General features: G+C 50.1%; 5 protein-coding genes and 1 pseudogene across 8 annotated transcripts; 3 read left to right on the plus strand and 3 right to left on the minus strand.

Annotated features, from left to right (window-relative positions):
* Positions 1 to 14815: 14815 nt before the first annotated feature.
* LOC101550922 (5-hydroxytryptamine receptor 3C) lies at positions 14816 to 22791 on the minus strand. The gene is made up of 9 exons (XM_004603067.2): positions 22725 to 22791; positions 20449 to 20615; positions 19988 to 20032; positions 18149 to 18258; positions 17776 to 17945; positions 16296 to 16456; positions 15732 to 15936; positions 15121 to 15336; positions 14816 to 15018 (listed from the first exon to the last, which is right to left on the minus strand). The coding sequence occupies exons 1-9, from the start codon at positions 22789 to 22791 to the stop codon at positions 14816 to 14818; spliced, it is 1344 nt and encodes a 447-aa protein (XP_004603124.2).
* Positions 22792 to 44568: 21777 nt separating this feature from the next.
* Positions 44569 to 52156, minus strand: LOC101546432 (5-hydroxytryptamine receptor 3C-like). The gene is made up of 9 exons (XM_004603271.2): positions 52090 to 52156; positions 50539 to 50705; positions 49499 to 49543; positions 49033 to 49142; positions 48550 to 48719; positions 45983 to 46143; positions 45282 to 45486; positions 44883 to 45092; positions 44569 to 44801 (listed from the first exon to the last, which is right to left on the minus strand). The coding sequence occupies exons 1-9, from the start codon at positions 52154 to 52156 to the stop codon at positions 44569 to 44571; spliced, it is 1368 nt and encodes a 455-aa protein (XP_004603328.2).
* A 7836-nt stretch (positions 52157 to 59992) lies between these two features.
* On the minus strand, positions 59993 to 80902 carry LOC101546695 (5-hydroxytryptamine receptor 3C-like). The gene is made up of 11 exons (XM_004603272.2): positions 80823 to 80902; positions 68511 to 68748; positions 67184 to 67440; positions 64982 to 65148; positions 64146 to 64190; positions 63426 to 63535; positions 62312 to 62481; positions 61980 to 62140; positions 60954 to 61158; positions 60561 to 60776; positions 59993 to 60446 (listed from the first exon to the last, which is right to left on the minus strand). The coding sequence occupies exons 3-11, from the start codon at positions 67248 to 67250 to the stop codon at positions 60217 to 60219; spliced, it is 1371 nt and encodes a 456-aa protein (XP_004603329.2). The 5' UTR covers positions 67251 to 67440; positions 68511 to 68748; positions 80823 to 80902; the 3' UTR covers positions 59993 to 60216.
* On the plus strand, positions 79574 to 186179 carry ABCC5 (ATP binding cassette subfamily C member 5). 4 transcript variants are annotated; one of them, XM_055129719.1, is made up of 30 exons: positions 79575 to 79706; positions 84103 to 84285; positions 111189 to 111346; positions 111482 to 111637; positions 113553 to 113700; positions 118590 to 118823; positions 118954 to 119127; positions 120701 to 120848; positions 128656 to 128804; positions 131391 to 131498; positions 134797 to 135153; positions 136197 to 136268; positions 138808 to 138932; positions 141505 to 141577; positions 144641 to 144844; positions 145987 to 146130; positions 150236 to 150338; positions 154224 to 154408; positions 155405 to 155551; positions 155696 to 155825; positions 158020 to 158173; positions 158254 to 158382; positions 161062 to 161248; positions 164903 to 164992; positions 167256 to 167445; positions 174723 to 174882; positions 181018 to 181096; positions 182346 to 182459; positions 183336 to 183500; positions 184816 to 186179. In XM_055129719.1, the coding sequence occupies exons 2-30, from the start codon at positions 84157 to 84159 to the stop codon at positions 184915 to 184917; spliced, it is 4314 nt and encodes a 1437-aa protein (XP_054985694.1). In that variant the 5' UTR covers positions 79575 to 79706; positions 84103 to 84156; the 3' UTR covers positions 184918 to 186179. The 4 variants fall into 4 exon arrangements, with proteins under 4 accessions (XP_004603125.1, XP_054985694.1, XP_054985695.1 ...); XM_055129720.1 differs by having other exon boundaries at positions 79609 to 79706; positions 84106 to 84285; XM_055129721.1 differs by lacking the exon at positions 79575 to 79706 and having other exon boundaries at positions 84114 to 84285; positions 111185 to 111346.
* Positions 183900 to 184028, plus strand: LOC129402990 (small nucleolar RNA SNORA70; annotated as a pseudogene).
* Positions 186180 to 209048: 22869 nt separating the features above from the next.
* PARL (presenilin associated rhomboid like) lies at positions 209049 to 233570 on the plus strand. The gene is made up of 10 exons (XM_004603069.2): positions 209049 to 209198; positions 214028 to 214223; positions 214982 to 215122; positions 217863 to 217911; positions 222713 to 222808; positions 224029 to 224178; positions 226127 to 226197; positions 227112 to 227213; positions 227322 to 227419; positions 233244 to 233570. Exons 1-10 carry the CDS (start codon positions 209083 to 209085, stop codon positions 233353 to 233355), a joined length of 1131 nt encoding a protein of 376 aa, XP_004603126.1. The 5' UTR covers positions 209049 to 209082; the 3' UTR covers positions 233356 to 233570.
* The last annotated feature ends 1520 nt before the right edge of the window (positions 233571 to 235090 follow it).

The following is a 235090-nucleotide window of genomic DNA, read 5'->3' on the forward strand; positions in this document are numbered from 1 at the left end:
GTGACCCAAAAAGCAAAAGCAAAAAAAAAAAATCATATGGGATGCTGGGGATCGAACCCTGATCAGCTGCGTGCAAGGCAAGCATCCTACCCACTGTACTATCTCTTCAGCTCCAATATTTTTATTTAAAAAATTATTAAGATACTATGACTCACAGAGTAATTTATAATTGGGTCTCAGGAATACAACGTCCCAATACCAATCCCATTACCAGTGTCAACTTCCCTCCATCAATGTCCCCAGGTTCCCTCTGCCCTCATCAATATTTTTCTTTGTACAGATTATGTCTGGGTCAGAGAACGCACAGGCTAAGAAGGTGTTTTGCCTTGCATGTGGCCCACGCAGGTCTGGTCCCTGCTGCACATATGGATTCCCAAGCACTTGCAGAAATGCTCCCTGAGCACTGCAGTATAAACACAACAAACCAGAAAAGAAATTTATGTCAATCTATCTTATTTAAATTTTTTGGGGGGCAGAAGTTATAGTATAGCAAGTAGGGTGCTCTTTCTCACACAGCTGAGCTGGGTTTGATGCCCTGCATCTCCTTTGTTCCCCCAGGCTGGCTAGAAGTGGCACGTGAGTGCAGAGTTGGGAGTAAGCCCTGAGCACTGCTGTGTGGGGCCCCACCCCCCGATTTGTTGTTGCTGTTGTTGGGGCTGGAGAGCTGGTACAGCAGCTGAGGCACTTGCCTGGCCATGCAGCCATCCTGGTCCAGTCTCCGGCATCCCATACGGTCCCCTGAGCCCTCCAGGGGTGATCCCTGGCTGCAGAGTCAGGAGTAAGCTCGGAGCACTGTCGTTGTAGTCCAAAACCCAATAAATAAAATGAGAATTAAAAAAATGAAACATGGAAAGAAAATTGAAATTTATCAGTTACACAGGCGGGGTGGGGGAATGGGGGAGGTTTACTGTGATTCTTGGTGGTGGAATATGTGCACTGGTGAAGGGATGGGTGTTCGAGCATTGTAACTGGGACTTAAACTTGAAAGCTTTCTAACTTTCCACATGGTGATTCAATAAAAGAATAAATTTTAAAAAATGAAACACGGAACTACACATGGACACATTTCCCCACTCCACCTTTTTTCCCCCCGTAAAGGCTGAACATTTCAGAATCCAGGCACCTGCAGATTCATGACTAGGGAGTCACCTGTATGGTCATCGGTGATGTCTTCTCACTGTGTCCTTACATGCAGAGGGGGTGAATTTTCCTTGGGGTGCTTCTCCTTAGAGCCCGTCTCATGATCTTGGAGGGGCTCTGCCCTCAAATCTCATCACATTGGGTATCTGTCCCAACATGGGATTCTGGGGGACCCTGCCTGTGAGCTTCTAATGAATGGTTATTAGTTACAGCATGTTTAGATTAGATTTTGCTTAGTGTATGCTTTTTCTTTTTTTTTTTTTTTTTTTTGGGTCACACCCAGCGATGCTCAGGGGTTACTCCTGGCTTTGCACTCAGGAATTACTCCTGGCGGTGCTTGGGGGACCATATGGGATGCCGGGGATCGAACCCGGGTCGGCCGCGTGCAAGGCAAACGCCCTACCCGCTGTGCTATCGCTCCGGCCCCGTAGTGTATGCTTTTTCTACTTGGACAACTATCAGAGATGTGTCTCTTTGGCTCTGACTTTATTTTTAGCGTTTATTGTGGTGTACGGTGTAGGTTAAACCCAGGCTTTGAGCATATGCTCCAAACCATTGCACTATCTCTTGCCCTCTGAAAAAATAATTTTATACGTTTTTCATAACAACCAGATGTAATAAGAACTATATTCCCTCATAAGAACAGGTAAGGGAAGTTTGTTAAAATTTTTTGTTTGTTTGTTTGTTTTGGGGGACTGGAGTGATAGCACAGCAGGTAGGGCATTTGTTTACCTTGCATGCAGCCGACCCGGGTTTGATTCCTCCGTCCCTCTCGGAGAGCCCGGCAAGCTACTGAGAGTATCTCGCCGGTATGGCAGAGCCTGGCAAGCTCCCTGTGGCATATTCGATATGCCAAAAACAGTAACAACAAGCCTCACAATGGAGACATTAGAGGTGCCCGCTCGAGCAAAGCGATGAACAACAGGAAGACAGTGCAGTTTTTTTGGGCCACAGCTGGAGATGCTCAGGGGTTGCTCCTGACTCTGCACTCAGGGATAACTTCTGGTGGTGCTCGGGGATCATATGGGATGCCAGAGATCAAACCGAGGTCCGCCATGAGCAAGGCATCGTGCTATCTCTCCTGCCCTGAGGTAAAGAAGGTATTTACAAGATGACTAATTTCAGAAAGATAACCCAGTCAGAAAGAGGTAGGCCTGAGTTTAGACCGCGTAACCTCTCTCCCCATGGGACTTACTCTATTTACTCTGCCGCACTGATGCCAACTAGGTTCCTTGTCTTGCTCAGACACAGGCTGGCTGATTTCATGATAAGCTGGAAATAGTAAATAATAGATGAATAACTTTTCAATGGCAAAGTTCTGAAACCCCAGTGCTTTCACTAAAATAATTAGATAATGAAACACTAGGGGCTGGAGCGATAGCACAGCGGGTAGGGTGTTTGCCTTGCACACGGCTGACCTAGGTTCAACCCCTGGCATCCCATAGGGTCCCCTGAGCACTGCCAGGAGTGATTACTGAGTGCAGAGTCAGGAGGAATCCCTGAGCATTGCTGGGTGCGATCCAAAAAGCAAAAAATAATAACACACACCAAAATCCCAATAAAACTCTAGGCGTAAGGTAGGAAGTTAAGTGAGTTGGCAGTTTTGAAGGGGTTAATTCAGGAATACATTTTATTTTATTTTATTTTATTTTATTTATTTTTTGGTTTTTGGGTCACACCTGGCGATGCACAGGGGTTACTCCTGGCTCTGCACTCAGGAATCACCCCTGGCGGTGCTCAGGGAACCATATGGGATACTGGGAATCGAACCTGGGTCAGCCGCGTACAAGACAAACGCCCTACCCACTGTGCTATTGCTCAGGAATACATTTTAAAAAAGTAATATGGGGGCTGAAGCAATAGCACAGCGGGTAGGGCGTTTGCCTTGTAAGCGGCTGACCCAGGTTTGATTCCCAGCATCCCATATACAATACTTATATTGTATTGTAAGTTATATAATACTCGAATACCCATCCCTCCACCAGTGCCCATTCTCCTTCACTGATGGCCCCAGGATCCCATCCCCCCCACACACAGGGAATTCCTTATTGTTCTCTCTCTCCTTTTGGGTGTTAAGGTTTGCAATGGAGATACTGGGTGGTTATCGTGTTCAACCTGTAGTCTGCTTTCAACCTGCTGGGTGAGGCTATTTTAATAGCAGTAAAGAAACAGGAACAACAGGGACCGGGGGATGTGGCTCCTTGGCAGTCATGAGGTCATGAGTTCAATCCCTGGTGTCCCCCCCACATGATGAAAGTGACCCCATGGTGCTCTCAACACCACGAGTGTATGGTCACGGGCAAGTACCATTACTAAGTGTTGAGCCTTGGATATCACAACAAAGAAAAGGGAAGTGGGTGGGGAAGAAGCAGAAACATTGTCAAAATTTCCGGCCAAGAAGGCAGATACATTAAAACTGTCATTGTTGGGGCTTCCCAAGCAATGTTCTAGAGACCAGAGGGCTTCCGGTGGCTCAGTGTGAGGCTGGGGGCGCAGTGATGCCCGGGCCCTGCAGAGTCTCCCCGATGGTGATGGCGCTTGGGGAACCTCCAACGCTGCAACGGGTGTTACTTGAGAGAACATGTGGTGCTGAGAATCAAAACAGAGTCAGCTGCATGCAGTCATGTGACTTAACCCCGTGCTGGCTCCCCTGCATGCAGTCATGTGACTTAAACACCCCCTCTTCCCCAGTTGGCAGCGATACATTTTAATTGGCAGGGAAAAGGAAGATGGGGGGGGGAATCAGAGGAAAGAAAAGATACATAAAAGGAGAAGGAACAGTGAAGTGAAAGAGGAAGAACAGCATGTTCATCCACCTTCATAAGTTAGGAATGACATTTATCTCTTCTTTGCAGATAGAGTTGATTATTTTGCTCATTACTTTGTTTTACTCTTTTTAAGGGTTGACTAAATGAGAAGATTTGTTTTTTCCATGTGTGCTTCAATTTTTTGGCCATCTGCATAATTTTTTTTTCTTTTTTGGGTCATACCCGGTGATGCACAGGGGTTACTCCTGGCTCGTGCATCAGGAATTACTCCTGGTGGTGCTCGGGGGACCATATGGGATGCTGGGAATCGAACCCGGGTCAGCCGCGGCAAGGCAAACGCCTTACCTGCTATGCTATCGCTCCAGTCCCATCTGTATAATTTTTCTAATGAAAAAAATTATTTTTTGGTTTTGGGACCACACCCAGCAGTGTTCGGACCTTGCTCCTGGCTCTGTGTTCAGGAATCACTCCTGGTGGGGCTCAGGGGACCATATGGGAGTTAGAACACGGGTCAGCCGTATGCCAGGGAGATGGCCTATCTGCTATACAATCACTCTGGCTCTGTAAGAAAATTCCAAACAGAGCTTTGACTTTTGAAAATGATCAGTTATAAGCTAACTACAGACATTTCAAATCATTCATCATTTACAGGCAAAAATGTTAATTTCTGGTATTATACTTGTTAATTCTCTAACGTCTATTTGATCCTTCTTATTTATTTGAGTTTTGGGCCACAGCTGGCTGTGCTCAGGGCTTACTCCAAACTCTGAGCTTAGGGATCGCTCTTGGTGGGCTCAAGAAACCATATGGGATACCAAGGATTGAAACCTGGGTGGGCCACGTGCAAGGCAAGCGCCTTACCTGCTGTACTTTCGCTCCAGCCCCACAAGGCAGGTTTTCAAAGTCAGTGTCTTTTTCTGACTGTGGCCCCTCCCACCTCTGTTTCTTTCCTGCGCCTCCCCTTGCTCTACGGGTTGCTCCCTTGTCTCATACAATGGTCCCCCTTGTGTTATTTTCCTCTGTGGCCTTCTTGGAATATTCTGGGGACCCTGGAATATACTGTGAGGTGCGGGTGGGGGCATATGGCCCCTGGGTGAGAAATGCTGCTCTGACCCTCTGTGTCCCTCCTCCGGCCCCTGCCTAGGACTTTCCCCTCTGGTCTCCCACGCAGTGCTCAGCGGGGTCCTGGGATGACTCTTGGTGACATCCAAACTGGTGGCTTGGGACCAGCAGTGCTGGGGGCCACAAGGGGTGCTTGTGAGCTCATGTGGTGTCAGAGACTAAAGCTAGAGCTCCTGCACGCAAAGCAAGCCCTCCACGTCAGCCAACTCCTTGGCCTTGTCTTAGACTTTTTTTTTTTATAAGGAGAAACAGATAGCTGAAATGGTTTTCAGTTGAGATTATTTTGTCGTCACAAGTACCTGACAACCAAGCATAAAACGTTTACCTCTGGACTGGAGCTATAGTACAGCGGGTAGGGCATTTGCCTTACACTCGGCCAACCCGGGTTCGATCCCTGGCATTCCATATGGTTCCCTGAGCACCACCAGGCGTGATTCCTGAGTGCAGAGTCAGGAGTAACCCCTGAGCATTGCTGGGTGTGACCCAAAAAGCGAAACAAAACAACACAAAACGTTTACTTCTGTGTATCTGGAGCATGTCGGGGGAGAAGGAGTTTTAATCTCAGTTAATCAGAGAGTTGGATTTGCCAGGCCTTGTCTACAGGTTCAGGCAAAAGGGAGAAACATTTAGGGCCAGAGAGACAGCACAGCCTGTCAGGTGCCTGACTTGGGTTTGATTTCTGGCATCCCATATGGTCCCCTGAGCCCAGAGCCAGGAGTAATCCCTGAGCACTGCTGGGTGTGCACTCACTCCCCTCTACCCCCGGCAACCCCTAAAAATGGTGAGTGGAACATCTGTGCTTAACTCTGTCATCAATAAAATGGGCGTTGTGCTTCCTTCTCCCATGGCTGGTGAGAAGAGGCAGCCGGGACATGTGTGAGGTTCTGGTCTTATCCCTGGGGCAGGGAAGAAAAAGGAAGCTGAGTCCTTCAAAAATGTAACTGTGTTTGAGGCGGGGGTGGTCACACCCAGCCGTGCTGAGGGCTGGCTTCTGGTTCTGTGCCCAGGGGTCACTTCTAGCAGTGCGTGGAGCCATACGGGGTGCGGGGGAGAGACGGAACCTGGGTGGGCTGCATGCAAGGCTGAGGCCCGACCCACTCTTCTATCACTTTAGCACCATCTTTATTCCCCCCTTCCCTCCGATTCTGTTGCTGTTGCTGTGATTAGGTGTTGGCTCTGCCGGGGGGTGATGCCCACACTCCCTAAGGGTGGTTCTGGAGTCACAAACAAGGGAGTCTCTCGGCAGAGGATGATACTGGAAATGAGTGGAGGTCTCCTGCCCACAGGGCCTTTGCTTGACCATTGGGCCACGTCCTGAGGCCTGGATAAGTCTTATCCAAGTCATGCAGAAAAGTTCTCAGGGCTTACTCTTGACTCTGTGCTTAAGGTTTCACTCCTGGTAGTGGGCAGAGGACCATGCGGAGTGATGGGGATGGACTACAGTCAGCTCTGTGCAAAGCAAGTGCCCAGCCACTGTACTATCTCTCTGGCCCCTACACCTGCCTTTTATGATTTGTTTATGGGTTTTGGCCCACACCTGGCAGTGCTCAGGATGTACTCGTGACTCTGCATTCAGGGATCATTCCTGGCAGGGGGACCGTATGGGATGCAGGGGATCGAACCTGGGTCAGCCGTGTGGAAGGCAAATGCTTGGCCTGCTGTACTATCTCTCTGGCCTCCTAGGCCTCTTTCAAATAAAGAATTTCGTTGTCCCCTCCTCAGCGTGGCTTGATTCTCCCCACAGGGGGCTGGAATGCCGCTTGGCTTTCTGCCTCTGGTACCCACAGTGGGCTGTTAGAGTGACTGTGTACAGAGGCCTCTCAGATCTGCTCGTGTGGTGAGAAGCTTTCAGAGAGCATAAACTAGTTAAATAGCTTGCAATTTAATATGAAGATAACGGTGATAAAAATAATATCTATCCTTGCTAAGTGAAATGAGTCAGAAAGAGAGGGACAGACAGAGAAGGACTGCACTCATTTGTGGAATATAAAATAACATAATACGGGACTAACACCCAAGGACAGTAGAGACAGGGCCAGGAATATTGCTCTAAGGTTGGCAGCCTGCCTCATGAGCTGGAGAGAAGGCAGCTGGAATAGAGAAGGGATCACTAAGTCAACGATGGTTGGAGGGATAGTTCCGGATGGGAGATGTGTGCTGAAAGTAGATAGAGGACCAAACATGATGGCCTCTCAGTATCTGTATTGCAAACCATAATGTCCAAAAGTAGAGAGAGAGTATGGGGGAAATTGTCTGTCATAGAGGCGGGGGAGGGTTCAGAAGGGGAGGTATATTGGGGACATTGGTGGTGGAAATGTACACTGGTGGAGGGATGGGTGTTTGATCATTGTATTGCTGAAACTCAAACATGAAAGCTTTGTAACAGTACCTCACGGTGATTCAATACAAAAAAATAATGTCTAACCTAAAGCTTTAGGGCATTGCTTTATAACTAAAGCACATATAAACTTGTACTCCTATGAGCAGCAAATTCATCTGTAATTCCATCTGTCAGTTTATTGCAACTTTTAATTTTGTTCCTTCTCAATGTTACATCATCATCATCATCATCATCATTATTATTATTATTATTATTGGGGAGATGAGACAGCAGCTCTGGGTGCTACTGTGGTGATTCCTGGTTCTTCCTGGTGGTCCCCGGGGGAACCCTGTGGGGCTGGGGATTAAAACAGAGTCAGCTGGGTACAAGGCAAGCACTTTAACCCCTGCACCATCTCTCTGACCCCACTTGTTCTATTTTTTGGGGGTGGGCTGGCTATAACTGGGGTGTTCAGAGTTTTACTCCTGGCTCTGTGCTCTGGGGTCACTCCTGGTAGTGCCCAGGGGACTGTATGTGATGCCAAGATAGAACCTGGCTCTGCAGCATGCTAGGCGGAGCCTTAGCCTCTGCACTCTCTCCAGCCTCCACTTGTTCATTCTTAAATGAGGCAGGATTCACAGATGAGTAAAATAGACCGTGTGATCAAACCCATTTTGAAGACACCGTTCTAAGCCATTCGAGTGCATTAGAAATGTCTCAGAATCCTTAAATATAGTCTTTTATGTTTCATCCTTCCCTCCCCGTATGGAAACAACAGAGTGATATCCCGGGGCACAACTCATCATCTCACTTATTTCTCAGCGGGAACACATGTCCCTTTCTCTGGCTTTCCGGGAACATCCTGTCAATCTGAGACTCATTCTCTATCCCATGATCCTGTTTCATTTCCTTTGCAACCACTATCAGTGTATGAATTCATCTCATTTAGTTTGTTACTTTAGAAAATCATCTCTTCGTGTCTGTCTCATTCACTCCCATCTCCCCACACTTAGAAAAAAATAATTTAGTACATCAGTAAGCACAGTTAAAATTGGATAAATAAATGATACTTTCTCCCTTCCTTTTTTTTTTTTTTTTTGCACAGGGGTTACTCCTGGCTCTGCACTCAAGAATTACTCCTGGTGGTGCTCAGGGGACCATATGGGATGCTGGGAATCGAACTCGGGCCAGCTGCATGCAAGGCAAACGCCCTACCCGCTGTGCTATCACTCCAGCCCCGACCCCCTTCCTTCTTTATTCCCTTCCTTCCTCCATCCCTTCCTTCTCTCTCCCCTCCATTCCTTCTTCCACCTTCCCTTTTCTTCCCTTCTTGATTTCCCTTTCTTTTCTCCCCTCTCATTTTCATTCTCCATCCATCCTCCTTCCCTCCGCTCCCTTCCTTCTTTCCTTCTTTCCTCATGTCCTTCTCCTCCTTCTCCCTCCCTACTCCCTCCTTCCCTCCCTCCCTCCCTCCCTCCCTCCCTCCCTCCCTCCCTCCCTCCCTCCTTCCTTCCTTCCTTCCTTCCTTCCTTCCTTCCTTCCTTCCTTCCTTCCTTCCTTCCTTCCTTCCTTCCTTCCTTCCCTCTCTTCTTCCCTCCCTTTTTCCTCCTTCCTTCCCTCCTTCCCTCCCTCCCTCTCTGCTTCCTTCCTTCCTTCCTTCCTTCCTTCCTTCCTTCCTTCCTTCCTTCCTTCCTTCCTTCCTTCCTTCCTTCCTCCCTCCCTTCCTTCCTCCCTTCCTTCCTTCCTTCCTCCCTTCCTTCCTCCCTCCCTCCCTCCCTCCCTCCCTCCCTCCCTCCTTCCTTCCTTCCTTCCTTCCTTCCTTCCTTCCTTCCTTCCTTCCTTCCTTCCTTCCTTCCTCCCTCCCTCCCTCCCTCCCTCCCTCCCTCCCTCCCTCCCTCCCTCCCTCCCTCCTTCCTTCCTTCCTTCCTTCCTTCCTTCCTTCCTTCCTTCCTTCCTTCCTTCCTTCCTCCCTCCCTCATTCCTGATGGGGTTCAGGGGACCATATACAGTGCTGGGGATCAAACCTGAGTCAGTCAAGCAATGTGCAAGGCTTACCTTTTTCCCTGTTTCTCTGGCCCTACTAATTTAATAGTCTAATTTTGAAAAAATTTTTCCCACACCTGATGATGCTCAGGGGTTCCTCCTGGGTCTGCACTCTGCACTCTGCACTCTGCACTCAGGAATTACTTCTGGCAGTGATCAGAGGACCACAGAGGTGCCTGGAATTGAACCTGGGTTGCTGTATGTAGGGCAGGTGCCCTCCCTGTGTGCTGTACTGTCTCTATGGTCTCATAATTTTAGAACACTTTTATCATTTCTTCATTCAAAGTTTACTTATCTGCTCCTTTCCCCACTCAGTCTTAGACAGTCACTAATCTACTTTATGTTCCTATAGACTAGCATAGTTCTGGGTGCTTCATCTGCATGGGACTCTATCAAACATGGTCTTTCATGACTGATCTTCTGCTTAGTATGTTTTGTTATCAAACCCAAGTTGTTCAGGTGCTTGCTTGTTGAAAGTCAATTACTCAAAAGACAAGGATTGGTGTGAAAAATGATTTTTTTGTCAGCAACTTGAGAAGGTGGTAGACTTCTTTTTTTCTATTTTTCTTTTTTAAAAGGTTTTTATTATCAAAACATCATGTGGTACAGTTGTAGACTTACAAACTTTCGTTCTTGTGTTTCAGATGTACAATGATCGAGTACCCATCCCTCCACCAGTGCCCATTCTCCACCACCAATGATCCTAGTATCCCTCCCACCACCCCCACCCCATCCACCCCCCCACCCCGCCTCTGTGGCAGGGCATTCCCTTTTGGTCTCTCTCTCCTTTTGGGTGTTGTGGTTGGCAATAGAGGCATTGAGTGGCCATCGTGCTCGGTCTATAGTCTACTTTCAGCCCGCATCTCCCATCTTGAGCGGATCCTCCAGACCCCATTTACTTGGTGTTCCCTTCTCTATTTGAGCTGCCCTTTTCCCCAGCATGTGCAGCCAGCTTCCCAGCCAAGGCACAAACCTCCTGGTACTTGTCTCGACTACTCTTGGGTGTTAGTCTCTCATTCTGTTAGTTTATATTCCATAGATGAGTGCAATCTTTCTATGTCTGTCCCTCTCTTTCTGACTCATTTCACTTAGCATGATACTTTCCATGTTGATAGGTGGTAGACTTCTTAGTTCCTCAAAAACCCATCCTCCCCTCAGACTGAAGATAGGGGTTCACATAGGACTATTGTTGGGAAAATAAGTTAGATTAAATTTATGTTTGTGGGGTGGGGGATAAGGGGCATCCAGCTGACATCAGTGGCTAGCGAATCCTGGGGGAACTAAGTTCTATTTCTTGTAAAACTGAGATGCTGTAGCTGAAACAACATCTGCCTCTGGGATCTGCACAATAACCAAGAATCTTTCCATCGGGCCTGATTTTTCCCTTCACCCATAACTGGGCCTGGTTTAGCATGAAGTACGTGGTGCATGAGAACATTGTTTAGGTTTGGGAGACCAGGCGATGGTCAAGAGGGAGAGAGAGTTGAAAGATGTGAGCTGAAAGTAGACTATAGTTAGACTATAGACTGAACATGAAGGCCACTCAATACCTCTATTGCAAACTACAACACCCAAAAGGAGCAAGAACAAAAGGGCAGGATGGGGTGGTGGGGGATGGGGTGGGGGTGTTGGGAGGAATACTGGGATCATTGGTGGAGGAGAATGGGCACTGGTGGAGGGATGGAACATATGGAACATAACAAAAGTGTGTTAAGTGTGTTCACAGCAGTGCAAGTGTTCATCATGAATAAAGAGCCCACAAAGACAAGCTAATTACACAGGTTAAGCAGCTAGAAAAGCAACAAACAAACCCAAAACAAGAAGAAGGAAGGAAATGAAATTTGAACAGAAATCAATGAAATAAAAACTAAAAATAAAACTTGAAGGGTCAACAAAACCAAGAGTTGATTCTTTGGAAAAAAGAAAAGAAAAATAAACAAGATTGACAAGTCAGGGGGCTGGAGCAATAGCACAGCGGGTAGGGCGTTTGCCTTGCACTTGGTTGACCCGGGTTTGATTCCCAGCATCCCATATGGTCCCCTGAGCACTGCCAGGAGTGATTCCTGAGTGCATGAGCCAGGAGTAAACCCTGTGCATTGCCAGGTGTGACCCAAAAAGCAAAAAAAAAAAAAAAAAATTGACAAGTCATTAGCAAGACTCACAAAGAAAGAGAGAAAACCGGGGCTGGAGCGATAGCACAGCAGGTAGGGTGTTTGCCTTGCACGCAGCCGACCTGGGTTTGAATCCCAGCATCCCATATGGTCCCCGAGCACCGCCAGGAGTAATTTCTGAGTGTGGAGCCAGGAGTAACCCCTGTGCATCGCTGGGTGTGACCCAAAAAAGCAAAAAAAAAAAAAGAGAGAGAGAAAACCCTAGTTATGCAAATCAGAAACGAGAGGGGAGACATTACAACAGATACCATAGAAATTCAAGGGATCATCAGCGATTACTTCGAAAAACTGCAGAGCTTAGAAGAAATAGATAAAGTTTTGGTCTCCTATAACCTTCCACAGTTGAATCAAGAAGAAACAGAGCACCTGAACAGATCCCCCATTCTCTCTCTATTCACATTTCTCTAAATAAAATAATTTTTCTTCTTAAAAAGAAAAAAGAAGTATGTATGTGAGGAACTTTGTATGGAGTCTTTAATGCTTGCCCACTTACATTGCTCACTCATTCTGTTGCATTTACCAGTGATGATTCGTTCCTTTTTATGACATATATGTACATATATATAATGGTATTTTACTTATCAGTGTAACAGTTGATAGACATGTAGATTATCTTCACCTTTTAACTATTATAAATAATGCTGCTATAATATTTGAATACAACTGTTTGTGTCTCTATTTGGGGGGATGCACACTCAATGGTGCTCCGGGATTACTTCTGGCTCTGAGATCAGGGATTATTCCTGGTGGTGCCCAGGGAACCCTATGCAGTGCTGAGGATCAAACTGAGGTCAGCCACATGCAAGGCAAATGCCTTAACCCTTGAGCTATCTCTCTGACCCTGGCATATTTAAAAAATTTCTGGTGGGTATATATACAGAAATAAAATTGCCTAGTCTGTATGATGACTCTTGGATGAGCATTTGAGGAGCTGTCAAAAGGGTTTCCAAAGTGCTTACACTGTTTTGCATTCTGTTATGGGGCTATTTCTTACAGAGGATTTTACGAGTTTATTATGAACACTTGAGCCATCAGAGTACCATGAGAATGAGCGTGTAATGATTCTGCCTGGACCCACCACGGGTTAAATACAGCTTCACAAATATCTGCCCCATGGCGCCCATTTTGCTGTGATTCTGCTTAAGTATAACCCCTGAGATGCATTGTGACGAGTCAGTCCCAGCAAGCATCGTGTCCCTTTGTCTATTTATGGATTAGTCACCCAAGGTATTGAAATCGAACACTGCCTTCTTATGCAAAGCTTTCCTGGCATCCAGCTCAAGATTTTCTGTTCTGACTGTATATTAAAATCCATACCATCAAACATACCAAAACTTGGTTTTATGCCAAAGGATTTGATTTAATTGATCTGAGATGAGGACAAAGCATCAGATTGGGGCTGGGGGCAGGATGGGGGAATTTCTGGGGACCCTCCTGGTGATTTTCAGCCAAATATGCCAGTGGTTGAATGTGAGGACCCAAGGATATAGTGCTTTTCTGGCCCTGTGTTGTTGGCAAATAAACTGAGTCACCCCAGTGGTAGTTGGAAGTTTCAGTGTTCAGGGGACCATATAGAGTGCCAGGTTTTGAACCAGATTTAGCTACGTGCCAGGCATGCATCCTACTCCTGGCCTTGGCAGAGATAAAAAAAATACCTCAGAAAAATTTTCAGGTGGTGTTTGTGTGTGTGTGTGTGTGTGTGCATGTATGTGTGTGGTGGTATTGGGGACTGGCCCGACATGTTAGGGCATGCACTTATGCACTCCACCACTGAACCACATCCCTGGCCCACCTCAGATTTTCAGTTTTGGTTTGAGCCACACCCAGCTGTGCTCAGCGTTTATTCCTGGCTCTGTTCTCAGGTATCGCCCTGAAAGTGCTCGGGGGATCATATGTGGTGCTGGGAATTGAATCTGGGTCAGCCTTGTGATGCAAGCAGCTTACCTGCTGTGCTATCTCCCCACCCTCCCCAGATGGTTTTAGTGCATAGAACTGAGAATCACTGGTTCAGCTAGAAACATTCTTTTCTCTCCTAAATTTTAATGATCCTCTCCTCTCCCCACCTCTTCTCCTCCACCCCCCACCCTCAGGAGTTACTCTTGGCCCTGCATTTAGGTATCACTCCTGGCAGTGCTCAGGAGACTGTATGTGATGCCAGGGATTGAATCTGGGTTGACTGTGTGCCAGGCAAGTGCAAGTGCCTTACCAAGTGTACAATCTCTCTAGCCCCCTAACGTTTTTCTTTAATATCCTGCAGCAAAACTTAAAAAAAAAAACATGTTTAATTAAAATTATTTTACTTGTATATTTATTTCTCTAGCTAGGCCCCAGCTCTTTGAGGAAACTGCTTACGTTTGGTTCATCCTCACATTTTTCATATACGGTTTGCATATACTATCATCGTCTGTGCTTAAGAAACTCTTGCTGGAGGGGGGCTCAGGGGCTGAAGCACATACTTTTCATGCGTGAGGCTCAGGATCAAACCCTGGTCCCATCTGGTCTCCCCAAAACCTCCAGGAGAGGCCCAGGAGTGGTGACCAGATCTGCTGGGTGTGGCCTAAAAAGCAAAAGAAAAGAAAGAAAGGAAAGACCTGTTCAATGCATGCCTGAAGCCATCCCTGAAAAAGAGAACTAACATTGCTCTGTATCTCGCTAGAATTTCATGACCCTTGGCAGTTGCATAGCTTCTACCTGGGCGATACGGGAAAACCCCCTCAGAGGAGCCTGCCCGCAGTTACCAAGAGGCTGCAACTCCCCTCAGCACCCAGTGCCTCCCCCCAGGCCCTGCGTGTCGTCACAACACTCTTTCCCTTATCTTCTTCGTGTCCGTCTCCAGGCTTTGAGGACAGAGCTGCTTGTCGGCCTGGGCGCCTGCCTTACCCTCACAGAGCAAGGCAGTATTTGGGGAAGAACGAACATGCCGGGTACTCTCATTTAAGAAAGGAACTTTAATTCCCTCCCTCCACACTAGTAACATGAATTACTTTGGGGGCACAAATTTGTAGTCACTCATTATGGGAAGTCTTCCTTTTCCAGTGAAAAAAATCGTATGCCTGACATAAATAAACGTGCATTCCGAGTTCATGGTATTCTGGAGTTCCAGTTTTATGACTGAGTGAGTCAGGGCCGTGCTGTTTGAGGCTGGGGCAGGGATCCGGAACATTTGTGTGTGTGTGTGTGGGGGGGGCGGTTGTGTGTGCAGGGGCAGGCCTGGGAAACCTGAGCACTGAGGCCCCCTTAGAACCTTTCCCCTAGGTGCTCCAGAGCACGAGGACCATGATGATGGAGGTGGCCAGGAAGAGCAGGTAGAGGCGGAAGAGGAAGGTGTCCATCACGTGGCCGAACCACACCCACAAGTCAACAAGCTGGGCCCTCGTCCACCCTGACCCTTCCGTGACCCCTGCCTCTCTGGGTCCTGGCTCTGTCGCTTCTCTCTCCTGCAGCTCCACCGGGCCTGTAGGGAGGACCAAGAATCAGTGTCAAGAGGGGGGAGTGGGTGGCCAGACAAGCCGGGCATGCACAGAGACAGCACCTGGGCAGAGCCGACCTCTCTTACCAGGCAGCTGGGTGGGAGGGAGGTGGGCGTCCACTTTCTCCTTCCAGAGCACGGCGGGGCAGCCTTTCCAGGGGCTGGTGCAGGAGAGGAGCAGAGAGTGGAGCCAGGAAGGCATGGGTGGCGGCTGGGTGGTGGCCACGTGCAGCAGGTAGGTGATGAAGATGGTCTCCAGCAGGCTGACCACCATCAGGGACAGGCACAGGGAAAAGTAGACATCTGAGGGGGGTGGGGGGTGAGGAGTGGGTCTGATGGGGGCAGATCCGGAAGCACCACCAGCCCGCCTTCCGGTTATCTCGTGCACAGAACCAGTTCTACGAAGGCCTTCTCCCATGGGCCTTCTCCTGGTCCACTCCCCACTCCCCCGCCTGCCCAACTTCCTCCAGTTGTTGCTCTCTTTCCTATTTTTTTGTTTTGTTTTGTTTTGGGATCACATCTGAAGGTGCTCAGGGGTTATTCCTGGCTCTTCACTTAGGGATCACTCCTGGTGGTGCTCCAGGGACTGTATGGGAGTCTGGAATCAAACCTGGGTTGGCCGCATGCAAGGCAGGCGCCCTGCCCACTGTAGTCACCACTCGGGTCACCCCCCTTTTTTCCCTCTCAAGAGTGCCTACTGATGAGGGGGGTGCCGCTGGAGGGAAGTAGTTTGTTCATCATGAGCAGGAAGACGTTGTAGCCCAGCAGGAGGGTGATCTTGAAGGGCGCCCGGTTCTCATTCTCAGCTGGCAGGTAGAAGCTGAGGGCGTCGATGGCCACCAGAAAGCCACTGGGCACCAGAAGGTTGATGATGTAGAGTCCGGGTCTGCGCCTGATGGCCACCTGGTGGGGAGGAGAGGGCAGAGAACCAGGTGGAGCTGAAACCGAAGGTTTGGTCTCTTCCATCCTGGGGGGCTCACCCCATGGGATTCTTTCAGGGCTTGGATGGGGAATAACATTTATATGACTAAAAAAATTTCCCCAAGTCCACCAGAGACAAACTTAGATGGGAGCGGGAAGGTGCAGAAAGCAGGGCTGTTTTGGCAGGGGTGGGGATGGGGCTCAAGAGAGAAGACTGTGATGGTTGGGTGGGCGGCAAAGGGAGGTTGGTCCTGGGGCAAGAAGAGGAAGGTGCTAGGATGGAGAGGGGTCGGCTGGGGTGGAGGGGGAGCAGACCACCATGCCACGCTCTCTGGGCTCACGTAGAACATGATCTGGTCAAACAGGCTGGAGCCCACAGACATCTTCGGTGTCGCCTTGTTGATGCCCAGCAGGTCCCACTCGCCCTGTGTGCGGATGATGTTCTTGGACGTGTCCGATATCTCCCACACTTTCTTGTCCAGGTCCAGCAGCATGTTTTCCACTGGAGGGGAGACACCCATCCATTCAGCACTCATCCGCACGACACCTGCACTGAGCAGAGCTCAGGGCCACAAATGAAGTCATTCTTTTAACGGCCATACTTTACATCCTAAGTGATGTAGATTTTAGGTCAAAATTATTTTTTTAAGGCAATGTAATCTACAAAGTTGTTCATGATTGATTCAAACATGCTATGATTCATCACCAGTGTCAACTTCCTTTCACCAGTGTCCCCAGTTTCCTTCCCACTCTAGGTTAAATATTTTTCTGCAAAAAGTATTGGGTGTACTAAAGTGATCTTTAACTCCCATGTTATTTGCATGAAGTCACTTTCCATGGAATATTATTCTCCATGGTATATGCTTTGAGCAGATACATAATATGTATTTTTTAATTAAAATTTTAAAAAAATGTATTCTTAAGATTTAAAATGAGCACTTTTCATAGTTTAGGGTCATATTGCAATTTTTGGGGGGTGGGGACGCACTTTGCTATATTCAGGGCACTCTCCTGGCTCTGCACTCAGGGATTACTCCTGGCCATGCTCAGGAGGACCATATGGAGTGTCGGGGATCGAACCCAGGTCAGCTGCATGTAAGACAAGCACCCAACCCACTGTACTCAGATCCCCTATATATTGCAATGTCAAAACTATTAGTTCTGAAACAAAAATGTGTGAAGAAAACGAAATGTAGAATGTGGCCATTATGTGAAGTTTTAAAAAGTTACTTAAAAATCAAGGTGCTATTTTTAAACTATTATGTAAAAAATCAGGGTACCATGTGGTAAAATATTGTCTCTTTTCTAAATTGCCCTAGAACATGACTTCTGTGCTGTCAACTCCCTCCTTATGATTCTGGGCTCTTCCAGGAAGTCTTATCCCTTCTTAAGTTAAATTGTTTCCCACCTCCACCCCTCTTCCACCCCCCGCCCCCCCACCCCCGTCCACCCCCAATTAAATATCCCATAGTTCCTTTGTGTACTTTTTTGTTGTTTTGTTTTTGCATTATACCCAGTGGTGCTCAGGAGCTATTTCTGGCTCTGTGCTCAGGCATGACCCCTGGAGGTGCTGGGGGACCACATTTGGTGTCCCGGATTCACACTGGGGTCTGCAGAATGCAAGACAAGCCCCTTCACCCCTCTCTCCAGCCCTGTATCCTTTCTGCTTTCTGCAGGCCTGTCGGAGCTGGTGGTGCTGGGTGCTGAGGAGTGATTTGGGCCTCCCCACCTGAGCTCTCTCCTGGTCCTCTGGGTGCCTTTTCCTGTGGCCCCAGTGGTTGACCCCATTTGTCCCATCTCCCCACCCCCACGGCTGCTGACCCGTGTAGAGGAAGGAGCTGAAGGTGAGGGTGCAGTTCTGCTGGTCGAAGGGGAAGTAGAAGATGTCCAGGCTACAGATGCTGGTCAGCCGCACCGGCTTGCGATACACAATGCGCCCGTTGTGAGCGACGTAGGCGGAGAGGCCGGGGGGCGTCTCGTCCACGTCCGTGCTAAGGGACAGAGGCTCTGTGTTTCTCCCCCATTTCCGCTTCTCTCTTAGGGAAACGCAGGGCTGCCTCGTGCTCGTTGTGGCCCCCCTGCCCTCTCACCCTCCCCTCTGGGGAGTCGGTGGCCTCACGGGCCGGGGTGCCCTGAGGGGCCCTGGCCTGCTCCTGTGGGAGTCTCCCTCCAGCCCCCCTCGCCCGACACCCACGATTCCACGATGAAGATGTCGGGCAGCCACAGGTTCTCAGCTGTCACCGTGAGCTTTTTGATGCCGCCACATTCTTCTGGGTCCCAGCTGATGGAGGGGTTAATCCAGGCCTAGAGCAGAGGGCACAGAGCAACGGTTATGGCTGAAACCTGGACAGAGTCGTGACATACGAGCAACCCTGCAATCCCCTTAAACAAAGCGAGCTATGTGTCTTTTTGAACAGAAATACATGTGTCCTGGGCCTATGGTCAAACTTCAGGACAGCACAAAAGGGAAAGCCATCGTCTTCCTTTTGAAATCACTCCAATTCAGCTCACATTCTGAACTCAGTCCTATTGTTAGTATGTGCTCTTGCTTTTGGGCCACACCCAGTGGTGCTCAGAGGCAGCTCATGGCTCTGCACTCAGGATCACTCCTGGTGGGCTCAGGGGACTATATGGGGTACTAGGGATCAAACCTGGGTTGGCAGCGTGCAAGGCAAGTGTCCTGTTCAAGACATAGAAAGATTGCACTCATTTGTGGAATATAAAGTAACAGAATGGGAGACTAACACCCAAGAATAGTAGAGATGTGTACCAGGAGGATTGATCCACGGCTTGGAATCCAGCCTCACATGCTGGGGGAAAAGGCAGCTCAGATAGAGAAGGGAACACCAAGTAAAGCGTGCTTAGAGGGCCCTCTCGGGATGGGAGATGCGAGCTTTAAGTAGACTATAGACTGAACATGATGGCCATTTTATTCCTGCATTGCCGACCACAACACCCAAACAGAGAGAGGGGGGAGGGAGAGAGAGGAGAGAGGAGAGAGAGAGAGAGAGAGAGAGAGACAGAGAGAGAGAGACAGAGAGAGAGAGAGACAGAGAGAGAGAGAGACAGAGAGAGAGACAGAGAGAGAGAGAGAGAGAGAGAGAGAGAGAGAGAGAGAGAGAGAGCACAAGAGCAAAAGGGAATGCCCTGCTGCAGAGGCGAGTTGGGGGTGGTGGAGAATGGGGTGGGGGTGGTGGGAGGGATACTGGGACCATTGGTGGTGGAGAATGGGCACTGGTGGAGGGATGGGTACTCGATCATTGTAGACTGAAACGTAAGCATGAAAGGTTGTAAGTCTATAACTGTACCTCACAGTGATTCATTTAAAAAAATGGGAAAAAATTTTTTTTAAAAAGTTCCCTGTTCACTGTACTATCGCTCCAGCCCCTCCCTCCAATGTCGGTAGTTTTCTTATATGTTATTTTAAGAAAAGGTGGTACATATCCTGATATTTTATTTACCCAGAAGCATACTATGCACATTTCTGTGTGTGGTGTGTTTTGACCTCATTTCGTTTGACAGTCAGATTGCTCTTTTCATGCTGGTGGCAACACCCCTTCCTCTAGCTAACCAAGGCCTCTGGTCTTTCACTTTGCACATGAGGAACATCTACAGCACAGTGCTGACACTTTTGAGTTCTGAAGCTTACTCAGGGCTCTCTTCTATATTTTTTTATCTATATCTTTTGCCTTGGGGAGCTACCCCCTACAGTGCTCAGGGCCTCTGCCTGGCTCTGTGTTTGGCAGTGACTCCTGGCACTGCTTAGGGGGCATGCATGGTGCCAAGGATTTGAACCAGGGTTGGTGGACTGCAAGGCAGGTGCCTTAACTCCTGCACTATCTCTCCGATCTCCAGCTCTGTCTTTCAGAGTTGACTGGCAGCTCCGAGAGCTAGTTGCTATCTACATTGACACTTTCCGTTTGGATTTGTCTATTCCATTGGGCACTATTTCAAGTAATGCTTTTTTTTAAAAAAAAAAAAACAGAAAACAAGGGAAGGAAAAAAAGGAAAGAAGAAAACTGAATTCACATACCATCTTTAACCACAGAAATGTTGTCAGCAGCTGGAGTTGTGCATCCTAACGAAAAACAAAATTTTTTTTTTTTATAAAAATCAGACCTTTTTAAATATTTAAAAATCAGGTCCTAGTCTATTTCCTGTCTTTATTTCCTAAGTGGCCCCATGTGGCAATGGAACTTTTCATCACAAGTCTCCAGAGAAAGGTAACTCAGAAGTGCAGGTTGCATGGAAAATGAAGGGGGGTAAAAATAGTCTGAGGCCCCATTGGGATGATTTTTTTTTTGTGTGGAATATTCCCATAAAGGCAAAGCTCAAGGACAACTCTGGCCTGCAGAAATGTTGCCACAGCATTTCTTGTATAGAACATCTAACCTGTAAAATATGCATTCAGGGAACTCCTGGCTAGACCAGTGCTCTGTTGTGGTGAATCTTTATTCTCTGCTAGGAGCTAACGGGAAGAATGTCGGCACTCACCACATTCAGGATGGCGGACATGGTGAAGGAGATGTTAACATGAATGGGGATGCTGTAGTTGGTGACCGGAGGAAAGTCCTTCTGACTAAAGATAATCTGGAAGCTGGCAGGGTCCACCCCAGACAGGTCGAAGCCCGAGCAGTTGATGGTGAAAGCGTTTGTCCTTCCTGTGGAGAGCAGAGATGCTGGGAGGCGGGAATGGGACTTGTGTGCTTCCGAACTGAGAGGAGAAAGTAGAGCTGGGGCCCGAGACATTCTCTTCAGAGCAGAAAACAGAAACCAGGTCGCCGCCGAGATGTGATCCCGGGGGCTGCATGTGTGCGGCCTCTCCGCAGCTGCACGAGTGTGAATCCAGACCCAGCTAAACCACTTTCGACATGGGCAGCTCCTTGCAGAATGTCTCCAGCCTGAGAACTAAGCCGAGGCCCCATGCCCGCCCAGGAGGGGAAAGGTATTTCTCTCTCTTGCCTCTCCCTTTCCGGGGGTGAAGGGCGTGGGGACCGCCATATTATGACGACCACAGATGAGGTTTACAAGCTTGCAATGATCCAATATCCGGAAGAAATCTCCCTGGACTTAGTTGTTAAAGTACAGAAATCCAAGACCTCATTTCCCTTCACAACAGGTCTGACTCTAGTGGGGTGTTCCTAACAATAATGGTGAGGTTTGTGTCGAAATATTGAATGTAACCAAAGTAAATAGAAAGTAAAGCAAAATTTATCAGTTACAAGGCGGGGGGCGGGGATGCGGGGGTGGGCGGGATGGGAGGTGTACTGTGTTTTTTTTTTGGTGGTGGGATATGGGCACTGGTGAAGGGATGGTTGTTTCAGCATTGTATGACTAAGACTTAAGCCTGAAAGCATTGTAATTTTCCACATGGTGATTCAATAAAATAAAATTCTTATTAAAAAAAAAAAAACAGAAACCAGGTACACATCGAAGGAGGCTGTCGAGCCCCTCCTTCCTGGGCCAGGACCCCCTTCTCTCCAGGGCTGCCGAGGAAGGGCGGCCGGGTAGGCAAATGGCGGAAGCGATGTGGTGGGCAGTCCGGGCTCAGTCCTTTCTTCCTGGCCTTCTGCTCCCTGCTAATGTCTATCCAAATTCCTATGCAAACAGTCAATCCAGGGCGTCCTATCCTTCCCTCCTCCAAACCCTCAAGTTTTGACCTTCATCTGACCGTCCTTCTTTCTCTCTTGCTCTGTCGTGCTTCATCTTCAGAATATTCACTGACTAAAATTTCCCCACAACCTGTTTGCCTTGATTTCCCCTCCCTGCTCTCCCTTTTCCTGAAAGGAAAGGCTTAGGGGGAAGAAAATGTGGGTGTGTGATACTCAAATAGGAGAGACCTTCTCCAACAACCCCCTGAGCCAGGCAAAAAGCACAGGGATAAAAACGTGGCTTTGGGGTGAAGTGGCAATAGGTTCTGCACTTTCATATTTTGATCAGCGGTGTAACAAGATTGAAAAATAATAATTTAAGGGGCCAGAGAGATAATCCAGCAGGACTTGCCGTGAATGAGGCCGACCTGGGTTCCATTCTCAGCATCCCCTTAGGTCATCCAAGCCCACCAGGAGTGATTCGCAAGCACAGAGCCAGGAACAAGCCCTGAGCACCACCAGGTGTGGCCCCCAAACAACAACAACAACAACAACAACAACAACAACAACAACAACAACAACTTAATTAAAAAGTGTAAAGAGATATGGACTCGAGGGAAATTGCATTTGATGCGGATTTATTGACGACCTCGTGGAGCGACTTAATGAACAGTAAAAGCCTTCTTGCGTCTCCCACACACCCCTCAACCTCACGGGACTCTGGACACCCCAGGAAGTTCTTTCCCACAACTGTTCTGTCTCCCCCTTCAGGTTTGTTCCTAAAGGGCCTCGTGGGATTTGGGAGAAGAGGGTCCCTCTCCACATCAGTTCTGTTACTAGCTCCTCCCCAGGGAGGTGGGAAGGGCATCGTGCCACAGGTTCCAAGTTAGCCCTGTCAGAGCTTCTCTGTCTTGGTAGGAAGAAAGACCTGGGCACTCTCGCAGGTTGGCATTGGAAAGCAGGTAAAAGAGAAGGGCAGACAGGTCTGTGCAGGCAAATGAGAGAGGGGCTGCAGGTGGGTTTGTCATCTGCTCCCCAGGGAGGCCCAAACAGCTACTCCAGAGAAAGGAAATGTTTAATCCAGCTGTTTTACATGCTCCGTAGCTCATCGAGAAGGAGTTTCTGCATTTTGCCCAGAACAGCAACCCTCAGCTCTCCCACCATTTCCCCCCCTCTTACCTTGGAGCAGAAGGCTGACAGTGAGACCCAGAAGTAACTCCCCCCACGTCGGCCGCCCCCCTTCCATCTTCCTCTTCTGGATTCCTCTCTGGGCACTCGCCAAGAACCCCCAAACTGTTGAGCTTAAAGGAGCGCAGACCACACCAGGGTTCCTGGATTTGAATACTGATCATGACAGGTGACCACTCCTTGGTGACAGGCTGTGGCCAGAGGAGTGTGCTTGGCGGCTTTGTGGGGGGCCTGGGGCAGGTATGCTTTCCGGGGTGTAGGCAGCGAGGAAGCTCAGTCAAGACAGGGGAGAGGCAGCGTGTTTGGCAGCACTGTCTGAACGAGTAGTTTAAAAATCTGAGTTCCCAAAAACAGGGGCCAGAAGGACTGGTCCAGAGTTGAAAGCTTGTCACAGGTGGGGGAGTGGTGGAGGGCAGGTAATATAGAGAAGGGACCACTGTAACATAATAGTTGGAGATGGTCACTCTGGACAAGGACTGAGTGCTGAAAGTAGGCAAAGGAATATAAATGGTAACCTTTCACTATCTGTACTGAAAACCATAATGTGTGTGTGTGTGTGTGTGTGTGAGAGAGAGAGAGAGAGAGAGAGAGAGAGAAAGAGAGAGAGAGAGAGAGAGAGAGAGAGAGAGGTGCCTGCCATAGAAGCACACTGCTGGGGAAGGTGGCAGGAGGGTAACTGTAGACATCGATGGTGGGAAATGTACACTGATGCCTGGGCAGGTGTTGAAACATTGTCTGACTGAAATCCAAAACCCAATCATGGATAACTGTGTATCTCATGGTGATTCAATTAAAAAAATTGATTTCCATGAATCTTTCAAGTATACTAGGGAACTTGGCTACTGATAACTAACTGAATTACCTGTCTGTCCCAGAGAAGGTATATGAAACCCCAGGAAAGGTGTGGTCCCACTCTCTCGTGATGGGGATACCTACTACTTTTGCAAGAGAAGACAAGTCATTGTTTTTCTGTAGCTCTAGAAATGCACCATTCGCCTGTTGTAAGGGAGAGATTGCTGTCAGTTTTGAGTTGAGAATTTGATTGACCCGATATTCTTTTTTTTTTTTATGGTGAAATTATTTTTATTTTTTTTTAAAGAAATATTTTATTGAACCACCGTGAAAACAAGAAAAAAAATACAAAGCTTTCAGGTTTAAGTCACAGTCAAATACTGATTAAACCACCATCCCTTCACCAGTGCACCCGTTCCACCACCAAGAACCCCAATACACCCCCCTCCCACTCCACCCCCCATCTAAGTACCTAATGATATTCCCATTATTCTCTCTATATATTGAGTACATTTCATATTTCCATACAGAACTCACTATTGTTGATTGGAAATTTTCCCCAACAATCAGGCCTGCTGAATAAGCATCATCTAATAATTTCTCTTCCTTGGTAAAAGTGAAGACTTTGAGTCCGCGCGGCCGCTATTGCGGCTGCGCGGTTTTGGGTTTCTAATATTTTAGCTCAGTTCACAGTCAAAATGGATGGCTGCAAGAATCTGCTCTGGTGCCAAAATGGGTTAGGAGACCTCAGGATCACAGTCAGTAGGCGCGGAGGCTCTGCTTCTCGTGCCGCGGCTCTTGGTTCATCTCTGGGCGGAAGGCGCACCGGGAACACCTCCCCTCCCAGGATCACCTACAGGCTACGTCACTAAAGAAAGTCCTACCTCCTGGTGTAGGGGTCTTAGAGGGTGGCTCTCACCGCGTGGCTGCTGCCGCTGCCGCCATTTTCGTTCAGAAAAATGGGGTGGAGAGGGAAAAAAATCCCTCCCCGGGCTGCACGAGGTTGTAGTTCAGTTCACAGTCAAAATGCATGGCTGCAAGAATCTGCTCTGGTGCCAAAATGGGTTAGGAGACCTCAGGATCACAGTCAGTAGGCGCGGAGGCTCTGCTTCTCGTGCCGCGGCTCTTGGTTCATGACCCGATATTCTTAAAAAAATTTTTTTTTTGCTTATTTTTTAATTTTTTGCTTTTTTGGGTCACATTGGTGATGCTCAGGGGTAACTCCTGATTCTGCACAGAGGAATCACTCCTGGTGGTGCTGTGGGGACAATATAGGATGCTGGGGCTCGAACCTGAGTCAGCAGCATGCAAGGCTGTACCCTCCCTGCTGTACCATCCTCTGGCCCTGACCCTATATCCTTAAAAGTGCCACATTTGTGACACTTTTCTACCTTGCCAGGTCACAGATTCAAGGTTCCCAGGATGAGGACATGGACATTATTTACAGATATGTTTGTCAAAACCTCTTATTTGCACACTTGGAAATGTGCACTTTATTGTAGACAGTTATAGATCACAGAAGTATTGAAGATACGACAAAAAAATTCCCTACAACAAAGAAAAAACAAATTTGATTGAGAAACAGGCTTTCTTTCCATGGCAGAAACCTGATAATCGGGCCTTTGACCCCCACAGAGAGAACCTAGTACATGTCTGCATTGACCCATGACTGGTCTTGCCTCCTCATACGACTCCGTCTGTCTAAGACATAGAAAGATTGCACTCACTTGCGGAATATAAAGTAACAGAATGGGAGACTTATACCCAAGAGTACCAGGAAGATTGCTCCACGGCTTGGAAGCTAGCCTCACATGCTGGGGAAAAGGCAGTTTAGACAGAGACAGGACCACCAAGTAAAGGGTGTTTGGAGGGCCCACTCGAGATGGGCGATGCGTGCTGAAAATAGACTATAGACTGAATGATGGCCACTCAATACCTGTGCTGCAAACTAAAACACCCAAAAGGAGAGAGAGTAAAAGGGTATACCCTGCCATTGAGACAGGGTGGGGTGGGGGAATTGGGTGGGGGTGGTGGGAGGGATACTGGGATCATTGGTGGTGGAGAATGGGCACTGGTGGAGGGATGGGTACTCGATCGTTGTATGACTGAAGCGTAAGCATGAAAGTTTGTAAGTCTGTAACTGTACCTTACATTGATTCATTTAAAAAAAAAATGTCTCCCTCTGTCTAGTCTTCTCCCTACCCAACACACACACAATCAAATTCTCTTTTCCATGTTTTGGGGTCACACCAGTGATGCTCAGGACTTACACCTGGCTCTGACCTCTCATGGATCACTCAAGGGACTTGGGATTTGTATGCAGTGCCAGGGATCAAACCCAGATTGACTGCATGCAAGACGAGTGCCCTGCTTACTGTATTATCAACTCCAGCCCCTGAGTCAATTTTTTTGTTTCTCTATACTCCTAAAACAGAACTCTTCTGCTTGCCCTGTGCTACAAAGGAATGTGAGTGAACAACAATAACAAAATCATTCGGGGCAATCAAGGAACAAGGGCTGATGAAATGTGTGCCAATCTCTCTGTGGTGCCAGAGATTGACCGTCAGGTTTGTATCACATCAGGTTTGTATCACGTCAGGGGAAAGATATGTCCCAGGTCCCTGGAGCCTGACTTTCTTGCTATGCTGCAAGAAATTAGCTACATCTTACCAATCAACATGGTCAGTGACTGCCCGCACAGTCCTTATGACCAGTTGACGGAGGGAAACAATGTGGGTCAGAATTACAGCTGGTTCTGTTGAAAGTACTGCCTCCACCCACGGTTGTGACACTGAGACTTCCTTTGAGACAGTGGTGAGGAAAACCTCCCAGGGGACAGGACTGTGAGCTGTGTACTTGGCTATTTTTTCCTTCTTAAATTTTTGTTTTCTATTATTATTAAGCGAAGCGATAACACAGCGGGTAGGGCGTTTGCCTTGCACATGGTTGACCCGGGTTTGATTCCTCCGTCCTTCTCAGAGAGCCTGGCAAGCTACCCATGATGTATTTGATATGCTAAAATCAGTAACAACAAGTCTCACAATGGAGACGTTACTTGTGCCCACTCAAGCAAATCGATGAACAATGGGACGACAGTGCTATTATTATTATTATTGGTTATTTTGGTCATTGATGTTTATAGTAATATCAACAATAGGGTCTTATATATACATCATTCCAACACAACAGTACCCACACAGTATTTGTTTCCTTCCACCATTTTCTCAGGGCTCACCCCATCTCCCCACCACGGTCAACTCAATTCTGTAGATTAGTTCACAGATTCTGTTGCTTTGGGTCATTTGATATTCCACTACTAGACTTCTTTCTATCCTGCATATGAGGGAGACCATTCTGTACCTCTCGCTCCTTCAGCCTGCCTTCACTCAGCATGATACTCCCAGTTCCAGTCACATAGCATGATTTCATCTTCTAGTTACTAAAGTTTGTCTGTCAATAGGTATTATACTATTCATGTACAGTGGTAGCGGTTTGGTGGGATGTTAAGGGAAGTTGCAAATAATATCACTGGAAGACCCAGGATGTAGCTCTGTGGAGAGTGCCCGCCTGCACCTGTGCCACCTGGGCATTGAAACAACAGCAGCAAAGAGAAGAGATGAGAGATGAGAGAAAAACACAACCAGAAAGTTTGTGCTAAGAATATCTAGGAGAGGGGCTGGAGTGATAGCATAGCGGGTAGGGCATTTGCCTTGCACGTGGCGGACCCGGGTTCAATTCCCAACATCCCCTGAGCATGGCCAGGGGTGGTTCCTGAGTGCAGAGCCAGGAGTAACCCCTGTGCATCGCCAGGTGTGACCCAAAAAGCAAAAAAAAAAAAAAAGAATATCTAGGAGAGGGGTGGGAGTGATAGCATAGCGGGTAGGGCATTTGCCTTGCACGCGGCCGACCTGGGTTCGATTCCCAGCATCCCATATGGTCCCCTGAGCAGCACCAGGGGTAATTCCTGAGTGCAGAGCCAGGAGTGACCCCTGTGCATCGCCGGGTGTGACCCAAAAAGCAAAAAAAAAAAACAAGAATATATAGGATAGGGGGGGCTGGAGAGATAGCACAGCGGGTAGGAGCCATGTGGTCTTTTGACATCCTGTGGAATCCAGTCATAACAGCTCTAGTCCAGCGGTCGTCTCTGAATCGCATTACATGACTGGCCCATCTGATTTTTGATGCCTTGGCAAATGAGACAGCGTCCCTGATTCTTGACCATCGACGGAGGTCAGAACTTCGGATTCCTTCTCTCACTTGAGTGAGATGTGATACTCCTAGCATAGATCTTTCGATTCCTCTTTGGGATACCCGAATAGTGTTCTCATCCTGTTTGCATAGGGCTAATCTCTGGCATCTGAGGGAGGGGGTCAAATCCAGATGCCCCACCCTACCCAAGCCAGATAAATACCTCACTGGCCGACCCCCATTACACCCACTACCCAGCTACTGCCATGCTCCAGGCCACTCTCTGGACCGAGCGACCGCTTTGCGGCTGTGCGACACACCATAAGACACTTAATACCCATTATTCCCGCACCATATTTGATGGAGTTCAAATATGGTGTGAACCATGGTAACACCTCTAAAGGTGATTGGAGGCCACCCTAAAAGCCTCCATCCCTCTCGGAGAGCCCGGCAAGCTATCGAGAGTATCCCACCCGCACGGCAGAGCCTAGCAAGCTACCCGTGGTGTATTCGATATGCCAACAATAGTAACAACAATCGGCCTCATTCACCTGACACCTAAAGAGCCCACAATACGGCAGCGTTAAGAAAGATGAGCAAGGAGAGGCTGAAAAAATCTAGTCTAGACTGCCAAAACGAAGAAAGACTAAAATCATTGTCTGTACTTTCAATGCACGTACGCTGGCATCAGAAGCATCCATCGAGGACCTGATGGTGCAAGCTCAGAAGATCAAGTACGACATCATTGGTCTGACCGAAATGAGAAGACATCAATTACATCACACCATTTTCGACACTGGAGAAGAATTGTTCCTCGGAACATGCGACAACAGAGGTGTCGGTGGTGTCGGTGTCCTTGTCAACACGAACTTGGCCATGAGCATTGATTCATTCGAATGCCTAACAACCCAAATTGGACAATTACGCTTGAATAGATGTGGCTCACTGTCTGCAGTTTCTATCTTCGTCGTCTACGCACCAACATCCAACTACGATGAAGAAGAAATTGAGAGGTTCTACATGGAACTGGAGAAGTTCTATAAAGAAGACCACACCTTCTACAAGATCATTGTTGGTGATTTTAAAGCCAAGATAGGTCTGAGAAGGTCACCCGAAGAACTCCACATTGGGACCCATGGCCTAGAATGGAACGATCAAGGTGAGAGACTATCTGAATTCATCATGTCGACCAAGACCATCCATGGTAACTCACAGTTCCAGAAGGCCGAATCTAAACACTGGACGTGGGAGTCCCCCGGTGGACAGTTCCACAATGAAACTGACCACATCATATTCAATCAAAGGTTTTGCCTGGCCGATGCTGCTGTTGTCCCAAAATTCCAAACGGGATCGGACCATCGTCTCCTTCGTGCAAAATTCTACTTCACAGAGTGGGGAGAAAGGTCTGCAAAATTTAAGTCTAAGAAGGCAACTCCCAGAATGACCACCAACTGGGAGCTCTTTGGCACTACTGCAGTGGGTGGGTAACTGGGGATATTGGTGGAGGGAAGGTTACATTCGTGATAGGACTGCTGTTGACATTGGGTACCTGAAATGACTGTACTATAAACATAATTATTATTATTATAAAATAATATATATATATTTTTTGCTTTTTGGGTCATACCCGGCAATGCACAGGGGTTACTCCTGGCTCTGCACTCAGGATTTACCCCTGGCGGTGCTCAGGGGATCATATGGGGTGCTGGGAATTGAACTTGGATCGGCCACGCGCAAGGCAAATGCCCTATCCGCTGTGCTATTGCTCCAGCCCCCTAAATAATATTTCTAACATTAAAAAAATAATAGGAAAGAGATGCGCACACACACACACACACACCTCTGTAAGTATGCATAGAACATGGTGATATTTTTGCCTTGAGCAGCCTTAGTAAAGAAGACTTATAATAATCAGGCTGACCTGATTATGACCCATATCTGAGAACAAATGTCAACCCCGCCTCACCCCAGCCACTCTTCCCTTGCTCAGTGAGCTCCCTGTGGACATCCACACACTGATATCTGTCATGTTACAGCCATGGCTGCACTCTCTGCCTGCTGAGAGAAGAGAACAATGCTGACCCTCCAATCTGGCACCGTGTCTCTGGGGGTGATAGTTTGACGAGACAGGAAGGGCAGAACAATTTTTTTCTCACTGGGATAGTCATTCTGAATATAATTTACCTTTCCTGCCCTCGATGTTTCTGCCAAAACAATTATCTGAACTTAAACTATATTCTTGTATCCTGTGTCCAGAGGCCCTTACCCTTGACCAAAGGATTTTGTTGATAGCAAAGGAAGTCTGTTCCTTGGCTTATGCTCATAAAATTCATTGGTGGTTGTTTCTTTTTCTTTTGCCACTCCTAGCAGCTTTTTTTTTTCCTTTTCTAAAAAATTTCAATAGAATTTAATTTAATTAATTTCTTTTAAAATTTTATTTACATAAAGTTGTTCACAATAATGGATTACATCCGGGGCTGGAGCAATAGCACAGCGGGTAGGGCGTTTGCCTTGCACGCGGCCGACCCGGGTTCGAATCCCAGCATCCCATATGGTCCCCTGAGCACTGCCAGGGGTGATTCCTGAGTGCAGAGCCAGGAGTAACCCCTGTGCATCGCCGGGTGTGACCCCAAAAGCAAATAATAATAATAATAATAATAATAATAATAATAATGGATTACATCCAATATTTTGACACCAGTCCCACCACCATTATGCCTTCCCACACCCTTATTTTGAATTTTCCCGCCACCACTCAAACCTGCTGAAAAGACTGATGCTAGATAATTTATTTTGCATTGCTTGTTATGAATAGCATAAGATGTTGCACGGCCACAAGAGCCACGCACTCCTAGAATTCTAAAATTTTAGATAATTAGAGTCTGAAGAAATCTCTGCAGTGAGCTGCTTGATTCTGAGATTCTTCTGTATGTCTCTGGATCATGGCCATTAACGAGCTTAAATAGCAGCCAGAGGCAGTTAATGGGCGTGACATCTAGGGGCCCCCATAGGGGCGGGGAGATGGGAAGGACCACCCACCTTCTATCCCTTGAGACCTGGAGTTTGCTGTCACGGTTCCCATGTACCTGGGCTTTTCACTGAGTTCTGGAACTTGGCAACCACACCTGGCAGTTTTCAGGGCTTACCCCTGGCTCTGCACTTAGGATTCAGTTCAGGCGAGCCTCAGGGGACCATATGGATTGAACCTGGCTCAGCTCGTGCAAGGCTAATACAATTGCGCTACTATTACTCTTGCTCTTATAAAATTGATCGATTTTATTAGGTTCCTCCCTACCTGGCAGCAGCTAGCTTGATAGAGCAATGGAATACTATGTTATGGTGAAAGATAGCTGGCAACACCTTGAGGACTGAGAGTATTGCTCATGTTTACTGTGCCTAGTATCACCTATGGATCATGTCTAAGATCATGTCTAAGATGGTGGCATTCACGCAGTGGGAAGGTTTCAAAGATCTGGGTGTCAAAGGAGGAAAGTGGGAAAATCTCTTTTCACTAAGATTCCTGGTTAGCCACTGATGAAATGTTTGCTTTCTAGTCCTGTGCTTTAGGTTTGGCTCTTTTGGAAGATATTTTTCCTAGTAGAGAAATGCTTTTACCAGGATCCATAGCACTGGTACCACGAATGAAGCAATCCTATAAGGAAATTGATATTGCCCCTTAATTTTGTCATTGGGTTTCAGAATTTCCACTCAAAAGGAACTAAAACTTCTGAGAGCTTGATCTTGGGTTTCTAGCTCCCAATGGTGAGAAATTTCACAGATCCTGCCTTGAAGGTTTAGTTCCACTGTTGCTGCATGACCAATCAAATCAATCAAATGAGTCACAGTCACGAAAAAACCTTATTGACAAGTTGGCAGCTTGGAAGACAGTGAACTCATGTCCTCAAAAAAAAAAAAAAGTCTTGGCTATATAGTCACAAGAAGGGGTTTTTCCCGAGAAAGGGGAAGGGAAGAGTATTTTTAGGAAGGGTGGGCTCCTGGCAGTGGGCAGCAGAGAGCAATGGCCTCACAAGCCACTTTATTAGGCATTTCTGCAATCTCATCCTTCTGACTCATGCTCAGGGTTACGGGTCAGCAGCGTCGGGGTGCACTTACATCACCGCAGCAATACAGCAATGATGTTGGGGCTACAGCACAGCAAGGCTATAAGAAGATAAGGAACTACTATATTGATTACGTCGAGGGAAGTTGGGCAAGGCCATTTTCCTGAAAAAAGTTTTGCAGTTGAGTATTTTTTGCATGTACAAGTAAATGCTGAACCACACATTACAACATCTGGCCCTTTCTTGCTGAACAGATCATCTTGGAGGAAGGGTGGGAAAAGGCAAACTGATCTGGGGGGAAAACATATCACTTCAAAGGTAAATTGTACTCGACCTTCAGGGCCTGCCCATGAAGGTAACCTTAAAAAAATGTTTTTGTTTGTTTATTTTTGGGCTACACCCAGAGGTGCTCAGAGATAACCCCAGGCTCTTCACTGATGGTGCTCCAGTACCCAGGAAGTTAAACTTTGACTAAGGCAAAGTTTGGGCTGACAGATTCTTTACAGCTCCACCTTTGGAACTCCTTGAGATGTTTCAATACTCAGAAGTTGTTTTATCCAATTATTTTACAGAACCCAACTGTCAGTTCCAAAGGTAGACCAGTCCATGTAAGGAGCTGTATTGGTATGTTTAGACCTTATCAAAGGGGGGGGGAGTAGGGGACAGAATGATAGTACAGAGATAGGGTTCTTGTCTTACATGTGGCTGATCCAGGTTCCATCTCCAGCACTCTATATACTCCTAAATACTAAAGGTGTGAAGAAGAGAGATAAGGGAGTACTACAATTTTCTGTTTATGAAAAGATACGATTTATAAGGCTTTAGGTCAAAATTTTATTCATCCTTAGTTCTTTCAGTGACATGTATAAAATCTCAATATCCTACAATCTGGTGTGTGTGTGTGTGTGTGTGTGTGCGTGTGTAGGGGGTTGGGTCACTCTTGGTGGTGTCCAAGGTACTGTATGCCATGTTGGGAATGGAACCAGGGTTGAGGTTGACTGCAGGGCAAGAGTCTTGACCCCTGTACTATCTCTGTGCCCAGATTTCCATCAACGTTCAGTTTTCCTGTAAACTCGGAGTATCTCTCAAAGTCTGTTTTTCCTACAGACTTCTCTGAACAAAAGGCATTAAAACGATTCTATAAATGGCAACAGACTTTAGAATGCTCACACTTAGTGATACTATTATAACACAATTGACAAATATTTGCTTAATTTTGTGACATATAATTTCCTAAAATACCCAGAATTAACCACAACATATTAGAAAACTCAGGATTTAAGAGTAAATTTAGGATACTCACATTATTATTCACATATGTATTAAGAAGATTAAAAATTTCTTGTTATGTGATAATTTCACATGGAGCTTTCACATAGCAAATTAGGTCTGTTTTATCTGCATTTCTCTTTCTATAAAGGGAGGAAACAATAGGGATTCCTTTATTCTTTCAAGACCCTCATTATTTTCTTTCTCTTTATTTATTTAGGTTTTTGGGCCACACCCAGCAGTGCCCAGGGCTTACTCCTGGCTCTACTCTCAGGGATCATTCCTGGTGGGTTCAGGGGACCAGGGATAGAATCCATGTCGTCTGCGTGCTAGACGAGTACCCTATCTGCTTACTATGACTCTGGGCCAAATATTTTCTTTCTCTTTTACTAGCCAAGTTCTTTTCTTAGAGTTTTGACTTCTGAGAAAGTTAATCTCATGGGTAGTAACTGATTTAAAGTACAGATTATCATGAACCAATACTCAATTGCCTGTTTAAACAATGTAGCAAATGGGGCAAGTGTTTAAAGTCAGAGAGCAAAGCTCAGGGCTACGGATAAGCCCTGAGTGGCTCCTTGGGTTCACAACTTTGATTCAGGCCAAAAAACTGAGGGGGAGGGGGATACTTCTTATAACTCATTTATGATAAAAATTGGTGCTATTTTCTAGAAAAAATAAAGTAGCAAAGATTTCAAAACTACAATAAAACAAATATCTGAAAATCATGACTAGGTTTACTTAAAATCTGATGATAAAACTGTCATGGAATAAACTTATTTTATTTTATTTTATTTTATTTTATTTTATTTTGCTTTTTCCGGTCCACACCCTGCAATGCTCAGAGCTTACACCTGACTCAATGTTCAGGGATTGCTCCTGGCTGGCTTGAGGAATCATAAGGGGCGCCGGGCAAAACTCCCAGGTGTTTTGCAAGTTAAGTGCCCTCCCTGCTGTGCTCTTGCTGTGGCTCTGAACAAAGTTATTTTATTTTATTTTTTTATTATTATTATTTTTGCTTTTTGGGTCACACCCAGTGTTGCACAGGGTTACTCCTGGCTCATGCACTCAGGAATTACTCATGGCAGTGCTCAGGAGACCATATGGGACTCTGGGAATCGAACTCGGGTCAGCCGCGTGCAAGGCAAACGCCCTATCCGCTGTGCTATTGCTCCAGTCCCGACAAAGTTATTTTAATAACATATATTCATACATGAGTCAGGCCAATAAAATAATTTACAGTATTAAAAAGTTCATATGGCCATGCCTCTGCACAGCCGCGTGAATGCCGAATGAGCAGGAACCAGAGGCAGCTATAAGACTTGGGGTTCCAGAGAGTGCTTGCAACCATGTATCCAGACTGTGAACTAAGCTTTTGCTCCATGCTGCTCCAGGAAGGGAAATGATTCAATTTCTAACTTTAATCTCCCTGGATTTAATTACTAAAATACAGAAATTGTAAACCGCGCGGCCGCTTTTTATGAAATGAAGAGACTTTTATGAAATGAAGAGACTTTTTACCTCTTCATTCTCATCAGTGGAAAACTCAATATCAAATATTTCCTTGTCAATAGGGCTATATTCTTGGGGGATAAATTCCAACAAAAATAGTGAGTCTGTGTTGAAACTCCAACAACAATAGTGAGTTTTGTGTTGAAATATGGAATGTAATCAAGGTAAAGAGAAGAGTGAAATTTATCAGTTACCCAGGCGGGGGTGGGGGGTGGGGGTGGGAGGCATACTGGGGTTTTTGGTGGTGGAATATGGGCACTGGTGAAGGGATGGGTGTTTGAACATTGTATAACTGAGACATAAGCCTGAGAACTTTGTAACTTTTCACATGGTGATTCAATAAAAAAAAAAGTTCACCATAATTTTATGATACTTTCATCCTTTTATCAAAGGAAAATTAAGATTTAATTTTACTCAAATCAACCTTTATTTTAAGATTTGCATAATACTGCAGCTGGACCACACAAAATTTCTTTCTTTAAAGCCCAGTCTTCAAACTTTACACATTCATTTTATATTCACTCTGTCATAAAACTTTTGTCCATTCCATTTAGCTAGTTTTACTTTTCCCCCGACTTTTATCTTTATTTCCAATTTTTAAACGACAGTATTTCAGAGCATCGGGAACACCCAAATGAAGAGAGCAGACATGAGTATGAATCAGAGGCATATATTACCTCTGCATCATGAATGTTTTAATCTGTACCAGAACATTCTCATCAGCATTCAAATATGCCATAATTAAAAGTTTTTAAAAGCGGGGAGAGGAACAAAAACAAGAACAAAAACCCAAGTATGCCATAACTTCTATTTTTGCTTTTGTTTTTTGTTTTTGTGCCACACTTAGCAGCACTCAGGGGTTACTCCTGGCTCTGCACTCAGGAATCACTCATGACAGTGCTTGGGCAACCTTATGAGTGCTGGCAATTGAACCTGAGTTGGCCCCACGCAAGGCAAATATCCTACCCATTGTACTATCTCTCTGGTCTCATATGCCAATCTTCTTCCAAGTTCAACAAACTCTCTGGTCTCTCTCATCCCTCTTGTCTTTCAGCATCTGTCCCATTTCTCTGATTCTCCTTCTTGTGTAATTCCTATAGTTCTCTGTTGTGAAAGAGCCCAGCAAAAGGAAGAAACAAAGACAAACATGGAGGAACAAGTAAAAACCCACTTTATCCATGGGCTCAGGGGACTATATGTGGTGTCAGGGATTGAACCTGGGTTGGCCACATACAAGGCAAACACCCTACCTGCTGTACTATCACTCTAGTTCCAGAAATCTTGGTTACACATTTTATAGGGGTCTGCACTGGAGCTGGAGAGGGGAGCGTGCAACGTGGAGCATGCGACAAAGTGAGTGATGCATTACACAGCATGTCGGGGAGAGACTATACATCAATTTGTTAAAAAGCAGGACCCAGATAAGGCTTTCCCTGGTTGTGGCAATGAGACAAAAAAGGGTGGACAAGAACCAGGTTTCCCTTCACAGGATATCAACCCCTCTTCCCATTGGATCCAGACTCCCTCTCTTGATCCACACCACTGTTTCTCAACCTTTCTCCCACTGCTGTAGGTGGGAGAACTGGCTCCCATCAAGAGACGATTTCCCAGGTGGCTGGCAAATAATGGTACACTCACCAGACTTTTGGCTATCTTGCCAATTATGTTGCGGATGACTTAAGTGGAGTGAAGGAGATAGACTCAAGAAAAATATTGCTTCCACTTCTGTTGTTCAACCCACTTTGGTCACCTAGAGAAATTCATGGGTAGGTCATGACTCTTAAAAGTCAGCTACCAGCAGCTCCAAACAATGGTGTTTTTCGCCATTTTCACTCTAAGATATTTTTTGGTTTAGGGGACACACCCAGCAGTGCTTAATCATAAGGAAATGGATTATATTTAAAGATCTGAATATGTCAATTGCTAGTAAGCAGATTGAGTGAATTATCAAAACCTCCTAACCCATGGGTCTAAATTTCCAGTTATTTGATGAATACAGTTATAAGAGCTAACTATTGCATAGTTATTAAAGTGAATAATATTGTGCCATATGCTTTAGTGTTGCTAAGAGAGTGGTCTCAAATGTTTTTACCCAAAAAAGGAAACAGAAACTATATAATAATGAGATGGAGGTGGTCACTAATACCATGGTGGTAATAATTTTGCAATCAGTTAATTCTGAAATCATCATATTGTACACCTTAAATTATATCATGATACATACCAATTTTATCTCAGTAAAACTTGAAATTTTAAGACAGCTTCACTAGTGAATTTTATTGAACTTTTATTATTTAAAATTTTTTTTTATAATATAGGAGTACTGGTATTTATTCAGTCATTGATTAAGCTAATTGAATTGGGCGTGAACTCCACATTACTTTTTAAAATATTTTGTAAGGTAGTTCAAAATGTTTGATTACATTCAATATTCAAACACCAATCCCACCACCATTACACCTTCCCACCACCAAATTTGGGATGTTTCCATACCAAACCCCAATTCCTGTCCCAAAACAACCGAAAGAATATGTTTTGTATTATCTGTTATGAAGAACTGCTGAACATGCTTACAAAAAAGTGTTCATATGGGAAACAGTGTGAAGATTGTTCTATTTTGGCAAGAGCCATTAAGATATTCTATAGGACACCACTAACATGTTGTTAAAGTTTGGGTGATGTAAGCATTGGTATATATATCTGAAAATATGTATATATGCATATAACTATTTCCCTCTATGATTTGTTGCCTACTATCTGAACTCCATCAAATGTGTTGTAGTAGTTATGGAGAATGGGTAGGGAGTGTTTTATGATGTGTCATAAAACTTTTGCGGCTGCACGGTTCAGGAATATGTTTACTCATATGTGAGGCTCGGCTGAGCACTTGGGGAGTGGCTTTAAGCGTAGCAGTGGTTGGGTTGTGGAGGTTTTTGGCTGCCAGAACTGGGTCCCTTTAGGTGAGGAGGGCTCTCACCCAGGCCCCCCTCTGGGGTGCCCCATATGAAACAGCCTGTCGTGGAATCCAGTGGCATGGTTACGGGGGGCCTCATGTTATGCTCCCTTTCAGGAGAAGCAGCTGTGTGATCTGGAGGGTGGCTGGTAGCGAGATTATCTGGTGTTGGCAGAAAGTGGCTCATGGGTGTGACCCCTGGGTCGCTGGAGACTGGGGAAAGGGGCAGAGGATCTCCACCCCTGGTCCCGTGGAGCCCAGAGTCCAAGGTCACAAAGTTCCGCATTACCTGGGTTCCATAGGACTTCACTTATGCATGAGGCTTGTCCCGAGCGTATGGGGAGTGGCCTTGAGCGTGGCAGCGGGGTCAGGACATTCTGCGGCACTCTCTTTCGGGAGTTTTAGTTTATAGTCCCTGGGTCTTGGCGTTGATGAGATTACATGTGCCAGGGGCAGTTTGTAGGTGTGACTGCCAAGCTACTAGAAAACTGGGGACCTGCGGGGAGGAGGCCCAGTCCCAATCCAAGCAGGCCTGGGGCTCTCAGTCTTGGTATCCTGCCTACCTCTGTGCTACAGGCCCTAACTGTGTCTTTTGATCTCTTTTGAGATTTATGGGCCTCTGAAATAAGGCCAATAAATGAGTTTATATAGCTGGGCCAGAGGTGATTTGTGGGTGTGTCTCCCACATACCTAACTTTCGGCCGTTTAATTTCTTGGTAAACTTGGCCCCAAGTTGTTGGGGTCTGGCCAAAGGCACAGCAGCAATTTTGGGGTATCTGGAAGTCTGAAGGCACCATCATTCTGCTCATGCACTCACCCCACAGGTACAGGTTGACCTGCTGGTGGCACCATACCCCTTATTGAATTTTTAAAAATTGGTTAATACCATTTTCCCCAAACTCTTCCAAAAGTAGCAAATGGGCAAGTGCTCTAAACTTACATCTACAGGGTCAGCATTATTCCAATACCAAGATAAGAATACTGTAAGAAAAGAAGATTATAGCTCAATATTCCTGATGAACATAGAGCAAAATATCTTTGACAAAATAATAATAATAGGGGATGGAGCAACAGCACAGCAGGTAGGGCGTTTGCCTTGCATGCAGCTGACCCAGGTTCGATTTCCAGCATCCCATATGGTCCTCTGAGCACTGCTGGGGATAATTCTTGAGTGCAGATCCAGGAGTAACCCCTGTGCATCTCCAGGTGTGATCCAAAAAGCAAATAATAATAATAATAATAATAATAATACATTGAAAGGTTCATATATTATGGGTTTTATTTCTGGCATGCAAGATGGGTTCGATATATGCTAACCAGTAAGTATAATATACCACATTAATAAAATGAAGGATAAAAATCAGATGATTATCTCAGTAGTTTCAAAAAAAAAAAGAATTTGCTAGAATTAAATATCCCGCCATGATAAGAAATGTGTGACAAACTGAGAATGGAGGGGCATATTTCAACATAATATAATGTAAAGGTCCAGAAAGCTATCACAGGAGGTCAGGCACTTGCCTAGCATATGATGAACTCCTGTTTGATCCCCAGCACTATATATGATTGCCTGAATACTGCCAGGGAGTTAGTCCTGAGCACAGAGTCAGGAATAGCCCTGAGCACTGCTGGGTGTGGCCCAAACCTTTCCACCCACTCAAGAAAAGAGTCTGTAAAACAAACCCACAGATAATATTCTCCTTCTCCTTCTTCTCCTTCTCCTTCTTCTTTTTGGGTCACACCCGGCAATGCATAAGGGTTACTCCTGGCTTTGCACTCAGAAATTACTCCTGGCGGTGCTCATGAGATGATGGGAATTGAACCCGTGTCGGCCATGTGCAAGGCAAACGCCCTACCTGCTGCACTATCAATCCAGCCTCAATAACATCATTCTTGGTTTTTTGGTTTTCTTTTGCGTCACACCCAGCAATGCACAGGAGTTACTCCTGGCTCATGCACTCAGAAATTACTCCTGGCGGTGCTCAGGGGACAATATGGGATGCTGGGAATTGAACTCGAGTCAGCCGCGTGCAAAGCAAATGCCCTACCCGCTGTGCTATTGCTCCAGCCCCACCAATAACATCATTCTTAATGGTGTAAGGTTGCAAGCTTTTACTCGAAGATTAGCAACAATGCAAGGATATGCATACTTGCCACTTTTATTCAACATAGTCCTGCACGTCCTAGTCAGAGTAATTAGACAAGATAAATAAAATTACTTAAATTGAAAAATAAAACACCTGTACTTTTGCATATGATGTACTGTTATACATAGAAAACCCTAAAGACCCCACAAAACAAAACTGTTACAGCTAATCAATAAATTAATTTAAATTTATGTAAGTAAAATTATGAGATAAAAATCAAAATATAGGAGCTGGAGTGATAGTGCAACAGGTAGGGCATTTGCCTTGCATGTGGCCTTCCTGGATTTGATCTTTGGGATTTTTTTTTCTTTTTGGGTCACACCTAGTGATGCTCAGGGGTTACTCCTGCACTCAGGAATTACTCCTGGCAGTGCTGGGGGGACCATATGAGATGCTGGGAATTGAAACCATATGAGATGCTGGGAATTGAATCCGGATCTGCTGCATGCAAGGCGAACACCCTAGCCTCTGTGCTCCAGCCCTGGTCCTTGGAATCTTGAGCCTGACAGGAGTAATTCCGGCATGCAGAATCAGGAGTAAGTCCTGAGCACCGCCAGGTGTGACCCACAAACAAAGAAACAAAATTAAAATACAAGGGCTGGAAATACAGTATAATGATGATGGTGCTTGCTCTGCATGCAGGTGACCTGGGTTCAATCTCTGGAACCTCATATGGTCCCCTGAGCATCGCTAGGAGTGATCCCTAAGCACAGAGCCAGGAGGAAGCCCTGAGCACCCCCAGATTGGCTCCACCTCTTCAAAACTATAAAGAGGAGGGTTGGGGATGTGACTGAGGGGTAGAGCATGTGTTAGAAGACTGTGACTTCTGCCCATGGCACCCTCCCATCTCCACATACACACGTTGTTGAGTTTGGCCACTGCACTGCTGTTGTGATCTGCAAGTGTGACCTCCAGTGCATGGTGAGCCAGCACATGTGATGGCTGTGCAGGAACCACTCAGCACTAGAGGGGATCTTCGAGGCCACACCCAACATGCTGGGGCCACACTGACCACTTGTGCTATCTCCCCGCCACACTCCACCTTGCCTAAATCCCACTCTCGCTTAAAATGCTTTGCTTCATTTTCAGATCATATTTTACAACACCAGACTACCTCCAACCATGACCTAATTTATTTTAAGCAAACAATATTGTCAATTGTAGTGGCCTTGTCACAGAAAATCTAAAGTTACATCTCTCTGAGGAGGGGAAAATGGACACGTTGACCTCTAAAAGTAACCCCATACATATGGAATTGAAAAAGGAAAGATAAATGACACAATTATAGTCTTAACAAACTGAAATTCCTCAGAGACGTGGTCGACCCTCTAAGTTAGTGGCGGGAGTTGAGGATGTTTCTGGGTGAGAAAGGCAGAGAGCCTGGCAGCAGAGAAGCCTTTGGCCACGTATAACACCGCAGGAAACTCCAGAGTTAAACTGACTTGTAAAACTGAGCAGCTGATTTTCTAGTTAGATGTGGAAAAGGAAAATAAAATATACCAGTGAGAAAGGCAGGTAGATGGGGGCTTGGCCCACCGTGAGTTTCAGGAGGTAATAGAAACCACGTGTGATCTAAGGCAGTGACAGCGGCCAGCTCCAAAGTTCCAAAATAGCCAAAGTCAAAGACTGGACCCTCTTTAGAAAGGCAGGGTCTAGGGTGTGACAAAACCTCTGAATGATACCAACAGCAGCCTAGAGAAGTCTGGAATCCCTCAAGAGAGAAGGAACCTCAGTGGTGCGTAAGGCTATAATAAGAATAAGAAAAGAAGGCGTCAGAGAGATAGTACGTGGGTTGAGCTCCTTACTTGCAGGTGGCCAATCCAGGTTCGACCCCAGCACCAAATATGCCTTCCCAAGCTCACGAGGGCTGATCCTTGAGTGCAGAGCCAGGAGTAAGCCCTGAGTACTGCTGGGTGAGGCCCCCAAATTAAATCCCCTCCCCTCCCGCAAAAAAAATTTTAAAAAGAGCAAGAAAAAGAAAAAAGTCCAACTCTTATTTACGTAGAAAGTTCCAATTCAGGGCATTTTGAGAAAAAATTTACACAAATGAAGCTTGCAAAAGCCAGCAGCAAAGTCCCCAGGCTGGGGTTGCCCACATCTAACTCAGAAAATGTCCTCCTCCTTCCTTTTATTTTGCGGGGTTCCCTCTCCTCTCTTATTTTCTAAGCAAGCCTATTTGACTTCACTGTCTGTTCTTCCTGGAAATTTTTATATGTCTTCCCCAGAAATTCTTTTCCAAGACATAAAGACAAGAGCCTGGACACAAGTGAAGGTCGGGGCTGACTCTTTTGCCGGTGCTGTACCCCCAAACACTAGGATGAAGCGATTCTAACCAGACCTAATGAAATACTGATTCTGGGAGGGGGGCGGGGGAGGGGAGAGTTGGCATTACTCACGGAATCATGAAGACAAATCCTAGGTGAAGCACATGTGACATGTGAAGCTTTAGGCACTGCCATGAAAACGGGTGGACACTGGGCCTGACGTGCAGGAGGAGGAGAGATGCGGTGCGAGTGAATACGGAAAATGCCTTTCACCCAGTTGAAAACTAGTTAAGAGCTTTACCCTTGGTACCTACCGGTACCCTTTCCATGGCCCTCTTTCCTCGGGGTCTTGTCCCCACGGCTAGAATCTGCTCCAGGGGAATGCTGAGGAAGTGAAGGTTTAGGGTTTCTGCCCCCACCTCCAGTGGGGGTGTATGGAGGCCCCCTTAGGGTTGATGCTGGAGCATCACACGATGTGCCGTCTTCTAGGGGAGCAGCAGTTTCAGGGTCACCTGCCGTCGCCCTTCCTCAGCTGCCAGAGTCAAGCCCAGGATGTTCCCAGCACAGATACCGATCAGATCCCTTGGAGAAACTGAGGAAAACCTCAACTACAGAGTTTTTGTCCTCTTGGAGCTCAAGGCCTGGCAAGGAGAATGATGTTTCCCCCACCCAAAGTTTCTCCTAAGCCCCTTCTTTTTGTCTTTTTTATGGTTCCTAACATAGGCATGATCAAATCACTGACATTGGTAACTGAATTCTGTTTCCAGCCCCTCTCTCATCCCCAGAATTCGAGGGGCAAGACTTGGCCACATCTACGCTCATTGGCTTCCCTGATATCCAGTCCCGATCCTAAGGTGGATTTCAAAAATGACTTTATTAGCAATAAGAGGAGACAACTTAAATGCACATGTAGGAATGCCAAGGTTTGGGGAACTGAGTCAGGAATAAAGACCACCTGGGAGAAACACCTGTTTTATTAAAAAAATTAAAAGACTTTTGAAGAATAACAATTTTATTATATTATTTTAAAAATTGCGCCACTGTGAAATGACAAAGTTATTCATGATTGGGTTTCAGGCATACAATGTTTCAACATTAATCCCTTCACCAGCGTCCACTTCCTTCTACCCGTGCCTCCACCCACCCCCATTATCCTCCCACTCCCCAGTCTGCTTCTACTAGGAGTTTTTTTTTTTCTTTTTGGGTCACACCTGGCGATGCACAGGGGTTACTCCTGGCTTTGCACTCAGGAATCACTCCTGGCGGTGCTCAGTGGACCATGTGGGATGCTGGGAATCGAACCTGGGTCAGTAGCGTGCAAGGCAAACGCCCTACCTATTGTGCCATCTCTCCAGCCCCTAGGTGTTTTTTTTTTTTTAAATAAATTTTCACTATGCTTTATAGTACTTTTGCAGGTAGGGTTTCATGCATACCACTTTACCACCTTTCAGCCCCACCTCCTTCTACCTGCTGGACGCTTCCTTCCACCATAGATGTCCCTTCCCTTTCCTGTCTCCCAGCCCCCTCTATGGTATGTTTCTCATGGAATACCACTTCTCAGGTTCTCTGTTTCCATTGTCTTTGGGGATTTGTTATCTGACTATCATGTTTCTTTATACCCAGCATATGGATTCTGCGTCAAGTCTCTCCCTCTAACTTTATTCAACATGATACTCTCCAAGTTCCTCCATGGAGCAGCAAATTTCATGACTTTATCTTTTCTTATGGTCAAGTAATATTCCATTGTATACATGGACCATAGTTTCTCTATCCACTCATCTATTCTTGGACACTTAGGTTGTTTCCAGATTTTGGTTATTGTGGATAATGCTGCAAGAAACATAGGGGTGCAAATGTCTTTTCTCCATTTGAAACACACCTATTTTAATAATGACACAGTATATTATTTTTATGCTATTTTATTTTATAGGGCCATGTTTGGTGGTGCTCAGGGCTTACTCCTGGCTCTGCGTGCAGGAACCACTCCTGGCAGGGCTCAGGGGACCATATAGGATGTTGGTAATTGAACCTGGGTTGGCCCTGTGAAGGCAACTAACCTACCTGCTATACTATCGCTCTGGTCTCCACCATATATTATTGATGGCAAAGAACAATTTTGGGTATGGGGGACTTAAAGGAAAAGTGAGATAAAATGGTTGACGAAGGAAACATTCTGCCCTTGTAAATATCTTATTGTATTTTGCAAATGACATTTCACCTCTTATTCTTTTGAAACTGAGAATATCTAAGTGACTAAAATCAAATCAGATTATACAGATTTAGAGCAACGTATCAAAGCTTCTAAAAGAGGCCTCTCCACCTCTTTTGCATAGACCTATCGTGGAATTATGGAGGAACTAGGTCTTCCTGGAAAGTCATTTCCTGTATCCAACTAGGGGAGCCTCCTCTGACCAGACTTCCACTGTCAGGGAGTCAGAGGTCACTGTGGCGAAAAAACACTGGTTTCGTGGGAAGGAAAACTCTCGTCTGGGAGAAACCAGGACATAGTCTAAAGTTGCTGTGAATCTGCTTAGTGGGGCTGTGTTGGAGTTTGGGGAACACAAAAGATATGGCAGATGCTGGGGATAAGGCTCGAAAGGAACCCTAAGATCAGGAGAAAGCCCAAAGCGAGAGATGAACATGGCTGTCTGCCTAGGTGGTCCAGAGGATGATGATTGTTATGATGGAGATGGCCAAGAAGACTAGGTAGAGGCGAAAGAGCAGAGTATCCATCAGGTGGCTGAACAGCACCCACCGGTCGACCAGATGTCTCTTGTGAGCATCGTCATCTTCTTGTTGGGCTTTTGCTGACCCAGGACTCCTGCTCAGCTCTGCCCCTCTGGGCCTGGCCTCCTTCCCCACCAATTCCATAGGCTCCTTCACACCTGCAGAGACAAAGACTGAGTCACAGAAGCCAGGTTCCCCAGGGACAGAAGGGTCAGGGAAGGAGGCAGGATCTTCCTTACCGGGCAGGTGAGAGGGAGGGAGACCCTGGCTTCCCTTCTGAGGTGCAGTGGGGCAACCTTTCCAGGGGCTGGTGCAGTAGAGGAGCAGAGAGTAGAGCCAGGAAGGCATGGGTGGCGGCTGAGTGGTGGCCACGTGCAGTAGGTGGTTGATGAAGATGGTCTCCAGCAGGCTGACCACCATCAAGGACAGGCACAGGGAGAAGTACACGCCTGAAAGCGAAGGGGAGTACAACAACGCAGGACATATTCTTCCTTGCATGTTTTAAAGTCTTGCCCACCCCCTCTCCACCCCGAGCTGATCTCTTCTCAGAAGCCTCTGTCTTAGGTGGTAAGACAGCCAATTCCCCTGTTCCCTTCCCTGTCCCTGATTGCTTTTCTAGAATGCAGGAGGGGCCGTACTGATAAGGGGGGTGCCACTGTTAGGCAGTAAGTCGCTCATCATGAGCAGGAAGACGTTGTAGCCCAGCAGAAGGGTGATCTTGAAGGGCGCCCGGTTCTCATTCTCGGCCGGCAGGTAGAAGCTGAAGGCATCGATGACAACCAAAAAGCTACTGGGCACCAGAAGATTGAGGATGTAGAGTCCGGGTCTACGTCTGATGACCACCTGGCAGGGAGGAGAGGGCAGAGAAGTGGCAAAGACTAACATCAGAGGGTTCTACCTAGACAATCAACATTCTAGCTCTCGCCTGTGTGTTGTTAGTTGGAGTAGGGGTTGATTTCTTTATGCAACAGGCATTAACTCGATGGACCTCCTGCCCTCTGCTGAAGAGTCTAATTGTGGTACCAGTCCAAGCTGGGAACACCATGTAGACTCTAGGATAAAGAGGTTCACCAGCTCTCTGACTGCCCCATTCTGAGCAGGACACCTATAGCTGCCCGGAAGCACGTCCTCTTTGCAGGGGAGAGGGCAGAGGTGAGAGGCAGCTTCTAAGGGGTTTCCTTGATCGGAGTAATTAGGGAAGAGGGTGGAGTGAGAGCTGGTGCTGAACTGCGGGAGGCTTCGTCTTTCTCATCCCAGTGAGAATGATGGATTTCCTTCACCAAGAGGAAAATCACAGAGCCATTGGTGTCAGAAGCAGAACAGGGACCCCTGGGCTCACATAGAATATGATCTTGTCATACAGGCTGCTGCCCACCGACATCTTCTTGGTGGCCGTGCTGATGCCCAGGAGCTCCCACTCTCCCTGGGTCTGGATGACGTCCCGAGACATGTTTGAGATCTCCCACACCGCCTTGTTCATGCCCAGCAGCAAGCTATCCACTGCAAGGGATGGCGTAGTTCAGTTGGGGGGGGGGTCCCCAACGTTCTACCCACCAAATTCCATTCCTCCCCACTGCATTTCAGGAACGCATTTTTCTTTCTGTCTTTTAGAAGTGGGGGCTGCCGGCTCTGGAGAGTGAGTCCAGGGGCTTGTCTTGTGTGTGGTCAGTCCCAGTGAGAATCACCAGTACGTCTGGTCCCCTGAGCACCTCCAGGACTCACTCCCGAGGTCAGAGCCTGTAATAGCCCTGGAGCACTACTGGGTGTGTCCGAAACTATCTTCCCAGTCAACAAATGTAGGGCCTCCCAGTTTTCTGAGAAATGGGTCTCAGGGTCTGCATCTCCCGTACTCGAACAGCAACACTGATTGTTTTGTCATGGAGACAGGAATGAATTGAAGTGGTCAAAGGACTCTTTTTTCTTTTTTTGTCTCTTTGGGTCACATCCAGCGATGCTCAGGGGTTACTTCTGGCTCTGCACTCAGGAATCACTCCTGGCAGTGCTCAGGGGATATAGGATACCGAGAATTGAACCCAGGTTGGCCACGTGCAAGGCAAGCGCCCTACCTGCTGTACTATCACTCCAGCCCCGGTTAGGGACTCTTAGGGGCAATGCATTTGGAGTCTTTCCCACTTCCTTCTGAACTTCCCAGTTGTCTTCTGGGGTTTTAGTGAAAACAGACTCAGGTGGCTCAACACGCTTACAAGAGCACACATGTCTGTTATCTGCCTCAGGACACTGGGTGGCACCCATTCTGTGGATTTTCTGCCCTCGGGGGCGAGCTATGTATGTTTAAAGGCCTGAGCTGGAAATGATAGGTCAGAGCGATGGATCTCCTCAGGTGAAGGGGTCTTCCAAGAGCCCAAGCCTTAGGTTGCTGCTTCAGTTTAGTTTAGTTTTGGTGGGTTTTGGTCCATACCCAGATGTACCCGGGATCACTCCTGCTGGTGCTTGGGAGCCATGTTTGGTGCTAGCAATCGAATCTGCATTAGTTGCATGCAAGGCAAGCACATTAGCTCCTGTACTAACTCTCATGCTTGTTTTATTTCTTTTATTCATTAAATTATTATTTTTTTACATGTCAGGGGCCACGCTAATCTCTGTAGCATTACAATGTTAGTGTACGCACTGCCATAGCAGGCACAGGTTTGCTTGAAAGAATTAAAGTAGTAAGGTTTTGTTTATTTATTTATTTGTGGTGCCACAAATTCAAGCCAGGGCCTCATCCATGCAAAGCAACCAAGGACTCAACTACTGAGCTGTATCCTTAGCCCTAAGATAATGGTCCCTCACCCTGTACATCAGCCTCTCTGGGGAGATCACAAACTCAACCTGGGGGGCCCGGGGAGATAGTACAGGGATCAAGGCACCTGGGTGGCACAGGTTCAATCTCTGGCACTGAGTATGGTCGTTGAGAGCAGAACTGGGGGAAAGCTGGCCTCCGTGAGCACCACAACTAAGATGTGTGAGCACTAGAGTCAGTAAAGTGATCCCTAGCAGCATATGTGAAAAGCAACACAACTGAGTGGGACCCTGCAAGTACCACAACTTAAATGCGCTGAGGTCAAGTGTGTGCACATAAAACAAGATGTGTAGGGTCCGCTCATCACCACATAAGAGAGGGAAGCGAGAGGGAAAACCTAATGTTAAAACAGGAAACTTTTTGGGTTGGTGGGGGGCAGGGCTCATGCCTTGCTTGTGGCTGACCCGGGTTCATTGTCCAGGACCCTATCTGGTCCCTGAGCCCCTCCCGGAGTCATCCTTGAGTGCAGAGCCAGGAGTAAACCTTGAACACAGACACGCCAAAATAAAAATAAAATAGAATAAAAATCCCCAAACAAAAATACCCAAGTGGGTAGCCAGAATCGCAAAGCATTGGTCTCTTTTTACGCATTTACTCGCCGCTGTTCTTTTGTGGTGGTCACAGCTGTGGCTGCCGTGACCGAGGGTCACAGCCCGCCTCCCATGGACTCACACACTCAGCCTCATGCTGGGCTTACGTTCTTTTTGTTATTGTGGGACTTGCACATGGGTTGGTGGGAGGAGGTATTTCCTGGGTATTTTTTTTTCCAGTTGCTGTGCTGGCCAGGGGGTCACACCCTTTAGTTGTGGTGCTCACACACACACCTGAAGAGTGACCAGATATAATCTGTGGCCTTAAGGCCAGGGGAAATAAATCTCCAGCCGCAAAGCCTCTAGGCTCAAACAACAGAGATGCCAGACTGCTGCTCAGCACGTGTGTCAGCACAGGGCTCGTCCTGGAGGCCTGGCACTTTTGAGGCAGGTGCTGTCAGCCACCGAACCATCCTTGGGGCCCGAGAAGCACCGATCTCCCCCTTAGCCAGTTATGCCACGGAACTCTCGTTCCCCGAATCTTACAGAGCCGCCCAAGGCCGACACACCCACCTGTGTAGAGGAAGGAGCTGAAGGTGAAGGAGCAGTTCTGCTGGTCGAAAGGGAAGTAGAAGATGTCCAGGTTGCAGACGCTGGTCACCCGCGCCGGCGTGTCGTACTTTACCCGACCTCTGCTGTTGACATAGGCCCTGAGGCCTGGAGGGGAGTGATGTATGTCCATGCTGCTGGGGACAGGGGATCGGGGGTGGACGGACCCGAATCAGCACCTGTCTTCCTTCCCAATTATCCCCATGCTATGCTCCCTTCTGGGGCCCCTTCTCTCATGTCTCTGTCTCTCTCTGCGTCTCTGTCTCTCTGCATCTCTGTCTCTCTGTTTGTCTCTGTCTCTCCTCTCTTCTGCTTTGTATGTGTGTGTGTAATCATACACTGAGACCTGGTCCCCCTCTGAATCTCTCTGTGGCCCTGCCCCCTTGCTGAGCCTGGGCTGTTCTGGGCTGGGGCCCTCATGCTCACTTGCCCAGCCCGGATACGCACGCTTCCATGATGAAGATGTCAGGGATCCACAGGTTTTCGGTCGATATGCTGAGTTTACTGATGCTGATGCACTCCTCCGGGTCCCAGCTGATGAAAGGGTTGTCCCATCTCTGCGGTCCAGTGGTGAGAGCAGAGGTGAGTGAAGAGAGCTGGGAGCTGGTCTGTCAGCCTGTCCTTCCCGTTCTTCCCTACATGCCCTTCCTCCATCCCTCACTCATGCTTCCGACGGCCAGAGCCTGCTCCCCACCTTCATCTTGCCAGATATGGTCGGCCAAGTGCCCACTGTTGCCTTGTTTCCGCAGGCAGACCTGAGGATGGGCCCAAAGCACCTTGACGCAGGCGAGAGGAACCTACCCACGGACTGGCCTGCAATCAACCAAGTGGCCATTCCACCATTTCTCACTCGCAACCTCCCCAGGGAATCTGGTGTCCCCGGTGCCAGCCTGCTTCACTGAACCCGCCTTACCAAATTCATCCGCAGAAATGACGTCAAGAGCTGGAGATGTGCATCCTGGGAAGGCAAGTCACCAGAGTCCTCAGTGCCAGAAGCTTTGGCCTGTGCCCGCCTCCCACTCTGCCAACATTTGTCAATCCACTGGGCATCACTTCAGATGCTGGGGTATCTTTTACTTCTCTCCCCTTTTGTCTAGGGGCAATTCAAGGTGCTGTCTTATTGTTTGGGGGCCATCCCCGGTAATGCTCTGGGGTTACTCCCGGCTCTGCACTCAGGAATCCCTAGTGGTGCTCAGGGGACCACATGGAATGCCAGGGATCAAACGCAGCATCTGGCACATGGTCTGCCATGTGTCCGACAAGCACCCCACCCACTGTACTATTGCTCTGCCCCTTGGGACAATTCAGGTTTGGTTAGTTTTTTGTTTTGTTTTCTTTGTTTTTTGCTTTCTGATCACACACCCAGCTACACTCAGGGGTTACCCCTCGCTCTACACTCAGGAATTACTCCTAGTGGTGCTCCAGGAACCATATGGGATGCCAGGGATTGAACCTGGGTCAGTCGCATGCAAGGCAAACACCCTACCCGCTGTATCTCTCCAGCCCTGAGAATTCAGGTTTTAATAAACATAGAGATATATTCATTCTGGAACATTCCAGGAAGGACAAGACTCAAATATTAATCCTTTTGGGGGGGTCGTGGGGGCAAAATTTGGGACAACACCCACATATGCTCAGGGCTTACTCTTGGCTCCGCGCTCAGGGATCACTCCTGACAGTGCTCAGGGTACTGTGGCGTGCTGGGGATTGAATCAGGGCTGCTGACTGCAGAACAAGTGCCTTAACCACTGCACTATCTCACTGGGGTGACTCCTTCTTGGAAAAAAAAAAAAGAAAAGGTCACTTTAACATTCTTCTCTGTCTCCCTTCTCCTAGGTGAGCCTTCTCATGAGGGTCCCCACTGCTCTCTGGGGACCAGGCCAGTGCTGCGTTGACAGGACAGAGGATGCTCGGTCCCCATCAGCAATGATGCAAAGTGGACCCAGGACTCACCACTTCTAGGATGGCGGACAGGGTGAAGGAGATGTTGACCCTGGTGGGGACGCTGTAATTGAGGACGGGACGGAAGGCCTTCCTGTCAAACACTGGCTGGAAGGCAGCAGGGTCCACCCCGTGCTGGTCAAAGCCCGAGCAATTGATGGTGAAAGTGTCGCCTTGTCCTGTGGAGAGCAGAGGCCCCGTGAGCGGGGTGTGGGGTGGGGGTTGTACACTATCGTTTCAGAGCTAGAGCCTTTTTTTTTTTTTTTGCTTTTTGGGTCACACCTGGCGATGCACAGGGGTTACTCCTGGCTCTGCACTCAGGAATTACTCCTGGTGGTGCTCAGGGGACCATATGGGATGCTGGGAATCGAACCCGGGTTGACCGCGTGCAAGGCAAACACCCTACCTGCTGTGCTATTGCTCCAGCCCTGAGCTAGAGCCTTTCTGAGAGAGAGACAGAGACAGAGACAGAGACATAGAGAGAGACAGAGAGACAGAGAGAGCAAATAGAGTGGCCTTGGGAGGCACTGCAAACCCCTCCATCTCCGGCCAAGACGCGCCAAGGACAAAGCCCTTCCTGCCCGGGCCGGAGGAAGGGCAGTTCTGGTAGGCAAATTAGGGGTGGGTGGGGGGAGCTGAGTCAGTGCATCCCCCGGGTTCATCCTCATGCAAAACCTGCCCCAGTCTATATGCAAACTGAGGCCTCGTGCATGCTGCATGCGGTTGATGCTGTGCTTCAAAGGGGCCCTAGGGTCCCCACCTCAGGCCTCCTGCTGGGGCCGGGGCTCAGTGTGGCTTTAGCCTTGTATTTTGGGTGCCCTCAAAATCTGCTCTGCGTCCTGCTCTGCCTTGTTCGCACAGTCCAGGTGTTCTGAGCGTGTGCTTACCTCCGTGAGGCTCACTTCCTCAGCCCTCCTCCAAGCTTAGTGAGCCCAGAATGAGAGCCCGGGCCTCCTTCCAGCTCTGACATCACTGACAACCCACAGGCTGCCGGTCACACAGCAAGGCGGGTGTAGGGGAGATCTTGGGTCTCTAAGCAGACGCTGGTCCCCCTTGTTACCTGTGTGGCGCCCCCCTCAGCCAGCTTCTTGGCAGCTCCATCTCTCTCCCCGTGGTTTCAGGGGTGAGCGGATGCAGCTCTGGTTCTCTGGTGGATGCCAAACCCCCGTCCTGTCCACTTCAAGGTGCAGCCCACTCTCCCGGGGCTTGTGCTAAGGCTTCAGGGCATCTTTGAAGGTGTGGCTACTATTCTCACCCAGGCCCAGGCCCGGGGAAAGAGACAGAGAGAGGAGTGGAGGATGACGCATGGAAGGCCAATAGGAAGGAAGGGTGGGAGGGGAGAGAAATGGTTTGGTGGGTCCCTGAGCAGGCAGGTTGAGAGAGGGCGACGTGTCCTGGTCAGTGGCATCTCTCTGTGGCACCTCTGCCAACAGTAGGAAGTCAGAGCCCCGGCATTGGGACAGAAACATGTCACACATTCATCCAGGACAAACCCAGAGCTCTGGGACCGTCTCTGTGCTCGGGAGCCGCGTCTGCTCATCCCTGTCCAGCACCCCCACTTACCTGGAAGCAGGAGGCTGACAGCGAGGCCCAGGAGGAGTGCCCCCCTGATGGGGCACACCCCCTCCATCCTCTTCTTCAGGACTCTCATCTGGGGACTCACCAGGAGCCCCAAGCCCTCGGCTTAAAGGAGCGCAGACCACACCTCGGTTTTGAATACTGCTCAGGATGACAGCTGACCACTCCCTGGACAGAGAGTGACCGCGGCTGAGAGCTCCGGCTCAGATGGGCTCAGCTTGGCCCGGGCAGGGCTGCGTTCCAGCTCTAGGTGGGAGGAAACCAGGCCCAGTTGGGGGAGAGGCATCCTGCTGGCAGGCCAGTGCCAGATCAACAACATCATTGGCTTTAGTGAGAGACTGGGGGCTGAGAAGGAACAGCAAGGTTCTTATGGTCAGGGGATCTGCTCTTTTGTGATTTGATTAGGCAGTCCATTAAGCGTCATTGAAATCCCAGGCTTCAAAATTTGATGCATACCTTTATCTCCGATTTTTTGTTTACCTGCCCCCAAATCCTTACCTTGGGGCTGAAGAGATAGTACAGCAGGTAGGTGGGTTTTTTTTTTTTTTTTGCTTTTTTTGGGTCACACCCGGCATTGCACAGGGGTTACTCTTGGCTCAAGCACTCAGGAATTACTTCTGGTGGTGCTCAGGGGACCACATGGGATGCTGGGATTTGAACCCGGGTTGGCCGTGTGCAAAGCAAACGCCCTACCTGCTGTGCTATCACTCCCAGGTAGGGTATTTTTGCCTTGCAATGGCTGACCCAGGTTCGATCCCTGGCACCCCGTATGGTCCCCCTCAAACCGGTTAGGCGTGATTCCTGAGTACGGAGCCAGGAGTAACCCCTGAGCACTACCAGGTGTGGCTGCAAAACAAAAACCCCTTACCTAGAAGCTCTCTTTCGAATCTGTCTCCCTATTTATCCTCCCCACCTTTAGCCCATTTTCTCCACACATATTTCACTCCATCCCCGGATTACATAGAAGGAAAATTAAGACAACTTGGCAGATTTCTAAGGTCTTTGTGTTGCCACTAGTGTTTTATAGGATCATAATCAAATCCACTGGGTTTGCATCAATATTCTAGGCTGTGTCAATTATGTCTTGGGTCAACGCTCTATCCAAACACCGGTCCAGATGAGTGAACTGGAGCACTGTTGTATTGTGGATCTTAGTTCCGTTCCCAGAAAGAGTTGGAGAATCCACCCGCGGTATCTGATTGGATAAAGGTTAAGTAAGGACTGGAATATAGGAGAAGCCACTTGTCCAGAAGAACAAAGATGGTAACAGTGCTGAGTAGACAGTGCTGAGAGGGCAGGAGCGACTGAGGGACCCAAAGGAGGGGCGTGCAGGGACAGCAGGCCCCGTCTTTGATCTGAGGCCATCCATCCTCAGCGTGGGAAGGCTTGACTTCCCTTCTTCAGAAGTTTGGCACCCTGAGGCGGAGGAAGGGGAGAGGAGAAGGGAGCTTGCTCACTGTTGCGGCGGGAGGAACCAGAGAAAAAGAGGAGGGGGCAGGCTGGCCAGGGTCAGCGAGTTCATAAAAGATCCTGCTTAGGGTCTGGAGCTCTTCCTCACTTTCATTTTGTTTTGTTTAGGGGGCCATACCTGGCAGTGCTCACTCCTGGAGGTGCTCAGGGCATCCGATGAAGTGCCTGGGATTGAATGGAGTTGGGCTGGATCTGATGTGTGCAAAGCAAGCATCCTACCTGTGGTACTGTCACTCTGGCCCCTGTTCCTCGTGACCTGAAAGCGCAGGTGAGGTTGGCAGGTGAGCAAGCTGGCCTGTGGCGCGGGAGGCACTCACCAGCACACCTAGGGGCTGGCAGGAGGACTGGGCAACTGGCCTGGCCATTGGCGCTTTCCCACGCACACGATCCTGCCCTGATCCTGATTGCAGGATTCCGTGAGCACCTGGCCGGAGTGATCCCTGGGCACAGAGCCGGGAGGAAGCCCTGAGTACCCCTACCTCCCCACTAAACTGTGGCCCAAGAAGCCCCCCACCTCCCACTAAAAATTGCAAAGTTTCCCAGTGTGGGTCTCCGGCTTTTCACTACCTTCGGGATTTCCCTGGTACACAAGGCACGCTGGGAACCAAGGCCAGCACTTGACTCCGAAGCACCATGCTTGCCTGGGAGGCCGAGTGACCAGGCTGGCTGCCACTCAGTGTCTTCCCAGCACAGTCCCTCACCCCAGGTGCCACCTCCCTCCTGGGCATGTCTGCTTTCTTCTCCTGACCAGGAGACACGCAGGAAGTGGCTGTCAGGAACGCTTTCATTAGGCGTCCGGCCTGGGTGACCATTTTTCAAGATTATCAGAGCTGCTTTTCTTCTACACCTGCTGGAATGATCTGGAGGACCTGTAAGACCCTCATTTTAGCTCTGAGAACATGCCGGGGCTTTCACTATCATGCAGGATTGGGGAGATGTACAGAATTCGAAGCAGATTATTTATTTATTTATTTATTTATTTATTTATTTATTTATTTATTTATTTTGCTTTTTGGGTCACACCCAGCGATGCACAGGATTTACTCCTGGCTCATACACTCAGGAATTACTCTTGGAGGTGCTCAGGGGACCATATGGGATGCTGGGAATTGAACCGGGTCGGCCTCGTGCAAGGCAAATGCCCTACCCGTTGTGCTATCGCTCCAGCCCCTCTTAGCAGATTCTGTCAGTGTGGCCAGGCGGGGTCTTCCTCAGCCTGTTGCCTTCTGGCCTTGTGAGCCATCAGAACTTGGCAGTCTGTGGGATTTTGGGGGAACACTATTAGATCTCTTTAAAAGAGGGGCTTGGAACTGGGAGAGCAGACAGTGGTTAGGGCACATGCCTAGCAGGCTCCTGGCCTAGGTTTGGTCCTCCTGAGCATCAAAGCTAGAGTAACTCATAAGTAGCACCAATGTGTAAAAAAAAAGGAGGAGGAGGAGGAAGAGGAGGAGGAAAGGAGGAAGGAGCCTGGTGTTCAATCCTCATTACCTGGACTTTTCTTTTATTATTTTTTAAATTTATTTATGGTCCCTTGAACACTGCCTGATTGTGACTCCCTCCCTGCCGTGCCCATACTTGCACACCCCCACAAAGAATGACAACCCCATACTTACTACTTGACTTTTCTCCTCTTTATTTCTCATCCAAAATATGAGGGGGTAGAACCAGAAATTTCATAATTCTTCTGTCTATTGCCTCCCACCTAGAATTTGATTTTAAATTCCATGTCTCTGTCTGCAGGATAATTAGAAGTTCTCGGGTGTCTCAAATTTGACTTTTTTGTTTCTACCAACTTACAAGTGATTCTTTTAAAACCATATCTTCAGGGGCTGGGGAGCTGACTCTGTGGGTAGGGCCATGTGACTTGCTCATGTTGGTCTGAATCCCGGTACCCCATGACCTGATAAGTACCAGGAGTGGCCTGGACTTCCCCAAGCACTGCCGTATCGTGGCCCCGCTGATCCCAGGCAGCTCTGAATATCAGCCCCAGCACTGAACCCCCAACCCAGTCTGCCGAGTATCACTAGGAGTGCCCCCAACCCCTGCCATGCCAAAAAAGCATTTCCAAAATAATTTAAGCTGCGCTTCTAGCTCCATTTCTGTCGGAAGACATTGACCCTTGTAAGGGTGAGCCATTTGTTCAAGGTTCCCCTTAGACAGGTAACTGAGTTCCATCAGCACCCAGGATCCCAATGTCTCTGTACTAAATCATTGCTTCCCCAACAGGGAGAAAGACCAGCACTGATGAATGATCAATGAAGAGGTGGTTAAGAGAGAGAAAAGGACGGGCTTGAAATGAAGTCGGTTACTGCTCATCCTAGCTGAGCGCCAGGGGAGAGGACATAGAAGCGAAGATGATATGGAGATAAAAATCATTTTTACTATGCGTCGGGTACACCCAGTGATGTTGGGGGTGCCAGGCAGTGCCCGGGGTAGATCCCAGACCTCACACAAGCAAGGCCTGCACGCTACCACTAGGGCCATGGCCTTTGCCTAAACTAACGCATTTTGCTTAGATGTTTGTTGGGGTCTGGGACACTCCTCAGTGCTGCTCAGGGAACAGGGAACCTCACCCAGTGACATTCATCTAGTGGTGTGGGCCTGACGGTTTGGGGCCAGGGGTGCTGGGGGTGCCGCACCTGGCAATGTTTGGGGAAGGGAGGCCACACGTGCCAGTGATAAAACTCAGAGCCTTGTGCACACTAGGCATTTGAGCTCTCTCCAATCCAGACATATATTTTCTTTTCTTTTTTTCTTTCTTTTTTTTTGGGGGGGGGTCACACCCGTCGATGCTCAGGGGTTACTCCTGGCTCTGCACTCAGGAATTACTCCTGGCGGTGCTCAGGGGACCATATGGGATGCTGGGAATCAAACGCCCTATCCGCTGTGCTATCACTCCAGCTCCCTCAGTCATATATTTTAAAGGCAGTTTCACAAAACCCCAGAGAGAAAATGCAGACTGTGTGGAGAAATAAAATGGTTTAGAAAAGAAGAAAGTGAACAAGAAGGAATGTAAGAGCCACAGAGTGGCACTGCCTGTAAACAGACACGGTGAGGAGCTGAAGGGCAGGAAAGATGGGCAGGACCTGTCCCGGGGCTGGTCCTCCTGAGGAGGTGAGGCCTGGGGCTGGAAGTGGCTCGGTGGTAGAGCACTGGCCTTGCACATGTGAAGCCTTGATTTGATCAGGACACTACGGGGGCCATCACTGACCTCGTAAAACCTTGCACGAGTTTGCCTCCTATCCAGAGAAAAGCCATTCTCCTGAGGCATTTAATTCTGGCTTCATCCCAGGATTCTGTGAGTGACAAACCAAAGGCCACCACCTACATAACTGTAGCGGTTTATTGATTCTTTGGAAGTCCTCTAGTTTCAAAGGTTCTGTTTGGTGATCTGTTGTGTGTGAAGTCACAGGCTCCAAGTTTGCTTTTGGAGGACAGAGTATCCCTGCGATTGTGTTAAGTCTACTCCAATGGAATGGTTCATCAGCTCAAGCGAGTGCCCAACACAAAACAAACTCCCCAAACAGTGCCTGTTTTATATTTAAACAAAACTTAATGTTATGTGTAGGGAAAAGATGAAAAGGTTCTTTTTTTTTTTTTTTTTTTGCTTTTTGGGTCACACCTGGCAATGCACAGGGGTTACTCCTGGCTCTGCACTCAGGAATTACCCCGGCGGTGCTCAGGGGACCATATGGGATGCTTGGAATCGAACCCAGGTTGGCCAAGTGCAAGGCAAACACCCTACCTGCTGTGCTATCGCTCCAGCCCCGAAAAGATGAAAAAGTTCTAATCAAAGAAATGCATACTCTTCGATGAGGGGGGGCAATCAACGAAATGATGCACTATAGGGGCTAGAGGCCTGGTCCGGTCTGTGCGGGGCTTGCTTTGCACAAAGCCAACTCAGGTTTAATCCCCAGCACTACATAGGGTCTCCTGAGCCCTGCCAGGAGCACTTTGGATAAAAAGCACATTCTAAAGTGTATCATGCTCCAAGTGTTTGTGGCTCTGTAGCTGTGGTAGTGTGGCTGTGGATCACAGGGTTGCTGTAAGGATTTTACGTGATCATCTACACAGAGCAGTGAGTCCGGGCTGCATGGTCAGCGTGGAACAAACGCAGTGCCCTGTTTGAACCACACGATGCGTTTTCTGCAGAAGGTGGAGGAGCGGTCCCGATCATTCATGTGTTTAGGTGACTGTCAGGCTTGCAGCCACACTGTGTTTACACTTGGTGGTTTCTGAAGGGGAGGGAGTATGTCATGGTTCTAGAAGCTGAGGGTCAAAGATCTCCCTGAGAAATGTATGCAGAGGAACTGCAGAGGAAATACAGGGCTTAGGGCTCATGCCTTGCAGGCAGTCGGCCCCGCCTGAGCAATTCTGGATGTAGTCCTGGAGACCCCTGAACACACCGATGTGGCCGTGTAGTCCTGAGCACTATCGGGCTGAGCATCACAGGCATCCTCAGGCCCTCACATTGAAACACTGGTCCTGTTGGCCAAGAATCACTGGGAGCCCACTGCCTCCCCAGGACATCCGAGCGTTTCTTGGGCACACCCCCTCGGAGTAAACATATAAATGCAGAGAAAGGAATAAAAAGAGAGGGTCCAGAGCGATGGAGCTTAAGGCGCTTGCTTTGTGGCCAGCTTGCCCAGGGCTCTGGTTGAAATTCCTGACACCACCTATGAGCACAGAATCAGAAATCGCCCCTGAATCCCATGGGGTGTGGACTAACCACCTCCTCCTCCTCTCAATAAAGAAGAATAAAAGGAGAGTTGGGCCACATTCTAGCTGGGAAACTCACAGGCTGATAGGAAAGAGGCTGAGTAGAGTGGAGTATTTTATTCATCTCCCATGCCCCAAGATTCCCAGGTCCCAGCAGGAGACTGCATGGAACCAGTGTCCCTCAGAACTCTGCCTCCAGCTGGCACGTCTCTAGCTGGCAGCCCAGAGAAGGCTCTGAGTAGCAGGTGCTCCTGAGGGGAGTGAAGGGGCAAGACCTCATGCTACCCTTGTGGCAGTGCGTCCAGGGGACCTTGGCCATCTGGCTTCTTTTAGCATCCACAGGGGCCAGAGGGGGTGGGGTTGGGGGGAGACCGGAGACCAGTGGAAAGGAGGAGATGGGGAACATCATTTAGTGAGCTCCATGACCTGGGGGATTTCAGCATCAGATACCAAGTAGTAGAATAAACCAAAAGGCAAAAAACAAAACAGTTTCAGAAAACAAGATATTTGAGTTGTTAGTAAATCACTCCCAAATCTGTGCTTTTCTGAACCAGGGGATTCCAACAAATCATGCAACAGCTCTTGTACCAGAGACTGTCCAGGCTCCACTGGGTCCAGGTAGAAGGCGGGAGAGGTGGGCAAAGACTTGCAAAGAATAAAGGCAGTCTGGGGAAGGGAGATTTCACTATCCATATGGAATGAGGGCAGTGGTTCCCCTAAGTCAAATTTGTGTTTTCCCGAAGTGCCCATTTGTGTTTTCCCTAAATCAAAAAGCACATGTCATTCTTCAGTGACCTTAGCTTTTTTCCTTTGGCCTCTTTTTTTTTCTTTTTAAAAATTTATTATTAGTGAATTACCATGAGGTACAGTTACAGACTTACAAACTTTCGTGCTTGTGTTTCAGTCATACAATGGTCGAGTACCCATCCCTCCACCAGTGCCCATTTTCCACCATCAATGGTCCCATCATCCCTCCCCTCACCCCCACCCAATCCCCTCCACCCCACCCCACCTATGTGGCAGGGCATTCCCTTTTGCTCTCTCTCTCTCTCCTCTTGGGTATTGTGGTTTGCAACAGAGGTATTAAGTGGCCATCATGTTCGGTCTACAGTCTACTTTCAGCATGTATTTCCCATTCCGAGCGGGCCCTCATAGCACCCTTTACATGGTGGTCCCTTCTCTATCTGAGCTGCCTTTCCCTCAGCATGTGATGATCTCTTCTTTTCTTCTCACAAGGAAGGCCAGACCAACTCTAATTGCACTGCAACCAGACTAGGTGCAGGTAATTTGGGATTATGTTAACACCTTAACTACCTAATGATGAATGAGTCATATGTCAGTTGGTGACAAAAGGTTTCACTCTTTAAGCAAGAGCTACTTCACTACCGCTTCATTAATTTTTGAAGCTTAAATCCAGGATAACCGGATTTAGAAGGTTAATCTCTATTTATAATTCTCTATAATAGATTTCGGCCTCTACTCTATTTTCTCTCTACTTTTATGTTCTTATATGTTAAACTTTTATATGAAAAAAGAAAGAAAAGGAGGTAGAAAGGACAGAAAGAAGGAAGGAAACCCTTAATTTGGTAATTGGAGGTTTCTGCAGCACTTCTGCAAGATTTAATCTCAAGATCCTTGATACTGTCGGATGATGCAGGGATGTATGGTGCTCTCTGCAAAGGGGTTTATTATGGGGTAATTCAATCAAGGGAGCTGGGCAGGTAGGGCTTTGGGGAGAGTGGTGGGAGCTGAGGTCAGGCAAGGAGCAGGCATCTGACTAGGAGGGACCGAAAAGCACCCGGACTCACTTGGAAACTAGATGGCTGCCAGAGCAATGAGGTTGAGATTTGGATAGGATGAAGAGTGTGGTGGGTTTCTACAGACAAGAGGGGCTCCAGACTGGGGCTTTCAAATGGCATCTGCCTAGGTGGTCCAGAGGATGATGACTGTGATGACAGAGGTGATCATGAAGAGCAGGTAGAGGCGGAAGAGCAGAGTGTCCATCATGTGGCTGAATAGCACCCACAGGTCGACCAGATGTCTCTTCCGAGCTTCATCTTCCTGCTGGGTGTTGGCTGATTCAGGACCTCCATTCTCCTCTGCCCCTCTGGGCCCAGCCTCCTTCCCCACCAACTCCACGGGCTCCTTCACACCTGCAGAGACAGAGGCTGAGACCTGTGTGCCAAGTTCCCCCAGGACAGAGGGGTCAGGGAAGCGGGCAGGAGCAGAGAAGTAGAGGTACTGGGAGAGAGGTAGAGCCCCCTTACCAGGCAGGTGTGAGGGAGGAAGGCCCAGATTCTTGCTTCCTTTCTGGGGTCCCGGGGGGCAGCCTTTCCAGGGGCTGGTGCAGGAGAGGAGCAGAGAGTGGAGCCAGGAAGGCATGGGTGGTGGCTGGGTGGTGGCCACGTGCAGCAGGTAGGTGATGAAGATGGTCTCCAGCAGGCTGACCACCATCAGGGACAGGCACAGGGAGAAGTAGACACCTGGTGCGGGCAGGGCAGGTGGGAACTGGAGTGAGTCACTGCCTTAGACTTCCTGTCTCCTCCTCCCTGAGGCCCCCTTGCTAGGATCTCTTTCACTTCAGTCTGATTCCTTGGGTCTCTCCTCCCCACTCCCACCTCCCCTTATTTTTATTCTCCCAGTGGAGCGAAAGGCCATACTGATGAGGGGGGTGCCAGTGTCTGGCAGTAAGTCGTTCATCATGAGCAGGAAGACGTTGTAACCCAGCAGGAGGGTAATCTTGAAGGGCGCCCGGTTCTCGTTCTCAGCCGGCAGGTAGAAGCTGAGGGCGTCGATGGCCACCAGAAAGCCACTGGGCACCAGAAGGTTGAGGACATAGAGGCTAGGCCTGCGCCTGATGGCCACCTGGTGGGGAGGAGAGAAAGGAGCAAGCAAGAAGGAAGCTGGAGTGGCCACTGAAGTGGTCAATGAAGAGCAGGAGTTGAGCATTTCCTGGAAGGGAAGTGACCCCATGCCCTTCCCACCCCTTTCTCTGCAGGAGAGTCATCTTAAATCATGGCTCACACTTTCCCAGGCTCTCATCTGCAGTGCTCTTACCACTAGGAAGTATCTCATGCTTTCTGGGCCCGAGTTCTCAACCTGGTCCCCTTAAACATGTATCCCTGACCATGTGCTCTTGGCAGCATGGTGGGATCCTATTTTGCATTTTATCTTCCTGTTCCTCATTCAGGAAAACCTGCCAAGGACTTTGCTGACAACTATTTTAAGACCCATACCAGAGGGGAAGCAGGGCAATGACCAATCTTTGGCGGTAAGCAGCGTTTGGAATTACACTATCTGTGAGAGAGTGTTTGGTAGCATTTTCACCATCTCTATTTAAAAAGAAGCGGAATGTGACGGAGAGATAGAACAGTGGGCAGGGCACTTTCTTTGAACATGGCTGACTCGAGTTTGACTTCCGGCATTCCACATGATGCCCTGAGCCCCACCGGGGGTGATCCCTGCACCTCCAGAGCCCTGCTAGCCATCAGGGTGGGGTGTGGGTAGATGCACTGTCACACACATCAGCTGCCCTGCAGCTTTGTTTCCTTCTGGGGGAGGGTTCATTCCATTCGTCCAGTGGGAAAAGACTAGGGAATGACCACTTTCTAGGGAAGTGCTTGCATTACAGTGGTCAACACCAGCCCTTGGCCTTTGACGATCACATCCAGGGCTCAGAGGCTCACATAGAAAACGATTTGGTCGTACTGGTGGTTGCCCACGTTCATCTTCTCGGCTCTTTGGTGGATGTTAAGAAGTACCCAGGCTCCCTTGCTCCGGATGAGGTTCTGGGATGTTCTGGAAATCTCCAACACTTCTTTCTCCAAGCCCAGGACCATGTGGTCCACTGCAAAGCAGACACAAACCAACTCAGTCTCCCCCGGTGCTCCCCAGAGGGTGGGAGACTTGCCAATGAACTTCCACACTGCTTTCAGAGAACGTTCCTTCCAGAACTTTCCTTCTCACTCAGAACCCTTTCTCAGCCCCCCAGCAGGCTCCCACCATGTTCCTCACTCACCCGTGTAGATGAAGGAGCTGAAGGTGAGGGTGCAGTTCTGCTCATCAAAGGGGAAGTAGAAGATGTCCAGGTTACAAATGCTGGTAACCCGCATTGGCTTGTCATACTTGATGCGACCGTCACTGTTGACGTAAGCCAGGAGGTCTCTCGGGGTTTGATCTATATCCATGCTGTGTGTGAGAAGGATAGGGGGGTGGCTGGAGGTGGAGGTGTGGGCTCCCTCAGATGTGGCCTTCCACAGTTCCTCTGCTCCAGTCCTCCCCGTGTCCACCAGCCTGTGTCCAGAGAGCTTGTATGCTCCATGGTTCAGACAACTCTTCTTCCTTCTGGGGGAGAGGGGCACAGCTGCTGTGCTCAGGATAACTCTTGACTCTGCACTAGGGATCGCTCCTGGCAGGCTCAGGGGACCATATGAGATGCTGGGGATCAAACCTGGGTCAGCCACATGCAAGGCAAGTGCCATCCCCACTGTACTATGGCTTCGGCTAATGCTGTACCAACAATTCTTTCTTTCTTTTCTTTCTTTCTTTCTTTCTTTCTTTCTTTCTTTCTTTCTTTCTTTCTTTCTTTCTTTCTTTCTTTCTTTCTTCCTTCCTTCCTTCCTTCCTTCCTTCCTTCCTTCCTTCCTTCCTTCCTTTCTTTCTTTCTTTCTTTCTTTCTTTCTTTCTTTCTTTCTTTCTTTCTTTCTTTCTTTCTTTCTTTCTTTCTTTCTTTCCTTCTTTCCTCCCTCCCTCCCTCTCTCCCTCTCTCTCTTTCTTTCTTTCTTTCTTTCTTTCTTTCTTTCTTTCTTTCTTTCTTTCTTTCTTTCTTTCTTTCTTTCTTTCTTTCTTTCTTTCTTTCTTTCTTTCTTTCTTTCTTTCGTTCTTTCTTTCGTTCTTTCTTGCACAAACCCGAAGTGCTGAGGACTTACTCCTGACTCTGTGCTCAGGGATCATTCCTGGCATGCTCAGGGGACCACTGTGGTGCTGGGGACCAACCTTGTCTCCTGCGTACAAGACCCTGCCTGCTGACTGTCACTCTGGGTTCCCCCAAGGCGAGTCTTCGTGTGGTCCGGGGGTTCCTTCTTGCCCTTTCCTGGCCTTTCCTTTGTGCCCTTTCCAGCCCTGATACTCACAACTCCTCGATGAAGATGTCCGGCAGCCAGAGGTTCTCCGTTGCCAGGCTGAGCTTCCTGATGCCCCCGCAGTCCTCTGGCTTCCACCTGATGAATGGATTGTCCCAGATCTGGGGGAACCATGGCACGGGACAAACGCGCGGGAGCTACTGTTAGTCTTCTGACCCTTACACTCCTGCCCACCTCGCCCCAACACACACACATTTCTTAACTCCGCCCCTCTCTGGGGACAGCCCTCACGGAGCACTGACAAAGCCTGGCTTGCTTTCACACCCCCTCAGTGCGTTAAAAGGGGGAGCCCTGACTTGGCCCCGGTTCCCTGGGAGTGAGTCACGTAAGTACTGGCTTCCGTAACTCGGCTTCCTCTGCCGCCTCTCGCCTCGCCTCTGCCTGAACAACCAGAAAGCTTTGTGCTCTGTCTTTGTCTTTCAGGGGCGGCAGGGTCACACCCAGCAAGGTCAGGGGTTACTCCTGGCTCTGTGCTCAGAAATGACTCCTGGCGGTGCTGGGGGCACCATCTGGGGTGCCGGAGATTAAACCTCAGTGGCCACATGCAAAGCAAATGCTCTCCCTGCAGTTCGAAGGCCCCGGCTCCAGCTCTGCGTTCCTGTTCTGGTGTGGGCAGTCATGCTCCACTTCACCCTTCGCAGGCTGCAGAGTTGGGCCCAGCAGTGGGAAAGGGAAGGGGCCCTTGTCAAGGGGAAACTGAATTTCTCATACCATGTTTAGCCACAGGAATGACGTCATCAGTTGAAGCTGGGCATCCTGGGAAAACAATTTTTATAGATCATTAACTCCATAAAGTTGGGTCCAATATGATCACCTCTTACGCATTTCCAAGGCTTTTTTTTTTTTTTTGGTGGCTATTAATAGTGCTCAGAACTTTCTCTGTGCTCAGGCATCACTCCAGGCAGGGCTCAGGGGACCATATGTGGTGCTGGGCATAGAAACCGGGCCAGTTGCATGCAAGGCAAGCACCCTACCCACTGTACTATCTCTTTGGCCCTTTAGGATTCTTAATCATAATTGGAAATTACAGGGTTACAGTACTTGCTTTGCATGTGCCGACCCAGATTTAATCCTGAGCACTGAAAATGCTCCCCCAAACACCAGTGGGAGCAACACCCAAGTGCAGAGCCAGGAACAGTCCCTGAGCACTTCTGGGTGTACTCCCCAAACTCACCCTCCAGCCCCCAGCCCCCACCAGAAAAGCCAACAATAAGAAAGTTCAAAGTCCTTGTGGAATATTCCTAAGGGCTTTTACTCCCAGTGACTGAAGCACCGTCTCCCCGCTCCTAGGATGAGCAATCTCTTTTGCTTTTCTTCTGAATTTTGGGCCACGCCTGGCTGTGCTCAGGGTGTACTCCTGACTCTGAGCTCTGGGACCATCTGGGGTGTACCAGGGATTGAACCCGGGTCTGCCACATGCCACCCCAGTACCCTGCCCGCTGTCCTATGGCTCTGTCTCTGTCTCTAGCATGAGCTCTTAGTTTGAGAAAACCCAGTGGGGGAGTGCCCGCTGCTCCGGACCGCTACAGTGGCTGGGCGGGACTCACCACTTCCAGGATGGCGGAGAGGGTGAAGGAGATGTTGACCACCGTGGGGATGCTGTGGTTGAGGACAGGACGGAAGGCCTTCCTGTCGAACACCGGCTGGAAGGCTGCGGGGTCCACCCCGTGCTGGTCGAAGCCGGAGCAGTTAATGGTGAAAGTGTTGCCTCGTCCTGTGGAGGGCAGAGGCCCTGTGAGGGGGGGTCCTCCTGCCCCGGGGTGGGGGGGAGCCCGGGCCAGCCCGAAAGGCGAATGGCAGAGAGACTGGACAGTGAGGAGGGGCGAGAGGCCGGGCTCCGTCCTCAATTGCTCTGTTTCTGACCCCAGGCAGAGTCCCAAACGGGCACGCCAACCTGGGCCTGACCACGGCACGGCAGTGCCCGCTGCATTCTGCACCCTGCCCGCAACCCTCCCGCCCCCCGCAGTGCTCTCTGTGGCTCATCTATGCCCTAGTGTCATTGCAGTTCTTGTCCTTAATCCATGGACGAGGCCCAGGGGTCCCTCAGCCACGACGGGGCAGATGCTCGGGAGGCGGGTCTGAAGGAAGGAGCTCATTTTGCTCGCTTTATCATTTTCACGAGTCTTTCCTACATCTCTAGTGTTGTGACTGTTGTGCTTTCTTTTTCTTTCTCGTTTTTTGGAGTTCAAAAAATTTTTGTTCTCTTTTGCTTTCCATTTGGGGCCACATCCGGCAGTGCTCAGGGATCACTCCTGGCTCTGTGCTCAAGGATCACTCCTGGCAGTGCTCAGGGGTTCATAATTGGTGCCAGGTGTCAAACCAGGACTGGTCTTGCGTGAGCAAAGCCCTCATGCTATCTCTCTGGCCTTGTGGTTATTGTCTTTTAAAACTCAGTGGTGGGGAGCTGGAGCAATAGCACAGCAGGTAGGGCATTTGCCTTACACACGGACGACCCGGGTTTGATTCCCAGCATCCCATATGGTCCCCTGAGCACCACCAGGGGTAATTCCTGAGTGCAGAGCCAGGAGTAACTCCTGTGCATCACCCAGTGTGACCCAAAAGGCAAAAACAAAACAAAAAAAAAACCACCACAACAAAACAAAACAACTCAGTAATGGGCTGGAGATTTAGTATAGGGGATGAGACACTTGCTTTGCATTTAACTGTCTCTGGTCCCATCCCGGACACTGTGTGGTCCTCCAAGCATTGCCCGGCGTGAATCCTGAGCAAAGAACCAGGAGTAGTCCCTGAACAGCACCAGGTCCCCGACCCCCCCACTGCCCTTCAAACCCCCCTCAATGGTTATTGAGCTGGAGTGGCAGAGGGATGTAGGTGCTTGCCTTGCTTGCAGCTGGCTCTGGTTCGAGTCTCAGTACCACATATGGTCCTCTGATCACCACCAGAAGTCACTCATGAGCACAGAGCCAGGAGTATCCCCTGAGCACTGGTGGTTGTGGTCCAAACCATACCCCCTTCCAAAATAAAAGCCCCCCACACCAAATAAGGAAACTCAGTAGTTGACATCCCAAAACTGTCATGGAGAGTTCCTTGATACCCACTTTTGCCCTAACTCCTTTCCTGTCACTCTGTGGAGCAGAAATAAAATATTGGGAAGGGGGGCTGGAGAGATAGCACAGCGGGTGGGGCGTTTGCCTTGCACGCGGCCGACCCGGGTTCAAATCCCAGCGTCCCATATGGTCCCCTGAACATGGCCAGGGGTGATTCCTGAGTGCAGAGCCAGGAGTAACCCCTGTGCATCGCCAGGTGTGACCCAAAAAGCAAAAAAAAAAAAAATATTGGGAAGGGAGCATGTTCCGGGAGGGGCTGTATGAGCCGCCCTTGCCCTGAAAGAGGGGAACTACTATGGCCTGGGGAAAACACACATCTCTTTGGCTAGAGATCGTTCCCACTATCTCCTGCCTCTGTGCATCTCCCCTGTTTGTTTGCTTCCAGAGGACTGAGAAAGAAACAGCTGATACTCATCAAACCCAGAGAAAGATCAGATTCCTGGGAAGAGAAGGCCCTGGGGGCGGGAAAAGGCTTGCAGAAGCAGGCCACGGAGCAGTTGTGATAGTCAAGAGACAATTGACTTAGGGTCCCAAGGAGGAGGCGGGCAGCTGCCCTTGTCATCAGTTTCCAATTTTAGCAACTGCAACAGCCAGTCAATGAGTGTCCAGGAATCACAAGAATGAGTCTGGTTTGTTTCCCAGACGTCGTGCGGCCGCTTGGCTCCTCTCCACCCAGCTTACCTTGAAGGGGCAGGTGGAGAATGAGGAAGAGGAGGACTCCTTCCCCGGGAAGCCAGCCTCCGTCCATCGTCCTTGCTGGCTCTTCTCTGGGGATTTAGTAGTGATGCTGACTTTAAAAGCCCGCAGGACACACCTTGAACAGCGACTTTGAATAATGCAGGTGTCAGGTGTCTTGTCCCCTGGTGACCAGAGAAGACTCCCTCGCTCTATGTCCTAATCGGGCCGGAATTCAGCCTCCAAATGTCATCTGGAAAATCCTTTGAAGAGGAAGCAAACAGATTTGGCCAATGGAGCAGAGCTAAACAGCCTCCCTCTTCTCCTTCAGAGTCACCTGGCATAGAACACATGGTAGAAAGGCTCAGACATGTCACTGCTGCAAGTGACACTGAGCCCGTCACCCCGCTGCACTCCCTCCCACCCCAAATCGGGACTCTCCTTTTCCTTCTGGGGGGAGGTTGCTCGGGGCTCACTCTCAGCAGTGCTCAGGGCTTATTTCAGGTGTAGGGATCAGTCCTGGCAGTGCCCAAGATGGCATCAGCACCAGCCACATGCAAGCTGAGAGCCGAAGCTTGTGGACTGTCCCTCTGTGCCCTGGACTCCACTTTCTTATAATCTGCTTTGGATTTGGTGATTTCAGACATGATCGGGCAAGTCTTATGTTTTGCCCTTAGGAAGTTGCCAAAAGCAATGTGGACCCAGACCTACTTAGTGGCCCAGGGACAGGGAGGAGGGAGAGAAAGAGTGATGCTGTTGCTGTTTGCTCAAGAAGATGGTTCACAAAACCAGGAGCTCCCCATCTGTAATATTGTGCTTGACCCTGCTAGTGCTTTTGTGAACATTGTTTTTTTGTTTTGTTTTGTTTTGTTTCGTTTCGTTTTGTTGTTTGCTTGTTTTGGTGGGCAGGGGGGTGGGAGTTTGGAATATAATCAGCAGTGCTCAGGGGTTATTCCTGGCTCTGGGCTCAGGGTTCATGCCTGGCTGTGGTGCAGGAATTGAGTACTGGTCAGTCACGTGCAAAGCAAGGGCCTTATCTTCAGTATGTCTCTCCAGCCACTGCTAGTTTGTTTGTTTTGTTTTGTTTTTTGGGGGGCCATATCTGGCTGTGCCCAGGGCTTACTTTTGGCTCTGTGCTCAGGAGTCACTCTCGGTGGTGCTCAAGGGACCATATGGGATGTCAGGGATCGAACCTGGGTCAGCCATATGCAAGGCAAACACCCTACCCACTGTACTATTTCCCCACTTCTGTTTTAAAGCAATTAGCATTTTAAACATGAGATTGCACCAATAAACTTCAGTCTCTGTCTCACTGACTCATGTCATGTCTTACCAACTCTCACTTATGTGACCCGGCGGCTTCTGGAGCAGTGGAGTTTGCCACTTCAAGTGTTAGGATTGTGCTTCATCCGTGGCTCCAAAGCTGTCTTGGGAAGTCCTTGCAGAACATCCCAGCATGCCTCGCTGGCTCCAGGTCTCAGCAGACACTGTTCATGCTTAAAGCCGATCCTAGTGTGGACTGGCTTTCCAAAGCCATCGAGGGTTGTGCCTGTTGTATTCCACAGTTATTTCTGTTCAAGATATTTCTGTTAGGGAAGGTTAATTATTGGCTGGAAGTGGATGGCTTTAAAAAAAAAACTTGGCAACTGCATAGGTGTGATGCAGTGAGAGAGGGCTAAGACCAAACTACATCTGCCTCTCTTGGCCTCAGTTTCCTCATCTCAACGTTTGGGAGGATAGGGGCTTTAGGTGAGGCTATGGATGTAGCCTTTCCAATGAGTGCAGTGCCAAAGCATTTGATACATTCAAATGGAAAAATCCTTGCTTGCTTGCTTGCTTGCTTGCTTGCTTCCTTCCTTCCTCCTTCTTCCTCCCAGGGACAGGCAAGGTCAAGGGTCATCCAGCAAAGACAAAGTCTTTTACTTGGTTTTAGAGTCAAATGGGAAAAGCAGAAGCAGGGGGAAGAAATAAGAACTACTCTCACCGTGGTTCCAAGGATCAAATCCAGGATTTCCACATGCAAGCCAAGCTCTCTGCCCTCGGAACTATCTCACTGCCCCTGCAGAGATTTTTCCAATGTTCCTGGATGTTCAAGGCAATATATATATATATATATATATATATATATATATATATATATATACACACACACATATACATATATATATATTGATATATTGTCACCCATATGGACACCTTGCTTATCTCTTCTTCTGATCAGTTGAGAAGTTTTTGGAATGGCCAGCAGTGACCACCTGACCTGTTTGGCAGGACGGATGCATCCTGGCTATCCTCTGGGTCTGGCTTTTATAGGAACCTGCTTCCTCCCCTCTGTGTCCTGACAGCTGCCTCTTCCCTTCTCAGCTCTGTGGGAGGATCCCCTGGGCACCTCTCACCATTCGAGACGGCCAGCAAGCCCTATCCTGTTATTCATTTGAGCAAGAAATGCTTCATCATCATTTTAAAAGGATGAAAATCCCTCTGATTTATCAAGAAATCATGATAAATATAAATCATCAAATGATTTCTATTTCTTTCTTTGCAGTGCTGGGGATCAAACCCAGGACCTCTTACTTTCAAGGCAGACACTCGACTGCTGAGCCACATTGCCACCCAATGCTTATTATTTTAATAGCATTGATGCAGGAGGAGACAGCTGAAGGAAACCGTGGAAATCACTGTGTTGTTAGGACCTCAGGTTTGAGTAGGGGAGTGATAGGAAATGAAGCTGCAGTATTAGGTGGAACCAGGTTCCAGAAGGCTTTCTGAACCAAGTTAAGTTTGGTCTAATTCTACAGCCTTGTGTTTCCCAAACTTAAATCCTGTCCAGCCCTCATTCATTTTCTTATTTTGTCAATTTTTAAACACAGCCTACTCCTTCCCTGCACTGTCTGTCCCTTCAGGTAGCTTTGCAATGATGGGGTCACACACAGGGGCTGGGGTACCCCTGGGTGTCACAGCAGGTTGGCGGGGGGCCCATACATTTGGCCGAGAGGGTTGCACTGCTTTAGTTGTGGTGCTCGCACACTTTTACTTGCACTCCTGAGTTAGAAGCACTCCACATTTGGGGGCTAGTGCTCACATGTGTTTGCCAGAGCTCACCCTTCCTGGCTGAGATCTTCACTGAAGTGACTGTGCAATCCAGGGCTCACGCCTCTTTAGTTGGGATGCTCACATACTCCTGACTGTGATGCGGTTAGGAATCATCTGTAGAATGGAATACTATGCAATGGCAAGGAAAGATGAAGCCATGCAATTTGCTGCAAACTGGTTGGAATTGGGAGATACCGTATTGAGTGAAGTAAGTCAGAAGAAGAAAGACAAACAGGAGATGATCTCACTTACCTGTGGTATCTAGAATATTGTATGAGGAAATGTAGTAAAGAGAGGATGTCTAGGTCACCCTTGACCCCAGTGTTTATTTGTTTGTTTGTTTGTTTATTTATTTATTTGGTTTTTGGGTCACACCTGGCGATGCAGGGGTTACTCCTCGCTCATGCACTCAGGAATTACTCCTGGACATGCTGGTCGAACCTGGGTCGGCCTCGTGCAAGGCAAACGCCCTACCCACTGTGATACCACTCCAGCCCCGACCCCAGTGTTTAAAGAGAAGGACATAGAGAAAAAGAAATCAGGGGGGAAGAAGAGAACTAGAGGTAATGGATAAATAGGCATTAGGGCTTCAGCTATACCAGTGATATGGGTGAATGGTATAGGCATATATCCAAAACACAGATTCAAGAACACTAAAAACATGGGATCTAAGCTGCAACCACCGGAACTTTGTAATGTGCCTGTCAGGTTAACAAGCAGGGATGGGGTAGGGAGGAATATGCGAACTCTGGCCGAGGGAAGTTGACACTGGTGGAGGGATTGGTGTTGAATTACTGTTGTCTAAAACTCAACTATCAATAACTTTGAAAATCACAGTTCTTTAAAAAAGAAAAACAAACAAACAAACAAACAAACAAAAAAACAAGGATTGGGGCTGGAGTGATAGCACAGCGGGTAGGGCGTTTGCCTTGCACGTGGCCGACCCTGGTTCGATTCCCAGCATCCCATATGGTCCCCTGAGCACCACCAGGAGTAATTCCTGAGTGCATGAGCCAGGAGTAACCCCTGAGCAACACTGGGTGTGACCCAAAAAAGCATAAAAACAAAACAAAACAAACAAACAAGCAAACAAGGATAAGAAATCATGTGTGGAGTCAGGGGCCATAGTCAGCAGAGGGACCAGAATCCTGTTTGGTACTCGAGGTGGCACCAAGGACTCAAGCTAACCTGTGTGAGCAAGGTGCGTGCTTTAGCACAGAGCCAGCCCCAGGCTCCTCAGAGGGCTTTGAAGGCAAACAGGTCTCTAAAACTCTGATGCTGACTTCAATTATATGTCTATTTATAAAGCTGTTGGCGGGATCGATAGTACATCGGGTAGGGTGTTTGCCTTACACCGTCTAACCCGGGTTCGATCCCCTGCACTCCATATGGTCCCGCAAGCCAGCCAGGAGCGATCCCCGGCCACAGAGCCAGGAGTAAGCCCTGAACACCACCGGCGTGGCTGAAAAACAAAACAAATAAATAAATAAATATTTATAAAACGGTGTAAATCCTTATGTGTATTGCTCTTATAAAACCCACAATTAAATCTACAAATTCCATGTATGTAAGATTACAGAATTTTACAACATCAATTTCATGGGATGAGTAGTATTGTTTTGCTCACATTAGATCATTGCTATTCTCCCCATTTTTAACACGAAGTCAATTTAATTTTTTTTAATAAATGGTTTGTGATATCGTGGGCTCTCAGGGATTTGGCCTTCCCTCTCTATGCGTGTAAGTGACGTCGCTCCCGTCCCACGGGAGAGACCCCTTGACTCCATCCTCCTACCTGACCCTTTTCCCTCTAGTAAACAGAGTTCTCGGAGACTGAAAATTCGCTTGGTGAGGTTTCCTTCAGTTCATTTACTCTAGTGATACTTTTTGTTGTTGTTTTATTTTGGGGGCCACACTTGGCAATTCTTAGGGGTTACTCTACACTCTACACTCAGGGATCACTCCTGGTGGTGCTCTGGAGACCATATACTGGTGCCAGGGATTAAAGTTGGGTCAGCTGTGTACAAGGTAAATGTACTATTGCCTGCTATAGTATCTCTCTGGACCATCATTTGCTTTAGTAATTCTTATTCCACATCAGAGTGAAACCATTCAGTAATGGCCTTTCCTTTCCTTATGTATTTAATTCAGCAGCATCACCTGACAATCCATCCTTTGGATGCAATATTATCTTTTTCTTTTTTTTTTTTAAATAAGCGAGTAGGATTCCATGGCTTACCACAGTTTTGTTTTGTTTTTATCCAGTTGTCAGCCGATGGGCATTATGTGGATTCCATATTTAGTCTCTTGTGAATAGTGCTGTTTTGAATGTAGGAGTGCCAATATCTTTTTTAAAATTAGTGTTTTTCATATCCTTCAGATAAATGCCTGGAAGGCTGGTGCTCCTATTTTCAGTTTTTAATTTTTGGGTTTTGGTCACCCCCTGTGATACTCAGGGGTTACTTCTGACTGTGTGCTCAGGAATTATTCCTGAGTGCTTGGGGGGCCATATGGGATGCTGGAGATCGAGCCTGGGTCTGCTGCTTGCAAGGCAAATGCCCTACCCACTGTATTATCTCTCTGGCTTCTATTTTAATTTTATTTTAAAAATGCTTTTATTTATTTGGTTATTTGGTTTTGGGTGACATTCAGTGGCTCAGGGTTACTCCTAGCTCTGAACCCAGGAATTACTCCTGGCTGTGCTTGGGGCGACCCTATAGGATGCCGGGGATCGTACCTGAGTTGGCCACATGCAAGGCAAACATCCTACCTGCTATGCTCTAGCCCCACCTATTTTAAATTCTTAAAGGACTCTCCATACCATTTTCCATGGAGACAGTACCAATATTTTTTTCTTTTTGGGTCATACCTGGCAATGCACAGTGGTTACCTCCTGGCTTTGCACTCAGAAATTACTCCTGGCGGTGCTCAGGGGACCATATGGGATGCTGGGGAATCGAACCTGGGTCAGCCGCATGCAAGGCAAACGCCCTCCCCGCTGCGCTATTGCTCCAGCCCCAGAGTCAGTACCAATTTACATTCCCACCTACAGTGCAGAGAGTTCCTTTTTCAAGGAGTTCATCTTTGAGCACATATTTATTACTTCCTAAGGTCAATTTGACACTTTATCTCAATTTAAAAAACCAGTACTATAAAACCTTTTAAAGTGATCCTTTATTTCACTCTTACTGCTAATGAATTTAGAAAGTTGTTACTATACTGGTGGAAAGTATAATTCTTCCCTTTGTAAAGTGAATATGTGATATGATTTAATGTGTGCCTACACAAACCTCTGTGTACTGTATAAATACCTCTATCATCTATGCTTTTTGACTCAGTATACTGTGAAGGGATTGGAGAGATGGTTCAATGGGCTGGAGCGCATGCTTTGCAGGATGCCTGGGTTCAAATCCCAGCACCGCATGGTCCCTCAGGCACCATCAGGAGAGAACCCCGAACACAGAGCTGGGAGTAACCCCTGAGCACTGAAAATGAACTAATTGTGAAATCTTTGTCCATACGACATTCTAAGATCTTGTTTGACACTATTTACCTCTTTTTTTCCATTTTGCTTTTTGGGTCACACCCAGCGATGCACAGCGGTTACTCCTGCACTCAGGAATTATTCCTAGTGCTGGGGGGACCATATGGGATGCTGGGGATCAAACCCAGGTTGGCCGCGTGCAAGGCAAACGCCCTACCCGCTGTGCTATCGCTCCAGCACCACTATTTACCTCTTAAATCCTCTTTTCTTATTTTTTTGCAACCATTCAAGAGGTGCATAAAGCTGTTACACTATATTGCTTCCGTGATGTCAAACAAAAGATTCAATGGATTAACTTAAATTTTAAAAAGTATCACTGGACCAAGTTGTTAGTATAGAACTTAAGGCACTTGCTTTGGACATGGCTGACCTGGGTTTGATCCTGGGAACCAGAAAGGGTTTTCTGAGCCTGCAGGCGTGACCCCTGAGCACAGAGCCAGGAGTAATCCCTGACACTAGCAGGAGTGACCCCAATGCAATACAAGCAAACAATCCTCACACTGTGAAAATAACTTTCATGACAAAGTGAGTCTACAGAGAGAAGCTGTGTCTATGTAGCTGACAGAGACTTCACGCATGACGCTGAGGAGGAGGGTGGTTGCTCCCAGGGGTCCCAGCTCCCCACGAGCTCGGTGGGGCAGGGGGCTAGGTGTTGAGTGTTGCAATGTACACAGAACATGGCAGTGCATGGTTTTCTGGGTGACCAGTCACCCAGTGAGGCAACAGGGAACCCAGCTGTTCCGTTTGTCACTTCTTTCCCATCGCACCACGGTCCACCAACAAGTCTTGTGGCTTTGTCTCTTATGCTTCCCTCCAGGCCATCTACTCTTCCTCTCTACCCCAACCAAATCCCGGTCATCTCTTACCTGGATGACAGTCAGAGCTGGATTCTTCTTGCTCATCCTACCTGCCCCTGCTGCTTTCCCACCAGGTCAGCCACACTACAGCTTTAAAAAAAAATGTAATTTTGGTGTCTCAATCTTCAACCCATTCACCCTTTAAAAGTGTGTCACTTTGGGAGGCAGAGGGACAGAACAGCGAGTAAGGTGCTTGTCTTGCACACGGTCGACCCAGGGTTTGATCCCCAGCACTGCATACGGTCTTCTTAACTTTACCAGGAGTGATTCTTTTTTTTTTTTTTTTTTTTGCTTTTTGGGTCACACCCAGCGATGCTCAGGGGTTATTCCTGGCTTTGCACTCAGGAATTACTCCTGGCAGTGCTTGGGGGACCATATGGGATGCCGGGAATCGAACCCGGGTCGGCCGTGTGCAAGGCAAACGCCCTACCCGCTGTGCTATCGCTCCAGCCCCTACCAGGAGTGATTCTTGAGCACAGAGCCAGGAGTAAGCCCAGAGTACTGCCAGGTGTGGGCACCCCCCCGCCCCGCCCCCGCAAAACAATGAGATGTGCAACTTTGGCCGCTATTCTAAAAACCTGTAGCACAGTCTCCAAGGCCTTTGGAGATGTCCCCGTCTCCCCAACCCCCTGGAACTCGTTGTTCCCTCTGCTTGGCTTGATCTCTCCTCTCTACCCACTGCCATGTTTTCCCTGCAATAACTCCCGTTCGATCAGTGGAGCATATTCCTTCCTTTCTATTACGTGTCTCAGTTATGCTTTAAGTGCAGGTTAGTGCTGATCTGGGCCTCAGACCCTATAAGGACAGGAAATGGGTCTGTTTTAGTTCTAATGTATCTCCATCAAATATTAAATGAATGTGTATATTTAGTATGTTATGCAACATTAATGTTACTTTATTTATTTACTTATTTATTTACTTTCTTTTTTGGGTCACACCGATGATGCACAGAGGTTACTCCTGGCTCATGCACTTAGGAATTACTCCTGGCAGTGCTCGGGGGACCATATGGGATGCTGGGAATCAAACTCAGGTCGGCCGCATGCAAGGCAAACGCCCTACCCGCTGTGCTATCTTTCCAGCCCCTACATTAATGTTATTTTATTTTATTTTTTATTTTATTTTATTTTATTTTTTTGCTTTTGGGGTCGCACCTGGCGATGCACAGGGATTACTCCTGGCTGTGCACTCAGGAACCACCCCTGGCAGTGCTCAGGGGACCATATGGGATGCTGGGATTCAAACCCGGGTTGGCTGTGTGCAAGGCAAACGCCCTACCCGCTGTGCTGTCACTCCAGCCCCATACATTAATGTTATTTTAAAGTATGTACAATTCCGAGTTAGACCTAGATCCTTAAGCTGGAGAATTGAGAATATCACCATCAAAGCATTTCCCAGCATAAACATATTTCAAGGAGGGTCCCTATCACGCAAATGGTTCAGGGTTTGGCCCTTCTCAGACACCCCAAGATTGTGCGAGAGTATCCCGAGGCCTGGCACCAACTCTAACAGTGCTCATCCACCCTCACTGACATCTCATATATATCTCACTGACATCCCGTTGTTGTCGATTTACTTGAGCGGGCACCAGTAACATCTGTGTTAAACTCAGCCCTGAGATTTTAGCAGCCTCTCCTTACTCGTCTTTCCCAATGATTGGAGGCTCTTTCAGGGTCAGGGGAATGAGACCTATTGTTACTGTTTTGGCATATTGAATATGCCATGGGTAGCTTGCCAGGCTCTGCATATATATATATATATCCATATATACACACACATATATGGGTATATATATATATATATATATATAGTTGTGTCTGTCCTCTGTATACAGAGAGAGAGAATTTTGTTTCATTTGGGGGTGACACTGGTGGTGTTCAGGGCATATGTGTGAGTGTGTGTATAAGATATATAAGATCTTATCTACCTATGTAGATATAGGTATATATAAGATCTTATATATAAAATATTTTTTTACAAAAAATTAATATAAGTGGGTCATATGACTTAGGTCTTTACTTAGGTTTATTTTTTTTTGTATTTGTTTTTGATTTTTTGATCATGGCCAGTGGTGCTCAGAGCTTACTTCTGGCTCTGCATTTACAGATCAGTCCTGGTGGGCTCGGGGGACCATATAAGGTGCCAGGAATGGAACCCCGGTTGGTGACTTGCAAGGAAGTGCACAACCCACTGGACTATTGCTCTGGCCCCAGGTTTTTGTTTTTGTTTTTTAACCAATAAGAGACACTGCAGTGGTGTCCCAGAGCTACACCTTGAGGTGCTCTAGAGACCCCTTCTGTGCTGGGGATCAAACTCCAGGCCCCCACTTGCTAGGCATTTTGGTAATTAGCTTTTGCTCAGCATTGTTTTGGCGATAATTTACATGTGAATAGACTTAACTCCGGGTCTTTAGCTGCTGCAGAGTATTCCATTGCACAGACGCTGTGATCTAGTTATCTGGTCTCCTGTAAGAGGAATTTTAATTCTTTCCACTATTGCAGATAAACCCTGGTGGCCATATCGCCTTGCGCATATGCAAGGAAAAACCCTTTAGGGAGTGTTTCTCAACTGAAGACTTACAGCTTCGTGCCCTAAGGCATTCAATGTAGGTAATGAACCAACATCTTTGCTAGGTATCAAGAATGTCGGGAGCTATGTGTTATCCTTGAAAGAATGCAGAAACTCGTCATTCAAGTAATTTTGGGCAGGGCCCGGTTCATCTGCAGAGCCCCTGCTGAGAGAGACCGCAGGAGAGAGGACAGGTCTGAGCGGAGTGGCTGGACTTAGCCTGGGCTTTCCTCCCACTGCCCCGAGCTGTGGTCGGCTCTCAGCTGCCCAGTTACGATCACCTTCCCAGTCACCCTCAGTTAGATGCACTGAGACAACGTTCTCACCAATGAAGCATGTGTGGATTTGACGCATATGGCCTCCTGATTGAAACCTGGTCACGACTCTGAATATTATCTTTTTCTTTCTCTCTATCTGGGTTATGAGAGGTGGCGGAGAACTGAGCACATCTGAATCACCACAGGGCTCTGATGGGTACAAGGAGCAGGGAACCACAAGGCTGATGCGCAGGGGTTACTCCTGCTTTGCACTGAGGAATTAGCCCTGGCGGTGCTCAGGGGACCATATGGGATGCTGGGAATCGAACCTGGGTTGGCTGCATGCAAGGCAAATGCCCTAACACCTGTGCTATCGTTCCAGCCCCCAATTTTATAGCATCTTATACAGAAGTATTTAATAGTTTTTTGCGGGGGGACTCACCTGGCAGTGCTTGGGGCATACTCCTGGGTCTGCACTCAGGGATTCCTGAAGGGCCAGGCGAGCTCAGGGGACCCACAGTGGGCAACGGGGATAGAACCTAGGCTGGCCACATGCAAGGCAAGCGCCTTACCTACTTTATTATTGTTTTGGCCCTAAATCAAGTTTTTTTTTAACAAAACAAAAATGCTTAAATCTTTTATTATTTTTGCATCTTGCATGCTTTTCCTTACTCTCAAGTTTATGAAGCTGCTTTATAGTTTCTGCTGATTGCTTTGAAAGATTTCCCTTTTGTGGCTGGGTGTTTTGATCTATCTGAAATGAATTTTTCTTTATCCCATTTTGGTGTCCAATTAAGCAGTGCTCAAGCTTACTCCTGGCTCTGTGCTCAGGGATCACTCCTGGCAGGGCTAGAAGGACCATATGGGGAGCTGGGGATCAAACTCGGTTGGCTGCATGCCAGGCAAGCACCTTGGCCCCTATACTATCTGTCCAACCCTGAAATGGGTTTTTCTGTGTTGTACAAAGTAATAATCCCTGACTTTATATGGACAGCAAGTGAATATGGAAATCCAGCATTGTTTATTAAATATTCTTTCTTTCTCACTGACTTATAAGAATTTCTCTGTCACTGATCAAGTGTTTTTTTTTTTTTTTTTTTTGTGTGTGTGTGTGTTTCTTGACCCGGTATCCTATTTCCTTGGTCTATTAATTATCCTGTTCAAGAACACATTGGGTTAATTATTGCACTTACAGTACTGCACACTAGCTGTGTGAAACAGCTGTCACTTTGCCTTCTTTTAAGAAAAAATCTCTGAAATGAATCATCACAATACCTACGTAGGGTTGGAGATTAAAAAAGGAAAGAGCGAGACTAGAGTGGCCGGAGAGATAGTCCAGAGAGAAGGGTGACTGCTTTGCATGCAACCAATCCGAGTTCGATGTCTGGTATCCCGTGTCCCCATGCACCGCCAGATATGCACACCCCCCGCCCCCAAAACAAAAACAAAAGGAAAAAAAAAAACAAGAATTGTACGGAAAAACGCCAGCGACAGAGTCGGGGGTTACTCCACGGAGAGGCGTTAGGTCAGGGTCATGCTGAAGGTCCAATGAACCCAACACCTCTCGGGGAACTCTTTCCAATGGAAAGAGTTGGGGAGGGGGGCATCCATCCTGCGCACAGAGCGCGGCGGCCAGCGAGATAAAAGTGAGGACGAGTGCAGAATGCGAGAATGCGGCGTCCCGGACAGGAGTGAAATGTCACCAAGTACAACAGATAAGGTCTGGGGCTGGCCGCGAGGGAGGACAAGGAAGCCACGATGACCTTCACGGTGTTTCCCGTTGCCTGGAGTGGCGCGCGCCCTGGGGACCACCCGCAGCTTCGGGCCGCGCTCCGGGCCACCCAGTGGGACACCCACGGGGGGCTTGGTGGGGGGGGCGGGGGCGGCAGCTGAAAGATTCCAGACCGGCTTGGCAGAAGCACCGAGAGGGACAGCGCAGAGGCAGCGGCGCGGGGGGGTAAAGGAGAAGTAGGCTGCCCCTCCGCCTGGATTTCTACGTTGCTTCTGGGAAACCGAGTCCTTGGGCGAGCCGCGGGCCGCGGGCCCCTGCGCCAGGGACTACAATTCCCATCGTCCGGGCGGCCCTTTGTGCAGGACGCCTGCGCAGTTCGGCGGCCAATGCCGATATAAAGGCTTGTTTTGCTCCGGGGCTGATGCTCGGGAGCGTGGTCGAGTGGCTGGCGCGGCCCCCTCCTGGAGCGGGGGTACAGGTAGGTGGCGGCCGCGCGCCGCACCTTTGCTCCCTCTCTTTCGCTGTCCAGGTGACAGGCACCCTCGGGTGCTTGCCCCTCCGGGGGTGGCGGGCTGGGATCCGGCATCCGATCCGTGGCAGGCAAGTCGGAGACCCGAAGAGCAAGGCGCCTGGCCTCTCGGTCTCGCGCCGCTACCCCCCCCACCCCCACCCCCGGGCCGCGGCCCGGGAGAGCCGGTGCCAGGGTCCAGGCGAGGGGAGGCAGGTGAGGGTGGGATGCCCGGTCCGGGGGTGCCGGCGACGTTCCCGGCCGCGACCAGCAGGGGGTGCTGCGCGCGCGCGCGGCCCCAGGGTGCGGGTCGTTTATCGCGCCTTCAGGCCCCGAGGTGGCCGTGGGAACGCCCTAGAGGACCCGGGCATCCCGGGCGGAGCCGGCCGCAGATAACCTCCCGCCCGGGCTCAAGGTTGCGGAGAGAACAGCTCGGGACTTGGCCCGCGCCCGCCGTGTTATCGGAGACTCGGCTCCCCCGCGAACCGGAGAAGGCAGCCTCCCAGTTTTGCAAATAGGTAAACGGAGGCTCGGCGTGACCTCGGCGGGTCCGGGCAGCCCGGGGCTCTCGACCTGGCTCGGCGCCCTTCTCCGCTCCCCGCGCACAGACCTGCTCTGTGGATGTCACGCCAGGGGTCCTTTGGTTTCTCTGCACCGAGAAGCCGGGCAGGAGGCAGAGGGTTCCCTCCCCCCCACTCCCCCGCCCCGTCCCCCGGAATGACTGGCCAAGTTCCAGAAGGTTTAAGAGGAGGGTTCTACTGGGTCTCTAGCGGAAATGCGGGGTGCAGAAGGTGGGGGGCCCAACAAGTGGGTTGCAGGAGGCTGATATAGGCTTGTGCTTTTTCTTCCGGGGTAGCTGGGGGGTGGGGTAGTGGGGGTGGTGGGGAGCTGCAATAGGATCCCTCAGGTGTTGGAAACCTGCTAAGAATGTTGCAAAAGGCGGTTTGGAAACACCAGTCGGGCAAGTTAGGGCTCTTGTAGTTCTCTGCAAACCCCTGCCCCCGCTAGCCTGCAGCATAGCGCAGACGAGTAGCTCCACTCCATCACCGAGGGCGAGTCTTGGCTCACAAATATAAGTCAACTCACCCAGAGGCCACTCTCCGTGGAGGTGGATTGGAGCCTGGATGCTTTGGGTTTCTGCCGCTCCAGGGCTTCTGTGAGTTGCGTTGCCGCCGCATCTGCTCCAACTTGCCGATCCTTCCCATTTCCCAGTCTCCTGCGGAGGGTAGTTGGCCGCGGAAGAAAAGACCTCTTGTTCCAACTTCATGGGTAGCTCTGGGAATGGGGAAATACAAATAGTATCTCCTCCTCCCCCACAAACTAGAATTTTAATTTAAAAAATGTTTTAAATTTTAAAGATTAAAAACTTAATTTTTCCTTCCACAATTAAGGTGGTTTTAAGACAATTCAAGTTGTTTTAAGACAGTTAAAACAATTAAGGTTGTTTCAGGGTTTGTTTGTTTGGTTTTTTTTTTGGCTTTTTTTGGATCACACCCGGCGATGCACAGGGGTTACTCCTGGCTCTTTACTCAGGAATTACTCCTAGCAGTGGTCAGGGGACCATATGGGATGCTGGGACTCGAACCTGGGTTGGTTGCGTGCAAGGCAAACGCCCTACCCGCTGTGCTATCTCTCCAGCCCAAGATTGTTTCAGGTTTGGGCAGTCTTTCCCTCTTTTGAACTGTCGTGCCGTTATTTGCGTTGTGGGGTGTCCAGTCTTGTACGTTGAAGGTGAAATCCCCCCATGCTCAAGGTCCCCACGAGAAAGTCACTGCAGGTCCAACCCCTGTGGCGGGCTCTCAGGACCCGTCCCTTTGCCAGGACCTTCAAGCCCAAGGATGTTAGAAGTGATGCAGAACTCTGCCCCTGTGTCCTGCACGCATAGTCCCTGGCTCTCCTGCTTCCTTGGGCAGGGCAAGGGGGTGGACAGGCTGCATCTGGTGGCGCCAGTGAGTCGCTTTGGCCCCCTCCCTTACAAATCCTCTGCTACTGCTACTCTTTTGCAAAGTAAGACTGATTTTTCTTTTTTCCACTTGAGAATCTTCCTCTGGGCTAGGGTGCCTTCAAGAGGAAGGGCTGAGCCTTGAACAAGAAGGATTATTAGTCTGATCTGCAGCTGTATCCCAGCTTAGGGGACCCTGCCAGGTGCCAGGTCTGTTTATAGCTGAGGCTTAATGAGGTCTTGGAGATCCTACGCTCCAGGTTGTAAGGCGTGTTTATGGTGCAGTTTGTCATTGGACAAGGTGACTTTTTTTTTTTTAAAGTAACTTCACAGTATCCACAGAGCCTGACAGCAAGAAGCCAAGCTTGCTTTCTGCTGGGGAAACACATCTCCATGCAGGAGACGCAGCCCTTATTTATTAGGTTTTTAATTTATTTTAGCTCTTTTTATTTTCTGGTATCCTAAAAATGAATTGGTATTTTTTTTTTTTTTTTGCTTTTCGGGTCACACCTGGCGATGCACAGGGGTTACTTTTGGCTTTGCACTCAGACTCCTGGCAGTACTCAGGGGACCATATGGGATGCTAGGAATCGAACCTGGGTCGGCCGCATGCAAGGCAAACACCCTACCCACTGTGCTGTCGCTCCAGCCCTGAATTGTATTTTTTTTAATAATTTTGATTGCAAAGTGGAGCGTGCTAAGGATTTATGGAATCTAAAAAGAAGCACACATCTACCTAATTCCTGGGCAAGCTGGTATGAAAGGCTCGTATCTTGAAAGCTTTCAACTAGTGGAGAAAATGTTGGAGAGGTGTGTATGTGATTTATTTATTTCAAAAGTGATCAGAGTGGGTACAGAGCCCTGGCTAGAGTTAGCCAGGCATGCCAAGGGTTAGAAAAAGTTTTAGGTGGGTGCTAGCTAGGAATCAGTAGAACAGCCCTACCCCCCTTTAAATAAAATGGGCTTTTGTTGGGGCTGGAGAGATAGCACAGCGGGTAGGGCGTTTGCCTTGCATGCGGCCGACCCGGGTTCAAATCCCAGCATCCCATATGGTCCCCTGAGCACAGCCAGGGGTAATTCCTGAGTGCAGAGCCAGGAGTAACCACTGTGCGTTGCCAGGTGTGACCCAAAAAGCAAAAAAAAAAAAAAAGGGCTTTTGTTATTATTTTTTAATTAGGGCCAGATGGTACCTGGGATCAGTAATTGAATTTAGGGCTTCATGCATATAATTTGTACGCTTGACCCCGTGTGTGTCACATCCCCAAACTTGGTTATATATTTTATGTATGTATTTGTTTCGGTTTGGGTGTCACACCCAGTAGTACTCAGGACTTCATGCTGGCTCTGTGCTCAGGGATCATACATGAAGGTGCTTGGGTACATGTGTGGTGCTGGGATCCAGATGCAGTCATCTCTGTGCAAGGCCAGTGCCTTTTGGCCTTGGACTTGACTTCTCTCCCATTTGTTTCTTTAAGCAGCTTTATTGAGATATAATCAACCATGAAATTCTCTTTCACAGTGATCCGACTTCAATGATTTGTTAGAATAGTTGCAGAGTGGTGCAACTATTAATTTTAGGATACTTTAAGTACACTTTCAGTCTCTCCCAAGGGGAATTTATTTTTGAGTCAAGGTGAAGTTCAGATGAAACACTTTTTCACTTTAGCTATGTAACTTCATGGAGTTTGAAAATAACCTTAATCCATAAGTATAAAAATGCAGAGAGGAGAGATCATTGGCAGAATGAGAATTTTGTAAATTTTTGTTCAGTAAAATTTAGTAAGAGGAATTATTTTTTCAGTTTAAAATTGATTTGTGGAGTTTGTAATGCTTGGAACAAATTTAAGTCATTCCTAGAAAGCCTTTAAAAAATAATATATCTAGGGGCTGGAGTGATAGCGCAGCGGGTAGGGCATTTGCCTTGCACGTGGCTGCCCTGGGTTCGATTCCCAGCATTCCATATGGTCCCCCAGCAAACCAGGAGTAATTCCTGAGTGCAGAGCCAGGAGTACCCCTGTGCAATGCCGAGTGTGACCCAAAAAGCAAAATAATAATAATAATAAATCTAAATGCTCTGTATTTCAGGTTTGAATGTCACTGAAGAAGACATGTGTCCCTTTATCAATATGTTTCTTTTCTCTTTGGGGCTGGAAAGAGATTCTATTATAGTGAAAATTCCGCCCCCCCCTCTTTAAACAGTGAAACAGAAGCAGGGGCCACGGGCTCTGGGTTCCAACTGCAGTGCCACCCCAAAGCCAGGAGCTACAAAAGCCAAATGGCACTTGAAAACAGTTTGGATAGATTTCAGCGTGGAAACCAGGAGTTCTTGCTTGTATCTCTTTTCCATGTTTTAGAGCACTTCTGGGTCTGAGGGATGGAGCACGGTTCAGGAGACACCTGCTCACGCTGAATCTCTTGTTTCAGAAGCTTTCCTGCGAAGCCGAGAGTCCCTGCACCCTGGCACTCGGCTGAGAGGCGATGAAGGATATTGACATAGGGAAGGAGTACATCATCCCCAGTCCTGGCTACAGAGACTCCAGGGACACAGCCAGCACTTCCGGGCAGCACAGAGATGGCCAGGACTCCAGATACAAGAGGACTCTACCGGTCAGTGTTTCCTTTCTGGAGGCCCTTCCCCTGCCTCCAGAGACCCGCCTGCTAGCCCTGTGCTGCATCATTTTTGTGTGTTGTATGGTGGGGAGGCTGCACACCTAGCAGCGCCCAGGGCTTACTCATGGCTCTGTGCTCATGACTCACTCCTGTGGTGCTGGGTGGATCATATTTGGAGTCCAGGATTGAATCAGGGTTGGCCATGTCCATTGCAAGCGCCTTAACCCTTGTTTTTTCTCTGCAGTCCTATGCTACATAACTTTCAAGGTTTTTTTTTTTCTTTTTTTTTTGCTTTTTGGATCACACCCAATGATGCACAGGGGTTACTCCTGGCTCATGCACTGAGGAATTACTCCTAGCAGTGCTCGGGGAACCATATGGGATGCTGGGAATTGAACCTGGGTCGGCTGTGTGCAAGGCAAACGCCCTACCTGCTGTACTATCACTTTAGCCCCAACTTTCAAGGTTTCTTTGTTAGCGTTAAGTCACTCCTGTATTTATGGCTTCTGATGGAGAGGACTGATGAGTGTTCAGCCTCTCACCTACTTCTTCCTTTTGTATTCTGTTCCACTCACACCCTCCTATGAGGCCTTCTGAAAAGACTTTGCTTAAGAAAATTGGGATTTGGGGCTGGAGTGATAGCACAGCGGGTAGGGCGTTTGCCTTGCACGCAGCCAACCCGGGTTCGATTTCCAGTATCCCATATGGTCTCCTGAGCACCACCAGGAGTAATTCCTGAGTGCAGAGCCAGGAATAACCCCTGTGTATTGCTAGGTGTGACCCAAAAAGAAAAAAAAAAAAAAAAGAAGAAGAAGAAAATTGGGATTTTTTGGGGGGAAATTTGGGGAGGGAGCAGAGGGCATATGTTTAAATCATTAAACATCATTCCCATACTCAAACAAAAAACTAAAATTTTTCTGGTGAGATCTGGCAGAGGTTTGGACACTTACCTTGCACATGACTGAGCCTGCTTCCATCTTTCGGCATGCACCTGGTCTTCCCTTAAGCCCCACCAGGAGTGATCCCTGAGCACAGAGCCAGGAGTGAGCCCTGAGTACCTCTGGGTGTGGTTCCTCCCCTGCCCAGCCAAATAACCAAATGAAATATAAATCCTGGCTGGAGAGATGGCTGAGGCCTGGCGTATGCACTTGGCATGTGGCAGCACCCGTTTCATGCCCCGGCACCACGTGCTCTTCCCAGGCTTCCTGTAGTTGCAGGAGTCACTCCTGAGCACTGCCAGACTTGCCCACAAAAATAAAGTAAAATGCAAATCCTTTGGAGAGAATCATTCGAATTTCAGAGACTGCTGGAAGAGTTGTTGATAGTATAATCAGTTGTTGATAGTATAATCAGTATTTTTTTGGGAGGTGGGTGGGTGGGAGGCAAACCCTGCAGTGCTCAGTGCCTACTCCTGGCTCTGTACTCAGGGATCACGCCTGGCGGTGCCTAGGGAATTGTGGGATGTCAGGGATTGAACCCAAGTCAGCCATAAGCAAGGCAAATGCTGTGCTAATGGCTCTGGCTCAGTCAGTGTTTTGCAAGTAAACCCACGAGCGCCGATGAGCCTTGAGGGGCAGGCGGATACTGTGGCACAGGGCCCAGACTTTGCACACAGGAGGAGCCCAGCTTCATTCCCTGGCCCTGGAGAGCCCCTGAGCACCGTCTGCAGTGATCCCTGTGCACTGCTGCTTAGGAGTTCCCCTCCTCCCCTAATCATCTAATTTCCTCCGGGAGAACGAATACATATTTCACTTAGTTTACTTTTTTAATGATTATTAGTTTTTTGGTGGGGGGTAGGGAGGCAGCCACACTGGCGGTGCTCAGGGCTTACTCCTGGCCCCTCGCTCAGAGATGCTTTCTGGCAGGGTGTGGGAGACCACATAGGATTTTGGGGATCATACTCAGGTCCAGCAGGTGCAAGGCGAACACCCTACCGACTCTACTATCTGTGACCCCAATACACATTTTTTTAAATTTTTTTTTTTACTTTTTGGGTCACACCTGGCGGTGTACAGGGGTTACTCCTGGCTCTGCACTCAGGAATTGCTCCTGGTGGGGCTCAGGGGACCATCTGGGATGCTGGGAATCAAATCCGGGTTGGCCGTGTGCAAGGCAAATGCCCTACCCGTTGTGCTATCACTCCAGCCCCCAATACACATTTAAAAAAATGATTTTTCTTCGTCTGCGCCTTCCCATTGCTGTGGATGCAGTGACCAAGGATGGCATTCTTGACTAGGTGCTTGCTGGGGTTGGCCCTATCCAGAGCTGTGCAGTTGGGTCACACTTGACATGTGGGGCAATGCTCAGGATGAAACACTTGGTTTCTTGCTTGTAGAAAAGGCTGAGCTGGTGCGTGAGCCTTAGTCCCCCGTTTCTGTATGTTTTCCGTCGTTGGTGCTCAGAGGCTGCTCCCCTAACTCGGGGGACCAGAGAGTGGTGCTGGGGCTTCTTGCATGCGCAGCTCACGCTCTAGCCCACGCATCGAGCTTTCTCCCCGACCCTCCCTTCGCAGACCTTTAAGACAGAAGGAAATGTGCTCTTTTTGAGGAATAAGCATCGTACTTTCTCCTGAATGGCAAAATAGCCATTAAGGAACCTAGAGGGTGACTCATCTGAAGCTCGTGAGGAAACTGAGGTCGGGGTTCTCGTATCTGGTCTGAGAAAGCCTGAGAACTCTTGCCACTGGGGCTGGAGTCTCGTTAGCCTCTGCGGTGGGGACGCCGTTGTCTGATGAGTCAGCACTTTCTCCCTCGTGGGAGTATTCTGACCTAGCTCGGTATTAAAGAATGCTTTTGTCTCTTCAGGCTTAACTTTGGAGAAACACAGATTTAATGTAATCAGACTCAAATTCTTAAGGTGCCAGTTTTGTAACTTCTTTGCGCCCTTGTGTCTGGCCCGCAGATTAATTACACATCTAGTGATGCCCTTTCTGAGCGCCTGGCACTGGAGCCTGGGAAAGGCCGTAGGGTGGCTGCAGCAGAGTGGGACTTGAGGATGATTAGCCTGGGTGTCTGCAGGCCACTTCTGTGGCCTTCCTGGTTTAGGAATCAAATGGTGTTTACCGGTGGAGCTTTTTGATTTAGGGGGGAGGGATAGTGCACACCCAGCAGTGCTCAGGGCTTGCTCGTACCTTTGTGTTCAGGGATCACTCCTGGAGGGCTTAGGGAACCACGTGGGGTGGTAGGGCTTGGACCCATGTTGGTCACCTGCAAGGCAAGTGCCCTGTCCACTGTACTATATCTCTGGTCCCAAGACCAGTGGACTCTCTTTTTTTTTGGCTTTTTGGGTTACACCCAGCAATGCTCAGGGGTTACTCCTGGCTCTGCACTCAGGAATTACTCCTGGCGGTGTTCTGGGGACCATATGGGATGCTGGGAATTGAACTCGGGTCGGCCGAGTGCAAGGCAAATGCCCTACCCGCTGTGCTATCGCTCCAGCCCCGAGACTGGGTTTGAGTCTTAACTCTCAGGATCAGTCATGGAGAATGAACTGAGCTGAGAAAATGCTGCCTGCCGTACCCGGTCTGTTTGGGAAGTGTTGGCTCTTAGAGCTGGCAGGTAGTGGGTGGGAGGGGGGGTTCTCAACTGGGGGGCACAACTAATGGGGACAGTCGGACAATCGGATGGCAGGACAGAGAAAGGAGACAGGCTTGGAAGGGGGCCGTGGTCTGGAAGAGGTTGAGAAACACTGGGAGTGAGGTGGGTGTGAGAGCAGAGCGTGTCCTGTGTTGAAACTTGGACTCCTGTCACTATGGAACTGTGTGGCATTGTTGGTCTTTTGAAAAGAAAAAAAGAATTTTTTTTTTTTATGCTGTTAACTGCACAGCTCCATGTGTAGGTGTTAAAAATAGTGCAGAAAAAGACCATCTCTACTTTATCTATCTTTTCCTCTGGTGGTAAGATTTTGCATAATTTGTATAACTACAGTACAACAGTACAGTGTCACAAAAGCCTATTGATTGTGGCAGAAGAGATAGTGGGGTTGGTAGGGCACGTTCCCTGCATGCAACTGGCACAGCTTTGAGCCTCAGCACCACAGACAGTCCCCAGAGCCCTTCCAGGAGTGACCCCTGAGTGCAGAGCCAGGAGGGAGCCTTGAGCTTGCCAGGTGTGGCCCAAAAACAAACAAACAAGAGTATTGAGTCTTGATTGCCATGGATCCAGCCTGTCCACCTTATTCAGACCACGGTTTTCATATGTGCATACTCACATGTATTGTATGCAGCTTCCTGCATCTTTCCCCATGGGTTGACCCTCACCACCCAAACAGAAAGCCACTTCTCTAGGATCTCTCCTGCTACGACAGTCTGGCCCTGGCTCTCCGAACTCTGGCAAGCGTCAGTCTGGTCTCCCTCCCTATAATTTTTGTCTCTCCTAAGACTGAGCTTAGGAGATGTGGCATGTATGAACAGTCTGTGGCATGTATGAACAGTCCTTTCATTTTATGACGAGTAGTTTTCCGTGTTGTAGATAAATCCTAGTTGAACCATTCGTTTGATGTCTGACAGGAGTTATGTCTTGGTCATGGCCATTACACATCTTTGTTTGGGGTTTGAACATCTCTGTCGGGATTTTGTGTGAACATAAGGTTTCACTTCTCTGAATAAATGCCTGGGAGTGTAATAGCTGTGTCATATGATGAGTGAATGTTTAATCCCACAAAAAATTTCCATTCTCTCTCTCTCTCTCTCTCTCTCTCTCTCTCTCTCTCTCTCTCTTGTGCAGAGGGCGTGCACCCAATGGTTCTCAGAGCTTTCTCCTGGCTTTGCACACAGAGATCATGCCAAGCAAGGCTCAGGGGACCCATGTGATGCTGGGAATTGAGTTTGGGTCTGCAGCATGCAAAGCGAGCACCCTTCCCATGGAACTATTTCTGCGGTCCACTTCATTGGGTCACACCCAGCGATGCACAGGGGTTACTCCCGGCTTTGCACTTAGGAATCACCCCTGTCGGTGCTCAGGGGACCATATGGGATGCTGGGAATTGAACCTGGGTCGGCCACGTGCAAGGCAAACGCCCTACCAACTGTGCTATTGCTCCAACCCCTTCTCAGCATTTTTGCCTGTACTGGGGTTTATAATTTTCATTTGGGGTTATCATTTTGGTTTGGGGTTGTCATTCTGATGTTAGCCTTGCAGATGGATGTATCAGATAGCTCTCTGTAGTTTTAATTTCTGTTTCCTGGATGCTAATGAGGCTCAGTTTTTATCTTAGGAAGACGTGCTTTGAGGCAGGGTGGAAAAAAACCAGTAGAGTGCGGCTGTGGGGGTGGGGGTGGGAGAGACTGAGAGAAAGGGAAATACGGTCAGGCGGCATCTTTGCCAGCCCTGTGAGAGAGGATGGGCTGTGTCCGGCCGTGGCAGTGAGGAGAGGGAGAGATGCAGGGGCGTCCCTGGAAGGACCTCGAGGAAAGCTTGTGTGGTACCTCGAGGTGGTGCTAAGAATTGCAGACGGTCGGAGGACAGATGGGAGGAGTCGGAGACTCGGGACAGCAGAACGTTTGATTTGGACCGTGGTGACCTTGAAGTTCATCCAGGCGAAATGAGTTCAGAACATGGGGCAGGGGGTGGAAGGAAAGGGTTCTAGAACATGCAGGAAAGGGACACCCCACCCCCACCCCCTCTGAGTGAGCCGTCTTGCTGAGGAAGCCTTGCAGAGCAAGAAACGGTTGCACTGTGGGAAGTGCCACGTGGGGTTCTGTGACATTGCTGGGGAGAGGGTCTCTGTCCAGTTGGACGGGGGTACTGACATGAGAGGCTTAGCACGCTTTCTTCTGCTCATGGAGGAGGACTGGAGACAGATGCATGGGTCTTTATCTATCTCTTTGTTATTTGGCTTTTTTGGTCGCACCTGTGTTGCTCAGGGACTACTGCACTGAGGAATTACTCCTGGCAGTGCTGGCAGGGACCATATGGGATGCCGGGGATCGAGCCCGGGTTGGCCCTGTGCAGGGCAAACGCCCCGGCAGATGCTGTGTTGTGCCTCTTGTCCTGTAAATGACGGAGCCTGGAGCCAGCCCTACTCGGCTGAGCCCTAGATACAGGAAGCAGATGCTGCTGGGAGACTGTTTTGCCCACCCGCGTGGCTTTCATTTCCGTTAGCCTTGCTTAGTTCTTCAGCTATTAAACTCAGTCCTATCTTCCTGTTTTTTTTTTATTTTTTTTACAGTTGTCTTGTGCCATCAGGATCCTTTTTTAAATTTTCTCTGCAGCTATTGTGTTTCACAGTGTTTTGTTTTGTTTTTTTTTTTTTTTTGCTCAGTTTGTCCCAAACAGTATACTCATAGGCTTATGCCACCTCTCTAGTCAAATAAATGCATCACTATTGGGTGTTTTTTAAAGTTTACATACACTTAGGATCTTCTTGGCTCTTTATCTGTCAAAAAAATGGAAATGTCTTGGATACGTTTTTCCTGCCCTTGTCTTCACAGGTTAATATTTTGTAATAAAAGGAGCCAGCAAGATGACAGACAATTTTCTGGTTCAGAGATGGTATAAAACTTAGTCATTTGAAGTGCTGAGAGTATAGCTTGAGTCGAGTACATGCCTTGCATTTATAAGGCCTTAGTTTTGATCCCTGGCACCACACATAGACACAGACACACACAGACACACACACACACACACACACACACACACACACACGGTGTGACTCCTAGAGTACAGTGACCAGAGCACTTGCCTTACACACATAAGGTCACTTGTTCAGTATCTGGCGTCCCACATGCCCAGGAAACTCTGCTGTCTCCCCTCCCTAGGCACACAAACAGTTTCTGGCTATGCCACAGCCAGAAAAAGGGGTGAGCACCATAAAAAGGAATGCAAGCCAAGCGAGGGCTAAGACTTGAAAGATGTTTGTGCCCACTCATCAGGGAGTTGGACCCCTGATGCACGTGAGCGAACCCCACCACGGCCCTGATCACATGCCGCATCTCTGGGCCTCAGCCTGAGAGTGCTTCTGTGCAGACCCCAGGCCTCGGGGAGCCCCGCGGGCCAGTGTGCAGGTGCCAGGACCTGATAAGAGGCCTCCGGCGAGCGCCCCAGCTTAAAAACTGCAAGGCGGGGCCGGAGAGACAGGATAGGGGCCCCGGGACTCGGCTTTGCATGATTAGAGCCCCAACTCTGCATGTGGTCCCCCGAGCCATGCCAGGGGTGATTCCTGAGCACAGAGCCAGGAGTAAGCCCGGAGCACTGCTGGGTGTGGCCCCCAAACACTCCAGCCAAACCAAACCAATTGTACAAACACCCCAATCAGGTTTGTAAGCAGCGCCCGGCCGTCACGACAATGATGGGAAGGGCTGGAGGGGAGAGTCCAAAGTAAACATAAATAAATAAAAAGCAGATTGAAGCCGTTGGAAGCAGACCGCTTTATAAGAATCCTTTTTTTTTTTTTTTAATAGACACAGCTAACTGGATAGAGATGACAGTTTTGTGCCCCATGATCATGAGCGTGTCAGTCATCAGAGACAGAAATCTGGGTCAGGTGCCTCCGGGTGCCAGGTATGCCTGTGACCCATCAGAAACTAGAAGAAAAAAAAGAATCCCTCTTGGTAGCAAAGGACAAGAAGCCCTCTGTGATGCTTCATAGGGAAACGGGGCTTTCCACTGCGCCGTTCGCCTCTGATGGACACATCCACTTGACGAGAGGGCTTGGACCTGTCATGCAGGGATGTTTCTTTGTATGGTCACTGCATCTTTCGGTTTTGTTTTGGGGCTGCACCCAGCGGTGCTCAGGGCTTACCCCTGGCTCTGCGCTCTGGGCACCCTCCATGGAGCCAGGAATTGATCCTGGGTTGGCGGGGTGCAAAGCAAGTGCCGTAAGCTGCTGAATTATTATCTCCCCACCCTCCCGCATCTTCCTTTGGGGGTGCTCTTTGGAAAGGCTGCCTGCGTCCGCCGCATCTTCAGATGTCTGTCATCTCCCCCCAGTGCTCAGCCAGAGCGTAAGTGCCCGTGATGCCTTTTCACACCCAGCCTGTGTTTAAGACTCTTCCTCGAGGCTGTGGTCACACTCCAGGTGCCACTGAGCGGAATCCCTGAATCCCGAGGTACTAACAGGGTTGCCTTCTGTGGCTCTGTTCTCCCGTGGGGCCCAAGCCCCCTTCTAGGCTGATGTGAGGTGGGCATCTCTCAGGCAGCGTCTGTGCCCTCCCCCCATTCCTGTGAGTTAAGTGGGGTTTTCAGGTACTGCCTGTCCCTGCCGCTGAGCACGTGGAGGTGCAGAACTGTGTAGGAAGCTTGGTTTAAGATGTCATCTGTACTTTTTTTTCTCCGAGTGGGATGGAGGCCACACCTGGCAGGGCTCAGGGACCACTCCTGGCACAGAGCTCTGGGTACTATATGCAGTGCTGGGGTGGCCGCGGCAAGGCTGTCACCTCCGCCCCTGTGCTATCTTCCCAGGCCCTGTGTATTCCCATTTCCTCGCTTCCTTCCCTGGAGTGATGTTGCCGTGACGGGCTTGGTTGTGATGCTTTATGTGTGGTGTATGGGGTGCTTGCCTTTGAGCTGTGTGGTTTGTGTGTACTTGTGGTGTGGGGGCGGGGGTGGGGTCAAACTCCTGGCCTCAGGGAGTTCTTTTTTTTTCCTTTGTGGTGGTCGAGGGAGCACAGGCGTCTGATGCTTGGGAATCTCCAGCTGCCACCAGGACCGTGCTTGGTGCACATCAGCGTCCGTGGGCAGCATCGAGGATGGAACCCACAGCCTCTGTGCTGCCAGCCAGGCACTGTGCCACCGAGCCAGCAGCCCCAGCCCCTCACGCCCCCAGGCTGGATGCAGTTTTGATCCCACACACACTTACACACTTCCCAAGATAATATGCATGTACCTGAGCAAAGAGGCTTGGTATGAGATAAGGATGGATGAGCTGCTGCTGGGCGGGCCACTAGAAGCCTCGGCCAGTGGACTGGTACACAGAGGACCGTGGTTCCATGGCTGTAGAAATGAATGAGGAGGAGACGGGGCTTCCGCCTTTGAGATCAGGGAAGACTTCAGGGGGGTTGATCAGAGGCTAGAAGAATTGGTTGAATTGGGGGCTGGCGCGATAGCACAGCAGGTAGGGCATTTGCTTTGCATCCGGCCAACCCGGGTTCGATTCCCAGCATCCCATATAGTTCCCTGAGTACCGCCAGGAGTGATTCCTGAGTGCAGAGTCAGGAGTAACCCCTGTGCATCGCCAATGTGACACCCCCCCCCCCAAAAAAAAAAAGCAAAAAAAAAAAAAAAAGAATTGGTTGAATTTGGAGGCATGATGACCCTCCCAGGCATTGGAAGGCACTGCGGTGGGCAGCTCTGGGCCCAGTTGGCTTCTGTGTCCAGTGTGAGGGGGACAGGGTGAGGCCATTGAGTCCTTTTCTGATTGGCCGGAATTTGTGTTTCTGTTCTTTATAGTGGAGCCATTGGGGGCCAAAGCAACAGTACAGCGGCTAAGGCGATCAATTGCCTTGCACGTGGCCGACCCAGCTTCTATCCCTGCATCCCATGTGGTCCCCCGGGCCAGCCAGGAGTGATTCTTGAGTGCAGAGCCAGGAGTAACCCCTGAGCATTATTTTTAGGTGTGACCCCCAAAAAAACCAACAACAAAAAGACCCCAAACAAACCAATAATTGAATGAATAAAGTAGAGATGGCCCGGTGTGTGGCTACTTGATACGTGGGAGGTCTGAGCTCCATCCTGCTCCCCGGGGACCCCCTCCCTCCGGCTTCCCAGCACCACTGCTTGTGACCCCAACTCAATCTAAGAGACAGAACTGAAGATGTTAGCAAAGGCCAGGCAGAGCCCCCCAGTGAATATGGCAGGTGGGCTCTTGCTCTCTCTCTTCTCTCTCTCTTTCTCTCTCTCCTCTCTCATCCTCTCTCTTTCTCCTCTCTCTTTCTCTTTCTCTCTCCTCTCTCACTCTCTTCTCTCTCCTCTCTCTTTCTCTTTCTCTCCCCTCTCTCATTCTCTCTCTCTCTCCTCTCTCCCCTCCCCCCCTCCAACTCCCCCTCCCCTCTGTTCTCTGGGTGTTCAGGTGCATCAAGCCCAGGCTGACACTCTTGTCACTAGCACATGGAGTTAGTCCGGGAGCTATAAGGGACACTGAGCAGAAGTCCTGCCCCGTGCCTGTGTCATGCTGAGTGTGCACTCCTGTTTCCTGTTTCCCCACGAAGGGCAGTTGTGTCCTTCTCCCCCTTAGCGCAGGTGGCCTGGAACGGGTGTTTCTCTCACCCTAGCCCTCCCCCTCAGAGCTCCCTCTCTCCTGTGTCCCCCTTTAACCTTGGAGGCCCTTCTCATAATTAGTGATCTGAAATTTCTTTTGGGGGGGAGGGTGAAGGGAAGGTGAGCCAAAGTGCTGCTCTAGGGATCAAGAAGATTAGCGTAATCTCTTCCCAAGAAACGTGATTCTCGGGAGATTTGTAGGAGAGGTGAATGTGGGAGAAACAGCCAGGTGTCGAGGAACAGATGACTGGGTAAAGGGACACACAGGGGCAGCGGGCCATTACTCAGCCGTAAGAGGAAGTTGACTGCCACGTGGACGGGTCTAGGAAGTGGCCTGCGGAGCAGGGAGAGGGACAGGCACAGAATGATCTCTCTCATATTTGGGATAGAAGGAATGTAGTAGGGTAACGATAAATACCCACAGGCAACCGCAACTGCTAACTGGTCTTTGGTAGGAAGATACCACAGGGGAGGGAAGGGGGAGGGTTAAAGTCTGGGGAGCGCCGAGGGGAGGGGGACACTGAGGCAGTGGTGAAGGGAAGTGGATGCTGGGAAGAAAGTGAGGTGAGGGATGGGGTTACCCGGGAGACCTTATCATTAACAGTATTATAAACCATGGTGCTTAAGTGTCTGGGAAAAAAGTGAAAGATTGCAGAGGAAAAAAGGAATCACACGGAAACCTTCCTGGTGACCACCAGTTATTATCCAAGATTCGGGTCTGGTGCAGTGGCCCAGGGAGGGAATTTGGAGATTATATATATACACATATATATATTTGTTGTTGTTGTTTACTCCTGGCTCTGCACTCAGGAATTACTCCTGGCGGTGCTTGGGGGACCATATAGGATGCTGGGAATCGAACCTGGGTTGGCCGAGTGCAAGGCAAATGCCCTCCCCGCTGTGCTATGGCTCCAGCCCTTAGGGAGGGAATCTGGAAGCTTCTCCAGGGGTCCCTGGGCTTGTCCTTGTGTTTTCAGCAGACTGTGCCCTCTGCACGTTTCCTGGCCGTCGGCAGGCGGGATCAGCATGTGTGGGCCCTGCGTGATCTTTCGCTTGGTGGGGCTCACGGTGACCCAGCAGACTTCCCGGGCACTGAGTGCTAGGACGAGAACACCGTCTTTTGCTTGTCTTCTCTCCCCGGCGGGCAGGGGTCTCTCCCTCAGAGTCCAGGGGTCTTCGAGAGCGCGGGGCTGGTGCCGGCGTCCGCCGGGTGCCTCTCGCTGCAGCCCGGGGCTCCCTGGCAGGGTTCACAGCAGCAATGCCGTTGCAGTGGGTGGCAGCCAGCTTGGTGACAACTTGCGGCTCCAGAGGCCTGGCACGGCCTCTCCTGCTGCCGCGGGCCACGGGGCTGCAGTGCCCTCCCAGAAACGCTGCCGCAGGGTAGCAGAAAACACCCGGGAAGGGGAAGGAGAGTATTGGAACCTGTTCTGCTGGTCCTGCGTTCTCATTTTGGTTTTTAATTATTATTCTTTTGTTTGATTTGGGTCACACCCAGCGACACTCAGGGGTTACTTCTGGCTCTGCACTCAGGGACCACTCCTGGTGGCGCTTGGGGGGGCCCTATGGGATGCCAGAGATCGAATCCAGGTGGGCCACATGCAAGGCAAACACCTCTCCACTGCAGTTTTATCGCCCCAGCCCCCGTCTAGCAGTTCTGAGGACGCAGAACCTTATCTTGTCCCAGATGCGTAACCTGGAGGTACCCGAGGAGATGGTGCAGGTAGTACAGGGTGACGGCACTGTACTACAGGCGAGTGCGCCTGTCGCCAGCCCTGAGCTATTTGCAGGTCCTCTCATCTTTTCTTTGTTTCCGTTTCCTTGCCATGCTTATGGGGGGGGGGCCACACACCTTGCAGTACTCAGGCCTCATTCCTGCCTCTGCACTCAGGAATGACGCCAGGCGGTGCACGGGGAAACCATGCATGGTGTGGAGATCGAACCCAGGTTGGCCGCGTGCAAGGCAAGCGCCCTTCCCGCTGTACTGAGGCTCTGGCCCCTCCTCTTCTTTTCTTGCAGCTAAGAAGAAACATTTGTCAGTCACCTTCTATGCACTGAGCACATTGTATCTAGAAATTTCATTTTGGCTTTTGGTGGGGGTTGGAGTAACTGTGCTGCTGAACCCCGCTTTTCTATCCTTAGCCCTATTTTTGGTTTGTTTTTTTTTCTGGGAGGGGTGATGAAGGGGTATGTTGGCCGTGCTGGGGGAGGCTCTGGGCTCTGTGCTCAGGGGACCAGCAGATCCAGGGATCTGACTGAGATCAGCAGCCGTAATTACTCCCTTAGCCCTGTGCTCTCTCTCATGTTCCTTTTAAAAGTTTCTGTTTGTTTGTTTGTGGCCGGAGAGTTAGTTCAGTGGTTAGTACTGCTCTGCATGTGTCTATCTTGAGTTTGTTCCCTGGAGCCCCATATGCCCTGCCCCGGCCCCCCTCCCCCCCCCCCATCACCAGGAGTGATCCCAGCGCCTAGAGCCAGGGGTAAGCCGTGTACTCTCTCTGGCCCGTTTTTTTTTTGTTGTTGTTGTTATTTTTTTTTTTTTTTGCTTTTTGGGTCACACCCGGCAATGAACAGGGGTCACTCCTGGCTCATGCACTCAGGAATTACTCCTGGCGGTGCTCAGGGGACCATATGGGATGCTGGGATTCGAACCTGGGTCGGCCGCGTGCAAGGCAAACACCCTACCTGCTGTGCTATCTCTCCAGCCCCTGTGTTTGTTATTTACTATTAAATTTACTGCTACTGCAATAGCAGTATCTAGTAGTAGTAGTTTGCTTAGTTCGCGCTCTTCTGGCCCGTTTTTGACATTTTCTTTTTAAAAGCTATACCAAAATCTTATTGAAGAGATTTTTGTCCCATACAAAAGACCTGCATTCCACTCCTGGAGTCGGTGGTTGTCAGCTCTACTTATGAAAATCTCTGGTAAGAACAGAGCATGGAAACCTGCCCTGGGCGAGGGTCCCAGCTAATGTGTAGCAACTTCTGCTTTTCCTGCCTTTTCTGAAAGGAGCAAACACTGTGTGGCAAATTGTGTCCATTTCATTTACCCCCTTGAGAAGCAGTGTGTATTTTAAAGTCACTGCTCTAACTAGAATAAACTCCAGGACAAAATCCCCACCGGAAGTCCATTTCTGCCCTTCCCCAGACAGTTTTGTCCCTTCTGTCCCCCTCTGCCCCGCCTCTCCCTCTTCTCATCTGGTTAACCACCAATTATTCTTAGAGTCTGAAAATTCACTCTCATTTCACTTTATTCATCTGTTGGGTTTGTTGCTGGAATATCCCTCGTAGGAGCGGGGTCCTATGGCACCTTTCTTCCCCATCTGCCGATCGTGCTAAGCAAAATAGCAAGGACAACTCCAGGTCTATTCATGTTGTTGCAAAAGGCAGGCCTTCATCTTAAGTGTACTCGTGAGAGAGAACTTAGAGTTTCATGTAACAGTCATCTACCTATAGCTGAGTATGTTTTATAGAGGGCTGGGGCCAGACCCAGGGGTGCTGAGGAGTTTTTCCTGGCTCTGTGCTCAGGAATAGCTCGCGGAGATCATGTGTGGTACTGGGGACCAAGCCGAGTCGGCCAGGTGCATGGCAGGTGCCTTCCCGCGGTGCCATCTTAAACACATCTTTATCAGTTCACCTGTCAGTGGGTTTGCCCAGCTCTTGGCCATCGTCAGTAAGGTTGCAGTAATCACGGGATGCCTGTACCTGTTTGCATTTAGTATTTTGGCTGAGTGATCCTGTGGAAGTTTCACTTTTATTTTATTTTTTTGTTTTTTGGGTCACACCTGGCGAGGCACAGGGGTTATTCCTGGCTTTGCACTTAGGAATTACTCCTGGCGGTGCTCAGGGGACCCTATGGGATGATGGGAATCGAACCTGGGTTGACCATGTACAAGGCAAACGCCCGACTGGCTGTGCCATCTCTTCAGCCCTGGAAGTTTCACTTTTTAATGTTTTGCCTCGGGGGAAACCACACCCAGTGTACGCAGAGGGTTCTCCTGGCTTCTGGAGGTTCAGTATTCAGAAGACCGTGTGGTGCCAGGGATGGAACCCAGGCCCCTGGCATGCAAAGCGTGGGCTCAGCTCGTGTGGAGCTTGTCCCGGCTTTCCATTTTTCTGTTTGTCTGTCTTGGGGTCATACCCAGCGATGCTCAGGGGTTATGGCTGGTTGTGTGCTCAGGAATCACTCCTGGCGGTGCTTCTTGGGGGACCAAATAGGGTGCTAGGGATGGACTCAGGTCAGCCGCATGCCAGGCAAGCTCCCCTGCCCCCTGGACTCTCCGTTTTGAATTGTCCGGGGCATGTCCATGCTGCTTTCCAGAACGACCTCCTCAGTCTGCACCCCCCAGCAGTGATGGATACGGGCTCCCTCCTCCCCGCACCCTCTCCAGCTCTTGGTGTTTCTTGTCTTTTGGGTAACAGCCATCCTCATACAGTGACTCACTCCCTCGCAGGGGAGAGGTGATGCTGTGTCTCTGATGTGCTTTTCCTTAGCAGTGACAGGTGACGCTGGATCAGAAAGGGAGGGCAAGGATGAGGCCTTACACATGGCTGACCCCACGTCAAGCCTCCGGTACCACCTGTGGTCCCCTGAGCACCGCCAGGAGTGACCCTTGAACCCAGGAGTCAGGCCTGAGCCCTGCTGGATGTGGGCCCAAAATGAAAAATAGAAGATGATCAATATTTCTCCATGGGGCTGCTGACATTCTTTGTATGTCTTCTTTGGAGAAGTCTCTGTTTAGATAACCTGCCTAGTTTTAATTCTTATTTATTTTTCCCACTTTATTTAAACACGGTGGTTTGTAAAAAAAAAAAAAATCGTTCATGATGATTTGTTACAGGCAGTCAGTGTTTCAACACCAAATCCAACACCACTGTAACCTTCTCTCCACCATAGTCTCTTTTGCCAACCATCCTTCAAGCCTGCGACCATACCAGACCCGCAGTCATTTATTTTATATTGCTTGTTACCACTCAGTGGCTAACAGAATGATCAAAAAACACTTCTGCAGAAGAAAATTTGTGAAAATCGTTGAATGTCCCTATGGGGACATTAAGCCCTGGTCTGAGGTTTTACTAAGCTCTTGTGGCCTTCTGTGTTAATGTTTTTGGTAGTCGAGATTGGTTGGTTGGCTTCCGCGTCACATCCCATCCAATCTGGTGTGCCACTGCGGGGATATCAGTGTTGGAGAGTTTGGAGATGTCACTCCAGGAAATCCAGGATATTTGACTGGAGATAATCTGCCCAGTCTCTACAGTGGATTGTCGTTTGTCGCCGCTGTTGTGTTTTATGTGTTCTTTATATAAATAAAAATGGCCTAGGGGTGGGAGAGGCAGTACAGCTGTTATGTTCAGAGCTTAAGGACACTGTTTGGGGCTGCAGCGATAGCACAGCGGGTAGGGTGTTTGCCTTGCACACGGCCAACCCGGGTTCGATTCCCAGCATCCCATATGGTCCCCTGAGCACCGCCAGGGGTAATTCCTGAGTGCAGAGCCAGGAGTGACCCCTGTGCATCGTCGCCGGGTGTGACCCAAAAAGAAAAAAAAAAAAAAGGATGCTGTTTGATACCTGGTATCCCATAATACCCCCCAGGCACCACCAGGAGTGATTCCTGAGCACCACTGGGTGTGACCCCCAAATGATAAATAAATACATAAATAAATAAACACATCAGTATGAGCCCTGCCAGCCGCCAGCTGGGCAGGAGGTGTGTGCCCGTCTGTCTTTCCCCTCTGCAGGGTGAGGTTGCTGTGGCAGCTTCTCAGTATGCTGTGGGCTCCTGTGTCCACACCTTTGCGTCCCTTGGCTTTTAGGGTGAAGTCCCCACACATCAGGAAGGCAGGCACAGCGCCTGCAATTTTTTTTTTCCTGTGCACGTTTTGCTTGCAGGTCTAGGTTAGTCTTTATTTTTCCCTTCCCGTGATTTGTTTTCATTGTGAACCTCTGAAACCCTATCATTGTGTTAACCAAGCTAATCACACCCAGGGTAAGAGGAACCTCAAAGACGTTTCTCGGAATTTGGCTTATGAAACTACTGAGAGCCCTCCGGGACTCTGATTAGGGGGTAATGCTAGATTCCGGGAAAACACCTGTGTGGTCTTGTCACTGAGCGGTCCATTTCAGAGCTAAATCCTGGCCGGGCTGCTCCTATCTGTGAGTTGGCGAAAGCGCTAATCCTCCGTGTGATGTCGAAATGGAGGGAGTGCAGGTGAGGGCAGGTGCGCCTGCTCATCCACAGCTGCTCCGTCGCAGCGTGGCTCTTACCCTGGGCTCCAGGCTCTGGCACTCCAGCATGCTGCTGACCCTTTCCACTGAAGTGGCCATGATTTAGGAGTTTCTTTGGCGGATGAAAATATTTATTCCCTGGGGCTGGAGTGGTAGCACAGCGGGTAGGGCGTTTGCCTTGCACGCGGCTGACCCAGGTTCAATTCTCAGCATCCCAAAAGGTCCCCCAAGCACCACCAGGAGTGATTCTTGAGTGCAGAACCAGGAGTAACCCCTGTGCATCGCCGGGTGTGACCCCCAAAAAAGCAAGTAAATAAATAAATAAAAATATTCCTCCTGGGGCTGGAAAGATAGTCCAATGGGTAAGGGACTTGCCTTCCTCTCGACCAACCCTGGTTCAATCCCTGGCTTCTCATCTAGTTGCCCAAGTATCGGCAGGAGTGATTTCTGAGTGCAGAGCCAGGAGTAACCCCTGAGCATTGCCGGGTGTGGCCCCCAAACAAACAAAAATTAATTTTTTTCCATTCTTGGTGTCGCTGTCCTTGAAATGGCCAGGGGTAACCCACCTTCCCGACTATACAGTGCACAAGCCTGCTGGGGGTCCCACTCTTTAGTTGTGGTACTCGCCAGGGGTGCTGTGGTTTCCACACCTGTGCCAAGCAGGCATCGCATGCAGGCTTGCAGTCTTTGGCAGTACTCGCGGGGCGGGGAGGGGCGGGGGGGTGTACATCTTTAGTTGTTATGCTCTACCTGAAGATCCTTATAATGTCAGGGCTTTCCAGCAGCAGTGCTGTGAGGAAAGTGCATGGCACATGTGGGAAGCACAGAGATCAAACTCACTACCTGATGCTTACAAGTCAGGTGCTCTTGGCCACTGATCCATTTGTTGACTCTTTAAGTTCTTTTCTCTTTCTCGGAAAGATGATCTTTGCCATAGATGTATATATACATAGAGAAAGATTATCTTTCATACACACACACACACACACACACACACACACACACACACACACACACACACACACACACACCCCTCTAGCAGTGGTCGGAGCTTACTCCTGGCTCTGTGCTCAGACACCACTTCTGCTAGTGCTTGGGGTATCGTATGTGGTGCCAGGGATCATACCCAGCTGTCTGCACCTCCTGGGAAGATGAGGGCATTGAGACTGCCCTGCCACCTTCTCCGCATCCAGGAGCTACCTGCACCAAGCCAGGGCCCCGGGATTGGCAAGGCTGCCCTCCCCATGGCCTTGCTGTGAGGAAGGCACAGTCAAGCCTGCTTCTGATGCTGGGTATCTCGGTCCAGGGGCCTCTGTGCAGAAGGAAGGGTCCTGCTTGCCAGTGGAAGGGAGCCCTGTCGCTCAGTGGTGACCCACGGGCCACTCTGTGTCCCAGACGGACTTGGAACTGCCCTCACTGGGGGCGGCGAGGGGGTGGGGATAGGGGAATGGGCACAAGTCTGCTGCTGGGTGCCTGCAGGGGTGAGGCCCGGCTCTGTGCAGGCAGCTCTGCTCCTGGAGTACGTGTCTCCTGGTCCACAAGCACGTGTCTCTCTGACCTTGATTTGAACCGTGCCAAAATGCAAACACTGTTATCTACTTCGAGCGCTCTGGTGTCGCCCTCTGTCCCTCTGCCCCTCTGCCCTCACCTTAGCTGTGAAGACCCAGCGAAGTGTCTCGGAGTCCTTGGGACCCTAAGGAGCAGACGTTCTGGTGTTTAGGGTCTCTCAGCTCTCTGCGTGAGCCGTGGTACTCGAGACTTAGGGAACGTGCGGCCAACTCGTGTCTCGCCGTGGATGTGTCATCTGTAGTGCCCTTAGCATGCTTTTTTCTTTTCTTTTCTTTTCTTTTCTTTTCTTTTTTATTTTTTATTGAGTCACGTGAGATACAGTTACAAGCTTTCATGTTTGAGATTCACTCATACAATGATCAAATACCATCCCTCCACCAGTGCACATTTGATACCACCAGTGTCCCCAGTATCCCCTCTACCCCATCCCCACCTTCCCCCTGCCTCCATGGCAGACAATTTCCCCCAAACTCTCTTTACTTTTGGGCATTATGGTTTGCAATACAGATACTGAGAGATTATCACGTTTGGTCCTTTATCTACTTTCAGCACCTCCTGGGAAGTATCTACTGTCTACATCTCCCATCCCGAACGATCGCTCTAACCATTATTGACTTAGTGATCCCTTCTCTATCCCAGCTGCCTTCTCCCCCAGCTCATGAGACAGCTTCCAGCAATGGGGCAATATTCCTGGCCCTTGTGTCTGCTGTCCTTGGTGTCAGTCTCATATCATGTTATTTTATATTCCACAAATGAGTGCAGTCCTTCTATCTGTCCCTCTCTTTCTGAATCATTTCTCTTAGCCTGATACTTTCCAAGTCTACCCACTGAGAAGCAAATTTCATGACTTCATCTCTCCTAATAGCTGCATAGTATTCCATTGTGTAGATGTACCAAAGTTCCTTTAACCAGTCATCTGTTCTTGGGCACTTGGGTTGTTTCCAGATTCTGGCTATTGTGAACAGTGCTGCAACGAACATACAGATGCAGATGTCATTTCTGCTGTGCTTTTTGGCACCCTTGCGTTATATTCCCAGAAGAGAGCACATGCTTTGAGTCTGTAGGCATGGGAGTGACACCGCATGGCCCAGCCAGCACTGGCAGGAGTAACCCCCAAGCGTCGCTGGGCGTGTCTCCCAAACAGACAAAAACCAAATATAAGTAAGAGGGAACTAGAGAGAGGGCTGCAGAGATAGGACTGTGGGGTAAGGCACTTTCTTTGCCTGCGGCCAACCTTGGTTTGATTCTTGGCATTACATTTGGTTCTCTGAGCACCATTAGGAGTGACTGCTAAACACAGGCCCTAAACACAACCCTGAGCCCTCTGGGTGTGGCCCACACTGTCCCCAACCCTTGCCAAAAACAAAACACAAAACACCAGTAGGGGCCGGGGAGATAGTATAGGGAGGGCATGTGCCTTTCATGCAGCCAACCCAGATTTGATCTGCATTACCACATGTAGCCCCCTGAGCATGACCAGGTGTGATCCCTGAGCACAGAATCAGGAGGACGGCCAATCCCTGCAGCTCCTCACCTCTCCAATTCTCTCTCTCTCTCTCTCTCTCTCTCTCTCTCTCTCTCTCGCTCTTGCTCTCTCACACACACATACTCTCTCTTTCTCTCTTTTTCTCTCACACACATACATACTCTCTCTTTCTCTCTTTTTCTCTCTCACACACATACATACTCTCTCTCTTCCTCTCTCTCTCTCTCTCTCTCTCTTTCTCTTACACACACACACACAAACACACACACACACACACACACACACACACACACACCCAAAAAGCAAACAAACACTTTTTCTTTTGGGAATTTTTGGGCCACACCCGGTTGTGCTTAGGGATTACTACTGGTGAGCCCAGGGATAATATGTGGTACCAGGAATCTAACCTGGGTTGGCCACAAGCTAGACAAGCGCCCTACCTGCTGGGCTGTCTCTTCGTCCCCTCACATCTTACTGTACCTTCTTGAGATTGATTCCCGTTGGAATAATTGGGGGAGACCCGGTGCTTACTTCTTTGATCTAGTATTTCTTGGTCCTGACCACGCTCACTAACCTACGTTTCTCCATCCTGGGATGTCATTCCTCCTCTCGGATTCTAAGCACTTTCTCTCGGTTCATTTCCGTTCTCAATCCATCCCACCTTAAAGTGTGGCTAGCTCACTGTCTGGAATGTTCAGCAGCTGTGTTTTTACCTGTAAACAGACAGGCTTTTTCCTCCCTGGAAGTCTTGAACGTTTAAACCTTATTTTGGAAACCTTGAGAGGGAGAGAAGCTGGGCGTCAGCCAGAGATTGCAGGCAGGAGCCATCCGTGCCCTCGCTGGCGCTGGCGGGGGAGTGGCGAGATGCTTCTCTTGTACGTGCATGTTTCAGCCTACAGAAGGGCCTTACACAGTGTCGGCTCCCCCCAGCCACGCCCCCAGCGCCCAAGGCTGTCTTTTGGGGGTATCTGCTTAGGTCTGGTTGAAAAGCACTCAGGAGTTGCATTGTTCTGTAGTTAAGTAAAATTAGGTGTGTACGTTCTTGTGTTAATCCTGTAATGGAGACTTGGAAACAGTCTGCCTCTGAGGTTAGTTGGGAGAGGGAGAGTTACAGTCTCTCTGAATCTGCTAAGGGCCGGAGGTTGTCTAGAAAGCCGCATCTCAGCCTGTAGTAGCGGGATGATTTCTTTGTTTCTTTGTTTTGTTTGTGAGTCACATCTGGCAGTGCTTGGGGGCTACACCTGGCTCAGTGCTCAGGGGTCACTCCCTGCCATGCTCAGGGGGCCAGGGGGGCCAAGGAGGGGCCCTGTGCGTGCTAGGCATGAGCTCACCCCTTTGAGTCTTCTTCCTGGCCCCTGCTTGTCTGTGAAAGACATACAGCATAATGACCTATGAGCCTCAGCTTTAAAGCCTGCATGCACATCCTGTGGCTACTGAAGCTACTTGCCTCAGTTTCTCCAGCTGTAAATAGGGGAAATAATATCTTCCTTATAAAGTTGTTGTGATGATGATGAAATGAAAACATTGGCAACAATGCCTGGCTTTGCAAATACTAAGTTGGTTTGTTAAACATGTTTTGCACGGATTGCCCCATTACCCCCCAATAGGCAGTTTGTCATCAGATACTCGCTAATCGTGAGATCTGGCCTGGGACAGGCTGGCTGGCCCGCCTGTTTCCCGCTGAGGTCCCGGGACAGGTGTGATGGAGGCGGCCCAGCTCAAACAAGTAGATCGTGAAGTACCCAAGCTCATGCCCCGTCTCTTGGGCAATAATACTGGGAAATGATGAAGTTAATTGAGCCAATCTAGGTCTCTAATTGCTAAGAGTCTTTAATCCTATAATGCCACTGACGGAATTAATCCTAAATAATCCAGGAAAAGTACAGCGCTAATTCGTTTGTTATATGACTAATAAGCAGGGTAGTGGGGAATGTTAAGTAGAAGTGCAGGGGTGAAAGGGATCACACGACCCCCCCTCCTTCCACCACCACCGTATGTCATGCAGCGTTAAATGAGAATAATGCAGATTATAAGGAATTACTCCCAGCAGTGTTTGGGGGACCATATGGGATGCTGGGAATCGAACCCGGATCAGCCGCGTGCAAGGCACTGTGCTATCTCCAGCCCCTTTAGTTGCTATTTGAATACTTGAAGCCAAGTTCTATATCATGCTTGGAATCAGTGATGCAAAAAAAAATCCATCAGGGTTCTAGTTAGTTATTTGGGGGCCATACCTAGAGATGCTCAGGGGTAACTCCTGGCTCTGAACTCAGGGATCACTCAGGTGACCATAGAGAATGCTGGGGGACCATATGGAATGCTGGGGGTTGAACCCGGCCACCTGCAAGGCAAGCCCCTTACCCACCGTGCTGTGACTCCAGCCCCGACATCAGGGCTTCTTAACCGGAAGCTTCTCACTGCAGCAGAAAGAGTGTGAGGAAGACAGAGGAGGGAGAAACAATGTCCTGGGTCTTGCAGGAGTTGGAGAAAGCTGAAGGAGAAAGGAAACGACTGGAATTAGCTGGTAGATTTATCAGTCAGACAAATGGGTAAGGTAGGTCGTTACCCCGTAGTAAATGTCCATTAGGGGATGGAGCGATAATACGGGGATGAAGGTGCTTGTACGAGGCCAACCCAGACTCAGTCCCCGGCACCAGTTGGGTCCCTTGAGCACCTTCATCTGTGACCCAAACCTGCTCCCCACCCCCATCCCACAAAAAAAAAAGTGTATTTGGGTGCCTACTACTATGCCAAGCTCTGTTCCTGATCCCACGAGTCCTCCCCACGGCTGTGGAAATGAATAACCGGAAGCTCAGAGGCCAGATACCAGGCTGAAGGCTGGTGGCAGAATTGCCGGGCACACTCGGGTCTGTCCTCAAATCCACCCTCAGAGTCGCCTCTCTTTACCCCTCCCTGAGACTCTGGGGGCTCTCTCTCTCTGCAGGGGCCCCCGGGAAGGTGTCTCAGGAGCGAGAGGGCACCTGTGCTTGGGAATGTTATTTGGACATTTCGAGGTACCGGCCTGCAGGTCCTTGCCTGTGCCTCGTGCATGCTGCCGACCTGGGTTCAGTCCCCGGGACTCCATCTAGTGCCCCGAGCACACTAGCCGTGCTCCCTCTGCACGACTGGACATGGCCCCCCCTAAAACAAAAATTAAATTAAATTAAAAAAATCAAATCTAAAGGAATTTATCTTGCACGTAGTCAACCCAGTTTCAGTTTCTGGCATCCCATATGGCCCCCCCCAGCACGGCCAGGAGTGATTCCTGAGAGCACAGCCGGGTGTGACCCCCCCCAAATCAAATCAAATCAGAGGGTGCACAAGAGCCCCAGTCTCGGTTCTGCTACAGGGTTTCCATAATGCTGATCTCTTGCTTCCTGAGAGGCCCGGAGGAACCACTGTTGCTTGTCAACACTTGTTGCAGTGTTTTGGACAGAGCCTTTGATTTTTTTTTTCTTTTTGGGTCACACCCTGTGATGCACAGGGGTTACTCCTGGCTCATGCATTTAGGAGTTACTCCTGGCGGTGCTCAGTGGACCATATGGGCTGCTGGGAATCGAACCCACGGTGGCTGCGTGCAAGGCAAATGCTCTACCCACTGTGCTATCTCCCAGCCCCATGACAGAGCCTCTGAAAAGGGCGTTTCCCCTTCGGACCTGGTGTGGGAAGAGGACATTGTGATACAGGCCCCGAACAGAACTCAAGCCATAGGAACATTTTGTTGTTGTTGTTGCCAAGCTCAGAAATGGTTCTTCTGTCCACAGGTTTCGATGAAAACCGTAGATAGGCATATTCGGGAGGAAGAAAAGGAAATTAGATTTGTGGTGCACATATTTTCTGAGCTTAAAAACAATTCCCGTGTGTTTCTGAGAACGTTAGTCGAGTCCAGTGGGACCCTCGATATTTCAGTGTGTTTGTTTTGCAAATTTGGATGATGGTTGTACAACACTGACTAATTCTCCAAGGCTGGACATTTATGTGATTAAAAATGTAGGATTTAGGTTACGGATTTTGCCATGATTAAATTTACGTGGGGCTAGGGAGCTAGCACAAGGCTTTGCACAGCCATAGCGCAGCGGGTAGGCACCTGCCTTGTATTCGGCTGAGCCTGCTTCTACCCCCAGTACCACACATGGTCCCCTGAGCGCTGCCAGGAGAGATCCTCTAGCACAGAGGCAGAGTCAGCCCTCTGCCCAGCCAGGTATGACCCCAAAACAGACAGAAAGTATCTATTTAGTTGTGCCATTTTGTAGCTTTACCCAACTTTTAGTTGTAATGAATCTGCAATACTGTGACATGTTAAAGGCAGACGTTAAGGGAAAACTTGAATTCCATAGTGCCTTCTGAGGGTTGAAGATAATCAATTAACATCAAATACTCAGTGGTTGATTGGTACTTTAGTATTTTAAAAATAAAAGTGCTCAGGGCTGGAGCGATAGCACAGTGGGTAGGGCGTTTGCCTTGCACGCAGCGGACCTGGGTTCGATTCCCAGCATCCCATATTGTCCCTCAAGCACTGCCAGGAGTGATTCTTGAGTGCAGAGCCAGGAGTAACCCCTGTGTATCGCCAGGTGTGACCCAAAAAGAAAAAAAAATAAATAAAAGTGCTCTCAGTGACCATTCCTATAATTTGAATTTCACTAGTAAATGCTTTTTTGGAAATTGTTTTTTTCCCACCTTCCCTTCCCTTTGCTTCTGTTGGTGCTGTGGTGTCTGGGGGTCACAGCTGGTGGTGGTGCTTGTGGGCTTGGTTGAGGTGCCCATGCAGATTTGGTCTCAGGGCGCTGAAGACCTCCACATCGGCACTGTGACGGAGCACCCTACGGTTTCGGGGTTACTGAAGAGGCAGCCTTATACTTGCCATGCAGGGGTACCGCTAAGCCTTGTTTAATTTTTAGATATAAGCACCTACATAGTTCTTTTTGGGGGGGTGTTTTTGTTGTTGTTTGTCTGTTTGTTTGGGGGCCATACTCAGTGATGCATGCTCAGGTCTCACTCCTGACTGCACTCAGGAATTACTCCTGGCGGTGCTCGGGTGATACGGGATGCCGGGGATCAGACCCCAGTCAGCCACATGCAGGGCAGGCACCCTCTATCATTCCAGTCCCCGGAGGTCCTTTATTATTATTGTTATTATTATTATTATTATTATTGTAGTTGAAACCATACAATTACAATAGTGTTGATGTTGATGATTCTGATGTACAGAGTTCCTGCACCTTCTTTACCTCCAAAGTGCTCAATGTCACCTCCATGACAGTCCTTACTGTCACTTCTGCTTCCCCTCTTCTTCCCCTTGCCTCGAGCCCGTCCCCACCTCATTGCTCGACATTCTCTGTTTCGGAGTCGGAGCCCAGGGTTCGGCATCATCTGCTGTCCGTTTCTGTTTTGTTTCGTGAGGTTCCCTGTGCTTGTCCTTTTCCCTCTGACATCTTTTACTCAACATGATGCTCTTCAGTTCCATCCAAGTTGCGGCAGATCACAAGCTTCGGTCTTTCCTAACTGAATCAGAAAAACCATAAATGAAGTTACTTTAGCATAAATGGGGCTGGGGGTGCCTAGAGATGTCCCGATTCCTGTCTTCTGCCATGGCAGACTTTGAATTACATGCCTCTTTATGAAAGGGAGTCATCAGTGTTTATGAAATTTATAGTAAGTAAGCATCACTCCCCCCCCACACTTTTTTTTTTTTCCAGTGCTTAGGGCTTACTCTTGGCTCTGTGCTCAGGGGTTACTCCTGGCAGAGCTCAGGGGACCCGGTGTGGTGCTGGGGATTGAACCTGGGTCAGCTTTGTGTTACTCAAAAGCATTAGCCTCTGAGCTCTGTCTTTGGCCCTGAACATTTAATTCTCGCTATGGGAATTCGGCATCTGTGCACGTGCGCTACCCGATGTACTGTCACTCCAGCCCCAGGCATCACTTCTTCAACTCACAGAAATCTGGTGCTGGAGTTCGTGAGCTCGGCAGGGAGGGACGCACCCTCAAGAGCAGGGCTACCCCTGTGATTGTGAAGTTTTGGTTTTGTTTTTTTTTTTTTCGGGGGGGGGGGTCACACCTGGCAATGCACAGGGGTTACTCCTGGCTTTGCACTTCAGAATTACTCCTGGTGGTTCTCGGGGACCATATGGGATGCTGGGAGTCGAACCCGGGTTGGCCGCGTGCAAGGCAAATGCCCTACCCGCTGTGCTACCACTCCAACCCCTGAAGTTTTTGTCATAGAAAATGCACTAGAATTTGTGAAGTAGAACTTGCTCAGTCCACATTGGGAAATGAAAGATAAAAGTATTTCAGTGATAGGGCTAGAGAGATACTACAGTGGGTAGGACACTCACCTTGCACGCTGCCAACCCAGGTTCAATCCTTGGGACCACATAATGGTCTCCTGAATACTGCCAGGTGCAACCCCTTCAAAATCGTATTTTTTTCGTGCTTTAAAAAAAGAAACATTTGTAAATGAGTGATACCAAGTCATCCTAATATAAACCACGGACTTAAATGGACAATAATGTCTCAGATGCATTGTAGCCAGTATCATACAGGGGAGGTCACGAAGAGGGAAATGGGAGGAAAAAAGGGAAGTAGATGGAAAGAAACGCTTTGCTTTCTTCCCAGCTTTTCTCAGCCTAAAAGTGCTTCCCCCCAGGGAAAGTCTATTCGTTTGGAAATGTGAAATATCTGGTTTAAAAGACCAGGAGGCCTGGTCCGTGGCAGGAAGCTTGCCACCACCACGGGGCAGGCAGAAGGCAGTTAGGACAGAGAAAGGACCACTGTGACAGTTGACAGTTGTATCACTCTGGACAAAAACCGAGTGCAGGAAGGAGATAAAGGGATACACATAGTATGCTTTAAGTAATAGTTTCGCAAAGCATCATGTGTAAAAGGAAAATCAGAGAGAGAGTGAGAGAAGAAAAGAAAAGTATCTGCATGGGACCGGAGCGATAGCACAGTGGGTAGGGCATTTGCCATGCACGTGGCCGACCCAGGTTCAATCCCCGGCATCCCATATGGTCCCCCAAGCACCGCCAGGAGTAATTCCTGAGTGCAAATCCAGGAATAACCCCTAGCATCGCTGGGTGTGACCCAAAAAGCAAAAAAAAAAAAAAAAGAAAGAAAAGTATAAGTATCTGCCATGGAGGCAGATTGTAGGAGCAGTGCAAGGGGGTCACAGGAAGGAAACTGGGGACACTGGTGGGGGGAAATGTGCCTCGGTGAAGGGCTCGGTGCCGGAACATTGTGTGACTGAAACTCAAGCATGAACAACTTTCTAACCGTGCATCTCATGGTGCTTCTGTTAAAAATATATTTCAAGAAGAAATGCCTGTTCTGATGTTCATGTGGTGGAAGTCAGTGCTTCCCCCTGTCTCTTGGGGTTCCCTCCCGCCCAGGGCCCTGCTCGCTGGTTCTGACGTTCTCCCGCCCTCTCTGTTGGAGGCAGGTGGAATGCCACGATGCCTTGGAGGCCGCAGCCCGCGCCGAGGGCCTGCCCCTGGACGTCTCTGTGCACTCGCAGCTCCGCTTCCTGGACGAGGAGCATCCCAAGGGGAAGTACCATCACAGCCTGAGTGCTCTGAAGCCCTTCCGGACCACTGCCAAGTAAGAGGCCTCCGCCGGCCGGCGACCCACCCATTGCCCACGCTCCCGGGCGCCTGTGGCCACAGGGTCGGGGCGGGCTCCGTCCGACATTGTGTCCACGCTGATGGCTCTGGTTGGGGGGGGGTCTGCCCGCAGACACCAGCACCCGGTGGACAACGCGGGGCTCTTCTCCTGCATGACGTTCTCCTGGCTGTCGCCTCTGGCCCGCCTCGCCCACAGGAAGGGCGAGCTCTCCATGGACGACGTCTGGCCGGTGTCCAAGCACGAGTCCTGTGAGGTGAACTGCAGGAGGTAGGAGGCGGGGGCTGTGCGTGAGGCGGGGGTTGGGGTGGTGGCGGGGGCCTTGCAGTGCCCTGTCCGGGCTTCATGGCCACGGAAAGAGCAGCGCTGTCCCCGTGCTCTGCCTCCGCCGTCACCGGGAGCCCTGTTGTAACCAGGGCCTCCTTTCTCCCAGCCCATTTCTCTTGCTGGCTCAGCGGGGAGAGTGTGTTGCTGCCTTTTTATATATAAATATATGTATGGAACACTGGAGCACTGTCGTCCTATTGTTCATCGATTGGCTCGAGCGGGCAGCAGTAACATCTCCATTGTGAGACTTCTTGTTACTGTTTTTGGCATATCAAATATGCCATGGGTAGCTTGCCAGGCTCTACCGTGTGGGCAGGATACTCTCGGTAGCTTGCCAGGCTTTCCGAGAGGGACGAAGGAATCGAACCCAGGTCGGCCACATGCAAGGCAAATGCCCTACCCGCTGTGCTATTGCTCACAGTGAGAAATATATATATATATGTATATGTATATATGTGTGTGTGTGTGTGTGTGTGTGTGTGTGTGTGTATCACTGTCATCCCCGTTGCTCATCGATTTGTTCGAGTGGGCACCAGTAATGTCTCTCATTGAGAGACTTATTGTTACTGTTTTTGGCATATCCAATACACACGGGTAGCTTGCCAGGCTCTGCCGTGTGAGCTCCGTACTCTCGGTAGCTTGCCAGGCTCTCCGAGAGGGGTGGAGGAATCGAACACGGGTCGGCCATGTGAAAGGCGAAAGCCTAACCGCTGTGCTATCGCTCCAGCCCATACTTTTTTTTTTACTTTTTGGGTCACATCCGGCATTGCACAGGGGTTATTCCTGGCTCATGCACTCAGGGATTACTCCTGGCAGTGCTCAGGGGACCCTATGGGATGCTGGGAATCATCCCAGGTCGGCTGTTTGCAAGGCATTTAAATGCCCTACCCATTGTGCTATCGCTCCGGCCCCGAGAGAATATATTTTTGTGGTAGTTGCCAGGTTATCCTTAAATTCTCTTTTCCAACTTTACCTTCTTTGTTACCACAGGAACCTTCAGGAGGGGTTGGGGCCCCCTTAGGGAGGGAGGAAGTTCTTATCCCCAGACAGATGCTACTCAAGACTGAGTTTTCTAGGTGGAAGGAAAGACCTTGCTTCTCCTGAGGCTCTGTATCCCGAGAGGCTCCTTTGGCACAGGGTGAATATGTAGTTGTCTGAGAAGGGAGATTTTTTTTCCAGAAGGTGATGACGTGGTACCTGTCACACTGTAGCACTGTCATCCTGTTGTTCATTGATATTCTCGAGCGGGCACCAGTAATGTTTCCATCGTGAGACTTGTTGTTACTGTTTTTGGCATATCAAATATGCCACGGGTAGCTTGCCAGGCTCTGCCGTGCGGGCGGGATACTTTTGGTAGCTTGCCAGGCTTTCCGAGAGGGACGAAGGAATCGAACCCAGGTAGTCCGTGTGCAAGGCAAATGCCCTACCCGATGTGCTATGGCTCCAGTCTGATGTGGTACCTACTACTTTAATTAATTAATTAATTTATCTTTAAAATTTTGATGGGCTCTTTTAGGGGAGGCGGGGGGGGGGCAGGTTGAATCACATCCGGCAGCTTGCTCCTGACTGTGCTCAGGGATAAGTCCTGGTGGGCTCAGTGTGTGTGTGTGTGTGGGGGGGGGGAGCCTCACGGGGTGCTGGGGATGGAATTGGGGTCAGCAAGGCAGGTGCCTTACCCACCGTCTCTCTCTCTCTGTTCCCCCCTCCCCCCCATTCCGTGGCATGTGGCACACGTCTCTTTTGAGGAGAGAGGTGTGCATGGTGTGCCCGCCTGGAGCCAGGTGTGACGGCAGGAGGGGGGGTGGGGTGGCTGCGTGCCCCGGGGCTGGCGTGTGACGGAGATTGTGCCCTTGTTAAGACTAGAGAGACTGTGGCAAGAGGAGCTGAAGGAAGCCGGGCCGGATGCCGCCTCCCTGCGAAGGGTCGTGTGGACCTTCTGCCGCACCAGGCTCATCCTGTCCATCCTGTGCCTGATGATCACACAGCTGGCTGGCTTCAGTGGACCAGTAAGTCCCACGCTTCCTTCTGACGCTTGCCAGGGGCCTGGCCGTGGCCAGAGCTGACACTGGTCCTGCTGCAGGGGGTGCTTCCCCACCCCCCTGGAGACTGGTTCTGGCCTGAGCCGTGCCTCTGGCCGTGGCAAGGGAGCCCTGGAATTCGGAGCGAATGGAGGTCGCTGGCCAGAAGGGGAAGGAAGAAATGACACCAGCTGGCTTTCTCTTTGGGCGGGTGGGGGGGGTCCTGGAATGGTTCCGGCTCTGCCACAGGTGCGCGCCGGGCTTCTGGGCTTCTGGGCTGTGCGTGGACCTGGGTCGACCTTCTTGGATGGGGCAGATGCGTCTCAGGGTGCCGTGGGTGGGCGAGAGCGCGCAGCGTGTGGCCGGGACTGTGGTGCAAGCGCTGGGAAGGCCCCTGTGCCTGGTGGCAGATCTGTGCACGGAGCTGGGGCCTTGGAGCCCCCGAGAAGCCAGAGCTCCAGTGCAGGGTTCAGGGTCTTCCCTGGAGCTCGGGGAGAGCTCTGGTGTCCAGTGGCCGGGTGGCCGCCGGGGCTTTTCCCTGGCTGGTGCTGGGGGCGGCGGAGGTGGGCTGCAGGACAGCCACACTGTTTGCTGGACGCCCGAGTCTCCCGCTGCCGAGCTGCCTTGCAGTGCGACTTTGTTTAAGTTCATTCTCTACCTCCGCGAGGCACCCGGCAGTGGTACTGCCTCTGTTGTGCGTTTTCCGTGTGTGGGTAAGCCAGGCGGTCACGGGCTGGGTAAGTATGTGTCTTAAGATGCATGGAAGGAGGCAAAAGGAGTTTTGACCGTTCTCTGGATTTCGTGGTGATATTGCTTCCTCGTTTGTTTTGTGTTCATAACCGATGCCTTTACAAAACATTCTGATCTCTTTCCTGAAGCAGAGAGCACTCCTTTTCCTGGTATTAAGTTTCTCTGTTGATTGACCAACTAACTTGCCTTTGTATAAGTTCTGAGTAAGAGTGACCACGTGACCGAGTCGTCTGTCAGCGTCCAAAGTGACAGACATTTTCGTAGGCTCCGCTTCCCCCAAGAAGAGCTTCTGTCCTTGTCTCACTTCAGGGCTGAGGGCTGCCTGACTTCCCACAGAATGCATTCAGCTGCCTTGCTCTATGCAGACTTCCTTGGTTCCCCTTGACCAGGCCAGGACCCGTATTGGTCCTTATTTGGCTGCCCTTCCACCCCATGTAGGTTGGGGGAGCTTTAATGTTTCATGTGGGAAGAAATACTGCCCGAGCACATGCAGCCCGGGATCTCTCCTGGGTATCCACCCGTTTTCCTTCGTTTCCCTTACAGCGTAGTGTATGCTGGAATGCTAATCCCTCGTGCAGTCTGCCAGATGCAAGAGAAGCTCCAGCCCTTCCTTGGGTAGGGAGAGAGCAGCCTGGGTCTTCTCCTGGCCCTTTCGTGGGGGAAGACCTAAAATCCTGCGTCGTTTTCATGAGATTCCATTCTGGAAAAGCAAACAGCCCCTTCCAGTCTCTCTCCGTTGATAAAGGGAAAATTGAAAGTCATCAGCGACACAAACTTTTCTCGGTGACCCTCCCATCCCAGTCAGTTCCCTCTTTTAATTGGAACGCGACGACTTCTGCAGGTTGTGAGGACAGCTGTGGGCGTGTCCTGCTGTCTCTGGATTCTAGGCTTTTCAGGGAGCGAGCGGGAGTTTGTGACATTTGCACACCTTTTAAGAACTCAGAAGTTTTTCACTTTCAAGTCGGTGAGGTCCATTCCGAGATAATTATCTGTAAGAACCAACTGTGGATACGGCATCCCATTTGTAACTCTCTACTCAGGCCTCACTGAACCTTGGTAGCCAGATTTAGTATACATGAAGCTTGCTCAAAGTGTGTGTGTGTGTGTATGTGTGTGTGTGTGTGTGTGTGTATGTGTGTGTGCGCGCGCATGCGCGCATGCACATGTGTGCACTGGTGCGTGTGTGTATGTGTGTGTGTATGTGTGTGTGTGTACATGTTCGTGTGTGTGGCTGGATCACAGATGTATCAAGTTGATCCAAGGTTCCTGTGATGCTGTGGACCTTGAGCTCTGTTCACATCTTCGGAGACTTCCCTTAGCGTCCACACAGGGGTACGATCCTGACCCAAAATGACTTGCCCAACCACTCAACTCACCCAGGTGATATGTGGTCTTCCAGGATCAAAACCTTGGGGAAAGACCCGAGCTGGCAGAAGAGTGGGGTTAAGGCATTATTATATGCCCTGCAGGTCTGTTGAAGGTGGTCAGTTCCTCAGTGGAGGCTTCCTCCGCTCTCGGGGCTGGGGGGAGGGGCAAGGACAGAGAAAAGTCTTTGGGAGAGGTAAGTTCCGCACCCTTCCATCCTCTCTCCAGCTGCAGCGTGCTTGGTGCTGCCAGGATCTGGAGGTGGGGGGAGTCTCTGTAGTAGAACCAGTCACAGAAGCTGTTCTTTAGAATTTTCAGGATGGCTGTATTCTGCGGTCAGAATGAGAGAGTCAAGCTGGGCAGAATCTCTCGCCAAGAGTTCAGGTAAGGTAATGTTTATTCCCTGGGAATGCTTTCCACAGCCAGACAGCTCTGCGGACACAGTCTTCAGTTTTTCTCCCAGTTTATTTAAATCCAATTGATACGTGGGTCACTTTTTTAACCTACATTTTGGTTGGAGTTTTTTTTTTTTCTTCAGTGAAAGCCTTTTCCCCCTTTTGTCCCACACAAAGTAGTTTGAAGTGTAACTATTTTTTTTTTAAAAAAAAGGAAAACAAACCTATATGTTGGAAATTAAAAGTTGGCCCCTCCTCCTTGGGAGGTCTCCTGTGCTACCCAGTGCTGGAAACTGGCCCCTGTGCAGGGACGGGAAGGAAAGAACCCACACTGCTGTCTGCTGCCTTCTCACACCTGCCTTTGGAGTCTGTCCCATGGGTGTGAGAGGCGCGTGAGGAAGCACCCCACCACCTTGACTGAGTTGCTTCATGAGCGGGAAAGGGGCCTTCTGATCGTCCTGACATGCCAGTGGCCCAGTGCCGCATTTCGGACGGCAGTATTGGAAAAGAGGCCACTTCTGGCTAGTACACCTCCGACCCACCTGTGTGCACTAGTGATCCGAACCGTTGCTAACAGTCCCAACTTCTGAGGGAAGGGACAGATGAGAGTCACTGGCCCTTGGAATCTTGAACCCTCCTCTTTATTTGATCGGGTGGTTGGTGGAGATATGATAAAAATCTGGCAGGTGGGGATCTCTTAGGATCTAGTGGACACCTGGTAATCATTTCCTCTCAGGGACAAAAAATAAAAGCGAGAGATAGGGAGAGAGATACCGAGGCACCCAGAGGGAGTCTGGGCTCTGGAATTCCACGTTAGCGTCCTGGGGACAATTGTGTCTGGTTTTTGTGTGTTACTCAGAGCTGGACTCCAGCTCCTGAGCCCTTTGCTGTCAGGATCGGGGCTAGACGGGGCGATGGGTTTCTGGTTTAATTTACCTTTTTCCCTCCTTGCTTCAGGGTGGGGGATTGGTTTGGCTTGCTTCTGTTGTGGTTTGTTTTGTCTCTCTTTCGGCAAGTTCTGTTTTAGCGGCAAAGACTTGAAAAGACTCTGAAGGACGCCACCACCGTTTGACCTTGAGGCCTAGATTTGTTTGTTTTCTGACGCGGGAGAGAGAGGTCATTCCTCACAGCCTAGCCGACCAGAGTCGCGTCCTCCAATACTAAGCGGTGGTTACCTCTTGGAGAGGTTTTCGTTGGTTGGGGAGGGGCTTGGGTTTTGTTTTTGTTTTAATTCTCTTTCCTTAGCAGCAAAGTGTTTATTCCTGGAGAACCTCCTCCGTGCTAGACTCACGGCAGCGTCAGGAACCCTAAGTGATTAAACGCTGTCAGCTTGCCCTACCGCTCCGGACTCTGGAAACAGATACGGGTTCTGTTCTGTATTTGCACTGTGTGTGGTTCAAACGCCTAGGCGGAGGCCGGCTGACCGCCTTAGCTGGTCGGCTCTGTAGAACTGGACTCTGTATGTTCCCATGTTGATGTTACCACAATGCAACCTCCTGTTGTACGGTCTCTGTGAGATGCTCTTTGAAGATGGTACTTTTTTTTTTCCCCTTTCATTTTCAATAAAAAAGTACATTGCCTGCCACTTCTGGTATTTCATCCTGTTGCTGAGTGTGCCTCGTGTGAGTGTGTGCCCCGGCGTCACGGGACCTCAGAGCCGGAGGTGGCACTCGGTGGTCCTTGGGCGCTGGCTGCCTCTGCTCCCAGCAGGTGGTGTTAGACATATGCTACCTGAGGTAACACGTTTTTGTCTTCGGGAGGGCGTGGGGAGGAGGGGCGGGCCCTCGGGAGGGTCGCTGGCTTCTCCGTAGACTGCTTTGTTGGCTGTCTTCATTATGATTAAAACTGCTGTTTGTTTTCAGGAATGTTTTGCAAATGCACTTCTCACTCTTCCCCAGTACAACTGTAGGTACACTGTTCCTTTTTATCAAATAAGCACGTTTGCTACAATAGCCTTCCCCTCCACCAAAAAAAAAAAAAATCTTAGTTTCATGTAAAGAGATGTATCCATGCTTACTTAGAGGTACTGGAGTAAAGTCCAGCATTGACGTCTGTGTTTCTAAAAGACAATAATTATAATAAGTGTGTTCAGAATGGACTTCCGCTCGTGGGCAGGCTTATGTTACGTTAGAGAGAGCCCTGCTGTGCGGTGGTGCCCTTGAGGGGGTATGTTTGCAGGCAGACTCCTTCCTGAGCCATGGCCTGCGCGAGGGACCTCAGGCAGGGTCCTGCGAGAAGGTATTTGGTCCTGCTTCTCCTCGTTGGCCCCGAGGCACGCTGCCTGCTCTTTCTAACTTAACATAAAACTGTGGTGTGGCGTGCAGGTGCGGTGACGATGCCCACGGAGGTGTGTGTTTCTCCCTGTAGGCCTTCGTGGTGAAACGCCTTCTGGAGTACGCCCAGGTGGCGGATTCTAACCTCAAGTACAGCTTACTGCTGGTCCTGGGCCTGCTCCTCACGGAGATTGTGCGCTCCTGGTCGCTGGCCCTCACCTGGGCCTTGAACTACCGAACCGGCGTCCGCTTACGGGGGGCCATCCTCACCATGGCGTTTAAGAAGATCCTGAAACTGAAGAATATCAAGGAGAAGTCCGTGGGAGAGGTGAGGTGGGGGTTTGCTCTGAGGACGGAGATTGCTCCCAGCCCGTTCCTCTCCAGGGGAGCCTCGCTCTGTCCTTGGTCTTCCTCCTGGGACCAGGGCCTGCGAGCTCACTGCCCGTCGTGTCTTGTAGCTCATCAACCTTTGCTCCAACGACGGGCAGAGGATGTTCGAGGCGGCCGCAGTTGGCAGCTTACTGGCTGGAGGACCCGTCGTCGCCATCCTGGGCATGGTGTACAATGTGATTATTCTGGGACCCACTGGCTTCCTGGGATCAGCCGTTTTTATCCTCTTTTATCCTGCCATGGTGAGTGAGCCTCCCTGCTGTGTGTCGGCAGCGTCTCCTTAGCGGGGTGACGGGCGCCAGCTTAGGGAGTAGACCTCTCTGAGAACCCCATATCTAACTGGAAACTGCCAGGTCATCATAGGTTTCTGGTTTGGAAAAGTCTAGCAAGAGCTAGATAGTGCTCAGTCCATTGGCAGAACCTTGGCTCGAGAGGACCTGAGGTATCGCATGAATAAAGGCAGCGGCACTGAGTGAAATTAAGAGACACTCAAGTTGGCGTGTCTTGTCCCCAAGGAACCCCAAAGTTTGGGGGCACTCTGTCTCAACTTGACACTGAAAGAACTCCCCCATGCCCGATACATACAACTCACTGTCTGTGCTTATACTGAGAACAAATAGGTGTTTGTCTTAACTTCCATGAAGATATAGGAATTAGATTTTTAATTTCAATTTGGTAGTCTTTTCCTTTTATTTAACTAATTTGTTTGGGGGCTACAACTGGCAGTGCTCAGGGCTTACTCCTAGCTCTGCACTCAGGGGTCACTCCTGGAGAGCTCAGGGACCATCTGGGATGCTGGGGTTCAAACCAGGGTGGGCCCCGTGCAAGGCAGGTGCCCTTCTTGCTGTATTATTGTTCCAGCCCCTAGATATTTATTGTTTGAGACTTCTTAGAGGCAATAGAATTACATGCAGGAGAAACCATCACTGTCAGTATTGTAAATCACAGAATCTCAATCAATAAAAAGTTTTTTAAAGAGTTCATTAAAAGCAGGCGCAGAATGATAATACAGTGTGTAGGGCATTTGCTTTGCACACAAACGACCTGGGTTCAATCCCTGGCATCCAATATGGTCCCCAGCCACTGTTGGGAGTAATTTCTAACTGCAGAGTGAGGAGTAACCACTGAACATAGCTAGGTGTTTCAACAAAACAAAACAAAAGTATTCACACACACACACACACACACACACACACACACACATACATACAAAAAAGAAGGCAGGAGTGATATCACAGTGGGTAGAACGTTTGCCTTGCATGTGACTGACCCAGGTTCCATTCCCAGCATCCCATATTGTCCTCGAACACCTCCAGGAGTAATTCCTGAGTGCAGAGCCAGGAGTAAGCCCTGTGCATTGCTGGGTGTGAGCAAAACAAAGCGAACCAAAAATAAAGTGAAGAAAAAGTCCCAGTTTATGTTTGAATTTTTTTTTTTTTTTTTGCTTTTTGGGTCACATCCGGCGACGCACAGGGTTTATTCTTGGCTCTGCACTCAGGAATTACCCCTGGCAGTGCTCAGGGGACCATATGGGATGCTGGGAATCGAACCCGGCTCGGCCGAGTGCAAGGCAAACACCCTACCCGATGTGCTATCACTCCAGCCCCTGTGTTTGAATTTTTTTTTTAAAAAAAAACATATTTTGGAGTTGCTGGTGACCAAACCCAGGCCCTCATGTAAGTGCTCTACTACTTCGTCCCCGACCTGTTGTTCATTTTATTGATAACCGCCTTAATCAGGCGTGTTTCCCAGAAAGCTTGGGTCACTGTTTTTTCTGAACGAGCTCCCATCCTGTGTCTTTGTGCTTGCTTTCAGATGTTTGCCTCTCGGGTCACTGCATATTTCAGGAGGAAGTGTGTGGCCACCACCGATGAGCGTGTCCAAAAGATGAGCGAAGTTGTCACCTACATTAAATTTATTAAGATGTACGCCTGGGTCAAGGCGTTTTCTCAGATGGTGCAAAGTGAGTTTATGTCTTTATTGTTGCTTGAGGGGGGCAGCACCCAGTGGTGCTGGTGGGGGCCCATGGGGTCAGGGCCTTGCACGAGCGAAGTGCTTGCTCTGTCATTGAGTCCCTGCTGAGAGTGCCACGTGCCCCCTTTGTCCTGGGTGCGCATGTCTGGAAACTGGCAGATCTGGAGTCCTGAGAGGTGGGGCGAGGGGCCGGGTGTGCCCTGGACTGGAAATCAGGGCAGCTGGCCCCTGGGCCTCGCTCTGTCACTCATTCCAAGACAGAAAATGTTCTGCTTATTTTGTCATTTTGAATAACTGATTAACATGAAATCCCTATGTTCTCAGTACCTGGTTCAATTTCATCTCATAAATTCAGTGCGGACATAAACTTGTCAATGCATCAGAAATCTCTGGAGGGCTAAGAAGCAGGCTGGGTTCTCAGATGGAATGCCACAAAAGTTGGTGCTATAGATCTTAACAAGGTGACATTTGAGGGGGCTGGAGTGACAGCACGGCAGGTAGGGTGCTGGCTTTACACTCAGCCAACCTGGGTTCGATCCCTAGAATCCCATATGGTCCCCGAACCTTCTCCAGGAGTGACCCTTGGACTCAGAGCTAGGAATAAACCCTCAGCACTGCTGGGTGTGACCTAAAAACCAAAAAAAGAGGTAACGTTTGAGAAGGATGCGTTCAAAGATACTTTAGAGCTTAAAAGAGAAGACAGGGTTGAAGAAATAACTGAATGAACAGAGCCTGTGCTTTGCGTGCAGGGGGCCTGTGTTCCATTCCTGGTCCCACGTGGTCTCCCAAACGCATTTTGTGTGGCCCCAAATCTGCCACACACAAAAATTATAGAGCAAGTGAAAACAGAAGTCATACTGACATTTCAGTAGAAATAGTCAATAATGAGCTATCAACTGACCTAAAAATCAAAGTGAGCTAACCCAAATTCAGTACCATTGAAAAGGTAAGGCATGGTTTACAGTGTTCAGTGTTCATAAAGATACAATGTTTATAGAGATACAGTGTTTACAGAGATACAATGTTCACAAAGATATAATGTTTATAAAGATACAATGTTCAAATCAAGGGAACTCTAGGATCCTTACTGCCTGGTTTGTTGTTTAAACCTTTGAGGTTCATAAGCTTGATCTCTGAGTGGTCTGGAAGAGGTCATCCTCTCGTGGGTAGCTGGCAGTGGCCAGTGGACAGGCCGCCCTGGCCAAATAGCACATTCATTGCCAACAGAGCGGAACCAAGGGATGAGACCCTAGCACCTGCCATACGTGATGTTGGCAGAGGGAGGGTCCCTTCTGGCTCTCAGATATTGTGCTTGTCCTTAAGCATTGCTGTCTTTTCCTGTGTGTATTTGTCTGCAAAGAGTGTTCTTGCTTCTTGCACACTCAGGCAAGGTAAGTGATAAATATCTCAGTGGTAGTTGGATTTTTTACAGTTTCTTTTGCAGTACAACGTATTGAAACCAGGGTTCTCATGTATGAAATACATGTTTCAGCCATGGAAACACATCCCCAGCTGTGGGTTTTGGGGTTTGTTTGATTTTATTAGGGCATTGGGGGGCCTCCAGCCCCCAATTCTCATCCAGCCAGGCCTGCAGTTCCGTGCAAGGGCCCGAGGATGCCGTGCTCCTGGGGCACTGTGGCATTGGGGGTTCCCTTGGCAACGCTCCAGACCTGCCCCTTTTGATGCTTGGGGACCATGTGAGGCCAGGAATTCAACCCAGGTTGGGTGCATGCTAGGCATACATTCTGAATGCTCCCTCTCTCGACCCCTTGTTTGTGAGGTTTTTTTATTTTAATGTGTCATGGGGCTGGAGAGATAGCACAACGGGTAAGGTGTTTGCCTTGTATGCAGCCGACCTGGGTTCGATTCCTCCATCCCTCTCGGAGAGCCCGACAAGCTGCTGAGAGTATCTCGCCCACACAGCAGAGCCTGTCAAGCTACCCGTGGTGTATTCTATATGCCAAAAACAGTACACAAACCTCACAATAGAGATGTTACTGGTGCCCACTTGAGCAATTCAGTGAGCAACAGGATGACAGTGACAGTGACAATGTGTCATGAGTTAGCTCTCAGGAGAGTTCCTAATGTCTTGGGCAGTGCTGATATCTTTAGGGTCATAGTATAGCCAGTCAGAGAATCACTTTTATGTCTAAGAGTGAGAAAATATCACACCCCTTTATTGTCCTACATCCTACTCCAAGGTCTTTTGATCTCTTGGACTGCTGCTAGCGAGTTATTGCAGATACCGAAGACTGTTCTGATGACAGAAACCATATTTCACTCGTAGACTCATCCTTCCTGCTTCATGTGTGAGGATCTCGCCTGGCATCTGTGTTCAGTGGGCACTCTAGGAAGTCCTAGTTCCCTTTTAATTCTCCATTACCATTGGTGTCACTCCTATTATTATCTAGGCAAGAGATAAGCAGCAACCAGGGAACCAAACACAAATGCCAATTATGAATTCAGTTAGTGTATTCATTCCCTATTAACATAACGAAATCTGCATAAAAGAATCAGACCCAGGCAGAAAATAATCCTTGTCCTGATCACATAATAAATGACTGCTTTCCTAACTGATTTATTCCTGTGGCTTCATCCAGCTCAGACCTCAGGCTGCCATTGAACCATTCTCAGTGATCAGACAGATAACTGGTTTAGGCATCATAAGTATTATAGGGCCTTTTTTTTTTTAACCTTTCAAAATAATATACTTATTTATTGCTTTATTTTGAGGGGGGATCACATCTGGCAATGCTCATGGTTACCCTGGCTCTGCACTCAGGAATTACTCCTGGTGGTGCTTGAGGGACCATATGGGATGCTGGGGATCAGACCCAGGTCACTGGCAGCATGCAAGGCAAATGCTCTACCCATTGTACTATCGCTCAGGCTCATCTTTTTTCCTTTTTTTTTGGGGGGGGGGTCATACCCAGCGATGTACAGGGGTTACTCCTGGCTCTGCACTCAAGAATTACTCCCGGCGGTGCTCAGGGGACCATATGGGATGCTGGGAACCAAACCTGGGTCGGCCGCGTGCAAGGCAAATGCCCTACCTGCTGTGCTATCATTGCTCCAGCCCCCTTTTTTCTTTTTTATTGTAGTCGGAGCAACCTGGCTACAGTAGTGCTAGCATTTATGTATGCATTTTTTGTTTGTTTGTTTATTTTTGGCTACACCTGGCTGTGCTCAGGGCTTACTCCTGGCTTTATCTTTACTTATACTTTTGGTCTTCAAAATCACCTCGCTTCCACTACCATGGACAAAGACTCTCCACTAGTGTCCTGATTTTCAGTTCTTACACCGTCCTGCCTCCTCCCCCACCACTGGGTAGCTTCAGTTCTGTTTTCAGAGTCCACGGGTCTAGATTCACTTAACACTGCTCATGCCCTTGCTTTATTTCTGTATCATGTGAGTCATTTTATCCAGCATTTTTCTTTTCCCCTCTAATTTCACTTAACATGACCCCGCTAGTTCCTGTCAAGATTTAGCAAAAGGTAAGATTGTATCCCTTCATATAGCTGAGTACTATTTCCTTCTGTATATATACCACAACTTCCTTATCCACTTACCCACTTGTGTTTGCAAGTCTTACCTGGACGTGTTATAAATAACATTGTAATGAACATAGGTGTGCATGGCCTTTTGAGTTAATGTTTTATGTCTTTGGAATAGATGCCAAGGAGTGGATTTGCTGAGTCATTCAGTATTTATTTGTTGGACTGGGGGGGAGGGGAGCATCCCAGCAGTCTGGAACTATTCCTGGCTTTGTGCTTAGGGGCCCGGAGGCAGTGCCTGAGATTGAAACAGGTTGATGGTAGAGAATACAAGTACCTTACCTCCTCTATGATCTCTTCTGCCCCTGATGGTCCTATTTTTATTTTATTTTTTATTGAATCACTTTGAGATGTATCCTTACAAAACTGTTCAAGATTGGATTTCAGTCATACAGTATTCCAACACCCATCCCTCCACCAGTGTACTTTCCCCAGCACCAGTGTCCCCAGGTTCCCTCCCATTACCCACCACCACTCCCTGCCTGCCTCTATGGCAGGCACTTTTCTTCTCTCTCTCTGTCTCTCTCTCTCTGTCTCTCTGTCTCTGTCTCTCTCCCTTCCTCCCTTCCCTCCCCATCCCTTGCTTTTTGAGCATTGTAGTTTGCAATATTGATACTGAAAGGTTATCAAGAATATCCCTTGGGGGGGCTGGAGCGATAGCACAGCAGGTAGGGCCGAACTGAGTTCAATTCCCAGCATCCCATATGGTCCCCTGAGCACCGCCAGGGGTGATTCCTGAGTGCAGAGCCAGGAGTAACCCCTGTGCACCGCCAGGTGTGACAAAAGAATATCCCTTGGGGCTGGAGCTATAGCACAGCGGGCAGGGCCTTGCCTTGCATGTGGCTGACCCGGGTTCTATTCCTAGCATGGTCCCCTGAGCACCGCCAGGAATGATTCCTGAGTGCATGAGCCAGGAGTAACCCATGTGCATCGTCAGGTGTGACCCCCCCCCAAAAAAAAAACAATATCCCTTTGCCTACTTTTACCCTCAGATTTTTTCCAGCGTGATCACTCCCAGCTATTATTGTCATACTGGTGGTCTCTTCTCTATCTTACCTACCCTCGGCCCCACACACACTTGTGTTTAGTTCCAACCATTGACCAGTCCTTCTAACCCGTTTTCCCTGGCCATGGATATTAGTCTTCTGTTACATACTTTTTATATACCACAAATGAATGCAGTCATTCTATATCTGCCCCTCTCCTCTGACTTTTTACTCAGCATGATGCTCTTCATGTCCATCCATTTATATGCATTAATATTTCATGACTTCATTTTCCCTGACAACTGCATAGTATTCCATGTGCCATAGTTTTTCTATCCATTCATCTGTTCTTGGGCACCCAGGTTGTTTCCAGATTCTGGCTATGGTGAGTAGTGCTGCAGTGAACGTAGGAGTGCAGATGGAGTTTCTGCTGTGTTTTTTAGCCCTCAGGGTATATTCCCAGGAGTGGTATTGCTGGGTCAAATGGGAGCTCGATTTTCTAGTTTTTTGAGAAACGTCCATATTGTTTTCCACAAAGGCTGGACCAGTCAGCATTCCCACCAGCAATGAAGGAGAGTCCCTTTCTCCCCACTTCCACGCAAACTCCGGTTACTTCTGTTCTTTTGGATGTGTGCCAGTCTCTGTGGTGTGAGATGATATCTCATTGTTGTTTCGATCTGCATCTCCCTGATGATTAGTGATAAAGAGCATTTTTTCAGATGCCTTTTGACCATTTGAATTTCTTCTTGGAGAAAGTTTCTGTTCATTTCATTGCCCCATTTTCTGATCAGGTTGGATGTTTTCTTCTTGTAGAGTTCAACCAGCAGTGCCTTGTATATCCTTGATACTAACCCCCTATCAGAAGAGTATTGGGTGAATGTTCTTTCCCATTCCGTAGGCTACCTTTGTATCCTGGTTACTGTTTCTTTTGAGGTGCAGATGCTTCTTAGTTTAAAATGGTTCTGTTTTTATTTATTTGAGGAACACTCCCATTTCTATGGCTTGGGTTGCTCCCGGTAGAACTCAGCTGGGGATTGAACCCAGATCTCCTTTATGCAAAACGTGTGCTCAGCCCTCTGAGACATCTTGCTAACCCCTACTTTAAAATTTTGTTTGGGGGCCACACCTGGTGATGTTCATAGTTTACTCCAGACTTTAGTTTCATGTCCATTATTGTCACTGTCATTCTGTTGCTCATCAATTTGTCAGAGCGGGCACCAGTAACAGTAACAATAAGCCTCTCATTGAGAGACTTATTGTTACTGTTTTTGGCATATACAATATACCACGGGTAGCTTGCCAGGCTCTGCCGTGTGGGCAAGATAATCTCAGTAGCTTGCCGGGCTCTCCGAGAGGGGCGGAGGAGTCGAACACAGGTCGGCCGCCTGAAAGGCAAACACCCTACCGCTGTGCTATCGCTCCAGCCCCATTATTATATTGCAATTATTTCTATTATTGTCATACTGGTCCCGTCTCTATCCCAACTGCCCTCTGCCCTCCCCCAGCCACACCTATGGCAACTTCCGACCATTGACCACTCCTCCTGGCCCGTTTTCCTGGCCTCAGATATTAGTCTCATACTATTTATATATATATATATATAATAAATGAGTGCCGTCATTCTGTATCTGTCCCTCTCATCCGACTCATTTCACTCAGCAGGATACTCTCCATGTCCATCCAATTATAAGCAGATTTCATGGCTTCATTTTCCTAACAGCTGCATAGTATTCCATTGTGTAGGTGTACCATAGCTTCTTTAGCTAGTCACCTACTCTTGTCTCCCAGCTTCATGATGAGTTGATTCCATTAGCAAGGAAATCAGAAGCAGACATAAATGGGACTGTGTTTAAAATGTTTTTGCACTGTGAGAGAAACTAGAGAGAATTAAAGGAACAAATTGGGACCAGATACTTTTACATCTAATAAAGGGCTAATTTCTAGGCTAGAGTAATACTGTATAGGGAAGCCCGTTTTTTAATTCCTTAAAAACTGGTCCCCCTGAAGGAGTACTCCACAGCTTGGAAGTTGGCCTCACATGCTAGGTGAAGAAGCAGTGCTGATAGAGAAGGGATCACCAAGCAAAGGGTGCTAGGTGGGCCCGCTAGGGATGGGAGATATGGGTTGAAAACAGACTATAGACTGAACATGATGCCTACTCAATACCTCTGTAGCAAACCACAACACCCAAAGGAGAGAGAGAACAGAAGGGAATGCCCTGCCACAGAGGCAGGCTGGGGTGGGGGGAGGGATACTGGGAACATTGGTGGTGGAAAATGGGCACTGGTGGAGGGATGGGCACTCGATCATTGTATGACTGAAATGCATGCAAGAAAATTTGTAAGTCTGTAACTTTATCTCACAGTGATTCACTAATAAAAAAAAATAAAACCTGGTCCCCCTGAGTACTGCCAGGAACAACTCGGGAGCATAGAGCTGAGAGTAACTCCCTAAGTAGCTCCAAAACAAAGCAAAAACAGTGGCAACAAAAAAGGGCTTGTTTGGGGCTGGGGCAATAGCACAGTAGGTAGGGCGTTTGCTTTGCATGCGGCCGACCCGGGTTCAATTCCCAGCATCCCATATGGTCCCCCAAGCACCGCCAGGAGTAATTCCTGAGTGCAGAGCCAGGAGTAACCCCTGTGTATCACCGGGTGTGACCCAAAAAGCAAAAAAAAAAAAGGCGTTTGTTTATAAGACGTGTTAAAGCTCTCAGGAGGCTCAAGAGCAGCAAACTTGGGGCTGGAGAAACAGACAGCAGGCGGGCGGCTTGCCTGGAACGTAGCTGACCCTGGGTTTACCTGAGCACCCCATGTGGTCCCTGAGCCCCTCTAGGAGTGATTCCTGAGTGCAGAGTTCAGAGGAAGCTCTGAGCACTAACGTGTAACCCCCCCCCCGCAAAAAAAAAAAAAAAACCCAGAAACAAACCAACAAGTTCAGCACCCCAGAAAGGATCTTTTTTTGTTCTTGTTCTTGTTTTTTTGGCCACACCTGGCAGTACTCAGGGGTTACTCCTGGCTCTGCACTCAGGAATCACTCCTGGTGGGCTGGGGGGGACTATATGAGATGCTGAGGATTGAACCCAGGTTGGCCACGTGCAAAGCAAGAGCCCTAGCCGCTGTGCTGTCTCTCCCACCCCAGAAAGGGCCTTAGTAAAACTCCTGTGTGGTGGCAGGCCTCCTGGATCTTGCTGGGTGGCGGGAAACCGGCGTGCTGTGGTTTCCGCTGATGTCCTGGCTTTCTCGCTCTGTACTCGCAGAGATCCGCGAGGAGGAGCGGCGGATCCTGGAGAAGGCTGGCTACTTCCAGAGCATCACCGTGGGCGTGGCGCCCATCGTCATGGTGATCGCCAGCGTGGTGACCTTCTCCGTGCACATGAATCTGGGCTTTGACCTGACGGCAGCACAGGTGAGGAGCCTTGTAGCAAGATCGGCCCGGCAGGTGCTCTGGGCCTCTGGGAACTGGATTGGCAGGTTCCACCGATAACCCACATCACCACTTGTTTGTTTGTTTTTTTTTCCCTCATACCTAAAATGAAGTCAGAAAGTGGAAAACTTTCAACCCTAATGCATAAACTCAGATGGTTTTCAGTAAGCTCAGGGTTGAGTTGAATGCTGAAATACACATCATCCTTTGAAACTTACAGAGACTTCTCATTGAACGTCTTGTTTTCTTTTTTCTTTTTTAATTCTTTAATTATATTTAGTACTGCCCTTTGGCTCTGTGCTCAGGAATTACTCCTGGCGGTGCTCAGGGGACCATATGGGATGCTAGGCATCGAACCTGGGTCGGCCGCGTGCAAGGCAAATGCCCTACCTGCTGTGCTATTGCTCCAGCCCCTGAACGTCTTGTTTTAAAACGCAAACAGCAAAACTATCTTTGCAGGAGAAGTTCTGGGGCTGAGAGATAGTACAGTGGGTCAGGCGCTTGCCTTGAATGCCTCAATGCTGGGTCTAAGACCTCCGAGCCCACCAGGACCGACCCCTGAGCACAGCAAGGTGTGGCCCCCAAACAAAGAAGCAGAAAAGAAGTATCTGACTCATACCCACGTGATCAGCCTTCCGCCTACAGGACGTTGATGGGAACTTGTGATGTCAGTTGTGGCCTCATCAGACTCCATTTCTTTCTTTGGCACATAGGCAGAAATATATTTATCTAGTGATTATTTCACTGTCACTGTCATCCCGTTGATCATCAGTTTGCTCGAGCAGGCACCAGTAACGTCTCCATGTGAGACTTCTTGTTACTCTTTTGGGCATATCCAATATGCCACGGGTAGCTTGCCAGGCTCTGCTGTGCGGGCGAGATACTCTCGGTAGCTTGCCGGGCTCTCCAAGAGGGGCGGAGGAATCAAACCCGGGTCATCCGTTTGGTTTGCAGAACTAGCAATGGTCAATTTAAAATCAGTGAAAGAGGTTCTTAGCGTTCCCTTTGTTGTCAGGAAACTCCATCCTAAACCACCTTACCAGCCCCCTCACTCTGCCTTGGACTGGAGAGAAAGTACAGCAGGTGGGATGCTTGTCTTGCCTGGGGCCATCCTGGGTTGTATTTCTGGCACCCCCATATGGCCCCCTAATTCCTGCCATGAGTGGTCCCTAAGCAGAGAACCTGGAGTAAGACCTGAGCCCTGCCAGGCGGGGCCCCAAAACAATAACAAACATGTTCCTGCACTCTGCAAATTACTCCTCTGTCAGAGTCAATGATATTGTTTACAATTCTTTCTGGGCCAGCACGTCTGGAGGTGCTGGGGTATCCCTCACTCAGTGTGGCAGCAAAGGAAAAGCAGTATCCTTCGCCACACAGCAGTGATTCAAGATTGTGCTGTTGGGAAAAGAACCTGTAAAATCCTTGATAACAATGGTTTGGTTCTGTGGTTCTCTCTCTCTCCCTCTCCCTCCCTCCCTCCCTCCCTCCCTCCCTCCCTCCCTCCCTCCCTCCCTCTACCTGCCACCCTCCCTCTCTTTCCCTCTCTCTGTCCCTCTCTCCCTCTCTCTCTCCCTTCCTCTCTCTCTCTCCCTCCCTCCCTCTCTCAATGCCTCTCCCTCCCTCCCTCCCTCCCTCCCTCCCTCCCTCCCCCCCTCTCTTTCTCTCTCACTCTCTCTCTCTCCTCCCCTCACCTCCCATTCAGGGGTCCTGCCTGTCTTAAATCTCAATAAACTTTCTCTTCTTTGCAGCTTTTGTTTTGATTTGGTTTTGGATCATACCCAACAATGCTCAAGGGTTACTCCTGGCTCTGCACTCAGGAATTAGCCCTGGCAGTGCATGGGGGACCTTATGGGATGCTAGGGATTGAACTCCAGTTAGCCGTGTGCAAGGCAAGTGCCCTAGCCATTGAACAATTGCCCCGGTCCCTTTGCAACCTTGGACCTCATACCCGGTAGGCAACTTTCAGTGAGCCTCATCAAATCGGGACTTATTTTCATCGCAGAGACTTATACCTGCCCTTGGCTGCAAGCAGGATTAACCTCAACAGTATCTTTTAGAGAAAACTCATTGACCATAACTAATAGCTGTTTTAATATATATATTTAATATGATTTTGAATTATTTGCTTTCAAACTTGAGAATCACTATAGACTGGGTTTTTTTTTTTTTTTTGGTGGTGGTGGTGTGTGTGTGTGTGTGTGTGTGTGTGTGTGTGTGTGTGTGTGTGGCGGGGGGCAGGGGTGTTCATCTTGAGTTATGCTCAGGGCTTATTCCTGGCTCTGTGCTCAGAATCACACCTGTTAGGCTCAGGGTCCACATGGGCTGCCAAGAATCAAACCCAGGTGGGCTACACACAAGGCAAGTTCCCTACCCACTATATTATCACTCCCGCCCCACAGTTTCTAAACTTTCAAAGAATAAAAACCGCATCCTCTTTTTCCCTTTAGTTAAATCTAACACAAAAGCCCATAACATAAGAGATAACTAGAAGGGCTAACATGGGCTCTGCCATCTTTCCCTGACACCTTCTCTATCAGCTCCTTTTTTCTGTCTCTTTATGTTCTACAGGCCTTCACAGTGGTGACCGTCTTCAATTCCATGACTTTTGCTCTGAAAGTCACTCCATTCTCGGTGAAATCCCTCTCGGAAGCATCCGTTGCTGTTGACAGGTTTAAGGTAAGTGGCTCCCGGCCCCACTCCCAGGCCAGGAAGGTTTCCCAGGCCAAAGTCATCGTTGCCTTTATTCCAGCAGGCCACACGAGGCCAGCATTGGTCAGAAGGAGGCAGGAGAGGAGCCAGAGTGATAATTTAGCGGGTTGGGCATTGCCTTGCTTGTGACCGACTCGGGTTTGAACCCTAGCATCCCATAAGAACTTCTTCCCCGAGTTTGTTTACTGGGTGTGGCCCAACTGGAAAAAAAAAAAAAGAAAAATGAAAGAGGCAGGAGAGGAGTTTGAATTCCCTGATTTTGTGCTGCCAGCATTTCAGCTTCTCTCCAGAGTGTGTCCCTTTCGTCTGGACCTGACATAGCTCTAGAGCAGCTTCTCTCGAGAGTGTGTCCCTTTCGCCTGGACCTGACATAGCTCTAGAGCAGCTTCTCTCGAGAGTGTGTCCCTTTCGCCTGGACCTGACATAGCTCTAGAGCTTTGCCTCACTGCGCCCTAGAAGGGCTTAGACCTACAAGATCAGAACCATTGATGACTGTCTCACCACCCCGTCCTGCCACCTGCCATTACCAAATTCACTGCCACCGGGCATGTAGCTCAGAGGGAAAATTCATGCCTTGCCTGTGTGGGGCTGAGGGTCCCCCAGCCCTTGCTGAAACACACTTGTCATTGTAACTGATCCATGTGCTGGACCCTGTTGGATACTTCCTTTTCCCTGCCCTGTGACATGTCCCTTCAGGGGCAGACCTGCAGTGACCTTGGGGAAGTCCTAAGTCTGGCTCCTGCCGAACAAGGTGGAGATGCATCAGGCATTCTCACAGGTGCCTGGGTTATCAGGCTTGACTGTTTGCACCTCTGGGCCCGTGTAAGACAGGAGAGATCGGTACAGGAAGGTGCTTCATCCCTGGGAACAGCCCCCCTAGGAGCACCCCCGTGTGGGCTAGACTCCTCCTTCCTCCCTGCTGGTACTTCCTGGCCAGTACGGGTGGCGCTGAGCCAGGGCTAGTAGGCGTTGGAGGAGTTAAACCACCATCTCGGAAGCTGAGGAGACAGACTGTGTTTACACGTTGATAACTTTGTTGTCCAGAGGAGAGCCCCGGGCTGATTAAAAGCAGAGCTGCTTTGTCTTTCCTGGCTCAGTCACGGAGGCAAACATTGATGCCGCCAGGCGTCGCCCGCCTCTTCCTCGAGCCCTTGAATGTGGTGGCCTTTCTTTTCGGATGAAGGAGTGGGAGTTTGCCGTTCAGACTTGTTTTCCCTCCTGGGCCGGCTGCCCTTTGCTTGCTTAGGAGGATTTGAGGCCAGCAGGTGGCTTTTCATGAAATAGCTCTTTCTCTTCAGGAAGCTTCTGAGTTGTTGGGACAGAACCTACCTTGCTCCCCGCCCTACCCCCAGGGGGTCACAGGCCCATGTTCTGCCTGGATCTTCCAGTCAGAGAGAGTGGGGTCTTGTCTCGTTGGTCAGGGCCTCGAGGGGAAATCGGGTGGCTACAGGGTGTTCTTCTCTACAGTCTACAGTCCGGCCAGAGGGTACCCAGAGCGGGCCCCCTCTAGGCAGGAAGGAGGGGCTGCAGGGCCCTGAGTGGAGGGGAAGGCGGCCAGGCCAGAGCTTCTTGTTCAGGAGTTCACTGAGGCCTGAGGAACCTGGAGGAGAGTGACGTCGCAGGAGTTCTGCGGGCGGCCAAGCTCCTCAGAGCGTGGCACGGGTTCTGTTCTTCCCCGAGCCTCCCAGGAAGATGCAGAAGACGCAGCCAACAGCTGTTAGTGGAAAGCAGGGATGAAACCAGGGCCGAGCAAGTGAAGATCATCTATCTAAATTCAAGCCTTAATGGTGGGGCCGGAGCACTGGCACAGCGGGTGGGGCGCTCGCCTTACCCGTGGGCAAGCCAAGCTTGATCGCCGGGACCCCGAGTGGCCTCCTGAGCACCACCGAGTGTGGCCCTAAAGCTTAAAAACAAACAAGAAACAATGACAGACACAGTGAACTATGACACTCGTAGGAAGACTCGGCGCCAGAGTGACTGAGGGGGTCCCCTGAGGGCCCGCAGAGAAATGAGAGGAGCGGGGGCCGCTCTGTGGTGGGCCGTCTGCGGTGGGGCCACACCTGGGTGCCCTCATCACTGAGCTGAGCCCGGAGCCCAAATGTTCGCTCTCTCTAATGACTTTCGCACATGTTAACTGGCTTTGGGCGGGGGCCTTCTCCCAAGGGAGCTCAGGAGACCTGGGGTCTCTGTCCAGCTTTTCTCAGACCCCTGGGCAGCAGTTCTCTGTGAAGGCGTGAGAATTTGGTGCTTCTGCGGCCCTTCGGGGATGACCGGTGGCCCCCCGTGTTGCTCGGGGAACCATGGGGTGTGGAGAAGCAAACGGGGGTCAGCTGCAGGCACCTTAACCCCACACTGTATCTCCAGGTCTTGATTTGTTTGATTTTTTTTTTTTTTTTGTATAAATGTATTTTTCTCCCCCTGGGAATCCAATGGATGGTAGCCTGTAGCGGCTGCTGGCTTCATGTTTTCACAGCCCGCATAAATTGTGAACGTGGTTTAGCGGGCTCACTCGTTCAGACCACCTTTCAGAAACTCCTTCCCCACCTCTTCAGCCAAGCTTCTCCTTCCCCTAACTCGGGGGGGCCCCCCCCCCCGAGAGGAAGTGGGAACAGCCTGTCTCTCTCTCCCAAGCATGACATTGAGTGGAAGTCCCCGCTCCTCCATGAACGACCAAGCCTCTGGCCGTTGGAATCCTCACAAGCTTCGCATCAGAAGTTGGAAGACACAGATTCAGCCTCCGCCCTCCCCCGCCCCAGCCTTGTGGCAAGCAAGGGCTGAAGGAAGGCAATGCCCAGACGGGTTTAGATTCGGTAGGAAACAGTGATGGGGGCCTGTGTAAGAGACCAGATGTCCTTTGAACTTTCCCTCTCTTTTCTTCCGTGACTCAGCAACTCCTAGGCATGACTCAGCATCGTTTAAGTATGACTTAGCAACTCCTAGGCGTGACTCAGCAATTTCTGGTGAAAGCAGGGGATGGAAGACGGCTTGGTTTGGGCCAGGGAAAAGTTCAAGGCAGTTGAGGTTGTGCAGGGTGTTGAGCCCGACACCAGACCCCTGTTCCTGCCCTGAGCGAGAGGGTCCCTCCCTTCCCATGATCCCCCCAGGGGCCCGAGACTGGGCCACACTAATGAGCTCCCTTTTGCCCTTCAGCTGCCTTCCACTGTATAGCCTGATGTGTTTTGCTCCGTGAGTGTGCGCCCTAGGCTTGTGTCCCTGGTCCTGATGCCGTGTCTCATCTTTGCACCTCTCTCACAACTCCTATCAGAGTTTGTTTCTAATGGAAGAGGTTCACATGATAAAGAAAAAGCCAGCCAGCCCTCACGTCAAGATAGAGATGACAAATGCCACGCTGGCCTGGGACTCCTCCCACGCCAGTATCCAGAACTCGCCCAAGCTGACCCCAAAAATGAAAAAAGACAAGAGGGCGGCCCGGGGCAAGAGAGACCAGGGGCGGCAGCGGCAGCACACTGGGCACCAGGAGGTGCTGGCGGAGCAGAAGGGCCACCTCCTGCTGGACATCGACGAGCGGCCCAGCCCCGAGGAGGAAGGGGGCAAGCACGCGCCCCCGGGGAGCCTCCGCCTGCAAAGGACGCTGTACGGCATCGACCTGGCAGTTGAAGAGGTAACCCCGAGGCTCCCCGCCCCCACCAGCCGCCTGCCCCTGACCTGCCCCCAGCAGCTCTGTCCTCTGTGGCTGGGCATGACCCGGAACTCAAGTGCAGCTGGGTGGGAGCAGAGTAGAGTGGGCAGGGCATTTGTCTCGCACGCGGCCGGCCCAGGTTCAATCCGACATCCCATGGGGTACCCTGAGCACCGCCAGGAGTAATTCCTGAGGAGTGCAAAGCTGGGAGTGATTTTTGCATTGCTGGGTGTGATGCAAAAACAAAAATGTATTAATTAAAAAATGAAAACCATTTGTTGGAGCCAGAGCACTAGCACAGCAGGGAAGACATTCACATGGCACACAGCTGACCTGACCTGGGTTCAATCCCTGGCATCCCATGTGACCCCCCCCCCCAGTCCCACCAGGAATGAACCCTGAGCACAGAGTCAGGAGTAAGTCCTGAGTACCGCTGATTATGACCCTAAAACCAACGTAAAATAAAATAAAAATCATTTGCTTTTGAAGCCTGTTAACGCTCTCCTTGAAGAACTGATCATGCTGCCTGAGCTGCAGGCTCGGCATTTGGTGTCTATGCAGACTGATGGTATAAAATATTCCTCAGATTCTCAGAAACATTTTGTAAGTAAGAAAGACAAAGCAACTGAGCACATATTTTCTGTTCAAAGTATTTTCTAAACCTCAGGGGGTCACAGTGAAATAGGCTTCAAGCATCCTGCCCTCTGTCCCAAAACAGCAACTGAAATAAATAATCCCCAAGCTCAGCTGACCAGCACAGAAAGGAGCCACTAGCCATTCTCAGGAGGGTGTGGTGGTCGCCGGTGTGTGGCATGGTCTTCTACAAGGCTGTCGCCTCAGAACCTCCCCACAGACCCTCCAGAGTAGGGACTGACAGGGAGAGACGGAGCTCAGTGACCTCCAGGGTCGCCTGGACAGCACTTCCCATGGTGGTGGGCAACAGTGAACTTGGCGTTCGACCATCCGGAGCCCTCAGGCCCTGTGGCTGTGCCCACCGTGACCTTCTCCCTCTCTGCTTTGTCCAGGGGAAGCTGGTTGGCATCTGTGGCAGTGTAGGGAGTGGCAAGACCTCTCTGATCTCAGCCATCTTGGGCCAGGTAAGCTTTTGTGGCCATCCCTGTCGGTCTCGGCTGCTCTGTCTGTCTTCCACTCAGAACTCTCAAGAAGACAAAATGAACCAGGAGAACCTGGAAGCAGATTTCAGCCTGGGTCTGTGTCATGCCTTGACTCCCAGCACACACGCCCTCAGAGTCCTTCTCAGGACCAAGTGGACACCTGGGATGTCCATTGCAGCACACATAGAGACAGACACACATAGACACATACACACACGGAGACCAACACACACAGTCATACACACACACAGAGACACACAAAGACTCACACACAAAGACAGACACACACAGACTCACACACACAGACAGACACACACAGACTCACACACAGAGACAGACACTCACAGACTCACACACACAGAGACAGACACTCACAGACTCACACACAGAGACAGACACACACAGACTCACACACAGAGACAGACACTCACAGACTCACACACAAAGACAGACACACACAGACTCACACACAGAGACAGACACTTTCATACACACACAGAGATAGATACACACAGACTCACATATAGAGACAGACACACACAGACTCACACACACAGAGACAGACACACACACAGAGACTCACACACAGAGACAGACAACACACACACTGTCATACACACAGAGATAGATACACACAGACTCACAGAGACAGACACACACAGACACACACACAGACACAGTCATACACACAGACTCACACACACAGAGACAGACACACAGTCATCCACACGCAGAGACAGACACACACTCACACACAGACAGACACACAAAAATAAATAAGCAAACAGAAAGACCAAAGATAAGAAAGTGAGCCTGGAGCAATAGTACTGTGGGTTGGGCACTTGACTTGCTCGCTGGTGGCCCAGGTTTCATCCCTGGCATCCCCTATGGTCCCCTGAGCACCACCAGGAGTGATTCCTGAGTGCAGAGAAAGGAGTAAGACCTGAACACTGCTGGGTGTGGCCCCAACCCCCCATCCCTACCCCTTCACCCCCCCCAAAAAAAAAAAACAGGAAAAGAAAAGTCCCTTCAATGTGACTTGTCATTAGTGGCCAGACCTGAGGGACAGTGAGGGAAGTGGGGAGACAGAAGCGGGCCACGGCTAAGGGGCTGCCAGCAGCCCGGCACACAGTGACAGTGAGCTGCAGACTCTTGAGTGTTTGCTTCTGGGTCCGTCCTTCGGCCCTCGGTGACAGGCATATGAGGCTGGGAAGCCCCCACCTGGGAGTTCAGCTCTGGGGGTCTGCAGTGTGTGTGTCACCACCAGCAGAGCTGGGCTCCCAGGGGACTCCCCTCAGAGCCGCCCACCTCCCCATTTGCAGGTTGCTGGGCTTGTGGCCCAGAGCTGGAGAAGACAGGCTTGGCTGGGTATCACCCCGGACTGGCTAACGGAGCTGTTCCAGAGCGTAGAAGGGATTAGTCCCTCCGCATCAGTCACTGAGACAAAAAGCAGCTTAGAACTCATCATGCCCCCGACCCCTCGCCCCTCTTTTGGGAGAGGGCGGGAATTTGTGGGGGCAGCAGCTCAGGGCTTATTCCTGCCTCTGTGTGCAGGGATCATTCCTGGGCAGTGCTCAGGAGAGCGTGTGATGCCGGGGATCGAACCAGGGTCATTGCTTGCAAGACAAGCTCCTTACTCTCCATCCTATCTCTCCGGTCCCCTGTCTCTCTTCTGGTTCATGTCCAACTGGAATTTTTTTCCCTCTTTGGTCCTCATTACACAGAAGCAGCTGGGTCTAGCCAGCTGTGTGGATTAATTCTGCCAGTTGGCCTGCCCTCATTTTGAGGGAGGAAGTAGCTCTAAATCCTGGCAACATCCTCCCCAGGGAAATCCCGAGAGGGCCTTGCTCCTTATCCTTCCTTTAATTAAAAAGGGTCAGAAGGAATGGTCGACAGTTGGAAACTTGCCACCAAGTTTCGGGGTGGAGGGGGGGAGCAGTAAGAATAAAGAAGGGACCGCTATGGCTATGATAGTTGGAAGTGATCTTTCTGGACAGAGAGTGAGTGCTGAAAGGAATATACATGATGACCTTTCAGCATCTGTATTGCAAACCACAGTGTCCCAAGGGGGGTGGGGGGAGGGAAGGAAGAGGAGGGGGGCGTGCCACTATGGGGGGGGTGCTGGCAGGAACTGGGGACATTGATGGGGGGGGGGTGAAGTGTACACTGGTTAAGGGAGGGGTGTTGAAACATTGTATGTTTGAAACCCAGTCATGGACAACTTTGTAACTGTATCTCACGGTGATTAAGGTTTGTAATTAGGGTGGAAGGGTGGCGTGGGCTACTGAATAACAAGTTGATCACGTGCTGGGCTGGCCTGTCCCCGCCCCCACCTGGTTGGCTTTCTTGGCCTTGGTCGCTGTCTCTGGAATAAAGGTGTGGGGGGCTGGGGTCTGGATTGGGATCCAGAAAACACCCCAGTGGAGTCATAGAGCTTTCGGCGCGGCTATGGGCCGTGGGGGGTGCGTGGGGTGGGCGCCCTCTGGGCGTGGCTGCCACTGCACGGTGTCTGTCTCCCCAGATGACGCTCCTCGAGGGCAGCATCGCGGTCAACGGCACCTTCGCCTACGTGGCCCAGCAGGCCTGGATCCTCAATGCCACACTAAGGGACAACATCCTCTTCGGGAAGGAGTATGACGAGGAGAGGCAAGGAATCGGTTTGGCTTCCCATCCGCTTTCCGCCCTGGCCCGTGCCTGGCCAGGCCTCGGGCTTTCTGCTCCCATAGGCCCTGAGCTGTGTTCTCTGTGTCCCTGAGCTGTGCTCTCTGTGTCCCTGAGCTGTGCTCTCTGTGTCCCCTGAGCTGTGCTCTCTGTGTCCCTGAGCTGTGCTCTCTTTGTCCCCTGAGCCGTGTTCTCTGTGTCCCTGAGCTGTGCTCTCTGTGTCCCTGAGCTGTGTTCTCTGTGTCCCTGAGCTGTGCTCTCTGTGTCCCTGAGCTGTGTTCTCTGTGTTCCTGAGCTGTACTCTCTGTGTCCCTGAGCTGTGTTCTCTGTGTCCCCTGAGCCGTGTTCTCTGTGTCCCTGAGCTGTGCTCTCTGTGTCCCTGAGCTGTACTCTCTGTGTCCCTGAGCTGTGTTCTCTGTGTCCCTGAGCTGTGTTCTCGGTGTCCCTGAGCTGTGTTCTCTGTGTCCCTGAGCTGTGTTCTCTGTGTCCCTGAGCTGTGTTCTCGGTGTCTCTGAGCTGTGTTCTCTGTGTCCCTGAGCTGTGTTCTCTGTGTCCCTGAGCTGTGTTCTCTGTGTCCCTGAGCTGTGTTCTCTGTGTCCCCTGAGCTGTGTCTCTGTGTCCCCTGAGCTGTGTTCTCTGTGTCCCTGAGCTGTGTTCTCTGTGTCCCTGAGCTGTGCTCTCTGTGTCCCTGAGCTGTGTTCTCTGTGTCCCTGAGCTGTGCTCTCTGTCCCTAAGCTGTGTTCTCTGTGTTCTGTGTCCCTGAGCTGTGTTCTCTGTGTCCCTGAGCTGTGCTCTCTGTGTCCCTGAGCTGTGCTCTCTGTGTCCCTGAGCTGTGTTCTCTGTGTCCCTGAGCTGTGTTCTCTGTGTCCCTGAGCTGTGCTCTCTGTCCCTAAGCTGTGTTCTCTGTGTTCTGTGTCCCTGAGCTGTGTTCTCTGTGTCCCTGAGCTGTGCTCTCTGTGTCCCTGAGCTGTGCTCTCTGTGTCCCTGAGCTGTGTTCTCTGTGTCCCTGAGCTGTGCTCTCTGTGTCCCTGAGCTGTGTTCTCTGTGTCCCTGAGCTGTGCTCTCTGTGTCCCTGAGCTGTGCTCTCTGTGTCCCTGAGCTGTGCTCTCTGTGTCCCTGAGCTGTGCTCTCTGTGTCCCTGAGCTGTGCTCTCTGTGTCCCTGAGCTGTGTTCTCTGTGTCCCTGAGCTGTGCTCTCTGTGTCCCTGAGCTGTGTTCTCTGTGTCCCTGAGCTGTGCTCTCTGTGTCCCTGAGCTGTGTTCTCTGTGTTCCTGAGCTGTACTCTCTGTGTCCCTGAGCTGTGTTCTCTGTGTCCCCTGAGCCGTGTTCTCTGTGTCCCTGAGCTGTGCTCTCTGTGTCCCTGAGCTGTACTCTCTGTGTCCCTGAGCTGTGTTCTCTGTGTCCCTGAGCTGTGTTCTCGGTGTCCCTGAGCTGTGTTCTCTGTGTCCCTGAGCTGTGTTCTCTGTGTCCCTGAGCTGTGTTCTCGGTGTCTCTGAGCTGTGTTCTCTGTGTCCCTGAGCTGTGTTCTCTGTGTCCCTGAGCTGTGTTCTCTGTGTCCCTGAGCTGTGTTCTCTGTGTCCCCTGAGCTGTGTCTCTGTGTCCCCTGAGCTGTGTTCTCTGTGTCCCTGAGCTGTGTTCTCTGTGTCCCTGAGCTGTGCTCTCTGTGTCCCTGAGCTGTGTTCTCTGTGTCCCTGAGCTGTGCTCTCTGTCCCTAAGCTGTGTTCTCTGTGTTCTGTGTCCCTGAGCTGTGTTCTCTGTGTCCCTGAGCTGTGCTCTCTGTGTCCCTGAGCTGTGCTCTCTGTGTCCCTGAGCTGTGTTCTCTGTGTCCCTGAGCTGTGTTCTCTGTGTCCCTAAGCTGTGTTCTCTGTGTTCTGTGTCCCTGAGCTGTATTATCTGTGTCCCTGAGCTGTGTCTCTGTGTTCTGTGTCCCTGAGCTGTATTATCTGTGTCCCTGAGCTGTGTCTCTGTGTCCCCTGAGCTGTGTTCTCTGTGTCCCTGAGCTGTGTTCTCGGTGTCTCTGAGCTGTGTTCTCTGTGTCCCTGAGCTGTATTATCTGTGTCCCTGAGCTGTGCTCTCTGTGTCCCTGAGCTGTGCTCTCTGTGTCCCTGAGCTGTGTTCTCTGTGTCCCTGAGCTGTGTTCTCTGTGTCCCTAAGCTGTGTTCTCTGTGTTCTGTGTCCCTGAGCTGTATTATCTGTGTCCCTGAGCTGTGTCTCTGTGTCCCCTGAGCTGTGTTCTCTGTGTCCCTGAGCTGTGTTCTCGGTGTCTCTGAGCTGTGCTCTCTGTGTCCCTGAGCTGTATTATCTGTGTCCCTGAGCTGTGCTCTCTGTGTCCCTGAGCTGTGTTCTCTGTGTCCCCTGAGCTGTGTTCTCTGTGTCTCTGAGCTGTGTTCTCTGTGTCCCTGAGCTGTGCTCTCTGTGTCCCTGAGCTGTGTTCTCTGTGTCCCTGAGCTGTATTATCTGTGTCCCTGAGCTGTGTTCTCTGTGTCCCCTGAGCTGTGTCTCTGTGTCCCCTGAGCTGTGTTCTCTGTGTCCCTAAGCTGTGCTATCTGTGTCCCCAGGTACAACTCCGTGCTGAACAGCTGCTGCCTGAGGCCTGACCTGGCCATCCTGCCCCACAGCGACCTGACTGAGGTGCGGGCTTCTCCGGGGACCCCTGTGCTTTGCAGACAGGGTGCCGGGAGACGGGTGGTAGGGGCGGGCTGGAACCACCTCTGTGTCATGTGGGTTTGATTTGGTTGGGTTCTGGTTCTCTGTGCCGGCATTCGCTCCAACTCAGTGAGCCAATATTGTGACCCTGTCATGTGTCTCTGAAAGAGAAATGTGGCCGTCAGCTCACAGTCGTGTGCCATGCACGTTTGTAGTTAAAACCACGAGTCCATGGAGCCAGAGCAGTAGAACAGCGGGGAGGGCGCTTGCCTTGCATGTGGCCAACCTGAGTCCCATCCCTGGAGTTCGGTCCCTGCCATCCCATGTAGGCCTCCGACTTCAATCGCCAGGAGTGATCCATAATCGCAGAGCAGGAGTAAGCCCCAAGCAATACCAGGTGTGCCCCCCCCAAAAAATGACCAGACCAACAGACAGGCCAAGTATATGCACATTAAACTTCTTCATTCTGCCAACTCATACCCAGACACAGTCTGCCGAGGAAACTCAGAGGGTTGCACTTGCCGTGCAGGCAGCGTTGATCTCCAGCTCTGCATGGTCCCCGAGCACTGCCAGGAACAAACCCTGAGCACAGAGCAAGGAGCAGCCCCGCTACACTGCCAAGTGTGGCCTGGGAGGATAAAAAAAGGAGAGAGAGGGGCTGGAGTGATAGCACAACGTGTAGGGAGTTTGCCTTGCACGTGGCCAACCCAGGTTCAATTCCCAGCATCCCATACAGTCCCCCAAGCACCGCCAAGAGTCATTCTTGAGTGCAGAGCCAGGAGGAACCCCTGAGCATTGCCGGGTGTGACCCAAAAAGAAAAAAAAGGGGGGGGAGAGAAAAACTCAATCTGTAGAGACCCCTGCTTTATCAGGACAGAGGCCTGAGCTCCAGTCCGTCTGTCTGTCTTCCCTGCCTGCTTCTGGCACCCAGGACAGTGCTGACTCTCGGCCCCTGTGGACGCAGGCTGCTGGGCTGGTGCTCCGTCCAGACAGCTCCCTCTCGGCTGCTCTGACAAACCCGGGAAGGCTTCTCAGATGGCTGATGACCAGCAGCACGGGAGCAGCACCAGCTGCACTTGGGACTAAGTAGAAAGGCAAAATTTCAGGCCTCCCCCCAGACACATTGGAGCAGAACACAGATACATGCCATATGATTTCACTCACACGTGGCGTATAAAGAAACAAAGCCGGGGAACATACGGAGTCTAAAGAAAATAAACCCTTGGACTCTGACAGCGGTATTTATCATCCCTCTGACTTCGTTTTGCTTAACTTGACCCCATAGTTTCCTATCCTTCGATTGCTTATGTGGGTGAAACCCTCCCAATACTGGTCTTTTTCCTTTTGACTTCGTCAACAGCACAAAATCCACTCAGGTTTCTTTGTGTTTGCTGAGAGTGGCAAAGCGCCCTCTGGGTTTTCAGCTGAATGGTATTTTCTTTTCTTAATTTTTTAAAAAATATTTATTTTATTGAATCACTGTGAGATAACATCACATGAGGCTGACTTCCAAGGAAGGTAGATACAAGGGCCAGGGGGTTGCCCCATAGCTGGAAGACTGCTTCATGAGCAGAGAGAAGAAGGCAGATGGAATAGAGAAGGGATCACTAAGAAAATGATGGCTGGAGGAATCAGTCGGGATGGGAGCTGTGTGCCGAAAGTAGATAATGGACCAAACATGATGACCTCTCAGTGTTTGTGCTGCAAGCCATAATGCCCAAAAGTAGAGAGTCTGGGGAATATTGTCTGCCATGAATGGTATTTCCTAAATGGACTGTATCTTTATCCAGTCACCTGTCTGTGGGCCCATTAGTTTCCATATTTTATTTAAATTTGGTTTGGGGCCCACACCCAGCTGTGCTCAGGGCTTATTCCTGGCTCTGTGCTCAGGGATTACTCCTGGTGGGGCCAAAGTGACTTTTTGGGGTGTTCAGGGGTTGAACCCAGGTCAGCTGCGTGCCAGGCCAGCACCTCCCCTGCTGTGCTCTTCCTTTGGCCCCCATTTGATGGGTTAGTTTGGTACCTTCCCCAGCAATGCCCTGAGGCTATTCCCAGTGGGTGCTTTGGGGGCTGGTGTGGACACAGCAAGCCTGACCCTCTCCTGCAAATGGTGTGCACTGACCCTTGGAGCTCTCTCCCGGCCCGAGTTGGCCCTTATAGATAACACTGCAGTGGACACTGGAATAGGCATTGAAGCAATCAGTGGCCACAGTCAGCTTTGTCTTTGGGGGCAAATGCTTTTGAGCCCATTGGTATAGTGGTGCTGGGGCTCAGTAGCGCTAGAGAGCCCTGGGTCTACCCTCAGCAGTGCTGGGGGGCGAAGGGGGAACCAGAGCTCAGACTTGAGGTCTAGCACATGCATGGCACTCATTGGAGCCCCTTGGAGCTAGGCTTTGTCTTTTAGAAAGGTTTTTCTGGGGCTAGAGTGATAACACAGCGGGCAGGGCATTTGCCTTGCACACAGCTGACCTGGGTTTAATCCTCAGCATCCCATACTCAGTCCCTGAGCACTGGCCAGGAGTAATTCCTGAGTACAGAGCCAGGAGCAACCCCTGAGCATTGCCAGGTGTGGCCCCCCAAAAAAACAAACCAGGGGTTGGAGCGATAGCACAACGGGGAGGGTGTTTGCCTTGCATGCGGCCAACCCGGGTTCTATTCCCAGCATCCCATATGGTCCCCTGAGCACTACCAGGGCTAATTCCTGAGTGCAGAGCCAGGAGTAACCCCTGTGCATCGCTGGGTGTGACCCAAAAAGCCAAAAAAAAAAAAAAGTGCTTCTGCCTGTGAGAAGTGGGAGTGGATTGGGGAGTCTGGTGGGAAGTGGCAAGGCTGGATGAAGGCTCGAGTGACCAGGTGTTTGTGGACAAGGGAGCCTTCTGGATGACCCCCCCTGGTTCCAGTGAGGGAGCTGGAGGCCCCTAGAGACCAGTGTAGCAGGTGGGCAGCTGATGAGCAGGAACTGGTTTGGGTCCAGAGGGCAGCGAGGCGACCGCTGAACGTGACCCTGGACGTGAACCGGAGGTTTTGCTGTGCTTCCTGGGGCTACAGATTGGCGAGCGCGGTGCCAACCTGAGTGGAGGGCAGCGCCAGAGGATCAGCCTTGCCCGGGCCCTGTACAGCGACCGGGACATCTACATCCTGGACGACCCCCTTAGTGCCTTAGACGCCCACGTGGGCAACCACATCTTCAACAGTGCTATCCAGAAGCACCTCAAGACCAAGACGGTTCTGTTCGTCACCCACCAGTTACAGGTACGGCGCTTCTGTGCCCGGGCTCGGGAGGTGCCAGCTGGACCTGCCTGGGTGCCTCTGGCTTCCTGAAGTTGGGGTGTTTTATCTTCTCACGTTCGTTTCAGCTTAAACATCAGCAGGTGGAGAGGGTAGGGGATGGCTCGGGAAGCCTGTGTGAAAAGCGCCCCGCGAGTGGGAACTGTTTAGGGAAAACAAGCTCTTCTCCCTCTGTCGTGTTGTGACAAGCAGCCACTTTGGAATGCAGTTCAGGGAGGCTCCCATCTGCTCAGCAGATGCCCTCAAACTTGAGGGGCTCACATCACCTCCCCCCTCCCTCCCCCCATCACACACTGTTCTGCCACCAAAAGCCTGTAATCCTGTGTGAGCGCAGCGGAAGGGTATGACGGAGTGTGCCCAAGTGGAAAATCCCAGCAGATTCCCTGTAGCTCGGGGGAGCTGCTCTTTGAACACGTCTCGGGTGATCTTGGGTGATCTCTGTGGTCTGGGGGCCGCCAGCTGCTACTCCTGCCGTATTTGGCCTGATCAGCTCTTTGCAAAAAAAAAAAAAAATGGAAAAAAGGCTTGTTGCACCCTACTCCCCTTTGCTGGGAAATCGACTTTTAAGCAAACAAAGTGTACCCCAATTGCCCCTGAGGCTATTCCTACCCCCACCCCAGGGTCCCAGCATCCCCTGGGATGGGATGGCCCCCGCCCCAGTTGCCTTGAGTGAAAAGAACCCCATCAGTGCCAAACGTTCCTGGGAGAATCATGACTCCCAGAGCCTTTGGGCAAAGGTGGGAGCGCCCCCTTCGAGAAATCACGATTCCGTTTTTGCAAGAAAGGGGAAAGGCTGCCATGCCAAGCCACGTCCCATCTGGTGGTTTCTCCGCTGCGTTACGAAAACAAAACACGATGCATTCACTCTACATGGTCTGTTCCATGGGCAGTTGCTCTCATTTAAAGGAAAAAAAAAGTTTAGTACCCGTGTTCCTTGGTTACAAAGACGATTGCTGAAAAAGGAGACGGGGGAAGTGCCAGTCGATGAGCCCAGGGCAGCCACGACCCTGTGCTTGTGAGGCCCCGAGGGACAGTGCCCGGGTTGGCGTTGGAATGTGCTCACACAACCCCCCCAGCTCTGTTCTCGCTGCCTCTGTCTGTCGCAGTACCTGGCGGACTGTGATGAAGTGATCTTCATGAAGGAGGGCTGCATTACCGAGAGAGGCACCCACGAGGAACTGATGCACCTGAACGGAGACTACGCCACCATTTTCAACAACCTGCTGCTGGGAGAGACGCCCCCCGTTGAGGTGAGACCTGCCGATGGGTGTCCGCCTGGAGCCGTGGGAGCGCCGTGAACTCACTTGCTCAAGGCTTCTCGGTGGGCCTTCTGTTTCCTGGGGTCCCCCCTCCTGGGCCACTCTGGGAGAGCCGCGTGCAGGGCAGAGGCCGGGCTGAGTCCTCAGGTGGCAGCCAGGAGGCGCGCCGGGACCCAGGGGTCCTGGCTGAGACCTAGGGAGCATCATCCTCTCATTCACAAGTGGATGAGGCGCCCGGGAAGAGAGAGAAAACAGCGCCCATTTGAAAACTGAGCCTGGCACCCGCTGACCTGGCAGCTGCCCTCCCGGCTTCCGGAGCGGGTGCTTTATCCCGCCGCGTCCTTTCAGCTGAGCTGTGTGCAGAGTGGGACTGTCCCTCACTGTTCCCGCCAAGGAAGCAGACAGGAGCCCGGGACAGGCGTGCACTTGCGCTCACGGTCGGCCGGACCTTCCTGTGCTCCCTCAGCTGTGGATGGGCTTCCCCCAGCCGCCCTGAGCCCCCACCCAGGCAGGCTCACTCAGGGCGTGGCTTTCCTTCCGCCCTCTGCTGGGTTCCCACCCGGGGGTGCTAGGAGACAGGCGGGCAGGGTGCAAAGCTGGGAGGTGCCTCGGTGGCTGAGTGAAGAAGCACTTGCCTGGCGAGCGTCAGCTCCTGACTTGGATCCCCCAGTGCTGCGGCAGAGTGGGGTCTCCTGGGAAAGGCCACGGAGTTGGCTTAGCATGCAAGAGTCCCGGGTTTGATCCTTAGCATCATGGGGTCCCCGGAGTACCACCAGGCGAGGCCCCCATAAACAAGCACAAAAGAGGGGGGAGTGCTGGAGTGATAGAACAGTGGGTAGGGTGTTTGCCTTGCATGCGGCCGACCCGGGTTCGATTCCCAGTATCCCATATGGTTCCCTGAGCACCGCCAGGAGTAATTCCTGAGTGCAGAGCCAGGAGTAACCCCCGAGCAAAAAGCAAAAGAGAGAGAGAGAGGAGAGAGAGGGGTGGGAGTGTGTGTGTGAGAGAGAGAGGTGGGAGTGTGAGAGAGAGACACAGAGAGAGAGAGAAAGAGAGAGAGAGAGAGAGAGAGAGGTGGGAGTGTGACACTGTGGGCCAGGTGTCACCCCTGTGAGCTCCCACAGGAGAATGTTTGAGTCTATGACCAAGAATATCTGACCCCGGTTAGCCCCACAGGGAATCAAGAATGAATGAGTGAATGAATGAATGAATGAGAGCCAAGAAAGAAGGAAAGAAAGCGGAGGGAGCTTTGAGAGACAAAAGGGACTGCTGCTTACCGCGGGTCACTGCAGGCCTCGGGGCTGACGGCCGAGAGCTCTTGGAACCCTCTCCGGGAGTCTGACTGCAGTTCGGGGTTTCATGGCTTTTGGTTTCCGGTTCAGACTAATCGTGCGCGACCCACGTGTTTTCAGATCTCTTCAAAAAGTGACCTCAACCCAGAGCAGTCATTTACCCCAACAGCAAATCGGGGTGATTCGGAAACAAATGAACAAGCAGAGGGCAGTTTGGAGAGTGCGTTCATGGTGAGACCCATGGGCGCCCCCCCGCCTCGGGGACTCGCAAGGCCGCGCCTCACCGCTGCGGGGCGGAAGGGGGGTGCTCCCTCCCTGGTTCGCAAGCGGGGCAGCGCCCTTGGCAGAGGCTGTGGGGCCTGTAGTTTGCTTCTGTGCTTGCCGGGGCAGCGCTCGCCTCCCGAATTCGCTTACTAGTTTTTGTTCCTATGCCACACCTGGAAACCAGGACGCCAGGTGGTGCCAGGGATCAAACCTGGGCCTCTCTATGCAAATCCTGTGCTTATCCCTTAGCTCTCTCCCCTGCCCCCGACCTTGCTTCAGTAGAGTTCAGTGAGGACCCGCAGAGAGTGGAAAGGACAGGAGCGTTTATTTGCCTTGCATGCACGAGGCCCTCAGGGTGACTCCCACAGCCCAGTGTCTTCTGTAGCTTCTGGGGAGACCGCTGCTGCAGGTTTGCATTTCTGAGCGCTCTCTCTCTCTCTCTCTCACACACACACACACTCTCTCTCTCTGTCTCTCTCTTCACATACACACACATACACACTCTCTTTCACACACACATACACACTCTCACACACACACTCTCTCACACACACTCACACACACACTATCTCTCGCTCACAAACACACACACACTCACACACACACACTCTCACACACACTCTCTCACACACACTCTCACACACACACTCTCGCACACACACACTCTCACACACGCACACAGACTCTCTCTCTCTCTCTCTCTCTCTCTCTCAACACTTCAGTTCATCAGGTCATACGTGCATCCCTATAGATAGGGAGGGATAAATTAGTTCAGGAGAAAAACCAAAACATGAAAGGTGCAAGGAACTAAAGACTGTTGGAGGGTGGGTAGGCAGTACAGGGGTTAAGCCACTTATATGCACCCAGCTAACCCTGGATGGATCTCCTGTACCTCATATGTCCCCCTGAGTACCCCATGAAACAGGCATAATCCCTGACACAGGTTAGTTGTAGGCCCAAAACCCAAAGTCTTTCAGATTCTGGAGAGCTAGTATAGGTCAGGCCAGGGTTCAAACCCAGGCCTCTGGCATGCCAGACATGTGTCCAACCTGGTGACCTTTTTCTCCGGCCCTAGAACCCTTGTCTTATACACGCTGCACTACATTTTTTTAAAACATTTTTTCTTATTTTCTTTTTATTTTTTTATTGAATCACAGTGAGATAAACAGATATAAAGTTGTTTGTGATTAGGTTTCAATCAAATAATATTCCAGCACCCACTTTTATATTATTTTCTGCTATTTTTTTTTCCAATTTAAAACATCCTGTTGGACAGCAAACTAGGGACATGAGGCAATGATTGAGAACGAAATGTCATAAAGAATTCCAGATTAAAAAAAAAAAAAAGGAGAGGAACTTGGGAAAGACAGCCTTCAGAAGTGCCTGATCTCAGGATCCAGGCGGAGAATGTTGATAAGCCCTGTCACAGACTGCCAGGAGGGAGAAATCCTCTCTGGCCTGGCTGACTGAAGCCAGGAGGAAGCCCCACACCCTCTGTTTTCATCCCCAGGCTGTTCCCTCACTTCCCTGTCACCACAGACCCTGAGGGGATACTGACAGAGCCCTGAGGGGGAAAGGAGTGAGCAGAGAGCTTAGATCAGAGATTCCCAGATTTATTTGACCTTTTCAGAAAACAATCACCTAGCACCTACCACCCTTGAAAGTGCACCGCCTTCTAGCAAACAAACAGAAAGTGTACCCACATCTCTCTCTCTCTCTCTCTCTCTCTCTCTCACACACACACACACACACACACACACACACACACACACACACACACCCCAGCATCCACCATGATTGTTTCAGCCTCCCCTACCCCCGAGGATGGTATTGCCCACTTGGGGAAGCCCTCAAGGAATCCAACTTCCCTCAGGAATGTGGTGAGATTTGAATCCCTCCGAAAGGGAACAACTGTGACTGAGTTGGTCAAGAGGGACTTTCCAAGTGAAGAAACAGTGTGGACACAGGTCCAGAAAGGGGGGAGTCCCGGTGTGGTGTGAGGCATGGCAGATAACCCTGAGAACACTCTCACAGACCGTCCCAAGCAGCCTCCGAGGCTAGCGCGCCCCCCTGTGGCAACATGGGGAGATGCTCGAGCTGTGATTGGGCTTCGTGTGAGGGGCCCTGAGAGACCAGGACCCATTGTGACCTGCCCTGACGTAATTGAGAACAGCACCAAGACCCCTGCGTTTGGACGTTAGGTCTCTCGTCACCTCTTAGGTGTCTCTCATGACCTCAGGGAGAACCACCTTAACGGAGTAACAGGGAGGAGTCCAGATCTCACAAAGGAAGTAGAGGAACTGAGAGCAGGAGGCCCTGTGAAGAAGGTGGATGTACCCCTCCGTCAGAGCAGTTGGACGGACAGTTCTCCAGCGCGGAGAGTTTGGCCAGAGAAATCCTTTTTCAGTCGAGGTTATGTAATCGTCCAGGATAACGCGCTACTCGTTGGAGCTGTGTTGCTGAGGTGATATCTGTGTCTGTTTTGAAATGATCGCCTTGGTCAGCCTCTCGAACATTGATCATTTTCTCTTCAATACTAGATTAATTCAAAAAAGGAAACCAATAGTTCCCAGAAGAAACCACAAGACAAAGGTCCTAAACCCGGATCAGTGAAGAAGGAGAAGGCAGCGAAGCCAGAGGAAGGTAATGGCCGAGCTGTGAGGTTTTAGACCTGTCGTGGGTTGATGAGAAATCATGCCACATGGTCTTGTTTCGTGGTGTTGGGTAGCATTGCCTGTTTGTTATACAGCATACCTGACCTCATATTTATAATGACAAATTCCATTCTTTTAATTGAAAAAAAATTATGGGGGTGGGGGCTGGAGCGATAGCACAGCAGTTGGGCGTTCGCCTTTCACGCGGCCGACCCAAGTTCGATTCCTCCGCCCCTCTCGGAGAGCCCGACAGAGCCTGGCAAGCTACCCGTTTGTATTGGATATGCCCAAAACAGTAACAAGTCTCTCAATGAGAGACGTTACTGGTGCCTGCTCAAACAAATCGATGAGCAACGGGATGACAGTGATGGGGGTGGGGGTGTTTGGTTTGGTTTTAGCTTTGGGGCCGCAGCTGGCTATCCTCAGGTCTTACCTCTGGCCCTGCACTCAGGAATTACTCCCAGAGGGCTCAGGGGAGCTGAGGATCAAACCCAGGTGGACCGCATGCAAAGCAAGCGCCCTCCCTGTACCCTGCCTGGGCTGTATCTCTCCTGCCCCAGAACAAATTCTCGTGTAGTTTAGGGAGGCCAAGAGGCGCCTTCCAGTTTGGTCCGGCAATAAGAATGTCCTCTAGATGCAAGCTTGCCCTTCCGAAGCATGACGGCAAACCTGGGCTGAGTCATCCTGAGTAAGGAAAATGCGAGGGTGCCTGAAGGTACCTCTCCCCTTCCTGCCTGTGACTCACTCGGCGAGCACACACCCCTGGCCCTATTAGAACCCAGGTCCCCTGCACTGATCGCTGATTGTCCCCCGTGGTTGCAGCCAGACCAGGAGTTTTCTTCCTTGACATTCCCCGCGTGGCGCCTCCGGTCCTGTTTTTCAGCCTATTTATCTTATCAGCTGAAACGAATCTTGGCAGTTAGAAAAGCTATTCCGCAATATCCTAAGAAGTATTTTCACCTTGAGAATTTTAAGCTCCTGTTAAGTTTAATTTAAAAAAAAAAAGTCCGGAATGCAGCCCTATCTCAGAAGCACTCTTTTTGTTGAGTCACCTCATCTCTTGATGTTTGGAATTCAGGACCTTGCCTGGCTTTCCCGGGCTCTGGAAATGGAACTGAGCCTTAAGTCAGAGGGCTGGAGCGCCGGCTTTGCGTGCCCTAGGCTCAACCCCTGACATTGTTGGGTTGTTTTTTTTTTTCAAGTACCACTAGGAGTGGCCTGACCCCTCCCCCCACACACAAAAAAACAGTTTTTCAGATGGGCTGTTTTCACTTTTTGGTTCTTTTTCGGGATTGAGGGAAGGGGATGCAGTGAGAGACTTAGAGCTAGGACCCCTGCACTCGGCGCGTGCGCCGGTCCTTAGAGCTGTCCCCCAGTGTTCTTATTTCTCTTGTGGCATTTGTGGATTTGTTGTTAGAATTGACCTGATTTTCCAGCCACAGCAGTTATGAGATGTTCATCCATATACACACACAGCCCAAATATGAGATTGGTCAGATATCATTGGAAATATCTTGCACACCTGCACACATACCAAATGGGAAATTTGAATTCGGTTTTACAGAAACTATCTTTATACATGCACGCACACAGCACAAAAGACTGCTAGTCCCTTCCTTTTTTTGCTTTTTGGGTCAAGCCCGGTGATGTACAAGAGTTACTTTACTCCTGGCTCTGCACTCAGGAATTACTCCCAGCGGTGCTCAGGGAACCCTAAAGGATGCTGGGAATCGAACCCGGGTTGGCGGCGTGCAAGGCAAACACCCTACCCACTGTGCTATTGCTCCAGCCCCCCTAATCCCTTATTGCTGTGGGTAATGCAACAATTCAGTGTCGAAGGCAAGAGTGATAGATAGGACAGTGCATGCAGCCAGCCTGGGTTCAATCCCTGGCATCCGATATGGCTCCCTTTGCCCCACCAGGAGTAAGCCCCAGTGCCACCAGTGTGGCCTACAATCAAGAAAACAGTAAAACAATTCAGTATCATTAGGGAGCGTTTGTTCTTGTCAATGCTGCCAACTGGAACATTGCGATCAACTGGAACATTGTGTATATAAGGCTTCATGAGTGGTGCATTATAGGAGAGCCAGACTAGACTGTCTGTGTGATAGGGAGCACGGGGTGTGCCCAGGGTGTGGCTCATTGATCAACACGTGCCTTGTGTGTGTACTACTCTGAGTTCAGTCCCCAGCCCTGTGTGGCCCCCGAACACTGTAGCAGCACCGAGAGAGACAGGAGCTTCCGGCCTGGCTCTTCCTCTCCGTCCTCACGTCAGCAGAATGTCCGGTATCACCTAGCATTGCAGAGAGACCCTCTGGAGCTCTCCCTGAGTCTGTCTCTCCTCCTCGAGCCAGACACTCACTCTGTGGTCTCGCGTTTGCCTCCTCATGGCTTGTCCTCATTGCCTGGACCCTGGCTCTGGGCCTGAGCATCTCTGACCAGAGCAGAGCAGCAGCTTCTTCTAGCTCTCTCAGTCGGCTGACCAGCTGGAAGATCTGGTTCAAGACAGGAGAACAGGATCCAGAGCAATCGTACAGCAGTGAGGGCTCTTGCCTTCCCATGACTGAATCAGGTTCAATCCCATTGAGTCCCCCTGAGCACCGCCAGGAGTGATTCCTGAGTGCAGAGTCAGGATTAAGCCCTGAACATCACCAGGTGTGGCCCCCCCAGAAACAAACAAAATAAATAAACAGAAAAGATGGAGTAGTCAACTTGCTTTCCAACCTGAAGCCTTGCAGGGGTCTCCCGTTTGCAAAACCCCACTTGCTCATCTGTTCCCCGACAGGGCACTGAGTAGAATTATTAGTCTCGGAGTGTGGTATGCAGGAAGGGGCTGCTGGCTCCATAGCTCACTGGTCTGGCCAGCAGGGAGATTTCTCAGCTAGTGAGTTCTTGATCTGGATGCAAGAGGAATGACAGGCCTGAGCAGGACTTTGAAAGTTGCTTTATTTCTCCAATTAGGTATTTGTTTTCCAAATACATTTCCCCATGAATTAAAGATGTGTTTATTCATAGTCGAGATTCACACAGTGTTTCAGCACCAGTCCCACTACCAGTGTCAGCTTCCTTTCACCTGTCCCCAGGTTCCCTTTCATTCCCCCCCTCCCCTGCCTGTGTCCTCAACAGGCACATTTTAAATTGAATCACAGTGGTTTGGGTCCCAGTGTTGATGGCTCTGTGGTTTAGATCTCTCCATCCGCCTCCCTTCAATGTCCCTAATATATCCTGACCTTTGCTTCCTGCCTGCTTCCTCATTTCTCTCTACCTGGCCTTTTGGGCGAGGTTTTTATCTTGAGGCCAAAGTTCGAAAGCCTTTCTCCTCTAACCACAGTACATGGGTCAGCCGTGCCGCTGTGCCCCTCCTTCGGGACACACAATGTTCCATCTCTCCTGGCCTGGTTTCTGGGTGCACTGCACGGTCTGTTTGCCATTATTCTCACCTGCTGATTGATCTGTCCATCCTGCCAGACCGGAAATGTCCTCGTCCAGTTCTCCAGGGCAGGAAGGGACCTGCCCTTCACTCTCCCGACCCCTTCAGGCCTCTTCCCGGGCCTGGTTCATCATTGGTGTTTAGTAGATTTGAAACAGGCACAGGTTCTTCTGGTAGGGTAGTCTCGGGGCTGGGGGAGAGCTCCGGACGTCAGGCACTTGCCTTGCTTGACTTGGCCATGCAGGCTGTGGCCCGTTTCCAACCCCAGGTGGCACATGTGAGGGGTCAGTCCTGAGCACAGAGCCAGAAGCAGCCCCCGGGCCGTGGCAGGGGGTCCTAACTGTGCCTGTGGAGAAGCCTGTGACTCTCTGCTACTCCCGAGGCAACTTAGTTTTGGAAAAGTAGCTTCTCTCTTCGAATTCATGTTCTTTGGTTTTCCTTCAGGGCAGCTCGTGCAAGCGGAAGAGAAGGGGCAGGGCTCCCTGCCCTGGTCAGTGTATGGGGTCTACATCCAGGCCGCGGGGGGCCCCCTGGCATTCCTGTTCATTCTCTCCCTCTTCATGCTGAATGTTGGCAGCACAGCCTTCAGCACCTGGTGGCTGAGTTACTGGATCAAGCAAGGGAGTGGGGTAAGAGTCCTCGTGAAGGGGTGACGGTCTGACCGCGGCTTCTCAAGGAACAAGGATCCCCGAATGAGAAAGAGAATGAGATGTGGTACAGTGATAGACTGCAGGCCTGTGCCTGTGAGGCGCTGGTCTGATTCCTGCCACCATGCGCGCGCGCGCACACACACACACACACCATACACATATACCACACACACACACACACACACACACACACACGCACACACACACACACACACGCACACACACACCCAAACACCCCCACACACATAGCACACAATATCACATATACAGCACACACACCCCACATAACTCACACATGCACACACTACACACCCCATACATATAGCTCACACATACCATACACATACTGCATACATCACACACATATCCTACACACCTCACACATACTACACACACCATATACACACACCACATACACACCTCATAGCACATAGCACACCTACACACATAGCACATATACACCACACAATTACCACACACACTTGGTATGCACATACCACACTTAATACCATACACATATTACACAGCATACCACATATTATATACATGTAACGCACCAACACGTGCACCACACATGATATATCACACACACCATGCACACATATGCCACACTATACAGTATACATGCCACCCACACACACATACTCCACACAGCCCGCATACACACAGAAGAGAAGAAAGGCAAAGGACACATGAGTCCCCGAGGTCGGCTCCGAGAGTCGCCCCAGCTGAGTCGGGCAGCAGTGGAGGTCACTCGGCCTGTGCTGCATCCACCAGAAGAGAGAGGGGCTGGAGCCGCCGCCCTGCGGGTAGGCTGGGTGCCACATGGTCCCCTGAGCCCACCAGGGGTGAGCCCTGAGCATGGCCGGGTATCCGCCAAAGAAGCGAGCAGGGGGTGTGGGGCCACGCCTGCCAGGGCTTAGCCATTTTCTCGCCCTGCCGAGGCGTCTGTCCTGACGGTCTTGTCCCCCACAGAACACCACGGTGACCGAGGGCAACAGGACCATCGTGAGCAACAGCATGAAGGACAACCCTCACCTGCACTACTACATCAGCATCTATGCGCTGTCCATGGTGGTCATGCTGGTCCTGAAAGCTGTCCGAGGGGTGGTGTTTGTCAAGGTAGGTGTGGGGCCCCCCTCCGCTCCCCTCACGGCGGCCTGAGCCCGAATGACCTGCACTTCCTGTGCTTCGCCAATGCCCCCGGCCCGCTCCTCCCCGGCTGAGCCCCGGCCTCCGTCTGACGCCTTGTGCTCTGCGCTGTAGGGCACCCTGAGAGCCTCCTCCAGGCTCCACGATGAGCTTTTCTGGAGGATCCTGAGAAGCCCCATGAAGTTTTTCGACACGACCCCCACGGGGAGGATTCTCAACAGGTTTTCCAAAGACATGGACGAAGGTACAGCTCACTGCCTCCTCCTCCTCTGCTGCTGCCCGGGAGTCCGGGCCTCCGTCCAGCTGCTCCATCTGTCCCGCCTTCGATTCCCAGGGCACAGCGGCTGCGGGGGGCGGGGGGGCTTGCCCTCGGGGAACGGTGCTGTTTAGGCCTCTCCTCCTCGTTACAGCTGGCATCGGGGCTTGGGACGCACTGGACTTTTCCACCTCTCCTCTGTTTAGTCTTCACCCGAAAATGAGTTCAGGGGCATAACGACTTTCGGACAGCGGTAGCTGAGGTTCCAAAACATGTACTTAGCTTGCGGGCAGCAAGCTGGTCCTTGGTCGCCTCCAGCTTCTGACAGTTTTGCTGGAAGCTGCAGGGCCTGGATTAGCAACCGGGGTTGAAGTACTTCCTACTGCCTTGGCATTTATTGAGGCATCCTGGGTAACCGCCGTGTGTTGGCCGGGCTCCGTCTCCCGCTGAATGAAACACTCAGGGGTGGTTGCACACATGGCATACGGGGACGCTGAAGTCTAGAAAGGCTGAATGAACAGTCCAAGGCCACACAGATGTTAGCTAACAGCTGGGACGTGAGCCCAGAGCCTTTGGATCCCAGAGCTGTTATCTCTAACTCCTGCCCCACCTGAGTTGGTTTTCAGACGTTAACAGGCCAGAGTAAAGTCATGGCCAGGGCCTCCAAGGGATCAGAACTGTGATGATGTCATTATCTGAGATTTGCAGGAAAATAGTCAAGGGGACGGATAGTACTGGAGGGAAGGCACATGCCTGCTTCATGGCTGAGTCCATCCCTGGCACCACACGTGGGCCCCTGAGCACCACCAGGTGTGGCCCCAAAGTGAGCAAAGCAAACAGTAGGTAAGGGCTGGGGAGAGGGGCTGTGTTTGGCTTACAGGAGGCGCAGGTTCAATCACCAGCACTACACAGTTCCCTCAGCGCAGTGAGTGTAGCTTCCAAACCAAGAAAGTAAATAGCATTTCCCCCCCCCCCGCCCCCCAAAATCAGGAGGGAGGAGAGGAGAGCCCCTTGGAGATTTAAAAAAAGAAATGTTGATTACTAGAGAGACAGTTGGCAGAGCCTGGCAAGCTACCTGTGGCATATTCGATATGCCAAAAACAGTAACAAGTCTCACAATGGAGACATTACTGGTGCCCGCTCGAGCAAATCAATGAACAACGGGATGACAGTGTGACAGTGTGGTACTACAGAGAGATAGTACAGTGGGTAGAGCTCTTGCTCAGACTGAGGCCAACCCAGTAGCGGCCCCTGAGTGCAGAGCCAGGAGTTAGTCACATGATGGAGGGTCCTGTATGCTTTTAGCTTTTGTGTATGTTTAAATTTTTCCATAAAGACATCAGTCTTTTTTAGGTGCTGGGAATTTAACCCAGGGACTCCCACACACAAGACTCGTAGAGCTTACCCACCCCTGAAAGAGTTCTTAAATTTTAGTGCCAATTTATTGGTGTTGATCTTGCTATTGGAATTGGTACTGATAAGGAAAATAAATCTTTAGATTTATATTTCTTTTCCTATTTGGAGCTCTGTTTTCCAGCTATTTTACAAAATGCTCATCTTCCTTTGCAAAGAGAAGGCATGTTTAAAGGGTTTGTGCCACACATGAAGCAAAACAGGGCACGAGAAAGATCACTTATATTTCCTTGGGGCCAGAGAAAATAGAATGACAGGGTTTCTAGATTTTTTTCTTTGCTCGGACTGTTTTATTGTTACTGTTGTTTGTCTTTGTGCTCGGGGCTTACTCCGAGCTCTGCACTCAGGCATCACTCCTTGGTGGGGCTCCGGGGAGCATACGGGGAGCCAGGGAGCCAGCCTGGGTCAGCTATGCGCAATGCACGTGCCCTTCCCACTGTACTATCTCGCACCCTGCTCGGGCTGTTTAAAAGATTACATCAGGGGGCTGGAGCGATAGCACAGTGGGTAGGGCATTTGCCTTGCAGGTGGCCTACCCGGGTTCGATTCCCAGCATCCCATATGGTCCCCCAAGCACCACCAGGAGTAATTCCTGAGTGCATGAGCCAGGAGTAACCCCTGAGCATTGCCGGGTGTGACCCAAAAAGCAAAAAAAAAAAAAAAAAAAGAATAAGATTGCCAAGTGGAATTTTACGGAACCCCTTTCTGGGGGTTTTCTGTGTTTGCGGGTCCCGGGGTCCTGACACTTGTCCCTTTGCTGCTCCCCCAGTGGACGTGCGCCTGCCCTTCCAGGCCGAGATGTTCATCCAGAATGTCTTTCTGGTCTTCTTCTGCGTGGGCATGATCGGGGGCGTGTTCCCTTGGTTCCTCGTGGCCGTGGGGCCCCTCGTCATCCTCTTTGCAGTGCTGCACGTTGTCTCCAGGTAAACGGGAAGGGCTGCTGGCTTCCCGGGCAGGGATGCTGGCCGCCCCGTCGCCCTGACCGCCCGTGCCTTCTCCCCAGGGTGCTGATCCGAGAGCTGAAGCGTCTAGACAACATTACGCAGTCTCCCTTCCTCTCCCACATCACGTCCAGCATCCAGGGGCTGGCCACCATCCACGCCTACAACAAAGGGCAGGAATTTCTGCACAGGTCAGTGTGGGCGGGGGCCGGGGCGTCAGAGGGGACCCGACGTGCTGGCGTCAAGAGTCTCTCAGAGCAGAGCTGGGCATGATGCAGCACATGACTCGGAGTACTCGTGATCAGACAGTCTTGGCTTGAAAGTTACTTGTCATTTGCATAGGGGAAAAGTTTTTGTAAGGAAGTTTAATAGAGAAATAAAAGGTACTTGCTTAAGGGGTTGGAGAGGTAGGATAACAGGGAAGGTGCTTGCCTTGTCTGCAGCTGACCCAGGTTCAACCTCAGTTTCCCCATCTGGTACCCCGAGCCTTACCAGGAATGATCTCTCTAAGCACAGAGCCAGGAGCAGTCCTGATCCCCTGGCCAAAACCTTCCCTGTATGACCCCCAAAATGTAACCCAAAAAGAACCTGCGTTGGGGCTGGGAAAAATGGCTCCAAATTCTGGAATGCTTTATGCATTGCCTGCCATGCAGAGGCCCTCAGTTCAATCCTGGGCACCATATTGCGCCCCCAACACCACCAACTGTATCCCTGCTGGCTCCCAGGTACGTCGGGGTGACCCTGCTGGCCCTGGTACCATCAGTATCATTGGGTTTGGTACCATCAGTACCTCCAGGCCATACAGCTGGGCTAAGCGTTACCAGAAGTGTCCCCTGGGTCCTTTGAGCATTGCTTGGGAGCACCCCCCCACCCCACTTCCACACACACACACACACACACACACACACACACACACACACACACTAAAAAAAAAATAAAACTGACTTGCTTAGTAGATCTCTTTCAGAGCAAAGAAGACAGAAACACATGATTCATGTGTTGATGCTTGACCCTGAGTGGCTGTTTGATGAAATTGTGCAGCTTTAAAAAAAAAAACAATTGGGGGCTGGAGCAATAGCTCAGCAGGTAGGGCGTTTGCCTTGCACACGGCCGACCCGGGTTCGATTCCCAGCATCCCATATGGTCACCTGAGCATCATCAGGGGTAATTCCTGAGTGCAGAGCCAGGAGTGACCCCTGTGCATCCCCGGGTGTGACCCCAAAAGAAAAATAAATAATTTTTTTTGGACCGTTAAAGCTGGCCATAGCATGATACAACCATTTTATTTAGCCATTGTACTTTTTTTTGTTGTTGTTGTTCTTTGCGGTGCTGAAACCAACCCTGGGGCCTCACACGTGGAAATGAAGTCTTCCGCTCCTCAGCTAAATCCCTGGCTCCAGGCTCCGTCATTTTCAGTTCTGTTTTGGGACCGGCCATGAGGGTGGTTGTGTGACGCCCGTGCTCCAGCCGAGGGAGCTCTGGCCCAGCAGCCTATTGGAAACTTTCTTGAGAACTGTGTTGGCTAGGTCTGTGGTGTAAAGATACATAGTTATAAGATGCGAACTAGTTTAAGTGTGGTTCAGTCAAGGACTGGCTCAGTGAGCTGCCACCAGAGCCTGTTAGGGAGCAGGGTGAGTGCAGACTCGGGGTCCAGCCCCAGCACCCCATTATCCTCAGGCATCACCAGGTGTAGCCATAGATGCCCTGGGGCACCACTGGGGAACCACCTCTCCCCCCCACACCCCCCCGCCAGTAAAAGGCAAAAAGTCTGCAATGGGAAGATCAAGTTAAACAACTCAGGAAAGTGCCAGGGGATGTGACTCCATGATAAAGTTTTTCTTAATTTTTTTATGAACTTCAAATGAGGAACAAAAAAAATGTGCTGACAGTTCATATGTGTCTGTACACGTAAACTTTTTTTTTTTTTTTGCTTTTTGGGTCACACCCGGCAGTGCACAGGGGTTACTCCTGGCTCTGCACTCAGGAATTACCCCTGGTGGTGCTCAGGGGACCATATGGGATGCTGGGAATTGAACCCGGGTCGGCCGCGTGCAAGGCAAACGCCCTACCCGCTGTACTATCGCTTCAGCCCCCTGTACACATAAACTTAAGTGCATTGAAACACGCAGCTGACTGTTAGCCTTGGTTTGAACTGAGAGGTGACTTTACTAAACTTTCTCATTTTCCTCTTCTTTACTGCACATTCCTAAGTTTTGTCTAAAGAAAGAGAGGTGTTGGCTTGTTTTCCTTTTGCAGTACCAGGGATTAGACTGAAGTTTCACACGTGCTAGGCGGGCACTGTACCACTGAGCCACATGCCCAGCCCATGATTTTATTCCTGTGTTTGTGTGTATGGTTTGCGGGCCACAGCCAGCAGTGCTCAGGGCTAACTCCTGTCTCTGTGCTCAGAGGTCACTTCTGGTGGGGTTTGGGGGACCATATGGAAGCCTAGGATTGAACCTGAGTCACCTGCATGCAAACCAAACACCTTAGCTGCTGTACTAATCGCCCTGGCCCCTGTGGGTCACCCTCTTTAGTTGTGGTTCCAGGAGTCCGAAGTGGCTGAGCTGTCAGGACAGTACCAAGCACATGTGGCAACACCAGGGATTGAACTTGAGACCTCACGCTTCCAAGGCAGATACTCAGTCACTGAGCTCGCCCCCAGGTCTCTTCCTTGTGTAAGACTAGAAACCCCATGTCCTCCGAGTATGGGACACTCTGTGAGATACAAGTCCCCATCCCGTTCTCCCAGTTACCGAGAGGGGTGCTTATTTATCTTCCCTCCGTTCTAATTCATCCGAGCTGGCCCAGCGTCCAAGACCAAGGCTGGGGTTGTCTGTTTGCTCAGGGAATTGCTGTCTTCCTTCCAGGTACCAGAAGCTCCTGGACAGCAACCAGGGGCCCTTCTTCCTGTTCACCTGTGCGATGCGGTGGCTGGCCGTGCGGCTGGACCTCATTAGCATCGCCCTCATCACCACCACCGCGCTGATGATCGTGCTCATGCACGGACAGATCCCGCCGGCCTACTCGGGCCTCGCCATCTCCTACGCTGTCCAGGTCAGGCTCTGAGCGCCTCTGAGACCTTCCTGTGCAGGCCCGGGGGGCGGGGGGGGGGGGGCTGCTTGGGGTCTCTGCCCCTACTCACCCTCCCCTCCTGCGCTTCTGCTCATCTGCTGTAGAAGAGACAGGCAGGGCGTGACGGGGCAGGGGGAAAGGAGTGGCACGAAGGGGCGAAGGGGCTGCACTCTATTGGGTGCATGTTAAAAACAGGAGCTTTTGGGGGGCTGGAGTGATAGCACAGCGGGTAGGGCGTTTGCCTTGCACACGGCCGACCCGGGTTCGAATCCCAGCACCCCATATGGTCCCCTGAGCACCGCCAGGAGTAATTCCTGAGTGCATGAGCCAGGAGTAACCCCTGTGCATTGCTGGGTGTGACCCAAAAAGCAAAAAAAAAAAAAAAAAAAAAAGGAGCTTTTATTTCCTCTATAAAAAAAATGGTGTGGGTGTGTGTGTGTGTGTGATCTAGTGAGTAGGGTATTTGCCTTGCATGTGACTGACCTAGCTTTGATCCCATATGGTCCCCTGAGAACCATCAGAAATAATTCATGAGGAGCTGGAGCAATAGCACAGCAGGTAGGGCATTTACCTTGCAGGCAGCTGAACCGGATTCGATTCCCAGCATCCCATATGGCCCCCGAGCACCACCAGGGGTGATTTCCTAAGTGCAGAGCCAGGAGTTAACCCCTGAGCATCGCTGGTTGTGACCCCCACCTTGCCCCCCAAAAAAAAGGTGGGGGGAAAAAAAAGAAAGAATTCCTGAGTATCATCAGGTGTGACCCCCCCCCCGAAAGAAAAATTTATTTCAAGCATCCTGGTTTACAGTTCGTTTTATGATGGGGTTTCATGCACACAACCTACCTTCCACCACTGCACCCCACAACAGAGCATCCACTTCCCTCCAGTGTTTCGCACGCCCCCCACCACCCCTTTTACCCATCTTTGGTAAGCTTTGGTGCTATAGACCAGTTCTCAGATTCTGTTGTTTCCCACCATCCGTTACTCCTTTACTATGTCCCCATCTGGGAGAGATCATTCTGGTTTTGATTTCTTTGTTTGTTTCTGCTTGGGAGGCCGTACCCAGCCATGCTCAGGGGTCAAGGCCCCGGGTCTGTCTGCCTCATGCAGTCAAGTACCTTAACCCCACGTACCACCTCTGGCCTCTGAGAAGAGTTTCTCACCACTGTCGTTGGCCTTTTCCTTCTTGGAAACCTGGTATCCTCACTGTGCCTCTCTCCAGGCTCCCAGTTTTCAAATACTGTTGCATTCTATGAACCTTCCTCTCCCAGAGGTGGTTGAAGGTCTTTAAAGATCTTTAAAGGTCTTTAAAGAATAAGTGGAAGTTGAGCACTGATTAGGTAGTTGAGTTGAAGGAATTAACATTATTTTTTCTAGAAGTGATGGCAGTCTCCGTAGTTTATGGAGATGCAAAGTCAGGTACTTACTAGTGTAATGTTCTGGTGACTCTAACTTGTTTCCAAATAATAATGGAAGAGTGAGCCAGTTTTTCATAGAAGACTGCCAAGGAATTGTCAATATTTTGGTTTCTATTTGGGGAGCGGGGGTTCATTCCCAGCCCTGCTCTGCTTTCTACTGACTCGTTACTGACTCTGAGCTCAGGGATCACTCCTGGCGGTCTCAGGGGACCATATGGGGTGCTGGGGATTGGGTCAGAGAATGCCATACCCACTGTCCTGTCACTCTGACCCTGAGTGGCCTTTTTTTCTTCCTGGCTTTTTGGGTCACACCGGATGATGCTCAGGGGTTACTCCTGGCTCTGCACTCAGGAATTACTCCTAGCATTGCACAGGGAGGGGGGGATCATATGGGATGTCAGGGACTGGACCTGGGTTGGTTGCATGCAAGGCAAGCGCCCTCCCTGATGTACTATGGCTCCAGCCCAAGTTGCCAATTTTTTAAGGTGCAGGAGTTCACTTTGTTGACCTCTCATCTAGGTTTGCAGTTTATTAAAAAAAAAAAAAAGAAAAGAAAAAAAAAGAAGCAGCCAAAGGAAAGCGAGGAGATGTGTATCTTTAGAGACACCCAGCGGGGCCCCTGGTGTAGGCTGCCTTGGCTCCTGGGAGGGGGAGCGTGTCTGTAAATCTCACTCCCCACTCCTTGTGCCAGGTATGCGGAGGCGCTGCCATGGCTGGGGTCCACTCGCTTTCCTTCACTGGCCTTCCTGGGGGCTGCCCTTGAGTTGCTGCGGGCAGCCCTGTGTGCATGCGTTAGGGTGGTCAGGGCGGGTGCAGGCACAGGTGGAAAGCCCGCGCCCTGAGCCCTGAGTGGAAGGGCCGGGAATGGAGAGACGAGAGCAAGAAGGCTCTGACGCGGCTGGTACCTTCGGATTGTGGTTCCGGGGGCCTATAAGTATCTGCTAAGTGAAATGAGTCAGAAAGAGAGGGACTGACATAGAAGGACTGCACTCTTTTTTTTTTATTATTGGATCACCGTGAGATAGTTACAAGCTTTCATGTTTGGGTTACAATCTCAAAATGATCAAACACCCATCCCTCCACCAGTGCACATTCCCACCACCAATATCCCCAGTATAACCCCCCCTTTCCCACCCTCCCCCTGCCTCCATGGCAGACAATATTCCCATTACTCTCTCTACATTTGGGCATTATGGCTTGCAACACAGACACTGAGAGGTCGTCATGTTTGGTCCATTATCTACTTTCGGCATGCATCTCCCATCCCAGCTGGTTCCTCCAGCCATCATTTTCTTAGTGATCCTTTCTCTATTCCATCTGCCTTCTCCCCTCCGCTCATGAAGCAGGCTTCCAGCTATGGGGCAATCTTCCTGGCCCTTGTATGACTGCACTCATTTGTGGAGTATAAAATAACATAACATGGGGCTGGAGCAATAGTACAGTGGGTAGGGCGTTTGCCTTGGCATGCGGCCGACCCAGGTTTGATTCCCAGCATCCCATATGGTCCCCTGAGCACTTCCAGGAATTAATTCCTGAGTGCATGAGCCAGGAGTAACCCCTGTGCATCGCCGGGTGTGATCCAAAAAGCCAAAAATAAGTAACATAATGTGAGGCTGACACCCAAGAACAGTAGACACAAGGGCCAGGAAAATTGCCCCATAGTTGGAAGTCTGCCTCATGAGCGGGGGGAGAAGGCAGCTGGAATAGAGAAGGGATCACTAAGACAATGATGATTGGAGGGATCGGTCGGGATGGGAGATGTGTGCTGAGAGTAGATAAAGGACCAAATGTGATAGCCTCACAGTATCTGTGTTGCAAACCAGAATGCTCAAAAGTATAGAGAGAGTATGGGAGAAACTGTCTGCCAGGGAGGCAGGGGAAGGGTTAGAAAGGGGAGTATATTGGGAAGATTGGTGGTGGGGAATGTGCCCTGGTGGAGGGATGGGTGTTGGATCATTGTATGATTGTAACCCAAACATGAAAGCTTGCAACTGTATCTCACAGTGATTCAATAAAAATAAATAAATAAATAAATAAATAAATAAATAAATAAATAAATAAATAAATAAATAAATAAAGAGAATGTCTCGGTACCACTGTTGTCTGCGCCCAGCTGGTTCCTACAGGAACCTGCTCTGGTCCCCTGCAGGGGGAAGTTTTCGGCTTGTGCCTGGGTGTAGTGATGACACTCTCATGGAGCTTTGTTTTCTGTCACCAGTTAACCGGGCTGTTCCAGTTCACTGTCAGACTGGCCTCCGAGACCGAAGCTCGCTTCACGTCCGTGGAGAGGATCAACCACTACATCAAGGTCGGGCTGCCACAGGGCGTCTTCCTGGGCTGGGCCGCCCCCACCCCGAAGGCCATGGTGGCGTGGCAATGTCCAAAGCCCTTGTTTCCTTTGCTCTTCTTGGGTGCAGGCGGGCCCAGCAGTCTCCCCAGTAGAGGTGGCAGGGGAGAGAGAATAGCATGAAGGTTTCTGAACGTGTTTGTGAATTATGCCTGGTGAAGAGCTTCGGTTCCAAGCTGAAGAGATAGCACAGTGGGCAGAGCATTTGCCGTGCATGCAGTAGACCGGGCGCCAATATATGGTCCCCGTGAGACCCGCCAAGATTTATTCTTGAGCACAGAGCAAAGAAGTAAGCCCTGAGAACCTCTGGATATGCCCCTCAAAACAAACAAAAAAGAACTTCAGTTCATCAGCCAGTTTCCAGAACCTTCATAATCTTGTTATTTTGGTTCAGACAACAAATTTAACACTTGCCTGTGATTGGTTTTGTTTTGGGGTTGGGGCCTGCTTGTACCCGGTGGTGCTCAGGGCTCTGTGCTCAGGGATCGCTCCTGGCAGGCTTGGGTGCCAGGGATTGAGCCCAGATCAGCCATGTGCGAGAGAAATGCACTGCCTGCTGTACTGTCGCCATGGCCCCTACTGAGACTGTTTAAAGACGGGCCCTGCCCTCTGTCCCTCTGAACTCCTTCTAAGTTGTTTCTTAGGAAGTTGGAGACAGTACAGGGGTTAAGGCGTTTGCCTTGCCCACGGCTGCCCCAAGTTTGATCCCTGGTACCACATATGGTCCCTCAAGCACCACCAGGAGCCCGAGAACAGAGCCAGGAGAAAGCCCTGAGCACATCCAGGTGTGACCAAAAAACACAAAAGAGGCACTAGCTTTGCCCACAGATGACCCCAGGTTGATCCCTGAGCACTGCCAGTATGGCCTCCTCCCGCTACTCCACCCCCAACCCCAAAGAAAGGTGTTTCCTACACGTATCATGATTGTTCTAGAAAGGACGGCAGAGAGCTGGTCCCCGGCGTGGTTCTGTAAGCCTCTGCCCAGCGCTGTGGCTGATTCCAGGGTGTGTATGACCATGTGTGATGTAACAGCGCCCGGGTCGGTCTCTGGCCGCTGCTGGTCATAGCCAGCCCACAGCTCACGACCTGCCAGGCCTCCCCTGGTCCCCGGCCCCCCTCAGCGTCTCCCCACCCTGCAGAGCGCTGCGCTCCTTGTCCCACACCTGAAAGGCTGCGTGTGCCCCAAGACCAGTCACCAGAGAGAAGTTCCTGGGTCGCATGCAGCAGTGCTCAGGGGATACTACCTGGCTCTGCGCTCAGGGATCACCTCTGGCGGTGCTCCAGGGACCCTATAGGATGCCGGGGATTGAACTCAGGGTTGGTCGCACGCAAGGCAGATGCCCTCCCTGATGCTGTACTGTCATTCTGGCTCCTCACCAGAGGGTTCTAAACCCTGTCAGGCTGGAGAGGTAGCGCAGTGGTAAAACTCCTGCCCCACAGGTTGGCCTCTGGTTCGAGTCCCACCCCACCTCAAAATATTGCAAGAAAATAAAACTGTTGGAAACAGATTTTACCCAAGCAGTTGTGTGAAACTTAGCAAATTGGAAGCTGGTCTCTATTTCTATTTGACCCAAACGCTTCGCCACAATTTACCTGGGAGCACCCGGAGAGATGTGACATGCCCACCTCACACAGCCGTTAGTGCTCAGACTGGGCCCAGGGTCTCCATTTTCTCCAAGAGCTCCAGAATCTGAGGTTCAATGAATATCAGTTTCTTCGTTTCTTTCCCTTGGGTTTAAGACAAGTGGTTTCCCAAATGATGGAATTCAGCCTCCAGGGGGATATTTTTCAAAGAATTCCTGCCAACCTGCTGTTGAAGAGAGATGGAGGGCTTCGTGCTCCAAGCCTGGCCTCCGGGGCAGCTTGGCGAGAGAATTCCTTAAGACAGAAATGGTCCCAGGAACGGAGCAATCATACAGGGGGGAGAGCATTTACCTTGCTCACAGCCAACCTGGGTTCAATCCCCAGCAGCCTGTATGGTGTGGAGTAATTCCTGAGTAACTCCTGAGCATGTCAAGTGTGGCCCAAAATCCAAAAAAAAAAAAGGAAAAGAGAAAAAAAAAAACAGAATCAGTGTCGAGGCTGCAGCCCTCCCTGCAGTGCTTAGTAGACCCTGGAGACTCCAGGTGGAAATGTGGTGCTGTCTCTGTCAGGGTTGTCTAGGTTTGTTTGCAGCACCCCTCGAGGCTGTTGGGGATCTAACCAGCCCCTTCTCTCTCCGCAGACGCTCTCTCTGGAAGCACCTGCCAGGATTAAGGACAAGGCTCCTTCCCCTGACTGGCCCCAGGAAGGAGAGGTGACCTTTGAGAATGCGGAAATGAGGTACCAGGAAAACCTCCCCCTGGTCCTGAAGAAAGTGTCCTTCACCATCAAACCAAAGGAGAAGATTGGCATCGTGGGCCGGACGGGATCAGGTAATCGTGTGTGTGTGTGTGTGTGTGTGTGTGTGTGTGTGTGTGTGTCTGTGTCTGTGTCTGTGTGTGTGTCTCTGTGTGTGTGTCTGTGTGTGTGCGCATGCATGTGTGCAAAGGCCTTTCTGCAGACACCTCGAGTATGTGTGTGTGTCCCTGTCCGCATACACACACCTCCAAGCTGCTCTGGCTGAGGCCAGAGACCCTGACTTCCTCTTCACTGACCTTTGCTCTCTTACCGTGCCACCTAGCTCGCCGTGCCACGAGGAACCAATGTCTTGGGTCTTTGTGAAACCAACATTTTTTTTTCTCTTTTTTAAAAAAGTTTATTTATTTATTTATTTATTTAAATTTTTATTAGTGAATCACCGTAAGATACAGTTACAAACTTATGAACTTTCACGTTTGCATTTCAGTCATACAGTGATCATTTATATCCCTCCACCAGTGCCCATTCTCCTCCACCAATGATCCCAGTATCCCTCCCACCACCCCCACCCCAAACCCCCACCACTCCACCCTGTCTCTGCGGCAGAGCATTCCCTTTTGTTCTCTCTCCGTTTGGGTGTTGTAGTTTGCAATAAAGGTATTGAGTGGCCATCATGTTCAGTCTATACTCTACTTTTGGCACGCAGCTTTCAACCCGAGTGGGGTCCTCCCAAAATTCTCTACTAGGTGTTCCCTTCTCTGTCTCAGCTGCCTTTTCCTCCAGCATGTGAGGCCAGGTAAAACCAGCTTTTAAGTTTACTTTGTCAGCCCTGCTTTCACGACATTTTTTCTTTTTCTTTTTTTTGGGGGGGCCTCTTTATTCTTTTATTATTATTATTACTATTATTATTATTTTAAATTTGAATTTTATTGAATCACCATGTGGAGGGTTACATAGTTCTCAGGATTATGTCAGTTATACAATACTCAAACACCCTTCCCTTCACCCGTGCCCATATTCTATCACCAACCACCCCATTATACCTCCCGCTCCCTCACGCCCCCCCAGTCCCTGCCCTTGTAAGTGATAAGTTTCACTTCGTTTACGCTTTATCTTGGTTACAGTCCATGTTTCAACACATAACTCACTATTGTTGCTAGGGTTTCCCCCCAAAAAAGAAAAGACAGTCCCACTGTCAAGGAAGCATTTGATGGCTCTCCATTGCTGAGAATGTAGAGATATTAAGTCTTTTTCTTTTCTATTTTTTCCCCCCTCGTCCCGAGCCACCGAGATCACGCCTGTTTAGTAATCACCACGCTACCTGACAAAGGGAAAACAAACCAAAAAAGATGGTTATTTCCCGTCATCAGCCGGCGTGGGGCTCTGGCTTAGTTGATAGTCTGGTAGAATGTCTGCAAGCAGTTTCTGGAACCAAAAGTGATACGCTGGTATCGGCCCCGGCTCGAGATTCCACCAGCGTCCCGCTGTTCCAAGTACATAATAATTTATTCCCTTGTATCCCATTCCCACGCCATCAGGTCCGTGTCAGCTTAATGGACATCATACTATGGTTAACGCCACGCCGCGTTTCTTCCCGAGAAAGAAGGATATTTCTTTTCAGCCGGCGTGGGGATATGGCTTAGTTCAGTCTATAGAGATGGCTACCACTTTGGTAGCCTTCAATATTTCAGCAAAAGACTTACTATTCTTGTTAGGATTTCCCACCAAAGTCTGACCCGTTAAAAAGGAACCATTTCATATTGGTGATGATTAAATGACAATAGGTTGCGCGGCCATGGCAGCGGCCTCGCGGCTTTGAATTTCTGTATAAAGTCCAGGGAAAGTACAGCCAGAAATTACACGTCGCTACAAACTTTAACCCTATTATGGTCCCCCCAAAGTCCAACCCATTACAAAGGAACCATTTCATATTGCTGATGATTAGATGACATTAGGCTGCCGCGGCCACGCGGTTATGGGTTTCTATATAAAGTCCAGGGAAAATTCTGCCTAAAATTCTATCGCTACAATCTTTTACCCTTCAACAAAAAACTCAGTACTATTGTTTGGAGTTTCCCCCCACGGTAAGCCCTGCTAAAAAGGAACATTTACACGTTGCTGACAATCAAGAGATATTAGGTCGCGCGCGGTTTTGGATTTCTATATGAAGTCCAGGGAAAATTCTTTTGGTAATTGCATCACTCGCTGGCAGCGCCTGGGCCAGTAGCTCCGAGCACACAGTTTGGAGGCATTTTGGGGGCACCGCTCGTGTCCAAAGTGGTTCAGTTGCCTCCGGGGTCGATCTCGCGCGGGGCTGGAAAGGAGCATCCCCACATGGCTCTGTGCTTAAATGTCGGCCGGCACAGGGCGGATCCAGAAGTCCCGCCCCATCGGCTTTCCCGGGCTTCCTGCATAGTCTAAAAACCGGCTATTGCCTCGCTGCGTTCAAAAAGAAAGAGTTGAGAGAGAAAAGACCATACCCCGCGGGCAGCGCCTGGGCCAGAAGCTCCGAGCACACAGTTTGGAGGCATTTTGGGGGCGCCGCTCGTGTCCAAAGTGGCTCAGTTGCCTCCGGGGTCGATCTCGCGCTGGGCCGCAAAAGGCTTTCACGACATTTTTCTAGTCATAGAAGTATTCCTTCAGGGGCCGGAGCGATAGCACAGCAGGTAGGGCGTTTTCCTTGCACTCGGCCGACCCAGGTTTGATCCCCGGCATCCCATATGGTCCCCCAAGCACCACCAGCAGTAATTCCTGAGTGCAGAGCCAGGAGTAACCCCTGAGCATCGCTGGGTGTGACCCAAAAAAAGCAAAAATAAATAAATAAATAAATAAATAAATAAATAAAGAAGTATTCCTTCAGGGCCAGAGAAGTACTATAGGGGCTAAGGTATTTGCCTTCTGCGTGGTGGATCAGTTCCTCATACTGCATGGTCCTCACACTGTTACTTTTGCCTTCTGAAAAAGTGCCTTGGGACCGAGAAATGGCTCAGTGGGGAGTGCATGTTGTGCAGGCAGAAGGCCTGGGTTCGACCCCTGGCACTGTGTGATCCCCTGAGCATTGCTGACAGTGATCCCCCGATATCACCAGTGAGGTCAGTAATGATAACAAGGGCTGGGGAGATGGTACAACGGGTAAGGCGCTTGCCTTGCACACAGCTGACCCGGGTTGGATTCCTGGCACCCTATACAGTCACCTGAGCCCCACTAGGAGTGATCTATGAGTGTAGACCCAGTAAGACATCAACACAACTGAGTGTGGCCCAAAACCAAAAATATATATATTAATGTTAATAACACTTATATGCCTTTTGGGACCTGGCCAGCAAGAATTATACAAATCTCTTATTTTTCTGACCAGTGAAATTGGTATGAAGAAGGGATGTTATTTCCTAGAAGAAATAATTAATTTCATACTAAAATAAGACACTGTTTCTAGATTTTATTTTTGTCATTTTTGGGCCACGCCCAGGGTACTCAGGGCTTATTTCTGGCTCTGCGCTCAGGGATCACTCCTTGCTCTTCGCGCAGTGCTCAGGGGGCCAAGTGCGGTGCCAATATTGAACCAGGCTCAGCCATGTAACTTTAGCCAAGACAGTTGCTGTAACTTTTGCAAAGACAGTTGCCGTAACTCCTGTACTGTCTCTCTGGTGCACTTCTGGATTTTTTTTCACATCAGAAAGAATGTTAGCCAGGGGGCTGGAGTGATAGTACAGTAAATGGGGTGCCTGCCATGTACACAGCCAACCAGGGTTCAATCCCAGCACCACGTGTGGTCCCCTGAGCCTGTCAGGAGTGACTCCTTAGCACAGAGCCAGGAATAAGCCCTGAGCACTGCCAGGAATGGATCAAAGACCAAAAAAGAAGAAAAAAAAAAAAAGAATGGAGGTGACTGGGCCCAAAGTGCTGAACACTTTCTCCCTCAAGTTCCTGCTTTCCAGTCAGAGTTCCACCCTCCCGAGCTCTGCCTCGTGTCCCTGCCTCCCCTGGCAGGAGGTAAACACACCACAATAGTCACAGAGTCCTTGTCTTGTGCAATTCTGTTTTTCGTTTTGGCAGTGCTGGAGTTAGAGCCTGCCTCACGCCCATAAGAAGTGCTCTCTGTCCCTGGGCCCTGACCCGTGCGCCCACCAAGGCCTTCAGTAGTGACAGAAGAGAAATCAAGCAATGGGCTGGAGCGATAGCACAGCAGGTAGGGCATTTGCCTTGCACACCCGGGTTCAGTGTGCAGCATCCCATATGGTCCCCTGAGCACTGCCAGGGGTAATTCCTGAGTGTAGAGCCAGGAGTAACCCCTGTGCACCGCCGGGTGTGACCCAAAAAGCAGGAAAAAGAGAGAGAGAGAGAGAGAGAGAGAGAGAGGGGTCAAGTAACTTCCACTCTCCTGACGTACAAAGTCTGAGCTCTAATCCTAGTACGCTTCTTCCGGGCCCTGCTAACATCATCATCTGTGAGAACTCTGGTGCTGCCCGGCCCGGGAGACCACATGGGATGCCTGGGATCGAGCCTTCTGACCAGCACACTCCATCAGAGAGAGGGGGGCCTAGACTCCGAGAAGAGTGCCTTGCAGCCTGGGTGGGCCTAACTGAAGCTTCCTGTGTGACGTGGACTCCCGTGACCCCTTTGTTTGCGCACCATTCCATTTTCAGCTTAGAACTTCAATCACTCTCTCTGAGTTGAGGGGAAAAATGTATCTGAGGGGCAGTGGTGGAGGGAAGCAAACACTTCAGTGGAGGGTGCGGTGCGGAATGTTTTATGCATGAAATCCTGTAACATATCCTTATATGTTACAAGCCCATAACACTTCTGTTTTGTTTCGAAGTGAAGCAAGATGGTTTTTATTGAACGTAACTTACTTAGGAAGATAGGAGGGGGTTGGAGAAGGAAAAGAATAAGTGCTCAAGAAAGCACATGGGCTTGAAAGGGCAAACAAGTGAGCAGAAGCAAGAGAGGTAGCGTGTCCGGGGAGAACACGGGCTTGAAGGAGCAAGCCAAGAAGAGTTTTGTAAATCCTGGTGCCGAAAATAAAAAGGTTTTAGAAGACCTCTATTGCCCTCCCTGCCTTGGCAGTCCCACGTGACTAGAGACGGGGCTGCCCACCGAGGCCCAGAGAGAAAGCTGTGCATTCCAGAGAGGAAAAGCCTCCGTGGGAACTGTCTGCCACATCCAGACTCAAGGGCCCCAGCTCGAGTCAGTGTCCAGCGCCCTTTGGAAGAGGGGCATCTCGGGGCTCCCGGGAAGTGGCTTGACAGGGCCGTGTGTCTACCTGAGGGAAGGTGCTTCAGCCACTCAAAACAGGCACCTCAGTCGTGATATAAAGGACTGATGAAAAGTAACCGGGGCCGTGTCAGACACTGTGCATACGGCGCCCTGTAGTTTGGAATGTGCCGGTCCTTTGCGTGTTCACAGAACATGCAAACCATGTTCTGTGAATCTGCCCCCAGGAAAGCATCTGAGGTAGGAGCCAAGGCTGAGCCCGATGCTCCACAAATTGTTGGCGTAAGTCTGAGGGAAACTAAATGTCCAACGCTGTGGGGCGGTTGAACGGGAGTGCAGCCACTTGAGGAAATAGGTCACAGACGCTGACATTTTAACTTGAAAACGCTTTAGCCCTGAGTTTGATCCTCAGCACCTCAAGAAGAAAAGTTTTTTAGTAAAATGGTTGAGTGCGTGTTCTATAATGTGAAGAGATTTATTATTGTTGTTGTTGTTTAAAAAGTAGTGCTTCAGCTATTGGGTCTTGGAATGATCTCAATTCTGAGAAAGACTGAAAGGCCAAATGTGTAAGGAATCACAGATTTGGGGGTTGGCTGGAGTTATTGTCTTGAATTACATAATTGTTCACATGAAGATTCAATTAAGATGCAAACCATAATACCCATAAGTAGAGAGAAAGTAAGAGGGAAATTGTCTGCCACAGAAGCAGGGAGAGAGGATGGGGAGGGTGGGGTAGGAGTACTGGGGACATTGGTGGTGGAGAATGTGCGCAGGTGGAGGGATGGGTGTTCGATCCTTGTATGACTGAAACTCACACATGAAAGTTTTGTCATTGTAGCTCATGGTGATTCAATTAGAAAAATTCAATTAAGCAAAGCTGTTAGGTTTATTATCACTATACACAACTCCATTTTTCTCCCCTAACCCACTTATTTTTTCTTTCCTTTTTTTTGTTAGGGGGCAGGTACTGGGGATCAAACCCAGGGCCTCGCTTAGACCAGGCCTGTGCTCTGCCTCTGATCCCGCCCAGGCGGCCTGCCCTGCCTGCCCTCTGCAGCCAGCACCTTCCCCTCTGGGTCAGGCGTCTGTTATCCAGCTGCTGCCAGGACCAGGCGAAGCCTTGTTGTGTGTCTCTCTTGGCTAGTCGGGACGGGAGAATAACCCTGGTTTCTCCGTCCTGCCTGTCAGGTCGCGGGTCTCATCACCTGGCCCCTGAGTCCCTGAGCCCTGCGTGCCTGTCCCTGAGGTGCACTGGAGCCTGTTTATACTGGACGCTCCCTAGGCGTCCGGCTTCCTCCCTCTCCTCAGGCCAAAGCTGAAGGATTGAAGCGTCAGTGCTGTGATCCCCAGAAGCTGTGACGGGGATGCTCATTGTCTTTCCTGTCCTAGCTCTTGTTTCATACATTAGCTCACTGAGATCCAGCCGAGATAGCGACTGAGATGAAATCATTTTCTACTTCAGTCAAAATAAAGATCCAGTAAAGCCGATCCACTCTCATCATGATCTGCTGAGGTAGAAGACCCAGCAGGGTCCTCACAGATGCAGTGCCTTGAGCTCCTCGGCCCTCACAGATGCAGTGCCTTGAGCTCCTCGGCCCTCACAGATGCAGTGCCTTGAGCTCCTCAGCCCTCACACATGCAGTGCCTTGAGCTCCTTGGCCCTCACAGATGCAGTGCCTTGTGCTCCTCGGCCCTCACAGATGCAGTGCCTTGAGCTCCTCGGCCCTCATAGATGCAGTGCCTTGAGCTCCTCGGCCCTCACACATGCAGTGCCTTGAGCTCCTTGGCCCTCACACATGCAGTGCCTTGAGCTCCTCAGCCCTCACACATGCAGTGCCTTGAGCTCCTTGGCCCTCACAGATGCAGTGCCTTGAGCTCCTTGGCCCTCACAGATGCAGTGCCTTGTGCTCCTCGGCCCTCACAGATGCAGTGCCTTGAGCTCCTCGGCCCTCATAGATGCAGTGCCTTGAGCTCCTCAGCCCTCACACATGCAGTGCCTTGAGCTCCTTGGCCCTCACACATGCAGTGCCTTGAGCTCCTTGGCCCTCACACATGCAGTGCCTTGAGCTCCTCGGCCCTCACACATGCAGCGCCTTGAGCTCCTATTCCTTCATATCTGTGTCTCCTCCCCCCTCAGGCAAGTCTTCCCTGGGGATGGCCCTGTTCCGGCTGGTGGAGTTATGCGGAGGCTGCATCAAGATCGACGGGGTGAGGATCAGTGACATCGGCCTGGCCGACCTCCGGAGCAAACTCTCCATCATCCCGCAGGAGCCGGTGCTGTTCAGCGGCACGGTCAGGTGAGAGCCCAGTGCCAGCCTCCTGTGGGCCAGGACCTTCCCACGGCACCTTCCCTGCGTTGCTGAAGCACGGGGTGCCGGTGTCTCCCGGTACCACCTGCCGCTTCGTTAACACGAGGAGGCCCTGGAGGCCCTGGAGCATGCTGGGAAAGAGTCAGATGTGAACTCGGACCTCTGCTCTGTGGCTTCACCCCTCCTCTGCTTGTTCTCTCATCCATAAATGGGGGGTAGTCCAGGACCAGAAAGACAGCACAGCGGGGGAGGGGTTTGCCTTGCATGTGGCCGATGCCTGTTCAATCCCCAGCTCCACAAATGGTCCCTGAGCACTGCCAGGTCCAGCACCCCCCCCAAGGCCCCCAGAAGAACATAAATATGGGACATTCCAAAGACCTGTAGGGTGACGAGTGAACAAAGCCATACCAGCGTCCTAGCTCACACAGTAGCAGTCCCCCAGCCCTTCCCTCTTTCCTTCACTCCACACTGGGGCCCACCGGTTCTCTGCTCTCGAGCGCTGTGGGCGTGGCGGCTACTCTTTGGTTTTTCATTTTCCCGTATCTTCCCCCACCTCCAACACTCTCAAATGATGCTACTTTCTAAACTCTGCCAGTTGTGCCAAAAACAAGCATCCTCCTCATGAGCCTGAGAGAAAGCACGGAGGACCGAGCATGGCAGAGGCCCTCGTGCGGGAGGCCCACGCGCCGTCTCTCGAGCACATCAGGGGTGGCCCCCAAACCCAACATTTTTTTTTAAAGAAGGGTCAGGAGTTGGAGCAGTTGTACTAGGGATGTAGGGTGCTTGCCTTGCACACAACTGACCCAGGTTCAGTCCCCGGCACCCCATGTGACCCCTGAGCACTGCCAGGTGTGGCCCCAAAACCAAAAACATTACTACAAAATGAAAATAAAGAAGGGCCAGCGAGGGGCTGGAGCGATAACACAGCGGGGAGGGCGTTTGCCTTGCACGCGGCCGACCCAGGTTTGATTGCCAGCATCCCATATGGTCCCCCAGCACTGCCAGGAGTGATTCCTGAGTGCAGAGCCAGGAGTAACCCCTGTGCACTGCTGGGTGTGACCCCCAAAAAAGCAAAAATAAATAAATAAAGACGGGCCAGCGAATAGCACAGAGGATGGGGCACTTTCCTTGCATGTGGCCAATCTAGATTCAACACCCAGCACCCCACATTGGCCCCTGAGCCCTCCAGGGGTGATACCTGAGCACAGTACCAGGAGTAAGCCCTGAGCACCGCTGGGTCTGGCTAAAAAAACAAAAAATATAAAAACAAATAACAATATTCCTCCTCTTGACCTATTAAAGTAGGAAATTTTAATAGGTAGACAACTATTAAGAGGAGGAATTCCATGATCTTTATCTGTATTCCGCCTTGACTCTTAGGCATTGTCTCCAGAAGTAATACTTTTCCTCAATTCTCATTACTTTGAAAGCTGCCTGTCCTTCAGAATAAAAACAGCTTTAATGATATAGCTGACCTAGATTGGACTTCCTTTTTTTAAAAAAAAAAAAAAATCAGCCTAAAATTGAGACATCCGTTTCCTCTCCCATTATTAGCAGTTTCCAGGGGGAAAGAAAGAAAAGAACTTAATTTCAAATAACTTGGGACATCGTTCAGACTTGTCTTAAAATTGAGGTCCTTCCCCCAGCCACCCCACCCCCTTGCTTTTATTTCAGAAACCGCATTTGAACTCACTCGTCCTAAGTGGCTAGGTAGGTAACCTGCATTCTCACCTCCGTTCTTACCCGTGATCAATACTCTTTGGTGTTTCTCTAAAACGTTGATGGATGTGGCCAGCCTGACTGGGCTTCTTGCTTGCTAAGATATATAGACCATGCCAGCAACGGCAGGAGAGACTCTACTTCAGTCTAAAATTTAAAAACGGGCTGGAGCAATAGCACAGCGGGTAGGGCGTTTGCCTTGCACTCGGCCAACCCAGGTTCTAATCCCAGCATCCCATATGGTCCCCTGAGCACCGCCAGGGGTAATTCCTGAGTGCATGAGCCAGGAGTAACCCCTGTGCATCGCCGGGTGTGACCCAAAAAAACAAAAAACAAAAAAATAAAAATAAAAATAAATTTTAAAACAAAAACCAAAGTTGTTGCTACTCTTCCTGGTTCCCATGTCTTATTTTTTGTTTTTGTTTTGTTTGGGGGCTACACCTGGTGGTCCTCAGGGGTTACTCCTGGCTCTGTGCCCAGGGATCGTTCCCCTGGACTTGGGGAACCTCTAGGATGCTGGGCCTTGACCCAGATCCGCTGTGTGCAAAGTAAAGTCCCTGCCCTCTGTACTGCCACCCTGGGCCCTCCATAAGCCTACTTTTAGGTGCCACACAGGAACACCTTGAGGATAAGGTTGGCTGTATTATTTTGGGTTTAGGACAAAAGAACTGTGTTTTGTAAATACCAGTGTTATTTGGAAAAGAATTTGGAAACAGGGCACAGGGAAATTTATGCTTCCTTTGAATATGCTCTCTCCAAAAAGCCTGTTTTCATGTCAAAATGTGACTTCATTTCACTTCGTTGGAGTCTGAGAACTGGGCGCTTCTGGAGCATTAGGTGGGAGTTAGCCCGTGGGAGACGGGAGCACCGATCCCAGCCGGCCCCTCTGAGCCGTTATTTGAATCCATGTGGATTTTTTTGTTTAACTATTTTTGCACTTTCTTGATTGTTTGTGGGTCACTCAGGGGTGACTCCTGGCTCTGCTGGCAGGTGGCAGCTGGTGGTGATCAGAGGACCCCGTGCAGAGGTGGGGGTCGAGCCCCAACCTCCTTCCTCTGAGCAGAGCTCACCTTCAGCCTGTTGAACCAGTGCTCCTTACCCAGCAGTGCTTCCAGTGGTCCTGAGGAAACCAAGTAGAACCAGGGGATTAATCCTGAGCCTCCTGGATGCAAATCAGGCACTCCAGAGCTTTCTTATTTGACGTTTTCACCATAGCTCTTTTTAAAACCTGATTTTTGTTTCTGTTTTTGACTTTTTTGGAAAGTTTTGTTTTGTTTTCGGGGGTGCAGGGGAGTATACTCAGTGATGCTCTGGGTTTACTCCTGCCTCTACGCTCAGGGATCACTCTGGGTTGTGCTCAGGGGACCTTATGTGGTACCAGGTGATGGCCACATGCAAGGCTTGTGCCTTCACCCCTGCACTATCTCTCTGGCCCAACTTTACTCTTTATTTGAGGGCCCAGACGTACCATGCATTGCTTAAACGGGAAAAACTCTCACTCTACCCCCGAGTTGCATCCCTGGCCCCTTATTTTACTCAACCCATTACGGCCCATATCAAGCCTTATTTCTGAACGCCTCCTTGGAGCCTATCTCTCATTTCCTGAGAGCACTGGGTTTGTGAATCCCAGTCGCCTGCTCTGAGGACCAGGTGGCTAAGATGCTCCTGCCACACAGGTGGCACAGCCTGGAGCCCAGGGAGAGCATCTCTGCCCTTGCTTGGCCGTACCTGGCAAGCGGCCTCATGCAAGGCATGCAACCTACCCGCTGTATGACCTCTCCAGCCCCTCAGTCACAGCAGACTCAGAGGAAGCTTCCACCCCTGGGAAAAAGAAAACAGCAAACCAAAGATGAAGACGTGCTGTTGCCAGCATTTAGACCCCATGCATGCTGACTGTTAAAAAAGAACCTTCATGTTTTATAGCCTTTCTGCCTGCTCTCCCTCCCTTTCTCCCTTCCTTCCTTCCTGCCTGCCTGCCTGCCTGCCTTCTTTTCTTCCTGCCTGCCTTCCTCCCAAATGCTGTGCTCAAGACTTTGGGGTCATTCTTGGCACTTCTCTGGGGACCATGTGGGGTGTCGGGGGTTAAACTCAGGTTGGCCACATGCAAGGCAAGTGCCTTCCCACTGCACTCTCTCTCTAGCCCACGGCTCACTTGTGTTTCTGTCTCTGCGCCCATCTGTATGCTCTGGATGGAGTGGACACCAACTCTGCCATTCCTGTTTCTGTCCGTGGCTTCTCTATGGACAGTGCATTTTCCTTTTTTCCATTCCTGATGAAGCTCCCTGTTGAGGTCAGACCAGCTGGGCAGGTCTGTCTTGGCTGCGCCTGCGAGGGCCCCTTCTTTCTTGGCTTGATAAGGATTTCCAAAAGCTTCTTCACAGATCATAGGATAGTACAGTGTGTCCTTACTCACTTTTCACACTGCCCACCTGGGGTCAATCTCTGGACCCTGCACAGTTCCTTGAACCCTGCCAGGAGTGATCCCTGAGCACAGGCAGATGTAGCTCAAAAAGAAAGAAAAACCTCTTGTAAAGAGCTCTGTGAAACATATTTCTTATAAAAAAAAACTCTTTCGTGTGGAAGGTCTTGGTTGCTGAGAAGAACTACCACGACTTTCGGGGCCGTGATAAACCCTCGGGGGCAGGACCTTCTGGTCGTGCAGCCTCAGTATCAGCTGTTAGAGCATGTAGCGTGTGCCTGGGGTAGGAACTTCCTGCAAGTTGCCTGTGACTGTGGGGCTGGAGAGATCATGCACGCGGCAGACCGGGGCGTGATCCCAGCACCCCAAGTCCCACCACGAGTGATCCCTGAGCATAGAACTAGGAGAGAGCCCTGACACCGTCGGGTGTAGCTCAGAAACTTGAGGGGAAGAAAGAATGCCCTTTTATTAAGGACCACACCTCGTCACGCTGGGGATTTAACTTAAAGCCTCGCATGTGCGCGATCCCTTGAGCCTCTAGAGTGTTGGGTTTTGGGTTTTTGTTTTTTTTTTTTGGGGGGTTTTTTGGTTTGTTTGTTTTTTTGCAGAGGACAGGCAGACCCGTCGGGGTGACAGGGTACCTCTGAACACCATCACGTCTCTGTCCTCGATCCTCGCAGTGAATCGTCAGCCTCGAATTGCTGGGAGCACCACTTGGGAGACTCCCAAAAAAGAGAGGGCCCTCAGTAATAGCTAAAAGGGCTGGAGCACATGATTTTCATGAAGGGGCCCTGATTTTGGTCCCCTAAGGTCTCCTGAGCACTGAGCCTGGAAGACCCCAAGCACCACCAGGTGTGGAGCCCCCAAACCAAAGCACCAGTGCCGCCGCCAGTATTCTCAGCTTCCCTCTCCTGCCCACCCACCCGAGCCCCAGCCTGCCATCTCGAAAGGCACCTTTTAAATTTGGTTCCTAAAGTTTGGGCCTCACGATTTCAGTGTTGTCAGTGCGGAGGCTCGGATATTTAGCACGATCATTCCTTAGCATCACCAGTTTACCTGGGGCTCCTCGACCCCAGCCCCCTCATCTCTTTTTCACTTCCCTTCCCCTTCATTCTCTTTCTCTGCCTCTCCTCCCTATAGTCAGTCGGGGGCCCAGCACCGCAAACTCTCACTGTCAACTGTCACTGTCACCCCGGGGCTCATCGATTTGTTCTAGTGGGCACCAGTAATGTCTTTCATTGTGAGACTTGTTGTTACTGTTTTTGGCATATCCAATACGCCACGGGTAGATTGCCAGGCTCTGCCGTGCGGGCGGGATACTCTCGGTAACTTGCCGGGCTCTCCGAGAGGGGTGGAGGAATCAAACACGGGTCGGCCGAGTAAAAGGCGAACGCCCTACCACTGTGCTACCACTCCAGCCTGCAAACTCTCAATAAGAGATAAATAAAATTTTTAAAAAGAAATAGAAGAATATATGGCTGAGGGGCTGGAGCAATAGGACAGCAAGTAGGGCGTTTGCCTTGCACGCAGCTGACCCGGGTTTGATTCCCAGCATCCCATATGGTTCCCCAATCACCGCCAGGAGTAATTTTTGAGTGCAAAGCCAGGAGTAACCCCTGTGCATCGCCAGTGTGACCCAAAAAGCAATGTGTGTGTGTGTGTGAGTGTGTGTGTATGTGTGTGTGTATGTGATGCTAACTAGTGATCTGATCAGAGGTCATTAAAATACACACTGGTTTGCTTCATTTTTCTCTAACAAACCGTGTCCCCGACATGATCCATTCCAGTGGGGTTTGTGATGAGGAAAAGGGGCTTGGTCTGTTCACAGGCGACCCTGCGTCGGGAGGCCCCTCCCCAGTCCGTGTGGCTGGGGAGACCGTCTGACCGGTGGGTCGGTGACCCCCACTCCCCACTGCCCTGCGCCAGGCTCGGCGGCAGCCGTCCCCGTGCGCCCTCACCGGGCCTCTTCCGCCGTTTCTCCGCAGGTCCAACCTGGATCCCTTCGCGCAGTACACGGAGGACCAGATCTGGGACGCCCTGGAGAGGACACACATGAAAGAATGTGTAAGGCTGGGTGGGAGCGCGTGTGTGGGAGCTTCGAGAGGAGAGCGGGCTCATGCCCCGGTCCCGTGGGGCTCGGCCTGGCCTGGCCTCCACCCCCAGGACGTTTGTGGGGCAGTGCTGCAGAGCAGGACTCCCCCGGCGTGTCCGAGAGCATCAGAGTTGGCCTCTTGGCTGAGGATGTAGCTCAGCACTTCCCTGAGCTGTGCGAGGCCCTGAGTTTCGTGGGGCGGGTCCTAGTGCCTGCTGGGCCTGAGGGAATACTCCCAGGCTCAGTGACTCTTGTTTTTAGAAATTGAAGGGCCAGGGGCTGAAGCGATAGCACAGTGGGTAGGGCATTTGCCTTGCACACGGCCAACCAGGCTCGATTCTTAGCATCCCATATGGTCCCCCGAGTACCACCAGGAGTAATTCCGGAGTGTAGAGCCAGGAGGAACCCCTGTGCATTGCTGGGTGTGACCCCCCCCCAAAAAAAAGATTGAAGGGCCAGTGGCTGGAAAGATAGTTCAGCGGGTAGGGCACTTGCCTTGCATGCGGCTGACCCAGGTTTGATACCTGGCACCTCATACGATCCCCTGAGGGTCCCTCTGAGTGATCCCTGAGCCAGAAGTAAACCCTGTGTACCACCAGGTGTGGCACAAAAGCCAAAATTAATAAGGGTCAGAGAGAAGTTTCAAAGGTCAGTAGCATATGTTTTGCATGCAGGAGCCCTGCTTCGACCCCAACACAGCCTGGTTCCCCCAGTCACCCCAAGCTTCATGCTCGGAGTAGCTCCTGAGCACCCCCAGGTGTGTCTGCTAAACCAGAATAGTAAGAATACATGGCATTGCTAACACAGCCACCCGATCAGAGATCATCAAAACCCATACCAGTTTTTGTTTCTTCATTTTTCTAGATCACGTGTTCCTGACGTGATTCATTCAAATAGTTTTGTGAAGAGTAATGGGGGCTTGGTCTATGCGCAAGTGTTCCTTCTTGTAGAAGAAGAAATTCTAAAAACTTGGGGCCGGAGCGATAGCACAGTGGGTAGGGCGTTTGCCTTGCACGCGGCCGACCCGGGTTCAGTTGTTTGATCCCCGGCATCCCATATGGTCCCCCAAGCACCGCCAGGAGTAATTCCTGAGTGCAAAGCTAGGAGTAACCCCTGAGCATCCCTGGGTGTGACTCAAAAAGAAAAAAAAAAAGAAATTATAAAAACTTCCAACGCTTGACTCTCCTTCACCCTTTTGCTCTCTCCTCCCTTTCTCTCTAGATTGCTCAGCTACCTCTGAAACTTGAATCTGAAGTGATGGAGAATGGGGATAACTTCTCAGTGGGGGAACGCCAGCTGCTGTGCATCGCACGAGCCTTGCTCCGGCACTGTAAGGTGGGTCTGGGAAGGAAACCCCTGTTCCCGGGGCAGAGCGTGAGGGTCTTCCTGGCCCCAAGTTCAGGGGCACCTTTCAAGAGCATGCCCAGAGCGGCCGGAGTGGTAGCACAGCGGGGAGGGCATTTGCTTTGCATGTGGCTGGCCCGGGTTTGATCCCCGGCATCCCATATGGTCCACCTGTGCACCGTCAGGAGTTAATTCCTGAATGCAGTGCCAGGAGTAACCCCTGAGCATCGCTGGGTGTGACCTACAAATAAATAAATAAAACTTGGATGTGAAAAAAAAAAAAGAGCATGTTCAGAAATGTTTCTCAGTGAATCTGGCAGTGGGTGGGGGTAGGGAGTGGCTAGCCGTTAGGATATTCTATTTTTGTTTTCATTTTTAAGGGGTCCACACTTGGCGGTACCCAGGGCTTACTCCTGACTCTGTGTTCAGGAATCTTCTGGAATCTTTCCTGGTGGGCTCAGGGAACCATTTGGGTTGCCAAGGAGAGACCTAGGCCCGCCATGTGCAAGAGCCTTACTTGCTGTACTATCCCTACAGCCCTGTGTTCTGTTTGTATATTGGAACTTTCCCCCTCCCCTTGTTTTGGGCCACACCTGGTGGTGCTCAAGGCTTACTCCTGGCTCTGCACTCAGGTTTCAGTCCTGGTGAATCATGTAGGGTGCCATGCGAGGCAAATACCCTACACGCCGTGTTATTGCTTTGGCACTGTGAGCAACTGGGTTGGAGCCCTCATCCTCTCTCCCGACACACACACACACACACACACACACACACACACACACACACACACACACACACACACACACACACACCCCTAGCTCTGGGTTGGAGCAACTGGATTGGAGCCCTCGTCCTCTCTCCCGGCAGATTCTGATTCTCGATGAAGCCACGGCTGCCATGGACACGGAGACGGACCTGCTGGTCCAGGAGACCATCCGGGAGGCATTCGCCGACTGCACCATGCTGACCATCGCCCATCGGCTACACACAGTCCTGGGCTCTGACAGGATCATGGTGCTGGCCCAGGGGCAGGTACTGAGCCCCCCAAGGGGCGGGTGAGCGGCTGCCCTGTGAGCGGGCGTGCAGGGCTGCAGCTCCAGTCTGGTTGCTCTGGGGTGTTTTGGCGTGGTTTTGTTGTTTTGGCTTTGGGGCCACACCCGGCGATGCTCAGGGCTTCCTCCTGGCTCTGCCGCCAGGAATCGAACCTAGGACTCGCCACATGGCGAAGCCAGGGCCCCCCACGCTGCCCTGTTGTACCAACCCCAGTCTGGTTGCTCTTGCGAAGACTGAGTCGGGCCTGGAGATTTAGTTCCACAGGCTGAGTCTGGAGACCCTGGTGTCATCTCCAGTGCTGCATGGTCCCCTGAGCACGGAGCTGGGAGTAGCCCCTCTGCACTGCTGGATGTGACACCAGGAGCGGGAATGAGTCTTCTGTAGCCAGTTAAGACCCCCCTGGGCTTCCTTGGCGCCCTGGCATGTGATGACCACAGAGAGCGGCCTCCTCGCTAGTGTCTGCAGCCTGTGGCTTGTCTGGCTCTTCTGAGGGACTTGGGCACAGTGCTTTGCAGTGGGCATCTGCATCTGCCCTCATGCTGTTCCCAGTCTCCTGTTCGCGGCCATGCCCAGCAGTGCGCACTCCTCGCGCTGTGCTTAGTCAGGGTTTACTCCTCTCTGTGCTCAGGAATCACCCCTTGCAGGGGTCGAGGAGCCATATGGGATGCTGGGGATTGAACCTAGGTCAGCCGCAAGGCAGATTCCCCCCTACCTGCCAGACTAGGTTCCCAGTCTTCAGCTCGGTCAGGGAGATGCTTCAAAGGCTGGAGCGCTTGCCTTTTTTTTTTTTTTCTTTTTGGGTCACACCTGGCGATGCACAGGGGTCACTCCTGGCTCTGCACTCAGAAATTACCCCTGGCAGTGCTCAGGGGACCATATGGGATGCTGGAAACCGAACCTGGGTTGGCTGCATGCAAGGCAAATGCCCTACGCGCTGTGCTATTGCTCCAGCCCCTGGAGCGCATGCTTTGCAGATGGTGGTCCTGGGTTCGATCGCTAGCACTGGGTAAGCCCTCCAGTGCTGCCGGATATGGGCCCCTCACCTAACAGTGAAGAAACGGAAGGACAAGCCAGAGGGGAACCACTGCACCCCCCTTCCCTGCCGCTGGCAGATGCAGCCCCACCACCTGCTTGCATCTGGCAGTCACATCTCCGAGGCTTCCGGGAGATGCCGACGAGGGGAGGGAAGACCGTGTGCAGCAGCGGGGATTGAACCGGGGTCAGCCGCGGGCAAGGCCAGCACGTCCCATCTGGGCCGAGGGCCACATCCTGCTGCCACGTCCTTCCTTTGCAGGTGGTGGAGTTCGACACCCCCTCGGTCCTGCTGTCCAATGACAGCTCCCGGTTCTACGCCATGTTCGCTGCTTCCGAGAACAAGGTCGCTGTCAAGGGCTGAGTCCTCCCGTCTGTGCCCGCCGCCACCCCAGTCTCTGCCCTCTGGAGCAGCGCCCGGGCAGCCGCCCGTGCCCACCGCAGCCTTGCCTTTCCCGACCTTCCCTTCCGCACCGCAGTTCAGGATCGGCTTGTGTGTGTGTGTGTGTGTGTGTGTGTGTGTGTGTGTGTGTGTGTGTGTGTCACTTTTAGGAAGAGTTCTATTTTGATTATTGTATTTATTCCTCATTTCACGTAAACAGAGTTTAGTTTTCGTCCTTACTTGCACTCTCGAGAGGTTCAGGGAACCGTTATTATAAATGTATCAGAGGCCTATAATGAAGCTTTATACGTGTAGCTCTATCTCTATTATAATTCTGTACATAGCCTATATTTACAGTGCAGATGTGCGCGTTTATTTTATATGAAAATCGGCACTGTGCTCCTCACAGTGCGGGTTCCTTATCCTGCCGTACACGTTGCTGTACTGAAGATGTGGTTTTGCTATTAGACGGTAGCAAAGCAGCGTTTTGTTCCTATCTCGTGGTTTCCCCGGGGTGTCCCCAGAAGAAGACACGCGGTCACCGCAGACCCTCTGGAGGGCGGGGCGGGGCTCCCCCGGAGGCCGTGCTGAGCGCCGTGAATTCTCAGGGCTCCTGCCTTCTGTCCTGATGTCACTTTCTTGTTTCTGTCAGGAGAGCCGCGGGGCTGAACCCCAGCAGGCACCGCTGTCCCGTCCCACCGCCCCCTTTCTGCTCCCTCCATCGGGGGAGGGCGGGTTCCTTCCTGCCTTCCTCTCTGGGGTGGTGGTCTCTACCCCCACCCTGGCACACACCGCCCCCACCCTCGATGCCCACTGGCCACACCCCCATCACCCCACAGCCCAGCAACAGGGCGCAGAGGAGGGTTCCCCCCCTCGCTCTGGCTGCTCTGTGTCCCCCGTCACCCCTCGCCCTCCAAAGTCTGCGACTTCAAGGAGTTCCTGCTCATCAGTGTCTCACACTGGTGTCCAAGTCTTTTTTTTTTTTTCCTTTTTTTTGTACTCTAAAGAGACCTACCTCAGGTTGCTGATGGCCGTGGGGCTCGGGGTGTCCCCTCCCTACACCCCCCCTGCCGGGGGGGGGTGGCCAGTAGCTCAGGTGGGCGTGGTCGCTGCTGTCGTCGGTGGAACGGTCAGTGTTGCATGTCGTGACCGACTGGACATCCTGTCGCCTTAGCATGTTCGCTGAACACCTTGTGGAAGCAGAAGTCTTCAAAAAGTGAATAAAATTATTTTGGATTTTGTAACCCTTTGCGTGCTGGAAACTGGTTCTCTGGGAAGGGGGAGCAGGGTGTCTCAGAGGGGCTTCAAGGTGCCGAAAACTCAGATCTTCGGGGCCAGCACAGGAGTTGGTGAGTGTCATGGGTCAGCACCTCCAAACACACGCGCGCTCACACACATACATGCATGGGGCTCGAATCCTCTGTGCTGGGCCACTGTCACCCACTCAGGCTTTGTACGGCTCAAAAAGGGTAGCTCGGGGCCGGCACAGCAGCCCAGCAGGGGACTTGCCTACCTGCAGCCAACCCAGGTTCAATTCCCCAAAAATCCTGCATGGTTTCCCCGACCACCGCCAGGGCTGATTCCCGAGTGCTGAGCCAGGAGGAATCCTCGAACACCACCAGGTGTGACATCCGCATCACCACCCGCCCACCACCCCAGAAACACTAAAAGGGCGGTGGCCAAGAGGATGGGGTGAGGGGAACTCAGTCTCAGCAAGAGCACAATGGGCAGAGCCTTGCAGACCGCCCGGCTACTCTTCTCTCGGCATCCCTTAGCGCTGAGCGTACATGGGTGTGGCCCCCAGACAGACAAATTTTAAAATAGGACCAAAGAGATAGGGCTAGGGTGCTTGCCATCTGTGAGGCTGACCCAGGTTCACTCCCCAGCACCCCGGAAGGTCCCTGAGTCCCGCCCAAAGCAGAGAACCAGAAGCGCACCACGGGGGAATAAAGTTTCAATTCGTGACCTGGGAGGTTGGTTCAAAGGGTGGCAGTGCTTTGCAAGTGGGCAGTGCAGGTGGTACCCTGGCCCCTCCCTCAGAGAACCCTGAGCTCCTTGGAGTGTGGCCCCCGAAAGCAAGCAAAGAAGATTCAGGTTTCAGTTCCTCCTATCTCAGGCCCAGCACCCAGTGGCCACATGTGACCTGTGGTCCCGAGGCGGGGCAGTGTGGAAGCAGAACTTCCCAAGGCTGAGGGTGCTGGGGCCGCCCAGACCTATGCCAGCGCTTTGATGCACTGAGCCCCACTTACAGGAAGGTGTCCGGTCAGCAGAGGACCCCACAACGGGGTTCATCCAGGCCCCACAACTCCCCACCTTCCAGTTCAGTTCTCTGTGACCTCGGGGGGGCTCCCCTGGCCCCTCTCACCTGTCCTCTTCCCTTTCCTCCGGCACACGTTTCCCTCCCAGGACAGTGGGGGGCTGTGGGCTGGGTCCATCTCTCTAGTCCAAGCCCCAGAGAATCTCAGAAGCAAGCGGCTCCTAGTCCGCCAGCACTGACCAAGGGCTTTCTGTCTACAGGCGTGACTCTTCCAACTTCCCTGCTCCTCCTTCCAGCTCCTCCCGTGCTCCGCATCCACACCCCCCCCCCCACCTCTGCTGATGAAGGCCCTTCTTTGGCAAGGTCTAGTGAGAAGCTCTTCGTTTTCTTTGTGGGGGAGACACACCTGGGGGTACTCAGAGGCCAGGGATCCAACAGGGGTTGACCCCTTAACCCCGGTTTATCTCTCTGGCAGCTCTGGAACCCAGAGAAGGGAAAGGCTTTGGGGAAGATGCCGGAGGGAGGAGTTGGGCATTTCGGGTTTTGTGGGGCACCACTGGTTGTCCCTCAGGGCTACTTCCCACTCTGTGCCCTGGGAGGGAGTCACTCCGGGGGTGCTTGGGACCAAGCAGTGCTGGGGGGCTACCCCAGGCCTCCTGCATGTGATGCTTGCTTCATGCCCGCTCAGCTCATTGGGCTATCTGAGCCGCCTCTTACAGCCTCTCACCTGGTCTCTGTGCCTCTGTCTTCCTCTCTGAACCATGGGCCATGCAGGTGGTTTTCAGCTCTGGTTCACAGGGGTGAGAATGTAGAAGCCACTCTGTATAGTATTGTCGGATTCCAGAACAAAAATGCAAGTTGGCGGCCAGAGAGCTGGTATAGGAATTCAGGTGCTTGCCTTATTACATGTCTCCGATCCTGGCTCACATCCCTGGCACGGCAAATGGTTTGTCAAGCATTTCCAGGGGTCACTCCTGAGCCGAGGTCCCTGAACATGGCTAGGTATAGTCCAAAAAAGAAAAAAAAAAAAGCTGGACATATATTGACCCTCCCAAGTCCCCAGGAGGTGAGTTCTGCAGAATAACCAATGTTCCTCAGCTGGACAGTCAAGTGTCTGCTAAAGGATCCCTGGGCCCTCTGTTCAGACAGAATTGTGTATTTCTTTTATAATTCATTTCCCGAGAGGCCAGGGATGTGGTTCAGCAGTAGAGAGCTTCCCTGGTTTTGATCCACAGTCCTGCCAGAAGCAAAAATCAAGCCCCTCCCACCTTTCAAAAAAGCACCTAAATCTGGGCAAGAGCAATAGTAAGGGGCTTGCCTTGCATGCAACTGACTTCATGCAACCGACTCCAATTCAGTCCCCACCACCGTATATGGTTCCCTGTGCTCTGCTAGGAGTGACCCCTGAGCAGAGCCAAGAAAAGCCCCCCAGGGGCCAGAGAGATGTTGCAGCGGCTAAGGTGCGTGCCTTGCACAAATTCCCTAACACCCAGCAGTGCTCAGGGCTTACTCCTGGCTCTGTGCTCAGGGATCATACCTGACAGTGTTTGGGGACCATATAAGGGATGTTGGGGACTGAACCTGAGTCGACTGCATGCAAGACAAGTGCCTACCCATTGTGATCTTGCTCCAGCCACCGGGCCACTGGATTTTATAAGGGGATTTTGCCTCCTCCTTCAGGACCCTTCAGTTCCAATCCCAGAGGGGAGCCCCCGGCTCAGGCGATAGGGCTGGGGTGGGGGTTATCCCGGCAGATTTCTGCAATGGCCCTTTCAGGGAGGAGCTCCTGTGTGTCTGGAGACCTGCAGATGCACAGTCCCCTGCCTCTCACGAAGTCCTCCTCCAGCCTCCCTTCACGCCTGCAGAGCGGGGAGAGGAAGCACAGGGCTCACCGCACAGCTTCTCCTGGTCTGCGAAGCAACACTGGACAGTGTTGTGTCTTTTCTTTTTTTTTAACTTTTATTGAATCACCATGGGGTAGAGCATCACAAAGTCATTCAAGACTGGATTTCAGTTATACAGTATTCCAACACCCATCCCTCCACCAGTGTACATTTCCCCAGGTTCCCCCCATCACCCCCACCCCCACCCCCACTCCTCTGTGGCAGGCGCTTTTCTCTCTCTCTCTCTCTCTCTCTCTCTCTCTCTCTCTCTCTCTCTCTCTCTCTCTCTCTCTCACTCACTCTCTCTCCTGTTGGTCATTGTGGTTTGCAATATTGATGACAGCGGTTTTATTTATTTATTTATTTTTGCTTTTATTTTTTGAAGGGAGGGGTCACACCTGGTGATGATGTCCTATCGCTCCAGAATTCTATGAAACAGGCTGGAGCAATAGCACAGCAGGTAGGGCATTTGCCTTGCACGTGGCCGACCGGGTTCGATTCCCAGCATCCCATATGGTCCCCTGAGCACCGCCAGGAGTAATTCCTGAGTGCAGAGCCAGGAGTAACCCCTGCGCATGGCCGGGTGTGATCCAAAAAACAAAACAAAACAAAAATTATGTGAAACTCAGCTTAGTTTCAGCTGCTCAGTTTATTATTGTGTTGTTGTTGTTGTTGTTGTTGTTGTTTGGTTTGGACCACACCCACTGGTTCTCAGAGGCTATTTTTATTCTCTGCCTGGCAGTCAACTTCTAGCAATGCTTGTGAGGACCATGAAGCACCAGGCACTAAACTCAGCCACCTGCGTGCTGAGCATGCATTCAGCCTGTTGAGCAGCTTCGTTTTTAGCTAGACATTAGCCTGAAATTTTGCAAGAATTTTGCAAGATGAGTTAATGTTGGGCACTCACTCATGTGACAGATTACTTTGGAGAGTTAAACCTCTTAAGGAGGCGGGTGTGTAGCTTCTGAGGGGAAGATACCTCAGTAAAGCCAAAGGTAAGCATACAAACGGTCCTGACCGCTAGAAACCAGGCTTCATTTTTGCCCTCGCCTGCCCTCTTCTGGTCAGGAATAAGAAGTTCACGTCCCTGAGTTCATGTTCGGGAGCACGGAAACCAATCTAAATCACTGTTCCCAGTGGGCTCTCCTCTAAATTCTCCCTTTCATTCTCGACAGCCCCAGAATAGTGTTTGGTTTTTCTTTTATATTGGGGGTGGGTGGGAGGAATCACCCAGTAGTGCTTGGGGCTTACTCCTGGCTCTGGACTCAGGCATCACCCCTGGCGGGACTAGGGGACCGTGTGGGGTCCTGGGGACTGAACCTAGCCTGGCTGGGTGGGTGCAAGGGAAACACCTGAATCTCAGAATTTTTATTTATTTTTTTAATTTATTTTATTGAATCACCATGTGGAAAGTTACAAAGTTCTCAGGCTTATGTCTCAGTTATACAATGCTCAAACACCCATCCCTTCACCAGTGCCCATATTCCACCACCACCAAAAAAAAAGAAAAAAACAGTACACCTCCCACCCCCTACCCCCAACCCCCCAACCCCACCTGCATAACTGACAAAATTCACTTCATTTTCTCTTTACCTTGATTACATTCCATATTTCAACCCAAAACTCACTATTGTCGTTGGGGTTTCAACCCTGAACTCACTTTTCTTCTTGGAGTTTATCCCCTCAAAATATGGCCCTATCGACAAGGAAACATTTGATAATTAGTTCTCCATGAATGAGAATAAGGAGGTAAAATAAGGAGAATAAGGAGAATAAGGTTTAGAATTTCTGTGTTTTAGTGATTAAGTACATGGAGATTTAAGTGGGAAATTTCATCATTTCCCTTCCTGGGGCAGCATAAAGCAAAAGCTTAGTTCACGGTCTGTTTCAAGTTCAAAACACATTTTTTTTCCCCACGCCACCAAGTTCATACCTGTTTAAACGTCCATAAGATGGCGTACACCGCGCCGCTTCCCCCAGAGGGAAGAAAACCAAGGAGGAAGGATATTCCCCCCCTTAGCCAACGTGGGGCAAAAGCTTAGTTCACGGTCTGGGGACATGGCTGCGAGCACTTGCTGGGTTCAGAAGTCATCTAGCTGGCTCTGGATGTTGGTCGTTCAGCAGCAGAGCCGCCGTGCAAACGCATGGCCACCCGGTTCGAATCCCCTCAGAATTTTTAAACTGTTTCATCGGTGGTGGAGAACGGGCACTGGTGGAGGGATGAGTACTTGACCATGTTTTTGGGGTTTTTGTGTTTTGTTTTGTTTCGTTTTTTGCGTCACACCTGGCAATGCACAGGGGTTACTCCTGGCTCTGCACTCAGGAACGACTCCTGGAGGTGCTCAGGGGACCATATGGGATGCTGGGAATTGAACCCGGGTCGGCCTCGTGCAAGGCAAATGCCCTACCCACTGTGCTATCGCTCCAGCCTCTCGACCATGTATGACTGGAACATAATTGTGAAAGTTTGTGAGTCTGTAACTCATGGTGATTCATTAAAATTTTTAAAAAAATTAATTATTGTGATAAATTCTGTGTTTCAAAAATCCTCATGTATTTTTTTTAAAAAAGAGCAGGGGAATGTGTAGTGATTCTACAAGGGTGTGCTTGCCTTGCATGAATCCAATGTGAGTTGAACCCCTGGCATCACTTATGGTCCCCGGAGCACTGCCAGGAGTCGTCTCTGGGCACAGAGCCTAGACTCAGCCATGAGCACTGCCAGGTGTGGTCTGAAATCCACACCCCGAAATGAGACGCCACTGAGCCCCTACTTCCGTTGTTGAAGACAAAACCCTGGGCTGGGGCGAGAGCTGAGAGGGTTGCGTGCCTGTCCTGGGTGTGACCCCAGTCCTGCATGACCTGCCTTTCCCTGCTGGGTGTAGCCCTGGTGCTGCCCCAGAAATAACAAGCCCTGACAGTCCCAAACACCGCCACCGCCCGCAGAGCAAGAACTTTCATCCATTTCTGGGGAGAATGTACTCCCCGGTCAGAGAAGAGTTTAGCAACTGATTGCACTATTAAACGTTACGCCCCAAACCAGCTGCTATCCCCCTTCTGGGTCTTAATTCTGAAGAATACAGGGGCCTGGGGTCAGACAGTACAGCGGGTAAGGCATTTGCAGCTGATCCAGGTTCAATAGCTGGCCCACACAGGGGCCCCAAGGCTCATCAGGAGTAAGTCCTGGGCACCACCTGGTATGCCCTCCCCCCAAAACATTAAATTAAGTTTAAATTAAAATATACTTACAAGGGGCTGGAGTGATAGCACAGCGGGTAGGGTGTTTGCCTTGCACGCGGCTGACCCGGGTTCGATTCCCAGCATCCCATATGGTCCCCTGAGCACCGCTAGTGGTAATTCCTGAGTGCATGAGCCAGGAATGACCCCTGTGCATTGCCGGGTGTGACCCCCCAAAAAAAAATCTACTTACAGGGTCTGGAGAGATAGTGCTGGGGTTAAGGCACTTACCTAACGTGCAGCTGACCCAAGTCCAATCCTGGCACCTCTGCGAGTGTGACTTCAACCGCTCTTCCTCAAAGAAAATGTAGTACATAAAAGTATGCCTACACAAAAAGATCACTCTCTTTTTCTCTTGGTTTTGGTTCCTGGGCCACACCTGACTCTGCTCAGTACTCAGAGGTCCATGCAACGCCAGGGATCAAAGCTGGGTTTCTCGCATGCCAAACGCGTGCTCAGCTCATCGTACTATCTCCAGGGCTCTGCAGACACACGATTCTATAGAGTCAACTATCAAATAATTGTGAGGACTCCCACCAGAGGAGGAAACTCATTGTCATCATTCACCTCTGGCCTTTTGGCAGCTTCTTCAAGGCTTCTTGAAATCCTGAGGTTTCCTGAGACACCTCACTTCCTGGTCTTGCCTGTTCAGCGGTGAGAATGTCTGAGTTTCCTGGGGTGCTGCTAGTATAGGTATGAGCTGGTGTCACTCTTTGTGGGGTGTAACACCAGACCCTTTCTCCCTGTCTTCAAAGCTCTTTTTTTTTTTTTTGGTTTTTGGGTCACACCCGGAGATGCACAGGGGTTACGCCTGGCTCTGCACTCAGGAATTACCCCTGGCGGTGCTCAGGGGACCATATGGGATGCTGGGATTAGAACCCGAGTCGGCCGCGTGCAAGGCAAACACCCTACCCGCTGTGCTATCGCTCCAGCCCCCTTCAAAGCTCTTCTCCACCCCGTGCTGGTCGACCTCCTTCCCGACTTCAGTTGTTTTCATGCCAGTCAAGCCCCTCTTTTCCAGTTTTCTCAAACCCAAGGAAGGAGGGGTTCCAAAGAGGCATGTGGGGGTGGGGGTGAGGGGTGATGGGAGGGAACCTGGGGACACTGGTGCTGGGAAATGGACACTGGTGGAGGGATGGGTGTAGGAACACTGTATGACTGAAAACCAATCATGAACAGCTTTGTAAGGGTCTATCTCTCAGTACACTGTAGCACTGTAGCACTATCATTCCGTTGTTCATCGATTTGCTTGAGCGGGCACCAGTAACATCTCCATTGTGAGATTTGTTGCTATTGTTTTTGGCATATCGAATACCCATGGGTAGTCTGCCAGGCTCTGCCATGTGGGCAAGATCCTCTCAGTAGATTGCCAGGCTCTCCGAGAGGGATGGAGGAATCGAACCCGGGTTGGCCGTGTGCGAGGCAAACACCCTACCCACTGTGCTATCGTTCCTCAGTGATTCAATAAAAAAGCTTTTTAAGGGGCTGGAGTGATAGCACAGCGGGTAGGGCACTTGCCTTGCACACGGCCGACCCGGGTTCGATTCCCAGCATCCCATATGGTCCCCTGAGTACCGTCAGGGGTAATTCCTGAGTGCAGAGCCAGGAGTGACCCCTGTGCATCGCTGGGTGTGACCAAAAAGCAAAAAAAAAAAAAAAAAAGCTTTTTAAAAAAGTGACCTCTGAGGGTGGGGGTAGAGTGACAGTACGGGGGGTAGGCCACTTGCCTTGCTGGGGTCGATCTCCAGCATCCCATATGGTCCCCCAAGCACTGCCAGGAGTAATTCCTGAGCGCAGAGCCAGGAGTAACCCCTAAGCATCGTCGAGTGGGTCCCCAAAGCAAACAAGAAAAAAAGTTACCTCTGGGGATGGGGAGAGGGCTCACGGGGATAAAGCTCAAGCCTTGCACTGGGTTCCTGGCATTGCAAGGCCCCCCGGACCCCACTGACTCCCAACCACCAAGCTGGGAGGAACCCCAGTACCCACACTGCACCCCACCCCACAATCCCACAAAGCAAATGAAACATTGATTCTGACTCAGCCTGCATCCTAACTCTCACCCTATGTCAGAGCAGCTGAGCCCAGAGCTGAGGCTGTTCTTGGCGGTGCCGGAAGCCAGGTAAGAGCAAGAGCACCCCGTCATCCCCACCCCGTCACCCCCTCAGCCCGCCCTCCGCCCCCTGTCCCTGGTCCTGCCTGCCCCACCCCCCTCCGCTTGCAGACTCTTCCTCTCCCCAAGACTGGTCCCTCTGCGAGCTCCTACTGTTCTCTCTGCTGATTGCTGACCATCTGGCAGATGAAACTGACAGGGACCGTGTGGTGACATTGGCATGACACCAGCTGATGGAACGCCAGGTTCTGTCTCGGGCACCGCAGGGCCTGCTGAGCACTGCCGGGAGTGACCCCCGAGCTGGGAGTTGCCCTGGGTTTGATCCCAAACCAACAAACCAAAGAGAGAAGAAAACAGGTTTTTATTCTGGAGCCCCGAGACCTGGCCGCGTGGCTGGTCCCTCACTCCCGCCACGCTGAGTGTGAGGCCCAACACTGCGAGACGCCCCCGGCTTCTCCACCTGCGTGAGACCCCCAGGCCAGCTGCACGGGCCCTGGCACCGAGGCAGTGTGTGCCCACGCTCGTAGAAATAGCGACAGCCACAGAGGCGAGCAAGGAAGAGAAAACCAGGTTCACTCAGGCGCTGGGACCCGAGAAAAGGGTGACTTTTTGCCTCACTGAGAAATTCAGTTAAAAAAAAAAAACCCTCACAGTGCCCTGGCACGCACAAGGCCCTGAACCCGAGCCCCCGCACTGCCCACGTCACCAGCTCCCAGCCCTGGCACCGTTGTTTTCAGTCCCAGGAACCACCACTGCGGGTGCTCTAGGCAGTGCGAAGAGCACAAACACCGAGACCGAGTCTGTGAGCACTGAGCATCCTCCCCACAGAGGGGAGGAGAAAAACGAGAGTGAAGAAATCGTCCCAGAAGTCTTCAGTGAGGGCCAGGGATGAAATGCAGTAGTAGAACACTAGTAGAGTGCTTGCTTTCCCTGGGTTTGAACCCTGCGCGTATATTCCATCTCTCTATCTATCTCTGTGTGTGTGTGTGTGTGTGTGTGTGTGTGTGTGTGTGTGTGTGTAATTAGAGGTTCGGAAAAGGAAGGGTCTAATTTCTGGCTGGCAGCATCAGTGATTTAATGCATCGCAGGGAGAGGGTTGAGATCACGTGACTGACGGGAGCCATGAGCCTGCAGAGTCTGTGACCTTGCTCAGAGATCGCCCCCAGTGTTTGCTCTCTCCCACTCATCTGGGCTTAGATTAGCACTAAACCTAGAGTGCTTGAGCCCGAGAGATAATATGGTGGGTAAAGTGCTTGCTGTTTTTTTTGGGGGGGGTTGTGCAAGGGGCACATTCAGAGATGCACAGGGGTTAGTCCTGGCCCTGCACTTAGAAATTACTCTTTGTTTTTGTTTGTTTGTTTGTTTGTTTTTGCTTTTTGGGTCACACCTGGTGATGCTCAGGGGTCACTCCTGGCTCTGCACTCAGGAATTACCCCTGGCTGCGCTAAGGGAACCATATGGGATGTTGGGAATTGAACCCGGGTCGGCCGCCTGCAAGGCAAACACCCTACCCGCTGTGCTATCACTCCAGCCCCTAGAAATTACTCTTGATGGTGCTCAGGGGACCGGATAGGATGCCAGGAATGAGTCTGGGTTGGTTGTGTTGGAGGCAAGTCCCCAGCCCTGACTGTAGTTTTGGTACAACAAGACCGAAAGTGTGGCGAGTCAGCTCACTTTGAATCTCGCCACGGGCAGGCAGCCAATCAGAATAGATAGTGGCATGGCTGGGGGGTGCGATATGGCAGCAAGCTGGAAGGAGCCCCCAGCCCCATCTCTAGCTCTCTCTGGACTCTCCCCTATCTTCCTGGGCCTCCAGAACCAGGCAGGACCGTGTACCCAGATGGACGGCCCAGCACGGGCGGCTGCACAGGGCTAAACAGGGGCAGATACAGGCAGGGCTCAGACACCCAGGAAAGCTCAGGCCGGGCCGGACGCCCAGGTACTGACAGGTGCTGTGAGCCCCCGTACGTGTGGCTGTGGCCGGAGACTAGGAAAACGTACAGGGGACAGGATGACAGGACTTCTGGGGTTGGGAGGCCCAGGGAAGGTACGGAGCACAGGGGTCTCACCCCCACACATGTGGCCGCTGCTAGAGCCTGAGTAAAGCATCCATGGGACAGAGAGAGTGTCCCAGGGACAGGCCGTCCTTCACGGGAGGTGAGTAAACTGTGTGGGACAGGACGAGATAGGGGGGTCGTTCACTGGACCGGGCAGCATCGGGTGACATGGTTCACGGGTCAAGGAGGGGCCTGGACATCTGGGGAGGGACCCAGAGCCATCTACTTTATCTGTACAACAAATGAACTTTTCATCTTGTGAGTCTTGTATGTGAATCTTTCGTACAAGTCTCAAGAACCCAGCAGCGTTAGAAAAAATGAGGTCATGAAGTTTGCATATAAGTGGATCAACATGGAAAGTATCATGCTAAGTGAAATGAGTCAGAAAGAGAGAGACAGACATAGAAAGATTGCACTCATCTGTGGAATATAGAATAGTAGACTAGGAGACTAACGCCCAAGAATAGTAGAAATAAGTACCAGGAGGTTGACTCCATGGCTTGGAGGCTGGTCTCTCATTCTGGGCAACTCAGAGAAGGGAACACCAAGTAAAATGTGGTCGGAAGTCATGCGGGGGTAGGGTGATGCGTGCCGAATGTAGACTAGAGACTGAACACAATGGCCACTCAACACCTTTATTGCAAACCACGACACCTAATCAGAGAGAGAGAACAAAAGGGAATTCCCTGCCATAGTGGCAGTATGGGGTGGGGGGGGAGATGGGACTGGGGAGGGTGGGAGAGATGCTGGGTTTACTGGTGGTAGAGGATGGGCACTGGTGAAGGGATGGGTTCTCGAACTTTGTATGGGGGAAACATGAGCACAATAATGTATAATTCATTTCAATTCTTAATGTAATTTTATTAGATCAATAAAGTCCAGATTGAAAAAAAAGAAAAAAAAGAACCCAGCAGCGCGGGAAAATCCACATTCATGTGAACAGTTTTATTCCCAGCGCCACACCTGGTCCCCCGGCCCCGCCAGGAGTGATCCCTGAGCACAGAGGCAGACGGAAGCCAGAAGTAAGCCAGCACAGCCAGGTGTGGCTCAACTGCCCTTCACTCCTCTCCCCGCCAAAGTAGAAGGGCTACTGTGCCTTTGCAAGCAGGAGGTCCAAGTTAATCCCTGGGACTGAACGGTCAGAAAAACACCCAGAGGACGTGCCCTTTTTCTCTGCCCAGGCAGCACTTAGAGTTAGGGCCAGCCAAGTGCCACCCGGAAGAGATTCTTCAACAGAGCTTGACCGTGCATGGGCCTTAATCTCGGCCACCTGCTTGTAGACCTCTGAGGGTACACTTGTTTAAAGTGCCAGGCCTCGTGATTCTTGGTGGTGGAATATGTGCACTGGTGAAGGGATGGGTGTTTGAGCATTGTATAACTGAAACTTAAACCTGAAAGCTTTGTAACTTTCCACATGGTGAATCAATAAAAGAATTAAAAATAAATAAATAAATGAATAAAGTGCCAGGCCTCAGGGATTTCCCCAGGGCAGTCCAGGTAGAATCCGATGCAAAGCTACTAGAAAATTCACGCTCCTCTTTTGGGAGGACACAGGCTTTACCTCCCAAGGATGCTGCTCAAACAGGCTGGCTCATCCTTTCCACTAAACTGGTAGGAACTCCCAGCTCTACGCTCCAGTGCCCGAGCAAACCACTCCCCCGATCCCCGCCCCCCCCCAAGAATATTCCAGCCCTTTGTGCTGCCCATGTTTCTCCGGATTCTTTCCTGCCTCCTGCTCCCTGCACCTCAATTGCTCTCTTCCTTCCTCCTCTAAACTCCCACAGAGACGTGGGAGCATTAGCACAGCTGGTAGGGTGTTTGCTCTGCATGCAGCTTACCCACATTCAATCCCCGGCATCCCATATGGTCCCGGGGAGCCCTACCAGGCATGATCCCCGAGTGCCAGGCGCCAGGAGTAAGTCTGAGCACCCCCCGGTGCGGCCCCCAAACAGCACTCGAGAGGAAGAGCCTGTGTGTGAGACTGCAGTCAGCTCGGATGGGCAGTGTGGGAGCGTGTCGGGACTCTCACCCTAAGGACAGTCACCGCGGGCTCGAGGGTCTGGATGTGTGCCAGTCACTGTCTTCTGCTCCTCCTGCCAGCAATGTGCGAACACCACAGGTTCATGGACTCTTGGCGACATTTTTCTTGCTGCTAGCACAGGGTGTCCTCACAGCCTACAGTCTGGCAGGGGGGCACACCCTGTGGTGGTCATGGCACTGCTGACTGGCAATGTGCAGGGCAGGGCGGGCGGGGGTCTGTCCCGGCCGTGCTGGGGGGCGGGGTGGGGGCACATCGTGCTGTGGATCAAACCAGGTCTCCTAGCGCAATGCAGCCCATCTCCACAGCACAGAGGTGGCTCTGCAAAAAGTCCAGGACAGACTCTAACCCACAGTACGAGTCCTAGGCTGTCCATAAGTACAACAATATAGGTTGATAACTATTAACTGATAAAGTTAGTATTTATTCCGGAGAGACAGTATCATGGATAAGGTTCTTGCCTTGCATGCAGCCGGCCCGGGTTCCATCCCTGGCATTCCACGTGGTCCCCCAGGCACCGCCAGGAGTAATTCCTGAGCACAGAGCCAGGAGTCACCCCTGAGCACTGCTGGGTGTGGTATTGATGCAGATGAGGTGGAACTATTGGCGGCTGGCAGGTTTCTGTTCATACCCAATTCCCAGGTTCTTCAATATTTTGAAGAATAAAAACATTGAATAATAAAGATGCTCAGACTCAGAGTTGGGAAGTAGTTGGAAAGTGTATTGAAAGGAGAAGAGAGAAAAAGTTCCCCAAGAGCAGAGAAACTTAATACAGGACTATGTTAAGGTAAGAGAGTTTGTGAAGGCTCTTTTAAGGACTCCTGGCGATGCTTATCATTTGGCAAGTGTTCGCAACAGGTGCCAGAAAATTACAATGATGTCTAAATCTTTTGAGGCATTGCCCCTTATCTTAGTCTCCCTGTCGGCCTAATCTCCAGAACAGTTTTATGGTCCTGAAAATCTCTGACCGCTGGGGCAGGACTTTGGGAATGAAATGTCAGGCTAATGGTTGTCAAGGGGACAGTGTGGCTACCTTCTTCACTGGCGAGGGGAAACAAATCTTTCTAATTGCCAATTATCTCGGTTTCCCCATCAGCCTAGTTCCAGGATTGCCTATTATCTTAATTTCCCTGTCAGCCTAGAGTCCAGGGCAGAGTTTTATATTCCGGGAAGCCCTGAGATTGCGGAGGCAGTACTCTCCCCCACAAAAAAAACCCAACCAAACAAAAAGATTAGTATTTATGAAATGAATGTGGTGCTAATAGAGTATAATGCACACATACTAATAGAATACATGTTATATTATGCCAATTGAGAAGTATCACTGTCACTGTCATCCCGTTGCTCATCTATTTGCTAGAGCGGGCACCAGTAATGTCTCCATTGTGAGACTTGTTGTTACTGTTTTTGGCATATCGAATATGCCACGGTAGCTTGCCAGGCTCTGCCATGTGGGCAAGATACTCTCAGTGGCTTGCTGGGCTCTCCGAGAGGGGCGGAGGAATTGAACCCAGGTCGTCCACGTGCAAGGCAAACACCCTGCTCGCTGTGCTATCGCTCCAGCCCTGCCAATTGAGAAGAAAGCATATATATATATATATATATACATACATACATATATATATTTAATTTTTTATTGAATCACCATGTGAAAAGTTACAAAGCTTTCAGGCTTAAGTCTCAGTCATACAATGATCGAACACCCATCCCTTCACCAGTGCACACATTCCACCACCAAGAACCCCAGTATCCCTCCCATCCCTCCCCTACCCCCCGCTTGTGTGGCTGATGATTTTCACTTTACTTTCTCTTTACTTTGATTACATTCAATATTTCAACAGAAAACTCACTATTATTATTTGGAATTTCCCCCCAACAATCAGATCTGCCGAGAGGCATCATTTGATAATTTGTTTTCCATTGTTGAGAATGAAGAGCATCTGAGGTCACGACTATTGAAGCCGCGTGGTTTTGGATTTCTGGTATTTTAATAATTAAGTCCAGAGAAATTTCTGTCAGAAATCGCATCAGTGCAAGCTCGGACCTCTGTTTAGTGGGCCTTATAAGATGGTGGTCGCCATGCTGCCGCTGAGGAAAGCAAAGGCCAAGAGAGAAAAACCTTTCCTTTCTTGGGGCGGCATGGGGCCGTAGCTTAGTTCAGAGTCTAGAGGCATTTCTGCGAGAAGCCACTGGGTGCCAAAAGTAGTTAGCTGGCCTCCGGGATCATGGTCACTCAGGAAAGGAGGGGCCACTCCTGTGCAGCCACTTGGGATCACATCTGGGCAGTGAGCGGCCGCACAAATATATATATATATATATATATATATATATATATATATATATATATTTGCTTTTTGGGTCACACCCAGCGATGCACAGGGGTTACTCCTGGCTCATGCACTCAGGAACTACTCCTGGCGGTACTCAGGGGGCCATATGGGATGCTGGGAATTGAACCCAGTTCGGTCGTGTGCAAAGCAAACGCCCTACCTGCTGTGCTATCACTCCAAGCCCCCTGCACAAAAGCACAAAAATATTTTTTTTTAATTTTTTTATTGAATCACCAAGTGGAGGGTTACAAAGTTCTCAGGATTATGTCAGTTATACAATACTCAAACACCCTTCCCTTCACCAGTGCCCATCTTCCATCACCACCCCCCCCCAGTATATCTGCCGCCCCCTCCCACCTCCCCAGTCCCCACCCTTGTACGTGATAAGTTTCACTTCGTTTACGCTTATCTCGATTACATTCCATGTTTCAACACACAACTCACTACCGTTGCTGGGGTTTCCCCCCAAAAAGAAAAAGACAGTCCTATTGCCAAGGAGGCATTTGATAGTTCTCCATTGCTAAGAATATAGAGATATTAAGTCCCGCTGTTTGTTACATAACTTTTCTTTTTCCCCCTTGCCCCGAGCCACCGAGTTCACGCCTGTTTAGTAATCGCCACGCTGTCTGACAAAGGGAAAAAAACCCGAAGAGGATGGTTATTTCCCATCATCAGCCGGCGTGGGGCTCTGGCTTAGTTGATAGTCTAGTAGAGTGTCTGCAAGCAGTTTCTGGAACCAAAGGTCTTGCGCTGATATCGGCTCCGGCTCGAGATACCACCAGCGTCCCGCTGGTCCATGTACATAATTTTTCCCCTTATATCCCATTCCCACGCCACCAGGTCTGTTTGCTTAATGGACATCACACTATGTTTGACACCAGGCCATGTTTCTTCCCGAGAAAGAAGGATATTTCTTCTCAGCCGGCTTGGGGATATAGCTTAGTTCAGTCTAGAGAGATGGCTACCACTTTGATTGCCTTCAATATTTCAACAAAATACTTACTATTCTTGTTAGGATCTCCCACAAAAGTCCGACCCATGAAGAAGGAACCATTACATATTGCTGATACTAAGATGACATTAGGTTGCGCGGCCGCAGCAGCGGCTGCGCGGTTTTGGGTTTCTGTCTAAAGTCCAGGGAAAATTCTGTCTGAAATTCTATCACTACAATCTTTTACCCTTTTATGGTGCTCATAAGATGGGAAAACCTAGAGAAATACCGGCCCCCCCGCACGGGCGGAAGTGGGAAAGCTCCCTTGTCCTCCTCCGTCATACTGGGGCTGCGGGCGCGGAGAAGTGGGAAAGCCCACGTGGCTGCACTCTCTTTAAGTGTCCGATGTGGGCGGAGACCGGTACTTCCCCGCCCTCGATCTCCCGCCAGCCCGCCGCGCATTTGGGTGCGTCTCTCCATTTTGTGCTCAGAGAAGTGGGCTGGAGTCTGTGCTGTGCTCAGGAGAAGTTGAAGGAGAGAGAGAGAGATTAAAAAAAAGAGAAACGCTGGGTCCCCGCACGGGGGACCTGGCGGAAACGCTCAAGTCACATACTGCAGGTTGCTGGCGGGCTGCTGGTGTCCAAAGCAGCTTCCTCCTCTTCCTCAGTCATTCTGGGGCTGCGGGCACGGAGAAGTGGCACAAAAATATTTTTATAAAGTAAAATAAAAATACAATTGGGGTGGGAGGGGACAAAAATAGAATAAAAAAGGAGCTGCTGGAGACTTTGTACAGCAAGCAAGGCACTTGCTTTGCACAGGGCTAACCTGGTTTCTACCCCTGGCACCCCATGTTGTCCCCTGAGCATCACCAGGAGTGATCCCCAAGCACAGGGCCAGGAATAAGCCCTGAGCACCGCCAGGGGGAACCCAGAAAAAAACGGCATATTTTAGTATTATTCCTTATCTTCTGGGCACTTGGAGACAGGGCCCGGAGAGTTAGTATAAGGATTAAGGGGCTGATCTTGCATGCAGCCAACCCTGGCCCAAACCCCAGTCAGCATTTGGCCCACCGGGCACCACCAGGAGTGATCTCTGAGCACAGAGCCAGGAGTAAGCCTTGACGATAGCCAAGTGTGGCCCAACAACAACAACAGCAACAACAATAACAACAACAAAATACACAACTGGAGGTTTTCTAAATCAGATTAGAAGTGACTAGGAAAAACCTGAGTGTCGATCAGAATAGGTCACTCCTCAAATAAGCCTTTTGGAGATTTTTGTTGTTGTTATTTATATTTTTGGCATGGGACTGTGCCTGGCAGTGCTAGGGGACCATGTGGGGCCAGGCACAGTCAGAGCAGACACTCCAGCTCTTGGCTCCCTGCTCCCCAATAATGCCCCTCTGAAAACATAATTAAACTGATGACACTTAAGGAGCAATAAACAGAGCTGGAGAGAACAGGGGTCATGGTGCCTTCCTTGCGTGTGGCCAACCCCACTAATATGCCAAGACTGAGCACTGCTGGGAGCACAGAGCCAGAAGTGACCCCCAGGGACTGCTGGATGTGACTCCAATAAGGCATCCCTCCCGGATACAAGACATGGAGAAATGTAGGCTGTCATGGGGAAGCGGCATGAGACTACTGAACGCAGACAGCGGGATCGAGATAGAGCGCTGCTGCCTGGCGTGCCCCCTTTTTTGTGTTTACACAGACAAAAGCTTCCGCTTTTCTTCTGCCTCTACGCAAAAAATAAATAAAGCTTTCTTGTCTTGGGAACTGGGGTCAGGCTAGAAGCTTGGTAGAGATCAATCTGTCAATCTTGTGGAAGTAACTTGACCTAGGCGAGTTGAACTATTCCTCACTCAAATCCATCCTCCCGCGAATTCTTCACACATCTATTGCTTTCTTGTCCAAAAGACATTAACTGTTACAGCTGATGCCGGTGGGCCCCACGGGTGGCTTATGTGAGGCGGAGAGGAGAGAGATGGCCACTTTCTCCAGATCCCCCTCTGCCGCCCCTGGACCTAGGGGAGGCTAGGACTGATAAAGTCTGCAACAAATCCCTTCACGGCACAGACCAACCTAGCCCTACTAGGTTGCCGTCAAGCCACACCTGATGCCCACTTGTCCTTGGCACGGGAGTTATTCCCCACCACCTGAATTCTCAGGGAGCCATGGACTCAGGCTCTCTTCTTTCCCTGCAGAGAGGAATTGCTCTCAGCAGAAAAGCCAGTCTGAGGCCTTCCCCAGGACTTCCAGACCCTTCTTTCTCACTGAAAAGAATTTCAGGCGGAGAAAAGCAATAAAGTGAAAACAGATTTTATTTGGAGGCTTTTTGAGGAAGGGAAGGAGGGAGAAAGAGAGAGTGCAACGTGCTCGAGAGAGAACGCAGAATTCTCCAAAGGCAGAGAGAGCCCTAGTACACATCTCAAGAGCGGAGACGCAGATAACACATGTGCTGGGCACAAGTGCTTGACCACGTGGACACAGCAGCACATGGGTTCGGGCAGCATATGTGCATGCTCCTTTGCTCAAGAGGGCTTCTATAAGGGTTTTCCCAAGCCGTTCCCATGTGCGGCTTCTACTTAGGTAAGAGCCCGTTGCTAAGGTGGTTGCCAAGGGGTAGAGTTGGAATTGGTTGATGGTCTTCTTTGAAATTAATTTCCTTGGTCTTTGTTCCTGCTGGAGCTTCTCTGGGTATGAGTGGTGTGTGGGGGGGTGGGGGTCCAGTTTTCTGTTTTCTCTATTGGTGCTGATGAAAAGTCTTTTCAGGCCTTAGTTCCTGTGTCCCCAAGGTGGGCTCTGTCTACCTCCCTGCTATATTTGTCCACCAATCATCTGATAAAGGGTTAATATCCAAGATACTTAAAGCACTGTAGAAATTTATAATTAAAAAAAAATCTAGGGCTGGGGTGATAGCACAGCGGGTAGGGCATTTGCCTTGCAGGCGGCCAACCCGGGTTCGATTCCCAGCGTCCCATATGGTCCCCCGAGCACCACCAGGAGTAATTGTAATTCCTGAGTGCATGAGCCAGGAGGAACCCCTGAGCATCACCGGGTGTGACCCAAAAAGAAAAAAAAATCTAACCCCATGAAACAGTGGGAAGAAGAGATGAACAGAAACTTCCTCCCAGAAGATATGCAAGTCCCGCCACTGCCTGAGAAATAGGAGAAATGGCTCAGCTTCAGGACTGATCTTCGAGAGAGACGCCACAGCTGAGTGACCCCAGGAAGGCCCCGCCTCCACAGGGCCAAGATCTCTGGGAAGTAGGTGGGATGGGAGCCGATGGAGTCCCAGCCCCGCCAAGGGCCCCGCACTCCACACCCGGCTCCCACCACTGCCAGAGAAACGTTCCAGATTCAGGACTGACCTCAGAGAGGCCAGAGAGCCCGATCAACAGCTGCAGCTGGTTTCAGCAGCTCCAAAACCCCTGAAGTCACAGCTGCACATGCAGCCACACAACACCTCCAAACTTCACAGAGCCGACAGGCCAGGAGAAGCAAGGAAAGTAGGAGGAAAATTGAGTAGAAGCCCACTGAGCTCAGTAAGCGAAAACAATAGCACTCACACTTGACTCAGGATGACTTCCGCAACACCATTATGAGATAACTGCAAGAAGCAATATAAAGTAAATTAATTAGTGCCTGTTAAGGGAGCAGGGTTGGGGGATGGGTGGGAAATTGGGGACATTGGTGGAAGGAAGGGCACACTGGTGGCAGGACGGGTGTTGGAATAAGAATGAATACCTGAAACAACTGTATTGTGAACAATTTTGTAAATCAGGATGTTTCAATAAAGTTAAGAAGATATACAAATGAACAAAATGCATATGAAAAGATGTTCTGCACCACTAATCATCAGGGAAATGCAAATGAAAACAACAATAAGATACCATCTCACACTCTGGCACACATAAAAGAGAACACAACAGCCAGTGTTGGCGTAGTTGGGAGAAAGAGACACTTATTGCCTGTTGGAGGGAATGTCAACGGGGTCAGTCTTTTGGAAAAACAGTTTGGACACTTCTCAAAACACTAGGAATTGAAGTTCCATCTGACACAGCAATTTGATTTCTTGGAATATAGCCTAAGGGCTCAAAAACACAATATACAACAAACATCTGCATTCTTAAGTTTATTGCAGCACTATTCACAATAGCCAAAATATGGAAACAACCCAAATGTCCAAGAACTGCTAACTAGATAAAGAAACTGTGGTACAATGGAATATTACTCGGCCATACAAAAATTAAATCATGAAATTTGCTGCTATGTGGATAGATACAGAGAGTATCAAGCCGAGTGAATTTAAAGGGAGAGAGAACAACAGAGAATGGTCTTCCTCCTAAGCAGGATATGAAGAAACGTAGTAAGGGAATAACAAATACCCAAGGCACTAGGAAGGTTTTCAGTGGGAAGCTTGTCATTTGCACTGGTGTGGTGGTTGGGGAGTGGACAGGACAGGCAAGAGAACACTAAGACAATGGTGGAGGAGAGTGGTCACTCCGGAGGAGAGGGTGCTGAAAGGTGGTAAAGTGTAGGATAACATTGCCACAGGCAGTTTAGGTTTATTTGGGTTACTCCCATCACAGTGCTCCCTTTCCTCTGTGTTTATTTGTGACTTATTTATTTGTGCTCTGTTGACTTGTAAATACTGTTTTCCCCCCTTCTTTTTAAGTCCTTTGCATAGTTTATTCAGAGCAATGTCCTTTTTGTATGGGCACAGGAAGAGAGTAAATGTTATGCTTTTGTAATGTGGGAGTCAATTGACTCTAAATGATACTTTCCTCCTGGGCATCTGTTCTCTGTTTAAGCCTCAGCTGCCCTTATTTCCTAGTACCCCCAAAGGCAGGGTGGATGGACCCAGGGCAAGTGGTGAGCTATGTGCTACCCTGCCATCGAGATGGGCCTGACCAAAGTGTCTAATGCTTAGCTCTAAGTTAAGAGCTTGGTCATGGGCAGATGCTGTCATGATACAAAACATAATAACTAGATCGGACCCTGCTAGGGTTAGGAATGATTAATCTGGCCTGAGAACTATAGTCTGAGTCTGTGGTAAGATGTTCCCAGGAGAGCTGCCCTACAAGCCTCAGTGTAGCTCTTACTGTGCCCATACAAAAATAACTAATATTAAGATGTTAATTAAGATGCTAGGAGAGGAATACCCCCAGGTGGTGTTTCCTACCCTGAGCCTGATTGGAAGAGCTTTCTTATGTTGATTTTGCTACCAGATTGGGTCTAGCTGGGCCCAGAAGGCAGGGGTAGAGAGACAAGTGGGGAGAGGCAGAAAAGGGGAATCAGAGAGTTGTTGGGAGAGAAGAATCAGAGTCAGAATCCAGAGAGGAGAGAGAGATGGAGTGTGGAGAGATGAGCGGGAGAGACAGGAGGAGATGGGAATGAGGGGCAGTGTGAGACTAGAATGGGGAGCTCAGAGAGATTGGAACAGGTATGTGGAGAGAATAGAATAAACTGCAACTGATCAATCAACTGGCTTGGCCCTCGTTTCCTCTTCTGTCTGCCCCATGGCCTGGGCCACCCCAGCTGGGTGAGTGGCTGGGACCACCCCCGAACCCAGGATCTCCCCCTGCTGCCCTGGCAGATTTTTTACAGTACATAAAATCCCAACAATAACAGTAACGTAAACCACAGCGCCTAACATTCATAATTAAAGTGCCTGTCACAGAAGTCCACTGGGGGTTCCAGGGGAACTGGGGATATTGGCAGAGGGAAGTGGACACTGGTGAAGGGATTTCGTACCTGAAACCTAACCAAGGACAACTTACTTTTTTTTTTCCTTTTTGGGTCACACCAGCGATGCACAGGGGTTACTCCTGGCTCATGCACTCAGGAATTACTCCTGGAAGTGCTCAGGGGACCATTTGGGATGCTGGGAATCAAACCCGGGTCAGCCGCGTGCAAGGCCCTACTTCTTTTACTATCGCTCCAGCACCCCCCACCCCCCCCCAAGAACAGCTTTGTAATTCACACTATTTAAAAAAAAGGTTTTGCTCTGGTCACTTCTGGTCTTCATGCTCTGGTGAAGATGCCCATATACATGTAAAACTTTATATGCTTTTCTCCCACTAGTTTGATGGTTTAATTTGCAGACCCAACCAAGAAACCTTAGAGGGTAGAGGAAAACTTTTTCTTGTCTAACAGCCTCTCAGTGGTGGAGATTCACACTGGTTAAGTAGGTTAAGTCAGAGAGAAAGATTTCAGAAACTTTAAGAAATTCAGTATGGTTGCAGCTAGGGTGTGGGAGGGAATAATGAATGAGCCACAAATAAGGTCACTGAGTCATGAGCGAGTTTGGATTTCAGCAAGGAATCGATTTGTCCTTTCAGATTTGATTTTTGTGTGTGTGTGTGGGGGGGGGGAGCACACCTGGTGGTGCTCAGGGCTTACTCCCAGCTCTGCTCTCAGGGATCACTCCTGGTGGACTTGGGGGACAACGATAAAGGGTGCCAGGGATGGAACCTGTGTTGTTTGTGTGCAAGGCAAGATCCCTACGTGCTGTACTATCTCTAGGACCCCCAGCTGTGAAACTGGTCTTTTGTTTGGGGGCTACAACCAGCAGTGCTTGGGAATTCACTCCAGGTGATACTTTGTAGACCATGCACAGGGGGTTCAAACCGTGCAGGCTGCTCCTGCATGCAAAGCATGTGCTTGAAACCCATTGGACCATCTCGCCAGCCCCAAACTCTGTTTCAACGGTTTCCTCTCCAGGCTTGGGTCCGTGGCTCAAGACCAGCTCAGGAGCTGCACCTCTCCCCAGTCCGGCCAGTGCGATCCTCTGAGCCTCAGGTGCGAGCCAGCAGGTGTGGGACCTCCCTGGACACCCACAACGAAGGTGTCTACCGAGGGGGTAAGGTGGGGAGGGGAGTCCTCTTAAGTGTGCCCTGGCCTGAAACCGTGAGCCGCAGAAAGGAGCAGCGACTTGAGAAAACGCGGCTTGCAAACGGGTCCCTTCGCGCCTCTCCGAGCCACTGACGCGGCGGCAGCATCTCCGTCGACTGTGTTTCTGCAGGAAGAACCACGGGCACACGCACTAGTCGGGACACGCCGGGGTTCGCTCGGTTCCCGCCCCGCCCCCAGATTCAGCGTTAAGGCGAGTGGGGCCGAGTGGGGGTGGATGGGGGGTGCAGGGGATAAATCGACGCACTCCGAGCGGCCGCGGTCAGCGGAACTCCGCCGCGAGGGGGCGCTCTAGGCCGCGCCCGGCGCTCTATGGTTCTCGCTTTGCCCCGGAAGTGGTTCCGCCAGGGGTCGGGAAGGTCGGGCCATGGTGGGACAGAGGTTGGGAAGATGGCGTGGCGAGGCTGGGCGCAGAGAGGCTGGGGCTGTGGCCAGGCGTGGGCTCCGCCGGCGGGTTCCGACGAGCTCCCTGCGGCGCTGGCCTCGCCGCGGCTGCTCGGACGCAGGTAAAAACGGCCGCCGGCCGGGGCCGCCCGCGCGGGCATCCTCCCGGGGCCGGTGGCGCCCCGCGCCCCCCTTCGCGCCCCTGCCCCCCCCCCCCGTCCGTCGCTACCGTCGGGGACCGGGGAGCCGGCGCGGAGGGGGCTCAGCCTCGGGGGTCCGCCGCGAGCCACGCCCCGGGCGCGCCCCTGGGGGAGGCGGCAGCCCGCGCGGAGCTGGGAGTGGCCGGGCCGAGATTGGGGCCTCGCCCCCGGACCTGCGCGGCCTGCGGGGAACCCGGGGGGCCGGGGCGGGCTTCGCGGGCATCCTGCAGGGCGGCTGTTCCGGGCACGAGTGGGGACCCCCGGATCACTGGGCTCCCAGGGGACCCGGCCCGAGTTAAAAGCTGTGCGAAGAAGAGGGGCTGGAGCAATAGCTCAGCGGGGATGCGTTTGCTTTGCACGCGGCTGACCCGGGTTCGATTCCCAGCATCTTTTGTGGTCCCTGGAGCACCGCCCGGGGTAATTCCTGAGTGCAGAGCCAGGAGTAAGTCTTGTGCATCACCGGGTGTGACCCATAAAGCAAAAAAAAAAAAACAACTGTACGAAGAGAATAGTGGCTAACTTTTTTTTTTTCCTTTTTGGGTCATACCTGGCGATGCACAGGGGTTACTCCTGGCTCTGCATTCAGGAATTACTCCTGGCGGTGCTCAGGGGACCATATGGGATGCTGGGAATCGAACCTGGGTCGGCCGCATGCAAGGCAAACGCCCTACCCGCTGTGCTATCGCTCCAGCCCTACCTTTATTTTTTTTTTAATTAAAAAAAAAATATATATATATTTGCATGAGAACCACTCGCTTAAAAATTGAGCGGAGAGAAACCTTCTGGGACTCGCTAGCAGTTGTGATGGGTTGTTTCCCTCCGAGGTTTCATTCTTGTGCTTTCAGCTCAGCCTTGCCACCTCCCCTTGGTTTCTGGCTTGGTTAGACTGGCATGGGGCTCATGGGTGCGACGGTAGCATGAAATTGGAGGCACTTAACCCTCGGCTGGAGCCCAGGGTGGAATATTGAGGCGCCAATAGGCCGGAGCCCTTGCCTGAGCTTCAGCGTCGGGAGTGTTTGTGGGATGTTTGTTGGGATGTTGCAGGGCGGACCTCCATGAGGCAGGGTTGGAAGAGCAGAAGAACCTGTCCAACCACAGCCACCTGGCAGGGAGAGAGGGCAGGTGGGCTTAGGGCTTTCTATGAACACCCCTCCCCCTACACACATTGTAGCTTAATTTAAGGCACCTGATCGCTTGATACATTTTTCTTTTTTTTTTCTTTGGGGGCGGGGCTGAAAATGGGCCCCACCCCCAGTGCCCAGGGGCCATGCTGGTGGGCCTTTAGCTCTAGAAACTGAAAAAATGTTTTTTTTTTTGTGGGTGCATAGAAAAATGTGAATTATAGGAGAAATATACATAAACTAGGATTGCATACTTGACTCTGGGAATTAAGCACAGAGTTATGGCAGCATGCTTATTATTTGTAATGACTTGAATATATCTGCTCTGCCTTCCCATGGTTCTAAAATCAGGGTTGTGGTACAGAGCAGAGTTCCTGGGGACAGGAGAGGCAGTACAGAGATTAAGGTTCCTGCCTTGCAGGGTCCTTGAAGCATCTCTGGGTGCACCCTTCGTCATAGAGCTTGTTGTGCCTCCCCCAACCCCCAAAAAAAGACCCCAAAACAAAGCAGAATTCTTAGGCCAGAGTGCAGGCTTGGCGTGCCAGAGGCCAGGGGTCTATCTCCTGCAGCACATGGTCTCGAGCACGGAGCACGAGCATGCACTCTGCTGGGCCACGCTCTGGGTTTGGGGCTGTGGTGGAAGACCCCCGAAGCCTGGGGAGGCTGCACCCGAGCAGCACCGGCCCGGAGGGAGCTGCTGGCGAGAGTGGCCTTGTCTGAACAGCTTGGAAACCAGCCCGCGCACTCACATGTTTGCACAGGGAAACCTGGCGCAGGCTTTTCAGAAACTTTGATCAAATTTGTGGCATCACCTCTGTATCTTTTCTTTATGAGTTTTTAAGTCACACCTGGTTCTGGCCCTCTGGCATCAGGTTGGAAAAGTATGGCTGACACTTGACAAAAGCATGTGTAGTCATGTAGAGGGAACTGTCTCAGAGAAGAAAATGGCTGACTCTGACATCTGAGGGAACTTAACATTTTCAGATTGGGGGGACAGTTCTAAGCTGCAGTGAGGTATTTTGGGGTTGGGGAGAGAGCTGAGAGGGCTGGAACACAGCTTTGCATGACGGAGGCCTGGCACTGCATGACTATGTTACCCTGAGCTATCCTGGGTGTGGCACCAAAACAAGCAAGCAAAAATTTTCTATATCACTTGTCATCCTGTTGCTCACCAATTTGCTCGAGCGGGCGCCAGTAACGTCTCCATTCATCCCCATCGAGTGCTAGTGTAGCCCAGTGGCATCTGCTCGCGCCAGGAATACGAAAAGCATCAAACCGTTTGTTCAGGGTCTTGACGAAGAAGTCTGACCATCTCGTAGGTGGGCGGCCAGGTGTTCTTTTGACGTCCCGTGGAGTGTGTCTGTGTGTGTGCGCGTTCTCATATACAGTTCCACCCCTAAATACATAGTTTTAAGTATAATGACTATATCCATGGATACCTATTGTCTCCTCTTGAACAACCAATTTTTCAGTTGGTTCATACAGCTCTTTGGTAACCTAGGCTACAGTGCTGGCTTGTCCGTGCATCACAAGTTGCACTGTCTTGTGTATTCTTTCAGCAACATTATAACAAATAATGTAGGATATTTACCTTGCACATAAGTGACCTGGGTTCTTTCTCTGGTATCCCATATGGTCCCCTGAGCCCACCAGAAGTTAATTCCTGAGTGCTGAGCCAGGAGCAACCCTTGAGCACCACTGAGTATGTGCCCCCTTTCATAAAAAAAAGCAAAATCCTAGGGTTTTGGGGGTTGGAGGCTCCACATATTGTTTCCTGAGTCCCTCATTGAGCTCCACCCCCCTTTGAATGTGGCCTAAGAAACAAAAAGGGGTGAGATCTCTCCATCTCTCTCCCACACCACCCTCCACACATGCACCCCAGTATTGATGGGCTGGAATTGGCAGATATGATCAATACATATGATTCTCATGTGGATTTCAAGAACTTGCAAATACCCCTCACATCCAGTTGGTGGGGAGTCTCCCAAATTGACAGTGAAGTAAGTAGGGAGAAGAAAGAAAATGAATTCACAATTTATAATCACCAGTAATAGAGCAGTACTTTTTTTTTTTTAATAATGTAGGAGTACTTCTATTTGTTCAGCCATTGATTAAGCTGATTGAATTGGGCATGAACTCTGTTACTTTTTTTAATTGTGTCATTGTGAGATAGAGTTACAAAGCTTTCATGTTTGAGATTCAGCCATACAATGATGGAACACCCATCCCTCCATCAGTGCACATTTCCCACCACCAATGTCCCCAGCACCCTCCCCCCTCAACCCTCCCCACATCCCAGTCCTCACCCTGCCTCTGTGACAGACAGTTTCCCCAATACTCTCTAATTTTGGGCATTCTCTTTTGCTCGAAATTTCCTCCCACCATTCAAGCCTACCTGCCAGGGGCAGACGCTAGATAATTCATTTCCCATTGCTCATTTTGAATATCATGAGAGCTCGCAAGGCCACAATTGTAAATGTAAATTTCTGGATTGTAAATGGTTGGGTTCCAGAGACATCTGTGTGGCACTAATCCATTTTGGGATTCAACTGAGAGTCTCTGGGCCAGCCAGGGCTGTTGGTGCGCTAAGATGGCACCTGGAGGCACATTGTGGGCGGGACCCGGGGAGGGGCAGCCCGGGCCTCTGCCACCATGTTACCTGGAGATTCAGTCCTGGAACTCGCATGGAGGGGGGTGGGGGTGGGGGAGTTTGCTTATGAAAACTCTTGTCTCCAGGATCCCATCTGGAGCAGGCAGGGAGACTGCACCTGCTCCATCTGGGGTGTCCCAGTGAGATTGGCCTGGTAGGGGGCCCGGAGAGATCTCCGGCGCTGTGGTGTCTTCCTGGACTTGCTGCTGTGTCTCTGGGCCAGGGCTGTTGGCGCCATGCTGGTGCCCGGAGCACATTGTGGGTGGGACAGCCAGTCTGCTGGGCGGCCTCAGTAATAGAGGCAGTACTTAATTTGAATTTTGAATAACTTAAGGATAATTAGAAAATTTATTTGCTAGGAGCCACAGTGGGGGGTTGCGGCTGGGTATGACCCCTATGGCCCCTGGCGCCCCTGGGCCATATTCCCTGCCCAAGAAAAGCATAGTTAAATATTCTGGAAATTGACTAGATTTCAAACAGTAACAATGCCATGCTGTCTTAATTCAGGCTGTGTGTTTCTTGTTTTGATTTTTACAGTACTGTAAACTACTGTAAACTGCAGACATGGAATAAAAATTATTTTGTTGATATGCAGTATCAGCTCCCCAAAGTACCCGCTAGAGTTTTTGGGGGGTGGAGGTGGCAGGTGGACTGTACCATGTGGTGCTTATTCCTGGCTCTGGATTCAGGGTTGAGTCGTAGCCGCGCTGGGTCCCCGCGCAAGGCATGTGCCTCACTTACTGTCCCCTCCGTTACCTGCCCAGTGCCCTGCAGGCCAGGGAGAGAGGACTGTCAGTCGTTTAGTCCTGCCTCTTTCAAGGACACACGATGTTGTGTCATGCCCCCTCCTACCTGCCTCCATCCTAGGGGAAGTGGGAGTGGTGGCTTATTTTGGTTACAGAGGGGGAAAGACTGAGGTGACGATGCAGGCAGGTTGCTGTTGGATGCCACTCTCTCTAACCTCTTACTTTCCCCTGCAGGTTTAACTTTTTTGTTCAGCAAAAATGTGGATTCAGGAAAGCCCCCAGGAAGATTGAACCTCGAAGAACAGGCTCAGGAACTATTGGGTCAGCATACAAGAGAAATGCTTGGATTCCTCCTGTCGAAGAAACAGCCTTTTATCCTTCACCCTACCCTATAAGAACTCTCATAAAACCTTTTTTTTTCACTGTTGGGGTAAGAGCTCACATTTCCAGGAGACTCTGCCTTGCTGCTAAAGAGTTTTACAAGTGTGATTAGAGTGTAACGTGCAAGTGTCCAAGTGCCTTTTGATTTATGTGGATGGGCTGTCAGAGTGAAGGGAGAGGGGCTGAAGTGATAGTGTGGCCCCACTGGAATCATCCCGGAGTGTAGAGCCAGGGTAAGCCCTGAGCACGGCCAAACGTGACCAAAAACCAAAATAGGGGAGGGACATTGAAAACATTTGAATATCTGGAGTCGTAAATTATTTAACTTGAAGTTAAATAATTGCTTTTTGAGCCTGGTTCAGTTATGTAATATAAGCCCCGAGGAAGCATGGGCCTCTTATGTACTCAACATTTCAAGTGATACTCACTTGGTGTTTTGAATTTGATTTGAACATCTGTAGTTTAACCAATCCCCTGGCTACCATGAAATTGATCAAGTGGGGACAGTTAAATAAGATGTTTATCTTGTTTATCCTGTTCAGTGAAGCAGTGTTGCTCTTGGAGCTTGGTTTACATTTGTCTTAAATTTAAGTATTTTTTATACTTTGCTTTTTGGGTCACACCTGGCAATGCACAGGGGTTACTCCTGACTCATGCACTCAGGAATTACTCCTGACGGTGCTCAGAGGACCATATGGGATGCTGGGAATCGAATCCAGGTCAGCTGTGTGCAAGGCAAATGCCCTACCTGCTGTGCTATCGCTCCAGTCCCTTAAATTTATTTTGTAATATATTAATTTTATATAGTTCACAGGCTGTGCCTTTGGATCAGCAGCTATTTGGCAATATGAGTCGCTGAAATCTAGAGTCCAGAATTATTTTGATGGTATAAAAGCTGATTGGCTGGACAGCATAAGGCCGCAGAAGGGAGGAGACTTCAGAAAGGAGGTGAGTTTGCTCTGCTTTCCAGCTGGTCACAGTTTGGAGTCTGATTATTCCCGTGAAGTGGTTTTAGTCCATGGCAACTGGTAGATGTGAAGTCAGTGCACATGATGTTCTTAAGTTACACTTTATGTTTGTGTGGTGTGTGAGAAAGAAAGAGAGGGAGGGTGGGGAGAAAGGGGGTGTGGGAGAGTTCCAGAAGTCCCCTGACAGTGTGTTTTTAGTATGCTTGTTTGGGAGGACAGTAGACCTGACCTGTTCCCTGCCGGGAGCGGAAGCCTTGAAAATCTAGGCAGCTTTTCTGGCACATGGTTTCCCTCTGAAGCATTGATACCCAACTTGGGTGCCAATACTTCACAGTGGTGAAAAATCACCCAGGCATTGTGCATGATCTTCCCCTAAAGATGGGTGTGTTTATTGTTGTGGATTTGTTAAACACACGGTAGGTTATGAAGCAGAAAATCTGTGTTCTTTGAAAAAAATAGTGACGATCCTTACCTGTGATGAGGGAGTGAGAGTCCTGGGTTTCTGCTGTTCCAGGGGCAGCGATGGAGGGCTGAGCACTTGTAATTATCGGTTAGAACTGCAGAGACTGAGTTGGAGTTGAACACCCATCTGCAATGGCTTTATCCTGCATTTTCTCTAATAGTGATAGAGTCTGATTCAGTTCTGTACAGGCTGGGGCAAAAACTCAAATGTTAGAGCATTGCACAATACTCTGATTCACTCTCTGACACGGCATGGCACCCTTAGCACACCAAATGTGACCCCTTTATATGTATTTTTTTTTTCTTTTCAAGTCACACCCAGCGATGCACAGGGCTTACTCCTGGTTCTACACTCAGGAATTACTCCTGGCGGTGCTAGGGGACCATATGGGATGCTGGGAATCGAACCCGGGTTGGCCACGTGCAAGGCAAATGCCCTACCCGTTGTGCTATCACTCCAGCTCCTATATGTATTTTTTTAAGACCAAAATTTAAGAGCTGAAGAAAAGGTATAATAGGTAAGGTGCTTACCTAACGTGCAGGTGACCCGGGTTCAATCCCCTGTGCCTGTAGGGTCCCTGAGCACTGGCCAGGAGTAAGTCCTGAGCACAGTAGAGTATGATCCCCAAAACAAAACACACCAGAAATTTAATAATAGAAAAATCGGAGATAGAAAAGAAAATAATAAAATGCAACCCATTCTCTAGGGTTCAATATATATTGGCACTGACCAACTTAGTTTCATCTGTTCCTTTCCTTCTCCATCACTGATTATCGTAATCAAAACTAGGCATAGTCATGCATAAAAATGTCAATGTGTGGAGCAGGGGAGATGTGTAGAAGACTGGATCACGTACTTTGATTGGGGGTGCCCCAGGTCCAGTCCTCAACACCACATGGCTCCCCAAGCACTGCTTGGTGTGACCCAAAGACAAAGCTCCATTGTGTTCTAAGAGATTAGGATTCTCTTTGGGCCAGAGAGGGAGGACAGTGGATAGGGAGCTTACCTGATATGCTGCTGACCTGGGTCCACTCCCTGGCATCTTGTATGGGCCCCTGAGACTGCCAGGACTAATCCCTGAGCACAGCTGATGAGGTCCCAAAACAAAACAAAAAAAAGGTTAGGATTCTGTTTTTCTAGCATAGCTCTCCTCATTTGGACGAGTTCCCTCTCCTCTCCGCCCTCTTCCCCTCCCACTTGTCCTCTCCTCTCCTCTCTTGGCTTTGGGGCCACACCCAGTGATCCTAGGGGGTTACTTCTGGCTCTGCACTCAGAAATGAACTGCTAGCAACCCTCTGGGATGGCGGGGATTGAACCTGGGTTGGCTGCATGTGAAGCCAGCACTGTACTATCTTTCTAGCCTCTCTCTCCTTTTCTTTCTTTTTTTCCCCCCGTGCCACAGCTCTCATAGAGACAAAATAATTGCTGTAACACTGACCCGCATCCTCGTTCTTCTGTCTTTTGTTTTTTGGGGATCACACTTGGCAGAGCTCGGGGTTCCTTCTGCTCAGTCAGTCAGATGGTGCTCTGGGGACCATGTCTAGTGCCAGTCTTCAAACCTCTCAGCTATGTGCAAGGAAAAAGCCCTCCTTGCTGGGTCGACCCTCTGTCTCTTTCTTATACCCCAGTATTGTTATTACACCTAAAGGGAAAAACAGTTTTGACGATAAATGTTCCCAGTTTAAGTTCCCAGTTAAAGTGAAATCAGGGGCGAGAGAGATAGTGGTTTAGGGGCCGGAAGCCTGAGCATCGCCAGGTGTGACCCAAAAACCAAAACAAAGAGAAGAGAAGACATGCAAAAAAAGGAAGGCAGTGCTTAAGTCCCTGGCTTTGTATCATCCCTCAGTCACCACCGAGGGTCATTCCCTGAAAATGGCCAGATGAGGCCCAAACCTGCCCCTTCCCCAGACTTGTAAAAACTTAGCTGTGAGCACTCAGTGGGTACCTCTCTCTATCTAATAGGGCATTATAGAGCATTATGCACCAGAAATGGAACTTTAGAAGGAATTGGTGGGTGGTCATAGAGCTAATCGGTGGGTCTCTGCAGCTGGCTGACTCCAGACATTTGCCTGCGCTTTTCGCTGTCCACATGTTTCTTGGTGTGTCCACGTGTTTCAAGTCCCCCCTGGTGATTTGTTACAAATGAAGAATCATTCTTTCATCACAAGAAAACTGCAAGCCATTCTTTCTGGCTTGCAGTTTTCCTAGCCTGGAAGTATTTACCATACAGTGAGATGCACTTTTCCTTCTATTTTAGATTAACAAGTGGTGGAATAACCTAAGTGATGGCCAGCGGACAGTGACAGGTTTGTTTTAGCTTACACGTTTTAGCCATTCAAGGGAAGAGAAATCAAAACAAAAGGTACAGTATGTCACAGTCCCTGGCTTTGTACCGTGCGCATCGGTGCTTTAGACGGGAGCCTCTGTACCTGCAGGTCGATGTAGACACGTGAACAGGAGCGTGGCATCAAGGTGTCCAGGGTGCTCTGGGCCAGTTGTTTTCTCACTGGAACTTGTCAACTGAGCAGACGCTCTAATCTTTGGGTTGGAATCCAAACCTGGGAAGTTGGGAGGGAGTGACTCTTTCCTCCCGTGAGAGAACGCTCCAGGGAGCGCCCAGTCCCTTCTGTGCAGACTGCTTTGTGTGTATTCTCTCCCTGCCTCACTGGGTTGCTCACAGGCTAGTTATCTCCCTTTTTACAGATAAGGAAACTGGCTTTCAGAGAAGCAACTTATCGAAGGTCTCACCTTTCAGAATTCAGGTCTGTCCCATTTTAAGCCAATTTTCTCTTTACTGCAACATGCTGTTTATAAAATCTGATTTAAATGTAAGCATGCTCTACATATCACCATGCTTCTTTTTGTTTATAAATTTTTTTGGAAAGACATCTGGCCCTTCAAATAATATTTGTGCAGTATTTTCTGGACTTTGTTATCTGGGAAATTCCGAGATGTTCTTATCTCGGGATAGAACTTTGAGAAGTTCTTTAACAAGTTCGTAGATAGGAAGAAAAATCTTCCTGGAAAAATAATAAAATATAATCTCGTTAAATATTATTGTTTAGACTTAATGGTGCTCTTAGTGTTCTGTGCCTACTTTGGGATATATTCTGGATTCCAGTTCCTTATTTTATGTATATGATTTGCAGACATTTTCCCCCATCCTATCTGTTGTCTTAACACTGTATTAATAGTTTTCGGTATGTGTAGCGGTGATTTTGGGCTATACCTGATGGTGCTTGGGGGCTACTTCCAACTTTGTGTGTTTGGAATTCTCTCTGGGCAGTACTCAGGGGACTGTGCAGTGCCGGGGATTGACCCAGGAGTCACCTGTGTGCTAGGCAAGTGCCTTCACCCCTGTCTCTCTGGCACTTCTCGGTATATTTGGGCATAAACATTTTCCAATTTGATAGTCTGTTTTGTCTTTCTGTGTTTGAACTTGGGACATACTTGCTGGTGCTCAGGGGTTACTCCTCGCTTGGTGGTGCTCTGGGGATCAAACCCAAGCCTCAGTAAACAGGGCATGTGCCTTAACCCCAGGACTGTTGCATTGGAAACAGGGGTTTTGCAGATAAAACTAGATGTTTGCAGTTACAGTGAGATCAGATTTAAGGTGAGCCTGAGTCCACTGGTTGTTGCCTTTATAATAAGAAGCGAGGGCCCAGTGATGTACAGGAAAGAAGGCCTTTTGGAGAGCCGGGTCAGAGTCTGGAGTGATGCGCAGGAAGCTGGGCAGTGCCTGGTGTGAGCGCGGAAACTCGGAAGAGTCAAGGTCTCGAAGCCCAGCCTGGCCATTGGCAGGTTCCAAACTTCTGGTGTCCCGGGGCCGGAGCTTGTGGGACAGGGGTTGAGTCTCACTTGCCTTGCAAGTGGCCGACCCTGGTTCAGTCCCCGATACTGCATTTGGTCCCCTGAGCACTGGTTGAAGTCACACCTGAGCACAGAGCCAAAACTAGAAACACAAAGTTCTAGAGCCAGAGCTGTGGCAGAATATATTGAAACTACTAAATTTGTGGTGATTTATTAGAGTAGTTCTAGAAAAATAATATCAAAGCAGTGGCTTCTGTGCCTTTTGACTTTGTGGAAAGATTTTGTAATTCATTCAGTCTCTACTATAGGCTTATTCTAATTTTCTCATTTTGAGTTTGTTTCAGTAGTTTACATCTTTTTTTTTTTTTTTTTCTTTTTGGGTCACATCCAGCGATGCTCAGGGGTTACTCCTGGCTTTACACTCAGGAATTACTCCTGGCAGTGCTAGGGGGACCATATGGGATGCCGGGGATCGAACCCAGGTTGGCCGCGTGCAAGGCAAACGCCCTACCCGCTGTGCTATCGCTCCGGCCCCAGTAGTTTACATCTTTGCAGGGATTTGTCAATACCATCTAAGTTAATTTTGTTTGTTATTATACCTTTGCTATATATATATATATATTTTTTTGTTTGTTTGTTTGCTTTGGGGGGTTAGACCTGGCAGTGCTCATGGGATACTCCCTAGTTCTGTGGTTCACCTTTGGTCGGGACTATGTGATGCTAGGGACAGAGCTCAGGCCAGCTGTGTGCAAGACAAGTGTCTTACCTTTTTGCTATTTATTTGGCCCAAAACAATTTTTTTTTTAACAAAAAGACCGCTTGTATTTGATTTCCAAACTTGCCAGTGTTCCTCTTTTTTTTTTTTGATTTTTGGGTCACACCCAGCAATGCTCAGGGGTTACTCCTGGCTTTGCATTCAGGAATTACTCCTGGCGGTGCCCAGGGTACCATATGGGATGCTGGGAATTGAACCCGGGTCGGGCCGCATGCAAGGCAAACGCCCTACCCGCTGTGCTACCGCTCCAGCCCCGCCAGTGTTACCTCTTGAGCTGCTCTTAACCTTGGTATCTTTGGTTAGCTTTCTCCTTTCCCCGAGTCTGTTCCTTCAAGGTAATGTCTTGAACCAGATGAGCTATGCTTCTCTACAGTTTCTGGGATGTCTGATCTTTCTTTTCTTTTCTTTTTTTTTTTTTTTGTTTTTGGGTCACACCCAGCGATGCACAGGGGTTACTCCTGGCTTAATTACTCAGGAATCACTCCTGGTGGTGCTCGGGTACCATATGGGATGCTGGGAATCGAACCCTGGTCGGGCTGCGTGCAAGGCAAACACCCTACCCGCTGTGCTATTGCTCCAGCCCTGGAATGCCTGATCTTTCTATCCGTCCATCAGTGCACACGGCCGTGGGCCTTTTATCACCGGCTTCGGGGCGTACCTTGTGGACTGGCAGAGTTGGCCAGGCAGCTGCCACCTACCAGTCCAGCAGGCCTCTCTGTTTTTGTGGAACCAGCTTTCGAGTGAAACTGCCTAGCCCTGACTGAGTCTCTTTCTGGGCATGAAAACCTGGGGCCAAACTCAGGATGTTTCCTCTTTATGCCGCCCCAGACGGCACTGGTGACCAGCCTGCTTTCAGGCTTCCCCTCACTCCACAGCTCTCTCTTTCCCCGCAAAGTCTGTGCCTTTCTTTTACAGGGGTCTGTGCCTTCCCTGCCAGTCCCCGTGCAGATTCCCAGGTCCTCGCTGGGATGCACACACACATGCCGACTGGCCTGGCCTCTGGTTTCTCCTTCCTTTCATAAGTACTGCCCCTCAGCATCTCTGAAAGGATTCCTGCTGTTTCCCAAAGATGCTATAGCAGCAGCTGTTTCTGTCCCCACTGGTAAGAAATCTGATGTAATCGGATTCATTGTGCTGTGGAGAAAGAAATGCTGCCAGTTAATCTCTAATGGACTATGCAGCCTGCTTCCAAGTACTAAAACGGGGGAAATGTGGGAGCGTCTGTGCAAAGGGCAACGGTTTTTCCTGTGTGTCCAGAGAGGAAAGCCAGAAGTCTCGGAACGGCAGTGTCTTTGCTCTGAGTCTCACAGCATGAGCAAGTATGGAAACAGGGCCCATAAGCTGTTGCAGCTGGTAGGAACGAGACGGTGAATATCCTCTAAAAATCACTCCTCCTGTCCAGCTCGCCCTGAATGTTGCTAGAATCAGCCCTTACTGTCAGTTAATGGAATTGAAAGTTAATGAATCTAAAGGTTTAAATTCCTATAAGTCAAGGAAATCAGTAAAAGAATTTTAGTAAGTTTTGAAATTAATGCATTTAATTTCTGGTTTTCAAAAACAGTTTAATTTCCCAACTTCATAGATGTAAAAATGTGACAAGAAAGAGAGGATAGGAGGGAGATAAGGCGCTTGCCTTTACCTGTGGCTACACCTGGTTCAATACAAGACACCGCATACGGTCCCTGAGCACTGTTGGGTGGTGTCCTAACCCCCTACTCTCAATTAAAGTTGAGTAAACATCCTCAGTTTGATTCTAGTAATATCAGGTCTTGCAGAAAAATGATAGCAGTCCCAATTCCTGTATATTTTCAAAAGCAGTTACAAAATTCCTCCATATTATTCCTGAATCCTAATTTAAACAAGGGCTTTTCTCAAACATATCACCCTTCAGCTCTGTTAGTGAACTACAGAGTTTCACTTAGTGGATAAATTGTGTTATTCTTTGGACAAAGAACTGCTATATATAAGCCTTTCTAGTTTTGGCCAGTGAACTTAATTCTGTATATGGTGTCTATCCTTGGTTTGACCATTATAAAAAGTTAATTATGAAAATTAATTGTTGAAAAATAAACTGATCTAAGGCAGTGTCATGAATCTGAGTGAAGGAAGCTAATTTCTAACATGTTTCCAGTATTTTTTTTTAAAAAAAAAAACATAACCCATGACAGTTGTGAGACTTTTTAAAACATTCATTTTATACATGTTTCCCCTCAAGCATGTAGTACTTTTCTGTTACTTTGGTAGACACTGTTACTCAGGTGTACTTTATTTATTTATTTATTTATTTATTTTGCTTTTTGGGTCACACCCGGCAATGCACAGGGGTCACTCCTGGCTCATGCACTCAGGAATCACCCCTGGCGGTGCTCAGGGGACCATATGGGATGCTGGGATTCGAACCCGGGTCGGCCGCGTGCAAGGCAAACGCCCTACCCGCTGTGCTATCGCTCCAGCCCCTCAGGTGTACTTTAGATCAGACTTTGTTCTTGTTTTCACCTCTCAAAATTATATTTATTTTGTAGGTATCATAGCCGCAAACGTCTTTGTGTTCTGTTTATGGAGAGTGCCTTCCTTACAGCGAACAATGATCAGATACTTCACTTCCAATCCAGCTTCAAGTAAGTCCAACCTGTTGTTCCATGCAGAAAGGAGTTGTGAAGTAAATGTAGTAACTAAGGCTTGTGTTACTGAGATGTCCTGCCACGGTGGTTACTTACTAACAACTTGTCACTGGTTGCAACTGTTACTTGTTAACAGTTCTAAGCAAAATGTAGAGGGTCTCTGAAAGCCCCTGAGGGCAGGAAACAGGTATCTCCTTGTGACCCTTGCCTGAAGGGGGCTTCACACATGGGCACTCGATGAACTCGTTGCCTGAACACTGGATGAATTATAGTCCAGGGTGATGAGACATAGCCAGAGAGCAGGACAGTGGGGACAGCGCTAGCTTTGCACATGATAGACCCAGTTTCAATTCCCCTGAGCCCCGCCAGGAGTGATCCCTGAGTGCAGAGCCAGGAGTAAGCTCTGAGCACAGCCAGGGGTCCCCCCACTCCAGAAGAAAAGATCCAGATAACTGTAAGTTTACCCTAAAGTTTACCTCTGAGCAGACTGTATGTATAACAATATATAAAACGAAATAATGTAACTATTTTTTTTTTTGCAACTACTTTGCTATAGAAACAAATAGCTTTCATTTAACTAAGAATTTTTATTTAACTGGGGAGCCAGAGAAATAATAAGGGGTTAAGGTGTCTTACTTACATACAGACAATCGCAGTTGGAGTCTGGCACCACATAAAGTCCTTGAGCACTGCTGGGGTGAACACTCCTGAACAAAGCTACAATAAACCCTGAGCACTACTGGGGTGCAGCCCAAAAAAGAAAAGGGAAAAAAAAAAGTATATGGTTTCAGTAACGTAGTTACAAGAGTGTCAAAGTGTATGGTATAATTGTACTGTCGCTACACCCACCACCCCCACCATCCCCTGGTGTCCAGGCCTGTCCAGGTCTGTCCAGGCCTCTATGCCCTCTCTGCCACCTGCAGTTCACTTTGTCATTCCTGCCACTTCCCCCACATTGCTTGGTCATCTGAGTTTTGTAATCCAGGGCCAAGGGTTTGTCATTGAATTCAACATTTTTATTGATCACTTACTAAGCAGAAACGAAATTAAGCTACTATTTACCACTTTGAGATTTATAAATTATCTCGCTGAAGCTTTGACTGGGTGTGTTTTTTTCTCCGTGTTTTGCTTTATTTTATAACAATGAGCCGTCTGAGATGGATCGTTCTTGTGGGGTGTGTTCTGCTGTGACCGGCTGTCCTTTCTTCCTCCTCTAGAGGTCCTCTGTTCTCCGATGTTGCTGTCCACATTCAGCCATTTCTCCTTGTTCCACATGGCAGCCAACATGTATGTTCTGTGGAGCTTCTCCTCCAGCATCGTGAACATTCTGGGGCAGGAGCAGTTCATGGCAGTGTACTTGTCCGCAGGTAATACGCTCTCAGGGCACCGGGTGGAGGTAAACGGCTGTATTGGACATGGACTCAGTGCTCAGTGCTCGCTCTACCACATATGGAGAGAATGGAACCACACTCTCAGTGGAACTGTTGTCTTTTCTGTCTCTTTATTGACTTTCTCTCTCTCTCTCTCTCTTTTTTTTTTTGCCACACCCAGGGGTGCTCAGGGGTTACTTCTGGTTCTGTACTGAGGAATCACTCCTGGTGGGCTTGGGGGACCATATGGGATGCTGGGGGTCGAACCTGGATCAGCTGCGTGCAAGGCAAGCGCCTTCCTTACTGTACTATCGCTCTGGCCCTAGACTAATTAAACGTGCTTAGTTTTGAATTAGGATAGGTAGCAATTCAGGCTTAATATTGAATTAAAACATGTCATTTGTTGGGTGCTTGGAGATCACTTCTCCAGAGCTTGGAGGACCCTATGGGACGCCAGGGATCACACCTGGGTCGGTCTCATGCAAGGCTCTCTGTCCTGTCTCTCCAGCTCAAAATACCGTTTTTCTCTTACTAGGTCTTGGCTGCTTACACTCTTTTGCATTTTGTAAACTAGTGGATCCCAAACTTGCTGACGATTGAGACTGCTCAGTCATTGCCTTGTTGCTGATTTCTCCCAAGCCCCATTTAGTTTCTTTTCCTGAGAGCTTTACAGCAGAGGTACTCAGTAAGAAAGAGTGTATTCCATATCTTTGTTGTGTCTGTGTTACCAAGAGACCACTCAGCCATGGCTGGAAATGGCATCGTTTTCTTACTTGAACCAGGGAAGTAGCACAGTTCCAAGATTCCACATGCTGCTCAGGAGAAGTATTTGCTTGGTAACATTTCACTTCTTTATTTCAGTTAAACTGAAACCATAAAGAATAGAAATTTATCTACATTATCTCTTCATTTGAAAACATACCTAGCGCTAGGGAAATGGTTCCCAGGGCTAAAACTCCCGACATGCCTAGAGGCCTGAGTCCAGTCTCTGTCATTACATGGCCCCTGGACACTGCAGCCGTCTGGGAATGGTCTCTCCATCCCTACGCACTGCTGTGGAGGGTCCACAGATAAATAAACGTATTTGCCAGTTTTACTTGTACTGTGCTCGGAGACAGAAGGTGTCAGTTTAGATCCTGTGGTGTGGCAGTAAGGACTGTGCCCGTGGCGGGGGGAGGCGGCTGCGGCGCTGTGTGGGCAGGCTGTGTGGCTAAAGTACAAGCTTCTGCCCCAGGGCCCGGCGGCGGAATCAGTGTCAGCTGGCCTCCTGGACACTGCTTCCTCACAGCTCGGAGCCCAGGAGCCAGAGTGGCGGCAGAGCAAGGAGGGCTCTTGGTGCTCTGCATGTGACTAGCCCCGGTTTGATCTCCAGCACCCCAGAGGGTCCCCTGGGCACGGCGGGGTGTGACTCCAGAACTAAAAAACCAAACCCACAAGACAGGTGATGCCTTGGCTTGTGAAGTGGGAGCCTCCCTCCAAGGTCTAGCTGTGTTGTAGGTACGGAGAGTTTGGTGCAGATGCTGTTAATTCCTATTTGATGGGGAGGTGTTAAAACGAACCACAGGGTGACTCTGCAGCCCGGGGGAGGGGTCAGCAGTCCAGCTGTGCATTGGGGCCTCGGGCGAGCTGGGCGAGGTGTAGACTCCCAGCTCGAGCCCCAGATTCTAGTTGGTGCGTTTGAAGCCTGGCCCCGAGGGTTTCCAGATCGTTGGTGAGTTTGGGAACGGGTCCCCTTTGCACTCGAGATGAAGCAAATGCAAACCGAGAGGTAACGCGGCAACCTTGCATCACTCAGCAGGTTTCCCTGTAAGATGATGTGACAATTGAGGCAGGGGAGGGGATCCCCACGCCACCCTTCATGGAGGTGCGAGGAGACCCACCCTGTTAGTTTACGGGGTATCGTTCATGCCTCACTGACGTGACCTAAATATGCCTTGTTTTTCAGGTGTCATTTCTAATTTTGTCAGTTATGTGTGTAAAGTTGTCACAGGGAGATACGGACCCTCACTTGGTGCAGTAAGTATTTCTAACTCAGATTCAGTATTTATTTGTTGGTTTATTTTTAGACGCAGGAGAGCCCTGTGCACTGCTGGTTGTGGCCCCGCACCTGCCCTCCCCCCTAAAAAAAGACTGTGGGTTGTAGATTTTGTTCTCTGACCCAGGGCTGTGGGGAGAGGCTTCCCGAGTAGGCAGGCGCACGGAGCTGGCGCCGGTGCAGGGTGCTGTCCTGGAGCAGGGCATCAGGGCCGGGCTTCAGGGAAATGTTCACTCTGTTATCAAGTAGGGTATGAACTTCCCGGAACTTAGAGTGGGCCTCCCCTGACAGTGCTCGAGGGGCCCTGTGGTGTGGGGTTTGAACTGAGTGCTCCCGCTTGGAAAGCTTGTGATCCAGCCCTCTGAGGTAACTTAGGGAACTTCTGACCCTTCACTTGACTTTCTTTCTTTTGAGGGTGTGTGTGTGTGTGTTGGTTGTTACTAGGGCTAGAACCCAGGGCCTCTCAGGCTGCGCAAGTGCTCCATTGTTTAGCTGTATAGTCAGTCCCTTTACCTGACTTGGGAGGGAGGGGGGATTGGGCCACCCCTTGTGGTGCTTGAGCTACTCCCGGCGTGGTGCTTGGGGATCATGGAGCTGAGATCAAACTGGGTTTGGTTGTGTACCTGCAAGGTGGACGCCTTAGCCCCCGTGCTTACTCTCTGCCCGGGGCCGTCACACTTACGGGGACAGGGACTACTTCCCAGTGGTCATTCTGTGATGAGCTCGGGGTCTCTTTGCCTCTGTGCAGTGGTCACTGAAACCTTGAAGTCTCACGCTCACCTAGATTTTGCAGCAAATAACCTTCCTGCTAAAAGCACAGCTCTTGACACTGTTCCAAGCTGGGGCATGCTGAGAGTCTCATACCCCCTCCGCTCCCCGCTGTGTCCCCTTGCAGTCGGGCGCGATCATGACTGTCCTTGCCGCTGTCTGCACGAAGGTCCCGGACGGGAGGCTCGCCATCATCTTCCTGCCCATGTTCACCTTCACGGCGGGCAATGTGAGTATGGCGAGGAGGGCCGGATGTGCTCGCTGCATGGGCTGAATTGGGGACGCCAGCGCCGGGAATCCAAGTTGCATCAATTCTTTTCTCTTATGTTGTGTCCAGGCCCTCAAAGCCATTATTGCCATGGATACAGCAGGAGTGATCCTGGGATGGAAATTTTTTGATCATGCAGCACATCTTGGGGGTGCGCTCTTTGGAATGTAAGTTTGAATGTGGCTGGTCCCTTAACTGCGCCTTCCCTTCCGCCAGGGAAAGCGCACAGGCAGGAGGAAGCAGAGCCAGGGGAGAAAAGTGCGCAGGAGGTGGAGAAGACCTCTCCTTTCCCCCGTCCTCCAGTCCTGGCCCTCAGAGACACAGGTTCCCGTCCTCCAGGCTTCTCTGTTCCTCGCCCTCAGGCCATCAGCCCCTGCTCCCTTGCCACCCCCACCACCCCCGCCCCTCACGCTGGGGCCACACTGAGCCAGGGAACCATTCCCGTGGCTTTGCATTGCACTGTGCTTCCCTTCATCTTCCAGGAAACGGCCCAGAAATGGTTGGCCTTGGGTCACACCACTCGTCAGTAGCAGAACAGAGATTCAGCCCCAGCCCCGAGCCCATGTTGAATTCGGTTGCCCCGACAATGAGCTGTTACGTCAGACATTGTAGAGGTGTCGTGGGTCTGTCATGGAATTTCCTTGGGACTCATGGAGCCCATCTCAGCCTTGGAGTCCCCGTGGCGGGGTGTCCTTTATCCAGAGTGCTAGGTCCGCACTGTGCTGTCTTCCGTGAAAGTCGCTTATTGGGCCAGAGTGTTTATAGTGGGTAGGGCGCTGGCCTTACACATGGCACCCCATATGGTCCCCCAAGCACTGCCAGGAGTGACCCGAGTGCAGAGCCAGGAGTAAGCCCTGAGCACAGCTGGTGTCGCCACAAAGCAAAGCAGAACAAATGGTCTGTTACCCTTACTTGGTTTTTACTTGGTTTTATGACAATGGAAAACTTAAAGTTTTTAAATTAAAAGAAAAATCTATTCTAAGTGGAGCAAGCAGTTTTGCCCAGTGGGCGGTAGAACTAAATGCCATTATGCCATTTATAATTTTCAGTGATGATTAAAGAATAGCATATGTGAGTTCTGGCTTTAACAGCAGCACATTATAAATAGTAGAAACTGACCTGATGTTACAGTGTGAGAAGCAGAAAGACTTAACAAAAAAAGGTGCTGCTTTATGAACTCTAAATTTATCCGGATCTTTCCACTTATAAAGGGTTTTCTCCCCAGCAGGTTTTTATATGTTTTTTTGAACTATAGTTAGATGGCCTTTTTCCATTCTGCAAGTTGTTGGATCCAAAGAATTTTTAAGTCTAGTATCTTAAAAGCAGAGGAATCAGTTTTCTTTATGCTGTCTCTAGTTTCAAGTTCTGCTCATTTACTAGATCTGTTAAATTGAAAAAAAAAAAAACTTCCATCTTTTCTAAAATTTTCGTTTTACTTTTTTTTTCCCCCAGTTTGTTTTGTGACAGTACCCAGTGGTACTCAGGGCTTTCTCCTGGCCCTGTGCTCAGAGATCACTCCTGGTGGGGCTTGGGGGACTACTGAGTGCCAGGGATCAAGCCTGGGTCTGCCACGTGCAAGGCAAATACCCTACTTCCTATACTATGACACTGGCCCCTTCTAAAACATTTCTGGTTTTCTTTTTTGGCCATACCTGGCAATGTTTAGGGGTTCCTCCTGGCTTTACACTCAGGAATTAACTTGTAGTGGTGCTCGGGGAGCCCTATGGGATGCCGGGTTGAGTTCAGCCCAGGTTGAATTCGTGCAAGGCAAGCGCCCTACCCGCTGTACTGTTGCTCCAGCACCTTGTTGCAACTTTTTGTCTTTTGTTTTGGGGCCACATCTGGTGATGCTCTGGGCTTATTCCTAGCTCTACACTCAGGGATAACTCCTGGTGGGCTCTGGGAACCATATGGGTTGCCGGGGATCAACTTGGGTCAGCTGTGTATAAGGCAAGCGCCCTACGCTCTGTGTTATTGCTCCAGCCCCTCATTGCAACTTTGGAATACAGAGTATAGTGTTCTTAAAAATCACTTGATGTCATGTACGTGTACATTATCCATCACACCTGGAACTGAGCCATCTTGCAGTTGTGAGTTTGTTGTAGATCAATGTCAGTCTTGAAATCCTGAAAGGAAGGGATCCACCGTACAGTGGAAGGTTGGAGAAGGTTCCCTGTCCAGGGTCACTTGGCTTCTCCTTGCAAGTCCGCAGTTTCCAGCAGGTCACCAGACTCTGAGGCGCTGTGGCAGGAGGTGGTGGCTCAGGATTGTCATTGTGAATTATTTTCCTGATTTCAGCACAGGAAATGCCCAGTTAACATTGATTTGGACTGACGAGAATAATCAAAACAGTGTCCCAGTAAGATAAAGCATTTAATGCTCTGCATCAAATATTTAATAATTAGCTCAGACCTTTAATACACTTGTCTAATAAGCATATTTAACCAAGTGTTTAAATAAGTAGATTATAAAGATTTGGGGGGGGGGTATTTCATTAATGGAGAGTCCCTGACAAATGGTTCATTTCTCAAGACTTCTAGAGTTCCATTTGGATGCAAGGTGATTCTTTTTTTTTTTTTTTTAAAGAAATATTTTATTGAACCACCGTGAAAAAAAGAAAAAAAATACAAAGCTTTCAGGTTTAAGTCACAGTCAAATAATGATTAATCCACCATCCCTTCACCAGTGCACCCGTTCCACCACCAAGAACCCCAATACACCCCCCTCCCACCCCACCCCTCATCTAAGTAGCTAATGATATTCCCATTATTCTCTATATATATTGAGTACATTCCATATTTCCATACAGAACTCATTATTATTGATTGGAAATTTTCCCCAACAATCAGGCCTGCTGAATAGGCATCATCTAATAATTTCTCTTCATTGCTAAGAGTGAAGACTTTAAGTCCGCGCGGCCGCCCGCGCGGTTTTGGGTTTCTAATATTTTAGCTCAGTTCACAGTCAAAATGCATGGCTGCAAGCATCCGCTCTGGTGCCAAAATGGGTTAGGAGACCTCAGGATCACAGTCAATAGGCGCGGAGGGTCTGTTTCTCATGCCGAGGCTCCCGGTTCATCTCTGGGCGTCTTTTTTCTTGCTCTAAATATGTCAGAGATTTATTTAGTTAAGTCCAACTGAATTGTGTTACATACATATTAACTTAAATGATTTCTAAATTTTTTTTGTGTGTGTCTGTGTAAATTTATGGATTTTTTTTTCCGGGCCACACCCAGTGGTGTTCAGGACTTACTTCTGGCTCTGGGTTCAGGGTGCTGCTTGAGGGGATCATATGTGGTAGTCTGGATCAAACCTGGCTCAGCCACTAGCAAGACAAGCACCCTACCCACTGTACTACCTTTGTGGCCCCCAGATTCTAGCACTGGTGGGTATGACTCCTCCCACCGTTGGTACTAGGAGACCCTGCAGAGCTGGGGGTCAGACCCTGGGCTCCTGCATGTGGAGCCTGCACTGCAGCGCTTTGAGCTATCTCCCTGGCTCTGGGGATTGTTTTTCAAAATTAAAGTTTTTTTTTTTTTTAATTTTGTTTTTATTTGTGTACCCCGTCTGGCAGTGCTCAGTGCCACTCAAGCTCCTTGGGCCTTGGGAGTCACTCCTGGAGGTGCAGTGCCTGGAGTTTGAGCGAGATGCTTCCACATGCAAAACACATATCCAGCCTTTTGAGTCCTCTCCTGGTCCTCATCATCAGATTTTAACCAGTAACTGTTCAGATCGAGTTCAAGCCCTTTAGAATAAAAATGTTCAGAGCATTAGAAAACATTAAAACGGGGGCTGGAGCCATAGTACAGCGGGTAGGGCGTTTGCCTTGCATGCGGCCGACCAGGGTTCGATTCCCAGCATCCCATATGGTCCCCCGAGCACCGCCAGGAGTGATTCCTGAGCGCATAAGCCAGGAGTAACCCCTGAGCATTGCTGGGTGTGACCCAAAAAGCCAAAAAAAAAAAAAAAAAAAGAAAAGAAAATATTAAAACGGGTAGGAGCCATAGTACAGCAGGTAAGGTGCTTGCCTTGCTTGCAGCAGACCTGGGTTCAGTCCCGAGTATCCCGCATGGTAACCCAAGTGCCACCAGGAATAATTCCTGAGTTGCCGAGCCAGGAGTTAACCATGAGCATTGCTGAATGAAGTCCCAAAACAAAGTAAACATTCTTTTTATTTTAACTAGAACAAGAAATGTTTATTTTGTTTATATTTTTTGTTTAAACAAACAAAAAAAATGTTTATTTTGGAGAGTGAGCACAGGGGCTGGAGGCGCTTTCCTTACACATTGCTGACAGGGTTGTGGGTTGAGCCCTGGCACTGCATATGACAACCAGGAGTAACTCCTGAGCACTGCATATGACAACCAGGAGTAACTCCTGAGCACTGCATATGACAACCAGGAGTAACCCCTGAGCACTACATATGACAACCAGGAGTACCCCCTGAGCACTGCATATGACAACTAGGAGTAACCCCTGAGCACTACACATGACAACCAGGAGTAACTCCTGAGCACTACACATGACAACCAGGAGTAACTCCTGAGCACTACATGACAACCAGGAGTAACCCCTGAGCACTACATATGACAACCAGGAGTAACTCCTGAGCACTACATATGACAACCTGGAGTAACTCCTGAGCACTACACATGACAACCAGGAGTAACTCCTGAGCACTACATATGACAACCAGGAGTAACCCCTGAGCACTGCATATGACAGCCAGGAGTAACTCCTGAGCACTGCCGGGTGTGGTCCCCAAACCAACCCCCCCAAAGGAAAAACATTAGGGTGCTATTCTGTTGACCAGTATAATGGAACAGAGCTACTATGCTCCATTGGCATTTTTCTCTCTCTCAGGTATCTAGGAGCTGCAGAGATCAGCAAGTTCTGGCCTCTGCCTCAGGGAGCGTGAAATGTCTGTGGGGGAAAGTAGACAAATGTAGACGTCAGTGACAGTGTTGTTCAGCCAGCCCCGGGGAAGGCAGGCCTCTCCCGGGTCACGCACAGGTGGCCTCCACTTGGGGCCTGCCCCTCTCCCCTCCCCCCTGCAGTGCTCGGGGCGTGTAGGGCCTGGCTTTCCAAACAGGAACTTGCTCTGGGTGGTTCTGGTTTTGTACCCTGAGCCAGTGAACGCCACTCTGTGTACTTCTGCTGCCTCAGTTGCTGTCAGACTTCAGGACAGACCTCTCCTTTGCACAGGAGAATGGGGAGTGAACTTCATTTTAGAAGGCAGCCAGGGGGCTGACAGGATAGTACGGAGGTTAAAGCACTTGTCTGGTTCCATCCCTTGCACCATGTGAGGTTCTTCAAGCATTGCCAGGTGTGGACCCCCAAACAAACGAAAAAAAATAATTTAAAATAATAAAAGAGGGACAGTTTGGATCCACAGCCTGTGTTCCTGAGGGAAGGGTGGTAAGAGATATTAAACCTCATTAGTAATCTCTGATTCTGACAGTTCTCAAGCTTGTTCCTTTCTTTTTTGGGGGGAGTGGGGTGGCCACACCTGAAGGTGCTCAGGAGCTGCTCCCAGAAGTGCTCAGGGGACTGAGCGAGAGGAGCTGGTTGGAGAACTGAGAATCCACATGCGGTGTGTTCCAGGCATTTGAGCCCATTCAGTATCCTGGCCTTAGCGATTTCCCTTGTAGTTGAGTGCAGGCTTAGTATCCTGTGGCTGCCATCCTTCGAGTGGGAGCCACTAGCACTCACCTCCTGCCCCTCAGCACCCTCCTCTGTAACGGAATGAAAGCATGGGGGAGGTGCCTACCCTTCATCCTCATCAAGGCCCCATCATACTGTGACCTTGTAGCCACTATCTTAACGGTAAATCATTGTTTGACATTATTAAATAAATCCGTCAGCTCTCTTAATAAGCTTGATAGTAACTAACAGTGACATTCAGTTTTCCAAATGGCAGCTTGCTAATATCAGGGTGCTGAAGTTTGTCTGTCATCCTGTTTTGAGTGTTATTTGTTTTTCTTCTCCCCAGATGGTACATTACTTACGGCCATGAACTCATTTGGAAGAACAGGGAGCCTCTGGTGAAAATTTGGCACGAAATGAGGACTAATCCCCCCAAAAAGGGAGGTGGCTCTAAGTAACTGGAGGTGGTCACTGCACTGCTGGTACATCTGGACCCGCTGCCCGAACCGACGCCCCACAGCGCTGCCCCCATCCGGGAGCGCCCCCCTCCGAGGAAGCCGCCGAGCGTCTCGCTTTCCTAGTATTATAAACTGTGTCCCCAGTACGTGTCTTACTAGAAAGCAAATTATGACAAAGTTGTGAAATAAAGGTTTATATCTAGTTTGTAAACAGAGGGCGTTCATTGCCTTTTTTTTTTTTTTTTTTTTTGTGATGTCTCTCAGGTGTTTCTCAGGAAACTGCGTCCCTCCTGGCAGTTTTCAACCAACTGGGCTGGAGTTTGTCAGGGAGGCATTGCTGCAAGGGCCCTGCAGTGCCGGGAACTCCCGGGGCCACCCCAGCAGTGCTCAGAGCCCCCAGGACTGTACCCGGTGGTGCTCGGGACCATGGCCCACAGACCAGGCCAGGGTCAGCGCATGCCTGTGCCCTTAACCCCTGTCCCTGCCTTGTCTTTGTAGAGCATTAATGCTCGAGCTCCGGAACCTGGGGAGGGAACCAGGGGCGGGCAGCTGCTCGAAATTGGGGGTGCTTGCTCTTTGAAATCTCAGTACCCACCTGCCCTTTTCCTGGGGTAGGTGGCAGGTGCAAGTTGAGAGTATCTTCTCTGTGGCATGGTCTGAAATAACAGCTGCAATATTTTCTGTTTTCCCAAGAAAGGTAATATTTTCTGGCAGTGAGTGGCATATACAGAAAGCTATTTTTAGGTTTTGCTTTCTAGGTTAAAACTCTGGCTAAATTAAGAGTTTGATGGCAGTTTCTTGGAGAAGATCAGATTTGAGTTGGAGCCTAATTGCGTCTTGTGTTTCAGCATGTGCACTCCTTGAATGGAGATAGCAGACCGGGGTCACCTTTGTGGAAGGCTGGCGTGTCCTGTGAGTGAAATGATTTTGAGGAAATGAGAGGTTTTATTTTTCTTTTTGGGTCACACCCGGCAATGCACAGGAGTCATTCCTGGCTCACGCACTCAGGAATTACCCCTGGTGGTGCTCAGGGGACCATATAGGATGCTGGGAATCGAACCTGGGTCGGCCGCGTGCAAGGCAAACTCCCTACCCGCTGTGCTATCGCTTCAGCCCCAGGAAATGAGTTTTGATTGTCTTCCCCCTCGTGTTTTGTTTAGGGGCCACACCTGGCTCTGCACTTAGGTTATCACTCCTGGTGGTGCTTCGAGACCAACTGGGCTGCTGGTATCAAACCTGGCCCTAGCACTTTGGCCCTGTTTTTAAGGAAATAGTTTTGAGAATTATGTTTTTCTTGAAAGGGTTCTAAGACAGGCTTCAGTCTTTTCACTCCTTGAAAGCAGCTACCCTCTGCCTGTGGTTCTCCAAAAATTCATGCCCTTGCCTTGGGGAGGCGTGAAGAACTCTGTCTGCAATAGGGCTGGGGTGACAGTACAGTGGGTGGGGTTCATGCCTTACATGCAGCTGACCCAGGTTCAATCTCCAGCACCAAATATAGTCCCCAGAGCCTACCATTGATCCCTGAGCACAGAGACAGGAGTAAACCATGAGCATTTCTTGGAGCACCTAGACCCTGCAAAAAGCAAACTGCCTAGGGCTGGGCTTAGAGCCTAGGCTAGGAGCAGGTTCTCCCCAGCTCTCTTTGCGCTGAGAATCTCATGCAGGTACACGCCCAGCACGGCACAGAATTTGTCCAGAGTTTAGCAGTTTGTTGTTTTCCACTGAGCACAGTCAT

This window comes from Sorex araneus, chromosome 2, assembly GCF_027595985.1.
Source record: "Sorex araneus isolate mSorAra2 chromosome 2, mSorAra2.pri, whole genome shotgun sequence".
In the NCBI taxonomy this organism is placed as follows: Eukaryota; Metazoa; Chordata; class Mammalia; order Eulipotyphla; family Soricidae; genus Sorex; species Sorex araneus.

What these genes read in the sequence shown, in the direction of transcription:
- ABCC5 (XM_055129719.1), top strand. Translation starts at nt 84,157, where the DNA reads ATGAAGGATATTGACATAGGGAAGGAGTACATCATCCCCAGTCCTGGC. An exon ending in TGGCTGGCTTCAGTGGACCA is followed by an intron (nt 113,701 to 118,589) that starts GTAAGTCCCACG and finishes TTCTCCCTGTAG; the next exon opens with GCCTTCGTGGTGAAACGCCT. An exon ending in GAGAGACGCCCCCCGTTGAG is followed by an intron (nt 146,131 to 150,235) that starts GTGAGACCTGCC and finishes CTTCAATACTAG; the next exon opens with ATTAATTCAAAAAAGGAAAC.
- LOC101550922 (XM_004603067.2), bottom strand. Translation starts at nt 22,791, where the DNA reads ATGGAAGGGGGGCGGCCGACGTGGGGGGAGTTACTTCTGGGTCTCACT. An exon ending in TGTCAGCCTTCTGCTCCAAG is followed by an intron (nt 20,616 to 22,724) that starts GTAAGAGGGGGG and finishes TGCTCTCCACAG; the next exon opens with GAAGGACAAACGCTTTCACC. An exon ending in CAGCTCCTTCCTCTACACGG is followed by an intron (nt 16,457 to 17,775) that starts GTCAGCAGCCGT and finishes TCTCCCCTCCAG; the next exon opens with TGGAAAACATGCTGCTGGAC.
- PARL (XM_004603069.2), top strand. Translation starts at nt 209,083, where the DNA reads ATGGCGTGGCGAGGCTGGGCGCAGAGAGGCTGGGGCTGTGGCCAGGCG. An exon ending in CACTTCCAATCCAGCTTCAA is followed by an intron (nt 222,809 to 224,028) that starts GTAAGTCCAACC and finishes TTCCTCCTCTAG; the next exon opens with AGGTCCTCTGTTCTCCGATG. An exon ending in ACGGACCCTCACTTGGTGCA is followed by an intron (nt 226,198 to 227,111) that starts GTAAGTATTTCT and finishes GTCCCCTTGCAG; the next exon opens with TCGGGCGCGATCATGACTGT.
- LOC101546695 (XM_004603272.2), bottom strand. Translation starts at nt 67,250, where the DNA reads ATGGACGGAGGCTGGCTTCCCGGGGAAGGAGTCCTCCTCTTCCTCATT. An exon ending in TCTCCGCCATCCTGGAAGTG is followed by an intron (nt 64,191 to 64,981) that starts GTGAGTCCCGCC and finishes TTGTTTTCCCAG; the next exon opens with GATGCCCAGCTTCAACTGAT. An exon ending in CACTGGCACCCCCCTCATCA is followed by an intron (nt 60,777 to 60,953) that starts GTATGGCCTTTC and finishes TGCCCGCACCAG; the next exon opens with GTGTCTACTTCTCCCTGTGC.
- LOC101546432 (XM_004603271.2), bottom strand. Translation starts at nt 52,156, where the DNA reads ATGGAGGGGGTGTGCCCCATCAGGGGGGCACTCCTCCTGGGCCTCGCT. An exon ending in TGTCAGCCTCCTGCTTCCAG is followed by an intron (nt 50,706 to 52,089) that starts GTAAGTGGGGGT and finishes TGCTCTCCACAG; the next exon opens with GACAAGGCGACACTTTCACC. An exon ending in CAGTGGCACCCCCCTTATCA is followed by an intron (nt 45,093 to 45,281) that starts GTACGGCCCCTC and finishes CTTCGCTTTCAG; the next exon opens with GCGTGTACTTCTCCCTGTGC.